Source organism: Lepidochelys kempii, chromosome 6 (assembly GCF_965140265.1).
Source record: "Lepidochelys kempii isolate rLepKem1 chromosome 6, rLepKem1.hap2, whole genome shotgun sequence".
Taxonomy (NCBI): Eukaryota; Metazoa; Chordata; order Testudines; family Cheloniidae; genus Lepidochelys; species Lepidochelys kempii.
Window position 1 is genome coordinate 116,407,772 of NC_133261.1, and position 288,358 is coordinate 116,696,129.

The window sequence follows — 288,358 nt, forward strand, 5'->3', positions numbered from 1 at the left end:
CTGTCAATTACTTAATTATATCACTTTTGTAGCACTTCTGAAATGTTCACCTCTCTATTTTCTAATCTTTTTTCCTTCTCCCATTTACTGTGGTCACAGATTTGTCTGGCAGTTTAATTCTAGCCACTTTTTGTGAACAACTTCTGTGATTTCTTGGCTTCTGGAGTCTTTCTTCAGCTCGGATTTGGTTTAAAGCATTGAAGTTGACATGCCTCTAGATTTCTTTACAATATTTCTCTTTTAACTCTCTATATTTTTGAGTTTAATGAAATTTGGACCTTTGTGGACATGTCATATGAAGGTATCTCACGTTACAAGCAGCTGCTCCAGTGGACAGGGCACTGCAGTGGGAGTGAAAAGACTTGGGTTCTATTCTTTTTCCTGCCAATGACTAGCAGCGTGGCACTGGAAATCTGTGCACCCCCACCTGTAAAATGGGGGTGATGATACTGATCCCCTTTGTAAAGTGGTCTTTGAGAGCGATTGATATAAAGATCTATATAAGAACAAAATATAATTATATTACCGTAAAAGACATCATGTACATGCTTGGCTGAGTCATGATGAAAGGAGATATTTAATTATTTATGGTGACGGAGCTGGCTTTACAGGTATTCAAAACAAGCATGTCTGACCATGCCAAAGTGCACGCTCTTTGTTGTGCTTGCTCTTCATCCCAAAGAAGACTTAATCTAGTTTCACTTCAGTCTCTCAAGACCTATGGTCTTCTGTGCCCAGGTTTCCTCATGAAACTCCATTTATTACCGAATAAAAGAAAGTGGTAAAATTAGGGCTGGTGGGAAATTTTCCATCAAAACTTTTTTTAAACAGAAAATTGGGTTTATGAGAAAATGAACATTTATACAGAAAGTGCCTGTTTTCCTCAAAAAAATCCATTTAGTTGGAAAATGAAACACCCCAAAACAAGGTGTTTCTCTTTAGCCCAAAACATTTTTTTGTTTGTTATTGTACTTTTGGGACAAATGTTGTTGTTTGTTTGTTTTTCAGCCAAAAACTGCCAAAAACCAGCAACAATTATTTTTTTTAATAAAAACAAATTTTTCTGCTGAAAATGAGAACTTCTTTTCTATGGAAATTTTTGATGAAAACATTTTCTGGCCAGTTATAATTAATATAATTAATCTTCTACTTTCACTATTCCCGTAGAATTATGCTGCCCTATTCCAAGTTTCTCCTTGTTTTCTTTCCTTTACTTTATTGCCAGTATTGGCATTGAAGCTTCCCTTAATGATGACATATGTTCCTCACTCATTCAGAATATGAGATAACTCTTTACATAGAGCATCTGTTTATTTATCTAGGGGACACGTGGCTGGAACATAAACTTCAATGAGCTCTGGGAAAGGCCATTTTAAAATATGAAAATGGATTAATATTGGTGTAGCCAAAATCCTTCCAACCTCTAATTTGATTACTAGCCACAGAAGATTCTGAGACAGTCTCATTATAATTAATATAAACATTATTCTTTTCCACTGGACAAATGTTGTCATAAGACAACTGATGTACCAAACAGAAACAGACCTTCAGTATGAAAAATAATGTATGTTATTGCAAGCTTCTTTTTAAGGATCCCATCCTGTGATGTGCTGAGAGTTCTGATATATAGCAGTCCGGTATTTTCTTTGCATGCACCTGATTTGCAGATATTACAATACCATATATATTTCACCACAGTTTCTAATTATTTTATGACATTACATTGTTAATATATATCTGTGCATTGATTATGATATGTGTATTTTATATATAAATGTGAAAATTAATTACACTTTAATGTTTTCATAATAGCTAATGTGAATAATTTGATAGAGATTGGCATGAGACCAAATAACTTTCTGGAGAAAGAACTGGGGTTTTTTTTGTCTCTGGTACAGAAACCAAGATTTTCAAGGACATCAATAATAGTAATTTTCACTTTGTCCACTGCTTAAATCAGCTGATATGAAGCTGTTCTCCAAATCAAAGGCAAAATTTGTCTACTACCGAGAAAGGGGAAATGCATTTAGTTGTCTGGAGTATTTGATGCTTGGAGAATTGATGCTGAAGCAACAGAACATTTAGCTAGCATGTAACGATGCAAAGACCTTTTGTAGTCCTTTGAAACACATATACATTTAATTCTTGCTGACTTCAGTGCAGGTAGGATAGAGCCCTAAATGTGACACATCCTCATACTGCCACTGCCATTCCGAGCGCAATATCATTCTTTCATTGCATGCTAATACCTGAGTTGTTTGTTAAAGCACCAATTTAAAAAATCACTCTTCTGTCTAAAACATTGCTAGTCACCGTTATTACAGGGAATCTGAGATTACTGAAACTGAAAGATTAGAGGGGGAAAAAGCCATTCTCGCTATTTTTTTTCAGGGTTTACTTTGTGTACTTGACAGCATTTTCTATATAGTCCATCTCACGATTTCTTCTGTCACATCAATCACTTTTCCTTGCAGTTTCTGTGCATTTCTCACAGAGCCGAAAGGGAGAGTAAATACATTTTTGAAAATAGGAAAATGTGACTGTAAAACTAGAAAACTTGCCAAATGGGTAGGGGCAGCTGCAGTACTAGAAATGACTTTGATCTAAGTTCTGATTTGCTGAGGTTCCTTTAAATATGAAATTCTTCATTTTTATATTCATAACATCCCTGCTCCATAAGACAGAGTGAAATGACTTATGGAAATGAAATTATTCAACTACATGCTTTTCTTTTTTTCTCATTACTCTTCATTTTCACTACTCTTCACTAAGTAATATTGCTCCATGAAGGTTTTTCCATCATTTCTGAAGCATCTCAAGTGGGATTCTAAACTCTCCAGATATCAGTTTATTAATCCTCTGGTGCAGTAATGCCATGGTGATAAGTGCAGTATAACTACCTAGACAGAGAGATAGATAAAACCTCCTTAAACCAACAGGAGAGGACAACAGACAGTTTCCCCCCTAGATAGCACAAAGAAGCAACTTGAGCAGTTAAGGCCACATCCAGGCAAAATTTCAGTGAGGCCAGAGGACAAAAGCAGTTAACAAATTGTTTGGTGTGTGAATACGGCTTGGTCTGCACTAAAAACGTAGGTCGATAAGTCAGGAGTGTGAAAAAAATGAGCTAACCCCTAGTGTAGGCAGAGGTATGGCAACAGAAGAACGCTCCCATCAACGCAGCTACTGCTGTTTGGGGTGGTGTTTCTATACCAAGGGAAAAAACACTTCTTTCAGTGTAAGCTGCCTCTATACCAGTGTAAGCTGCCCCTGTAACTCTTGCTGGTGGCCGCTCTCACACTTTCCCCCCTAAAATATTTAATTAGCTTTAGGAAAATCAAATAAGTATGCACATACACATGCCCAAATCATAGTAATTTATTTATTGCTAGCTAGTAAGCCTGTTGTGAAAAGTGATATTAACAAACGTACAAGTATCACTTTTCACAGCAGATTTAATTAGCCCTGGCGAGCCCTGGGGACAAATTAAGCCCTGGAGGCAGTGGGGGGAGGGAGGGCTGGAGTCTGAAGCCCTGCAGTCAGAGCCTGAAACCCCACGGCCAGAGGATGGAGGTCCAGGGATGAAGCCTGAAGCCGCGTGGCCAAAGCTTCTGCCCCACCAGCCCAGGGCTGAAGCCCAAATCCTGAGGCCACCATGCCTGGGAAGGTGGGGAATTCACTGACTGCCTGCTCCTACAGCATTGTGCCCCAGGTGACTCCAGAGGGGGGGCAGAGCCCAACTCCTGCTGCTGGCCGCAGCACCCAACAGGAGGGCTCTGCATCCAGGAGCAACAGGGACAGGGAAGAGCTCCACCCCCCACCCCCCCATCACAGACCAGGAATTTGTGCTGTAAGAAAAGTCCTTGGTGGCCGCACGTGGCCACATTTGAGAAACGCTGCTCTATACTATGGGGTTATGCTGGCAGAGCTACGGCTATGCCAGTAAAGAGACACAGCTATGCTGGTACAGAGACACAGCTATGCGGTATAGTCTCCCTAGCGTAGACACACCTTAAGAAAGATTGATTGTAGTGCATCTGTACTACAAGATTGATAGCACTGGAGAATGAAGTCCTCTTTCTCCAAAGGACAGGTGCAACGAGGACAGTGGCAGTGTGAGCTTCTCCGCAACACCCTGACAGTGAGCTTCTACACTAACCAAGAGAGACTGGCCTGGTCAGAGATCAGTTTAGACTCCATAGTCAACACAGTTCTTGGCCTCTTAGCTGGTGACAAGCCTGCCAAAATCGTGTCATGGCTTACGGAAGAGGTTGTGATGAGGAGTCCTATCCATTGGACTGAGCTCACAGACCAGCAAACTCTTTCACCTAAGTCACTTAAGTATTTTTAAATATCTGCAACAAGAGTGGTCTTTTCCCTTTTTCTTTAATGTTTGGGTTCCATTTTTTTGAACAATCAGAACATATTTACTTTAAAAAGAATTAGCTCAATGGCTAGATGGACTCCAATAACAGAGCTCCCCTTGGCTGACCAGCAAGCGACTGTATGCTGCTTGTCCTTTTCTGTTTCAGTATGGTTTGATTTTTACTTAACATGTGCTTGGGAGTTGTGGGGACCACCATTGAGACATTCTCTATATGAGAGACTATTTAACAGCCTTCTAGTGGGTGTATAAGTAGGAGCGCTATTGATATGAGACCATATCAGTTCTATATAATGCAGAATTTTGAAGTCTGTAAACATTTTAAGCTATTTGTTCTTATAAAAGAGGGTGACACTCCATCAATGACCTTTCTTGGAATGCCTAGGAGTTTATTTTATTAACCTTTCCTGTATATAAAGAAGTGCTTGGAGTGTTCTATGGGTGCAGGGGCAAAAACAACTACAAAGTCAAATACATTAATGAAGGGCCCGCTCTTACAAGCCTTCTGGGCACAGAAGTCCTATGGATTCCAAAGGGAGTTACATGGGCAGAGACTTGGAGGATTGGGTCCCAACTACTAGAGTGCCAACTAATGGTATGGGAGGGAGTCACCAGGTTGCACTGTGACACATAATCTTAAAAGATCTTTTTCTTAGCATTCAGCAGTGTACTATGGTGGAACAAATGCTGTATTGTTACTTTTGTGAAGTAAATTTATTCGGGGGAAGCCATTGCAAACAGCAAGAGTTCCTTGCCTTAATCTCTCCAACTAGAATCAATTCTTGCTGTAAAGTTGGTTCCTGAGAACTTGGTATTGTTGGCTGGGCTGAGATCTCTGAGAGGGGATAGCCTGCTTGCAGTTTGTGACCATTTCTGTTCAAGGACTGGTGTACATAGTGTAAATATACAATTTATACTCAGAAAATACCCTGATTCTGTGTCCCTGATTTTTCCTCCTACAGGAAACTGACCTGTGAGACCTTGAAATCTGCTATAGCTGGACAGAGAGGTCACAAGAATAGAGAACTTTTCCAACCACTAACAACCTTAGAATCGTAAGGATATGAGACCAAAACGTAATGTTTCATCTCCCATGTGCTAGTCTAGCTTGCTATAATGGGATGGATTAAGCACTTCTCTGTTACCTTACTATTGTCATCTTCTGTCACAGTCACAATGTGGTTTGACCTGTTTTAGGCTCAGCTTTTTTGGAACTCTCCCCCTCTCATTTGTTTCTCTGATCCTCGTCCATAATTTTAAATCTCAATATTTTGTTCTCACTAAGAACTATGAGTTGTGGACTTCTTTTTACTGTTGATCGTTGCTTGTTTTGTGGCTGTATCTTTCTGTGATGCTTCCTCAGCACGTTAGATCAAAGACATAATATAAATAAATGTAATGTAATGTGCTCATTTCTTATTATTATAGACTGATGTTAGAAAACTAAAATCTTACGTGTAGTCCTCACTTTAATCAAGAAACTAAAGAAAGTTTATGAGCACTATATATTTCTTTTAATTTTCCAGAAGAAAAAATATGGTTGGCAGGGGAAAAATATATCATTTCCCCTTACAAGTGTACTTTCTAATGTTAAGAAATGATACCGAATAAAGTGGCAACATGGATACATTAGAAACGGCTAAATGTTGGTTGCCACATGCACCATCGCCAAGCTGCCTAAAAAGACAACGGATATCATTTTTATGTGGGATTTTCCTCCCCCTCCCTCAGATCAAAAGGACAGCAGCGATGCAATCTGCTGTTTGTGTAGCAAATGTGTCAGGAGAGGCAAGGAGGGCACACACATGGGAACATCTGCTCCAAGAAGCCACTTGAAAATTAACCATTTAGGCCCTGAGTCAAAGAGGTGCTTAAGCACATGCCTAACTTTAAGCATGGGAGTAGTCCCAGTGACTCTTGGAGTCACACTCTGGATCCTGCTTTGCTCCTGGGGCAGCACAGCTACTCGCTGCCTCTTGCAAAGCCACAAGTAAGTCCTCGGGGCCCAATCCTAAGACCACTGACGTCCGCAGGAGTCTTTCGCCTGAGTTCAGTGGGAGCTGGATCAGCCCTTATGCCCAGATTGTGCACTCCTTTCTCATGCTGGGGAGCAGTTACTCACATGAGTCATCCCATAGGCTTCAGTGAGATTACTCACATGAGCTCCCCACTTAGTGTCATTTCTAATAGAAAGTATATTATGTTTTTGACCATCAGACTTTAGGTACAGAAACCCTTCCTGTTATGCACTTGTTGCTCATTCTGCTTCCATTTCTTTCTGCAGCAGCTGTATGCTACTGTGTTCCCTTTCGGGGAGGCTCATCACAAAAAGCTATTAGCCAGCCCTGTTTTAAAAGCAAAGGGGGGGCGGGGGCAAGTCTCCTGATTGGTTTCGTGTGTTTGTTTCAAATATAGGTGCACTGCTCACTCTCAGCTACCTCTTGTGCCCTTTGCATGAAGACTTGTTGCCAACATAAAACTATTTGTCAACCCAGTTTTTTAATAATACACACAAAAATCATTCTTTGTTCCTTCTATGTATAAAAGTGAAAACTCCACCTTGTCCCAAACATCCGAGACTGGGTGAATGGGGAAAAAACAGCCCAGTGTTGTTCTAGGCCGATAGCCAAGACAACTTGTGCAAGTTTGCACTCGAAATAGTTTTTATAGGCAGAGGGTCTGCCTTCAGCGAAGTTCAAAACTAGCAGCTAGCCATCTGACCTGCCAGTTTCACTGAGTCACTTCCCAGTTATCCCTTTGCTACCCTACCCTACCCCACCCACACTTAGATTTAGAACTGGACAAAAATTATCTTCTCACAATTGCCCCTTATCGCTTGTGGCATATTGAAGACTACACCTCCTTGTGAAAATGTCAACTCTAACCGCTCTCTGGGCCCAGTCCTGCCAGCCATTACTCATGGAAGTAGTCCTTACAGGAGCAGTCCTATTTAAATCAGTGGCTGAGTGAGTGAGGGTTTCTGGGATCTGGCCTTTACCTGTCTCATTTTTCTGGTAACTACCATTCCATTTATTTATTTTTTCAGTTTCCGTGTAGAACTTAACCCAGACTCATCTTTTTATCATCTTGCTACTCTTCTCTGGGACTTTTTTATTGCCTCAGTGGGCCAAATTCAGCCCTGGGGCACATGGGCACACCTCCATTGACTTCAGTTGACTGTACCGATTACACCAGGACTTATAATAATAATACAAGGTGAAAATTTGGCCCCATCAAAGTCAGTGTGAGTTTTGCCCTTGATGTCAATGGGCCCAGACTGTATGCCTAATATTGGGCACAACAGTCAACCAAATGCTATAATGCATTCCAATTCTCTTCTGTGCCACTAATTACAATAGCCCCTTTGCCTTCTGACCCAAGGACCTGTCATTAATTGTGCTAATGGTTTGTTTTTTGAGGGGTTCTCCTGCTCTCCCTGTATATTGACTATATAACTCCAAATGTCATGACCCCTCATTTAAAATGAGACTCACAATGCCGTTGTCCTCCATTCTCCCCATCTATTTAAATCTCTCTAGATATTACCACTTTACTTTAGAGATGGCAAAACCAAGAATCTTGAATCTAATCTCTTTCAAATATGGGAAAAGGTGGGGAAGGTTGTCTGGATTTGCATTTCTGGATCAGAACCTGCCCCTTCTGTTTTGGTTCTGGGTCACATGCAAAATCAGAAGTGGACTATTTTCTGGTTACAATTCATATGTGCCCCAAGATGACACAAATCTCTCAAACAACTGATTTTGTGGGATTTTTGATTTTTTAGGCTGCAGTTGCACAAGTTTGGTGCTATTGTATTCAATCATGAACGCTAGCCCATAGTCGCCCTCAAACCAGAACTTTGAACCCAAGTCAAACCTAATTCAGATCTGAAAACCACCTTTTTGACCCATTGCTACTTTCCCTTATACTATTGCCTAGTCCATTTAGTTTAATATCTCCTGCAAACTTGGATTCCATGCTAGAGTCAACTTCATTTAAACTACTTAGGAACAGAATGAAAAATATCACCAATGCTTTCCCCATGGTAATACTCCACACATTCCTTCTTCCTCCCTGACCAATGACATACTACTATTAATATGTGCTATGGTTACCTTATCATTCAGGATTGTTCCCTTCTACTTACTAACCATATAGTCTAATTTCCTGTTCAGTGCAGTGTCAAGTGCCTTTTGCAAAGCCAAGTAGATGGCATCCACCTGCTTTCTAAATATGCCACCAGTCTTGTCAGATGAGATTTATACTTTGCAAAAGAATAAATACAACTTTTTAATGAGCTGATATTTTGTCATATACTCTTACTTGTTCTTTATTAATGTCTCCAGGATCTCACATCACCAGAATTCAGACGGACTAAGTCTCCTGCAAGCCCTTGAAAATCTTCAGCTCCAACTGGAGTAAATGGGATTTGAGGATTCACAACAGTTTGCCGAAGGAGTTCAATACCTTACAGAGCTGGGTCCTACTTTTCACTCTCTTCCATAATTATTTTCTCCAAAAAGGAGCACCAAATCTGTCATGCGGACATTTACATACTTACAAGGCCAGGCCTCTACCCAGCAAAGTATTTAAACAGTTGCATTATTTTAAGTCATAGAACTACTCACAGGCTCAAAGTTACGCCTGTGCTTAAGTGCTGGATCAGGGCCTATACTAGGCTCTTACTAACCAAGACGAGCATCCCATTTTAATTTCCTGGGCAGGAAGTGACAAGTTAGATAAACCCAAAGCAACCACAGTGAAAGTGCAGTGTACAAGTGTCAAACAAATGCATAAGCAGAATAAAATAGAGACTGGAGTTAGCTTCCAGGCAGGCAGGAGAAGGAAGTTCTGGAAAGACATTTCTATTTGCACTTCTTTTGTTGCGCTGCCTGGACTTTCCCTTCAACTGGAATAAGACTGAGGGAGATGGAAGGGCCACTGTTACCGTGCTGGCTTCCTTCTGCTATGTGTCACAAAGATCGCTGTGGTTCTCTTTGATGAGAGGAATGATCTTCTCCCTTGCTCACCTCATCTCCAATCTTCCATTTTCCTCCTCCAAACTTTTCTATCCCTAGTGGCCCAGCCAGGTAGGCCTTAATCATCCAAAGATCCCAAAAAAGCCAACTGGAGTTTGGGTTGCACAAGGATTGCAGGGTCAGGCCCCAGAGTTCCTGTAACCGTAAAATTATCATAATCTGTGCAACATTCGCCATGTCAGATGCTGCTTCAGCACTACCCCTCCTGAAACCCTTATCCACACCTTCACCAACTAAGTAACAGCACCGTCTATGGCCTGTTCAAACCCCTGCTCTTCAGACTAGCATGAGCAGAATGGTAGAGAGGGAAGATGGTCTTGTGCTTGAGGCTAGCACAAGTGTCTTGAAGGTCACAATAAAGTGTTTTAAAATGGGTCTATGATGTTTTAAATGCATAGTTGTCTGTATCTTACAAGCCTTCCTGTGGAAGTGTTGGGGGATTTTTAGTGAAAGAGGCATGACAGATTGGGTCAGGCAGGGTGTTCTAGGAATATGGGGCAGCATGAAAAAGATGGACAGTAGACATTGGGAAAGAGGGACACAAATGAGTGGTTGGGCTGAGTGCGGAGGGAGAGTAAAAGGAGACAAAAATTCCTTCATGAAGGAATTAAGTTGTGGAGGGTCTGGAAGGTGAGAGGAAGGAGTATGAATTCAGTGAGGGATAGGGGAAAGCAAAGGTAGAGTTGATTTCTGCAGGAGTTTTGGACAGATTAGCAAGGGATAAAGTGAGTTACATGAAGGCTAAAGTAGTATGCTGTTTTATATACGTTTTTAGAACATACTAATCACCACAGTACCTGAGCACCTTTCAATTGTGCATTAAGCAACGTAACTACACATCTGTCACGTCTTGTTTGTGCTTTCATCCTCTCCCGAGGGGCAGCAGCATGTGCAGTGGAGGGTACTGGTGTGGTAGGTTTGGGTTTTTGTTTTCTTAATATACTTGTTTATATTAGAGGAGGGTCAAAGAAATGTGCCTTGCATTGGAGCAGAAAGTGGTGAGGTTTGGGACGGTTTACTCCACAATCTCAGGCCATCCTCTGTGAAGGTTCTGTCTCCTGCACAGACGAGCTTAACACTTATTATTAAGAGTTCCATTGTGCCAGAGGAGAGAAGTTGTCAATGATGGTCTTTATCCTGTAGTCATGGTTGGAGCTGATTACTGTCTGCTTTGGGGTTTTGGCATGGGGAATGCAGAGAAATGGGCTGTTTAAGTTAATTTTTGTACTTGTAACTTGCACTAGGGTGCCTAGGGATAAATACAAATAAATAATCAAGGGGCATTCAGGAACTCAGTGCAAAAAGCAAAGATCAAAAGAGGATAAAGGAAGAACCCTTCTTTTCCACTTATCGGAGAGCATGGGCAGAGACAGAGCCATTAAAGCTATGAGAGAGCAAGGCATTTATCTAATACAGATCACAACACATTTTCTACCAAGATGTTAGGCTGACTACACGGTTCACAAGAGAGGAACTGATCCTACTTAAGAGACCTTTTATGGACAATGAGATAGGTGCATCAATCCTCTACCTTGCAAAGCTCTGGGTAACAGAGGTAAGCTGATTTATCCTAGGATATAAAGTGTGCTAGATATTGCAATCCCATGTAATATCTTTGGGGACCATATATAGTATTAACTTCATGTATCACTGTAGGCCAAGGATTGTATGCAACTCCAGGGGGGTGGGTTACCACAGTTTCTCCCGGAACGAAAAGCAGTGAGGGGGATTAAAGTGAATCACTTAGGGTGTAAACACCTCCAGAGAGGTACCATCCCCGGAGGAGGCTTGCATATACTGGTTCAAACTGGGTTTCCCAGAGACCAACATACAAAGAAAGGGCTTTGGCATAAAAATGCTGTACTTAAACTTCTTTCTGATAAAACAAACAGACAGGACCTGCTTTCCATAGTGGAAGCATTGGAAAGATCTTGGCCCACTAGGGCCCCATAAGACTGGTGGGTGACCTCTGGTAGGCTTGTAGCATGGTATAGGAACTTGAATTGTTTTTATATGTTCTGTAATACTTTTACCTTAAGAATAAAGGTGCTTGCTTAGAAAAAGCTGTGTGGTAACTTGTAACTACTGGCAATACACTATTCACAGCCCTCAGAAAGAAAGCAACGCATGGGTTCTGGCCTTTAGGCAGACTGGCTTGCTGGGGAATATCACAGTGCAAGGCAGGGGGTTGTGCAGCCTTCAAACCCATGGTTAGAAAGGAGTGGGACAAGGGTCTTTGTCCAGACACAGATGATGGCTGGAGACCTGAGACCTGACTGGGACCTCCTGGGGTTGACCAGAGATGGTGGTGGGGATATACAGATGCAGTTATGCTGAAACTGAGCTGTAGTTCACAAAAGCTTATGCTCAAATAAATTTGTTAGTCTCTAAGGTGCCACCAGTCCTCCTTTTCTTTTTGCGGATACAGACTAACACGGCGGCTACTCTGAAACATCTGCTGGGAAACTGTTGCTAAAGGAAGAAGTTTTCACCAGAAGGTGATTGGTATCAAGCCTTCATGCTAGTTTATTTTATTGCTTAATATGTATTTTAATCACAAGATCTCCCCGTTCTCATACAGCAAAATACCATTGCTGCAGATAAACACTTATGTATACATTACAGTGTGTTCTTCCTGGTATTGCTAAAATAAAGCCTCGTGATGAATTGTTAAAATAATGTCTTATGCAATTTTAAACAGAACAATGTTGGTTAAGCTCTTTTCCTTTAACAGGATACTTTCTTATTCCCTGGCAGTCTGGCCTTTAACTGAATTACTTGGCTTATCTGTGACTGTAATGGCTTCTGCTTTAAACAATTTCGTTAGGACATGATAACTCCTGGTACCCAGTCCCCAGTTGACACCAAGTTGATCTATTGCTATTCCCCATTCAGTATAGTGAATACTAACTTGCATTCACCTGTTATTTTGTAATGTAGGCTACCAGATTGCTTTTTTCTGGGAAAATTTAAGAAACAAAATGTTAAAAAATGAAAATTCTCCTTTACCGCTACTGTATTTTTTTAAAAAGAATAAGACATTCTGAATATAAGCCTATAATACAAAAGAAGGCCCCAAACATTACTTTGGGAGTAAAAAAGGGTAAATGTGTGTGTGTGTGTGTGGAATATTCAAAGACTATACAAAACAGAAAAGTGTAAATTGTATCCTACCATATTCCTGCAAATTTGTAATGTCAGCAGAAGCCAGTGGATATGGTTTCAATGAGGATAAATGTTCCATATAAGGAAGAGGAAATCTCAGGCTGCACAAGCACCTTTACTGAGAGCTCTTGGACACAGCCTACAACAAAACCAACCAGAAATGAAAGGTGTCTAGCAGGCATAGCACAGAGGTCATGGCAGCCGACAATATCAGCAAAACTAGGCAGACAGACAGTACAAGTGTGAAAGATGCATGTCTAATGGGAATGCATCCCCAAATCTCAGGAGTGATAATCACCCTTTAACACTGGAGGTAAAACAGAGATGTAAGAGCAGAAACGCTTGGCTGACTTCAGTGAGAACATGTGCAGACACTGCCATGTATAATAGTGCTCCCCAAACAGTATCCATTTTGCTGTACCTGTGCATGCATGTCAGTTCTGGATTGGTGTGTTCTTACTAATCCCCATCATTGAAATAAAGTGGATGAATAATTTTTTTACATACACACACACACACACACATATACACTCAGCAACATAGGGATCCCATTCAGGGATGAATATACTATGGATATAGAACGCTCACACTTAATTACACATACATGCGCATCAAATAGAACATGGCAAACAAGTTTTAGGTGTCAGTGGTTTAGGTGTCAGTGAGATATCAATAGGACATCCATAAAACAAATACGTCTCTTGAAACAACCATCACTGGTGCATTGGCTGGACATCCAAGAATCCATGGAGGAGACCACACTGGCTGCAATATTTACTGTGATCATGTAAGGAGCTGCAAAGATGCAAGTTAAAGCTGCCTCAAGCAGCTGCCTTGTTTGCTGCACTTGGCACTTGACCATGCCTCCTTTTCAGAAAGCCACACCCACTTTTTCCACAGCAGGACCGAGTAGTGAGGAAGCTGTCTGCATCATATCATGTTTCCCTAAAATCATAAGGTAGCAGGCCAGATGCTCAACTGATGTAAATTGGAGTAGCTCCACTGACTTCAATGGGGCCACTCCAATTTATACCAACTGGCTCCGCATTCTGTTTGGTATAACTCCCACTTGCATTGAGAGGATGAGATGTAACTGGCAGCCTTTCTAATCTATGCTGTGAACCAGTTGGCATAAATGGGCTTGAGAAACAGAAGCACAGAAACTTAAATACATAGAACCAATTATGACCAATGTATTTGATAACCCTTCAGTTCCTGAGAGTATGTCCTGTGTCTTATCACCAATCCTCTTTGCATGAGCAATAGATTGGGTGATGAAGAGGCACCAGAAGGTATCATGGACGGAGCAAATTGGGTTAGCAGAGATGAGTTACATGACCTTGACTTGGCTGACGACACTGCTTTCCCTAAGTATGACAGAGAACAAAATGATTGCCCCTACATCACAGGTAGAACAGAAAGCAGTAACAATTGGATTGAAAGTAAATTCAGAGAAAACCAAGATTATGAAGGTAGGAAACAGGACAACAGATGCAAAGGTGTACGTGGATGGAAAAGAAATCAACCAGGTAGAAGAGTTCTGCTATCCGGAGAGTATGATGACATTTGAAGGTGGCTGTGCTAAAGTTATTCATATGAGATTAGGAAAAGCAAACATTGCTTTTGGAAGGATGAACAATATCTGGCCAGACTGTGGTCTCCACACCAAACTAAAATTGAGATTATATCATGGGACTATACTGAGCACACCACTGTGTGGAGCAGAGATTTGGCTCATGACAGCGACTAACTACAAGAGATGGGAGGCTGCCCGTCACAGATGGCTGAGGAAGATATTACACATTTCATGGAAAGACAAAATAACAAATGTGAGAGAAAGGGATCTGACAGAGCAGGACATGTTAGAACATATCATCAAAGAAGGTTCAGGTGATTGGGACATGCACACCGTATGCAAGGTGGGAGGCCTGCTAAGAAGGCACTGAAGTGGGTACATGAGGGTGGAAAGAGAGCGTGAGGAAGGCCCAGGAAGAACTGGCAGAAGAGAGTGACAGAGGATATTGAATGCACAGGCATCGTCCTTGAAGAAGTACCACAAGTAGCAAATGAGCATAATCAGTGGAAGAACTGGACTGCCCAATATGTCAGAGACTCAGGAGGAATTAAAGTCTAAGGTAAGGCCCTATGAGTATAATACTATTTCTAAAACTGATTCTCCCTCTGAATTGATATCGGACTAACCCAAAACATAAAAGTAAGATCACATAGTACTTAAATAACAGACAGAAAACACAGGGAAGCCTTCTATACAACGAGATGAGAGAAAGTGAGAGACTATTATCAAATCACATAAAAAACCCTGTTGCTACCACTGCCAAGGTTGCCCATGGAGAGGGAAGAGAGATACCATGAGGTAATATATACGCTTGTTGGATCAAAGGGAGAAAAATGACAATGAATCATCAAGCTTTATGGGCCTGATCCCATGCCCATTTTAGTGTTCAGTCCCTCCACTGATTTCAATGGACTTTGAATCAGGCCCAAATCGCATAAACTATTAGGGACACATATTACCCTTGAACTGCACATGAAAGACTAGTTGACATCAGTGCTTAGTTCTACTTCCAATCTATGGCCCAGCAGTCTTTGCCCAGGCAAAATGCTCATTGAAGTCAATGGGAGTTTGCCATGAGTATTAACAGCAGAACAGGGCCCAGTGACAGCATATGACACCATAGACTGCACTCTTGAATAGTCTAATGCAGACGTTCTCCATTTTTTCTATATTGGTCCCTCTCTCTCTCCTTTCCCCAGCTGGGGTCTAGCTGGGACCCACACTTGCATTCAATGATATGGAAAGAGCAGTATAGTCACAACTTGTTCACACACCCCAGCTGAAGAACCCCTGGTCCAATAGCTTTGCAACGGTGGAAGCAGTGGTTTAGATGGGACACAACCTCCTGCTTGGCTCCCTCCTCATGGAATAATTTAAAATGGAGCCTCCTACTCAGTTTATTAGTAGGGGAATTTTCATTCTGCAGGCTGGGAGGGACTCAGAGACCTGCAAGGGAGGTGAAAGCAGGTTGCTTGGATATTCACATGTTTACATGAGGGTCTTCAGAAGTGCAGAACCTGTCAAAATGTGGTGCCAAGGGCATTTGTCCCTGTTGCCCTTGCCAAGGTCACCACTTACATCTTGTCTACACTAGAAAGTTGTACTGTTTAAACTATATTGGTATAGTTAAAGTGGTACAATCCCCTAGTGTGGACACAGTTATATCAGTATAAAGGTGTTAGATACACAGCTAGCTATTCTTGTAAGGTGTCACTATTCCCATCTTGTTTTTAAATAAAAAGTTTAGATGTGACTAAATATAGATAAATGTTATTCCTGGAGAAAAACTGACTGCTGCCATATTTTAGTTACATTTCAAAGATAGTAACTAATCCAAAATTACTGTGGAATTATAATCACTTTACTAAAAATAAAGTGCTGTTATTTGTAGACAGTTATTCCTAGCTGATAGGAAGCCAACAGAAATTAAATCTAACCTTTTCTGCTTGATTCTCTTTTTCTTTCTCTTTCTTTTCCCTTGTTTTTAAAGAAGAGAAGTGGCAATTAAAAATATGGTGGTGCAAAATAAGGGACTGATACTTGCAGACCTTGTTAAGAGAAAATTCCCCTTGTAGCCATACTGCCAAAGTGTAGATTGTGGGATCAGATCCTAGACTGGAAAAATAGAAAGTCTCATTCATTTCAATAAAATGTTTTTGTTCCAAAAAAAAAAAAAAGCCAGAGGCACTAACAGGTATGAAATTTTTAAAAGATGGTATTAGTGACATTACAAACTCAGGATGAAGATGCTGAGATAACAGTTCACTAGTATGACTGACAGAGTGCCATGGATTTGCACTGTGCTTTACTCCACGCATAAGAAAAAGTCCCTACCCAAAGCAGCATAATTCAGATATATACAAGAGACTGCATAACATTTCAAACACACGAACGTATGGAGACTGTGTCAGTCCGGACATCAACAAAGAAAAGCCTTATGAAAACTTCACTTGCAATTTGTGAGGTAAACAGGAATAATTTTCTGGTGTTGGCTGGACTGTTGGCTGTTACAGTGGGGTAATGTAGGTTACCATCGTTGAAGGGACAGTTCCAGGACAGTGAGAAGATCAAGGTTATATTCCCTGTTCTGTTCCAGTGTGATAATGGCCAAATCACTTAAGCTTAAGGGCTTTGCTGCATAGGGATGGATTTAAGCTTAAGGGCTTTGTGGAATCAGAACCTATACCACTCTGTGCCTCAGTTTCCCTATTTGTAAGATGGAGATAATAATACTACCTCTATGTGAAAAGGACACTATGCAGATACAGTCATTAATTTTCATGAGGAACTCAGATACTTTGGTAATCAATGCCATAGAAAGGTCTTTAAAATTAACCAGCCATGGTGAAGTTTGATCTCTGAGAGCAACAACGAGTCAAAGGTGATATGAGTCAAAGGTGATACAGTCAAAGGTGATACTTCTGTGAACAAAGAGCCTGGAAATAAAAGGACAGAAATCTGAATTAAACTGAGAGTAACCAAACACATTAATTATAATAATATTTTATGATAGTACCTAGGGGCCCCATTGCTCTAGATAGTGTAACATACACACAGTAAATGATAGTCCCTGCCCCAGGCCATTTTACAATCTAGACAAGACGGACAATGGGTGGGAGACAGACTGTGTTATCCCCATTTTACAGATTTGAAACTGAGGCACAGACAGATTAATGACCTACCCCAGGTCACACAGAAATTCTGTGGCAGAGCTAGGAAGTGAGCCCAGGTATCTTGAATATGACAGCTTGAAAAACAGGATTACTTTTTTGCAAAAAATGTCATTCAGAATTTGTATGCAGTGTTGTTGTAGCCATGTTGGTGGGTGAGGTAATAGCTTTTATTGGACCAACATCTGTTGGTGAGAGAGACGAGCTTTTGAGCTTACACAGAGCGGAAGAAAAGCTCTGTGTAAAAGCTTGTCTCTCTCACCAACAGAAGTTGGTCCAATAAAAGATATTACCTCATGCAAATTTATTATTTTTTTAAATTCAACATTTTTAAAACTGGGTCCCAGTCCAGGTCTTTAATTTATGAGACCATCTTCACTCTGACATGCCTCAAATGTTACATATGTTCACAATCCACACAAATGCAGGACAATGAAAGTCACTTGTATTGTTATTCATTCCCTAGGGGCCCAACTTTCAATGGTGTAGGATCAGGCAGTAGGGATGACATCCTGGCTTCCCTGAAGTCACTGGGAGTTTTGCCATTGGTTTGGAAGAGGCCACGATTTCACCCTAGGTTCCTTTGGTGGGACTAGCTGGTGTTACCTACCACACTGAACAGAAAACCGGTAAAATGGCCAATGAATTTCTACACTTTTTAGTACAAAGGAGTTTACGTTTGATGGGATTACAGCTAATTAAAATTTAAAATTCAAATTAACTATCTAAAAGGTCATCTTGAAAATCCGTAGGCATCTGGTATTTATCAGCTGACACACAACTAAAGATAAATCCAGGAAAGCATGCCACCTTTCCAAGTGTCATGTTTCAGTCAATCCCATACTGAAAGCAGGAATGAGGCAATGAGCAATTAGCACCGCCTGGGGAAAGTGATAATGCGTAATAAAAACTTGCTGCTCAATTCGATTTTTTAAAATATAAATTTCTAATCTTTTGAAGGGATTGCTTCTTTAACCCTACAGCGTGCAGGGAAGGCATGCGCCATAATCTTCCTGCTTTCAGACACAGACCAAACTTTGTGAAAGCCTCTTAAATGACTCTTTATTTACTTGCAATCAAAGCGGTCTAGGTCAAAATACACTGCAGGGGAATGATCTCAGGTTTGCAGCATAATTATTCTAAAATATACTTGTAATTTATGTCTAAATTAGCCCCATTTTATGACAGTCACCTGATCCAATCCTAGCCACATGTCACGGATTACAGATTTGTGCTGTTAGTTCTTTACCAGCAGGCACGATTTAACCGTGCCAAAAGCATCCCCTGCGATCATCTAGACAGGATACGGCAGGAATGTACAGATACAAGCCCGCTGCGTTTCACACTGATAGCTACGCCACTCGGCAAACAAAAAGTTCCCAGCCCAAGACCTGAAAGTTGGGGGCTCACTGCTTGAGCCCGGTGCGAGTGACTGTAATGGCAAAACATTCTGCTTAAAAATCAGCAGAGTGTCCACATTCGTTGTGTAATATAAAGCCTCGGGCGAAGTCCCTGCTTTGCTGTGGTTGGAAAGCAGGGGTAGTTTCGCAGCGAAGCGATGACCAGTCCCCAGGACGGGGCGGGGGCGGGAGGAATCCCCCCTACTCCCTGCTCCGGGGGATCGATCGATCGATCGTTCGTTAGCAAACGCCACCCGGGGAAAGTGACTTTCGGCTCGCTGCCTCCTGGGCTTGCGGCACGTTGGGTTGCAGTTAAACAAGCTCCGGTTGGCGTCCTGCTGCCGGGGTGCGGGGCGAGGGGAAGACACTTTCCAGCCAGGATGAGAGCACATTTCCCTGCCAGCGATGATTTCTCCCTCCCCCTCTCCACCAGCACCGCCTGGCCGGGAGCTGGCGCGGCGTGCCAGGCCGGGGAGCGCCCCGCAGCACCTTCTCCTCCCCCCGCCGAGCCCGGCCACTGCAGCAGCGTGGGACAGCGAGCGGGCGGTCTCGCGGCACACGCCCGAAGCAGCGGGGCAGCTGCCGCCCCGAGCGGGATGCGGGCAGGCCGGGGACTGGGGGCGGCAGCAGCGCCGCCGCCGCCGCCGCCGCCTGGGGGCTGGCAGCGTCAGGGGCCGGAGCCGCGAGCGCGGCTGGGGCTATTGTGTGCACTAGACAGGCAGGGGGAGAGAGAGACACACACACACACCCACACCCCTCGCTCGCTCGCTCGCAGGGAAAGTATCGCGAGAGCGGCTGGCTAACAACCTGCTTCACAACACAAGAGCGCTGCTAGGCTGCCAGCAACAGAGCCCCGGGCTCCTGTCCGCCTCCGGCTGCGCGGTCCCCGGCGCCGCCAGCCACATCTGGGGCGGCTGGGCAGCCTCGCACGTGCGGCCGCGGCCCGGGGGCCGGACGCTGAGCCGCCAGCGAGGCAGGCTGGTAAGTAGCCAGTAGCGGTGCCTTCCCTGACCCCCTTCCCGAGCTGGGCTGCACCCCCCCCTCGCCTGGGGGCACCTGCCCTCCCCCCCCCAGCCCCTTGTGGGGGCTGGCTCTGTCCTCCCTAGTGCATTTGACCCCCCTCCCCCAACACCCCACCCCCCCGAGTCTGCCCACAAAGGGAAAGTCCCGGCAGTAGTCCCATAAAGTTGGGGGGGGGGGTTGTTGCGGGGAGCCGCAATGAGCCACCCAGCGAAACGAGCCCGAGGGCAACTCGGAGCCTCCCCTTCCCGGGAAAGTTTGCGAGCGGCGCGGGCGCTGGGAACTTCTTCCAGCAAAGGTCAAACGGGCTCCCTCGTCCCTCTGCGCGGCTGCCGCAGCAGCGGTGGGATTGTTATTAAGCAACTTTCCCAGTATTATTCTTTGGGGGAGGGGAGAGGCAGAGCCAGGGGAGGACTCGGTTTAAGTTTATGGGATTTAATAGATGGCTATAAATGGGGTTGCTGGAACTTTAAAAGGCAGCAAGCTGTGGTTGGCTGGTAGCTAGATTTGGAGTAACATATGGCATTAAAAGGAGCACAGCTGGAGGTAGCATTTCCATCGCAGTGAAGTCAGAGCAGCTGACTCTCCAGCTTGCAGTGTAATTAGCAAACCGAGCACTCCCTCCCTCACTCGCATACTCTCCTCTCTCGCACACGCACTCACCCGCCTGCGAGCCTTCCTCTACTGCCGAGCCGCAACATCGCCGCCTTCGCCCGGGGTGCCCTCTCCCACCGCAAACTCGGGCGCCTCCAGGAGGGGCGTTTTTTCCCATGCACCCCTCAATCCCTGCGTGGCAGCCGGGTAAGGTGAGCCCCCTGGTTGGATCTCCCTGCTTGGAGCTGTTGCCGCAGGTAGTTGGACTTGTAGCCTCACCGCATCTCTCTGGAATGGTTGGTTTGGCTTTTAATAACTTTCAGGGCAGTAAACTTTGTGTGTGCGGGCTTCAGTCGTAGGACCTTTCTCCTCTCACCCCCCAAATACGTGAAGCGTTCAAGTTCCTTTACTAGCCCAAGCAATGAATGAGTGATCTATTATTTAATGTCGAATGATTGCGCATAAAGTTAAGTGTGGGATTGGATTGATGTGGTTGTTTCATTAAAAGAACAAAACTGATGTCCGGAGTTAGACATTTCCAGGAATGCATAAACTGCTGGGTTCTCCCTCCCCCCCCACCCCCCGTCCCGCCCCCAGTTTGTTAGTGAAAGAGACAAAGGTTGGAGGTGCTGCTTCTTTAGAAGCTTTTGTTTACTTGCAATCAAGTTTTTCCTGTTCGGAGCAGGTGGTGAAGGATGAGAAGCATGTTGGCTTTCTTTGTTTTAAATAAAACTATTCTAGACAACGAACAGTAAACGTTATCTCCAAGGCTGTTTCTTTGGCTTGTATTACCCAAAAGCCAGTCTGTTTGTTACAGCTGCTGGGAGGCTTTAGTTTATAGTAGCATTCAAGTTTTTCCTGTTTTGAACAGGTTATGAAGGAAGAATGGAGTTTCCAGACCATAGCCGCCAGTTGCTGCAGTGTCTGAGTCAGCAGCGTCACCAGGGCTTCCTGTGTGACTGTACTGTTTTAGTTGGAGAAGCTCAGTTCAGAGCCCACAGAGCTGTTCTTGCTTCTTGCAGCATGTACTTCCATCTTTTCTACAGGGACCAGTTAGACAAAAGGGATATTGTGCATCTGAACAGTGACATTGTCACAGCCCCAGCCTTCAGTCTGCTGCTTGAATTCATGTATGAAGGAAAGCTGGAGTTTAACAGTCTTCCAGTTGAAGATGTGCTCGCTGCAGCGAGCTACCTTCACATGTATGACATTGTGAAAGTCTGCAAGGGCAAGTTGAAAGATAAAGAATTGTGTTTGGAAGAAAAGATGAATGATGATGTGGCTAATTTGGAAAAAGATGAGCATTTTTTAGACACGGGAGTGCCCCTGGTACATGAGTTCGACCCGGGACACAAACAAAAATTCAGTGTCACAGAATATGATAGAGCAACGAATAAAGATAGGGTCAGTGGTCACCCTGGCTGGTGCTCTGATCTTATATGTGTCAGCTCTGTGTCTGCAGAGGCAGAATCGTGTACCATAGCAGCTGGAAAAACAAAAGCTAATGTCAATAGTTCTGCAGGATCTTTGTCCCAAAGGTCTGTTAACCATACCCCGGCTTCAAGTGATGTGGACTGTGCTCTGGATTTGTCTTTCAAGCCTGTGTCTGGGAGAGATTCCTTACACCCCTCCTACGTCTTTGGACAGCTGGCTTCCGACAGCCAGCAGCAGGGTACTGAGCCACTTGTTAAAGATGAACAAGACTTGCTGTCAGATCAGGAGGACAGTGAAGCAAGGAGTCCAGAGAGTCAGCATTTTGGGAATTCAGCCAAAAGCCTAGTGACAGGGTTAGGACACATGTTCACAGGAAACTGCAGTTCTCACGCAAGAGAAGATGATATAGATCAAGATAGAGATGAGAGTGAAGATGACATGGATTCATCAGATATCTCCTCCTCTGGTGTACTTGTGCCTCCTGGGCATATCTGCATTTGCCCCCTTTGTAGCAAAGTTTTTCCAAGCCCCCACGTCCTGCAGCTGCACCTGAGCTCTCACTTCAGAGATAAAGATGGCTCAAGGACCAGGTTGTCTCCTGATGGTTCGGTGCCCACCTGTACGCTTTGTGGGAAGACTTTTTCTTGCATGTACACCTTAAAGAGACATGAAAGGACTCACTCGGGCGAAAAGCCTTATACCTGTGCCCAGTGTGGAAAGAGCTTCCAGTATTCCCACAATCTCAGCCGTCACGCAGTAGTGCATACCAGAGAGAAACCCCATGGTTGCAAATGGTGTGAAAGACGATTTACGCAATCCGGTGACTTATACAGACACATCCGTAAATTTCATTGTGGCCTCGTAAAGTCCTTGGTGGTTTGAGACAAGCTTTTTTTTTTTTAATGGATGTTACTAATGTGTGGGTTTTTTTTTTTTTAAGGCAGCATGTGATTTTCTTTTTTTACTGATCTTCACATCAGTTAACAATGTTGAAAGATGCTAAGTGTACACTTCAGTGGCCTTTTCGCCACGGCCGCCTTTTTTCCCCCTGTTCCCCCCCCTTGTCTGTTGCGCACCCATGTTACATTATTTCCAAGTTAGTAGAGTGAAAATGATTTAAGATTCAATGATTTGGCTTTGATTTTTCATGCTGGAAGTACTTGCTTTGTGTTCACTCCCCCCCCCCCCCCCCGTTTAAAAAAAGATTGATAACAGAATCAGAGAAATACTCCAAGATTTACTTAAGTCCCCTAAATGCTATCTGTGTATTTCATGATAACCTAAGAGTTGAACTATAGCTTCTTCTTTTGATGTGGATGCGGGAATCTGCTCACTTAACTCCATGTGTCTCAAGATGAGACCTACAGCCTTTTCAAGAAGTAGGCTTAAATTGGCCCAGTTTTTTTAAAGAGGTTTGAGAATTCCTTGACTTGTACTTTACATATCTGGTACAGTTTGGCTTTTGATTCTTACTACTGTATCAGAGTAGTTTTGGAGTCAATCCTAAAATCAGAATTAAAAGTCTTGCATACAGACTTGGCATACTCAGAAGGAAAGTTTTAAATTTCTTTCTCCTCTTCCCTCCTCCAAGGACTATTATGTGTTGAATAGCACTGAGCTGCTTTTGAATTTTAAAAACTGGGTAGAAACATGTTTCTATCTGCGCTATATTCACTCCTTAGCTGTTGAAGGATAAGCACTAGAGTAAACAGGTAAACTCACGGGATATATGAACACATCTCCATCCCTGTCTGGACAAACACAGGGACCAATCCTGCTATTGCCGGGGAAACGTTACTTCAGTGAGTAAACTCATAGAGGGTGCAAGATTGGGTCTGTAATATGTCCCATAACCTTGCTCAGACATTTGGGAATGGATAAAACTATACAACAACTGCAGGGTCTGGTGAAGGAAATGCAGTGGCTGAGTAGCTAGTTAGGAACTGATGACCAGTATTCTTAAGAGGAAATTGGTCAGTGTAGTAATATGTGACAGTCAATCTTTTTGTTTCGTTTTAAAACGGGGATTTCTGACTTGTTCAGGATACCTGTAGCATCTTCTGGTACATTTTAGTAAAATTACGATTTTTTTGAAATGACCGATATTAAAGATCAGTAGCTTGGAGATGTATATATTTTTATGGCTTATATATTGTTAAAGTTGGCAACTGCCCTGGGCCAAGTTCTGTGGAATTCATCTGATTTCTTGGGTAGCACAAATGCAAGCCAGCGGAGGGACTTGGCCCTGCTAGTTTTGCACCAGCCAAACGAAATACTAACTTTCCCATTGTTTCCTAAAATTTAGACCATCTGTAATTATAACAGGTTACTGAATTCCAAATACAGTAGTTCAGTTATCTGCCTAAGAGAACACCCTTTGGTCTGTGCATGTCAGTAAATATCAGATTATGCCTCTCCAGTTAAAGCGTCCGTTCAAGGCACACACACATACAGAACTGAATTCTTATGACATCTGTGCTTTTGAATTTCATTTTTTCTGAACTGAATCTTTTTTTTTCCTTTTAATTAAGAAAAAAAGTTTATTTTGTCAAGTTTACTGACACTCCTGGAATGGTTTCTTGAAGTTCAATCATTTATTTTTAAACGAATTTGAAGCACTGAAGTGGATTCTTCTAAATACTGTACTTCAGAATATCGGATTTCATCCCAAAAGAAGGAATTGTCCAGCATTTCCCTTTACATGTATTAAGTAAGCACTACTACCTATGTGGTTTCAACAGTGTAATTGTGATATTGATCTATTGTGAAAGTACTTTTAAAAAAAACCCCAGGACTTCACTTGTTGTGACCTCCTTATTCATCTCTTAAACTATGAATGTACATGTAATGTGAAATTTTACTTCTACTCTTAGTTTGTTTAGACTAATTTCTTTGCATTACTGTAAAATATTTTTGCTGAACCTGTTACATAGGAACATGTGGGAGAGCACTGTATGTGTAAACAGACGTGGCTTTGGTACTGTGGTCTTATTCTACTTAATCACTTTTTTTTTGTTGTTGTTGCTGTGATTGGAAATAGCACTGAACAAAAATCTACGAAAACTAAGTTATTTTTTTTCTCCTGATGATACTTGATATAGTATTTATTAGAATTTTTTGAAGTGGAATTATTACTGTTAAACTATTTCAAAATAAGTTAATCTATGCTTCCCCTTAAATCTTACACAAACTTCTGTACATGCTGTAAAGTGAACAACTAATACAGTAGTGGTATTATCTAAACTAGCAATATTTGTTTAAAGTTTGCATTTTTTGCAATACTGCTGTTGCATTTCACTCTTCACTTCCATTTTTTTTTTTTTTTTTTAAAGCTCAAATATCCTAAATTGTGCCATAAGACACTAGTAGGGGGGCGAGGGAAAGTCAAAACAAGTTTGCATCTGACTTTAGTCTAGAAATAACTCACTAAACTAATGCTATGAGCATGCTCTGTACTGCATTGAATATGGGGTAAAAGTAAAAGATATAACAAGCTGTGTGTTTTCTTTTAGTGCGTTATTAATGCACTGTTCTTTTCTCATAGCTTAGTATTTTTCTCCCCAACCGTAATAGCTTGAATTTCTAAAGTAAAGATGTTTGCACTTATTTTTATTTTAAAGTGACTTTTGTTTTGGTGCGCTCTGTCTTGGCTTTGTTTTTGTTTTTAAAGTTGCAATAGCTTTGAGCATGTCTTCAAAAATGGCTCATTACAGAGAAATACTAAAAACATTGCACACTTATGTTTTCATAAAATATTTCACTGTGGGGGAGTCACCTCTGTAAAGACTAATACTGCTCTAAATTTTAAACACTGGATTTGTCTTTGACTACAAACAAAAACTGTGAAGTTAATGTAAAAAAATCATCAATATTTTTAATTGTTTTTAATCCTGTTGCAGTTCAGATTAAATATGTATATTTAAAGACACTAATTTTTGTGGGAGAGTTTTATAGTATACAGTATGTAGAAAAGCTATTGGAATGGAATATATTTTATAAAAATGTTCGATCACTGTTTTATAGTGAACTGTTTTTTTCTTCAGTGTTAGTACTAAACTGTTTAGTCTAGAGACGACAATCGCGTAAAGAGTGACTTAAGGGAAAACTATGGTTAGCGCTTAGTATTTTTGTGTGGAGTTTTGTTTGCAACTGTATCGGTATGTGCTGTAAAATGTGACAATCGTGATTAGGATTGTTGTCTTTATAAATTTACACAAAATAAAATGTGCTAGAGTTGTACATCGAGCCCTTTCGCTCTTTAACGGAACTTTTAAAAATCTATACCTGATGGTGGTTTCACTGTCTCTTTGAATGACAAACTAAAAATCCAAGTGGCCCTGAAAAAGTAGACAGTTGAGGGAATTGCTATATCCTTGTCTGACAGGGACATAGACCCAATGTTTAATCCATTACCCTGTCACTGAGGAAAACTAAATATTCACACCCTGTTCTTCTGTTTTGATGTCCTAGTCATACTGATCCGAATTCAGAGCCTATTGATCTCAGTGTGAGCCTTTCCACTCCCCCTTTTTGAGCAACTCTGCAGTATATGCTGCTCTGTCTAGAGCTGTGTTTGCTTCTACTGGGGACATGGGTACCAGGTCACAGGTTCCTATCCTGTAAATGCTTAAGGATTTAAGTAACTCTACTCATATGGTCCAATTGACTTGACTGAGACTTCTCCTGCATAACTTTATTCAGGTGGGAGTAATCTCACTGAAGTCAATTGGACTGCTTACATGAGTAGTTACACACATAAGTAAGTATTGACAGGATTGGGGCCTTAAGGTCTGAGCCTATTCCCACTGAAGTAAATGTAAAGGCTCCCTTCAGTGGGAGTTGGAATTGGGTTTTCTTTTTTAAAGGGCCCAAGTTGGACATGCTGGCTGCTTCTGAAGAGACAAAATAAGCTGTGTGTTGCTATATTCTGAAGGCCCCAACCAGGGACAGAAAGTTTGAAAGAACCAGTATTGCAGAGCTGCAAGGAAGGAAATCCTATTTCACGGAGCATGTTTTGTCCTTTCTTTTGCTGTAATATCTTTATTGCAAAGTCTCTCATATTGTATTCAAGCACATTTCCTGCCTTGCAGCACTTCAGTACCTCCTGTCTCGCTCTGTAGGGAGGATAGAGTGCTGTTGGAGACAACTATCATTCCTACGGCACCCGGCTGTGATGTGATGAAGTGTTGGCAAGTTTTGTATAATTTTATTGGATGTGTAGCCACCGCTAGAGGTAAGTGAGTGTCTGTTGGTGGGATTCTTACAGCTGTCTGTCTGGCACCATTATCCATTGTTTTCTTCTGTCCCTGGCCTTCTGAATACACTTGCAGATAGACTGTTTTCAAGATGCAAACTGAACATATCCTATTTTATTGCTCTGCTGTACAAAAATACCTTCCTTTGAGGGATGGTAGACATAGGAAAAGTGTTTTTATTAAACTTAAAGATGACCCTGTAAGTGGATGATCTGCAAATATGCATCAAACAAATATTTCCAAACTGAAGAAAGCAGCACACAAGTGTTTGTTTGTTTTTTAACACTTTGGCTTGGGCATACTTTGCATACACTTTGGCTTGGCCCATTTTATTTATGCTGATTAAAAATGTTAAGGTATCCTAACACTCCAGATCTTGGTGCCTATTGCTTGATAACTTATTAAATTTTAAGGTGTATCTGTGCTGCCTGAAATATGCAGCAAATATCACGCTTTTCCACTATCCAAAGACTCAATAGATTATAAACAAAACAGAAGGGAGGAGAGGGACATGTATCAGAGTGGCTGCTGGGTTTTGATATCTTTTGGAAGATGGACTTGCTGTTTAGCTATCAATTCAGTCCTGGTTGGCGCTACGTTTCTTTGAAGTGCCAACTGCCTTCCACTCGCTAGCTCGAAGAAGGTCCTTAAGCCTTACAGAGTTGGCCCATATATTACTTCAAACAAAACTACACAGAAAAGCAAAACACCTTGGTACCAGACACACAACATTGTATGTCCAGCTGTGCAGTTCACACCGCCACATGTCACAATGCAGGCCAGAGACCACTGCAACAACAAAGAAATGACTTTGTGCTCTCTCGGCTGATGTGGGCTGATATAGCAGCCCAAATATAGTTACCAGCATTTTGCTATCATCAGTTGTTTGGAAGCAGAGTGCTATCGAGGGTTTTAATCATGTGGGTTCTCCATTAGTGTTTTGGATTCTAGATTGTGAGAGGTAGCATCTATGGTTGGCCATGCTTTTTAATTTTTTTTTTTTTTTAATACAAACTAAGCATCCAGGCCTTGTGATGTGATGAAGTACTGTCCTTTTGACATTGGAAGCACACATGAGCAACCTCTTGTTGCTGGCCTAAACTACCAAAATCTGACTGATTCAATCATTCTCAACATTAGCCTTGATAGGTCGAAAGTCGGTAAATACTGATCTGGGGCAGGAGTTGTCTGCTGGGTAACTGAACTTTTCTACTGACTGTGTAGGAATGGCTGTCTCAGTAATGCCATTCTGCTTACTGGTCATCACAAGATATTGCTGTCTTGGACTGCAGTTGCCATTCTTCCAAATAGTCTTGTGGGTATTTTTTCTTCTGCTCTAAGTATCCCTGAACGTAATATGAATCAGCAGCTGTTATCTAAGGGAAGCTGTGGCAGGTGTGACCCAGAGGAAGTAGTGTGTGTAGGACAAAGCTGGTATCAAGTAAAATGGAGTCAATGGTGCAGTTGGCCTCTGAAAACGTTTTGTGCTCGAAGTATAAGAATTGTTAACAGCACCATTGCTAGTCAGCCTGAAGAACAATTTGTCTCGAATCGCTTCTTGTTTGTTCTGGGGAGAGCCTGGCTGCAAGTGCAGCCGATTAAGCAAGTTGGTGCAGAGCTGCATCTTTCATAATGATGGAGAGACTCTGGTTTCTTACTCCTTTTTATTAATGTAGAAGGGGGGTGGTGAAACATTGCAGAAGAATGCAAAGCACTATACGTGTTAGTAACCTACATGTCCAAGGTTGTGACGTTCTGATTGGCTTCTGACTAGTGCCTTTCATCCAAATGAAAAATATTTGCTAACCCTGCTTAATAGGAAGGGAGAACAAACAATTTGCTTATTGTTACCTTTTCCTGTTTGTTCTCTTTTTAGTACAGCTGCACACTTCTGTGCACAGCTGGCTCTTGTGCCCTTTCAGAGTGATTTGTCACAGAAAATAAAAATACTTGCCAACCTGGCTTTAACCAAAAAAATCCATTAATAGCCTTTGGCCTTTATATGCATCAAAGTGACAGTCCTACGCTGCCCCAGTAAGAGAAGCCTGGCACAAACGCGGAGCAAAGTCTGTGCTGCTGCAGGCTGCCAGCCAAAACGTTTTGTGCAGGCCAGCAGTGACGACAGTTTCCATAGGCAGAGGGTCTGCTCTGACAAACCAGCATCCAGCCACCCACTTGAATTAACACCCAGGCCTCTTCCTCTTGTCCCTTCCCACCCGCTTGGACAGCTACCTCTTTCTGATTGTTTGTTTTTTGTTTTTAATAGTTTCTCTTGTGTGCCAAGTTGTATTTAAACTGTCCAAGACAGTGTCCGTGGAACTTGCATTTTTAGCTACTTCCCTGTTAACCCATCCATTTATGTTTAACTGCCTCTGGCTAGTCCAGTTTATTTTGTGTTCTTTCTAACTGGCTGAGTGTTCTCTGTGGGGCACAGCCTGTGTTTTGCATAGCATCAACCACACTGTTGGCAGCTAACAAACGTCTGAGGAATTGCTGGACTGGATCAGACCCACAGTCCAACCAGTCCAGTATCCTGTCTTTGACAGTGGCCAGGATCTGATGCTTCAGAGTGTGGGGCAAGAACCTTACAGCAGGCAGATGTGGAATTATCTGCCCTTCACACTAGGGCTCATAGTGAGCTTCAGGAGTTAGAGATTGGCTTACAACCTGAAGCTCAAGGTCACTTCTATAACTGTTAATAATTATGGTAACTGGATAGTCTTGATGTCATGTAAATATCCACTCCCTTTATGGACCTTACTAATGTCTTGGCCTCAATCACTTCCTATGCCCATGAGTTCCACAAGTTAATTACACATCATGTGAAAAATTATTCCTCTTAAAAGCTTTTATATACAGTCTCCCCTGTCTGATTCTTTGGTAAAATGTCTGTGACGAAGTGCTTTTGCCTTTCACAGAGTGCTCTAAAATGCTCAACTTGCTGTGTGGAGACACACACTTGGCCCTTTGTTGGGTTTAACTTTATTAATAAAGTTTAGCTGAAGCCTTATCCCCAGGCTGCTTCTACCTCAGGACTGCTCAGCCCACTTCCTAGATCCTCTCTCTCAACAGCCACTTCATCTCCCTTCCATGTAGGTGGCGTTATGAGCCATCTGCTTAATGCTTTCCCAGCAGGTTCAGCACCTGTTCAGAGGGTGGTGTGTTCCTGGCAACCTCTGCATATCTGTTAGATTCTCAGATCACATTAATGAACACTGTAAATGTAACATTCCACCACGGGACTTTCCTGGCTGCTGGCATGTGACCGAATTACTGCAAGGTGCATGAGTGGCTTAACTGAAAATATTTATTTGCTGTGTCCCTCTTCTGAGTTTAAAAGCAAACCAAGCCAAATCCATAGGGGATTGATAATGGACACACATCCTTTCACTGCCAGGCTAACTATTTCAAATGATCTAGCTTGGTCCAAATATATAAGTAGTCTTGGCCTCTACAGTATAAGAAATGAATCTCCAGGCCATGTCCTAGTGGACTGGTGTCCCTGTCACACAAAAGCCCTCATCATGGGCATCTTTATAGCTCTACTAGAAAGGCCAAGAAATGAACTAGGCGGCCCCAGTCTCTGATATTTGTATGACTCTGCAACTCAAGGTTCGAGTGAAAAACGTTTGGAAGGATAGTCTGCCCATGCTATTGTGTGAATAAATAGAAGACATCAGTTTTCCCTCCATCCAATGTCTCTCAAAAGTACTAAACTAGGAGCGAAGAGGTGCACGTGTAAACAAATTGTTTTCCAAGACACAGAAAATGGACCATTTGGATATAACCCATCTTTACCCCAGGAATCCTTTTTACACATTTGAACTTCTAAAACGTCGTTTCAGATCGTTAGAGAAAGAGAAAAGGATCACAGAGTTACGGTGCATTCAAGAGAAAAGACTATGTAAAATTGCTGGGTTAGATGGCTTGAACTAAAGTCAATTTCCCTGTTACAGATACTCCAGAGTGAGAAGCCAGTTTGTTGATTGCTCCAAGAAAAAGAGGATGATTATTAGATAAATAATGTTCCCCGCCCCTCCCCCGGTAATGGATCTACAGGCCTAGGAGTGATTTATCAACTAACCGATGGATAATACTCCTGACTTAGTGCCTGCGTTTGACTGCTCGTGTGTATTGTGTCTGTGTAAAAGGCAACTATGAGGCAAGGTATTTTAAAGACCTTTTAAAGCTTGGAGCCTCTGGTGAATTTTTCACAATATACATAAGTTGAACAAGCTGTTCAGAAATCCATCACATCTCTGTTTATTGCTTTAACCTATTGAAGCCAGGGGGAGATCCCACGGATACATCCTCTATTTACTCATGTATTGGAAGCGGATTTTTTTTTTTTTTAATCGAAGGGATCAGCAACAAGACATTGAGTTTTCTGTAAATTAGAGGTAAACTACTTTATCTCTGTGCCTCTAAGCAGGGAATCCCTATATGCAGGGATCCATCATCCCTGTCTACTGTCTAATCATTTTCTTTAATCATTTCCCTAAACCCACTCTCAATCTTGCTTTACTGGATTCATTTTATAATCAAACCTTTTCAGGATGCAGTTTAAAATTTATATGCATACCGTAACTGTCTGATGGTTCCTCTGATTTGGATAAGCGAAGAACTTCTATTGTCAGTGTGACAATTAGGCTATAAAAATGGATTTATATCAGTTTATCTAGTCATGTTATGGGGTAATGGATGAAACTAACCAGAAGAAATACTGAAAATAGAACTGGACCCAGTGTCCCAGGGAGAAGGAGCCACTCTACAGGAAAAAAGCAAACCCCAATTTGAAATCCTACAAATGTTTTTATTATAGAATCATGTTAATGTAGGGCTGGATGAACCCTGGGAGGTATTTGTCCAACCTGTCCTTTAAAACCTCTAAGGAGTGGGTTGTGGAACCTCCCTTGGAAGCTTATGCCAGAGCTTAGCTCCCCTTAGAGTTACAAAGCTTTTTCCCCCTAATCTCTAATTTAAATCTCCCTTGCTGCAGACTAAGGCCTTTACAACTTGTCCTGCTGCCAGTAGAGGTGGAGAACAATTGATTACCATCCTCTTTATTACAGCCCTTAATAATATTTGCAGACTGTTATCTGGTCCCCTCCTCAGTCTTCTTTTCTCAGGACTAAACTTGCCCAGGATTTTTAATCTTTCCTCATTGGTCAGGTTTCCTAAACCTTTTACCCTGTTTGTTACTCCCTCCAGGTTGTGCCCATCTGTCCTATTGTGTGGCACCGAGACCTGGCCGCAGCACTGCAGCTGAGCCCTCACCATTGCAGAGCAGAGCGGGGTAGTTACCTCCCAGGTCGTCCCTACAACACTCCTATTAATACCCTCCTGTGCAGGGCTTAAATGCAGCTGGAGCTGTCTGGATTGGAGCTCTGGTAAACGTTTTCAACTCCCGTGAAGTTTTTATAGCTTGCGGGGGGTGGCTCTGGGAAATACTCTGAGAATTTAAGCCCTGTTCCTGTGCCAGTTCTTGGGGCACCCGGGACAGAGAGTCACCTCATTACCCACTGCCTCTAGAGAGTGAGAGAGTCTTTCCAGTGGTAGGTGGGTAGGCGCTCCCTGACCCACCAGCCTTTCAGCCACTCAAGTGCTGGCAAGTCCTGACTTTGCCTTACAGAATAACAATAGGTGCTTCCCAATCCCCGTGTCTCTTTGGATCATTCCCCTGTGAAGTCCAGCCCCTCACGCTGGTTATTTACAAAAATTCCACATCCTTGGCACCCAACAGTGCGGTATATCCCAGTTTTACCTTAACCTGCCGCTTCTGTAAACCATGCAGCGCTTGTGAGCACTTACAATAAAACAAAGAAGGCTTAAATAATTGAGAATAAAGATTTAACTAGAAATGAGAGAGTGGTGGAAACAACTGGTTACAAAGCAAAACAAAATGCAAACCTGGGTCTACGCTTATCAATAGTTACCTTTCTTATCTAATAAAATAAATTTCCCCCATGCTCTCCAACGTTCACTCTGTTGCAGAGCTGGCTGGCTTCTCAAGAACCAAGGTCCAAACATTTGTGAAAGCAGTCTGCTCCACAGGGTTTTCCTCAGTGAATGGGTATACAGTACTTCTCCCTCCTCTGTGTTATACTGAGAACAGCTTTTTGTTTCTATGTACAGGCAGGGCCAACCCTTGTCTTCTTGTAAAGATGCTTAATTATCTTTAAGTGATTTTGATTATTGATGGATTGCCTCTGTTTTCCTAGCCAAAGTCTTAGTATTGCACAAAGCTAAACAAATTGAGCCTTGCGCTCTATCACCAGCCAAATAGAGAAGCAGTGACAACTCCCCCGTGCCTGAATGGGCCGTCACTGAAACACGTTATCTCCTGGTGACTAACTTCTACTCCAAGTCCATGAAGCAGACTTTCAACATAAATACACCACTAAACACCTTAAATATTACCTGTACATACATCTTACAATGATTATGAATCTTGACAAGTTGTGAACTTTCTGTACATACCTTATACGTTAGTCTTTTTATGGATAAATATGCTGTAAGAAGTGTACGGTGTAGTGCAGAGGTGGGCAAACTACGGCCCATGGGCCACATCCGGCCTTCAGGACCCTCCTGGCCCCTCCCTTGCTGTTCCCCTCCTGCACAGCCTCAGCTCACTGTGCTGCCGGTGCGATGCTCTGGGTGGCAGGGCTCTTGCAGAGCCACAGCCTGACCCGGTGCTCTGTGCTGTGTGGTGGCGTGGCTCCTGGGGGTGGTCGGGGACAGGGAGGGGTGGTTGGGGCAGGGGTCCCAGGGGGGATGTCAGGGAATGGGGGGGGGGGGCGGGTTGGATGGGGCAGGGGGCCCGGGGTGGGGCTGTCAGGGAATGGGGGGGGGAGGTGCAGGTTGAGTGGGGCAGGGGGCCCGGGGTGGGGCTGTCAGGGGGTGAGAAGCGGGGCGGGGGGATCGGATAGGGGGCGGGGGCTGGGCCACACCTGGCTGTTTGGGGAGGCACGGCCTCCCCTAACCGGCCCTCCATACAATTTCAGAAACCCGATGTGGCCCTCAGGCCAAAAAGTTTTCCTGCCCCTGGTGTAGTGAGTTGGTCAGGTGTATTGAGAGCTTTTTGCAAAGACCAGGGGACCTTTTGCCAAGGGGTCCATGTCACAACACCCCAGAATGATCATAGCCTTTTTCCCAACTGCATCCCATTGTTGACTCTCATTCAATTTGTGATCCGCTGTAACTGCCAGATCCTTTTCAGCAGTATTACTGCCTAGCCATCTATTCCCCATTTTATAATTGTGCGTTTGATTTTTCCTTCCTAAGTGTAGTACTTTGTATTTATCTTTATTGAATTTCATCTTCTTGATTTCAGACCAATTCTCTAGTTTGTCAAGGTCACTTTGAATTCTAATCCTGTCTAAAAAAGAAAAGGAGTACTTATGGCACCTTAGAGACTAACCAATTTATTTGAGCATGAGCTTTCAATGAAGTGAGCTGTAGCTCACGAAAGCTCACGCTCAAATAAATTGGTTAGTCTCTAAGGTGCCACAAGTACTCCTTTTCTTTTTGCGAATACAGACTAACACGGCTGTTACTCTGAATCCTGTCTAAGTGATTGCAATCCCTGCCCTCTTGGTGTCATCTGCAGATTTTATAAACATAAAATCTCTACTCCATCATCCAAGTAATTAATGAAAATATTGAATAGTACCAGACCAACATGGGGCCCCATTAGATATGTCCTTCCAGTTTGACAGTGAACCATTGACGACTACTCTTTGAGTATGGTCTTTCAAACAGTTGTACACCCACCTTACGGTAATTTCAATGAAACCACATTTCCCTAGTTTGCTTATGAAAATGTCATTTGGGAGTATGTCAAAAGCCTTACTAAATTCAAGATATATTGCATCTGTTGCTTCTCCCCCATCCACTAGATCAGTAACCCTGTCGAAGGAAACTTAGGTTGGTTTGACATGATTTGTTTTTGGCTATTACTTATCACCCTATTATCCTCTGCATGCTTACAAACTGATTTCTTAATCATTTGTTCTGGTATATTTCCAAGTATTGAAGTTAGGTTGACTGGTCTGTAGTTTCCTGGGTGGTTTTTAACATCATGCTGTTGTGCCTTTTAATACTGTCTTTTTGAGACATTGACAGCATTCCTGAACTCTTTATTCACAGGGACTGTACTGACCAGTTCTCTGAATTTGTTAGTCTGCTTTTTTGAAGTCCATTATCTTGATTCTGCTGCTTTCACTCCTTCCTTTCCCTAGAATCATGAAATCTACCATTGCATGATCACTTTCACCCAATTGAATTCAGCCTTCAGATTGGTAGCCAATTCCTCCCTTTTTGGCAGAATCAAGTCTAAAATGTCTGTCCCCCTGGTTACTTCCTCCACCTTCTGAAAGAAGTTGTCCCCAGTACATTCCAATAATTTATTGGACATTTTGTGTTTTGCTGTCCTATGATGGTGTCCCTTGAATAGATTTATGTGGACAGAGTTGGCAACGGGCTTTGTTGCAAGGATAGGTTCCTGGGTTAGTGTTTTTGTTGTGTGGTGTGTGGTTGCTGGTGAGTATTTTGCTTCAGGGTGGGGGGCTGTCTGTAAGCGAGGACTGGCCTGTCTCCCAAGATCTGTGAGAGTGAGGGATTGTCCTTCAGGATAGGTTGTAGATCCTTGATGATGCGCTGGAGAGGCCCACATATCTATTCAAGGGGCACCATCATAGGACCTAATTACATCAGCCACACTATCTGGGGCTCCTTCACCTGCACATCTACCAATGCGATATATGCCATCATGCGCCAGCAATGCCCCTCTGCCATGTACATTGGCCAAACTGGACAGTCTCTACGCCAAAGAATAAATGGACACAAATCAGATGTCAAGAATTATAACATTCAAAAACCAGTCGGAGAACACTCCAACCTCCCTGGACACTCAATTACAGACCTAAAAGTCTCAATTCGTCAACAAAAAAACTTCAAAAACAGACTCCAATGAGAAACTGCAGAACTGGAATTAATTTGCAAACTGGACACCATTAAATTAGGCTTGAATAAAGACTGGGAGTGGATGAGTCATTACACAAATTAAAAACTATTTCCCCATGCTAATTTTCCCCCTACTGTTACTCTCACCTTCTTGTCAACTGGTTGAAATGGGCCATCCTGATTATCACTACAAAAGTTTTTTATTTCTCCTGCTGATAATAGTCCACCTTAATTGATTAGTCTCGTTAGAGTTGGTATGGCAACCCCACATGAAAAAATGGGTGTGTGTGTGTGTGTTTATGTTTATATAATCTTCCTACTGTATTTTCCAGTGCATGCATCTGATGAAGTGGGTTTAGTCCATGAAAGCTTATGCCCAAATAAATTTGTTAGTCTCAAAGGTGCCACATGTACGCCTCATTTTTTTGGGGATGAAGTGTGGCCCAATGGTTAGGATGAAAACCAGAGACCCAAGTTCAATACCTGAGACTTCCTGTGTGGGGTTGTGGGTTTTTTGTTGTTTTGTTGTTGTTGTTTTGGGGTAAATCACTTATTACCCCCATTTTACAGAGGCTAATACTGGCCTTCCTCACATTGTGAGTTTTTGAAATGCTATGGTGATGGTGGGGAGGGGAAGCCTATAGAAGTATTTTAGATGGATAAAATACCACTTCTCCAGTGGCTTTAGCCAACTGAACTTCAGAAGTGCAGAGAAACTCACGCAAGACTGCTGTGCCAGAATGAATTTCACCCATGATTATTAATAAAATTAGAAACAATTATCTCTGAGAATTAGGTTAAAAAGTCACCTGAGATTTTGCAACCACAAAGAAACACCTGTTCCTTGCTTCTTGGCTTGTAAAACTAGATTTGACAAGATCAGACAACACTTTGCTCTGCAATGTTTGCAAACGTCAAAATATGCTGAAATTTATTCCAGTTCTGTCCTGTGTTCAGTATCAGCACAATGATTTCCTTGTGGCACTTTTTCTGTGCCTTCCATGGCATATTTGCAGTTTCTTGCAACATTTTATTATTTACCTTCAAATAAAAGGGTATGACCTTTTTTTTTTTTTAAAGAAAGCCACATTGATTTCAGAGTAAAGAAAGTTGAAAGATCTATTTTAAAATTCTTTTATCATGAAGGATCTCCAAAATGTGCTATATTCCATACGTCTGACTACTCGATCTTTAATGATACACAGCAACACTATGAAACAAGTGAAGAACCCTATGTCCAAATGAAAACGGTAGGGAAAAGGTGGAGGTGCAAAATGTAATTACTCAACTGGAATTTGGCCAGGACACTGGGGCTGTCTTATGAACAAGTCAGGAGATCTGTAATTTTCACAGCATCAGGATCTCGTTTGCCATCTCAACTTGGGACCTTTTTAACAGCACAATGCTCCTGACACTCGGTAAATCACCAACACTGCTTCCTGTGGCACTTGAGTTTTCCTTGGAATACTTTATCCAAGTACTGACGTGGCACAGACTTGCTTAGCTTTTGCAACAATATCACATTCTGATGTGGTGGTGACAGCAAGGTGGATACCTTAAGGGAACGTTCTGACTCTAGGATGGATTTCAGCTTTGGTTAAAGGGCTGGAAGATCCTTTAAATGTGCTGAGCTACCCAACTATTGCATTTGCAGTGTTTTATGTTTAAATCCTAAGAGCTGTGCTATCCCCTTCAGTGATGCTACATCTGACTATTTACTTGAGTGCCACAAAATTGTTCAAGAAGGAATGTACATTTTGATTTTTTGTGTCTGCTTCACCAGAACTCAAGTGAAAGGTTCCATCCTACAGTCCTTACCAAGGTGAAACTCCCACTGGAATTACTGAGAGTTTTGCCTGAGTAAGGAGTGTAGAATTAGGACCATAATGTCTGCAAACTTTTAAATGAAAATGGGTAGCAATGAACAATAATACCCAATGCATGAAGAAGTGGCGAAAGGGCAGGTATCCATGAGAATAGCTGTCACAATGTAGCAGTGAAGCATTTTATATTTGTAACTTTGGTTTCCATTAGAGAGACGTATAGAGTGTGTTCACTGAGAAAGGGGTGAACTAATTTGACTGCAAAGTCAATGCTATAGCTGGTGACTAATAAAACCTCTACCTCAAAAGAGGTAAGTAGTTATGCCTAAATCGTGACAATATGCAGTTTGGTTCTTAAGACCACAAAGTTACACCCCCTCATTCATCTACTGATATTCTTAACTCCTTCTCCTAGCTGGCCCCTTTATAATGCCTTTTATTGAGAGCAGAATTTACATTGCAGAATGAAGGCATAATAAAGGAAGAGTTTGCTCAAATTATCCAGAGTCTGATGTGATTCGTTTCTTCACATAGGCGTTTCTGTGAATGTGCCCACACAATTAGAAGCAGATTTGACGTCTAAACTTTTTCTTTGTAAGTGGCAGTGTTCATTGCTCTCTAATCTCCTCCTTGTCAATACATCCTATCCCCAAAACATCAGGTATAAACACTAAATTCATGCCCACTAAAGTGATTTTAACAAATACATTGTAAATGTGATACATCAGAATAATTCCAACTTCCAAGCTCCTGTTCATGGGTTCTGTGTACCCTGGACAAGCTGAGCATGTAGTAGGAGGAATCCTTTCAGAAAGGGAAATACTGTACATTACTCAGTTTTAAGTGAAAGGCTCTGAAAATAACACACGTGGTACCGACCATACCCCTTTTGCTAATCATTGTACCACATATGCTATGTATTCCTTTCATATGCAGAACCTAAATATATGTGATCCAAAAATGAAATGAGCCTCCTCTTAAGTTATGATTAGAGCTGGTCAGAAAACACTTTCCTAAGATATTTTTCTCCTGTTGTTCATCAGTTTCATTTTGATGGAAATTCTGATGGCTCTAGCTCTGACCCTGGTTAGTAAAGCTGTTTCATCGATAGCTGCTCAAGAGGAAGTATGGCATGGTTAAGGGACTGGGACTTTGGAGATGGTCTCAGTGCTTGGCTCTGCCACAAATTTTCTGGGTGACCTTGGGCAAGTCACTTATTCTCTCAGTTCCCCATCTGTAAAAAGGGGATATGTCCTTTGTCTGTCTTGTGTTTAGACTTTGAGTCCTTTTAGAGCAGGAAATGTCTCCGTACTATGTGTATATACCGTGCCTAGCACAATGGTGTGTCAGGGCCTTTAGGCGCTACTCCAATACAAATAACATTGGAATGACTGTCTTACTTATGGCATGTGTGACGGGGTGCATCAGCCCTGCACTGATGCAGCAGGGGTTAATCCTTCTCTCTGGGCCGAAGAGGCTATACCCCCTCGGCTCTGCTGGGCATGCTCCAGCTGGAGACAGGATATAAAATGCAGAAGAGCAGCTCCATCTGGGCTGACTGCTGGTGAGGAAGGAGGTGCACTGCTGACTCCTGGGGGAGGACCGCCTGCACTCTAGGATGCAGAGGCCAGCCAGCCAGAGATGGACCTCAACATATAGGCTCGGGATGCCACAGAGAAGGGAGAGCCCGTGATGACCCGGAGACGGCAAGCTGTGGAGAATTGGGTAGGAAGTGACCCAGGGAATCTCTGTGAAGTGGTTGTAGAACTGTAGATCGGCTCGGTGTGTTTTGATAGGATCCCCTCCACCGACAGGGCTCTGGGTTGGGACCCAGTGGAAGGGGCGGGTCTGGGTCCCCCTATCCTGGCCACTGCCCACCAGCACTATTGACTCTGGCCGCTAGTTCACACTGCCCTGATAGCAAGGGCTGTATTGCTGACTCTGGCCACTAGGCCACTCTGCCCTGATAGCAAGGGCTGGGCTATTGACTTAGGCCACAGGGCCATGCAGGCCTGAGACCGCGGGAAGCTGTAATGCACCTCTTCCCTGTCCCCAAAGGGTGACGGGGGTGTATCAGCCCCGTGACAACATGTTCAAATGAAATATCATACAAATGCTTTTATGGTTGCCCATAAGTACAGCCATACTGGGTCATACCCGAGGTCCATCTAGCCCAGTATCCTGTCTTCTGACACTGACTGGTGCCAGATGCATCAGAGGGGATGAAGAGAGCACGGCAATCATCAAGTGATCCATCCCGTTGTCCAGTTCCAACTTCTGGCAGTCAGGTTTAGGGTCACTCAAGGTTGCCTCCCTGACTCTTGGCTAATAGTCATTGATGGACCTATCCTCTATGAACTTATCTAATTCTTTTTTGAACTCTGTTATAGTTTTGGCCTTCACAACATCCCCTGGCAAGGAGTTCCACAGGTTGACTGTGCATTGTGTGAAGAAACACTTCCTTATGTTTATTTTAAACCTCCTGCCTATTAATTTCCTTGGGTGCCCCTGGTTCTTGTGTTATGTGAAGAGGTAAATAACACTTCCTTAGTCACTTTCTCCTCGCCATTCATCATGATATAGACCTGCATCATATCCCCCCTTTGGTGATCTCTTTTCTAAGATAAACAGTCCCAGCATTTTTAATCTCTCCCCTAATATGGACGCTGGTCTATATACCTAATTATTTTTGTTGCGCTTCTCCGCACCTTTTCCATTTCTAATATGCCTTTTTGGAGATGGAACGACCAGAATTGCACTCAGTATTCAAGTTATGGGTGTACTATGGATTTATATGGGGGCATTATGATATTTTGTTGTCTCTTTCTCTCTTTCCTAATGGTTCCTAACATCCTGTTAGCCTGTAAGATAGTCTTGATAGGTGTAGCGCACACTTTTCTGCACATTTTAGCGTTGTTAGTCTCCTTTCAGTGCAAATATTATTCCAACATTCACTTCTTTTCACCTTTGAGCTTTGGATGGCACTAATGAGGCCCCATCACCAAGCTCTGAGAGAGATTGTTCCAGTGGCAGCATCTGGCTCTTTGGCATGCTCTATAGACAGTTGTGCTGGCAGCAACTGGAGTTTCCTTTTAGCTTTGTCATGTGGTAATCTGTCAATCGGCTCTTTGGGCTGCCTTGTTCTCCTAGATGCTTTTTCTTTCTGACAAACCTCTAAATTCTGAGTTGTTAAATGAGAGCTTATAAAATACCCCATGGGATTGCTCTCTACAAGGCATTTCCTTTGGCTTGTTCCAAACAGAATATTTCAGCAAATCCCTCTTAATTTAATAATAATAATAATAAAAAGGGCCAGATTCTCGGCTGGTGTCAATCATTGGAGTGCCAACTGATTTAGGTGGAGCAAAGGAGATTTGCCCGAGTCTGTTTATAGCAACCTTCGTGGCACCCCTACCTTCTATCAAGTCCTGTAAGTTAGCTACAAGAAAAGATTGGCACATGTGCAGTACAATGCAGAACAGAAGCTTTAGCTGCCCCTCTGAAAACATGCCTATTTAGGGCCAGATCTTTAATTGGTGTAAATCAGTGTAGCTCATGGATTTCACTGGAGCTATGTCAATCCTCGGCTACCTCAGCAGAGGATCTGGCCCTTAGGATATGCTACACTCTCTCTTTCTCCTCCTGAATAAGCCACTTAAACTGCATAGCTGCTATATTACAGTTTCCTAAGAAGTGTTGGCATCTGGACAAATCACATTCCATTGGACCCTGGGATGGAAAGAATGAATTCAGGAACAAAGAATGAAATCCTCAGTTCTGTACCCAGAAATCTGATATTCATGAAAGGGTATGGGTTAGCTGGTAGCTTGCCCTCAACTGGACCTTGAAATTACAGGCTAAAGGGAATACTTGTATGTAACCTTCCCCTCCCCTGCCAAGAATCAGAATGTGCTGAACTTCGACAAAACTAAATACAGCTCAAGCTGACGTGTGGTAGGTGGGGGGAAAAAAATCATAAGTGAGTTTAGTGCGATTGAAAAGCAAAAGATTAAAAGCTCTGAAATCCTGCATTTATTCACAGGCCTGGCACAGCATGCACCATGACACCGGAAGGGTCCTGCAACTTTGTTCTGCAGAAACCACCTCTGTGGGTAGGACTGTATTTAAGGCTCCCTATTATTAAATCTGTGGCCTTTTGCCTGTGACTGTCAAACATGATGCAAATTGTCAGGTAGGAGCTAGTCTGAGATCACCCACTCATGGTAACGTATGCCATCAAATGGCTGGCAGGTGAGTGTGTCTGTCATTACTGAACCTTGGGCCAGACCCAAACCAATGAAAGTCACATTTTACCAGTTCCTGATCCTGTCTGCAAAAGGATCATCATGCTTGCATCATGTAAGAAATCATCTGAAAAAGAATGCTCTCCATGGAAAAATTACAAGTCAAAAATTTATTTGGCCACCTCTATTTAATATAGTTCAAAGTGGAACATAAACACTGATATAAGGAAGAGAGGGAATGTCTTTCTAATGTGGGCCTATGCCCACACAGGTCTGCTTCAAATCATTTTTATTAAGTTTTTTCAGACTAAATTTACTGCAATAAGGTATCATAACTTACTTTGCAAAAACAGTGATTATGAATGAAATCTAAATGATCTTGGTTTGTGATGCTCGGGAATCTTATCAATATTACCGAAACTCTTGTGGAAATCCAATGTCAGGGCCCAGTCCTGTAAGGATGCTGGATGGAATGCTATGTGCAATGAAGTTAATGGAGTTATCCCAGATTTACAGCGACATAATTGAGGTTAGAATCTGGCCCAATGTGACCTTCAAATGACACAGTGAGAATGTAAATAGTACCATCTGCTTATCTCTGAGGACTTTCAAAGAATGGCAACTGGATGTATCTGCCTGGACACATGGAAGGGAGGAGAAATGACCAGGAGAGTTACGCAAATCGACCTGTAGTCTAGTACCCACAAAGTGAGGCCCGTAAAAGCAGTCTATAATGTTACGGGTGCTATAGCAAATGTGGGGTGGGTTGGAGAGACTGAGGCACTTTCTTCTCTCCTCAAGAGTGACACAAAGTTGCTCTCTTCTCTGCTTGCTCCTGGGTCACAGGGACGATACCGGTGTTGATGTAAGAGGGTGAGTGTGTATCCGAGAACATAAACTGATGCTAAAACAATGCTACACCTGCGCTGGCTCTGTGTCATGTTCCTACGGCCCTGTTACAGAGTGGGTGTGACATCTTGCTGTTTGTTTCCATAACCGACAAACAGAACCACTCCCTTCTTTTCTGTTGCATTCCCACTGGCTTTGTAACTTTTTTCTGTGTGTGCACGCACACACGCACACTCTCAGGTCAGGGTTGCAGTATGTAGGCCGCTTCCCATGAGGGATTAGTCTTTGCGAGAAAAATCAGGCCATGGTGGAACATGCTCTTGTCATGTTACCAAGCCCTATGCTGAACTCAAATAGGCCCTGACTGTGCTGATGGAAACAAGCCTTTGTATAATCTCGTGTGTCCTCAAGGCCATTGTCATACATATAAAGGGAAGGGTAACCACCTTTCTGTATACAGTGCTATAAATCCCTCCTGGCCAGAGGCAACATCCTGTTACCTGTAAAGGGTTAAGAAGTTCAGCTAACCTGGCTGACACCTGACCCAAAGGACCAATAAGGGGACAAGATACTTTCAAATCTTGGGAGGTGCGGGGGGAATGGGGGGGAAGGCGGCTTTTGTTTGTGCTCTTTGTTTACGTGTTTGTTCTCTCTTGGGACTGAGAGAGAGCCCAGACAGCAACCCATCTTCTCTAACCCATCCTAATCCAAGTCTCCAATACTGCAACCAGTATAGGTAAACGAGGCAAGGTGGATTAGTTTCTTTTGTTTTATGTGAATTTTCCCTGTGCTAAGAGGGAGGTTTATTCCTGTTTTCTGTAACTTTAAGGTTTTGTCCAGAGGAGGATCCTCTGTGTGTTGAATCTGAATACCCTGTAAAGTATTTTCCATCCTGATTTTACAGAGGTGATTTTTACCTTTCTTTTTTTTTTTTTTAAATCCTTCTTTTAAGAACCTAACTGATTTTTTCCATTTTTCCAAACCCCTGGATCTTGGGTCTTTGATGATTTTGTAACAAATTGGTTAGGATATTATTCTCAAGCCTCCCCAGGAAAGGGGGTGTGTGGGGCTTGGGGGGATATTTTGGGGGAAGACGTCTCCAGGTGGTCTCTTTCCCTGTTCTTTGTTTAAAACGCTTGGTGGTGGCAGCATACTGTTCAAGGACAAGGCAAAGTTTGTACCTTGGGGAAGTTTTTAACCTAAGCTTGTAAGAATAAGCTTACGGGTCTTTCATGCGGGTCCCCACATCTGTACCCTAGAGTTCAGAGTGGAGAACAAACCCTAACAGGCATGTTCTAACATAACTTCATTTTTCTAGTGAAGATCAGCTCTGAGGTGGGTGGCCTGGGCAGTGGAGGTCAGAACTACTGTCGCTCATGGCTGTGTCTTGAGGGATGGGAGTGGGGGGCACTCTTCCTCCAGCGGTATTAGCACCAACTTTGCTATGCCTGAGGGGCCCCAGCTTCTAGAGGCAGAATGGGTGGTATCCGCTGGCCTGGGAGGTGGCATGTGCCATTTGAGCTCTTGCATTAGACCAGTGGTTCTCAAACTTTTGTATTGGTGACCCCTTTCGCACAGCAAGCTTCTGAGTGTGACCCCCCCCTTATAAATTAAAAACACAATTTTTTAATATTAAACACTATTATAAAAGCTGGAGGGGAAGCAGAGTTTGGGGGGGGGGTGGAGGCTGACAGCTCATGACCCCCACGTAATAACTTCATGGCCCCTTGAGGGGTCACACACCCCAGTTTGAGAACCCCTGCTTTAGAGCTTAGTGTAAAGCGCTGTTTGGCTGAGGAGGGGAGACCAGCTGGGGCTCCCTGACTAGAACAGAAAAGGGTGGGAAGTTGGGCTGGGCAAACCTAGGACTCCCTCTCTACAGCTGCTGGGACATTCCTGTCCTAGCACTTAGCATTTCCTGGTAGTGGTGTCCTCCTTCCACAGTGACTCCTTTCCCAGCCAGCCAGCAAGTTCTGTTATCAAGAGAATGGTATTAAATATTTATCCCAGAACTTAATAGAGCACTGGGTCGGTCTTACATCAGGTTAACATTGAAACAGAAATTATGCTTCTAACCAAATTTCCCAGAAGCTGTTTGAAATATCTCATTCCAAAGTGTAATGTTTTGAACAACACTGTCTACCCTGAGCGAGTGCGTCCTTTCTCAATTGTTTATAACGACTCGCTTCAAGAACTCTGTGGGTTGGAAGGAAGTAGCACAGTGTGAACTACTGTATCTCGTATTCTGCCAACCCCAAAGGCAGTCAGCTTTGCAAGCCCATATCTTTCTGTCACTTCTCTGTTTTAAAAGCAAATGTGAGTTGTGCCCACCCCTGGGCCCAAGGAGTGCAAGTTGGCCATTTATTCAGATTCTCTGTCAAGGATTACATTGGGTTCAGCTTCTTCTCTCTCTCTTCCCCCCTCCCCCCGCCCCATGTCAGATGCTGTCTTCATTCTTTCCTCATGTCATTTAGTATAAAGATTTCAACTCATTTAACCTTGAATGTAGTCATTAGTTAGGCAATTAAAATTAAAAGGTGAGTTAATGGGCAGTGTCAAACATTGAGAAAAACATCTGGTGTAATAAAAGTGTGCAGTTTAACTTATGAATAATTGAGCCCCCTTTTTTTCAAAGCTTGCTTAGCTAACAAGTGGAGACTGTCTGAGTAATGCTGCAATCTCTAGTGTGTGTGTGTGTCCTGCTAACACCCCACCACCCAACAGCGGGCATTTTCCTCACGCCACATTGCCAACACCAAGATAGTGGAAGTGCTACATGTCAGGTCTAAGGTCTATTTCCAGAATGGTTTATGTAATGGCCAGTTCTGGCCATTGCTACCAGCTCTTTGATTTAATGGCTCCCAATTTACATGACTTTAAATCAAATAGAATTGCTGACTTTTTTTTTTTTAAAAGAATCAGTGTTCGCTCCTGAGTGTATTTGATGTTGGACATTAATGCCAAGGATTTTGATGACTCAAAATGCTTGAATTCTGTCACCAAGCATAATTAACTCAGACATTTTGGCAGGCAGTTGATGTGAATGAACAACTTCACTAATGCATTGAAGGTAATACTGTAAATATTGAGTGGAGTTGAAAGAGGGATAATATAAAGTATTTGTCTAATTACTGTAGAAGTGTCTGAGGATGAAATGATTTCCTTCCCTCCCCCCATATATACGTACAGAAATGTACAATCTCCTAACCAGAGTCACCTGCTACCAGAGGAGGGAAAAGAGCAGAAGGCAGATGGGGTGAACTCTTAATTGAGGCTAAGTCAATGGGAGGTTTGGTATTGACTTAGTGGGGCAAAGAATTTCACTGCAAAGCTTCTCATTCTTGCAGACCTAACTTACCGAGGAAATGCTTAGATACTGTGGTGTCAGGTGCTGTGGAAAACTCTTATCTAGTCTGTTCTCATCTTCTTAGCATAAATCTAACTTATGCAATATGGCCCTGGTCTTTCAAGAATCTCCATGTGGTCAGACACTTGGGCACATGTAGTCCCACTGAAGTCACTAGGGTTCCATGTGGATGCAGGAATCTGCCTACATAGAGCTCCTTGTTGGAAAGGGGCCTGTATTTTGAAGTTGCTAATCAACAGAATTTCCATCATAGATTTCAAAGCCAAAAGGGACCATTGTGATCAGCTAGGTTGTGACCACCTGTATCTCACACACCACAGAACTTCTCCACAATAATTCCTAGAGCACATCTTTTAGAACAAACATCCAATCAGTGACGGTGGTTAATTACTCACTGGTTATGCCTTATTTCAAGTCTGAATTTGTCTAGCTTCAGCATCCAGCCATTGGCAAGGGACTGGGAGAAGTATAACACAACACATTTTGCTTAATTCTTTAAAATGGGGGTGTGGGGGGAAGCTGACACGATGACCTGGAACTGTTTAGAACTGTCTAAACTGAATAGTCTTGGCTAGAGTGTTGTGCCAAAAGTGATTCTGCCCCAAATTTCCCTCCATCAAGCTAATTTCAGGGTTTTTTTTTAAAAAAATTCCTCTTAAAAACAAATATTGTGCACAAGGGACTCTAATACTTCTAGGATTTTCTGTTTCATGTGTGGAACTGTATTTTGAGTGGAACTATTTAATAAACTATGCTAAACAAAAAAGATTCCTTTGTCAAGTTTAAAAATTACAATAGTATCAAGTCAATATGAACAGAGAAAAAACATTAGCACCTGGGTCTCTTTAGTATACCTCACTTTTTAGAGGGAGAGGAGTGGGATTTGTTGGAATAAAAAGAGGAAACAAGAGAAAAATGGTCACTGAAATAAAGAATCCACACACTCTCAACATTCAAGCCTCCTAAAAGGAGGAAACTGATTCTAGCCAAGTTTTTGTCAATTGTAATGTTAGACTACAAAACAATTATACCTATTCAGTAATTAGTAATTGAAGAAAGTAGCATAGCCCCCCCCAAAGCAAATCAAATATATACAAACCAAATATTAGCTTTTTTTTTTTTAAAGCAGTGTCTACAGGACACAGGTGGGTCCATAACTGCTGCAATAATTAACTTTTTTTTTAATAGCCTCTCAAATATAAACACTTCCACCATTAGCTTAAAGAAGGGAAATAAATGATCTCTCACCTAAAAAAGTTAACGGCAAACTATGAGCCAATTTATAGTTCAGTCTCCCAGTTCTTTTGTGCACCGAGATTGCCCCTGCCATTCTGCTAGATTTTTTTGCTTGCACTCTCAGCTGCCTGACTGCCCCTTTAAAACTAAATCACTATTCCTCATTGCTTGGAACCCAGCATGATATAAAATTGTCCCTCGAATATTTTCAGATATTCGATGCGAAAGATTAACACTAATATAAAAGTGGTGAAATAGAGTACATAGGAACCGGGAAATGAAGAGTTACGTCTGAAAACTCAAATATTGTCCATCCCTTGGTGCACATTTACCTCTCATAAATTTGTCAAAATTGTATTTGGTATAATATACATACAAACCTGAATTCTTATACAGCTTTCAATATAGTACAATCTCCAGACTTGGCTTGTTTTATAGATCTCACTGAGATTTTAATCAAGACAAGTTTGAACAAAATTTTAGCTGCTGAGTTATGAATGTATAAAATTGCTGATCTGAATATACAGGGCAAGTGTGTCTTTGTACATGTAGAATTCAAGAACAGCTGAAGAGATTTTGCTCAAACAAACAAGCTCAACTCTGAGCAGAAACCAAATTTTTCTCAAAAACATTCTTTTGGGGTGAAAATTTGGAAAAAGAGGGATTTTACTCAAAGCCACATTTTAGCCTTAACCATAAATAAAGAATTATTTTAAACTTTTATAGCAAAAAGGAGCACCTGACAAATGCTATGGCTTATAAAATACTTTTATTTGCGTGTTCAGTTGTTGTATTTAAAAGGTCAAACAAATGTCTTTTTTCCTTTATTACCGCCCCTTCCAAAACAAACCCCTTCACACTGGAAGTGCTATCTCAGCTGCAACTTGTGTTGTTATTGAGATATAACAGAGCTACAAGTGACAGTGTTTCCACTGTAATAACCTGTTTGATTTCACTTTTGCCTTAAACTTTTAAAAAATATTGTACATTTTTTCTTTCAGCCAGAGAGTGTTTAAATAATGGATCAGTGAAGAAATTATTATGAAATAATATAGCTGATGTTGATATTTATTGACTTCGTTGGTAGAGGGTCAGGGCCCCTTTTTCTTACATACGGTGCATCCTTTAGATAACATCCCTAAATAAATGTGGACCAGCAACTAATCTATGATAAGAACATACTGCATCTTGTTATAGCATAGGGTATGCTTGTTAATGCTTTTCTTAATTTTTCAATTACACTTTTATTAGGCTTATCAAATATTCCCTTCCGACTTGTCAGTAATAGCTCTCAAAGATGGAAGTTGAGCAGTGTAATTTGTGTGTGCATGTGTAAATGGCATTACTATAAATTTTCTAAGGCAGAGACGATGGTTTTATTCTCTCTGCAATGCACCATGGATACCTATGGTGCTAATTATAAACATTAATATCACTGTAGACAACTTCTTGTAGCATTTTGATTAGATCCCTTTGTTTCTCCATCATTTGTGCAATCACACACTATAGAATACTTGTGATGAACCCATTTCACGATAGGTTTAAGTTTTAAAACACAGTTTGCTATTTAGTTATACTATCTTCATACAGTTCCTCATGAGTCCTGTTTATTAATAGTCCTCTGCAAGTCAGAGTTGTGTTAGTGCATGACTTTTGACTGCTACAATAAAACAAGCGTGGAAGGGAACTGGTTACTTTAGGTACTCAGTAATGGAATGCAGAAGCTTTTGTTTCAAGGATGCTAGTTCAAATATAGTCCCAGATGGCATAGGCCAAACCATCGTGTGAGATGAAGGAGAAATAAGAAAATGTATCTGTGCTTACCTGAAAATCTCCTTTCTTTGAGTGATAAGGTCACAGATCCATTACAGTGGGTCATTCAGCCTGCTTGTGGCTTGGGGCAGATCTAGCCCAGTCAGCCTCTGGCAGCAGCAGAATGCCCCACCCCCTGAAGTTCTGTCCCATCGAGAGAACTTCCACAGCCAGGATACTTTCCTTCCGCTTTTCTAAATTCATTCCCTGTTGGAGGAACTCAGAGCCCTTTCGCTTGTTAAACATGGATGTTAAACTATGGACTTTACACCACCAAGTAGAATATGTTCTATTTATTGACTTTGGTTCTATGACCATGACTTTATCAAAGTCTCCATTTTGAATTTGGCTGGTCTCATCCAGAGGATTGATTTTGTACTAGCAGACCTCTGTTGTGAGAGAGACATCAGAGGTCCAATGCTAGATTAATCTGGCCCAAGAGCCACAGCTTCCTCTGCAAGGAAGGCATAAATAGTATCCCTGCTGCCTTCTCCTTCCTATTTTTGTATTGTCCTGGGGAGCACTAGAAGAGATGGGAAAACATAGCAGAAAGCTTGCCCAACTTTGTGAGCGGTCATTCAGCACCTCACATCCCGAGTCCTTATACACAATGAGGCCACAAGACTCTTTATTTGCTCTTCCCAGATGCAAAGAGGTCAAGCACCAGCCCATCAAATTGACTTACAGCATGTGAGGATACATTTGGGTGCAGGTTCTAGTCTGCTAATCCAACTCTTGCCATGTAAATCTTGGCATTCATCTTCCCTAAATGGGCAGTGCATAGAGATAGGGAACTTTGCTCCACCTAGGCGAAGAAAATTTCTCTCTGGAGTAGGGTTGGTCACATAATTCCTAGTTTGTTATTGAAAATCCCTTCAGATGTGTTGACTGTCATGACCAGAACAAACCTGTTTCCTAGGGAAGGAAGAGTGCTCCAAAATCTCAATGAAAGGTATTCCAGCTGGTGGATGCTGGGCTTTCTCTTTCTGGTGCCCATTCCCTGAACTGAATTGGGAGGATTCCTTAAAAATAAACACACCTAAATCCACATTCATGAGCAAAGACTATACAATTGGACCTAGAGCTCTGCCAATGGATGGGAAGGGTGAAGTGCAGAGGAGATAATAGGAATTATTACATCGGCCTCCAGTGAACTCTGAAGCATGCCTATATGAGATCAGAATTCCCAAGAGGCTCTGATAAGAATTGGATTTTTGTTTCAGTGACACCACTTGTTTTCCATTAGGGCCATCTTCATCCTCAGTTAATGTTCCGAGATGAGACCTTCTACCTCATTGTATTCATCCTCAGCCCATGACAGTGATTGGCTCCTTTGGTGCCATGAATGCCAAGTACTCTAGGAACTATATTACTCGATGTGTTAACTTCAGCTTTCTCTCAGTATGGAGCCCTGAACAATTAGTTCATACTTATTTTGTTCCGATAGGACCTGGTAGCTTTCACGCCCAAAGGAGGGGGCTAAGGCAATGCTGGCCTGGACATGGCTGCTCGTGAAGGGACTGTGTAGTGAAGAGGCTGCTTGTTCATGTAAAGATCTCCCCCAGTTAAAACTGCTGAGCCCCTGACCGTCAGGTGAAATAGCCACATTGGTAGTGATACCAGGTTACATTTGGACTAGTGCACCCTGAGGAATCTGCTCGCCTTATAAAATGGAGATGCGGAGGGGAATACATGGTGGGCCAAAAGGTCCCTTACTGTTTGCTGCTGTTCCTGTGGTGTGGCTGCTCTCCCTCTCACCACTCCAGACATAGCTGCCTGGGGTGGAGGTGGAGGCAGGGGCGAGGCATGGCAACCTGCCGTAGAAGCTGGGAACAATAACCTGGACACTAGAGCATGGTGACCCCTAGAAACGGTTGGGAATGATAGCCCAATAGTTAGGACACGGTGAGCCACAGTGGCTGCTGGAGACTTCTCGAAGTGACAGGAAATTCCCATCCCTCTATTACATCTTTCGAGGGTGCTGGAGGAGGGATTTATGGCTATTAGCTTGTCTAGAGCAGCTGCAGACTTCTTAAATGTAGTTTCATAATCTTCAGTATGCTCTGTCTGAAAGAGTTTGTATGCTGGGTTGGATGATTTTTGTGTTTTACTGTTTGAGTCTCTAACTCTGATTTGGATTGCTGGCCTCCCACCCCTCACGAGGAAGAGTTCCCTGTGCACGTGTAAGGAATCAGCACATGGCTGTAGCCCAGTCCTCTTCTGCACCAGTCTGCCACGCTGCACTCTGTGAGGGTGAGCCAGGGAACCAGGTCCTGAGTTTTATCACTACGATGCACTTCAGGAAGGTGAACAGCGGAAATGGCACTGATTTTATGTCTTCATTTATTTCTCCTTCGGGAGTTTGTCCTTAATTATCTAAGGGGGGAACTAAACTGTGCTTGGAGATTGCTGCAAAAACATTTCAAGAGGCTATTGATCTCCCTAGCCACAAAAACAAACAAACAAAAAAACTGTGCTTATATGTGAGTCTATCCCTCACATCAGCCCCATCTGGGTGTCTCCAGGGCAGTGGATCTGGGGCTCAAGGCTGGGCCCCCAAAAGCTCTACCTCTCTCCACTCAGTAGGATCCACATGGGCTGGGGGGGGGAGGGAGGAGAAGGGCTGTTTTACCTGGAGGTCTCAGCCTGGGATATGAATAGGGATCCACTGAGGGGTCTGGGCTGGAAGGTCCCTTACCACGTTCTTTGACATTGGCAGTACTTGTATTTTGTCCAGCGCCCTCCATCCGTGATCTGTGGGGAAGGAGGCGGCTCAGCTCTGTAGGTAGAGGTATGGCTGCTGGTGTGAGCTCTGTGGATTCAGGTGCCATTGTTTACCCTCTGCCTTCACTCCCTCATGGAGGGGCAGGGTGCTGCCTGTCTCTAGACCTAATTCTTATCTATTCCTGTCAGGAAGAGAAGAGGTCAGGCCACCTCGCCTGGGCTGAGAGAGGTGAACTGCACTCTGCCCACAGAACTGGTCAGGCTCCTATACGAGACACTCCTAAGGAGGTGAAGCAGAAGAGAGGCACTTTTCCTTTTGCCTCTGGCTTTTCTTGGCCCATCTCACTCGCTGAAACCTGCAGGGGCACCAGCAGCTGCAAATCCCTCAAATGGGGAAGTAGAGCTGAGGGGCCAATCTTCCCCGGTGGACAAAGGCTGTTCTGAGTCGCTGCTGCGAATTACACAAACTCGTACAGCACTAAATTGTTAGCCAGGGAACTTGAAATCAGGGCTGGAATTTCCCTCCGAAATTGCCGCCCACTAGGGAGACCAAAAAAAACAGGATGGTACTTCAGGAAGCTGGGATTCCCCTACTGCCAGAGCCTGCCAGGTGTGGTTCTGTCCCCAAGCTGCATGCAGGCTGAGGCACTCATCTTGTGGATTTAAGGGCCGCCGAATGAAGTAAATATCTATTAAGTATTCTCCTGGAGCAGAGTTGTCCTCCACAGCACAATTTCCCAACGGATGTTTTTTGTGTGCATCCGGCTCTTTTGCACCTTCAGTAGGTGGTAGTGAGCAACCGTTGTTATAACCTGTCAGCAGTTCAGTGGCCTCTGTGCAATGAATTGTTGGTCTTGGGTCAGTTCCAGCTCCCTGCCTTAAACATTACTGTCATGTGATGCAAGAACAAGGGGGCATTCAATGGTATTAAAAGGCAAAAAAAAAAAAAAATTAAAATTGATGAAAGGAAAGGCTTTTTCACACAGTTAGCCTGTGAGCCCCCCCCCCCCCCCCCCGGCACCCCCGCCCCCCCACTGTTCCTCAGATGTTCTTGTTAACTGCTGGAAATGGCCCACCTTGATTATCACTACAAAAGGTTTTCTTTCCCTGCCCCCCTCCCCGCGCTGGTAATAACTCATCTTAAGTGATCACTCTCCTTACAGCGTGTATGATAACACCCATTGTTTCATGTTCTGCGTGTATATAAATCTCCTCACTGTATTTTCCACTGAATGCATCCAACAAAGTGAGCTGCAGCTCACGAAAGCTTATGCTCAAATAAATTGGTTGGTCTCTAAGCTGCCACAAGTCCTCCTTTTCTTTTTGCGAATACAGACTAACACAGCTGCTCCTCTGAAACCTAACGTTGCCACATGGTATCCCTGAGACCAGCAGAACAAGAACATCCAGAGTTACAAGAGCCAAAAATATATATCTGTTTTATCAATAGCTACAAATCCTCGTGTTTCAGCCCCCAAACCAGCCACTAATTAATAGGGACTAGGAAGCAATGTTACCCTGTGTGCAGGTTATACCGAGGAGTATAACGGCTGGTGTGCTGGCTACTGCTGGAGCCAAGATAATGGACAATATGGACCAGTGGTCCAATCCATTATGTCCACTCCTCTGTACTATTTCTTGGACCCTTGTTTTCACCTGCATGCTATAGCAACATGCAGAAATGCCTCCCTTCAAAGTATTTTAAATAATTTTACTCCTGAATGCACAAGCTATGCTTCAGAACTAAATTGCAAACACAGTGCACAGATCACATCTACCTGTTACAGATATCTGAGGACTCTGCTTCTTTTCTTTTCCTCCCCCACTTTGGCCACGTTTGCAATGTCTGACCAAAAATAATTTACACTGAATTGCTCGTTGATGCCACTGGAGTGACGTTGGTTTTCTGCTGGTGTGAGAGAAGATTTAGTCATATCTTAGTTGGAGGGTGTAAAACTCGATAGCTTACTTCATCCTGAATGCAATGAATCCCATATTGCCTTGATTTCATCCTCAGCAGCCTCAAAAACATGCTGAAGAGAAAAGGTAACAAGACTGGAACCTCATGCCAAATATACCATTGCTGCTTTTTAAATGATCTAGTATATTTATCCCTGTATGTTGCTTTGGGTATCTCTCAAAACCTACCTTTACTTTTAGAGGGGTTTATAGGTACAGAGAACTATTAAAAGAAAGCCTCTTGTATGAAACGAGAGGTATTGTATAGGGATTTGCCAAAGTCAAAAATTGCATAGCCAGGAGCATGCTCCTGGGAAACCTTAGCCAAGTGAATAGACTACTTGTGTGATCAGGAGCTGCAGCATGGGGTCCATAATAACTAAACCATGGCACAGATTCAGTTAACCTGATTAAGGAAGGGAGTTCCCCCTGCTACTGGATACTTTAGCTGTATATTAAAATAGTTCATTAGCAAATACTTTTATAAATATTTAGTAGGAATAATTTTGAGTATATTCAAAACCCCTAGCTTACAGCAAAAAACTTTTTTTTTTTTTTTTGGATCTTCTGGTGTCTCCTGACACTTAAGTGCATCCTAAGTCCATTTTACTGGATTGGTTACAATGTGCTGCAACAGCTTTCGTGGAGCTATGGAAGAGTGGCTTGCTGAAAAATGCATTTTAAATGAATGTACCTTTCAAACCAACCACCAAAAATAGTTCAGATGAAAAGTGCTATATTCTATTGTTTATTATGTATGTACAAATACACAACTAAAAAAATCACTTTATCTACCAGAGATTTGGGTCAGATGTCTTGAAATTAAGGGTATCCCTACACTGCAACGGGAGGTATGAATGCATCACTTGCAGGCATGCTCGAGCTAGCTTTGATCTAGTTAGCACAAGTACCAATAGCAGTGAAGCTGTGGCCGCACGGGCTAGCCTCCCAGGTAGGTACCCAGGGTCCCAGGCAGGCTTGTACAGCACATACTGTCATGGCTTCACCATTATTGGTACCTCTGCTACCTAGTCTAAATCTAGCTTGGGTATGTCTACACCTGCTGCAGCCAGACCTCTGATTGCAGTGTAAACAGACACACCTAAAGGCAACAATCCTGCAAACACTTATGCATATGCTTAACTTTATGCATGACATTTAATCAATGTGATTACTTGAGTATTTAAAGTTCAACAAAGCATTTAAGTACATGCTTGACAGAGCCCCAAGTCCCTGATCCTGCAAGCTATTCTATATGGGCACCTTGTGCCCACCTGGAACACCAGTGATTTCAAAGGGACTCTGTTGCATCCACCCACCCACACAGAGCAGCTTGCAGGCTGGGGCTTGAAAATTCTCATTGAACTAAATGTGGTCTTTTCAAAGAAGCCTGAGAAGCAGGCACTTAGCTCCCTTATATTGTGGTAAAACCCCAGGTAAAACACGCTCAATTCACTGGGAATTTTGGGTGTAAAAGGAATTCAGAAATGTGCCCAGAATCTCTTTTTCTGCAAGATACGACTTGTTCTCATTATTGACTTAAATATTCTTCAAACTGTACATCACACCGGGCTCTGGGAATGTCCCTTACAAGCCTTTACCAAACCTTTTCACCAAATGTATTCTCAGCATTATGATTTGATTAAAGCCCCTCTCTTTTCCCCTATGATGAATATTTATTTTAAAAACATGAAACTCTGGGAATTATCCAAATCCTGAATCTTTAAAAATAATCAACATATTTAATAGCATTACAGCTGCAAAAAGAAAAAAAGTAGCTTATCAGTATTCTCCACTATTCTGATATTATATATTTGTCCATTAAAACAGTTTATTCTAATCTTTCTACTGTAAATCTCTGGTTTCCTGTTAAAACAGCACTTAAGAAGCAAGAAGAGGCAGTTTGTCTTCATGATGACCCAAGAGCATCCCCTGGTGTATGTTTATGGTAACACTACAGTATTCTGTACCTCTTTGCATTGTGCAAGAATAACATTTCTAAAGTAAAGGACAAAAACCCATTTATGGAAATCACCTCTGACCGGCAGCATTAGATGTAAGATGATAAGAGTGCAAATATAGACTCTGAGCACTCACTCACATGAAGAGCTGAGTTGAATAGGAGTGGATGACACTGAACACCTTGCAAAGCCAAGCCCTTAAGTGCTGTATTTATGGATTACTGAACTGGAATTCACCAGGTTCAGTTGAATTCTAACCCTTTTCTAATTGAAACAATGGGGGATTTTCAAACATAATTAAATAGATTTTTTAAAATAGAAGATTGACCGTACAGGAAACATTTGCTGGGGCAATCTGGCACCACTATGTCCCCCTACCCACAGCAGCAGCAGGAGTTTGGGTGTGGGAGGGGGCTCAGGACTGGGGCACGGGAGGGGGGGGCCTCTGGGCGACGCTTACCTCAGGGTGGCTCCCTGGAAGTGTCAACATCCCTCAGCTCCTAGGTGGAGACATGGCCAGGCAGCTCTGTGCACTGCCTCCACCTGCAGGCACTGCCTCTGCAGCTCCCATTGGCTGTGGTTAAACGGCCAATGGGAATTGTGGAGCTGGTGCTTGGGGCAGAGGCAGTGCACACAGCTGCCTGGCCATGCCTCTGCCTAGGAGCTGAAGTAGGCTGGACATTGCCACTTCCAGGGAAGTGCGGAGCCACGTAGGGAGCCTGCCAGCCCCGCCAACTGCCCCCCGCAGCACCAGCAGGAGTCCCAAGCCGTGCACTGCCGCCCGCCCCCCAGCACCCGCAGTGCCACCCGGACCACCCCCCACCCCAGCACCCACGGTGCCACCTGGGCCACACCCCCCTCCAGCACCCACAGACCACCCCCCCGCAAGATTTAATCAGGGGTATATACTACAAGTCATGGACAGGTCACAGGCCATGAATTTTTGTTTACTGTCCGTGACCTGTCCATGACTTTTACTAAAAATTCCCGTGACTAAAATGTAGCCTTAGTCATTAAGGGCAGATACTATTCAGTACTGATTGAAATATCTTATCTTTCTTTCTGCAATTCCTAGCTTCTGATTTGTGTTCATTACGATCAGCTTCCCCTTCCTTCCATTTGTTCTATAAGTTTTAACTTTTTTCATAGCCGCTTTCAAACCCAAATTTCAAAATTTTCCAAAACTTTTTTTTTCCATTTCTAAAACAGTTTTTCAGCAGGGAAATTTCATTAAAATTAATATGATTTCACAAAAAAAGCTATTTTAACAAAACTGAATTCTGACCAGCTCTGTAGAATCATCAATAATAGTGCAGAAAAGGTAGAAGTATTCAATAAATATTTCTGTTCTGTATTTGGGAAAAGTCAGATACATATTTAGATAACATGATGATGAAATACTTTCCATTCCAAGAGTAACTAAGGAAGATGTTAAACAGCAGCTACTCAAGACAGACATGTTAAAATCACCACGTTCATATAACTTGTATCCAAGAGATGCAAAAGTTCTGGCCAAGGAACTCTCTGGGCTAATGTTGTTTTTCAGCGAGTCTTGGAACATTGGGGAAGTTCCACCAAACTGGAAGAAAGCTAATGCTGTGGCAGTATTTAAAAAGCGTAAACAGGATGACCCAGGTAATTATAGGCTTATTGGCCTGACATAAATCCTGGGCAAAATAATGGAAAACTAACATGGAGGGTTTATGGAAAATAGATCTTGTCTCTAACTAACTTGATTATTTTTTTTTGGAAGAGGTTACAAGTTTGAATGATAAAGGTAACAGGGTTGATGTAATATAATTAGATTTTTGTAAGGCATTTGCCTAGTACTGCACAACATTTTGATTAAGAAACTAGAATGATACAAAAATCAGCATGGCATACATTAAATGGATCAAAAACCGGTTAACTCTGGCTAGGTCTCAGAATGTAATTGTAAATGGGGAACTATCATCCAGCAGGTGTGTTTCTAGTGGGGTCCTGCAGGGATCAGTTCCTCCCTCTACGTTACTTAACATTTTTATCAGTGACATGTAAGAAAACATAAAATCATCGCTGATCAACTTTGCAAATAACACAATAATGTGGGGGAGTGGTAAACAATGAAGAAGACAGGTCACTGCTACAGAGCAATTGAATCAGCTGGTAAACTGATCGCAAACAAACAATATGTGTTTTATAATGACCAAATCTGAAGTCATACATCTACGAACACAGGATATAGGCCATATTTATTGGGTGGGGGACACTATCCTGGGAAGCAGTGACTCTGAAAAGGACATAGTACATGTCATCAGCTGAACATGAGCTCCTAGTGCAATGCTGTATCCAAAAGAGCTAATGACACCCTTGGATGTATAAATAGGGGATTCATGATTAGGAGTAGGGGGGGCTGGAGCAGATGACTTATGAGGAGAGGCTGAGGGAACTGGGATTGTTTAGTCTGCAGAAGAGAAGAATGAGGGGGGATTTGATAGCTGCTTTCAACTACCTGAAAGGGGGTTCCAAAGAGGATGGATCTAGACTGTTCTCAGGGATAGCAGATGACAGAACAAGGAGTAATGATCTCAAGTTGCAGTGGGGGAGGTTTAGGTTGGATATTAGGAAAAACTTTTTCACTAGGAGGGTGGTGAAACACTGGAATGCGTTACCTAGGGAGGTGGTGGAATCTCCTTCCTTAGAGGTTTTTAAGGTCAGGCTTGACAAAGCCCTGGCTGGGATGGTATAGTTGGGGATTGGTCCTGCTTTGAGGAGGGGGTTGGACTAGATGACCTCCTGAGGTCCCTTCCAACCCTGATATTCTATGAGTAGAGAAGTTACATTACCTCTGTATCTGGAACTGGTGCACTACTCGACTACTATGCCTAATTCTGGTGTCCACGCTGCAAGAAGGATGTTATTAAATTGGAGCAGGGTCAAAGAAGAGCTATGAGAATGAAAAAAATGCTGTAGAGTGAAAGATGCAAGGAGCTCAGTCTACGGACCTGATCAAAGAGAAGGTTAAGGGAGACCCAAGCACACTCTGTGAGTCCTGACATAGGGAACAGAAATTTGATAGTAGAAGACTTTACAATCTAGCTGAGAAAGGATAACAAGAGCCAATGGCTAGAAGTTGAAGCTAGACAAATTCAGACTAGAAATAAGGTGAACAGTGAGGGTAAATAACCATGGGAACCATGTAGCAAGGCTTGTGGTGGATTCTCCATCACTGGAAATTTTTAAATCGAGATTAAAAAAAAGAAAGGAAGATATGCTCTAGTTCAAACAAGGATTAATTCAGGGAAGTCCTATGGCCTATGTTGTACAGGAGGCCAGACTAAGATGATTATAGTGGTCTGATCCAGCTTTATAATCTATTAATTGTTTGTGAGGTGCTTAGTTACTATGGTAATGAGGGCCATATAGACAGACATGCTGCTTAGCTACTATTGTAGCTGATAGGCCGGAGTACTGGCTGCACAGTGCTTCTCCCCCTGCATTGGATTTTGAGCCAGTCGAGCTGCATGGCGTACCTTCTTGTGGGCCAGATCGCTGCCCCTCTCCTGACTCTCTGTACTCCTGTGCAGAGAATCTACATGTAGCCTGGCTCTACGATGCACAGGGGGGTGGGTTGAATCCCACTGTGTTCAGGTTGTGTGGGGATGTTTGCGTTGTTACCTCAAACAGAACGGTATTTCTGTCTAAACACATTAGATCTATTCTGTGGGGGGCAGCGGAGGGAAGCAGCAAAAATACCCTGTAGGGAAACTCCAGACACGCCCCCCCAACACACACACACACATTCCTTGCTGCCCAATGATCCAAAGTCCCATGCGTTGGGAGAGGGGCACGGACAAAAACTCTGCAAGAATCACTAGGAGGCATTTCCAAATGGATTTTTCCATGCCATGGCCAGGCCATAATTGCTTATGTTACATAAAAAGTGTTGATCTATTTCCCAAACAGGGCTCGTCTTTGGGCCCTTTGCAGCTCTACAAGGAGAGTTAATCATCTTCCACCTGGCAGTGGGGAAGCATGTAGAGAGGGCTGGAGCTTGCAAAGCTGAGCACAGGGCTCCTTGCCCCTTCCTCAAAGAAATGAGTAGGATTTTGAAAGGCAGCCATTCACGTTAAAACTACTGAAACTTGGCTGTGAACCACGCCCCTGCTCCTATGGAGGAAATGGCTGTAAATCTTCCTATTTCTTCACAACACTACATCATTCCTTTGGAATTTATGCAGCGACCAAGTACGAGCCTAGCAGCTGCACACAGCTCCATAATGTTTAGCATTTATATAGAACTATTCTGTGTACAAACACTAGCTAATGCATCCTCACAATACAGCTGTAAGGCAGATCGGTAGTGCTATCCTCATTTTACATATGGGCAAAAAAACAGGCAGGTACAGAAAGTGACTTGACCAAGATCACACAGTGACTCTGGATTTCCAAGAGAACACGCTTGGGAAGCATAGTTCCAGACTTCCCCCTTTGGATCACGCCATCTCCCAGCAAGGGATGGGTAAACTGCTTCAGATAGAAAACAACATTCAGCTGAAATGCAAATCAAACCTTAGGTTGTGTAACAGAGAAAACTTGTGTGGGCCTGGGATTTAAGGTGGTTCAGGAAACAGAACACTGAAGCAGGAGCCAGGCAAGATAGGCTTCTTTCCTGGTTCTACCAGTGACCTGCTGTATGAGTTTAGGTAAGTCATTTCAGCCCTCTGTGCCTGTGTATTCCCTCCTACTCCGGTCTATTTAGATTGAAGGCTCTTTAAAATAGGGTGTTGTTTTTACTAAGTGTTTGTACAGTACCTAGCACAATGGGTGGTGGCCTCTTGGTAATTACTGTAATATAGTTAATAGTCAATAAATTGAAATTGCCACTAGTCAGTTTTAACTGCTGCTTTTCAACTTTGCTCCTCTTTGTCTTATTTTTAATTGTGAAAAACTATAGAGATTTAATTTACAATATGAATCAGACAAAAGAAGAGAAAACAGATTTTGCTTTATCAAAGCAAATACAGAGATCACCTAGAATGTGGCGATATTGAGAGGTTGGTATAAATCAAAATGGGGCAAGAATTGGTTACTTGGAGATTCCGTAGGGAGGGCGCAATTTGAAGCGACAATAGAGGTCCAGTGGTAAAATGCTCCCTATTCCCAGGCCAGGAAACAGTGTCTGTTTCTTACTAGTGATGGTGATGATACATTGCTCTGTGAGGAATCAGTAGTGAATCAAGTCCTGGAAAAAATAATAGCAAAGCGAGGAATCTAATTTAGATGTCCAAAGTGATTTTCTAAATCTGGGCATCTCCTGACCTGATCAACCCTATAAAAGAATAGAGCCTTTAACTCCACAGTCTATTACATCTCTCAGGACTGACTCCATGCAATCTAAGGTTGTTGGTGTAATACATTTTCTATATAGTCCATTAAAGAGGAATTAGTTGATACAGTATGAGAAAAGCTGCATACCTTCCCTGTCTGCCATCTCCCATGCCTTTTGTTAAATCAGTTACCAAGTCAGACTGTAGACATGCATTAACTATATAAGGTCAAACTCAGGGATAGATTTTCAAAAGGTAGAAGACTAATGTAAAAATGTGAATGCAGTCAAGTACCGAACTGGTATTTCCATGTGCAAACAGCTAATCAGATGACATTTTCACCTGCATACCAATTAGGTACATTAATTTAATTCTGCATACCAATTAGATACATGTGCATAGTCACTCTTGCACATGGGCCTAAATGTCTGACTTTCTGATAACCTGGCCATTAGTGTACAGTACAAATCCTATCAAGCCTAGTTTCCACTGACAAAATTAATTCTCACTAAAAATTCATACAATCTATGTAGCTATATGTCATGATCCCATAGTTGAAGAGAAAATAGATGTCTTTGAACGTATCGGGGTCTCGAAGTTCACTAAGATATTGTAAAAAGTTTCATCACAGCCTTGTCTTAAAGGCTGCCTCATGGTGATCAATTGACATATATTATATTTACCCTATATAAATACATTTTGATTTATCAACATTGGGTTAGAATTTAAAGCAGTCATTATGTAATGATGATGGGAGGAGGTGGTATTGAATGGATGTACTAAATCATCACCTGCAGGTAAGAATTGATCAGGAAGTACAGAGGCCTGAACCAGGCTAGACTCAGAGACTGGTAAATATGATCAAATCTTATTTAATAAGGATAAGACAGAACATTCCATGTGTTCTTGCTAGTCTCAAACTATATTTACTATCTGACCATCACCCACTTCTCAGCAGCAGCGTCTGTTCAGACTAATGCAATGTTGTTGGATGCTTCTTCCTTGCATGTCTTCAGCGTAGATCTGTTTGCTCCCAGGCACGATGCTCTTAGATGGAGCCTCACAGTTAGGATAAGGGCAAAGTGAGCACCTATTCTGACCTGGTTAAAAGAAAAAGCATTGAGCCAACAGTGCTGTTAGAACTTGTTCTGGGGCTCGATCCAGCACCATTTAAGTCAATGGGAGTTTTGCTACAGATGTCTGTGGGAGTTGGGTCAGAGCACTAATGAGCTGCTCTATGATCTGACTAAAAGAAAAGGAGTACTTGTGGCACCTTAGAGAATAACCAATTTATTTGAGCATGAGCTTTCGTGAGCTACAGCTCACTTCATCGGATGCATACCGTGGAAACTGCAGCAGACTTTATATACACACAGAGATCATGAAACAATACTTCCTCCCACCCCACTGTCCTGCTGGTAATAGCTTATCTAAAGTGATCATCAAGTTGGGCCATTTCCAGCACAAATCCAGGTTTTCTCACCCTCCACCCCCCCCCCCCCCACAAACTCACTCTCCTGCTGGTAATAGCCCATCCAAAGTGACAACTCTCTACACAATGTGCATAAATGGCCCACCTTGATTATCATGCACATTGTGTAGAGAGTTGTCACTTTGGATGGGCTATTACCAGCAGGAGAGTGAGTTTGTGTGTGGGGGGGTGGAGGGTGAGAAAACCTGGATTTGTGCTGGAAATGGCCCAACTTGATGATCACTTTAGATAAGCTATTACCAGCAGGACAGTGGGGTGGGAGGAAGTATTGTTTCATGATCTCTGTGTGTATATAAAGTCTGCTGCAGTTTCCACGGTATGCATCCGATGAAGTGAGCTGTAGCTCACGAAAGCTCATGCTCAGATAAATTGGTTAGTCTCTAAGGTGCCACAAGTACTCCTTTTCTTTTTGCGAATACAGACTAACACGGCTGTTACTCTGAAACCTATGATCTGACTGTGCTTCAACTCTCCAGCTTAACACTACTGATAAAATACCATCTACCACATTGATTCCATGTTTAGTGTTTACAATAAGCTTCTCCCCTTGATTTAGCTAATCCCCACACAGTTAATACACTCTGATGCTCTCTCTAGCCAGGCTTTCCCAGTCCACTTCCACTGCCTTTTCTAACCTGATGTTTCTGACCCTAATCATGCTGTGCCTGATCCTGCAAGGTGCTGAGGCCCAGATCCACAAGGGTGTTTAGACCCCTGATTCCTATTGATTTCAAGGGGAGCTAGACACCTCCGTGTCCTCGTCTCTCATTGAGGTCTCTGGCTATTGAGGGCATTCAGCACCTTGCAGTGGAGACTCTGAACCTTGCAGTATTAGGCACTTCTGTATCAGTTGTTGGATCTTCTGCTTCCTTCCCTGTCCCAGAAATCCCCCTGTGAGTAGCCTCTTCTGTTTCCATCTGCCCTCAGCAATTGCTCTTGTCTCTGCATTCCCGGCTTCTAGCTGGAGCATTCCCCTGAAGGGCCTGAAGCTGCTGTGACCCAGCCATTATGCAGGGCTCACGCTAACTCCGAAGTCCATAATCAGACATGGCTGCTAAACGTCTTTGCAGCCTCTCCTCTTCCTGTATAGGTTTAGCAGTTACAGCTTCTTTTGTATCCATCTCCTGAGTGCGGTGACACCTATGGGAAGCTTTCCAGGGCCATGTCACCACCTACATGACACCTAACCCAGGTGAGTCACCAACACCGTTGAATGCCAAGAAATCAACGTAACCATCCAAAAGCTGTAAAGAAAGACAGAGAGGAACAAGTCAACCTACAGCAGGATCTTTTAATCAAGCAGGCCTTTTAAGCATAGTGTACCTTTAAAATATAGGTAAATTTTGCCCTCACTGACACCCAGGCAACACCAGGGCATGAAGGGGTTGCACGTGGATAACTGAAGGCAGAATGTGGCCCATCAACGTTTATCCCCCAAGCTCACTGATCTCCTGCTGTCCAAGCTGAGAGCTGGAACGTGGATCCCATATACACGAAAGTACTAGCCCTCCACAACATACCCGAGGTGGTGCATTTCCTGGTGATTAAAAGCACCCTCTTTTGCCTGCTTCCCTGCTGTCATAAGGTGTGAAGGAGTCTTTCTACATTTGAATATCCTGCCTGCTGTCAAGAATGGCGCAGGACAGGCACACTGTGAGGCATAGGGCCGAAAACCAAACCACAGCTAGTAGATATAATTTTAAGTCCCCCTGACTTATGTTTCCCTCTAAATAGCTAAGACTCTAGATCGGGGTGGCCAACCTGAGCCTGAGAAGGAGCCAGAATTTACCAGTGTACATTGCCAAAGAGCCACGGTAATATATCAGCAGTCCCCCCATCAGATCCCCCCACTCCCCTGCTCCCAGCACCTCCCACCAACCTGCAGCCCCGCCTCCCTCCCCGCTCCTGATCAGCTGTTTCGTGGCATGCAGGAGGATCTGGGGGTAGAGGGGGAGGAGTGAGGGCATGGCAGGCTCAAGGGAGGGGGCAGGAAGGGGTGGAGTAGGGGGCAGGACCTGTGGCAGAGCCAGGGGTTGAGCAGTGAGCACCCCCGGGCACATTGGAAAGTTGGCACCTGTAGCTGCAGCCCCGGAGTCAGTGTCTATACAAAGAGCCACATAACTTCTGAAGAGCCACATGTGGGTGGCTACCCCTGCCCTAGATCAAACTCCACTCCAAACACAACACAGTGGCTATTTGTATTAGGCAAGGACACAGATGGTGAAATCCTAGCCCCACTGAAGTGAATAGAAGTTTAGCTATGGACTTCAATGGAGGCAGGATTTCACCTCCCCACATTCATTCCTATTATATTCCAAATAAGGGAGAGATAAAGGTTCTGTGTAACAACCATAAAAGTCAGTGGATTCCTCCATTTAAAGCACATAGAGAATTTATAAACTTTTGACCAAATCCATTATTAGTAAACAAAGGTCCTGTTGAAATCTGCTTTAAATTTGCTACAACACAAACATAAACATAGCAAGTATTTTAGTTTTTAATTAGTGAATGAATTTGGTCTTCCTCATGTGACTTTGCTATGCCTTCTCCCTGCTCCTAGTTTAACTATTTCATGGCTTACTGGTCCCCAAATATTCTGTCAATCTTTCACAGACTGTAAAATAACTATTACCAAACAATAGTGGTAATTATATTGTAATTTGTTTTCTTCTGTCCTACCATAAAGATGAGTGTTAACTGTTTTGTAGAAAAATATATACTCAAATGGTCAGCTCAGCTCCTTTGCTGATGTAAATTAACTTAAATGGAGCGACAGCTATTTACACCAGTATAGGATTCGGCCCAAATATTATACTAAAAAGAGAGGAGAGAAAACAAACTCTCTGAGAAATTCTGAGGGTAAGGTCTCAGGACTGAGAACTCTCCTGCTTATTGGGATGAATACGTCTCTCTGTGTGTGTTTTAATTGCCTTTAACTTTTATTTTTATGCTGTCCAGCAAGCCTTCTGAGTACACAAGGCAGTACCAGAGAGAGTCAGTCTATACTCTCTGTTGGTTCCCAGTTTTGCTGTTTTGATAGTCCAAAACCAGAACCTCAAATTCAACTTCTTTGCATTCTGATGGTGTTGAGAGATTTCAAATTGAAATTAACTGATCCGAACCTTCCCATGGCGTTTTAGTTTGGATTGGATCCAAAAGCGGAAGGGGCCTATTTTCAGGTTTAGGGGCCACCTAAAATCACATGAGAAAAGCCATTTTCACAACGTTTTGAGCTACGATGGCCAAATTATTGCAAGCACAGCTGCTTTTGTCTGACTTCTTTCATTTTTGGTTTAACATTTCACATGAGCAGTTTTTCGTAGAGTTTAAGGCCAGAAGGGATCATTGCATCACCTAATCTGACCTTCTGTATCTGACAGGCCTTAGCACCTCACCCAGTGACCCCTATATTGAAACCAATAATTTGTGTTTGACTAAAGCATATCGTCCAGAAAGGCAGCCTGTCTTGACTAAGATTTCAAGAGATGGAGAATCCACCACTTCCCTTGGTAGCCTGTTCCAGTGATTAATCACCCTCACTGTTAAAAATCAGTGCCTAATTTCTAACTCGAATTGGTCTAGCTTCAGCTTCCAGCCATTGGTTCTTGTTCTGCCTTTCTGCAATAGATTGAAGAGCTCATTAGTACCTGGTATTTTCTCCCTGACGAAGGTACAGCACTGTAATCTAGTCCCCTCTCAATCTTCTTTTTTGATAAACTAAACAGATTGAGCTCTTTATGTCTCCTATAGTAAGGAAATTTCTCCAGCCCATGAATCATTTCTTTTGCACTCTCTTTTGCACTCTCTCCAATTTTTAACATCCTTTTAAAAATGTGAACACCCAAACTGTATGCAGTATTCTAGTATCTGTCCCACCAATGCAGTGTACTAAATCACTTCCCTACTCCTCCATTTATACATTCAAGGATTGCCCTTTTGGCCACAGAATCACACTGGGAGCTCAAATTCAGTTGCTTATCCACTATGACCCCAGGAGTCACTGCTTTCCAAGACACACTCCCCTGTTCAGTACATGTGATCAGCAATCTTTGTTCCTAGATATACGACCTTGCATTTGGCTGTATTAAAATGCATTTCATTTGAACAGGCCCAGTTTAACAAGCAATCCAGATTGCTCTGTATGACGGCCCTCTCCTCAATGTTACTTACCATTCTGTCAAGTTGTGTGTCATCCTCTAATTTTATCAGCAGTGATTTTATATTTATGTCCAGATCATGTTTCTTGACTTTAGCAAAGCTTTTGACACGGTCTCCCACAGTATTTTTGTCAGCAAGTTAAGGAAGTATGGGCTGGATGAATGCACTACAAGGTGGGTAGAAAGCTGGCTAGATTGTCGGGCTCAACGGGTAGTGATCAATGGCTCCATATCTAGTTGGCAGCCGGTATCAAGTGGAGTGCTCCAAGGGTCGGTCTTGGGACCGGTTTTGTTCAATATCTTCATAAATGATCTGGAGGATGGTGTGGATTGCACTCTCAGCAAATTTGCGGATGATACTAAACTGGGAGGAGTGGTAGATACGCTGGAGGGGAGGGATAGGATACAGAAAGACCTAGACAAATTGGAGGATTGGGCCAAAAGAAATCTGATGAGATTCAATAAGGATAAGTGCAGGGTCCTGCACTTAGGACGGAAGAACCCAATGCACAGCTACAGACTAGGGACCGAATGGCTAGGCAGCAGTTCTGCGGAAAAGGACCTAGGGGTGACAGTGGACGAGAAGCTGGATATGAGTCAGCAGTGTGCCCTTGTTGCCAAGAAGGCCAATGGCATTTTGGGATGTATAAGTAGGGGCATAGCGAGCAGATCGAGGGACATGATCGTTCCCCTCTATTCGACATTGGTGAGGCCTCATCTGGAGTACTGTGTCCAGTTTTGGGCCCCACACTTCAAGAAGGATGTGGATAAATTGGAGAGAGTCCAGCGAAGGGCAACAAAAATGATTAGGGGACTGGAACACATGAGTTATGAGGAGAGGCTGAGGGAGCTGGGATTGTTTAGCCTGCAGAAGAGAAGAATGAGGGGGGATTTGATAGCTGCTTTCAACTACCTGAAAGGGGGTTCCAAAGAGGATGGCTCTAGACTGTTCTCAATTGTAGCAGATGACAGAACGAGGAGTAATGGTCTCAAGTTGCAGTGGGGGAGGTTTAGATTGGATATTAGGAAAAACTTTTTCACTAAGAGGGTGGTGAAACACTGGAATGCGTTACCTAGGGAGGTGGTAGAATCTCCTTCCTTAGAGGTTTTTAAGGTCAGGCTTGACAAAGCCCTGGCTGGGATGATTTAACTGGGAATTGGTCCTGCTTTGAGCAGGGGGTTGGACTAGATGACCTTCTGGGGTCCCTTCCAACCCTGATATTCTATGATTCTATGATTCTGCGATCATTGAAAGAAATGTTAAATAGCATCCAGTCTAGAACTGATCCTTGCAGAATCCTACTAGCAACATCTCCAGTTGATGATGTTTCCTCATTGACAACTACTTTTTGATATCTGTCAGTTAGCCAGTTCTTAATCCAGTTAATGTGTGCTTTATAGATATGGTCTAACGCTAATTTTTAATGAGACTGTCACATGGTAATAAGTCAAATGCCCACATCTACATAGTTACATTTATCAAAAATGAAATCAGGTTTGTTTGAAAGGATCTAGTTTTCATAAAACCATGTTGAAGGGAATTAATTATATTCCCATCCTTTAATATTTTATTAATTGAATCCTGTATCAGCTTTACTATTGTTTTGCCTGGTATTGATGTCAGACTAACTGGCCAATAATTACCTAGGTCAACCCACTTGCCCTTTTTGAATATTGGCACAATACTCTTCCAGTCTTCTGGAATTACTCTGGTATTTTGAGATTTATTAAACATTAACATCAGCAGGCCAGAGTTCTCCTTAATCAACTCTTTTAGCACTCCTGGGTACAAATTATCCAGGCCTGCTGATTCACATGTTTATTCCTAGTGGATGCTGTTAACATCCTTCTTAGTTACTAATGGACTGGAAAGTACTTCCATCATCCTCATGTAATGCGAGTACATCAGCCTACTTCTTTATAAATACCGAACAAAAACATTTATTGCACACTTTTATATTTTCTGCATCATTAACATTTTTACCGTCTCCATCTAGTAACGTTTCAGTGATGCTAGTGCTCTTGAAACAAACCCCAGCTCAAACGTAAGCTTGATCCAAATGCCAGCTCATTTTCCTGACTCCGTATAAAATACCTGTGACCTGTTTAGGGCCTGATTTTTCAAGACAGCAGTGATGTGAAACTCCCAGTGAAACCACAAAGGACATGCAGTATTGGACTCTGCTCCTAATGACATTTTTGGCATCTGTTATTCAACATCAAAAATGACTTACATGATGAACCGGGCAAGTTTACTACTTCACATGAGCCTATTGAGTTTGTTAACTCTAAGAATGGCTGCTATTAAGTTTTAAAGTAGCCTACAGAGGATGAATAGTTCTTCAAAAAAACAAAAACAAAACACTGAAATTTCCTAAAGGTTTTTATAATGGAATGTCTTCTTTATTTATATTTGTATAAATCCATACATTCTAGACACCCATGACATTAGACAGGAATTCAACCAAATTAATGCTCAAACATGCCTAAATGCCTTAACTATGTGACTCCAAAAGGCACCATAATTGCAGTGGGAAACTTTTATGAACATTATACAAGACTATAAAACTGCGCAATTAGGTAATTGCTTAATAAACATAATCAGTGATGATCTAGTTTACTGAGTACATCCTACGGCTCTGATGTTGCAACTGGATCCCTGAGGGTGCAAGTGTCTGCCCACCATGGATTTGATTGCAGCATTGGGACCTTCTTAAGCTCTTTTTATAGGCTGTAAGCTCTTTGACTGTCATTTAGTGTATGTTTGTAGAGTGTCTTAGCAGGCTGGGTCTCTGACTTGGTTGAATCCTCTAGGCACTACCATAATACAAATGTTAAATAATAGTAGCAATGAAGTCCAATTCTTTCCCGCTGCTTTTTTAAAAGAGGAAATTAAAGGACATTTTAAAAAATAGTTCTGAAAATGTTTATCCTGTTATTTCTTAAAAGCAGGAAAATCCATATCTTCTAAAGCCATGTTGTTCTTTTCCATTTGCAAAGACTGATCTGGTGGCAAAAAGCAATTTGTAAACTGAATTGTCATTTCACTTTTCCTTCAAGATAAAACAAACAAATCTGGCAAATGATTAGCCAATATGCTAGCCAAATCACCGAGCATTATGAAATATCCGTTTGAAGAGGACTGAGTTTTAAAATTGTCTTCCATGTCACATGTACAATAACTTTTTCTTCAAGTAATTCAGAAGGATATTTACACGAAAAGTCTGACAAACTCACTGAAAGGGGGCAGGGACACTACTTAATTTCTGGCATACATGGGGTTAAATTTAGCTGAGGTTTCATTCGCCCCTTGCTCAGGAGCAGGACTATAGACTGACTGCTTGGAACACAAGAGTCATAAAACTATGTTGTCCCCCATGCTATTTCTATTTCCTGTTCTGCATATGTCAACAGAGTATCTTTTCTGATTCTAAATGTGATCTCTCAATAGGCTTAGCAGATTTTTTTAAAAAATTTTGATAGATAATGTCTATTAATTTTTAACCCTTTTTGTATTTTTTTTAAACTTTCACAGTTAGGGAAAATTATGGGGGGAGTCAGATGACTGGGAGGTCAGACAATTTAATGACAGCAGACACTAAAATTCAAAAAGTTAAAGCTAAAATTGTTAAACCACGAACTGTCAACATCCCATGTCAAAATATACAAAGTCAATTTCCTTAAATCAAACTCTAATAAGTTCTCAAGCAGCATTTTTCTTATCTTGCCTATCTATAAATTTCTATTATCATAGATAAAAATTTGTTTTTGTCTGTTTGCATGGATATGGTGAAATTGAAGTTTACTGACATTTACCAATAAAAATTTAATCTTTCCAAGCCTAGCCATCAAGGTAAGAAATTATAGACCATATGACCTGATCTAACAACCTTTTCTAGATCTTTATATTCAGGAGATCCTAATGTGAATTTACAACTCAGTGTGTCCTATAATAGTTACCTAGTGACTTAGTATTGGTCTCGATAGATCTGCTGGCTTTCACTGAATTACTACGACAATAATGCCTAGAGGACCCAATTCAGATTGGACCTAGAGCACTGTACACACAGAGCAAGAGATAGTCCCTGCCCCAAACTTACTATCTAAACACACAAGACAGACAAAGGGTGGGAGAGGAAACAGAGATGAAGTGACTTGCTCTCACTGGGTGCTAGGAATAAAACAAGTATCAGAGGGGTAGCTGTGTTAGACTGGATCTGTAAAAGCGGCAGAGTCCTGTGGAATCTTTGCTGCTTTTACAGGAATAAAACACTGTCTCTTCTGAGTCCTAATCAAGCGACCTAACCACTAGACAATGTTGTCTCTCTTATGTGGTTATGGCTTTCATGGTATATTTCTTTCATTCTCCCTTCTCCTTCATACTTATTTTTCCATCATTCCAGTTATTTAAATAACACTGTTTTACGTCAATGTCATGCTGTAAAGTAGTGCTATGTACTTCCCTTTGTACTTCATAATCGCCTTGTACTGATTGTTTTGTAAACTCAGATCCTGAGACTTTAATAACAGCAAAAAAGGGGAAAATGTAGATTACTGAGAATATGCCCTGAATGAGGAGACACTGAAAGGCAGAGATGGAAAGGCAGAATGCAATGTGATTGAACACATCTGTACATAAATACAGAGCTCCTGCCACCTACTAGTGTCTGGGCCAAAAGGACACAGGAAATCTCTTCTGGACGCCCATATGAAAAGTAGGACCTAAAATAGCTAGACCCCAAGAGGCTTAACGGGACAGATAATGTGAATGGTTCAAGTTGCTGCATCCAAACTTAGCCCATTCTCATATCTCAGCATTTGCTCATTGGGCGGACAAGCCCATCTCTAATCAGTGTTCAAGCTCTTATTCTTCCACGCATACATTACTGGCTGGCTGGTACTCTCTCCCCTCCCCCCCTTCCCCTACCATTTCTGGAACCCTCTTAAGCCAGGGGTTGGCTGCCACAGAATATACACTAACAAGTATGTCAGTGAAACTCAAAGACAGTGGACACTGCAGGGAAATGAGAAGTTGTGAGAAAAACCACCTAGCACTCCTCTGCCTATGGGATTGTTTCCGACTGCCAGCACAGAGAGCGAAACCATTCACCCCTGTGACTGGCTGGCTAATACATCAGACCCTGTGGCAGCTCTTAGACTCTCCAGCAGCAGGGCCAGCCACTGAACTTATCACACAATCTCTGGCTACAGTGGGATGTACCAGTTGGGTGCTTCCTCTCTGCAGCCCTGGCAAGAGCAATTCCCTGCTAGAAGGCGAGTAAGGCAGTTCAGACTAAAACTGAGCCTGACATTAACAACGGCAGCCTCCACCGTTCCCTCCTCTCCCAGTCAGCAGCAGTGGAGTGTGAAAGAAGCCACAGTTTTATTTAGGGGGGAAAAAAACTATAAAAAAAACTTATTTCAGAGTAGCAGCCGGGTTAGTCTGTATTCGCAAAAAGAAAAGGAGGACTTGTGGCACCTTAGAGACTAACCAATTTATTTGAGCATGAGCTTTTGTGAGCTACAGCTCACTTCATCGGATGCATTTCATGTCTCATCCGCATCTGCTTAAGGCTGAGCTAGGAGGACACAGCGATAAAAACGCCTACAGCTGCTCTCCCTGGCATTCTCACCCCTGGGAATCTTTCCATGGACTTTAAAGGGAGCTGGATCAGTGAAATGTGCAGCGAAGGGAGGTTGTGCTGAGTATGCGTGCATAATTCAGAGAGGTATTTTACAGGATGCACATGAGCTGAGAGGCAAGGGCTCTCCAGTGAGGGTATGACAAGATGATCGAATTGCTGCGTAGCACATAGGAACCCAACCGCTGCTGATGCAACAAGAATAACCCCAAATATCCCGAAGCTTTCAAAATAATGCATGTAAACTAAATGCAGCTCCCACATGTACTCTGCTCAGAGCACTCTTCTATCAGACTCCTCCTGGTTGCCCTCCTTTCCGTTTGATGCTTCTAGTCTCTCCAGTCCCTCTCAAGGAACACAAACATTTCTCTAATGATTTATTTTCAAAGGTACGGCGAGCGCATAAACCTATGACTGATGGCACGTACGTGATCATTAAAGTTATCCAGTCCCCTCCACCCAGTATAAGCTGGCTGGCTTGTCCTGACACGGATTACCTTTTTATGTATATTTATGGCCATCTTCCTTCCCTCTGGGTAATTATAACAGAAGAACACCATCAACCCATTATATAGCAGAGGAAGAGCAATGCCAAAGGATGATACAGTTGAATCTGACTTTAACTTCCACAGCGCAGAAAATGGGTGTCAGTGAAAGTGAAAACTTAGATCCTTCCTTATAAACTATCAAATATTATCTTATTCTTGCTGCCAGGTCTTAATTGCTGTGGATGATACAGTCGAGAGATCCTTCAATTTATATGGACCTGTGATTCCTTCTATATAACTATTAAATATTTCATTGAAGTTTTTCAGTTTACAGGCAACACTATAGTGCAACAGAATGCAATAAACAAAAATCAAATAGACAGTTCCAAGCAAAAGTGGAGACTTGGAGATTTCCATTAACAGAAATATTACCATCTGGCACCGGTCAGACTGGCAGCAACTTGCGACTTGTGAGACCACAGTTATGATTCATTTATGGAAACACCTGTCTCCGCTATAACCTTAACCTCACCTCACCCTCCCTATTTGCCTGTTTATTAACAAGAGCTGGGCAAAAACTTTCACAATTTTAACAAAACTTTGATTTTGATTAAAAAACCAGGATGAAATTTTGGTGAAGGTTTTTATAAAAATTACAGCCCTCCCCCCTGTATTGTTCACCTATCAAACATTGTCTAAGTCTTGGAGTGTGAGCTCTTAGACAAGGACTCTTTGTGTTATTTATTTGTACAGTACCTAATACACAAGACCCCAATCCCTGCTGGGACAGTATTAATAACAAGAACAATGTGAATTTACCTTCATCTTAAATTGAGATTTATATCTGAATCATAATCATTAGTACATTTAGATGGGTTGATTGTCAAGTTTTTTCTCACAAATGTTAAACAGCAAAACAATTTGCCCCCAATATTCTAAAGGCTTGGTGAAATTTACCAAGTGATAATGGATCCATACTAGCCACGCTGCTACCCCGGCATATGGGTGGAGTGGCTAAATGTTGGGACCTCTACAACTTACAACCTGCCGAAGCAAGATCTGTGCTGGTTGGCTCTGAATTAAGGGAAGAATTGGTGCTGGACTAGTGGAGAGATTATTTGGGCAGCATTAATTCAAATCCAGTACCCAGGAAGTCCTGCATCTGAGGGGGAACAGCAGAACCATAGGCTGGAGATTAACTTGTGACCCTTCACTCCCTTGCATCACACAGCAGCTGCTTATCCAGGATGGGTGAGAGAATTTTATCAATTATGTGCACTTACAGGCTCAAGTTTGAGAAACTTACAAATCAAACAGAAAGTAAACTCATCACAGTAGAGAGAGCAACAACTTGGGCTGCTGACCGCCTGTCCTTTCCATCCTCCCATGTAGGAAACTGCAAAACCCTGCTGCTTCCCTTATGAAACCAATCAACTTTCTATGAAGAATGATTTCTTTAAACATAGAATTGAAATAGCTCTGGCTTACAATAGGTGACTCCTATTTAACAAACCACATGATATTACCATATATCCTTGACCTAATCTCATCAGGCAGCTTGGTATCTTCATTATTGCGCTTACTAATTACAGCTACCCAACACCAATAATTAAAACACACCTTTTAAATTCTTTTCCAGCAAAGATTTATACTGCACACATCCTAGGTGAAACATTATAACAATGAATGGTCACCACTCTCATACTGATATTTCTTGATTTTACTGAGGGTATAAAAGGCTTACATTAAAAACAGCTTTATGATTTAGACTATATAATAAAAAGAAAATCATTATGCTAACTCTTTCATGGCATATTTGGGAGAACGAATTCAACAAAGAATGGCATGTGTATCCTCACAAAAACTGCTAATGCAAATTAGATTTTATTTTATGAATTTCATAGTGCTAACATTAAATGTCAGGCTGGTATAATAGGGATATGAAGTCAATATAAAAATACAATGAATTGTAAAGCGAGAAGATATAGGGCCAGAGCCTCAGTTGCTATAAACTGATGCTGCTTCATAGGCCAATATCCAGCTGAAGATCTGGCCCTACAGTTTTTAAATCATGAGCTTAAAATATTAACCTTGTGGAAATCACTCATTAAACCCTCCAAAATTATACAAATGCTTTTACCAGGCCTTATCAATCAGTCTATTAGACAGGATGGTATTCACAAAGGGATTTAGGCATTGCAGTGCTTGACCATCACAACGCCTACCTTTCAGATGCCAAGAAAATCACAGGAACAACCATGCAATCCACAAAGCTGACTTAGGCGCTGCACAGGACGGCTTGCCCTAGGGCCAGGAAAGCGTGGGCTAAGCCAACCCTGATTACAGGATGAGTCCCACCTGAGAGGAATTAGGATTTCTGTATAAAAGGAGCTAGGGGTGAGGCTGAAGAAAGCTTGCTGTAGGAAAGAACTAGAGGGTGAGAAGAGAAGAGGACAGTACAGTACAATCTATAGCAGCTGTAGAGAAAAGCTCAGAGCGGGAAAGACAATTGCTGGGAAGAAAGTAAATAAGAAAAGCTCTTCAGATAGGAAGGCCAGAGAGAGAGAGCGAGCCTGATAAAGCAAAGTAGAGACTGGGAGACCCAGAGGGGAAGTAAAGAGGTGAGGCAGGAAGTGGCCAAGGGAAACTGGCATAGAGACTGGACCTGGGGGTGCTGCTGCACCCCCTGGCTTGAAATGGCTTCCATCATATGCAAGGTTTACAGTTTGGCTTAATGGCACTCAGCACCCCCTCTATATGGATTGTTGCACAACATCTGAATGGGGTAAAGGAGCTGTCCTAGCTGTGCAGTACAGGGTGTTTGGGCCAGAACCCTCAGTAGGGTTCCCCTACTGACCCCAAGGAGGGGGTATACAAATCCTCTGCAGCAGGCTGAACTGAGGAAGAGCCCCAGAAAGGGGGGAAGGATTTTTGTTTCTGTTAAAGGCAAGTTTTGACGCTTAGGTTAAATGACTGTGACCCTGGAAAGGGTGGACTAAAAACTGTGACTTAACCAGTGACTCGGCCCTCAACTTATTCGGCAGAGACACCACCACAGCAATGGAGGAACTTGGGGGCTGTCAATACGGGGCACTGGCCACATGAGGTGTTCCTAGGCCACATCCATGTGGGGGCGGGGGTGCCTAGCTGTGTAGACTCATTTACAGGTACCCTTGGGAGAAGGGGGAGAGAGAGGCCCCTAAGGAAGTGTCCACGCAAGCCAGCATGTTAGGTGGCTCCCTGCCTAAACTAGATGCTGACAAGAGGGGTGTGAGTGGGGCACCCGCCTTACTCTACACAACACAGGAATAGGCCACCTTATAACTCTTAGCTCAGTGGTTAGAGCACTCAGCTGGGATGTGGGAGATACCCAGGTTGAATTCACCCCTTCTCTGCAGCTCTGCCAGAGGAGGAGGGAGGATTTCAACAGCGGTCTTCCCACCCGTGGCAATCATGCCCCCACCACTGAGCTATGGGAGGTTTTGATGCCAGGCTCCTTCAATCTCTCCTTTTGAAGCTGTTGCCCTCTTGATAAATAATGAGGGGTTAGAGCCAGGGGAACTGGAGCCAGGGTCTCCCTCTCTCTGGTAGGTGGTCCTCACTGGGCTGCAGAGCCATTCCCAGTCTCTCTCCCTCGCCCCCATACTTAGAATAGTCATTGGGCAGAGACAAAGAGGGTGTCCCACATCAGAATATCATGTTTCTCTGGCAAAGAGTAGGGAACTGACCCGAAGTCTCCCACTCCCAGCTCGGTGCTCTAACCTCTGGGCTAAATGCTATGTGATGGGCTCCTCTTTTGGAGGTTGGGCTCTGAGCACACCTAACAACTCGAGACAAGCAGCTGAATGCTTGTCTTCCCTCAGTTTGTGGATTGCTCTGGGGCTTAGGCAGGAGATAGACACCTAGATGCTTTGAGGGAGACAGCAGTGGGGGTGCTCAGAGACAGAAACAGAGGTGCTCAGGGAAGTTTTACTCCAAAAAGCTTAGGTGTTGTATGAGTTTAGGTAGCTACAGGGCTCAGCGGGAGCCAAAACTGGGACTTAAGTGCCTAAATACCTTTGTGGATCCCACCCTCAGGCCCCAATGCTGCAAACGCTTATGCTAGTGACTAACTATGGCCCTGAGCTGTCCTCTTTAGTTCAATGGGATGCCTCGTGCCTTAAGTGTTTGCAGGATTGGGGCCTCTTGCTAGATGTAAAATAGACTGGGATGTAATGTAAATGTTGGCACACAACACTGCCGGAATATTCTGCAGGGCTGGAGATAATACTTAGTGTGAAAGGAGGACCTGATTCTCCTCATTGCCCCTGCTGTAAATCAGGAGCCAGCAATGTGGTTACAGCAATATAGAACCAGAGTAAGCGAAAGGAGAACCAGACCCATAAGCTGTAGAACGATTTATAATTGAAATACAACTACCAAGAAGCCCTATTAACCATTTAAAGGGACAGAGGTCAGGCTTTCAAAAGTAGCTAGTGATTTGGGGGTGGGGGGCAAACTGAGAGCCCTTTAAAGGGCTGCGGTTTGCAGAGGGCAGGTGCTCTGCATTTTTTGAACATCAGGCCTTTCTAAGGCATCTCCGGTTGGACACCTCAAAAAAACAAGGCCCTCCTACAGTTCTGTTTGAAAAAGATGTTGATAGGAAAACTACCCCCCATGAAAAAGTGGGAGGGAAACGTGGACAAAGAAATTGATCTAGATGAGTGGGTGCCTCCATGGGAAAGGGGATAGACACCTTCAGTTTGCATAGCTCACAAAGAAAACTTTCATAAACTACTGTCTCGATGGCATTTGACTCCAGTTAAGCTCCATCAAGTTTTTGCTACTCGGGAGGCACTCTGTTGACAGGATTGTGGGGAACATACTGGTACACGTGGTGGTTGTGTTGCAGGAATTAGACCATCTGGGAAAGAAATTATTAAAGAGATTAATCTTATGACAAAAAATGCTAGCTTCCCAGAGATTCCCTGACCTGCTTACTTAATGCTCCAGTGAGTAAAAGGTCTACATTTTAAACAGAACAAATGAACTTCTTTTATTGTTAACAGCAAGGCCTTGTATTGCTTATCCCTTGAAAAATGTGACTTCTGTAGAATTGTGGCAAAATATGGACTGTCCTTGTGATGGAAAAGCTTTACATCAAGAATGGACACAAGAGTAGTGCCCCAAAGAGGTAATTTAGTCACCCTTTTTTACAGTACTTGGAGGAGGAGAGAATCTTTAGCCAGGTTCTTTGAGTATTAACCTGATCCTAAATAAGTATTTTTAACTTTTCATTGTAAGCTTGCCTTAATAAAAAGTTTTAAAACAATCAATTGACTTGTAATTTTGGGGGAAGCCTTATGAAAACCTTGGTGTAGGGCTCAACTGTGCACTCCCTGCTGGAAGACAATGAATGTTTTGGATATATGAGGAATGCCGGATCAGGCCTTTTATGCCATCTTCTAAGTACGCACAGATTCTTTCTCCTGCCTCTGACAGGAAGTCTGGGAATCCTGGCCTGAGGTGACATGAGAGAGCTCCAGGCACACACTAATCAAGACTGTATGCAGCAGCCGCTGCAGGTAGCAAGACTCTGAAGAAATGGCCCTCCTGCAATTAAGAAATCCTTGTTTTCTGAGAGACACGTGACTGCCCTAACAGAACTGTGCCCACTGGGTAGCAGAATGCAGCTGTGTGGAGTGGGTTAAAATTCTTGTCAGACTCCATGACCTCTTGGGAGCCTTTACTAATGCATCTGAAAGGAAGTTATTCAAAAGTGAATGAAAGAACCTGGGGGATTGGTGAATGGCTAATATTTATATCCAAAGGTCCCAGAGTGCTCAGCAAATTCACAAACTGCATGTGTACACGGAGCTCACCTCAGCCCACGTGCTGTGGGGTAGATCGTGGCAAACTTTAAAGAGTGCACAGTAACATTTTCTATCTAGTTTATTTATAAAAGGTAGCTAGCTACCTGATGGACAAAGCCTGGGTTGCTATGGCCTTAGCATTGCTGCAGAGAACAATTTTCCTGAAGGTGGGAATCTGAGGTAGTTATAGTGCAATCCATTATGGCTTTATACATTGTGTTCAGGACGTCAGCTGTACCAGTGTCAATTAGAGCAGCCTTAGGGCAGTCTAACTTAAATGTGGATGCTTGCAATAACCCTGAGGAGCTGTTCTGGAAGCCAAAAATAGCCAGACCTCAGCAGTGCCAGAGCTTTTAAACCATTCAAAAATCTGCTAGAATTATTCTCCAGGGTCTGTATCTCCTAACTTTTTGCTCCCACTACATCATTGGAGCGGCATAAAGGGGCTGTAACACAATGTATAGTTAGGCCCTGTGTGTCTGTCTGAACTGTATTAAGTTAGAAGGAAAGTGTCCAAGGAGCAGGGAGTGAGGTGCCATCTATATTTTGTACAGTACATTCGTGGATGTGTACACCCGCACAAAATAGTATCACTCTCAAAGATACTAACCGTATAGAGAGAGTGACTAAAACCTTTTTACAGGTACCTATGAACAAAGACGTGTCTAGAAGATGGTAGGCTCATGGAGAGAAATAAATTGTACCACTATGGTCCTATTGGGTGATTAGGCTAATAGAGAAACTTCTCAAGTGTAGCTCAACAGGAAGTGAAAATACTTATGAGATAAACTATGCAATAGTGAAATCAACCATAACTGCACAACGCAACCAAAGACTAAACTAAATAATGTAGTAAAGTTCACATTTATTTATATAGGCCCTATAATAAATTATACCAACATCCCCAAAAATGCACAAGCAGATCTAAAGGGCCCATGAAAATGGCCCCAGAAAGGAGACAGTTCTCCACCTTGTCCACGTACAGAGAATCTACTACTGGCTAAAGTGCTAGACTAAATAGATGTGCCTTGCACAAGATCCGAAAGGACGCCAAAGGCAAGGGCTTGCCACTGAGAAAGTCCTACTGTCAGTCCCATGGAGCGCAACGCTGGAGCAGACAAGAAGAAGAGAATCCTAGCTAAGCACCACTCCTGCAGGAGAGGTGGTCTCAGGCACAGCTGGATTTTAGGTCACTTAGGTCTCGGAAGAGAATCAATACCCTGAGTTACGTTTGGACACAAGGCATTTCCCAGAGAAGAACTCAAACGTTGATTAAAGTGGGAATCATAATGCAAACTATTAATAACTACGACTTTTAGAGTAGGGGAGGAAGAGAAGAAATGCAATCTCTTCTCCCAGTTGTGCTGTAGCTTATCTCTCCCTCCTGAACGCTGGAACTTACAATCAATGGCCTTTCCTCCTGGTAACCATGATACCTACTAGTATTCATAGAGTGCTAATCACTGCATTATCTAGACATAAAGATATGAGAATGGATTCTGAATTCATTTGTGACCAGTGTAAATCAGGGTAGCTCCACCGAAGTCAATGGAGTTATATTGACACAACACTGGTAGAAGCGAGTGTCCGCTGTAGCCTGTGCCACCATCTGCTACTGTAAATAGTTGGTTATGTCCCTAATCCAAATTCTTAAACATAACAAAGATGCCCATGTCGGTTCCTGGAGACCACATTGGTCCTGGTTTTCTGAGGTAGGTCCTAAGCAGCCACAGCTCTCACTGACTTCATCTGGAGTTGTGGGCACTCAGCACTTCTAAAAATCAGACCCTTCTCTCTACCAGACTCGCACATGGCTGGGCACATTCAGTACTTCATTTGTGCCAGGGCTGAGTCCTGGCACTTCTAGGCTTGGCAGTCCATAGCTCTGCCACCTCTGGGCTTGCCGTGTCAGTTATGAAAGTAAAAAATGTTGCTCGAGCCCCGGCAGTTACATTACAAATTAAACACTGGATGCGTTCTAATAATACTCAGTGGCTCCAACAGGGAAAAGCTGGCTGACTGCTATCCATACTAGTGAGCATCAGCGATTTTCTAATTACCTTCGTATATCACCATCCCTGACGTGTTTTCCTGAACTTGTTCCCTTAACAATCTCTTATTCCATTCACAAACTCTCCAGATTACTCCAATCCCTTGTCGCTCTGAGATACGTTCCTTCAAGGAGTAGCAACTAAGGATATTAAGTAGGATAAGCATGCTTTAAAAATGCATGTTGAATGGAATTTCAGCCTACTCCACTAAGCCAAAGGGGGTATGTCTACACAGCAATGTAGCCCAGGCTTGAGCCTGGGCTCACGCCTAACCCTCCTTGCACCCACACACCAATTGTGTTAACCTAGGGCTCGGACCTAAGGTGCCAGGCCCCTCCAGGGCTGGAAGATCCAAGCACGTGTTAAGCTGGGACCCAGGGTCCGAGCGCTATTGCTTTCCGATGTGCATGTGGCCCTGGCTTGATTTGGGAAAACCTGGAGGATCAGGAGCAGAACTCCATTCTTAATTCTGACACTGAATTTGCTGCATTAATTTTATAGCCTTGCGAACTGGAGATAATACAGTCTACACCACAGAAGTGTTGCAAAGCTTAATTAATGTTTACAAAGCCCTTTGAGAACCTTGAATGAAAGACACTATAAAAGAGAAATACATTAACTATTATTATTAGTGTTCATTATGAATGGGAAAGTCAAGTACCCAGCAATCAGATTAGGATCTGCCTACCATGGCGCTACATTGGGTGTTTAGATACCAGGATGAGAGACACCTTTGAAATACCAGTGATTGCTAGATAGATCTTTTCTGGAACATCAACTACATTTGGCACAACAACCAGCTACTAGCCTGCCAGCTGTTAAGGGCAAGGCCTTGGCCGACACTTTCATTAATAAATGGGTGAAAGTAGATGCACACCCTGGCATGCTCCGACCTGTGCATATGCAAGGAATGGGCGTGCTCACAGAAGCTGGGGTTGCACATAAGCATCTGGCCAACTTCTTATGCACATTGGGTAATGTGCCTGCAAGCAAAAATGCCCACCCATGTTTGCACCCGCGCTTTTGACAATGTGTTGACAAACTGCATTTAACAGGTGCATTTACTGTAAAGCCTGATGCACAGCTACGATGCCCTATAAATAATAATCGGAGTGTAGCTCCTAAATCCGCTGGGGGTTGGAGGAAAAAGCCCTGCCCATTATCACGTCCTAACTCGTGGTTGGAACATGTCTGCTCCTTGCAGAACACACCCAAGCGCGTTGCAGCCAACTTCGCCGTGACTGGGGTCACAGCAGAGCTGAGGCTGCAGGCAGCTTTAATGTTTAAACCAGGCTGTCACCTGACCTAACCTGGCTTGTCTGCTCCGGAGAGGGCGGCTGCAGGCGAGACGGGATCGGGGGTGGTGGAAGGGGTAGGAGCCGCCTCCTGACGTCGAGAACCTGCCCTGCGAGTGCGGGCGGCGCTGCCTTCCCCTGGCAGGAGAGGGAAGGAGCCCGGCCGCCGCTGACAATGTGCAAAGCCGGAGGAGCGGCCAGTCGGGCAGGCCGAGCCGGCTAGAGGCAGGCGCTGAGCCGGTACCTGCCGCCACCCGCACCTGGCGGAGCGGCAGGGGCAGGCGGCCGCGGCGGGCTGGAGCAGGTACCGGGAGGCCGGGCCGGGGAGCGAGGGGGATGGATCGGCAGCCGACAGGAAACAGCTGATCCTCGGTGGCTCTGGCCTGCGGCCTCCGCCACAGCAGCACCTGGCTGGATTGCAAGGCACCAGCCGGCCCGGGCCTGCGTGCGGGCTCCTCGGGCGGAGAAGCGGGGCCGCTGCCCGCTCGGTGCCTTGCCAAGGGGGCAGCTGGGGCTCGGGGCTGTGAGATGCGGTGGGGAGCCGGCCGCCCCCGGGGAGGGGGCGCAGGGGCTCGGGGTAGAGAAATGCGGGGGGGGGGGGATCTGGGGTACAGTGTCGAGAGCGGGGCAGGGGCGGAGGCGCAGGGCGCCTGGACCGAGAGAGATCTGCCGGGCTGGGGGCCCCGGGGGAAGGCGGCTGGGCCCCTTTCCAAGTCCTGGTGGCGGCGATTGATCGCTGGGGGGGCCGGGGCAGGGAAGGGGGGCCCGGGGAACTGTTCGTACGCTCTCCAGTCTAGGGCTGGGAGGGGATGGGGGGCAGAGCTCCCCCCCCCCCCCCCGGCTCGGCTCTGTTCCGTCTTCCACCCCCCCATGATGATTTTGGGCAGGGAAACAGACAGTGTGCTTTAAACCATCTTATCCCTGATCCTCCGCCTCCTCTTTCTTCAGCCCGGTCCTCTCGAGACAAAGAGCCCCGGTCTGCCTCCCCCATGACTAATGGGGTCCATCCCCCCGATCCTTGGACCCGCAGGCTGGAGGGTTTGTTGTCGCACCTTGTTTGGTTGGTGTTTTCCCTGGGTGTGGATGGCTGGCAGCAGCTTTCTAATGGTGGCGGATCATGGAGGAATATGCAAGCTAGCCGGTTTATTGGCATCAGTGGCCCACCACACATGCAATCAGCATCTTAAACATCCCCTAGCTGGTTTTGTTCTCAATCTCTGCCCCTCCATTGTGGTGGATTTGATCACGTTAACATCCAGTGTGCGGCTTGGTAAATCCCACCTCTCCACCCCTCTTCCTTTAAAAACAAAAACACTTGTATATTCAATGGGATTAAGTGGCTTTGTTCTGCCTTTTTTTTTTTTTTTTGGCTTGTATAAATAACCTTCCTCTCCTCCTAGAGATGTCCATAATAAGCATTAGTTTCAGTGGTGTCTGCTGCTAGGGGTGAGAGCTGATTAAAGATACAGCCTCTCTCCACTGAATCTAGCTAAGGGTTGCGGCTTCAATTCCTCCACTGACTTTCTGCATTGTGGGCCAATAGCAGCTTTATGGAGTGTTTATTCCCTTCCTCCTAGCAACAAATGCCGACATGGACACACTGCATGGCATTAGAAGCAAAATGTAGTGTCAAGAGGTGGGCTGAGTTGCTTTATCCCCAAGCGTTTCTGTAGGATTCGCAGCATAATAGTGCAGACCTTTCTGTTTGGGTCCCTGCCCTTCACAAATAGTTTTTGGTATGAATACAAGGCCTCCCGGCTTCTTGCACTTACAGCTTGAATGGCATTGTGCCCACTCACAAGTTGATGAGGCTGTTTTGAATAGGCTAGAGGTGACAGGGGAGTGGATTTACAGTGGTATCCTTTCTGCAGGAGAAGTCCTTCCCTTATGTCGGCTCCTGGGGCACTGGTGCCAGGTGGCTTTCTGTGATTGTTCACATCTAGGTACTTTTATAGGAATACCTAAGAAGGGATGGAAGGAACCAGAGGAACTCGGGGGCACTCACAGATGCTAAAAAAGGAAAATAAAGGAAGCCCAGTAGTATGTGTTAGGGATACTCAGTCGTGTTCTAACCACTGACTGCTTGGTGTTGTATGGGATACAGATGAAGTCAGAATCCGTGCCCCAAGGAGTTAATAATCCTAGACAGACCACATCCAGAACCTCTCTCTGAGCCTCCCAAGGCAAGCAGGTTTCAGAGTAACAGCCGTGTTAGTCTGTATTCGCAAAAAGAAAAGGAGTACTTGTGGCACCTTAGAGACTAACCAATTTATTTGAGCATGAGCTTTCGTGAGCTACAGCTCACTTCATTGGATTGGAACTCATTTCAATGTCTCTTGGGTGGATGATGGCATTTTTTCTGATGCAGGATAGTGTTTGTTAGTCTTATCGCAGTTGCGGGCGCATGTCCCAAAAGTTAATAGTTCCATATCAGCCCAAAAGCCAAGTTAGGCACTTGCCTGAGAAGAGGATGTAAAGCCAAAGGTGCATAGCCCAAATTGCTCAAAAACTAGGGGTATCTTTTCATGTGAACTTAGTGTCATGTGACTTTGTTTACACACAGTAAAAAGGGGATAGTAATACTTGCCTCAGGGCTCATGAAGTTTACTTCATGTTTGAAATCTGCTTTGAGATCCTCAAAAGGAAGATTCTGTAATGCAGAGATCATGGGCATGTGTTATGATAAATGGTCTCTTTCCCTTTCTTGCTGATTAGTATTGTTGATCCATCCTGTTTTGTTAGATGGACATCACACACACTCTCACCTATAGCTAGAAACAAAACTTTGAGAAGAGGAAGATGTGGGGGAAATCAAATGGACAGAAAAAAGAAGGGAGTCTAATTAGTGATGCATTCTTATTTTCTTCGGGGATGGGGGGGAGTGGGAAGGTGAAGAGAGAGAGAGAAACGCTCCTCTTCCCCCCAAACAAATGGTTTTCTTCCCTATCCACTCTTGCCCAGGAACATCAGAAACCTAATGAGAGCGTAAAAGCAGCGAACAGGTTTGCTGGAACAGTTGCCTGCAGAAGTCATGCTCTTCCTTTATGCATTAGCATTGCTGATCTCTGACCATTCCTACCTTAGAGTTAGACTGTGATTTAGCAGTGAGCCTGGTATAATGGGAAGTATGTAGCTGCACGGTCCTGGAGCAGACTGGAGAGCAAACTGTGACACACCTCTGATAGCCACAGTCTGTTCCCTGTTTCTTCCCACTTGCTGCGGGGTGGGGTGGGGAAGTAAAGAGCTACTAATATGAACAGTAGCAGGTTGCATCCCCCACCATGTACCAGCTGAGCTCCTGTGGCTGGCTCAATGAGATGGGGGGATGCAAGGCTCTGTCCACTCCCTGCCCTACATGGCCATTCCCCACCCACTTGCTCTTTCCCTCTCCATGTCTTGTGTTCCTCCTGCGATGCGGGTACCCCACAAAGGAGAATAAGAGGGCACATTATGTCTCCTTACTCCCCGAGTTGGTATGGCCAGTTGTTATGAACCAGCCTGACTGTTTGAATATGAAGGTGGAGGAAGCATGCACTGTGCTCCTTGCCAATCTGGAGGATGCAGCAGGTTGCCAGTGCCCAGAGAATGCCTGGTCCAGAGAGCCTCCCTGCTTAAGAACAAAAACGGCCATACTGGTTCAGACCAATGGTCCATCTAGAGCAGTGGTTCCCAAACTTGTTCTGCCGCTTGTGCAGGGAAAGCCCCTGGCGGGCCGGGCCGGTTTGTTTACCTGCCACGTCCGCAGGTTTGGCCAATCGTGGCTCCCAGTGGCCACGGTTCGCTGCTCCAGGCCAATGGGAGCTGCTGGAAGCGGCGGCCAGTATGTCCCTCAGCCCACGCCACTTCCCACACCTCCCATTGGCCTGGAGCAATGAACTGCAGCCACTGGGAGCCACGATTGGCAGAACCTGCGGACACGGCAGGTAAACAAACCGGCCCGACCCACCAGGGGCTTTCCCTGCACAAGTGGCAGAACAAGTTTGGGAACCACTGATCTAGACCAGTATCCTGTCTTCTTACAGTGGCCAGTGCCAGGTGCCCAGAGGCAATGAACAGAACAAGTAATCATCAAGTGATCTATCCTCTGTTGCCCATTCCCAGCTTCTGGCAAACAGAGGCTAGGGACACCAATCCTGGCTAATAGCCAGTGACTGACCTATCCTCCATTAATTTATCTAGTTCTTTTTTGAACCTTGTTATAGTCTTGGCCTTCACAACATCCTCTAGCAAAGAGTTCCACAGGTTGACTGTGCGTTGTGTGAATAAATACTTCTGCTTCTATACCACCTGTCGGCTTTGTAGCTATTGGATTCCGGTAACCATGTATTTTAATCTGTTTATAAACTCCCACAAAACTTGCTTAATTCATTTAGATTAATTTCAATGCTGTCAATTAACTTGCTTCTGTTACTGGCCAATAAGTAATAACAAACTAGATATGTGTTGTTTTATTTGTTCAGGATGTTTAAAGGTTAAGTGCCAAACACCAAAATGAGTGTGACTTCGTGGTTCCTGGTGAGCAGCACTGGCATTCGCCACCGGCTCCCTCGGGAGATGATATTTGTTGGCAGAGATGACTGTGAACTAATGCTCCAGGTAAATATATTTTCATAAAAAAATTTCTGATCTGGTAAATATCCCTTGAAGATGTAGTAGATGCCTTGACTGTGAAGTTAGGGGTCTAGATGCTGTTGCAGACCTAAACGTTGCTTTTAAATAAATCCCCTAGTTCATAAGAACTTGATTTGAGGCTAAATTTACCATATCCACAGAGGTTTAATGGACTTGTGAAAGTGACAGTGAGCTTTCTCAGATGGTCCAGTGATTAGTCTGAGAGTCAGGGCTTCATTAGCTGTAAGGTAACAGCCTAGAGCAGATTAACGGTGCTACTCCTGAGGGAATTCTGAGCCAAAAAATTAAAAATTCTGTGCCAAAATTTTAAAAGTTCTGTGCACAATATTTTAAAATTCTGCATATTTTATTTGTCAACACAATATAATTATGCCATTTTCAATTAGTTTGATCATTTATTTCAAAATACCCATCAACAAGTATGTCTGTAACAATACAGACAACAAAAAAGAGTCAGAAAATTTGTTTTGACAAATAGATTCCTTACTCCACATATTAGCACATTTATATGGCTCCATAGAGCAGAGGGCAATACTAATATTTCCATGTATGTCAAGCACAGAAGACTTCAAGGGCATGTCTACACAGCAAAGGAAACCCTGTGGCTGGTCTGTGGGGCTGTTTCCTTGCTGCGCAGAATTGCGGCGTCAGACTAGAACCAAAGGTCTAGGACCCTCCCACCCTGAAGAGTCCTAGAGCCTGGGCTCCAGCCCCAGTCCAGCAGTCTACACAGCAATGAATCAGCACCGCAACCCCCACACCGTGAGCCCGAGTTGGCTGGCACAAGCTAGCCAGAGGTTTTTCTTTGCTGTGTAGACATATCCTAAAGGGCAGGACATCCTTAGGAGTGAATTTAGGCCTTGATCTGGCCCAGCACTGAAACATGTACAGATAGTTCAGCACCTGACTAACAGCTGGAGCTCAGCACACGGTAGGAGCCACTGGCTGGGACCTCCCCAGTCCTGCCCCTCTCTGGCTCCAGGCACAACACGATAGTAAGCGAGAGGGACAGAATCCCGTACACACGCTCCGCCGCGCCCACCTGTGCGGTGATTTACGTTTCCCCGGCTGGTCCCAGTGGCCAAACCAAATGGACCCGCATGGGGCATGTGAATCAATTATTCTGCAGGGAAAGAGTAAAATCTGCAGGGGACATTAATTCTGCACTTGTGCAGTGCTGCAGAATTCCCTTAGGAGTAACAATACTGATGCTCATACAGACACTACACAAAAGAAACCCGATTCTGTCCTGTCATGCTGAGTGGTTAGGCTATTTTGTCCTCTAGGTTTTACTGCATATACCATCCATTGATGCTTGTGATTTTGGTTTTTGCTAACTTAACATTTAATTACATTGTTAGTGCTTTCAGAGTAAACATCGAAGCCAAGGACTTAAAAGAAACTCTAATGTTCAGTGCAGAAACTTTAGCTGATGTGGTGTTGTGAACTAGATGGCATCCTTCTGTCCCAAAAAGTTACTGTGTTACTTGTACATAAAGATGATTTTCTCCCACCCCCCTGTGGAATAATCCAGTTTGTTTTCAGTCTTGGCCTTGATGGTCAGATGTTTCAGCTAAACAATGCTACATATTGTTGAACATACAGATGTACAAACTGGAGAAGAACATTAACCAGGAGCCCTTCGCCTTAGGATTTCGTGGAAATTCAGGACCAAAATTCTTGGATTTGGCCTTGCAGAAACATTAATATTTAGATGCAGAGAGATCTTCATTGTGGGGTGGTTGTTTTTTTAGTTACAAATGAACTGGGCTGCAAAGAGGGGAAAGAGCTTTGTCTTGTGCTGTCTAAAGCAGAGTTTCCTGTACACTCAGCCACAGATCACTGGTTGCAGCATTTAGTGGTGATTGGCAGAAAGCTGGCTGTTGTGCAGTGGGGCTCTCTTCCTGGTTTCCACCTGCTAAATAGTATAGAGACATGTCATAAATGCTTTTCTAATATTGTTTTCCAGTGCACACAATTTTTGTAGCTGCTGCAGGGTCTTTGTGTGATTACGGATAGGAGGGGAGAGATTGGGTTTCCAATCAGAGGGGAGGGGTTAACAAGCAATCCATCTATTAAAATGTGGTCTAGCTATAACAACATTTGAGAAACCTCTACTCAAAAGGAATACTTGATGTTTTGGGGGCATTGATTTGCAATGAATGAAACGGCCAGACTGGATTTTCCAGAGTTTGCCACTCCAGCATTGTATTGTTTCATTTATTGGGGATTCCCTTGATCATGCTTTCTTGGATTGTTTTCTTATATTTCTATGTTTGGAAGTGGGAAGTAAGACGTGCAGAGGTAAAAAATGTCCTAATATTTTCTGTAGGGCTGTATCTGACTGTTCAAACAACCTGATTGTTCCAAAGGGCTTGAGTCTTTAAGTGACCAACTTGAGGCCTTTTAAAGGAACCTGATTTCATAGGGTGGGTGCTTGGCACTTTCTGAAAATCAGATGGCTCTAGTTGGGCACTCAAAAATGGAGACCCCAAATCAATAGTCACTCTTAAAAATCTTGGTCGCTGTTTCTTTCAGTGTTAGCCCATTGCAAAGCTAGCAGACTGGACCCTCCCCATTCCTCTGGTGCAGTATTTCCATCTGAGGAACTGCTCTGTGAGGCTGAGCACTGATTCAGCGCCATGCTGCTCCTGGACTAACAGACTCATGCCATCAGCAGCAAAGCCTAGCAGCAGGGATCCTTTTAGATTCCAATCTGGTTCTTTTTGGTGGGTCACAGGTCGGGGGAAATGAAGTATGCGCCAGTAGAAGTTGTGAGGAGGATGTGATTGTGGTTGGGAGTCTGGGTGAGAGAGTGAAGGGAGGCGGGTTTAACTGCTCACCCAGACTGAAAGCTGTGGATTGCTTCTTAAGGCCAGTTGGTTGATGTTCATGTGACACATCAAACGTGACCCTTTCTGAGTGCATTTCTTTGCTGTCCTCAGTAATAAGTCTTACTCTTGCTCAGGGGTGCCCAACCTATGGCCCGCAGGATACATACATAGCCCACCAGAGCATTTCATGAGGCGGCAGGGCTCGGGCTGTCAGCCCCAGGCAGAGAATGTGTTTGGTCCACACAAGGCTGTGCTTAGGTTTGTGTGGCCCTCCTGTATAATAAGGTTGGGCGCCACTGCTTCAGATGATACTTAACTTCTCATTTTGAGCAGCATAGTGGATTATTGTACTAGCTATTCACTTCTAGAGATGTTCTTCAGAGCTATTTTAGGTTCCAGATGAAATGAGTTTACAGTAATCTGAGGCAGATTATAGAATTTTCGCGTCACATATGTGTTTGCAAAGTTGCATGTGAGTAGATGGAGGTTGGGGTCTAAAAATAGACCTCTTGCTACAACAACTTTATCACAAAACCACTGTGCAGACTGGCATGACAGTTTGTCTTCGGAGGGGCATAAGAAGTGGGAACGTTGCACGCTGCATTGCATAGAGGTGTATTGGCAAAGCTCTTGTGTGGGGACCATACTACTAGTTTACTGGAACCAGTACATTTGTTTGTAACTTCTGGGTCAGCGTGCTTATTGAAAAGTCATTTTGTTTGTAAGTGTGTTTTTGGGGATTGAGCCATTAGCAATAAATTATTCCTAGTACACATACAACAGACTGTTGTTGTCAGGGGAATGGAATGTAAAACCTAATAGGTCTCTACCTTTATGATTATTTAGTAGTTGTACTGTGGTAATAACAAAGTGCCTGATCAGGGCCTCATGTGATGCAAAAGACAGTCCCTGCCCCAGAGAGCACACTATCTGTTGTTCTGCTGCTCTAGGAATTATTTTGTGGGGTGAGGAGGGAATAGATTCTTATTTTTAAATTTCTTGAGTTGAGCTGCTTCCAGGTAACAATAGATTCCTAAACAATTAAAATGCTTTACTGTGTCATTACAAAATTATAAAGGGATGCTGTATGCTTTATTTTGACCCGGGTTTGCTTATTTCATCCAAAGGACTGGATCTACTGTTGAAGAAGATTGTAGCCTTAAAGCTTGAAACTAAATTGGTTTGCTAGGCAGGAACTTAATCTTTCTGGAACTCTTCTACACCTACTTAGAGGATTAGAAATATTTAGAATACTTCTGCCGTGTTGTCAGGCTTTTTAGTGCAAGTATTTCCACTTTTTAGGCATGTTTTGGTTCTGAACATTGGTAAAAGGGAAAAACTGGGTATAACTTGTATTTTGAAGTGCAGCCTGGATTAGTATAAATAGTTAGGGACTCAGTTCTGTTATTCTCAGGTTGAGTTGTACTTTGCTCTTCAAGCAGTCCTCTTGATTCCAATGAAATTATCCAAGGAGTAAGGTATTATTCAACAGGAGTAAAGGTTTCAAGATCCACCTCTTAATAACATAGTAAAGAATGCCAATTTTGCATGACCTTTGGGGGGAAAAAAATCAATTTTAAAAAAATATTTCCCATTAAGATATTTTGGTCAAAACCATTTTTTTCCCCTGGGGAACTTAGGGGGAAAACAATAACAACTTTTTTCAAACTTTCCTGAAAAATATAATTGGCATTTTTAATCAACTCTGACCTTCTTTTAATCTTTTTTGTATTTGGGGTTTGAACAAAAATGAAGAGAATTATGTTTTCATAAACTGAAAATTCTTACTGAAAACTAACCACTAAAAAAACAAGACTGGCACTCTGAGCAGTGAGCAGGGAAGAGGAAGCTGGAATTGGTTGGGTACCAAGGGGTCGGGGATTAAGAACCAATGTGATGCGGGGAGGGGGAAGAAAGGCTCTGATAAGGCCCTGGGATGCAGGGGAGAACTGGAACTGGCCAGGGAAAGAGACTGGGAGAAGGAGCCAGGAAGGGGGGAGACTGGGCCAGAACCTGGGAGGGTGTGGGTGGTAGATTGAGATTGGATGAGGAGCCCAAAGAGGGGTACATTAGGAGTGGGCACCGGGGTGTGTGGGGAGGGTTAGGGAAGAGTCAAATCGCATGAGGGGCTGTGAATGGGAACTGAGGCTGGTTGGGGAAGGAAACGGGGACTGGGTGTGGGATGGTAAATACTCTGATAAATCAGGTCCGAGGTGTCTAAAACTGGGCACCCAAAATTAGTGGAAACTTTTGACCTAAATCATTTTGTGCCTCAGCTCCCCATCTGTAAAATGGGGATACTACCCTTGCAGGGGTGTTGGGAAGATAAATTCATTAATGTTTATGAAACACTTAGCTACTAACTCACAGAACTCTTCATGGGAAGAAAATCTAAGGGATAAAGGAGTTCAGGAGAGCTGGCAGTTTTTAAAGGCACAACAGCAAACTATCCCCATATGAAGAAAAGATAGGAAGAATAGTAAGAGGCCATTATGGCTCCAACATGAGCTCTTCAATGACCTGAAAATCAAAAAGTGGAAATATGGACAACTTGCTTGTGTTGTTCTTTTGTACTCATGTTTTGCATGTAGACACAAATTCAGAACTTCTAACACCATGCATTACACCTAGCAAGGGGCATAAAATGCAGTAAGAAGGGGTCCTATAAATATATTAGGAGCAAGATGAAGGAAAGTTTAGGCCCTCTACATAATGGGGAAGGAGAGCTAATAACGGATGACATCAATAAGGCTGAGTTGTTTAATACCTATTTTGCTTTAGTCTTCACTAAAAAGATTAATTGTGACCAGATGCTTAACACAATTAATATTAACCAGGGGGAAGGAACACAAGCCAGAATAGGGAAGAACAGGTTAAAGATTATTTAGGTAAGTTAGAAGGATTCAAGTCAGCAGGGCCTGATGAAATTATCCTAGGGTACTTGAGGATAGACCCCTGCAAATCCGTGGATATTCGCAGACCATTTTTGCAGATTGCAGATCAGATGCTGATACAGATTTTATATTGAGAGCCCTGCAAATCTGTGGAGATCTGCTTTATATCCATGGACCATTTGTGCGGTTCATGGATCAGATGCGGATACAAATGTTGTATCCATGCAAGGCTCTACTTAAGGAACTAGCTGAAGCAATCTCAGAACCCTTAGCAGTTATCTTTGAGAACTCATGGAGGGTGGGTGAGGTCCCAGAGGAATGGAGAAGGGCAAACATAGTACCTGCCTTTAGGGAGGAAACAAAGAGGACCTGGGGAATTATAGACGAGGCAGTCAGCCTAACGTCAATACCTTGAAAGATACTGAAACAAATTATTAGGCATTCAATTCATAAGCACCTAGAAAATAGTAGGGTAAAGAGTAATAGCCAGTATGGATTTGTCAAGAACAAATCATGCCAAACCAACTTAATTTCCTTCTTTGAAAGGGTTACTGGCCTAGTGGATGGGGGAAGCAGTGGATGTTGATTTTAGGAAGGCTTTTGACACAGTCCCACATGACATTCTCATAAGCAAACTAGGGAAATGTGTTCTAGATTAAATTACTATGAGATGGGTTTACAACTGTTTGAAAGACTATCAACGAGTAGTTGTCAATGGTTCGCTGTCAAGTTGGGGGGGAAGTATCTAATGAGGTCCTGTAGGGATCCGTTCCAGACCATGTGCTATTCAGTATTTTCATTAATGACTTTGATAATGGAGTGGAGAGTATGCTTCTAAAATTTGCTGATGTCACCAAGCTGGGAGAGGTTGCAAGCACTTTGGGGGATGGGTTAGAATTTAAAGTGACCTTGACAAATTGGAAAATTAGGCTGAAATCAACAAGATGAAATTCAATAAAGACAAATACAAAGTACTTCACTTAGGAATTAAAAATCAAATGCACGGCTACAAAATGGGGAATAACTGGTAGGCAGAGTACTGCAGAAAAGGATCTGGGGTTATAGTGGACCACAAATTGAATATGAGCCAACAATGTGCTGCAGTTGCAAAAAAAGGCTAATATTATGGGATGTATTAACAAAAGTGTCGTATGAAAGATACGGGAGGTAATTGTCCCACTCTACTCAGCTGGAGTACTGTGTCCAGTTTTGGGTGCCACATTTTAGGAAAAAGGTGAGGAATTGGAGAGCGACCAGAGGAGAGCAACACAATATTATAAAATGTTTAGAAAACCTGACCTATGAGAAAGAGTTAAAAATAACTGGGCATGTTTAGTCGTGAGAAAAGAAAACTGCAGGGGGGGTGGGTGGGAACCAGATAAGTCTTCAGATATGTTAAGGGCTGTTATGAAGAGGACTACGATCAATTGTTCTCCATATCCACTGAAGGTAGCACAAGAAGTAAATGGTTTTATCTGTAGCAAGGGAGGTTTAGGTTTAGCCCCTGTCTACGCTACAAAATTAAGTTGACCAAAGTTATGTCAACGTACATGTCCACATTATGTCCCCTCTGTTGCTGGTGCATGTCCTCACTAGGAGCGCTTCCATCGACTTAACTGTATGGGGCATTGTTGGACACTGACAGCTGGAGCCCACCCCCACAGGGCTATGGCTGTTGGCCCTGGGTCGGGGGGCGCTCTGGCTGTCAGCTGCATGTGGGGCTGACAGCCAACAGGCGATGTAAATAATGCAGTGTCTCCACAGCCACTACATCGACCTATGTGCCATGCCTCTCGCAGAGGTGGAGTTATTAGGTCGGTGTAGTGGGCAGCTTACATCGATGGGAGCAACCTTGTAGTGTAGACACTGACCGAGTTAGACCAGGCCTAAGATATTAGGAAAGTCTTTCTAACTATAGGGATAATTAAGCACTGGACAGTGGCATAGCTACAGTGGTGCTAGTGGTACAGTTGTACCAGGGCCCATGAGGTTATGGGTTCAATCGTCACTGAAGCTGAACTGGACCACCATGGAAGAGTGAGGCTCACTGGCCCCACAGGGCACTGGGCGAGGCTGGAATGGGAGGTCCCTCTGGCTGGGGTAACCCTGGGCATGAGCAACTGACAAGGACACGAGCAGAAGGCCTGGGGGCCGGGGTCAAAGTGCTTGGTGATGTGCAGGGACAAGGGTTGCCTGAAGAGGGGAGATGTGGCCCCCTCCTAGAGAGAGCACGCAAGGTAAAAGACACTTTGTATGGGTGGGGACTAGGAAGGGTTGGGGGAGGGGGACTGTAGGATTGGAAGATGGGAACTGGGGGGCTAGATCAGAGCTGGGGAGACAGGAGATAGGGAGATGGAGCAGAACTGGGTGGAGCTGGGGTGCTAGATTACAGCTATTTAGGATGGGGGAAGAGGGTTTGAGTGCAACTTGGTGGGTCTGGATTACAGCTGGGGAGCTGCAGGGTGTGGCAGACTGGGGTTGGAGCCGAGCTGGAGGGGACTGAGTGGGGAAGCTGAGGGAGGGCTTGTGGGGGCCTGAAATGGGGCTGGGAGGGGGATCAGGAAAGTTGGAGGGGTAGAAAGGGGAACTAAAAGGGCCTGGAGGGGTGATTGGATTGGGGTTGGGAGAGCTGGGGGTCTGTAGGGAGGCTGTGAGGGAGATGGAGGGAACCTAGGCAGGAGCTGTGGGACGGGAGAGCTGGACTGGGGCTATGGGGAGCTAGGCAGGAGCAAGTGGATGGGTGGGGGGCTGTATTGGGGTGGATTTCAGAATTGGGAAGGGGGCCTCTAATTTATTCTTGCACAGGGGCCTTCTGGGGCCTTGCTAGGCCATTGGCTCTGAAATAGGTTACCAAGGGAGGTTATGGAATCCCCGTCATTAGAGGTTTTTAAGAACAGGTTAGTCAGACGCCTGTCAGGGATGGTCCAAATTTACTTGGTCCTGCCTGAGTGCAGGGGACTGGGCTTGATAACCTCTTGAGGTCCCTTCTTGTCCTATATTTCTATGATTCTGTAGGGATGAGCACCACAGAAAAGCCTATGAAGAAATTAATAACTTTGTCTTCAGAGCAGGGGTTGAACAATGTGCAGTAAATAAGGAACTGCATATAGAATGATGAAAAGAAAACAAAATATTGAACAGCTGCTCATTAAGTGAGCACTGTCTACCCAATACACTGAATGAGAGAGCATTTTTCCCACCAGATCCCGACGTGGTTATGTAATTAAATACGGTCTCATAACGCATAGGTCCAATGTGTCTGAATTAAGATTGCATAGGCAACATTACTTCTGATGTTTCCTAACTTCTGAGTGTTTGAATTTGCAACTTTAATAGTGTTCTTGTTTTTTTGGTCTCATGTATAGCGTATACTAAACATACAGAGCTATGGCTTCGAGGAAATTGACATGAACTTCTTAATCTACTTGGCTACATTTTCACTCTCGCCACTGCTCTTTGGGTGAATTCATCTTGCGCTGCAGCACCCTTCCGGAATACCCGGGCTCTGGAGACTCTCTGAGTTCTGCAGAGCCAGCGCCAGTGGTTCTAGTGCCCCTCCGCCCCTCTTGTGGAGGCATTGGTGCCGGCGTTTTCTGGGGCGGAAGCAGGAGAGGTCAGGGCAATCCTGTGCTCCAGCCTTACTGTACCATTGCAGGGGCCCACAGGGGCCCACAGCCCTTCATTACAGGAGGCAGAAGCTGCCTCCCCTCTGTCCTAGGGCTGACTTTAGCATCAGTGCTGGAAGGACAGATCTCACCTCAGGTCTCAGATTACCCTAAACTATTTATTTGTTCATTAAGTGGGCTAGGCGCCTCACAGACATGTCTGAAGTAGGCCTATCGATGAATCACAGTTAACTCAAAAAAATTTATCGTGATTAATTGCACTGTTAAACAACCGAATACCAACTGAAATTTATTAAATATTTTTCTACATTTTCAAATATATTGATTTCAATTACAACACAGAATACAAAGTATACAGTGCTCACTTTATATTATTATTTTTATTACAAATATTTGCACTTAAATATGTGAATATGATCAAAGAAATAGTATTTTTCAATTCACCTCATACAAGTACTGTAGTGCAATCTCTTACAAACGTAGATTTTTTTTGTTACATAACTTCACTCAACAACAAAACAATGTAAAATTTTAGAGCCTACAAGTCCACCTAGTCCTGCTTCTTGTTCAACCAGTCGCTAAGACAAACAAATTTGTTTACATTTACAGGAGATACTGCTGCGTGCTGCTTATTTACAATGTCACCTGAAAGTGAGAACAGGTGTTCGCATGGCACTTTTGTAGCCAGTGTTGCAAGTGTAAGCAGGGGAATAGTCCTGCTCTTGTGGGGAACTTTCCTGGCTTCTGCATTACCCCGGGCTAGCGAAAGGATCTGAGTCTTCACTCCCACTTCCTTTACGCAGTGGCCTCCCTGCCCTTGAGGACTCCCCTTCCACTCTCCTGTCTGGCAGAGTCCTCGTAACCCCAACAAGGCTGGGCCCAGGATTCCTGGGGGGCTCGACCCCCAACCCTGCTGCGGTCACCTAGGACAGGGTCTAGGGTATCTCCACTCTTGGGTACTCTCTCTGCACCGGGCACTTCTCTGACCCACTGACCATTACATACCAGTTAAAGCAAATACAAGTTATTTAATCAACAATTACATTTAAAAAGAATAAGGAAAAATGGGAAAGGTTAAAGGAAACACATCAACCCGCTCTGTGGCAGGGAACATCACAAACGGTGTCTCTGGAATGTCCGGGCCGTTCACAGTCTGTTCCTTGTAAGTCCCAGGCCTTCTTCTCAGGCCCTGGCTGTGCTGTAGGGATGCTGTGGGTTGGACACTTGCTCTGGTGGGGCCACACGCTCTCAGACTCTAAGTGGTAGGATCCTTCTTCCCAGTGTCGCCCCCGCCCTGTCGGGGTTACGATCCAAGCCTGGCCTGCAGAGCCTCTTGGCTTAGGCGTCTCCCTGTGGTGGGCCCGCTGCCCAGGGTCCCCCTCACTCTCCCCAGCTGCTCACCGCACCCAGCTGCGGACTGGTCCAGCCCCAGCTCCACCGCTCTGTCTCTGCACTGCTGCTGCTGCTCTGCCTCCAGCTCCCTGGGCTGCTTCTTTGGCCCCTCTGGCTCTGGTTGCTACAGCTCTGCTCCCAGGACAGGTCTGCTCTGCAGACTCTGCTCCTAGCACTGACCTGCTTCCTGTTTTTCTGGCCTCTCTGGCTCTGGTTGCTGCAGCTCTCCTCCCAGGGCAAGTCTGCTCTCTCTGGGCTGTGCCTCTGGCTTTGGGTTTGCAGCTTTGCTCCCAGGACAGGGTCTGGTCCCTCTGGATCTGGCACAGCTCTGCTCCCCAGCTTAGCTTGGGCCTCTGCTTTGACCCAGGCAAATCCAGCTCACACGGAGGATGGGACCTCCCTGGTCTCCTGACTCCCTGATTAGCCTGCCTGCCCGCCCTGTCATTCAGGCTGACCTGGAGCATTGGCCTCTCCCCATTGTTCCTGGGGACTGTCAGTCTCAGGGTCCTGATTTCCCATAGACCTTTCCCCCTTTAGTACTGGGAGCTAGCCAACCAAAACACCCCCACTGACTTAGTAAGGGGGCAACAGTCCCCTTACACAAGGTAACTACATGCCATATATGCTAAACATTCGTATGCCCCTTCATGCTTCAGTCACCATTCCAGAGGACATGCTTCCATGCTGATGATGCTCGTTAAAAAAATAACGGTTAATTACATTTGTGACTGTACTCCTTGGGGGAGAATTGTATGTCTTCTGCTCTGTTTTACCCCCATTCTGTCTGATATTTCATGTTATGGCAGTCTCAGATGAAGACCCTGCATATGTCCGTTTTAAGAACACTTTCACTGCAGATTTGACAAAATGCAAAGAAGGTACCCATGTGAGATTTCTAAAAATAGCTACTGCACTTGACCCAAGGTTTAAGAATCTGAAGTGCTGGCCAAAATCTGAGAGGGACGAGGTGCGGAGCATGCTTTTAGAAGTCCTAAAAGAGCAACACTCAGATGTGGAAGCTACAGAACCTGAACCGTCAAAGAAGAAAATCAACCTTCTGCTGGTGGCATCTGACTCAGATGATGAAAATGAACATGTGTTGGTCTGCTCTGCTTTGGATCATTATTGAACAGAACCTGTCATCAGCATAGACACGTCCTCTGGAATGGGGGTTGAAGCATGAATATTTAGTGCATCTGGCATGTAAATATCTTGTGACGCCGGCTATACCAGTGCCATGTGAGTGCCTGTTCTCACTTTCAGATGACGTAAACAAGAAGTGGGAAGCTTTATCGTCTGCAGATTTTAACCAAACTTTTTTTTTTTGCGCGATTGCCTGAAGTAGGAATGGGTAGACTTGTAAGCTCTAAAGTTTTACCTTGTTTTATTTTTGAATGCAGTTATTTTTTGTACATAATTCTACATTTGTAAGTTCAACTTTCACGGTAAAGTGATTGCACTACAGTACTTGTATTTGGTGAATTGAAAAATACTATTTCTTTTGTTTTTTACAGTGGAAATATTTGTAATCAAAAATAAATATAAAGTGAGCAATGTACACTTTGTATTTCATGTTGTAATTGAAATCAATATATTTAAAAATGTAGAAAATATCCACAAATATTTAACTAAATGGTATGCTATTAACAGCGCGATTTATCGAGATTAATTTTTTAATCGTGCGATTTAATTGTGATTAATTTTTTTAATCACTTGGCAGCCCTAGTCTGAAGACAAAGGTCCCTGCTCTGAGGCGCCTACAGCCTTACAGACCACATATAAATGGGGACTGTGCTGTAACAGCAAGCAAGTGAATGAGCTGTGGGGTTAGCACAAGTCCTCCTAGTTTCATGACATCTGAGTATAGCCCTGCTATTTTGGTTCTGTGTTTTCACGTGTCTATTTTGCTAATACTTAATGGAGGGGTGGGTTAAGACTTACCCAACTCACCCAAGAAGCAGGTCTTGAGGGGGCTGGAGGCATGATAGACCCTGCGGGGAAAGGCCGGAGATGGTTCTCGTGCAGCAAGCAATGGGGAGGGAGGAACAGGGATGAATAGTGTGACGTGAAGTGGGCAGATACTCAGGCAGCTTGAGCAGACGAAAGGTCGTGAGGGCTTAAGCAAAAGGAAGAGTAGAGTGTTACGTAGGTGCTAAGCTGGGCAGAGCCTTGAAGAATGTAGCATGGGCTGGAACTGAAGGACACAAGGCAGTGAGCAAAGGGGACCAGAAGAGGGCTGGATGTGACTGGACTATTTGGTTTGTATGTGTGTTTGGGGGAAGGGACATTAGCCTTTCATTGCTCCTTGTAAACGTACAAGCCAGACTTTTTTGTGGCAGCCTTCTGGACAGATTGCAGAATGGCACAACGAGTCGGGGAAGCCAGAGAGGAGGAAGCTGCAGTAGCTGGGTCGAGAGAGGATTAACGATGAGTTATAGACATGTTATTTCAAACTGGGTGAGAAAATTCAGTGTATGTTCTGGTTAAGACTTATACTCCTGAAAGATTCTAGATCCTGACCTGCTGAATTGTGGGTTTGTTTCCTTCCCCTGTCTAGAGTCTTCCCTTAGAGCTCTTGACAAGTGGCGAGAGCGCCACAGATATAAACCCATAAAAATGCTGGTCAGCTGCAAATCTAGTCTATTTCAAAGTAATGGATTAAGCAGTCTCCAGCACTGCACCCACCTCTGAATCCCCTGGCCAACTGCTGAGAGTTTGCATTTATATTTTCCTGGGTTGTGTGTGTGTTTTTAAACATTTTTCTGCTCCCGGTTGCTATACCAGGGCCCCAGTCCTGCACTGGAATCTATTCGTGTCCACCATCTTGGTTGTGATGGGACTAAAAGCATCAACCTCTGCCATTTTGAGGCCTGGCTCTATTCCTGGAACTGTAATAAACTCATATCCCCTGTGGATTGGGCACAAAGTGGAGATGCATAACACACACCCACCAGTGGGCTACTCTAGCACATACCCCTACACTCATGCAGAGTCCCATTGAAGACAAGGCACGCCCTACTTTGACATATATCCATTGTAACAGATCTGTTGCAGGGCTTAACTAATTGTGCTGGAGAAATAGTGAGATGGACTGTACACAAAGTGCTGTCAAATGCACAAAGTAGACAAACGAGGGAAAAGAAATCCATCTGGGTAATCTCTCTTGGTGTTGTGAATTTTGGGTGTTACTTGTAGCAATAATAAGTGAACAAATTTCAAATCAGAGTATGCGGTTTTTAAATTGATCCCGTGGTCCCTTTTAAAAGGCTGGCACCAGGAGGTTTACATTTCCTTACGGGGACAGTCACTGTTTTGCACTGTGGCTAGCTCTGAGCATTTCCCAGAGTGCTAGTAACAATTGTTACTGACAGAAGCGTAACCTACTCGGCATGGAAAGCCTTTGACTTAGAATGAATGTTTGCTGCAGGTTGCTGCCAGAACACTGCAGTTATCTGAGTGCCAGTGACACACATCAGACTATCGTTAACGTACAGAATACAGCAACTGCCATCCTGTATTTATTTTATCTCAGAGGCTGTTCGGAAGTTGCAGACTGAAACTTTGTTGTGGAAACAGCAACTTTCTGCATTCACGGCGGCTTTTTCACAATGCCACTCGCAAATGTGGCCTGGCCGCCCTCTGTCATGATGGAGGGGGAGCTGGGCTGAATTTCAGGGAGTCATGCAGCGGCACCATTTAGGTAGGGTGGGCCAGGGAACTGACCGTCCTGTGCTTAGCTTTCACATAACTCAAGCTGGGCTGTTCTTCTTGTCAGGGGGAGGCTGTTTGTGGTCCCATCCTGGGGCAGGGAGTGAGGTGCACGGAGCCAGCTGTGGAGAGGCCGGCCCCTGCAGCTGGCGGTGGCATCCAAGGGCTGGAGGTGCTGAAATGAGCCTCTGGAAGCCAGGCCTGGCAGGGAACTGCGGCATGGAGGAGGTGGGGTATGTGCTGGAGGAGGTGCGGCATGGAGGAGGTGGGGAGCCTCTGCTGCCACTGGGATGGGGGGGCCTGGTCCCTGCATTCCTGCACACTCTGGGCTATGATCGCAACTCCCTCCTAGGAACTCCAGGGGCTGGGGAGGGGGCGAGGGCAGGGATGGATGTGGGGCAGAGAGGGAAGACCCTACATTACTTTCCCCCAGCACATGGTGCCCACACTGGCGGGCTTGGTCCCTGCACTGTGTGCCCGCACTGGGCCTAAGTGGCCTCTGGACCGCCCACGGTAAGCTGCCTCCATCACTGAAATCGTGCCCTTACTTCAATGCCACTTAAATTTGGCCTAGCCGCAACTTCCTTTGATAAAACCGTAGCTTTAAAGCACTGTGGCTGCAACCTTTGAGCGTAAAATCACAACTTTCTGACAGCCGTATTTATCTCCAGTAACATGATCCCTCCTGGCATTGGCAAGGCTGAGTTCCACATCTTATAGAATCATAGAATATCAGGGTTGGAAGGGACCCCTGAAGGTCATCTAGTCCAACCCCCTGCTCAAAGCAGGACCAATTCCCAGTTAAATCATCCCAGCCAGGGCTTTGTCAAGCCTGACCTTAAAAACCTCTAAGGAAGGAGATTCTACCACCTCCCTAGGTAACGCATTCCAGTGTTTCACCACCCTCTTAGTGAAAAAGTTTTTCCTAATATCCAATCTAAACCTCCCCCACTGCAACCTCCCCCAACTGCAGTCTTGATCCTGTGCATAAAGCTGGAGCAGAAGGGCTTTGCCCGTGGATTCTGTGCTGAGCCTGGGGAGAAACGGAATCTGGATCTGCCTAGAGACCTGGGCTCTGACTGCCACTAAACCATATGGGGATATGTAAGAGGCTGCTTGATTCTCTTCCTCTAGGCAGCTTTCTGACCCTGTGGATCTCACTTTGAATCTGTCTGTGGCCCACTGTTTTCTTTCCTCTCTCTTCCCTGCATCATTCCTGGAGCTCTCCCTGCTCTCTATACATAGAGCCATGGAGACCTGCCACACAATATCTGTTCTCTGTGGTATGGGATCTCCCTCCATGGGGACTCCACTACTTTGGATTCCTGCGCTACAGAGCCACATTTTTAAGCTGCTTATGGTTCTAACTCAGCAGGCTCAGGATTTGAGGCTATGTGACCAATGTGGTGACAGTATTTTCAGGGACCACAGACATGCCACTTGGCTGCATGGGTAGGCGCAGTGTATGAAAGGGCTGATACAGGGTGCTGGTGGAGGTTTTTGAATTGGCACACAGAGATTTAGGGTAGGTGTGTTTGGAAATATGCCCCCATCTAATGTAGGCTTTAGGAGGGTTATCAAAGTGCACAGTACCCCTCCCTTTGGATAACTTTGTTAATTTGAGGCAAATGGTAAGTTCTAGGTATTTAAAACATGGCGTATTATAGACTGTGATGGAGAAACAGAGCAACGTAACATTATTAAGAAGTGATTATATTTCCGGAAAATTAATACTGTGTAAGGCAATATTGTATTGTTCCACGTTCCATGTTGCCCTTCAGAAAATATAGTAAATGCTGTTATTGAGTGTTCAGGAAAAGCACACTTCTTGTCTACAAGATGTGTTAATTTGAACTGATAGTAGGCTCTGTACTAGAACTGGAGAAACTTCCAATTTCTCCTTCTGTCTCCCTGCTCCTCCCCACCCCCCCGGGGTTTAACCTTCTGTCTGGCTCTTTCTAGCTCTAGACTTCCATACAAACAGTTGTTCCCCTACCCCCCTCATTTGAGAAGATGAAACCCTGTTTTTGGTGTTTCCAAGTGAAATAGAAATGATACTTGTATTAGTGTTGGAATGCTTAGTGCTCTGTTTATCTCTGATTTTTCTCGTCCTGTAAAATACGTACAGCTATCAGCTTGTTTCACTTGTTTTTTGCTTTATAATTATTATTGTTTTAGACATCCTGTTGTGGATTTTTTAAAAAGAAGCACATGAGAAATTCAGATAGCAGCGTTTCCATTTTAACTGTGTCTCCCGCCCCATCCCGTTATATAGAGCACTGTTGTATTTTTGCGATGGAGGATGCAATTGAACATGTTTCTTACTCTAGCACCTTCATTAGCCTGATTGAGTCAAAATGCTTAATAAGCTGATGATTCCTAAAATTCTAATGTAAATGTGGCTGTTCTTACTCTGTGTGACTTTATCCACTAGGGGCCTGACTAACTCCCAGTGAGGTCAGTGAGAAGACTCCGACTTCAGTAGGAGTTGGATCAGGCTCTAGTCTAACAATCTTGAAGGTGATCACAGTCTGTCTTATTCATGAGTAGGATATGAAGCATTCTGCTCAAAACCAGAAGAACAAAGGTTGATCAGCCTCCAGCCCTTGAGGTTACTGTTACACTGAAAGTGAGAGCTATTTCCCTTAAACTTAAGTGATGTCATAATAGGCCACTCCTGTTCCCAAATAAGAGTGAGCATGGGCAGATTTGCATGGAAATAAGTAAAGGTGTGAATTACAACTCATTTTAGTTATTTTGCTTCTAGTTTCCACGTAGAGAAGCCCTCAGGAGCTCCTGTTGCTGATTCTTATGGCGTGCGTTTGTTGATACAAGTGAAAGCAATAAAATTCCCCTTTTCTGCTGGGGAGCACAGCATTTCGCATCCATGTTAGTTGTATAACGGTTAAAATACGAACTTTTGTTAATGCTTTCTTTAAAGAGATGCTGCCAAGTAGTTTCAAGACTGTGGGCCAGATTCTTCACCCTATTTCTGGTCCTTCTGCATCACCAGTGTGGTGCAAGAAGGATGAAATTTGGTTACAGCTGAAAATTCCTCCATGGAGAAGACTTTTCGGTTCTAGGTCAGCAGAGTCAGCTCCTAAACCAACCTACCCACTCTTGGTGTAGGAGCTGCAATGGGAGTGGAGCTGATCTCTGCTCCCCTATGGCAATTTTCAGCTAGCACATGGGCCCTAGGGGACTGTACCCAGCTGTCATAAGTTCCGATAGCCCTAAGGCTACACTAATGTACATCAAGGCCATGAACAGGGAAGCCTGAGAATCAGGGAAGCATAACCAAACCACTGATGTCCACATTCCCTATGTCCCCCTTCTACACAGACTGTATCTTGGTGCAAGAGAGAATCAGGACCTCTGTAACTTGGTGCAACAGAGAGTCTGTCTTGTATAAATCTTTTTTTTTTTTTTTGTGGGGGCGGGGGAATCATCACACGTTTGCTGTGTTAATTTCTGTGTGGCACACCATAAGTGCCAGCTGGCTCTACCGCAAATGTATGTTAACAGGCATTGTGCCCAGAGTTCTCCATTTCTGCAGACACCACTGATTACTGTGATGCCCCAAGCGTCAGCTAGCCCAGGAACCAGGGAGTCCCTGGTAGTGTTAGCTGCTGGGTCATCCAGTCAGAACATTGCTTACCTGCTTCTCTGTGTCCCATGGGTGGTACGAGACCTTTCAGTATGAATGGTCCAGCCAAGAACCTGTATCAAAGGGGCAATAACTCAGAGCAGTAGTAAAGCTTTTACCTGCGTCTTGATTTTGGCTCATCATTCTCCTTCCCGGTCCAGTTCTGCACGGTGCTGAGCACCCACGGCTTCCATCGATGGCAGCGGGTTTGTCTTGATTAGGATTCAAGGCTGTGTTGCTGTTAGAAGATGAGTTAATGTCCTAAAACTCCAATCTAGCCAAGGCAGTGTAGACTTTTAACAAGTGCTAAGAAGATTGAGTTGCCGCTAGGCTTCAACTGGACTAGCTTAGCAACTGCTTCCCTCCTTTGCCACATGAGAATAGGAGGACCTGTTAGTCAATGCCTTCCAACAGCAACAAACCTTTAAATCCTAGTGGAGGTAACCTAATGGCTAGTGAGCACTTAACACCTTGAAGGGCAGGTTCCGTGGTCGTCTCCCATTACGAGAGCGGTATATCCTGTTGCATCGTTGGGCCATCTTTTGGCGTTGTGAAACCACATAAGAGATTGTATTATCCTGTAGGGCAGGGCAGGACGGCTTGAGTGACAGCTTGTGGAGGGAGATGAAGTCTGTATCAAAAACAGTCATGGTCCTGAGGCACATGCAACCCTCTCAGATGGTCCCTTGTTTTAGGCCCAAAGTTGGCCACATTCCGTACACATTTGGCAGGACTTTCTTCTGTCGTTTCAAGTTATTTACATCAGAGGTAGAGTCATGAAACCGAGGTTACAGAAAGAATTACTTACAATAAAGGGATGAAGCCCGCAACCTCTTTGAGGCCGGGACCATTTTTTGTTGTTGTTCTCTTTGTACAACACCCAGCAAGATGGGATCCTGGCCAACGACTGGGGCTACTAGGTGCTACTGCAAGACAAATAAAAAATAAAAATGAACATATTTCACTTTCTGTGTGAGTAGCCCTGTGTGTCCATGTCTGTGTCTGTCCATTTCTCATCTTGGGTCTGGGTCACACACTGCGTGGTCCAATTGCTAGGTCAAAAGCCTAGGACTTGAGAGTGGGGTTCAATTCCCTGCTTTGCCACAGACTTCCTGTATGACCCTGAGCAAGTCACTTAGCCTCTCTGCGCCTCATCTGTACAATGGGGATAATAGCACTGCCCTCCCTCAGAGGTGTTGTGAGGATTAATATGTTAATGATTGTGAACAGGGTAGATTTGATTTAAATCAAATTCATTTAAATCATTAGTCAGGAAGGCTCGATTTAATCATGTTTTTCTACATAAAAATGCATTCTTGTTGGTTGTTATAAACTTAATACATATTCTTCACAACTCAGGGATAGATGTAGGTTTCATTTTTAGAAGGTACACACTATACATTTTTAAACAGTGATTTATTTTGAAAACTTTTCTAATTAGTTTTACAGCTATATCAGAAAATGAATGATTGTTTGGTTATTTCATTTACCAAAAGTAATTGAAGCAGATATTTATGAAGTCATTGGGAGGTGAACTATCTCCAATTCAACAGGTTAATCATTAATATTTGGAGGATTTTCATACCATGCTGTATGAGGAGGAGACCATCACCAGACAGACGTTTAAATTGTTTTATTTAACTAAAACAACAACGTTAAGTATTCTGGATTTTTTTCTTCAACAGGAAACATATAATATTTTAACAAAACAAGCATATGTCCCTCGCTCCTCACATTTACCTCCAGACTTCTTCTCCTTGTCCAGATCTATTCCACCCCCAAAAATCTTCTATTGAACTTTTTGAAACTTTGCACTTGTAGAGAGAGGTAGGGGATTGACTCTGTGTACACGGATTTGCAGAGGGACAATAGAGTTGAGGTCTGTTATTTCTCACCTCTGTATATTATTTATTTATTTTAAAACATTTTTGCTGTTAACAAGCATGTTACCTCTGGAGAGACAAATCCACAGTTTGCAAACTGCAAAACGAAGCATTTCTGATGGTATTTTCTAGACTGAGCACTGAGTCCCATTGGGTAGATATAAAGATTAACCTAAATAATCTATACAGAAGCCCCGGAACCCCATACGATTGGGTCCCTAATCCACAAACTATTGGAACTCATTTACAAAACTTTTCTTAAACATTACATGACTGTATTGTCTCATACTATAGAATTAGAATGTATAATCCCTATTCCATGATGAAATATCTTTGAGCTATAATGTATCTTAATTAAAAGTATCTTTGGATAGCATTTTATCAAAAAAAAGCATTTTATCAAAAAAATCCAATTTAAATAAAAAAATCTGATTTTTTATTTATTTTTTTAAAAAAATTATTGATTTTTATCCACCCTGATTGTGAAGTACTTTGAGATAGAGTTATGGAAAAAGCACTGTGTGAGAGATAGAAGGTGGTGGTGGGGTTAGTAGGGGGTTGCCATAAATGTGTTGGAGTCTGGGGGGTACTCTTGAATGTTACTTCTCTGCGTGCAGTATCCGTTGTCCAGAAGACATTTTCATATCATGGAAACTGTTGTACAGCTTTAACTATCATGGTCACTTCCTGGCTCGACTGATAGAGTAATGACACCTTTTGGATGGCATGGCAGTTAGAATTGCCTCAGCAGTAAGGATGATATTTCATTTGGAACTGGCTGTATTTACATATAATGGTGACCCACTTTACTTATAGGGTTTTTTTTTCATGAGATACCACAATATAGCTAAGCAGTAACTTCTGCTTTCTGAAGCAGGATGCAAATGATGTAGGATGTCCCATGATATATAAACATAACCTCCAAATTGAATATATGTTTGTTTCCAATCAACCCATTGGGGTCATTCTGGAGGACACATTTCAGTGATTGAAACTTAGTCTGGAAAAAGAAGAAAAAGCTGAGGATTTATCTGCTGCCAGGAACATTATCAACATGTTTGACATCAGCAAGGGAGAAAAAATTCTAGCAAACTGTTACAATATTTGTCACAAAAAAGCCATTCTTTCGTTTTGATCCTGGAATTCTCATGAAACAAGTGCTAGCCTCTCTTTGCCTACAAGCAAGCTGCTAGAGCCATTTTTAGAATAGTGTTGTGGAAGTCAGTGTGTATATACCAGGAGAAGGGGAGCTACTCCTCTCTTCCAACAGCTGATTGATAGATATTCAGAAAAAGTGTAGCTTTGCCTCCTTACTTTGGTGGTTTGTTAATTTTTAGAGATACCCAGAGATACTACAGAGGTTTATATTGATGTGCTTTTCATTGACTGGTCTAGTTTTTCCAGTTAGAATTCAGGTCATATTGGGAAATTGAAAATAATCCTAAATATAGAGCAGAGGGTATCAGTGACCTCATTAAATTTTTCAAAACCATAAAGATCGTATAAAAAATTGAACACAGAAACAATTTATTTTATCTGTAGTTAATTCAGGCATTTTGAAGATTAAATTTACTGAGTGCTTGTAACATCATGTGAAGTCACTGGGACTACTAATTTGAATAAAGTTATCCATATGTAGGTATTTCCAGAACAGAATTCTTACACAATAAAGTAACATTTGTTATTGAAAAGGAAGCAAGCACCTTTCTCCTAATCAAGAAGAAACTTAGATGGAAATGTATTACATGGATTGAGTGGAAAATGTGCATATCCACCTCAAAAGATGATGTCTTCTTTACTGTGTTTAAAGAAAAAACCTGGAATCTGCCCCAGGCTTTAAGTTTGATTAGTTTGGTTTGAATGTGTACTGCTATAATATATTGAAATCCTGGACTTAAAATCTCTGCAGCTTTAAATGAGTTTTTCCTTTTAAAAATAACTTGGTAATAAATGTTAGAAGAAAATTGATAGGTAGGTTTGTGTGTTTAACTGAGGTGGTATGGTAGGCATCAACCTTGCAAACTTTTACCCTTGTGCTAAACTTTCAGCACACGAATAGTCATAATGACTGCAATGGGATATTTAGAACAACCTTGTCAGCTTTTCCTGTTTATCCTCTGGCTATTTATAGAATTAATAATGTGTAATCTTCCACCCATCCCTATACCAGGTGAGCGTAATTTCACCATTTTGTTTTGATTAACATAGCCTCTTGTGTCTGGCCAGTCTCAAATTCATTATGCCTTTGTTCCCAGTCCCGCAGTGTGGATAAGCAGCATGCTGTAATCAACTATGACAAGGACAAAGATGAGCACAGGGTGAAGGATCTTGGGAGCTTAAATGGGGTAAGTTGTAAATTCTTCAGCTAGCTAAAACGTATATTCTGTGTAGGTCTAGGTGCTAATCGTACAACATTTGTGAGCATGCTTAACTTTACTTGTGAAAGGAGACCCATTTTGAGTCAATGGGACTTACTCATGTGAGTGAAGCCTAACACCTGCATAAGTGTTTGCATGGCTGGTTTGAGTAATGAGTTGTTTAACTAGACACACATCCATTAAAGTTATTTTCCTTTATTTTGGTGCTCCTTCTCTCCCCACCCCGTTGCCCCCCTCAACCTCAGCCCAGCTGAACTCTTCAGTTGCTAATAAAATTATAGAGATGGTTAGAAAAGAGGGAATTCAATACCCCCAAAATGGGTTGAAATTTTGTCTCTGTTTTGCATTGAAATTTTCTGACTGGCTCTATAAAACTGCAAAACTAGTAAAGATTCTTCAGTCAGCTGTTCCTGCTAAGCAGGGTGACCTTGGGACAAGCCAACTGTCTTGCTAATTAACGATGTACAGTATGGAATGCCATTTAGTTTCTCTGAGACAAACCATTTAAAAATTGCCTTTTAAATAATGAGAATATCCCGCTCTGTTTCTGTTATTAAGATTGAGGGGCAGAATAGCTTAATGAATTCAGCATGAAGCTGGGAGACAGGCACTCTTGAGTTTTAATCTCTGCTCTGGCACTGACTCACTGTGTGGCGTCAGGCAAGTCTCTTAGGGTTTATCTACACACACAAGTTGTACTGCTTTAGCTAAAGCTGTGTAGTTAAAGCAGTACTGACCCCTACTGTGGATGCAGTTATATTGGTATAAAGGTGCTTTATACTGGCATAGCTATTTCTGTAGGGAAAGGAGAATACGCTATATCCGCATAATGTACCTTTATAACTGTGTCCACATTAGGGGTTGTACTACTATAACTATTTTGGTTTATAAAAAATCATCCCCCCTAAATAGTATACTGGTACAAAAACTGTATGTAGACCAGGCCTTGGGCTCTCTGCCAGCGTTGTCCTCTATGAAATCCGTCATTATGTACCTCACGGAGGTGTTGTGTGAAGGGTAACTAATTGTTGGTGAGGTGATTTGAAAATGGAGAGCTCTGCAGAAGTGCTAAGTATTATTATTTTGTTACATAAATACTGTAGGTGGCTCACTAGCTCAGAACTTATGAGGCAGGTAAGTCACTGTGGCAAAGCAGCAGCAGCTGAAAGGGACTGATAGGTGACGGCAGAGATGATGCAGGCTGCTGTGCTCTTGCTTTAAATAAATATTAATATTTAGTAGTCGTAAATATAACAAACCAGCATTAATTAGAAGAGGTAAGCTCTGCGTAGGGAAGTTTGTATCCCCCCCCCGCCCCGACCCCTGTACCTATTTTTGTTCTGAAACTACAGGCCAGGTCCTTAGCAGGTATAAATCACTGCAGCTCTGAAGTCCATGGAGTTTTGCTGGTTTTACTCCAGCTGAGGATCTTGCCCTATGTTCTAAACCAGGGATCAGCAACCTTTGGCACTGGGCCCGCCAGGGAAATCCGCTGACAGGCCGGGTCGGTTTGTTTACCTGCAGCATCCACAGGTTCGGCCAATCACAGCTCCCACTGGCCGCAGTTTGCCGTGCCAGGCCAATGGGGACCGCAGGAAGCGGCGCAGGCTGAGGGATGTGCTGGCCGCCTCTTCCCGCAGCCCCCACTGGCCTGGCACGGTGAACCACGGCCAGTGGGAGCTGCGGTCGGCTGAACCTGCGGACACTGCAGGTAAACAAGCCGTCCCGGCTCACCAGCAGATTTCCCTGACGGGCTGCCTGCCAAAGGTTGCCAATCCCTGTTCTAAATATATTTCACTGGATTTAATACTTGGTCTTGTCATGCATGCTTAACCTGGGCCATTGTGAAAGGATTAGGAGAGGAAAGTGATGCCCCAGCACTGAAGGCATATTTGCTCATTTTCCTTTGTAAACCTGTTTCTTCAAAGTCACTTTTGAGAGAGTGATTTTTTTGTTGTGTTTCGCAAGCCGTGACTCTGCTCTTATCCACCCAGGAAAGGAATTGCACTGCAGCTCTGAAAACCCGACAACTGGCAGCTGCCGCTCATTTCCTATCTGTGTAGAATTCCACCTCCGAGCGTGTGATAATTCCCAGTGTTTGACAGTGTCCATCTCCTGATCTAAGTGCAGCTGTGTGCCTAGCCCCCAGCAGCATGCCAGCATTTGTTCGCATAAGTTTGTGATCTCTTTTTATTTTTGAACTGGACATACAAAAAGCACGTACACACAACTGCCTGATTCTCACAAGTGGATTGATTTCTTTTCTATTAGGAGGCCTGGAGTCAATTTCCAGCTCTGCTGCACACTTCTTATGTGACCTTGGGCAAATCTCTTAGTCCCCCTCTGTAAAATGGGAATAATTAGTTTGTAAGCTCTTTGGGCTAGGGGGGCATCTTTTAGTTCTGTGTTTTGTACAGCACCAACCATGATGTGACCTTAGGTATCACTTCAGTACAAATAATAATGATGCTTCCTTTCATGCATGCCCTGCCTCCCCTTCCTCCCTCCCTCCCCCCCCCCGGTCTCTTCAGTTTATTTAAATTGTAAGCTTTTTGGGGCACAGACCTGTCTCATAGTTTGTACATGTGCAGAGCCTAGCATGGTGTAGTACTGATCTCCACAGGGTCATGTGGGTGTCACTGTAATAGCTAAAGAAAATTAAATCCAGTACACCGAATATGAATAGTTCTAGCGACTGTTGAACTATATTTTGTTTTCACTGGTTTTTAGGTGGAGCTAGGTGTTTTCAGAGTTGTAAACATGAGTTCCATTGGGTTGCCTGGCTAAATATGTAAACATTATGCCTTTCATCAAAACAGGGTCTATGCTTCTGTCTTGCAGACTTTTGTGAATGACGTCCGGATTCCTGACCAGAAATACATCACACTAAAACTGAACGACGTGATTCGTTTTGGCTACGATATCCTTATTGCCTGAGCACAGTATTACACACTGTTTTTGTTTTTAAGTTCTCTGTTTGTTATGTTGAGGGTTAAATATCCTTAATTATGGCTAATGACTAAGTGTGTTGATATTTCCTTTCAGAGCCTCTGGATGGCTCATCAGCTTAGAATTTCTGCACTGTGGGTTTGATCCAAAGCATGCAAATGTCAACTCCCTTTGATTTTACTGGGCTTTGGATCAGGCCTTATGTTGGCAGTAGCTGCATTCATCATAGGTGCCATCTCTAGCTCTCTCAACTTAATGGGACTAAATAAGTGGTCCCGGATAATCTCCATCCAAGAATATTAAAGAAACTGACACATGAAATTGCAAGTCCAATAGCAAGGATTTTTAATGAATCTGTAAACTTGGGAGGGAGGGGCATACCTTATGACTGGAGAATTGCTAATATAGTTCCTATATTTAAGAAGTGGGGGTGGGGGAAGTGATCTTGGAAACTACAGGCCTGTAAATTTGACCTCAATTGTATGCAAGGTCTTGGAACAAATTTGGGAAGAGAAAGTAGTTAAGGACATAGAGGTAAATGGTAATTGGGATAAAATACAACATGATTTTACAAAAGATAGATCGTGCCAGGCCAACCTGATCTCCTTTTTTGAGAAGATAACTGATATTTTATACAACGGAAATTCAGTAGATCTACTCTACCTGGCTTTCAGTAAGGCATTTGATACAGTTCTGTGGGGGAGATTATTAGTTAAATTGGAGAAGATGGGGATTAATATGAGAACTAAAAGGTGGATAGAAGGAACTGGTAAAAGGGGCAAGCGACTACAAACGGTCATACTGAAAGAAGAACTGTCAGGCTGGAGAGAGGTTACTAGTGGAGTTCCTCAGGGACTGGTCTTGGGATCAGTCTTATTTAACATTTTTATTATTGACTTTGACACAAAAAGTGGAAGTGTGCTAATAAAATTTGCAGATGACACAAAGTTCCTCCCATACAGATGAAGACCGGAATATCATACAAGAAGATCTGGTCGACCTTGAAAACTGGAGTAATAGAAATGGGATGAAATTTAATAGTGGAAAGTGCAAGATAGCAACAAGAATTTTTGTATAAGCTGGGGACTTATCAGTTGGAAGAGACGGAGGAGGAGAAAGACCTGGGTGTATTGATTGATCACAGGATGACTATGAGTTGCCAACGTGATGTGGCCATGAAATAGTCCTAGGATGCGTCAGATGAGGTATTTCCAGTAGAGACCGGGAAGTGTTAATCCCATTACACAAGGCACTGGTGAGACCTCGTCTGGAATACCATGTGCAATTCTGATCTCCCATGTTTAAGAAAGATGAATTCAAACTGGCAATGGGGCAGAGAAAGGCTGCTAGGATGATCTGAGGAATGGAAAACCTACCTTATGAAAGGAGACTCAAAGAGCTTGACTTGTTTAGCTGAATCAAATGAAGGCTGAGGGAAGGTATGGTTGCCCTCTATTAAAATATCAAAGGAGATACCCGGGAGGGAGAGGAGTTATTTAAGTTTAGCACCGATGTGGCCACAAGAACAAATGGATATAAACTGGCCATCAACAAGTTTATGCTTGGAATTACTTGAAGGTTTCTAACCATCAGAGGAGTGAAGTTCTGGAACTGCCTTCCAAGGGGAGCAGTGGGGCAAAAAACCTAACTGGCTTAAAGACTAAGTTTGATAAGTTTATGGAGGGTGTGGGATGATGAGACTGGCTACATGCCATTGTAGGCAATCTGCGACCGCTAGCAGCAAATATCTCCAGTGGCCGGTGATGGGCCACTAGTTGGGGAAAGCTCTGAGTTACTACAGAGAATTCTTTCCCAAGGTGTCTGGCTGGTGGGTCTTGCCCACATGTTCAGGGTCTAACTGATCACTATATTTGTGGTCAGGAAGAAATTTTCCCATGGGTCAGGTTGGCAGCATGGGACATAGGTCACTTGCAGGTTTAAACTAGAGTAAATGGTGGATTCTCTGTAACTTGAAGTCTTTAAATCATGATTTGAGGACTTCTGTAACTCAGCCAGAGGTTAGGGGGTCTATTACAGTAGAGGATGGGTGAGGTTCTCTGGCCTGCAATATGCAGGAGGTCAGACTAGATGATCCCTTCTGACCTTAAAGTCTGTGAGTCTAGGTTTGTTTGTTTTTTTAACCTGGAACCCTGGATGTTACACTTCACTAGGCACCAGTCTGGGAGCAGATGTGAAATTATGTGTAGTGTGTGTGTGTGTGTGTGTGTGTGTGTGAGAAAGAGAGGAAGAGGGAGAGAATGAGAGAGAGAGAGAGCTCGCACAACATCTTCCTCTGATTTTATTTTTTTACCCCTTCACAGTGCAGTTTGTCTGCTATACTGAAGCCAACCCCATTATTTGAAGGGAAAACTTGTCTGCAAAACATGTGCCTTTGTTGCTTTGCCTGCAGGTGGCTTGTGCATGCAAACCTTAGTAGTTAAATGTCTAGCTTTTGATTTGCTCCTGCAAATCGCTGCTGGCACTAAACCTGTGGACACATCTATTCATTTTGCAGCTGCAAACTACCTTTGTGAAGGAGGCCAGGCACTGGACATGTGGCTACTGTTTGGTTATGAAATGTGTAGACAACCAGCCTGTGCTGAAAATCCTTTGATCTTTGATATCTGCATACTCCCCCTTCCAACCCGCCTACTGGTTTGTTCCATCCATCTGTCACATCTTGTCTTTTAGGCCGTAAGATCTTTGCTGCAGGGACCTGTCAATTACTAGATGTCTGTACAGTGTGTGTGGCATGATGGGGCCCCAACCTAGTGGAGGTCTCTCCGCACTGCAGTATAAGGCACTGATCCAGCAAGGTGCTTACATATGTGCCCCATCTTGAGCGTGCAAGGAACAACAGGACTACTTGCGTACTTAAGGTGAGGCATATGTTCAAGAGTCTTGCTGAATTGTGATTTATATGGCTAATATGTTGGCATATTATTAATAATACTCCAATATCTCTTCTTGGGATCTCTGATTTGAAATATACAGAAACCTGAAGATCATTGTTGTAAACTTGAATGCATACAAGGTGTTAAGCCAATGGCTAGAGTGCAGGTAGATTTTAATGACTGTGATACAGATCTAAACTTTTCCAGTAGCTCTGGGCATTGCACGTCTTAGTCAAAGGGCCTAATCATGCAGCCGTTACTTGTGGATATTCCTGTTGAAATGAAATACTGCAAATGAGTAGGCATCTTTATGTTGCCCCTCAGTGGGAAGACTTCCGAGAGTGAGGGCTGCCGGGTCAGTTCCCATTAAGCACAAACTGCACCAAATATGATTTCTGCCCATTCTTTGCCATGACGTTTTAAAGAATGCTTTCTTTGCCTCTCTTGTTCAGCCCTTTACCAAAGGCAGCATCTTTTATATGCTATGAGTCAGCTGAGCTCTGTTGCATAAGGGCGTGCAGCTCTTTTTCCATTGAGAGTGGCACTCACAGGCATAGTGAGGTTTCCCTGCTATGCTCATGCCACTTGTGTCTATTTTTAGTTTAACATTTCCCACCCTGTTTCTTTTTCCCCTCTGCTCTGTGTAATCTTTTATAGGGCTGCTTTTGACAACATTGCTGAATGCTTCCTTTATACATTTTCTGTGCAGCAGAAATTATCTGAGCCCGAACACATGAGTATTGCCCTTTTTGAGAGGTTATAGCAATTCACCTCCTCCCCCCTGCCCCCCCGAGTTACTCTCCACACAAGAAGCTAATACTGACCAAAAACTTGTTAGTGCAGAGCAGGGTTGTGCCCTGGTCCTATGTGGCTATGCAGGGAGCTAAAGCTACTCTTCCTTCTCTTGTACAATCACATGGGACTATTCCAGTTATGGCTTGGGCATTGAGGGGGAAGGGCAGGAGGAGCTGGGAGTGAACAGTCATGGCTCTGAAATCCTTCCCACGGCTCCTCCTGGTCCAGTCCAGCTGCGTATCACACAGTGCTGTGCCTAAAGGCTAAATATAGCTTATAGAAACTGATAGATAATGTTGCAAAATATGCACAGTGTTGTTTTAAGGCAATAATTATATTGGACCATTTAGCTCTGGTAGAGCAATGACTACTTTCAGTTTCTTCATCAATTTTTTCCTTTTAGGCATTTCCAGTTGTATAATCCCATCTGTTTCAGTTACAGTATCACTGTGTCTTTCATTCCTTCCCTGCTTCCTTAACACGTGCCGTACATTCTAACATGTATGTCTTGGAACAAATTCAACACAAAGTACCAGAGGAAGCATTAAAGGTAAGCACATACGTTATTTTTGTATGGAGAGATTGGTACTTGTGAAGCGATGACAGCATTAAACAGCAAAACCCTACAGTGTGTTCTTAAACAACGTCCTGCATTTTTCGGCACACCGGTTACAGCTTTGATAATGAATTGTGGAAACAACCACATCTTAAGGTTCCCCTTCAATATGTGCTTGGGAGGACCTCACCTTGAGGATAAATGTATTTCCCAGCTAGCCTAGATCTATTCTCTCCCTTCCCAACACTAGCATCTAACTGAAATTATTTATGATTTCATGACTGCCAGCTAAACAAAGGGCACTAAAGTTTTAGTGTATAAAGATGAACTCTCAGCACATTAAACTTTTCTTCAGCAGGAAATCAATGTCCTCCTAGAAAGTGAGCAATGAAGGGTGAGTACCTTTCTCTGTGTGCTGTGGCTTATGTCAGCTCCTTAATACTTCCTCCAACGACCCAACGTTGGCTCAATTTACTCTCAGTAACAGTCTCAATTTCAATAGCCTTTTTTTCTCTCCAAAGATCGTAGATATTCCTTATGATTTTCCTTACAGAGCAGTTTCACTTCAGTGAAATGGCTCCCCTAAGCATGAGCTGCAGGATCAGGCACAAAACATACCAGACTCACTTCACCCATGACAGAAAGTCAGTCCCCTCTGGGGTGGAGTGCCATAAGTGTTTCACAACTCACAGCAACACTGCCCAGCATTTAGAACAAGAAGTACCAATACCAAATGTCTACCTTCAATTGACAGTTATAGTCTCACGCCCCTGGTTCCATATTTCAGTCTACTTGTGTAGGAGGGTAGGACAGGGTGACTCTTTCATTGAACTTACTCAGACCTGATTTTTGTGGAAATGCCCTTTTCTGTAGATCCAGTTAGATCATTCAACACTGCCCAGCTTTAAGGGAAACCTATTTTATGCAATATAGCTTTCTGGCCCTTCTGTCCAGAGGTGAGACAGTTCATGATAAAATATGTTGAGGTGTCACTGAAGCCTTAAGAGAAGGTAGATAAAAGGATGGTTTTGGAAGACTTCATCATGCTGTTGAGAGAATAAAGAGCAGTGAGGGGGTTCAGTATTTGAATCCTGAATGGAAGGGGCGTTCATTCTAGTTGTCCTTAGTTTATTTTTTAAAGCGTCTCCTAATGAGAGATTTCTTGGGGCAATGTCACTTAATATCCTTCTAAATGAGGTATTTGAAAGCTACTCAGCTGGCATTTATATGACTCCATAGCCTTTGTTCAGGTATGTATTTTATTCTTGTTCTCGAGCACAGCCGCAATATTTGTTCTTATGTGATCACATGGGGAGATAGTTTGTCCTTTTCATTGCCTGTTGTATGGCACCACATAGCCTTGTCCACGTTTTTGCTTATGTGTCTGCAGCATGAAAAGTATACTAGCCAACTTCAGATGAGTTTCAAGGGCACCGTGATGAAAAGGGTGGAACAGCCGGTGGAACATGGTGGTTATACCGAATCCCCGCAAGCAAAACTGGAGAGAGGAGAGAAGAAAGCAATTACAGGTACTTGCTCAGAAACCAGTTAGTCAAGGTTCAAAACAGTCACTTACAATGCCTCTTGAGTTCTTTGCTGATTCAGAATAGAATTCTAGTAAGGCAGGCTACTTTTAGAAGCAGTTACAGAGGTCCTCTTTCTAAACTTCTCATTTAAGGATTCTTGTTTCAGACAACGAGCCTGGCTTTCTCTGATGCAGTCTTCAGAAGAAATTTGCCAGTCTGACATTACAAGAGCGCTGTGCTATTGCAATGGTATTTGCAGTGGCATGTGGGCAGAGCAGGTCTGGCTAGTTCTTGGCACCGGTCTAGTTTATTTTTAATTTCTTACCCGGGAACTGGCGTACGAATGGTGCCAGTGACTCAGCTTGGAAAATGCAAGGCTTCCGTGGATGGGCGCCAACCTGCAGGGGATGGCGGTAGCATTGAATTCACTGCAAAAGCCCTTCTCTGGTCTTAAGTAACTGCACTTCCTAACGTGATGGGGAGATTGACCTCTGTTGTATTTCGGGATGGGTGGATTGCTGCAGGAAACATAAGAACCATGGTGAACCTTTTCAGTTCAGCTGAGCCCCTTCCAATACCTTCTCCCCCACTCCCTTTGTCTGTTGTTCCTGCCCTCCTGCACCTCTGTGCTCTTCTTCCCCGTGTCTAATCCCAACCAAGATGCCTCCTGCTTCTTCCCTACCTCTATGGTGTTAACGGATATAGCAGCCTCTCTTCATTTACTTTATGCTCATCAGAATCGTGATGCATCCCCTTCAGTTGTGCCCAAAGGGCATCGCTTACATTTGGAGCTTCAGAGATGTGAAATGAGCAATGATCATTGTAATGCACTCTGGTGGCTTGTTGCCTGCCATGCATTCTAGAAGCCCCAAAGTGCCAGGAAAGTTGAAGTAAGCAATAACCTGTGGCCTAGCAGAGAGGCTGTCAGACATACTGAATGGGCCCCGTAGACCAGCAAAGGAAGGAGAGGTAGGTGGCAAGAGGGAAGAGCATTGTGTGGTTAAGGGAGGGAAGCCAGGGTCTGGGCTGCAGGAGAGGGATGAGAGAGGTGTGTGGATTTGGTACAAAATCTTTGTGGAAGCATCTGTCTATTTAGATACTTGGGTGGATCTGTCGCTAGTCCTCGCCAGACTGAATGTGGTGACCTTAATCTCCCAAATTGTGTATTGCCCTTGCAAAAATCCTACTAAGCTGGGAGAGCGTATTAAAGCAGCATAGCATTTCTCTTCTGTATTTTCCCCTGTTCTTCACTCCTGCTGTGTGTGAAAGCACACGTGTTCCTGCTCCTGACTATCATTCCCTGCCCCGCAGAAACCCTTTCCCTGGCGCTTTCCATGTGTCCGTGTGTCACTCTTACTTGTAATGAATACAGTAGATGTGGCACATTCCGTCTTGCCTCCTCGAGAATCATTCACAAGCGCTCGGTTAGAGGGATGGACTTGGCTGTGATTAGCTGTGACACAGAGGAGAGTGAAAGGAGGTGAACTTTATCTTGGCCTTGGGGAAAACTGTCTAGCCCTAGAGTGACATGAACCAGATTCTTGAAACGAGTTGCAAATATCGAGTTTGTAGGCTCCAAATGTAATTAATTTACATTTGTCACCCACTGGCTGACATCTTGGCAGCGTGCAGAGATTATGCAGGTGCTTTCCTACTTTGGTTCTTTTCATCACTTGTCACCTTGCAAAATATGTAGGGTTTTTGTTGTTGTTGTTTTCCAATTGAATCCATGTAACATAGGCAGTTGATACTTGGAAATATCTGCAAATGCAGCATCTAATGTGATTCCTCAAGCACACTTTCCTGGTGTGTAACTCCTGCTAACCCATATTTAATGTTCACTTGCCGGAACAAAACTTAGTTGAATTCATAAAGATTCAGATTGCCTAGGAGGGGTGAATTTTAAGGATTCTGTTTCTTGCTCCCACTGCTCAGTGTCCAGTCAGGCAAGAGGTTGAGTGTCATCTGCAAAATGCTGAGCTCCTGTTAATCCCATTAAGGAAGTGAGTGTTGAGAGTGCTGAGTATGAAGGAGGCACTCAGCAGGATGGGACCCTGTGGACCTCACCCGCAGCCCACCTAAGTCAATGGAAAGAGCTTGATGGGCTTTGGATCAGGCCCCCCACCCTTTGGAAGATGAACTAGCAGAGATCATGCTTAGCCTGCATCAGAGTTTTGACTCATTCACTTTGTCTACAGTTATACATGCATTTTTACTCTGTGTTTTTTGAGGATTGGCAGTGGTTTAAAATCATTATGTTCTTACTTCCATTAATATCTTTACAGCAAGTAGGTTTACTTAGTGGCAGTGAGAAAGAGGCTTTGGAGAGAGAACCGTTCTGCTAAGCCTGTAGGTATTTAGTAATTTGCTTGTAGCAATTTAAAGCACAATCTGTGGTGACAATGGCCTTTAAAAATCTTTATTATAGTTCCAATGGGAGGAAAGGGAGCAAGGAGGCAGGGCTTTTATAGGAGGGCAGGTTAAAAAAAATGCTAGAGCAGGTTAGGAATGGGGGATGATATCGAAAACAATGAATTGGAAAGAGGGGTCTCAACTGTGCTTTTCTGTTTATTCTTTCCCATAATACCCAATAAATCTTTATACTATTAAAAAAAGAATCCTTGTGACTTTTTTAAGTGTATTGCCTTTAAAGTGCAACATATAATCAACCATTGGAGCTTGCTTCTACAGGATGTTATTGAGGCAAGTAGCTTAAACTAAGTGAGGATTAGAAATTCTTATGAATAAGAAAAGCAGCCACAGTTTGACTAGCTAGTGTTAAAAATAAGCAGTATTAGTTCTCATGCTTTATGGGATAAGCTGATCACTGGCTGGATTAGGGAGACATAACTCCCCACGTAGATGGTGTTGCACAATTACTATGCATTATGCAGATTTGAAGACTCTGGAGCACTTGCCATTGGCCATGGCATATTGGGCTAAATGGACCATAGGTAGGTTTTGACATGACAACTCCTGCGGTCTCTGTGCATAATTCTAGATTGGTCATGCAAGGGGTGATGTGTGTGTGTGTGTGTATATAAGCATCCTGCAATACTTGTGCAGTCTAGTGTGTAGCTATTTGAACATACTATTGTTGTAGCTTAAAAACAGTGTAGTGCGTTGTTGTTGTTTTTTTAAATCCTTTAGTATCCGGAACCTTACAGTGCTGGCAGAGCAAAAGAAACACTGATGGCTTGATTTTCAGAAGCGTGGCATGCTCAGAGCTCCCATTTGAAATTGGCACCTTTGTAAACAGGGCCATGATTTTCCACCCTTTAATTTAATTTCCTTCGAATTCTGTGAAACAGTCTTTATACAAAGTGACCATTGGTTAACTATATTCCTGGGTGCTGTAGAGGACAGAGGGTCTTGTGCTTGAGGCACTTGATTGGGACTCTGGAGGTCTGGTTTCAGTTTCTGCCTCTGCCAAAGAGTTCCTTGGACTAGTCATTTGGGTCTCCATTTCCCATCTGTAAAATGGGGATAATACTTCCTTTGTGTCTGTCTTCTCTGTCTAGATTGGAAGCTCTTCGGGAGAGGGGCTGTCTCGTACCCTGTGTTTGAACAGCACCTAGAACAATGGAGCTCTGATCTCTACTGGGTCTCTAGGCGCTACCATAATACAAATAATAATATTGATAAAAGCTCAAACCTACTGTTGAGGATGAGGAACTATAACTGGATTCGCTGGAGTCCTTGTTTCTAACAGTTCTGTGTAGTTAAATTATGGCATACTGTAGATGAAATGGGCAGCTTTCAAGTCTTGGGGCCAAATCCGTCACTGGAGTGAGCTGGTGTAGCTCACGTGGAGTCAGTTGGAGCTGTTGCTGCTTTTGTAGTGGCGGATGTAGCCCTTTGGCTACTTTCCCCCTGCGGTCATGGTAACATCTGCATTAGAGGATAGGAGAAACCACCATCTTAGATATGCAGCTATCTATATCTCATCCAATCCAGTTGGAAGGAACCTACAGCACATCAAATACTGACTAAATAATTGATACAAATAAGTTTTGGCCATTCCAATGCAAAAACCTCCAATATTAATGTATACTCCCATCAATCACAAGAGACCGTGGTATAGGTTTACCCCACTTTAAAAAAACAACAACTTACAGATAAAAACAGCCAAGGATTTCTTTAGTCTCTCCCCCCCGCCCCAGCTAAATTATAATCTACTATTAGAAAAAAATGATAGAGGTTTTAGGAATTACTTGACTTAAAACTATTAAAATTGGATCTTTTCCCTCTCCCCCCACCCTAGGCCTATTCCTTAATGAGCCTGCTATACTACATCTTCTGAAGATGGAAGTTGTACGATTAATGATTAATCGAAAAATGCTTGATTGAGACAGTGTAGATTTCTGATGCTTTTGTTGTGAATAGCAAGTTTCAAAACCTGATTATGCTCTCGTCAGCAAAGGAATTTACCATTATTGTCTCTTTTCCTTTGTAATTTTAACCTCATTTGGGCTACTGGGTAAGTACCAGCCTTTGGCACTAAACCAGGAGGCTGCCAGGAACCCCATCAGTTATATTATCAAAGAAATGGAACCCCGTCGTGATCAAAGCTGCATGTGCAGTGTGAGAGCTTTCTCTAAGGAAGCTGTTAGAGTGGCTGTTTTAATGTATAGTTTCCTCTTTTCCTTGTGCAGCTGGACTGCATTTTTGGTCCTGACCCTTGTTGCCTCATCACTTTTGTTTTAAAAAAAGGAGGACTACCCATCCCCCATTACAGGAGTAAATTGCTGAACAGAACACATGCATGTCAGTAGCCTTCTCTGTATGACACTGTCACCAATCGTTCAATATTTGTCTAGCTGAATGCTCATGCTGATCTCAGTTCTGTCATCTACAAGAATAGTTTTCAGACTTTCTGCCTGAATTGATGAGCCAAGAAATATGTTTGAATGATTTGGTATCATCTGGACAGATTGGCATGACATTGGGAGGGATGGTAATGAGCTGCTATCAATCAGACTGACCGTAATATGATTTAAATGACTGAGTAGTTATTTTTCATTTATGCTCCTCGTGGCACCAGCAGTTTGGGCAGTTTCCATGTTTCTGTGCGTTCCCAACAGCCCTGTGGAAGAAAAGCTGTGGATTTAAGGCAACTTGTGTCTAAGTTGGTTGGTGTATATAATAGGGCGGGCAAAATCTTATCATCCATAATTCCCCACAGAATGTAAGAAATTCTCCTTTTGGGGCCAGATCCTCAGTTGGTGTAAACCAGTATAGCTCTGCTGAAGTCAGTGGACCTATGCAGATTTACATCAGCTGAGGATCTGGCCCTTTGGGTTAGCGTTGAAAGTTAGCAAGCTCCGCTCACTTAATATAATTGCTTATTTAAAATCAGGTTTAATTTAGAAGCTAAAATGTGGTGGAAAATTAACGGTTCCTAATATATTTTAGCCAGACATAAAAAGAGAGAAATGCAGTCCCCTCCCCCTCTACTTCTAGCTGTGCCCTTTGCATTCTTCTTGGAAGTTGAGTGGAATGAAGTTGTAATTTATTCCCTTATCCTTATAGGATGATCAGGGACAGCAAAATGACCCCAAAACGAATGGAGTTCTCTTCTCTCCCCTTACCCCCCGCAAATATTTAATCTTACAATACTGATACTTTTTAACATACCATGTACAATCTGATCTTGCTGTCAAAGCCACGTGGGCAGACTCTGTGTGCTGTTCGGTGCCCCCGAGGAGGAGGAGGGCATTAATTGGCTTTCAATCCTGGCAGTGTAAGTTAGAGCAGGCTTTAGGCTGCTCTGATGCATGCTGGCTGGAATGGTCACCGAGAGCAGTGCACTCTGACCATGCCTCTTCCAACTTTGATATGCTCCTTACATTGGGCACTGGGCCATCTTTGTCACCCATGGATCCCCTACACAAGGGGAATACCCAGCTGCCCCTCTAAGGCTGCTGGAGCAGCTTAAAGCAGCTGGAAAGAGGGGCTGAGGTTCCAGCTAGTTAATTTTTGTTTTGTTTTCTTTTTTTGGCTTCCCCCCACGCCAGTTTTCATTCTGTCTTCACAGTTACATAAGAATGGCCATACTGGGTCAGACCAACAGTCCATCTAACCCAATATCCTGTCATCTGACTCTGGCCAATGCCAGCTGCTTCAAAGGGAATGAATCAAACAGGCAAATATCAAGTGATCCATCCCCTTTTGTCCACTCCCAGCTTCTGGCAGTCAGAGGTTTAGTGATGCCCAGACCATGGGGTTGCATTCTTGAACACTTTGGCTAATAGCCATTGATGGACCTATTCTCCAGGAACTTATCTAATTCTTTTTTGAACCCTCTTATAGTTTTGGCCTTCACAACATCCCCTGGCAATGAGTTCCACAGGTTGACTGTGTGTTATGTGGGGAAGTACTTCCTTTTGTTTGCTTTAAACCTGCTGCCTATTAATTTCATTGGGTGACCCCTGATTCTTGTGTTATGTGAAAGAGTAAATAACCCTTCCCTAGTCACTTTCTCCACACCATTCAGATATCTATCATAACCCCCATTAGTCATCTCTTTTCCAAGCTGAAAAGTCCCAGGCTTGTTAATCTCTCCTCGCATGCAAGTTATTCCCTACCCTTAATAATTTTTGTTGCCCTGCTCTGTGCCTTTTCCAATTCTAATATAACTTTTTTGAGATGGGGCAACCAGAACTGCACGCAGTATTCAAGATGTGAGCATACCATAAATATATATAGTCTCGTGACGATATTTTCTGTCTTATTATCTATCCCTTTCCTCATGGTTCCTAACATTCTTTCAGCTTTTTTGACTGCTGCTGCACATTGAGTGGATGTTTTCAGAGAACTATCCACAGTGACTCCTAGATCCCTTTCTTGAGTGTAACTGCTAAATTAGACCCCATCATTTTGTATATATAGTTGGGATTATGTTTTCTAATGTGCATTACTTTGAATTTATCAACATTGAATTTCATCTGCCATTTTGTTGTCTGGTCCCCCAGTTTTGTGAGATCCCTTTGTAACTCTTTGCAGTCTACTTTGGACTTAACTATCTTGTGTAGTTTTGTATCATCTGCAAATTTTGCCATCTCACTGTTTACACCTTTTTCAGGATCATATATGAATATGTTGAACAGTACTTGTCCCTGTACAGACCCCTGGGAGACACCACTATTTACCTCTCTCCAGTCTAAAAACTGACCCTTTAGTCCTACCCTTTGTTTCCTGTCTTTTAACCAGTTACTGATCCTCTTATCCCATGACTGCTTACTTTACTTAAGAGCCTTTCGTGAGGGACGCTGTCAAAGGCTTTCTGAAAGTGCAAGTGATCTATATCCACTGGATCCCCCTTGTCCATTTTGTGACAGGGTCGGGCCAGATGGCAACAGGAGCGTGATAGAAGGCAGATATATTAGCCCCAGGTTAAGTAGGTCCCTTTTCTCTGGGTAAGGTAACAGGGAAGGTTCCAGAACAATCAGGAACTTTCTGGAAACAATTAAGGCAGACAGGCTGATTAGAACACCTGCAGCCAATCAAGAAGCTGCTAGAACCAATTAAGGCAGGCTAATCAGGGCACCTGGGTTTAAAAAGGAGCTCACTTCAGTTTATGGTGTGCGTGTGAGGAGCTGGGAGCAAGAGGCACTAGGAGCTGAGAGTAAGAAGGCATACTGCTGGAGAACTGAGGAGTACAAGCATTATCAGACACCAGGAGGAAGGTCCTATGGTGAGGATAAAGAAGGTGTTGGGAGGAGGCCATGGGGAAATAGCCCAGGGAGTTGTAGCTGTTGCACAGCTGTTCCAGGAGCCACTATAGACAGCTGAAATCCGCAGGGCCCTGGGCTGGAACCCAGAATAGAAGGCGGGTCCGGGTTCCCCCCATCCCTCCAACTCCCTACTTGCTACTGGAGGCATTGAACTGGACTGTGGGTTCCACCAGAGGGGAAGGTCTCTGGCCTGTTCCCCGATCCACTAGATGGATCAGCAGAGACTGCGGGGACTGTTCTTCTTCCTTTCCCCATGCTGGCCAGTGATGAGTCTTAACTGAGTGAACGGCAGATTTGAGCCATGAAAGTGGCCAAACTGAGGGCTGCCGTGAACCTCTGAAGCAAGAAAATCCGCCAATAAGCACAGCACAGCTCCCACCAAGGCAGGGGAGGAACTTTGTCACAATATACTTGTTCACCCCTTAAAGAATTCTAGTAGATTGGTGAAGCATGATTTCCCTTTACAAAAGCCACATTGACCCTTCCCCAACAAATCATAGAATATCAGGGTTGGAAGGGACCTCAGGAGGTTATCTAGTCCAATCCCCTGCTCAAAGCAGGACCAATCCCCAATTAAATCATCCCTGCCAGGGCTTTGTCAAGCCTGACCTTAAAAACTTCTAAGGAAGGAGATTCTACCACCTCCCTAGGCAACACATTCCAGTGTTTCACCACCCTCCTAGTGAAAAAGTTTTTCCTAATATCCAACCTAAACCTCCCCCACTGCAACTTGAGACCATTACTCCTTGTCCTGTCCTCTTCTACCACTGAGAATAGTCTAGAACCATCCTCTTTGGAACCACCTCTCAGGTAGTTGAAAGCAACTATCAAATCCCCCCTCATTCTTCTCTTCTGCAGACTAAACAATCCCAGTTCCCTCAGCCTCTCCTCATAAGTCATGTGTTCCAGTCCCCTAATAATTTTTGTTGCCCTTCGCTGGACTCTCTCCAGTTTATCCACATCCTTCTTGTAGTGCGGGGCCCAAAACTGGACACAGTACTCCAGATGAGGCCTCACCAATGTCGAATAGAGCGGAACGATCACGTCCCTCGATCTGCTCGCTATGCCCCTACTTATACATCCCAAAATGCCATTGGCCTTCTTGGCAACAAGGGCACACTGTTGACTCATATCCAGCTTCTCATCCACTGTCACCCCTAGGTCCTTTTCCGCAGAACTGCTGCCTAGCCATTCGGTCCCTAGTCTGTAGCTGTGCATTGGGTTCTTCCGTCCTAAGTGCAGGACCCTGCACTTATCCTTGTTGAACCTCATCATATTTTCTTTACTATAGTTTCAACCAAATCCTCCCCTAAGGGATGTCCCTGTCTGAATCATGTGCTCCTCTGCAGCTGTTGGCCTTCCCTCAGCCCTTAGTTTAAAAACTGCTGTATGACCTTTTTAATTTTTACATGCCAGCAATCCGGTTCCATTTTGGTTTGGGTGGAACCCATCCTTCCTGTATAGGCTCCCTCTTTCCCAAAAGGTTCTCCAGTTCCTAATAAATTTGAACCCCTGCTCCCTACACCATCATCTCATCCACACTTTGAGACCCTGAAATTCTGTCAGAACTAAGAGACGACTAAGGGGGATATGACAGAAGTCCATAAAATCATGCCTGTGTGGAGCAAGTAAATAAGGAAATGTTATTTACTCCTTCTCATAACACAAGAACTAGGGGTCACCAAATGAAATTAATAGGCAGCAGGTTTAAAACAAACAAAAGGAAATATTTCTTCACAAAATGCACAATCAACTTGTGGAACTCTTTGCCGGAGGATGTTGTGAAGGCCAAGACTTATAACAGAGTTCAAAAAAAAACTAGATAAGTTCCTGGAGGATAGGTCCATCAATGGCTATTAGCCAGGATGGGCAGAGATTGAAAACCATGCTTTGAAGTGTCCCTAGCCTGTGTTTGCCAGAATGGGCAACACAGGATGGATCACTTGGTGATTACCTGTTTTGTTCATTTCCTCTGAAGCACCTGGCATCAGCTACTGTCGGAAGACAGGCTACTGAGCTAGATAGACCACTGCTCTAACCCAGTAAGCCGTTCTTATGTTCTCAAAGGTTTTGGTCAGTTCTTACTCCTTTTTTAAATGGTTTGCCAGTCCCTATTTGTGATACCTGTTGCTTAGCAATTACAATTTATTCATGAAAAGGAAAGGAGTACTTGTGGCACCTTAGAGACTAACACATTTATTTCAGCATAAGCTTTCGTGAGCTACAGCTCACTTCGTTGGGTGCATCCGATGAAGTGAGCTGTAGCTCACAAAAGCTTATGCTCAAATAAATTGGCTAGTCTCTAAGGTGCCACAAGTCCTCCTTTTCTTTTTGCGAATACAGACTAACATGGCTGCTACTCTGAAACCTTTCAATTTATTCATGGTGAGAAATCTTTCTCTTTTGAATTTTAAAAGGCCACAAGAGCACTGTGAATGTAGCTTTCTTTTAAATGCTGTGGGGAGAAAGTACATAAAATAAGTTTTCAACCTCACTTGATCTGTAGTCCTACGAGAGACCATATGTTTATAATTTCCATACATGAAGAAAAGCCCTTGGGCAGGGCCTGTGGTCAGTAAATGCTGTATTTTTAAAACAAAATTACTATATTTGGACTGTCATTTTCAAAGCCAGCATTCTGGATTTATTAGTTTCTCAGTCAGATTTCTTCTAAAATATTCCAAGTGGTGGTTGTTAGGTTTGTGGGGAGCGGAGGGTTAACTCTTACTTCAGGCATACTTTTTAACTGTATATCCTGTTGCTGCCATAGCAATAAAAACTAATTCGCACCCTTTCCACACGAAGCTGGCAGGATAGATCAGTGCAGGGGCAATCCGACGATTCCTTTCAGGCAGCTCAGTGTGTGGTTTTAAAGCACAAGTCAAGTAACGGCTGTCTAGGTAGCTGTAACTTGAATATGATGCGACAGAAGAAGACACGATTTAAAATATGTCCAAAAATGGACATGCTGATAGCTGTCATTGCTGGAAATATCTAATGCATAGGTATGAGGGGCTAAAGAGTACAGATATGCATCCTTGCAAAATTACTATGAACATCTGCTATCCCAAGTGTGGGATATCCCCGCTCTTGGTCCCTCACCATGCTGAGAATGACAAATGAAAGTTATTTTACATGCCTCTTTAAATAAGCAATGAAAACCTTGTCTCAGGCAAGCTGGGGGGTATAATCTTTACTCTTTACACTGCAGTAGCATCCAGAGGCCCTAATCAGGATCAGTTAAATGTTTTGCAAACATATATGAAAAAATGCCCTGAATACCTGGGACCCATTGTAGGACCCTGATCTCAATTAACTTTAGTGGGGAATTTGCACCATGTGACTCAGCTGACCAATCAAAACTGGCATTGCCAAGACACCGTCTGGAAAATGAATGATAATAAACAGTAACCGTTTCCCGGGGCAAGGGAATAGAGAACATTTCTAGAAAAGTCTGGTTATGTTCATGAAAATGTTTGGGTTTTTTCCCCGCGTACCAGATTTCATGGGGGCAGCGTTTTTGAATTAAACTTTTTGATCAGTTCCATTAGCCATCATTTTCTCATAACAAAGACCTGATATTGCACTGAGATCGATTTGAGTGAATCCCTGAAATCGCATAGTGCTTCATTGAATCCCAGCACAGGAGATGTCTGCCTGAGTAGAGGTTACTGCCCTATAAAGGCTAAGCCCTGGTCTATGCTAGGAGTTGAGGTCGAATTTAGCAGCGTTAAATTGATTTAACCCTGCACCCATCCACATGACGAAGCCCTTGTTTTCGACTTAAAGGGCTCTTAAAATCGATTTTCTTACTCCACCCCTGACAAGGGGATTAGCGCTGAAATCGGCCTTGCTGGGTTGAATTTGGGGTACTGTGGACACAATTAGACGGTATTGGCCTCCGTGAGCTATCCCAGAGTGCTCCACTGTGACCTCTCTGGACAGCACTCTCAACTCAGATGCACTGACCAGAAAAAGGCCCGCGAACTTTTGAATTTCAGTTTCCTGTTTGACCAGCGTGGCAAGCTGCAGGTGACCATGCAGAGCTCATCAGCAGAGGTGACCATGATGGAGTCCCAGAATCACAAAAGAGCTCCAGCATGGACCGAACGGGAAGTACGGGATCTGATCGCTATATGGGGAGAGGAATCCGTGCTATCAGAACTCCGTTCCAGTTTTCGAAATGCCAAAACCTTTGTCAAAATCTCCCAGGGCATAAAGGCCAGAGGCCATAACAGAGACCCGAAGCAGTGCCATGTGAAACTTAAGGAGCTGAGGCAAGCCTACCAGAAAGCCAGAGCGGCGAATGGCCGCTCTGGGTCCGAGCCCCAAACATACCGCTTCTATGATGAGCTGCATGCCATTTTAGGGTGTTCAGCCACCACTACCCCAGCTGTGTTGTTTGACTCCTTCAATGGAGATGGAGGCAACACGGAAGCAGGTTTTGGGGACGAGGAAGATGATGATGATGATGAGGTTGTAGATAGCTCACAACAAGCAAGCGGAGAAATCGGTTTTCCCCATAGCCAAGAACTGTTTCTCACCCTGGACCTGGAGCCAGTACCCCCCAAACCCTCTCAAGGCTGCCTCCCGGACCCGCCAGGCAGAGAAGGGACCTCTGGTGAGTGTACCTTTTAAAATACTATACACGGTTTAAAAGCAAGCATGTTTAATGATTAATTTGCCCTGGCATTCGTGGCTCTCCTGGATGTACTCCCAAAGCCTTTGCAAAAGGTTTCTGGGGAGGGCAGCCTTATTCCACCCACCATGGTGGGACACTTTCCCACTCCAGGCCAGTAGCACGTACTCAGGAATCATTGTAGAACAAAGCATTGCAGCGTATGTTTGCTGGTGTTCAAACAACATCCGTTCTTTATCTCTCTGTCTTACCCTCAGGAGAGTAATGTCATTCATGGTCACCTGGTTGAAATAGGGTGCTTTTCTTAAGGGGACATTCAGAGATGCCCATTCCTGCTGGGCTGTTTGCCTGTGGCTGAACAGAAATGTTCCCCACTGTTAGCCACGGGGAGGGTGGAGGGGCTAGCCACGCCCTGGGGGGAGGCAAAATGCGACCTTGGAACGAAAGCACATGTGCTATGTATGTAATGTTAACAACAAGGTTTACCGTGAAAGAGTGTAGCCATTGTTCTATAAAATGTGTCTTTTTAAATACCACTGTCCCTTTTTTTTTTTTCCTCCACCAGCTGCATGTGTTTCAAGGATCACAGGATCTTCTCCTTCCCAGAGGCTAGCGAAGATCAGAAGGCGAAAAAAACGCACTCGCGATGAAATGTTCTCTGAGCTCGTGCTGTGCTCCCACACTGACAGAGCACAGACGAATGCGTGGAGGCAGACAATGTCAGAGTGCAGGAAAGCACAAAATGAGCGGGAAGAGAGGTGGCAGGCTGAAGAGAGTAAGTGGAGGGCTGAAGAGAGGGCTGAAGCTGAAAGGTGGCGGCAGCATGATGTGAGGAGGCAGGACTCAATGCTGAGGCTGCTGGAGGATCAAACTAATATGCTCCAGCGTATGGTGGAGCTGCAGGAAAGTCAGCAGGAGCACAGACAGCTGCTACAGCCCCTGTGTAACCAACCGCCCTCCTCCCCAAGTTCCATAGCCTCCTCACCCAGACGCCCAAGAACGTGGGGGGGGGGCCTCCGGCCACCCAGCCACTCCACCCCAGAGGATTGCCCAAGCAACAGAAGGCTGGCATTCAATAAGTTTTAAAGTTTTAAACTTTTAAAATGCTGTGTGGCCTTGTCCTTCCCTCCTCCACCATCCCTCCTGGGCTACCTTGGTAGTTATCCCTCTATTTGTGTGATGAATGAATAAAGAATGCATGAATGTGAAGCAACAATGACTTTATTGCCTCTGACAGCAGTGATCGAAGGGAGGAGGGGAGGGTGGTTAGTTTACAGGGAAGTAGAGTGAACCAAGGGGCGGGGGGTTTCATCAAGGAGAAACAAAGAGAACTTTCACACAGCCTGGCCAGTCATGAAACTGGTCTTCAAAGCTTGTCTGATGCGCACCGCACCCTCCTGTGCTCTTCTAACCGCCCTGGTGTCTGGCTGTGCGTAACCAGCAGCCAGGCGATTTGCCTGAACCTCCCACCCCGCCATAAACGTCTCCCCCTTACTCTCACAGATATTGTGTAATGCACAGCAAGCACTAATAACAGTGGGAATATTGGTTTTGCTGAGGTCTAACTGAGTCAGTAAAAAGAAAAGGAGGACTTGTGGCACCTTAGAGACTAACCGATTTATTTGAGCATAAGCTTTCGTGAGCTACAGCTCACTTCATCGGATGCAGTAAACTGCGCCAGCGTGCCTTTAAACGTCCAAATGCACATTCTACCACCATTCTGCACTTGCTCAGCCTGTAGTTGAACAGCTCCTGACTACTGTCCAGGCTGCCTGTGTATGGCTTCAGGAGCCATGGCATTAAGGGATAGGCTGGGTCCCCAAGGATAACTATAGGCATTTCAACATCCCCAACGGTTATTTTCTGGTCTGGGAATAAAGTCCCTTCCTGCAGCTTTTGAAACAGACCAGAGTTCCAGAAGATGTGAGCGTCATGCACCTTTCCCGGCCATCCCACGTTGATGTCGGTGAAACGTCCCTTGTGATCCACCAGAGCTTGCAGCACTATTGAAAAGTACCCCTTGTGGTTTATGTACTCGGCGGCTTGGTGCTCCGGTGCCAAGATAGGGATATGGGTTCCGTCTATGGCCCCACCACAGTTAGGGAATCCCATTGCAGCAAAGCCATCCACTATGACCTGCACATTTCCCAGGGTCACTACCCTTGATATCAGCAGATCTTTGATTGTGTTGGCTACTTGCATCACAGCAGCCCCCACAGTAGATTTGCCCACTCCAAATTGACGGGTAGCTGTCTGGCATTGCAAGCTTCCACAGGGCTATTGCCACTCGTTTCTCAACTGTGAGGGCTGCTCTCATCTTGGTATTCTTGCGCCTCAGGGCAGGGGAAAGCAAGTCACAAAGTTCCATGAAAGTGCCCTTACGCATGCGAAAGTTTCACAGCCACTGGGAATCATCCCAGACCTGCAACACTATGTGGTCTAACCAGACTGTGCTTGTTTCCCGAGCCCAGAATCGGTGTTCCACTGCATGAACCTCGCCCATTAGCACCATGATGGCCATATTGCCAGGGCCTGTGCTTTGAGAGAAGTCTGTCTCCGTGTCCTCATCACTCTCGTCACCGCGCTGACATCGCCTACTCACCCAGTTTCACTTTGCCAGGTTCTGGTGCTGCATATACTGCTGGATAATGCGCGTGGTGTTTAATGTGCTTCTAATTCCCAAAGTGATCTGAGTGGGCTCCATGCTTGCTGTGGTATGGCGTCTGCACAGAAAAAAGGCGCGGAACGATTGTCTGCCGTTGCCCTGACGGAAGGAGGGGCGACTGACGACATGGCTTACAGCGTTGGCTTACAGGGAATTAAAATCAACAAAGGGGGTGGCTTTGCGAGAAACTGAATGGCCCCTTCAAGGATAGAACTCCAAACCTCAAGGATGGAACTCAAAACTGGGTTTATCAGGCCGTTGATTTCACAGAAGGAGGGAGGGAGGAGAAAATGAATACAAAACAAATCTGGTCTATATCTTGTTTTGAGCCACTTCATCTATCTTTATACATCTTGCTGGCAGCAGACTGTGCAGTACGCCCGCTAACCATCGTCATCTCCTGGGTGCTCGGCAGAAGATGATGCAGTATGACTGCTGGCCATCGTCTTCTGCTGGCTGCTGATTAAAAGACAGTGCACTGCCGGTAGGACTCAATCAACACGAGACAAAACTTAAAAGGGAAATGACCTGGCTGAGTCACTCCCATGTTTCCCCAGGCGCCCCTGACCTCATTGAGGTCGGTTAAAAGAGCACCCTGGACTATGTCGACAACGGCTACCAGTCATACTGCACTGTCTGCTGCCAAAAGGCAATAAACTGTTGCCGTGCAGCAATGCAGTACCGCATCTGCCAGCACCCAGGAGACATACAGTGATGATTAGCTGAGCGGGCTCCATGCTTGCCGTGGTATGGTGTCTGCACGGGTAACTCAAGAAAAAAGGTGCAAAATGATTGTCTGCCCTTGCTTTCACTGAAGGAGGGAGGGAAGCGGGGGCTGACGATATGTACCTAGAACCATCTGTGACAATGTTTAACCCCATCAGGCACTGGGATTTCTACCCAGAATTCAAATGGGCGGCGGAGACTGCGGGAACTGTGGGATAGCTACCCACAGTGCAACGCTTCGGAAGTTGACGGTTGCCTCTGTACTGTGGACACACTCCTCCGACTACATGCACTTAGAGCATTTTGTGTGGACACACACACAATCGACTGTATAAAAAGGCTTTCTACAAAACCTACTTCTATAAATTCGACCGAATTTCGTAGTGTAGACATAAGTGGCTACCAAGTAACTATGAGTTGTGTGAGTTGTACTTTGCATCATATGGGTTACATGGTGTTACCCAGCAACTCTAGAACTCTAGGTTTTGTTCACTCTTTGGGGCAGGGACCATCTCTCTGTTTTGTGTGTGCATGTGTGTGGCAGGAGGGCAGATGGCCAGTGCAGTGGGGCCCTGATTATAGAAACAGTCGTTCTGCAGGCTCGTAACAAGGTTGTGCAGATTTGCTCATGACAATATTTTATGTATCAACCTGAGAGTCATCTTCTGTAATTCATAAATGCCAATCCAGCTTTTCATTGGAGAGGGAATGAGGGAGTGAAGTTTGATGTATAGTGTGCTCAGACCATAATGAGTTTGAGTTGCCTTTGGCAAGCAACGTTACTTTCTGTGGCTTTGTTGGCTGAAGGTAGCGTGGCGGCCGCACAGAAGATCCTCTGCCTCTATCCCTCTAGTCTTGGGAAAGTAATGGTGGAAAGGATTTCTTCCCACCTGTGCGCTGTATCAGTCTTCTCTTTCCCTTGGATCAGCACCAACATTCAGCACAGGTCATTGCTCAGGGGTTGGAATGAAGGTCGCTAACAGAAATCTGGAGTGTGCCCAGCTGAAACTGGTTTAAATATAAAGAGTTGCCGAACTAACGCCACTTCCACCCATGTGCCTAGCGAGGAGAGAAGGTCTCCCTCGGGACACTGAGAAAGGATTTGTAAGGAGGCTCAGCGTATTCCCAGCACTAGGAACCGTGAGATGTGCCCTGGTAGCACTGGTGAAGATGCAGGATCTTGCAGCAGCTTGAGTGTCGTTTCACAGGGTGGCTGCTCTCTCTCATGCTGAGCTCATGCAAGAGAAGTAACTTGAATACAGCTCACTTAACTTTGCAGTGAAAGGTCACCATAAGAGATTGCTAGCCCAATCCTGTTGTTCAGGATTGGGGTTGTAGGCAGGATTTGGCCTTTACTGCAGACCTCCTCTTATTTATACCGTCCTTCACCTTTACTACTCTGTATTTCCATACTAAGCCCAGTCCTGCAATCTGTCAAAGACAAAGCTCCAGCGATTTTCACCTGCAGGTTTGCATGCAGTAGAACTGCAGGATTGAGAACTGTAAGTTTAAAGGGATACGGTTAAATCCCCCATTCAGATGTCCATGTCTGTTGAAAATCTGGAAGAATTTAAATTTCACTTTTTTCACATTTATTTTGCTTTTTGCGTTTTGCTCAGCTGGGACAATGAATTATGGTAGAGTCACTCTTTGATTTCTAGGCAATAATATAATGCTTCCGTTTGGGTTTGCAGCTCAGCAGGGAATACTTAAAATCCAAAAGAGAAAACAGTGTTCATTGCAACTTCTCTCCTTTTTTTTGCCCCTTCTTTCTTTCTCCCTGCTCCCCTCACCCAACAAACTTGGGGTCTGAACTAAATTGGGAGGAGACACTGGCAGTTTGAGCCAACGATATTTTGTAGTGAAATGCTGGAAAACTGCATGAGTATAAGAAAGGCCATTGAGACTCCATCAGTCCACTTGCACCTTCCTGTTAGCAGACTCTGTACTCTGTTGTCTTTATGAATCTGATAGCCAATGCCTACTGATATTTGCTGTCATGGTAACTTCTTGCTTTCCCTTGCCAGAGACAGCTACTTATCGCACACCCCTTTATGGTCAGCCTTCATGGTGGGGAGAAGATGATGCAAATAACAAACTAGAAAGGCAGGAGGACAGAAGGCAAGAAGAACATTATTCAGGTAATGGAGATGGTCTTTTGGGGGAAAACTGTTGCTTTTTATTTCCTGCTGCACAACACCCTCCTTCAGAATTGTAGTGGCTAAAATTCTGTGTGCTCTTTAAATTTGCCCAAAATGGGAATAAGGGGATATAAAATAATGTGTGTTTGCTTGACATTGTGTGAAATGACAAATAATGAAAGTTGCCTGGGTAATACACTTTTAAATCCAGATAAATAAATACCAAGAACACTACCCCAACAGGCCCTCTTGATTTCTGTTAACATCATGGAGGACACTAATACATTATGAAATCAAGCTCTGATCCCCGCTTCACATCCGCAGGTAGTCAATCACTTATGTGTCTAAAGTTAAGTAGAGGCTGATGTGGTCATGCAGGATATGGGCTTAAGAAATTACACTGGAGAATAAACTTGGCTGTAGTTGTTAACTGTGGAATAAAGTCGCAAAGGAACCTGAGGACCATCCCAAACCCCACCACCTTGTGCTCCATGTTCAAGGTCCACTTCATTATCCTGCCTTCTCTAACATAAACACAGAGCAGACTACAAATTCAGAGGGGAGCCAACCCAACAACCTCCCAAAATAAAACAAAAAACCTACCCAAATAAATATTCCACTGCACACACAATTCTTCTTCTGGGGAGTGAGAGAGAGAAAAAATTACACATAACAGATGTTAGTCACGTTGCTTACTGAGGTTCTCAGGTACTACAGCGATGAGGGTGGTATACAAATAATCAGACTATACAGTTACCATGTAATTTAGGCTTTTACAGTACCGGTAATTTAGGCTTTTAATCTAACAGTGTTGTGGTGCCTGTAAGTAAGGTGTGTTCTTCCATATTTTTGTATCTGTAGAAAGAACGAAGGAGATATCCCAGCATGAAGGGGAGATCAATGGTAACGTTCTTGCTTATAGAGATTCCCAGGAACAGTCTGTGTATGCATTCAGAAGAGAACCTAGTTATTTCGAAATCCCAACGAAGGAGTTCCAACAGCTGGCAAAATTGCCTGAAACGCAGGTCCACGAAATCCCGACGAAGGACATTGATGCTGTGGTGCCACCCGTTGTGCAAAGCCATGCCTCTTTTACCATTGAATTTGATGACTGTACCCCTGGTAAAATAAAGATAAAAGATCATGTAACTAAGTTTTCACTCAGACAGAGAAGACCCTTCAGTAAGGATGCGGGTCACACAGAGATGATGTCAGCGGAGAGCAAGGTGGCTGATTGGCTGGTTCAGAATGACCCAAGTCTGATGAGAAGGCAGTCTCCGGGAGATGATGTGTTCAGTACAAAGAGTGATCTGCCGGTTCATGTGAGGACACTGAAAGGTAAGCTGTTGTTTTTCATGCTGGCTAGTCCATGTTCTTGCCTTCCAAGTACAGCATAGGTAAGCGGGGGGAGGAAATGTTACCCTTTTTCTCAGCTCAAAGTTCACAGGGTAAGAACCACTTATCTGTGACAGGTATTTTTATAATCACTATCGACACTTCTAAGCCTAGTTCAGCTGGCAGACGGCCCACCTGCTGGACATAGATGCCACTTGTGATTCTGGCAGTGGAATGTTCTAACCCGGTGTCCACCCGGCTTTATCATGGCAAGTCGTCAGACATACTCATCTCAAACAGAGAGTTTCCATTTCAGATGTTCAAGTTTTTCATCATGCCGTTAAGGCAGGTTAGAAACAGGTTTAACGGTTAGTTAATCTCTTCTCTTGGCCTCCTGTCATGGTAGGAATGACGTTGACCTTGACCTTGGTATAGAGTGGACAGTCACAATCCCATGACAGTGGCAGGGCATGGGGTGGGGGCCAGAGCTCTAGGGGCAGAGTCTGAGGTGTGGGGACAGAGGTTACTGAAATTCTGCGCCATGGCTGTGAGAGAGGTTTCTTTTCCTTAACCGAAACATATCTGGAACCTCCCTCCCCCACTGTTTAACAGTTCCAGGTGAATCCAGGTCACCTGCCTTTGGGAAGAGTCTGTCACCGTGAGGTGTTTTCTGTCATCTCTTGCAGAAAAGGAGGGGAAGATTTTCAAAGGCCAGAAATAGTTTAGTGTCCCACTGCTACTGGCAGTCTCTGACAGTTGGGCATCTAATGTCCATCTGTGTCTTTGACAATTCCCCCCATGATCTATTTGACGTGAGCTAGTTTGGCCACCTCTATCAGCCCAATTCACTGTCAAATGGGGAAAAGGCAACACCTTGTGAATTTCCACCAGTTTGCTCATGGAGGCCTTGCAAGTGCTGGAGGAGCTACAGTCTGTGATCCTCCTGCCTGATAAAGTCAAGGAGGGGGGCTCTCAGGTCCACCAGTGGCTGAGATGCCTTGGATTCCCTGTTGGTTAAATGCAGAGGGGGGGATATGAAAAGTTACAGAGCTTCTGTACTAAAAATGTTACCACTGTTGGTGCAAAACAGAGCTTAATGAGCAAGAAGCGTCCATAAAATAACCAAGTTAACCTTTGCCAGGAGGGTGAAGAAATGATGTGGAAGCCATATACATAATGTTTGGAAATTTTATGGCCTTAATCCTTCAGAAAAAATGAAAATCCTGCAAGTCCTAAGGGGGAGAGAGAATAGAAGTTCAGAGGCGCTTTAGCTATGAATTCCATCAGCCTGCTGCTCTTTGATCATCTTGGTTTGAGTCCGTGGAATGCAATCCACAGGGCTTTTCTTTTGTCTTGTTTTGTTTCCCCTGCTCTGCAGGGTAATTTTTGTCCCGGAGCAAAAGATACATAAACAAGATAATCTTTGAGACTAGTGAAATTGCACAGAATGGTAAAATAATTACATGTATTTATTTTGATTTAAATATTAAAAAAGATGCACATAAAAAGCTCTAGATTGTCTGACGCATAATTAATTTTACAATAACAACAAAAGCAAAACCCCAACCGTATTCAAAAAAGAACTCCATCAGCCAGCTCCCTACAACCCCTTCCTCTACTTCCCACTCTTTCATCATTCTGGGACACAAACCGTCAGCTCTCTTTAAACACCAGATCAAACAGCTGTCTTTTGCAGCGTGCCCACTATGAACTATTCCTTTACAAAGAGAAAAATCGAGGATTGACCGTGCTGGGAGGTGGTTATTAGGGTTACAGTGAAATGTTAGTGTAGGACTCAATTGTGTGTAATCATTTGCAGGTAACAGACATGAAGATGGGACGCAAAGCGATTCCGAAGACCCCGTTGCACCCACAGCAGAAAAGGAGACCACCAGCAGTGACCATGCAGCTGAGCAAGCCAGGCTGCAGCGCCAGATCAAGCGTGACCCCCAGGAAATGCTGCATAACCAGCAGGCCTTCGTCATTGAGTTCTTTGATGATGACACGCCTCGTAAAAAGAGGTCACAGTCCTTCACGCACAGCGCACACTCCTCTCAGAGCGACACGGATCCCGTGCCGAAAACCAAGGTGGAAAAGCGCAAAGCTGCCATGCCCGCTGAGAAGCTTGGTAGCCCAGTGCCACCTCCTCATCTGGCTGCCCAGGCAGGCAAGCCAGCTAGCAACTCCTCGGGGACACAAAGATCCAGCTCCTTTAAGAGAGAGAAGACAGAAGATCGGATCAGCTCCTCGTCATCCTCTGCTTCAAGGCCGTCTGCAAAGAACTACGGCAGCATTGGGAGGAAGTCTAAAATTGCTCAGGATTTTGCTGCTGAGTTTCTAAGGCAAAACTCTCAAGCTGGAAAGCCAAGCGCTGAGAAGCCAGCACCTCTGCAGATGCCAGTGGCTCCACGGGTAGTAATATCGTCTGCACCAGACCCTGTCACCGCATCACCTACCGACCCAAAATTGGTCAAGGCTAGGAAGCATGATGAGGAGGACAGTTTAAGTGAAACGGGCACATACACCATTGAGACGGAGTCACAAGATAAAGAAGTAGAAGAAGCTCGGAAAATGATCGATCAGGTAAAATCACTCCAGGGAACACCTCTTATAAATGTGATCACTGTTGGCTGACAAACCAGGGATTGACCCAGGGACCTCTAGGGTACATGTACACTGCAAAGTGGCAGCCTGCAGCTGCTAATCTCAGAGCCCAGGTCTACAGACTCGGGCCCATGGGCTTATGCTAGAGCGTCAAACAGCCCACTCCCCTCCCTAGGCTTCAGACCCTGAGCCTGAATGTCTATACATCCATTTTAGTGCTGTAGCCTTGTCTGTAGAACTGGGCTCTGAGACGCTGCCGCGTGCAGTGTTGACATACCCCTCGAGTCAAAAATACGAGCTGCGAAGGCTTCAGCTAAAGGGTGTGAGTTGGATGTGAGCTCTAAGGGATTCCTGTCCTCTGTGGAGCCGGCACAGGCAGGATCCTGTCACACACTCACCAGTGGGTTACACAGGCACCGTAAATGGGGGTAAAATATCCATTAAAAACGCATCTGAAAAGGGGCAGGGGAACTTTATAGCAACTCATATCTTTGTGTGCAAAGAGGATTTACATGCAAAGGTACAAGAATGGCCTTGCAAATGTACCAGCATAGGGCAACATGATGCTCAAAATAATGAAGGGGTCGATTCTGCAAAGATTTGTTCGCATGAGTAACTTTACGGAACAGGACTGCTCGAATGCACAAGTCTTTGCAAATTCAGGATCTAATTATGCATCGTGCCCTTTACACCACTTCCTCCAGCCCTGCTGTTAATAATATATGGGACATGTATACTCTGCCTGGCAGGCTCTCCCTGGCAGGCCAAAAGAAGCTGAAATGGAAGACAGATTTTCTCTAACTCAGGAGTCCCAGTGGCATCCCCAACTCCTAGTTGAGGGTGGTTTGATTTCGCTAAAGGGGACTTGTCCAGGCAGACAGCAACTAATTGCTGTAGGGAAGGGAGTGTCCAGGTGGGGTTGGTCATGGAAATGATTGTATCTGTTTTAATTTAAAAAATGTAAAATGAATGATAACTCAAAAAAACCCAACCACCCCAAACAACCAGTTATTTTGTAAAGCTTGGCCTATTTTCAGGTTTAACAACAGAGGCAGCAGGCAGAGGTTCAAGTAAAACAGGCACATGAAAAATAACAGAAATGTAGGCAAAGGGTAAAGTAACTAGTTTGAAAAAAACATCCTGTCATTGAGTCAGGCTCTGAAGCTCTGCACTAGCTGGCCCATGTACCCATGTGATTTTGTCTCTGCTACTCCACATTCATCCCCCTCCTCGCTCCCTTCCAATGGTTTGTTACACCCACTCGCTGCAAGTTGTTTTAGGACTTGTCTACATAGGGAAGCCAGTGTGAAATAAGTGAGGATGTGAATTTAAAGCGCAGGAGCTATTTTGCACTAGTGCCCCACGTGGACACGCTTATTCCACACTGAGTGCCTCTTTGGGGATTAGCTTAGTCCGCTTCCAAAGACTAATAAGAGTGTCCACATGAAGAGCGAGTACGGAATAGCTATTCTGCTATATCTCTTCTGGGCTACTTCCCTGTAAAAAAATAAGCCCTTAAACTAGATTGCAAGCTCTTAGGGGGCAAAGATTGGGTCAATGTTTGAACAGCATGCAGCTCAATGAGGCCTTGACCCTGATATATAAACAATCATAATGCAATAGTATAAAAATACCCCAATTAATAGATCTTTGCACTAAGGAGAAGGATATTCTCATGGTTAGAGCACTGCAATTTGGGAGTCAAGTGACTTGATTCTTATTTTGATTCTGCCACCAACTTCCAGAGGCCTTGGCCACATCACTAAACTGCTCTGTGCTGCAGTTTTCCCGCTTTGTAAAACAGAGATAATGATGATTTCATCCTCACAGGGGTGTTTTGTGGCTTTATTGTAAAGTGCTTTGAGATAAATCATAGCAATGAGAGATGGAGAGGACCTGTTAGGTCATCAGGTCCATCTCTCTGATGGTGGAGGGCTGTTCTTATCAGTACGTTATCAAGTCCTCTGCCCAGTCTGGTTTTAAAAGTCCCTACTGATGGATCTTCCATCGCTTCCCTTGAGAGACTCTTCCACAGCTTAATTCACATTACCATCCAGTTTTTTCCTGATATACTAAATTTTACTTGGATGAAAAAGGATTTAGCTGTGCAAATGTTTAATTTTATAGGGAATGTACTGGAATACCGTACGAATTTGGAAACGTATCTATAAAGTGTTTTAGACTTTGTCTACACTACAGACCTTACAGCGGCATAATTAAACCACCCCCAACGAGTCTGTCAGTGGGAAAGCGTCTCCTGTCGACATAGCGTTGTCCACACTGGCCCTTTTGTCGGGCGGGGATGTGTGGCTTTTTCACACCCCTGACCGATAAAAGTTTTACCGACAAAAGTGCTAGTGTGGACATAGCCTTAGAAATAACTTTTGAAGAGTGGCGAGTAGAACTTACATGGTATATAAGAATTGGTTAATAGCTAACCATTTGGGACCACAGTTTCAGTGTGATTAGCATTTTTTGGATTTAGCTTTCATGGTTACACTGTTTTAATCTCTCCCCTCCCCTCCCCTCCCCCTCCGCACACTTTTTTAGGTTTTTGGAGTGTTTGAATCTCCAGAGTTTTCCAGATTATCTTCAGCCTACAGACCTATTATAAAAGGCGAAAAGGAAGAATCAAGCTCTCACCAGCATCTAATCACTGAAAATGGCACCAGTCAGAAGACACTTCTGCTCCAGGCATTCCCTTCAAAACCCACTAGTGGGTCCCAGGCTGAGATGCAGGTACAGGGAACAGGGGTGATTTATGTGCTTTTCGGCCTAGGTGGGAATGTATTGATTTGATTTCACCTTTGGGAGATCAGTCTGTGTGTGCAACAGGCTCTCAGGAGGGTGTGACATTCCTAGGGTGAAACCTGAACTGCTGTGTCCCTTTAGCTCTTCAGACTGGGATGCCTTTAACACTGCTTTGCTGGTGAATAGCAAACCTCTGCTCGCACACAGCCCCTAGCAAGTAAAGTCACTCCCAGCTGAGTACATGAATGCTATGCCCAGACATCCATAAATTACATACAGGTCAATACCCGCATATCCCTGAATCCCAGCCTTGTCCCCTAGAAATGGGTGTCTTGTACTGTTCAATACCCACTGGCCAGTACAAGCTCATAAATAGTCCCATCATTCCAGCACTGGGTAATGAATAGGCACCAGTCCTGCTGACATTAAAGTGTTTAAGAAATCTCTACTATCAAACACACTGGTTTAGATAAGACAATAAAACAAGTTTAACAACTAGAGAAAGATAGATTTTAAGTGATTATAAATGGTAAGGCATAAAAGTCAGCATTGGTTACCAAAGAAATAAAAGATTAAACACGCAAGCTAATTCCTAAACTTTATCAGACTAATAGGCTTAAAAGCAAAAGGTTTGTCTCACCATGAGCTGCAATACATTTCACAGGCTGCGTCCCTTTCCAGCCTGGGACCACTCCTTCCCTTGTTCAGTTCTTTGAGAGTTGTTGCTGCCATAAGCAGAGAAATGGAAGAAGGAGAGAGGTGTCCTGTGGAGGTCACTGTCCTTTATTTTTATACCCTCCTCCTCTCTCTGAGGATTACCGCCCCACCAGGGTGTAGACAAACAGTCCCCTCTGTATGTGAGATACGCACCGTGGCTGGAAGGAAATGTAAACTTCTTTTTTACACTTTCCCATTGCTGAAGAATGGCTGCTTAAGTAAGTGATAACTCACTTGACTTTGTTGGTACCTGTCTGGGGTTGTCAGTGTGTCTTTGCCTCTGAAAAATGGGTTTGTTGGCGTTACCCAGAACTACAACATGTTTCAGTAACAATCATATAGCAAAATCTCAATTTTACACATAGTGTTGTTATACACATCTTAACAGGACAGTGATGTTCTGCAGATTGAGTTTTCAAATGATACCTCACAAAGCATACTTGGTACAGAATATATCATAATCATATAAAGGGGTGAACATGGGGTACAAGGTGTCATGTGGATACAGGGTATCACAGAGGGGTTTTGTGACAAGACTTTGGTTAAAAAATTTATAACATTCCATTTGTCTCTTTATAGGGGCCTCCAGCATCTCAAGGTGGTCAGAAGTGGGTGTCTAGGTGGGCAAGTCTTGCTGACAGCTACACAGACTCAGGGGTTTGTGATGTTCAACAGCAGGGATTAGTATCAGAGGGCCATACCGGTAAGTACTGTGCTGATGCCATCTTCAGGATGCTGGACAGTTTATTTAAAAGTGAAATGAAAAGTGTGTGTGGGGAGGGGTGGGAGAGAGATGTTCTTATGCTCTTTTTTGTTGCTTTCTGATGGACCTAGAGAAAGCTTGAAATGCTCTTAAATTTTCTTACAGCTTATTTTCTGTTTTAACTAAAGTATATGGAAAGAAATCTTTCTTTGTTTAGGATTAGCTGCCTCGTCCCTTCAGTTAAGGGTTACGAAGGCAGCCAGTGCACATATGAGTCATCCAAGAAGTCCTCCAACAAGAAAAGTGAAGACCGTACTTGACATTCCTGAAGTTTGTTCAGGTGGCATAGGGAACAATAACACTTACAGGGGCAGGATTGGAAATAACCATCCATCAGGAATTGTTTGTACTTCATTATGAAGCAAAAGGGAAAGGCAGAACCCCAATTTTTCCTTTGCAAGTCATTTATGAAAGCAAGCACTGACCAGCCATCTTTAGCTGTGGTTTTGTTGCACTTCTCCTATGTTCTCAAGCTGTGCTGAGCATATCAGACTGTCCTTGGGTTTGGTAGCGCTAGGTAGCAGTATTTGAAGTGATTGTAGGGGGCCTGATGCATAGAACAAAGTACAAGAGAAGAAAAAACAAAGTGAAGTCTTAGAATCATGTCAGAGATAGGAGCTAAAAAACTGAAAGGGCCCTAAGACCTGATGTTGAGAATGGGAGTGGGAGAGAGGAGGAAATGTTGTAATCCAGAAGATAACCATGCCCCCTCTCTCTAGATAAGGAGCCATATGTCCTCTCTCCAACAGCTAAAAGGCTGCAGAAAGCAATTACTTTGTTCCAGAGATTATTTCCATAATGTGGCACATTGTACTTGATTGGCATTGTAAAATAAAAAACCCAATTGTCCAGGAGAATTCAAGTTCCAAGCCACTTATTATTTAAACTAAAAATGGTGGAAGATATGAAATCCTGAGCTGTGACATGGGGTGAAATAATAAAACTCTTCCAGTAAAGCGTGTCCTTAATAACACGTAGAATATCCTTGGCTGCTAATTCCTAAACTGGTTTAACCAATAGGATTTCTATACGGAGACTTTGATGTGGAATACTATCTGGTAAGGTCTGTACTAGTGGACAGTGACATCTCTTTAGTGAAGTAAGCTACATCATCTAGCACATTTCTTACAATGGTGCATCTCTGGTCCAAACATATGGCTATGTGGTTGACAGCTTTTCCCTGTTCCCTTTGGCAGGAAGAAGATATAGTTTCAGGGTCTCTTGTATATTTGTATGGTTTTTTAGATTTATATAACTGTGACAAGAGTGCTACACGGCTGGGATGTTTGAATGTCAAGGTTATTAAATCAGATTTAGGACTTGATTCTGCCAGGTGATGAGCACTCTGGCCCTGATCCAGCCTGGGACTTAAGCAAATGCTTAGCTTTAAGCATATGTATGGGACCTATTGATGTCCATGCTTAAGATTAAGCGCGTACTTAATTGCCTTTCTGGATCTGCGCCTTGCAGGTTCAAGCCCCTGGTGAATAAATGCAATGTTCTAGTCCAGCATGTAAACAGCATTTAATGGGTGTCTTTTAATCTTCCTTAGAAAGTGGCACAGCTCATAAACCGGGGGAACCAGAGACCATTGTGCCCTCAAGAACAAGAAGGCTTCTTCCCCAGCTCCCACCGAGTGATAAATCTGACAGCCCAACACCCGCAGGTTTAACTTGTCAAGACTCCTATCCTGAAGTATCCAAGAGAAACATTGTAAAGGAACAGGGTAAAGAAATCTGTGCTGATCCCAACACCCGATTGTTCATCCAAGAGGACTTGGATCCCGATAGCCTGAGTGATGCCAGCAAGTCCGATGATGGCTTTGGTTTGGAAAAAGGCAAGAAATGCAAAGAAAACAGTAAAATGCCTGAGCAAGAACGGCAAAGGGGGGAAGACTTAAAATCTGAGGTCCGACAGCCGGCAGCTCCAGGGATTTCTAGTATCGCAGCTGTAAGTGAGCCAGTATCTACTTCCTTCTACATTGGTGATGAAACTAATGAGGTCGGGGTTCCCTCCAAGCTTTCTCTAAGCACGTCTCGTTCTCGAGCAGACAAAGAATGCAAGGATCAAGAGTTGGCTGTCAAGTCACCTAGTGCAGCTGCTTCTGCAAAGCCAGTGGTCAACGACATTAACAGCACTTATGTTAGTGCATCGGGGAAAATGGTTATTTCCCTTCATCAGAGTCTTTCTCAAGAGCAAGAAAACGTAGCCACAAAAGAAATATCCTCCTTCATTAGGCAGGAAAGTTTTACCAAAGATAAATCAAGTGGCGTTGTTCCTCAGAATAAACTTCCTCATATTTCAAGTCACCCTCTGCTTAAAGATTTAGATGTTGCAAGGTCAAGCCGTATGGACTATAATCAAGACACTCATCTTATCCTTAAAGACACTGAAACTGCTTTGGCAGCACTGGAAGCCAAATTATTCTGTCAAAACCACCAGCTGGACCCTTCAGAAACTATTCCCGGGCAGCTAGAAGACTCCTTATCTGGGGACTCTGATGTGGACACGGCAAGCACTGTCAGCTTGGTTAGCGGTAAAAACGTCCCAAGCAGCACACCAAAACGCCAAGTTACGAGCAGCTTGCAGAAAGAGAAATCCTCCTCCACTCCCTCTATCCAGGACCAGTGCAGCCAGCCCAGCGCTCGCGAAAGGCTGTCTGAAAAACGCAGGATGCTTCCGCTCGAGGCAGGAAATAGAGGAGAAACCGCCAAACGTTTCCAAATCAAGCGTAGTGCTGGGGCTCGTGGGTCACTGGATTTTACGGATGACGAAAGAAGCTCTAGTCTTCCTTACTTCCCGGTAACAGAAACGGCCTCCTCTGATCACGAGCATTCTGTGTCAAAATCCGTCCCCAGAAGGAAACCCTTTACTCAGGCTGTGAAAGAGGAGCGCAGCAAAGTGACTGCAAACATGCAAAAGATCCAGCAGGTTCTCACCAGGTCCAACAGTTTATCAACCCCCAGGCCCACCAGGGCCTCCAAACTCCGTCGCGCCCGGTTGGGAGATGCATCAGATAATGAATGTGCCGACACAGAGAAAACAGCCTCCAACCTCGAAGCCACAACTGGGTCTTCTAAACAATCCGCGGAGTCTAAAAAGCTGTCCAGGCTTGACATCCTGGCCATGCCAAGGAAACGGGCAGGTTCGTTTACAGTGCCAAGCGACTCTGAAACTACGCAGCCAAGAACTGGGTTTTCGGGACGCAGTGTGGAGTCGTATTATGCAAATCGGAAGCCACCTGTGTCAGAGGCTAGAACGGCAGCTAGAAGAACTGCAGCTGCTGCTACTACAAAGCAACCTTTCAGTAGAACTCGTTCTGGCAGTGCCAGGTATTCATCCACTTCCAGTAAGTGCTTACGTTTTATGTTTCTCCTTAGTTCCACTCTTCTATAATATACAGATTCTCTGTGTGGGCTCCAGGTGTAGTTCTCCTAGGAATAACAAAAGTACGGCGGTGGGTGTGCAATGAGGAGGAAGAGAGGAAAGGGAACAAGAAAGAGGGACGGGGGGGGGTGCGCACAAATAAGCATGTTGGAGCAATTCAGGAACAACACAACTGGACACGTCAAGGTATAGAAATAGCATGTACGCCCAATTTTTTCATACCCAATTGAGATCGTTTGATCAACCAGAAGGATTTCATGAGTTATTAGTGATTTTTGAGTGCCTCAGTTATTCTATGCTCAACCTGAGATGCTTTAATAGGGGATGACTTTCAGAGGGTGGGTATTCAGCACTTTCTAAAAATCAGAGGCCTTTCTGAAGTGTCTCGAGTTGGGCACCCAAAATCACTACTCACATGAAGATCTTGGCCCTATTACAAAGATAGAACTTCTTGACTTTCCAGTATCACATGGAAATTGGCTGCTTGTCTTTGGTTTTGAAGAGCCACAGAACATGCACGTTGGCCCAACAGAGAATTTACAACTGTGTCAATGATGGTTTGAGGTCAGAGTGGTAAATTTTGAAGGCATCGGAGAAGGCAAAACAAGGAATAAGCAAGTGAGCAAATAAACTGGAAGCAGCTTTGCTGCTTGCAGAAATTTCAAAACATTGCATGATTGGACAATTGGTGTTGAACTCTGATAGCCCATGGGGGGAGATTGCCTCTGCCCTTTTTTATTGTTTGGCCTGCAGCCTCCAAAATGTGCCATAGTTACAGTAGCTGCATATTTAAATCTCTCATTGAGGAATATGATGCAGATTATTCTGCTGTTTACCTGTGCAGAGCCTTGTACTTAAATTAATAGATGGGGAAGATGGATATGACAGATACTGCACAGTAATCAGAGTTGGTTCTGAACATCATTTGGTCTGATATCCTGGTTCCTTGGTCTTCGGGTCATGCAGCAAGTCATATCAATTCACTTGGTTTTTTAGAGAAGGAGGGGAATGAAGAGGGTGAGGAATTCTGTGTCTTGCTGAGTTTCACTGGGGCTGTTGGGACTGTGGCTAGTTTCAGCCCATCATTTTTTTGTAACTTGTGTCAAAGGCCTTTAGGGCTTGTCCTCACTACCGTGGTAAGTCGACATAAATTACGCTACTCCAGCTACATGAATAACATAGCTGGAGTCAACGTAGCTTAGGTCGACTTACCCCGGTGTCTTCACTGTGCTGTGTCAATGGGAGATGCTCTCCGGTTGACTTCCCTTACTCTTTTTGGGGAGGTGGACTACCGGGGTCAACCAGAGAGTGCTCTGCCATCGATTTAGCGGGTCTTCATTAGACCCAATAAATTGACCCCTGCTGCATCAATTGCAGCAGCGTGGATCAGCCCTTAGAGTGCTAGATAAATGCCTCTTTTCTGTACTTTTATAAATGTTGTGGTATTTAGCTTCCTATTGCATGCTGGAATTGTTATTCACTGCTGTTGTTTTAATTTTGACTTTTTAAATGATCTAATCTCCTTTTATTTTGTTGGGTTTTTTTTTTACACACTGATATGCAAAGAAATCAGCATAGAGTATGAACAAGCTAAGGGAATATGTACAATATTTCCCTCGTGTTTTCTGAGACGGTGCTCCTATTTACATTCTCTTGTGTTAGAATATTGACAAATTCAAAGCGCAGGGGATTGGACTAGATGACCTCTTGAGGTTCCTTCCATCCTTACATTTCAGAGTTTTCTAAATAGGTTCTTCCCTTGCACTGGACTACAGACTTCAAATGTTAAAACAAATTCATGCCCAGTTCTTTTTCTAAATGAATTGGTTTTTGGCTTCCAGTACTTTGTTGCAACACACTAACAATGTTTCTTGTGTAGAATTACAGCAGAAAATTATAATTCTTTCTGTTAAATCGTTTTCTATTAGGATACTAATCTTCTAATTCCTTGATAGAATTCTGGACCTTGCACAAGTTCTACATAGACTGGGGTACTTCAATATGCTTTGTTGTACTGTAGATAGTGTTTGATACGTGTTCCTGCACTAATGAACAAACAGCTAGTACCCCCTTATAAGAGCAAAAAATAAACTTGAATAAGCTTAAATGTTTCACTGTGGTATCAAGGCATTTTTTTAACATGATACAGTAACAATTTGAAAGTGATGTGCTTTGACACTGGAACCAGAGATTCTGGGTGATTTGAGGACTAGGAGAGAGCAGTGAGGTAGATCCAGCTGCCTTATTCAAGGATTTCTTAAAATAGTTAGCTAAGAGCCATTACCTCTTTTCATGCCAGTGAAAACATAATCCTACAAATAGAGAAACGGAATGAATACATGGCCATGGGACATGAGATGCCAGGATGTTGTCAGACTATCTTAAGCAATTGTACTGAGATGTCAGGATATTATCAGAATGCTTTGAAAGCTCTCACTTATGCTGGATTTATACAGCGTAATGTCATTGACTTCAGTGGACTTAATTCTGATTTACACTAGCCGAGGTGACTGGTGGATCAAGCCCTTAATTTTGAAATGTCTACTGAATGCAAGAGTAACCTCTTGATTCTGAAAGTTGAATGGCTTTTTAGTTGTTGTTTTTTTCAAACTTCCTCTCAGATGAATTACGAACAGATTCATTTTTCTGGTAACTTTGTCATGAGCCAAGGCTCTTAGAAAGTTGTAACCAAACTAGTAATGTGGCTAGGAGTGTTCTGTTCATAGTTAAGGGGTAACTGCATGTCTATAGACAGTTGCTCTCCACATTTTATATGCCAAATGCAATATTTTCATTTGTCTAATACCACCTATGTCCATTACTTCTGTCACTAGCTTTACTTGATTTGTGGTTTAGTATTATGATAACCTTGGTGACACAGTGAAGCTTTTAAGTGTATTCAGGTCATACTTTAGTTTTAAATAAAGTGGCTAATTCTGTCTTTTATAGATTATCATGGCAGAATGTAAGCAGTGAAACCATTAATAATTAAAGTAATATAATGGGATATTAAACAAATATTGGGAGCCCAAGTTTCAAATGTAGGCACTGAGTTGGCCTAATGTTGATATGTAGATGCCTAAAAATGGGTATCTAAGTGCTTAAGGACCGGCTTCAGAGCACAGGGAAATGAAGGAAAAGACTCTCATTGACTTTAGGAGACTTTGGAGCAAGCCCAAAGTACATTTGAATACTTTCCTGAGGAGTTTGAAATCCTGTTAAAAGGGAATGCAGATTTTCACAAATAAAATGGAGCATGAAAATCTATGCTTCATTCAAACCACCAACCTTTTTAAATTTTTTTATTTTTTACTTCCAGCTCACCTTTAAGATGCTCAGCACACTTGAAAATTGGGCCTTGGGGACTTCTAGGAATCTAACTTGTGTACTACTTATAGATGGGGCTTCTGTGTATGGAAAATCAAGTCTGCCAATAATAATTGTGTATATTTAGTTGATAATACAGTCAATATGCTTTTCCACTGGAATTTATAACTTCAAATTCATATAGCTTGTGGCAGATCCGTTAAAACTGTGAGCCATTTTAAAATAAGCTGTACCAAAGTTTTCTTTAACTGAAAAGATGCACAGAAACTCTCCAGGCCTTGCTTTGTGTTTTGTGGACTAGTTTGTATTACTCCTTGTTTTGCCCACTGTAGTTAGACTTAAATCTCTTCTCTCCTTCTTCATCTGAAACCAATTCATTTTTTATAAGCTTCAAGGCGGAGACAGCAGGGTTCAGATTACACTTCTACTTCAGAGGAGGAGTATGGCTCAAATCACAGCTCCCCTAAACACAAACGCTCCCATGCTTCAACAGCCACACAGACACCTAGGCCGCATGGTTCGGGGCTGAGCCGACAGAAGCACAGGGGGAGAGAAACGGACGACGACGAAGACTACGATGAACCTGACCCCTTCAACTTCATTGCGCAAACAGCCGAGATAGCCGAGATAGCCAGGTGAGCGGGAATCACAGTGCCAAGCCGTTGTAGGAAAGCTGATCTCCTGTGTTAGCTCAGAGTTCAAACCAAGCTGGAAGGAGGGAACATGGGGAGAGAGAATCCAGCATTGTAACGAAGAATGTAGTTAGAGAATAAAGGGTACTCTCTAGGGGTACCTGTGAGCTGTGGAGTGACACAGTACAGCCTGTCATGCTGCCAAGTATTAATTACATAGTCCTTTCCTCCTTACTTGGAGGATCCTTGAGTAATATAATGACATGAGCTGGTTGTATGTTTACTCCTTCAACTGAAATTCTATCACTTCTTTTGCTTTATCTGTTCATTCTCCCCCTCCCCCAGTTAGACACAGTTCTGGTTTTAGGGCCTGATCCAGCTCCCATTTTCTGTTGCCTTCAGTGAGGGTCCATTGTGTTTTGACTGCTTCTGTTCCTGCTTTAGTAGCAAATCTAAAATACATGATTGTCTGTACCCTCCTGTTTACTTTAGCAGTCCCATTTACACTCCTGTAACTCCCCGGCTCATAGGGGTTTATAATAGGTCATAAAACTTCTCTGTGGCCCAGCCTGTGAGTTTATTTTATGGTACTGTTGGTTTAAATGATTGGGCCATATGGGGTCAGGGAGGAAAACACAGGAGTGATGATAAGGACGACAGTTGCTCTGACAGATGTGCTGTGATGAATTGTATCTATGCAGAGGCACATTTGTCTTTAACAAGACTTCATGTGTAAAGGGCAATGGGCATTTGAAGGAGTGATCTGAGGACTGATGGAGCAGAGGGAAGGAAAGGGTGCCCCTGTAGTAAAGGCACTGGACTGAAACCCAAGAGATCTGAATTCAGTTACTGGCTCTGCCACAGACTTTTTGTGTGACCTTGACCAAGTCACTTAATCTTGCTGTGCCTCAATTCCCCATTTGTAAAATGGGGATAATACCACCTCATTTCTTCCACCTGTTCTCTTACCTGTCTGTTTAGATTGTAAGTTCCTCAGGAAAGCGTGGGAGCTGGCAGCGTGATTCCCTTTTATTAAAAGACAGTTACCTATTACAGTTAGAGAGCAACAAATAAATAAATAATCTTCCTCTTCCCTCTTACCAGTTGCTGTAGTCAGAGGTGAAAGTAAGCCGGTACGCCCCGGTACAGCATACCGGCAAGAGCTGGTGCACCGTACTGGGGCAGACCGGCTTCCCTAGGGGGCAATTTAAAGGGCCTGGGGCTCCCAGCAGTGACTGAAGCCCCAGGCCCTTTAAATTGCCTCCCAAGCCCCGCTGCTGGAGCCCTGGGGTAGCGGCTGCAGGGCTCCGGCAGCTATTTAAAGGGCCTGGGGCTCCCCTGCTTCTACTGCCTGGGCCCTTTAAATAGCCGCCGGAGCCCTGCCGCTTCCCCAGGGCTCTGGCGGCTATTTAAAGGACCGGGGCGGTAGAAGCAGGGGAGCCACGGGCTCTTTAAATAGCCCCTGGAGCCCCGGGCTGCTGCTGCTACCCCAGTGAGGGGGGCCCTTACCTTACAGGGTGGGCTGGGGCTGGCTCTGACCCCCTCAACCCCGCCCTTTCTGCCCTAGGCTCCGCCCCTTCTGGGGGCCAGAGCTGGCCCCAGAGTACCGGTAAGTCACTCGACTTACTTTCACCCCTGGCTGTAGTTGCCTTTGTGTTGTCGGATGTTTGCACTTCAGAGGTGAGGGAGAGGTGTGAATGGAAGGGGGGGGCAGTGCAATTGAGACTGTAAGGTTAAGCAAGCCACAGGGAAATTTTCTTACTAAGATATGTTCTGCACTGTGACAGTATGAAATCCCCTACACCAGCGTTTCTCAAACTGGGGTCGTGGACCCCTGGGGATCCCCGAGTAACTCCAGGGGGTCCGCGGGCCCCACTGATCAACTCCTCCCCCTCCCTCCCAGGGATGTTCCCCAGCATGCAGGAGGTGCTGGTATGAATGGGGAGGAGCAGAGACGGGCGCACTCAGGAGAGGGGGTGGAATGATCAGCCGGCCCCGCTGAGCAGGTAGGGTTGCCAACCCTCCCGGTTTCACTGGGAGTCTCCTGGAATCAGGCTCTATCACCTGGAGGCTACTAACGCTGAACTGGGAGATTTTAGGCTCTAAAAGTCCAGCGGCGCAGAGGGGCTAAGGCTGGCTCCCTGCCTGCCCTGGCTCTGTGCCGCTCCCAGAAGCAGGGGGCACATCCCTGCGGCCCTTGGAGGGGGCAGGGGGTCTCCGCTCGCTGCCCCTACCCCGAGCGCCAACTCCGCAGCTCCCATTGGCCAGGAACTGAGGCCAATGGGAGCTGCGGGGGTGGTGCCTGTGGGCAGGGGCAGCGCGCGGAGTCCCCTAAGAGCCGCTGCCAGAGCAATGTACCGGTTGCTTTTGGGAGCTGCCCGAGGTAAGTTCCGCCCATCCAGAGCCTGCACCTCTCACACCCTCTTGCACCCTAACCCCCAGCCCAGAGCCCACAGCCCACACCCAGACTCCTTCCCAGAGCCTGCAGCCCTCACCCCCTCCTGTACCCAAACTCCCTCCCAGAGCCCTCACCCTCCACTCCTTCCCGCGGGGGGGGCAGGAAGAGGTGGGGTGAGGGTGGGGCATTGGAGGAAGGGATGGAGTGGAGGCGGGGCCTGAGGCTGAGCGGCAGAGCCGTCCCTTGGGTAGGGTGAATCGGGGCGACTGCTCTGGGCCCCGCGCTTTGGGGGGGCCCGCAGGCTGGTGCGATTGGCCAGTGCGGTCGGTCACGGAAGACCTGATGCAGCAAGTCCCCCAGCCAGAGCCCTGAGCGGCCATGGCCAACAATAGCCCCGCGGTAGCCGCCAGCAACTGCCTGCAGCAGCAGGCCGCCCAGCACCAGGCTGGATCCTTCCCACCGGCCCAGCCACCGATGGACAGTGGGGGCTCCAAGCTGTCGGGGGCTGATTTGCAGTGGCACTGGAACATTTTTAATAGTGGAGGTGCTGAAAGCCAGCTCCCTCATCCCTGTCACCCCCGCTCCCCAAGCTGAGGCCGGGAGAAAAGCCCCAGGCGTGGGACTGGCAGCTGGGACTCCGGGCGCACAGGGCCACCAGCCGGTACTCCGGGTGCACTGCAGCATCCCCCACAGCCCTAGTTCCCACGCCTATGCTGATTTGTCCCGGGCCCCGCATGCCCCTAGGGATGGCCCTGCTGAGCGGGGGGTGGGTGGGTCCCTGAAAATTTTTAAATCAAAATGGGGGTCCTCGGGTTGCTAAAGTTTGAGAACTGCTGCCCTGCACAAAGGTTTACAGTTCTCCCGGAGCCCAGCAACCCCTTGCTCTCTCACCAGCATCATGAGAGCACTTGCTCTCTGGCTGGCTCTCAGCACCTGTTCTTGCCATGGTATCTTAGCAGTTCCCGCCATCTGGACACTTTCCAGTGACTACCTGGCAGCTCTACTCCTCCTCCCTTGGTGGGCTGTACATTGCCTGTTTCCAGTATCATGCACTCACCCTGCTACCTACTTTCCAACCGCAAAACTGTCCAGCTAGCTCCCTGTCTCTCTGGCACTTTACCTTCTCTCCCACCAGAGTCTCCCATCTCCAGCTACCAACCTGACCTGTCTGCCAGCAGCTACTTACCTGATTTTTGCCCTGCTAATATTTTCCCCCTTCACACCCGAAAATTAAAAAATCCGGTTTGAAGTGATTGATTAAGCCTCACAGCACATGTAAGATAGGCAGGTGGGATTGTCCCTTTCCTTTGAAGGCCTGCCAAGGTACGGAGAGGCTGTGATTTGCCCCACATTCACACAGCCCGTGGCACATGTGGAATAGAACCTAGGAATTCTCACAGTCCTCTGCTCTAACCACTAAAGCATTGTCCTTTCCTTTCAAAATTTAATCTCAATAAACAGGCTTTGAAGCCACTGATGAGCTCATGTGGAGTAGGTTCTCTAGCCAGAGTGTCTGTTATATAATGGGTTATTCTGGATGTTTGGAAGAGTCTGGCAGTTGGCCCTGTGAAAGTGCATCGGTTTTTAAAGTGGTGTCATGTGTAACACAGCACAGTTGGATAGGAAAGAAATACTAGCTTTGTTCAGTATAGGAATTCTGTAGTGCCTGCCATTCTTTCCATACTTTCAGTTTAAGAAGCCAACTCTTACCTACAGTCAGTCCATCTTTCCACATTGTCCACAGTATGGATTTCCTAAAGGTTTTTTCTTTTACAAATGTTCCAATTTCAAGGTTAAAACCTCCAATCATTTGAACAGTTATCAACTTTGCTTCATATTAGGATTTCCTAAAAGAGAGAGCACTTTAGATTGCAAAAGCTATAAATAAATGGTTACATCAGATTTGTGTAGCGTTGCACACTGAGCACTGTGCAGAACTCGGTCAAGTAGTCTGGTTCATAATTGCTGCTCTGATTTTTCCGCTCCTGCTCCAGAATTAACTGGGCGTGGTTTAGAATATTAAGTGAGAGTTAAAGGAGAAAATTCCACTTGTTTACAAAGAGGATAATCACATAATTGATGCAGTCTGTAACAACTGTAGCTGAAACAGACAAGTGTAGATGGTGCATGAGACATGCAGATCTAAATATTATTTCATTAGTTCAGCTATACATCTTGTTTCTGAGGAAATCACTTCAAAATATTTTGGTGACCTCATGGTTTAATAAATTACTTGATTACTCCAGTAAAAAAAAATACATTAAGACAACACTAGCTGGCTGAGAGACAGCTTTGCAGAAATCACATCAGCCTTTTTAAAAAACTAGACCAAGATTTTTAAAAAGTGACTAGTTGGTTTGGGTACCTGAAATTTTTGGTTTTAACTTGATTCTTTAAAGGGACTTAGGTATTAGATCCCTTTAAAGTATCTCAATCTGGGTGCTTACTTTTGCAAGCCTTTTCATTTTTGCATCTCACTTGGGTTGGAGGGTGAAAATGAACTGGTCAGTTTCACTTTTGTGGTTTTCATACCTAAGAACAATGTTGTTTATCTACCTAGGTTCTTTGGACTCTCATTACCACTGTATCCAGGAGACTGAGTTTCCTATGCAGCTAGGGAATGTCAGATTAAAAAAAAAAATCATTAACCCCTGAAAAGCATCCATGAAAATATTTCTTTTCCTGTTAGGTTTTGTCGATGTCCTTTTTTATGTGTGGTTTTTAAGGGAAAGAAATTTTAAAATTAGAAGTCTAAAGGAAGTTTTTCTTTTAAAAACAAACAAATTTTGTTTCTGGGTTGCTCATATAATATAACATTTCCTGATGTTATGGTAGAGCCATAGAATTAGCCTCTGATTAAAACGTCACAATTTTTGAAACCATTCCGGCTCCACTCTAAAGAAAATGGACCAGATTCAACCCAGGTTTATGTGAGCTTCTACCAGTGAAAACCATGGCCCAGGTCCCTAGCAGTGGTCCTTGATGCAAAGCAGTTGCAAACTTCCTTTTATCAGAGTTTAGAGGCATGGGAATCCAGTGTGAAGAGGGAGTGTGATCTGCGGGGGTGCTGATTAAATCAGCACCTTCTCTTAGCAACTCTTGATGGCAGAGTTTCCTGGGACACCTGAAGCAGCAGTGGCTTCTACAGGGCTTCTACAGCCTCTGCAGAGAGGTGTAATTCATACAGCTTTAGTGCATCTGGCCCAATAAAGACTCCTTCGTGGCCATGGGACAATGACACATTAGAGCCCTGCAGCAGGACTGGGGTCCCATCATGCCCACTGCCATAATAGCAGAGCGGGATTAAAGAATAGTCCCAGTCAGGGCTCTTCCTGCTGTCGTATTCAAGGGACTTTTAACAGCCTGTTAAGGATTAGTGTGAGGTTTATTGTCAGAGGCAGTGCGGTCTAATGGATCTGCCTTGTGCTGTGCTGTGTGCTCTAGATTAAGCCAAACCTTGGTGAAAGATGTAGCCATCCTTGCTCGAGAGATTCATGATGTCGCAGGTGATGGGGATTCCCAGAGTTCATCAGGAACCGGACCAAGCACCTCCCTCAGCTCCGTACCCAACACCCCTGCTTCTACCATATCAGCAAGGGAAGAGGTAAGATTGCTGTTGTGACAAAAATCTGGGCCACAAAACTGAAGCAAGTGTTCATCTACCCAGCCGTGGCAAGGGGAGGGCTGCAGCACCAGTTACTACCAGGAGGGGCAGGGAATGCAGCCAAAGGAACACTGTCTCTTTAGTGCACACAGCTTTTGTCTGTGGCCAGCTCTGGCCAGCTTACACAGAGGTGGAACCAAGACTTTCCTCAGCTTGGTTCAAAGGGAGGAGTCTTCCCTTGCCAGATGGTAGTAGGCTTGCTCAGCCAGGGAGTGGGGAATAAGTCATTTTATTTAGGTTTCAGAGTAGCAGCCATGTTAGTCTATATCCGTAAAAAGCTGTAGCTCACAAAAGCTTATGCTCTAATAAATTCGTTAGTCTCTAAGGTGCCACAAGTACTCCTTTTCATTTTATTTAGAGTCTTCAGCAAGCAGTAGAGCTCTATGGTGAGGGTAAAATAGTCAACTCCCCAAGGTCTTGATGCCTCCTGCTCAGGGGGTCTCCCTGGATTAGGAGAAGTATAGTCTTCTTGGGGAAATCAGTTTCCCATAGTTTATATGCTGCTTGGTGTGGGCTTAACTCAGGGGTCTCCTGGCTCTGTGACTTCGCTGGGCCCTGGAGTGTTGAGGAGAGAGAAGGAATTCTTCCACCCTTTATATTTTAAAGCAAGGACATTGGCTGTGGGCACTCTGGCCACATGTCGCACACCATATTTTGCACTTCTACAGCACCGCTCCTCCAAGGCTCTCAAAAGGTTTACAGATGTTTGCTACGTTCACACAGATGAGCCCACGTAGGACTCTGCTCTTTCCAGCCAGCAGCTGAGCAGAGCAGATTCTGTAGGGCAAGTCTGGCCCTCTAATTTGTTCCCTTTGAAGGGACTTATCTCCTTCCCTGCCTGGCTGTTGGTAGCACCCATCACACTAGTTTTAGATGTTCCCCTTCAGATTGGCTTCTCCTGCCCTCCCCAAGTGAAGTAACTCACAGGGCCTTTGATATAACATGTCTGTGAGTCTCCACTTGCTGTACAGTTATATGATTTTGTGCATACTATAAAATAGATACAAAGACATGGGAACAGTTAATGATCCTTATGTATTATTTGAGTTAGGTTAGGTTAGGCAGAGGGGAGGGATAGCTCAGTGGTTTGAGCATTGACCTGCTAAACCCAGGGTTGTGAGTTCAGTCCTTGAGGGGGCCATTTAAGGATCGGGGCAAAAAGGAAAAAAAAATGGATGATTTAGTTGGGGATTGGTGCTGCTTTGAGTAGGGGGTTGGACTAGATAACCTCATGAGGTCCCTTCCAACCCTGATATTCTATGACCTAAAGGCCCCAATAGGGGGACCCATTATTTTTATTCCTGGAGCCTCAGAATGGAGTTTTAACAGAGTTCCTGAAATAATACTGAACATAGTTATCCTGCTTTCCACTTGTGGTTAAACCAGGTTCACCTGCACCCCTGTCAGAAAATGGTATTTTCCTACTGCAGACTGGGCTTGTGTTTCTATTGTGCAAAGTACAGTTGATTTACAATAGCTTCAGGCGGTGAGATGGTAAAGTGTCTTTTATTGCTTTCCTTGAATCCGAGCGCCACACCTTCAAAACTGCTATTTTGAGCAGCTAGATAACAAATTTACCCTTTACTTCCCAGTTTCCAATGACTTTTTTTTAATGCCTGTTAACAGAAATCACAGAGAAACTTACTTATTTCTATTTATATAGTGCCACTGGGAGTGTGGTACTTTGTAGACATGCAAGAAAGACAAGTTCCCTGCTGTAGAAGACTGCTTTCTATCTAGGTGAAATACGAGGGACATGGGTGAAATGTTTGTTTGGGGAACTGTTTACTGACCGTGTGTGTGCTGAGCCTAGCAGCTTGCTAGGCAAGGCTGAGAGCTTCTTCACGAGGCTGTGATCCCTAAGCCTTTTGGCACCCATCAACCTTTAACCAGGGGGTGGGGCTACTCAGGGAGACCAGAGCTTTAAAAAGCCCGCTCCTAAGCGATCAGAGGAGCTAGCGAACAGGAGCAGCTAACAGGGGAGTTTTGCGAGGGAGTTCTCCAGGTGAAGGAGGAGCGATTACATGACCCTTGGGGTAAGTTTGTTGTCTGTAGTGTGTGTATCTGTATTTGTGGTGTGCTTGCTGCTTGACTGAAATATACCATGTGCTCTGTTTTCTTTGTTTGGGGGACCGTGTGCTGACTGTGTGTGCTGAGCCCAGCGGCCTGCTAGGCAAGGCTGTGAGCTTCTTAATGAGGCTGCGATCCCTAAGCCTTTTAGTACCCATCAACCCTTAACCAGGGGGCGGGGCTACTCAGGGAGACTAGGGCTTTAAAAAGCCTGCTCCTAAGCGACCAGAAGAGTTTTGTGAGGGAGTTCGCAGGGGGAGTGTGAGCCGGGGCTAGAACTCAACATTCTTTAAACTTAAAAGCCAAAAACACCCCCCTTGATATAAACAAAACAACAACAAAGGAACCAGCTGCAGGAGTAAAAAGAGAATGCAGGCAGAAGTCCAGCAACAGGGTGGGGGCTACCCAGTTTATTGCACCCAATGCAGCATGTATGATTACCTGCCCTATGGGTAGGTGGTGTATGTGTGCATTTGGTGCAAGGAGCTCCTGGCCCTTAGAGACTGTGTACAGGCTTTGGAGACCACAGTGGCTGAACTGGAGGAGCTGAGGGAGCCAGAGAGGTACATAGATGAGACTTTCTGGGACACAGTAGAATGGTCCCACCCCCGGTCTGACAGCCTCTGTGCCGTTGAGGAGGATGAAAGTCCCAGGGAAGGAGAGCATCTAACTGGAGCAGATGGAAACAATCCCATAGTTGGGACTCTCCGTCCAGATGATGTTGTGGTATCCTCTCGCACTGAGGATACCTCTCTGGGGGAGGGAACTCTAGCTATTAGAAAGAGACAGGTATTAGTAATGGGCAATTTGATAATTAGAAACATAGATAGCTGGGTTTGCGATGACTAGGAGAACCACATGGTGACTTGCCTGACTGGGGCGAAGGTTGCGGATCTCTCGAGACGTCTAGAGAGACTTATGCGTAGTGCTGGGGAGGAGCCAGTGGTCACGGTACATGTAGGTACCAATGACATAGGGAAGGATAGGAGAGAGGTCCTGGATGCCAAATTTAGGCTGCTAGGTAAGAGATTAACGTCCAAGACCTCTATGGTAGCATTCTCTGAGATGCCCCCAGTTCCACGCGCAGGACCAGTTAGACAGGCAGAACTGCAGAGTCTCAATGTGTGGATGAGACGATGGTGTAGGGAAGAGGGATTTAGATTTATTAGGAACTGGGAAAACTTTTCGGAAAGGGGGAGCCTATACAGGAAGGATGGGCTCCACCTAAACCACAATGGAACCAGATTGCTGGCACTTTAACATTAAAAAGGTCATAGAGCAGTTTTTAAACTAAGGGCTGGGGGAAAGCTGGCAGGTGTGGAGGAGCACCTGGTTCGGACATCCCTTAGGGAAGGATCTATTAATAGAGAATCTTTATGTCCTAGTGAGGACGAGAGGATGGAAAATGATAAAATGCAGGCAGGGTCTGATCAGAAACAGTCAAATAAATAAGAGTCCCATTCAATTACATCATCTAATGGCAGACAGCTAAAAGGAGACAAGTTTTTAAAGTGCTTATATACTAATGCTGGAAGTCTAAATAATAAAATGGATGAACTAGAGTGCCTTGTATTAAAGAGGATGTTGATATAATAGGCATCACAGAAACTTGGTGGAATGAGGATAATCAATGGAATACAGTAATACAAAATATATTGGAAGGACAGAACAGGTCGTGCTGTTGGGGGAGTGGCATTATATGTGAAAGAAAGCATAGAATCAAATAAAGTAAAAATCGTAACTGAATCAAACTCTTCCATGCTCTACTAATAAGAATATAATGGTAGGGATATATTACCGACCACCTGACCAGGATGGTGATAGTGACTGTGAAATGCTCAGGGAGATTAGAGAAGCTATTAAAATAAAAAACCCAGTAATAATAATAATAATGGGGGATTTCAATTATCCCCATATTGACTGGGAACATTTCACCTCAGGACGGGATGCAGAGATAAAGTTTCTTGACACCTTAAATGACTGTTTCTTGGCACAGCTGGTCCTGGAACCCACGAGAGGAGAGGCAATTCTTGATTTAGGCCTAAGTGGAGCACAGGATCTGGTCCAAGAGGTGAATATAGCTGGACTGCTTGGTAATAGTGCCCATAATATAATTAAATTTAATATTTCTGTTGTAGGAAAAACACCTCAGTGGTCCAACACTGTAGCATTTAATTTCAGAAAGGGGAACTACGCAAAAATGAGGAGGTTAATTAAACAGGAATTAAAGGGTAGAGCGCCAAAAGTGAAATATCTGCAAGCTGGTGGATACTTTTTAAAGACACCGTAATAGAGGCTCAACTTAAGTGTATACCCCAAATTAAAAAAACATAGTAAGAGAACCAAAAAAGAGCCACCAGCTGTTTGGCTAAACAGCAAAGTAAAAGAGGCAGTGAGAGGCAAAAAGACATCCTTTAAAAATCGGAAGTTAAATCCTAGTGAGGAAAATAGAAAGGAGCATAAACACTTGCAATAAAGTGTAAAAATACAAGTAGGAAGGCCGAAAAAGAATCTGGGGAATAGTTAGCCAAAGACTCAAAAAGTAATAGCAGATTTTTTTTTAAGTACATCAGAAGCAGGAATCCTCCTAAACAACCAGTTGGGCCACTGGATGATCGAGGTGCTAAAGGAGCACTCAAGGACGATAAGGCCATTGTGGAGAAACTAAATGAATTCTTTGCATCAGTCTTCATGGCTGAGGATGTGAGGCAGATTCCCAAACCTGAGCCATTCTTTTTGGGTGACAGATCTGAGGAACTGTCCCAGATTGAGGTATCATTAGAGGAGGTTTTGGAACAAATTGATAAATTAAACAGCAATAAGTCACCAGGACCAGATGGCATTCACCCAAGAGTTCTGAAGGAACTCAAATGTGAAATTGCAGAACTGGTAACTGTAGTCTGTAACCTATCGTTTAAATCAACTTGTGTACCAGATGACTGGAGGATAGCTAATGTGACGCCAATTTTTAAAAAGAGCTCCAGAGGTGATCCTGGCAATTACAGGAGTGTAAACTGATTTCAGTAGTGGGCAAACTGGTTGAAACTGTAATAAAGAACAATATTGTCAGACATATAGATGAACATCATTTGTTGCGGAAGAGTCAACATGGTTTTAGTAAAGGGAAATCATGCCTCACCAATCTACTAGAATTCTTTGAGGGGGTCAACAAACATATGGACCAAGGGGATCCAGTGGATATAGTATACTTAGATTTCTACCAAAGGCTCTGAAGCAAAGTAAGCTGCCATGGGATAAGAGGGAATGGTGTCCCTAGCCTCTGTTTGCCAGAAGCTGGGAATGAGCGTTAGGGGATGGATCATTTGATGATTACCTATCAGAGGGGTGGCCGTGTTAGTCTGGATCTGTAAAAGTGGCAAAGAGTCCTGTGGCACCTTATAGACTAACAGCCATATTGGAGCATAAGCATGCATCCGACCAAGTGGGTATTCACCCACGGAAGCTTATGCTCCAATGCGTCTGTTAATCTATAAGGTGCCACAGGATTCTTTGCCGCTTGATGATTACCTGTTCTGTTCATTCCCTCTGGGGCACCTGGCACTGGCCACTGTCGAAAGTCAGGATACTGGGCTAGATGGACCTTTGGTCTGACACAGTAGGGCCATTCTTATGTTCTTATATCCCCAAACTGTGGGGTGCACCCCCCTCGGGAGGCACAGAGGGACATTCAGTGCGGGCATGGCAGAGTCTGCGGGGAGGGAGCACCATCCACCCCTGCTCTGCTCCCAGCTCTGTTCTGGCCCTGTCCCTACCTGTGGCCCTGGCCGCACCCCCAGCCTTGGTGCACGACCGTGGCCCAGCCATGGCTCCGCACCTGGCCCCGGCCCCACTCCCAGACTTGGCTCCCTTCCCGGCCCCAGACCTGCCCCCAGCTGTGGCCCCAGCCTCAGCACGCTTACCCTTGTCCGCATCTCCCCGACCTCCCCAGGAGCCGCAGCCCTGCAGATAGGGGGTAAGGGGGGGCATGACCCGGAAAAGTTTGAGGACCACTGACCTAGAAGCAAAGTGTCTGAATGACTGTGCTTAGCAGATGTCTTCTTAGACCCAAGGTTTTTAGTCATGGTTTTGGGACTGTACTGTGAGTTCAATTAGAAGGTTTTAGGGGCCCAGGAGGGCCATAAGAAGTGATTGGAAGAAGACGGAGTGTCAAACTCTGGAGCCTTGACTACACTAAAAATCTTTTCCGAAACATCCCACTGTTGCTAACGCCATTTAATCTGCATCACTGTCAACAACAGCGTGAGCAGAGCAGGCTGAAAAATTTCCCAATGAAAAAGAGGACAAAATATTTTGCAAAACAGAATCATAAAAAGGTAGGGCTGGAAGGGACCTCAAGAGGTCATCTAGTCCCACCCCCTGCGCTAACGCAGGACTGTGTAAACCTAGACCATCCCTGACGGGTGTTTATCTAACCTGTTGTTACAAATCCTAATGATGGGGATTCCACAACCTCCCTTGAAAGCCTTTTCTAGGGCTTAATTATCTTTATAGTTAGAAAGTTTTTCTTACTGTCAAACCTAAATCGCCCTTGCTGCAGATAAACCTGATTACCTCTTGTCCTACCTTCAGGGGACATGGAGAACAATTGATTGCTGTCTTCATTTAAAACAGGCCCTACCTATTTGAAGACTCTTCTTCAGTGTGTGTGTCCCCCCATTCCCCCCAAATCTTCTTTTTCTCAGGACTGAACAAACCGAGTTTTTTTAACCTTTCCTCAGAGGTTAGGTTTCTTAAACTTTCGTCTTTTTTGTTGCTTTCCTCTGGGCTCTCTTCACTTTGTCCACATCTGTCCTAAAGCATGGCACTCAAAACTGGCCACAGTACTTCAGCTGAGGCTTTACCAGTGCTGAGCAGAAAGTGACACTCCCGTTAATCCATCCCAGAATGAAATTAGCCATTTTCCCAACTGCATCACATTGTTGATTTACCGTTATACTTAATTTGTGATCCGCTATAACCCCCAGATTCTTTTCTGCAGTACGACTACCTAGCAAGCTATTCCCCATTTTATAGTTGTTCACTGGATTTTTCCTTCCTAAGTATAATACTCTACACTTGTCTTTATTGAATTTCATCTTGTTGATTTCAGACCAGTTCTCCAATTTGTCAATGTTGTTTTGAATTCTAATCCTGCCCTCCAAAGTGCTAGCAACCCCTCCCAGTTTAATGGTATCCACAGATTTTATAATCCTACTCTCCACTCCACTATCCAAGTTAGTAATGAAAATATCGAATGCCACTGAACCTAGGACAGACACCCGCAGGACTCTACTGGATATGTCCTCCCTGTCTGATAGTGGACCATTGCTAACTACCCTTTGGGTACATCTTTCAAACAATTATGAATTTACCTCATGCTAATTTAATTTAGACCAGATTTCTGTAGTTTACTTATGAGAAAGTCATGTGGTACTATGTCAAAAGCCTCACTAAAATCAAGATATATCACATATTTTACTTCCTCCCTATTCACTAGGACAATAACCCTGTCAAAGAAGGAAATGAAGTTGGTTTGGCATGATTTGTTCTTGACGAATCCACGTTGTCTATTACTTATCACATTATTATTCTCTTGGTGCTTACATACTCATTGTTTAATCATTTGTTCCTTTCCGGGTATCCAAGTTAGGCTATAATTCCCTGGTCATCGTTGTTCCCCTTTTTAAAGTTTGGTACTACGTCTGCCCTTCTCTAGTTCTCTGGAACCTCACCTGTCTGACATGAGTTCTCAAAGATAATTGCTCATGGGTCCGAGATTGCTTCAGCTACTTCCTTAAGTCCCTTGGGATGAATTTTGTCAGGCCCTGATGACTTGACTACATCTTACGCTACATCTACACTTATGGCAGGGTTTAGAGTCCAGACACTGAACATGAGCCAGCATGGGTATAAATAGCAGTGTGGATGGTGGGATGTGGCTTAGGTGAGTAAAGCAGAGTGTCCTGCATGCCTGAACCCCAGGGTACATACCCTACATGGCTCTCTACATGACCAACTATGTCTCCATGTCTGTACTTGTATTTTTAGCAGTGTGGTGTCCTGCTGCCTGAACCTTCCCCTTACAGCTGCCAGAGCCTTTCCCCACTGCCTCCCCACACTAGAGCCTTTCTTTGATGACAGGTTTCAGAGTAACAGCTGTGTTAGTCTGTATTCGCAAAAAGAAAAGGAGTACTTGTGGCACCTTAGAGACTAACCAATTTATTTGAGCATGAGCTTTCGTGAGCTACAGCTCACTTCATCGGATGCATGCCGTGGAAACTGCAGCAGACTTTATTTATACACAGAGAATATGAAACAATACCTCCTCCCACCCCACTGTCCTGCTGGTAATAGCTTATCTAAAGTGATCATCAGGTGGGCCATTTCCAGCACAAATCCAGGTTTTCTCACCCTTCACTCTCCTGCTGGTGATAGCCCATCCAAAGTGACAACTCTTTACACAATGTGCATGATAATAAAGTTGGGCCATTTCCTGCACAAATCCAGGTTTTCTCACATCCCCCCCACCCCCATACACACACAAACTCACTCTCCTGCTGCTAATAGCTCATCCAAACTGACCACTCTCCAAGTTTAAATCCAAGTTAAACCAGAACATCTGGGGGGGGGGGGGAGGAAAAAACAAGAGGAAATAGGCTACCTTGCATAATGACTTAGCCACTCCCAGTCTCTATTTAAGCCTAAATTAATAGTATCCAATTTGCAAATGAATTCCAATTCAGCAGTTTCTCTCTGGAGTCTGGATTTGAAGTTTTTTTGTTTTAAGATAGCGACCTTCATGTCTGTGATTGCGTGACCAGAGAGATTGAAGTGTTCTCCGGCTGGTTTATGAATGTTATAGGGCTATCACCAGCAGGAGAGTGAATTTGTGTGGGGGGGTGGAGGGTGAGAAAACCTGGATTTGTGCTGGAAATGGCCCAACCTGATGATCACTTTAGATAAGCTATTACCAGCAGGACAGTGGGGTGGGAGGAGGTATTGTTTCATATTCTCTGTGTGTATATAAAGTCTGCTGCAGTTTCCACGGTATGCATCCGATGAAGTGAGCTGTAGCTCACGAAAGCTTATGCTCAAATAAATTGGTTAGTCTCTAAGGTGCCACAAGTCCTCCTTTTCTTTCTTTGATGAGCAGCTGGAGCCTGTGCTGGAGCCTTTCATTGCATGTAGCTACACGTGTGTTGCCTAAACTCTACAAGCTGTCATAAGTGTAGACATAGCCTAACTTACCTAAAAATTCTTTAATCTGTTCTTTCCTTGTTCTGGGTTCTGTTTCTTCCCCCTTGTTAATATTAATTATATTAAGCAAAGGATCCCAACTATCCTTTTTAATGAAGACTGAAGTACAAAGGGAATTAAACACCTCAGTCTTCTTGATGTCTTCTGATTTTAGTTCACCTTCCCCATTAAGTAGAGGACCTACACCAGGGGTGGCCAACCTGAGCCTGAGAAGGAGCCAGAGTTTTCCAATGTACATTGCCAAAGAGCCACAGTAATGTGTCTGCAGCCCCCCATCAGCTCTCCCCGCTCCCAGCGCCTCCCGCCCACCAGCAGCCCCACCAATCAGTGCCTCGCTCTCCCTCACTGCACCTCCCGATCAGCTGTTTCATGGCATGCAGCAGACTCTGGGAAGGAGGGGGAGGAGCGAGGGCATGGCAGGCTATGTGGAGGGGGCGGGAAGGGCTTGAGTAGGGGAAGGGCCTATGGCAGAGCCAGGGATTGAGCAGTGAATAGCGCCCCTGGTCCATTGGAAAGTTGGCACCTGCAGCTCCAGCCCCGGAGTTGGTACCTGTACAAGGAGCCGCATATTAACTTCTGAAGAGCCACACGTGGCTCCAGAGCCACAGGTTCGCCACCCTTGACCTACACTTTCCTTCATCTTTCTCTTGCTATTCATGTATTTCTAGAACCTCTTCTTAGTGCCCTTAATGTTCCTTGCTAGATGAAACTCATTTTGTGCCTTAACCTTTCTGATTTTGTCCCTACATCTCTGTGCTGTTTTTTGTACTCTTCCTTAGCAATTTGTCCTTGTTTTGCCTTTTTGTAGGATTCCTGCTCGATTTTCAGGTCATTGAAGAGCCATCTTGGCCTCTTCCTATTCTTCCTATCTTTCTTTCGTATCAGGATAGTTTGCTGTTGTGCTTTTAATATTGTCTCTTTGAGAAACTTCCAGCTCTTCTAAGCTCTGTTTCCTTTAGATTTTTTTCCTATGGGACCTTACCTACCAGTTCTTTGAGTTTGTTGAAGTCTGCTTTTTTGAAGTCTGTTGTCCTTATTCTGAAGCTCTTACTACTTCCTTTCCTTAGAATCATTAAATCTATCAATCTTTCACGGAGATTGCCTTCATTCTTCACATTTGCAACCAATTCCTCCCTGTTGGTCAGAATCAGGGCTAAAATGTCTGTCTCCCTGGTTACTTCCTTCTGAAACCAGAAGTTGTCCCAATTACATTCCAAGATCTTACTAGACATTTTATGTTTTGCTTTTCCAGTAGATATCTGGATAGTTTAATCCCCCATTAATACCAAGTCTTGAGTTTTGGATACATCCCCATTAGGGCTGTCAAGCGATTAAAAAAATTAACTGCGTGATTAATCGCGCTGTTAAACAATAATAGAATATTGGATGTTTTCTACAATTTCAAATATGTTGATTTCAATTACAACACAGAATACAAAGTGTACAGTGCACGCTTTATATTTATTCTCGATTACAAATACCTGCATTGTAAAAAACAAAAGACATAGTATTTTTCACTTCACCTAATAAAAGTACGGTAGTGCAATCTCTTTATCATGAAAGTTGAACTTACAAATGTAGAATTATGTACAAAAAATAACTGCATTCAAAAATAAAACAAAGTGAAACTTTAGAGCCTACAAGTCCACTCAGTCCTACTCCTTGTTCAACCAATCACTCAGACAAACGAGTTTGGTTACAATTTGCAGGAGATAATGCTGCCCGCTTCTTGTTTACAATGTCACCTGAAAGTGAGAACAGGTGTTCGCATGGCACTGTTGTAGCTGGTGTCGCAAGATATTTATGTGCCAGATGTGCTAAAGATTCATGTGTTCTTTTATTCTTCAACCACCCTTCCAGAGGACATGTGTCCATGCTGATGATGGATTCTGCTCGATAGCTATTCAAATCAGAGCGGACCGACGCATGTTCATTTTCATCAACTGAGTCAGATACCACCAGCAGACGGTTAATTTTCTTTTTTTGGTGGTCCGGGTTCTGTAGTTTCCACATCGGAGTGTTGCTCTTTTAAGACTTCTGAAAGCATGCTCCACACCTTATCCCTCTCAGATTTTGGACTGCACTTCAGATTCTTAAACCTTGGGTCGATGCTGTAGCTATTTTTAGAAATCTCACATTGGTACCTTCTTTGCGTTTTGTCAAATCTGCTGTGAAACTGTTCTTAAAATGAACATGTGCTGGGTCATCATCCGAGACTGCTATAACAGGAAATATATAGCAGAATGCAGGAAAAACGTAACAGGAGACATACAATTCTCCCCCCAAGGAGTACAGTCACAAATTTAATTAACGCATTATTTTTTTAAGGAGCATCAGCAGCATGGAAGCATGTCCTCTGGAATGGTGGCCAAAGCATGAAGGGGTATACAAATGTTTAGCATATCTGGTACATAAATACCTTGCACCATCGGCTACAAAAGTGCTATGCGAACACCTGTTCTCACTTTCAGGTGACACTGTAAATAAGAAGCAGGCAGCATTATCTCCCATAAATGTAAACAAGTTTGTTTATCTTAGAAATTGGCTGAACAAGAAGCAGGACTAGGTGGACTTGTAGGCTCTAAAGTTTTACAGTATTTTGTTTTTGAGTGCAGTTATGTAACAAAAAAAATCTACATTTGTAAGTTACACTTTCACGATAAAGAGATTGCACTCCAGTACTTGTATGAGGTGAATTGAAAAATACTATTTCTTTTGTTTATCGTTTTTACAGTGCAAATATTTGTAATAAAAATAATATAAAGTGAGCACTGTACACTTTGTATTCTGTGTTGTAATAGAAAGGAATATATTTGAAAATGTAGAAAAACATGCAAAAATATTTAATACATTTCAATTGGTATTCAGTTGTTTAACAGTGCAATTAATCACGATTAATTTTTTTGAGTTAATCACGTGAGTTAATTGCAATTAATCGACAGCCCTGATCCTCATCTTTCATGTTCCCACCTTTCATCAAGCTCTGTTAGTTCCAGTGTGTGTGGCCAGTAATGGCTGACACCGTTTTAAGAATCGTGTTGATTAGATTTGCTCCAGACACAGTTAGATGGTACAATGCTCAGCAGCTGGTGGACCATCTGTATTAGGGTGCCTAACATAACTAACACTGGTGGAGACATACTGGTGTTAACAAGAGTGGGAAATAGGCTAAGTCCATGAGATTTTCTAATGACTTCACTGAGAGTTAGGTCAAGCCCTTAATGATGAATGGCTTGAGATGCTGAGCTTCACATTCTTACACCGTGTTATTAATGGCACTAAATATGCACTGATATGGGATTTGATAAAAGTGCATAAAATCTGTATGACATTGGATTAAAATCAATAGCAATGTGCCTACGCAGACAGAGGCATTAAAGTGACATTATATGTAAATCCATGCTAAAATGATTATTGTAGATTAATGCAGAGAAGACAAGAGACGTTCAAAGATCATGAGAGGGATGTCAAGTAATGTTAATCAGTGAGCGTTTATTAAACAGCTTTATATTAAATGTCCTAAGTGTCCTCCTATATGAAACAGAGCTTTGGGAAAATAAAAGGCCATTCAACACAAATTGAACTGCTTTCAGTGCAGGTATCTGTGCAGAATATTCCAAGTAAACTGGACTTACAGAAGAAGTAATGAAGAGATCCTAGAATGGGCACAGTTACCAACAACAATACAAGGAGTATGGAAGAAGAGATGGGACTTACTTTTAAGGATGTCTGATAATAGGCTACCCAAATGAGCATTTCTTTGGCAACCCAAGGGCAAGAGATGGGGAGGTCTACCTAGAGGCCCACTCCATCGCACAATAATGGCCAAAGTGTCATTATTGCATCTGAATATAGACGATCTAGAAAAACAAGCCCAGGATAGGGATGATTGGCTCCAGTAGACTTTTGCCTTGTGCCCCTGATGCTGCAGGAAGGCTAATGCTGACACTATTAAATATGTATATGTGAGGGCACCGAGTCGGGGAGCTGACACTGTTTGATAAGCAAACTACTGTGATTATACTAGGTGCAATAGAAGGCTGTTTGATAAGTGGTCACTGGACACAGGTAGAGCACTCATGTGAATAAGCAAAGCAGTTTGTTGCACATGACCTGTCTGGCTTATACTAAGGGTGTGTCTATAAAACATTGTACCCCATTAATCTAGTGCCCGGGTTTTCCATTGCTGCATATCCATTCCTTTTCTAAGAAGGGAATTCAGGGGCTCAATTTGTTCTAGGTCCCCCAGGCACAGTAGGAAGAGTAGTAACAACTTCTATGATGTTTTTAAAGCTTGGTCAGTGGGGACTAATCTGGAGTCTGATAGAGGAAAAAAATATTTTACAATACAAAATAGTATTCAGATGGCCCCAGCTAGAAGTACCTCACTGTAATTCAACGTCTGTGTTTTCAGCCGATGTTGCTCTTTTCAGGGGTTTATAACAATGACCATAAATATTCACTCTGGACTCATACTTGGCAAAACAGTTTGGTGCCCTAAACAAATTGATTTTTTTAATGTCTTTTATTACCACACTCGATTAAAAATTTAAAATGAGCTATCTTTTAGAAGATAAAAATGGGGCCATAAAACTGAGTTTTTGTGCTTTACTCCTGATATTTTGTCCTTACCAGTACAGGATTGGCTTGGATCTAAACCAGGATGTTTTTCAAGTTTCCAAGTGCACATTTAGTGAGGATTTCAGTGGCCCTCGTGTTGTGTATGGATTGTGCAGTTCCCCAAAAGGCTGACTCGCGCACTACTGTGAGTTTACAGCAAAGAGTACAAACTACATGGCTTGCACTTTCAAAAGTGACTTGTGATTTTGAGTTCCTCGGTTACTGGATGCCCAACCTGAGACATCTTCTAAAGTATTCACCCACTCTCTGAAAATCAGGCCAGTTTAAGGTGTCTCCAGCGGGGCCTGGTGAATCACTAGTCACCTTTGAAAATTTAGGTCTTTGTTTTTAAAAGAAAAAAAAAGGCTAATGACGTGTGAAAAACTTTTAAGTCTCCTTCAGTATTGTCATGGTGTGTGTAAGGTATTAGGTATGCCCGTTGGTATGACATGGGCCAATACTTGTGCACATGATAGAACTGTGAATGAGTATAAGCCAGTTTATCATGAGACAGTATTTCACAGGTTATAAGTCCCTAAATATTGGATATACACCATGGTAGGAATGTCTCATTTGTTACCATTGATTTTTAGTGAATCTTCCACCACCACTGCCAGCATAATGCACTAAAAACATTTCCAAAGTTCTGAAAGGACATTTTAAAAAATGAACAATAGAGGGCAGAATTGTGGATATAATCCACCGTAACTGAACATTTTGGATGTGTGTATGTAACCCAGTGTCTCTTGCTTTCTGACTGTTTTTACTCATGCTCTGTTGCGCGATCTTGAGTATACAAACCTTACCCCAGGATCCCCAGTTTCTCTTCATTTTGCTTATGAGAGTTGTGTGCTATCCAGCAAAAGCCCACTGTACTCTCTTAACAGTTTCACAGTCTCTGTTGCATATCTTGTCTGATGGTCCATATTACTGCAGTTCATTTATTTTCAATGTCATCATGGAATTGCCACAAATCATCTCTGAGGAATTAGTGTGTGAACAAATTCTCGAGATGCCACTGTGCATGTCCATGTTTGGGAATTTCCCATGGAAGTATGTTGGTGTTTTTAATTATTGTTCCTTGGAATGCGCTTTTTTTGGAATGCCACCCATTATGGTTTATCTTGTATGTGTGCTTCCTTTGATAACTACAGTCTGAGTCATGTGGTCAGCATTGATCTCTTTGTCTCGTTTGTTTCTGTTTTAACACAGATTGCTCGTACATCTTTACGGCCAGCATATCCATCTCAGGTGCACTTTTCATCCCATTGTTTTGTATTTCTGTCTCTTTAATGTTGTTGTTTTTCCTTACATCCTCCTAATGTTTTGTCAAATGAGTGTTATCAATTTTAACCTAACAGATTAGTTGTCTTGCTTATTGTATTTATTCTTTCCAATATTATTTACGTTTTAATTGCTTTTTCATCTTTTCCATGTATTAATAGAGATTGATTTTGCTTAATTTTAATGTCACTTTAAGATTGCATTAATTTTTCAGACTTTGATAAATGAAAACATAAAATGCATATGTGTGAGCAGGTCTTAGCTGGAAACAGTCCCTTTTCTTTTGAATTGAACCCTGAATTCATATTAGGCAGGGATTTAGTTTGCAAGTACTCGCTGTGGTACCAGCGTTTCAAACATGCACATGAGTAGTTACATTGAGTTTCATGGGACAGCCCCCATATATAAATATTTGCAGTATTGGGGCCCAAATGATTTGTTTCAGAACCCATTCCTGCTTGAGTAGAACCTGAACTGTGGAGCACTCTTCTTGGGCTTGCCTCGAAATCTGTAATACCTTTGGAAATGGGCCCATTTGCCCACTTTTTTTTTTTTTTTTTTTTAATCTGCAACACAGTTAATTGCGACTGATTCATTGCTTATTATTTTTAAGTTGGTGCAGCACATTCCAGAAGCAAGTCTGAACTACCAGAAAGTGCCTCCCGGGTCAACGGGAATCAAGGATTTTGATCAAAATATGAACGACAATAGAGAAGAGGATCTCTCGAGAAAAACGAGGGCAAGAAACCGAGAGGAGGCAGGTTTTTTTCTCCTGTACTTTATAAACTTGTATATAATAATGTTAGTTGCAACCCATACGTCTGTACTTCCTAACTAGCTAGCTCGCTGAGGGAATTCAAAGAACTCCAGTGCCTCACTTTTTGGGTGCCCAATCTGAAACTTCTTAGAGAGGCCTTGTTTTCAGCACTCTCTGAAAATTGGGCCTTTTTTGAAAGGTTCGTCAAATTCAGCACCCACAACCGCTAGTCACTTCTGAAAATCCTGTTGAGTTTTAAACATCATCCAGATTCAGGAAGTCTCAACTGAAATGCTACCATCTCCAGTTGAAGAAATAAACTATTTTGACACAACCCGTATAATATAAAAATGGTAGCTATGAGGGCACATTTTCAATACGATCTGATCTGTTACATTTTAGGTCATCTTTGACAACCTGATGTTGAACCCAGTGTCTCAGTTATCCCATGCGATCCGTGAAAATACAGAAAACCTGGCTGAAAAAATGAAGTAAGCTTTTAGCTCTGACCTGGAATGTTCTCTTGCCCTTTGAATTGTTCCGAGGAAGGATGTGATTAATTTATTACTCATGAAAGGTACTGGATTGTCATCCCTGGAAACTGTGGTTGCCGGTACACAGAAGGGGAAGAGCACAGACTGCAAAATTAGAAAAAGGTTTTTACTTCCCACCTCCGTTTCATAGGCTTGTCCTGTAGCATAGTCTGTCCCTAGATAACTGAAGCCTTGACCCAGCTTTGTAGCGCAATGTCAGTATGTTTGCATAAAAATGTAAAGTTCACTGTACATAGCACAACTAACTTTGTTATGGAGGACAGTGCCCAAATAAATGATGGCAACTCGGAGTACATGCCTATTCTATACTGCCTTCCTGATGCATCTTAGCCTTTGCTGGAGGAGTCTCACCTATGAGAAGAAGGGGAACTCATTCTCCATTCTGTTCAGTCCATGGACCCCGCCCCATTCCAGCGCATATGCAGTTTGTGATGGTATTTGTTGTGATGCCCTCTTGGAACAAGATTGTCAGCTCCTAGGCCTTAGAACAGGCAGCAGGTGGGGAATGACTTTTGGTTGCTTGTGAGCTAGATTCAAAGTGGAGATGAAAGGCCTTTTATCTCATCACTAATCTACAGAACCCCTTTTGTTGCTATGTTTTATGTCCATTGTACACTGTAAACAAAAGTAAAGGATATATTTTGGGTGGATATTTTGTAAAAGGTCCAATCTTGTGTGCTTCAGAATTGTGTTTCAGAACAGCGAAAGGGCCTGGGAGGAGATGGAGGCCAAAATTAACTCTGAAAACGAAGTGCCAATTTTAAAGACCTCAAACAAGGTAACGTGTTTGTGCTTAAGAAATGAACAAGGTGCCAAGAAGCTTGCTTAAGACAAGGTTTTGCCTAACAATTTATGGACTTAGGCTGAGACTTTCAGAGCAGTTAGATGCCCAGCTAGCATTGAATTTTAATGGGATTTGGTTGCCTAACTTCTTTAGACTCTTCTGAAAGCCCCAGCCTCAGCTGTGTGTGTGTGACTTTTATGTTTACATTGTCACTGTAAAAGAATTGTCCATTGTAAGAAAAAAAAAAAAAATTAAGAAACCAAAGTAGTGAGCTTCAGAACCAACCAAACCTATTTCCTAAATTTTTTAGTCCAAATGTATCTATTGAACTTCCTCCTCCTTCTATTCTACGGTGTGTCTATTATATATTCTCATATTGCTATTTTAATGTCAATTTCACTTATGTCTCCCCTTTGTTAGTCTTCAAGGACTCAGTCTTGCTAAGGGAGGCACAAACACAGATCCTCGTCTAACTACCATTCTTCTCAGTGTCTCCCACCAGTGCAGCTCCATTGATAATAGGACGAGAATAGATGGGGCATAGGCGTTGTCACCATCGTGTTCTCTTCATTTACCAGGGTTAGACAAGACAGTGGTAAAAATGTTGGTGCCCCAGCCAACATTATCTGTACTCCTGCACAGACATTAATGGGAGCAATGTAAAGATCTAAGAACATGCTTAATTATTGGGCTCAGTGAAACCACTCATGTTTAAAGCTAAGGATGTGCACAAGTATTTACAGGATCAGGGTCAAAGTGTCTGCACTTGCAGACCCCTTTGCATTATTGGGCCATAAATGTCTGGCCAACAGCTAGAATCTCAAATAAAAAGTCTAGTCGAATGCATATTTTTACTGAGTGGCTTGATAGTATTTTTCCAGATTTGGCAGACCAAATCCCGCTGGTGTTTGTCCAGATAAACATGCTATTTTGGTGTTCGAGAACAGAATTTACCTAATCAGAAAAAGGTAGAATAACAAGATATTCTATGTAGGCTTGGTTCCCAAAGTAGCTGAACGTTTGGTTGGTTGGTTAGTTAGCCGATCTTTTTGGTGTATTTGTTTCTAGGAAATCAGCTGTATCCTAAAGGAGCTAAGAAGAGTTCAGAAACAGCTGGAAGGTTGGTAATTTTAAAATGTTCTCAATTTCTCTCCTAAATGTAGATGACTACTACAAAATAGAGTACCACTGTAACTTGTTGTGGTTTGTTTTGTCAATTTAAACTTTGTAAATGTAAAGCACTCATTCATTTATTTGAGCATTGCTCCTCAATATATACAAACAGAAGACATATAAGTGATGGATTTTTCTCGTGTTGCAAAAATAAGAAAGTTACTGACTTCTGAAATGCTGAAGTTATTGCTGTGGAAATGGTTTATTTACAATAATTAGGACTTCACCACAAGATGGACAAGCCAAGGCTTCTGTTGCTCAGACTGCCACATGGCTGACAGCCCTATTCAGCCAATATGTCATGCCATATTTTCGTACTACTTTTAAGCAAGTGTTTGTGTGGACTTGAATCCATTATGGAAGGTGCCACGCTACAGAGATAACAATATGAGCTCAATGCCTAACCCTTGTTTCATTTTAATAGTTAAGAAAATGTAAAAATGTCTTATTGGTGAGTGATTGGAGTTTGGTAGGTGTTTTTCTTTTTCCAGTTTAAACAGAAAACGTCAAGTCCTAATGGTAAAGGTCAGTTTTGGAGGGGTTTTTATTTTTTTGCTTATTAAAATTGCTTGGACCCAAGGATAATTATAAAGAAGGTGGAGTGCAGTCATGGGGAGGGGGGGAACAAATTGTGACTAAACTGGGCACAAGAGCAGTCTAGAATTCTGAAGGTGAGAGAGTTTATGTGTAGAAATGCTGCTGAGTGCAGCTAATACGCCTCTGTCTATCTCTTTTCTCCTTCCCCAGTTATAAATGCGATCATTGACCCCAGTGGGAACTTGGATGTAGTTGCCACTAACAAAGCGTCCTCTGCTGCTACACAGTCTACAGCCACTAAAGTCAGGACTGCTAACCATTCTGGCTCCACGTTGGAGATTTTGTCACCAGTACAGATGAGAAATTACATCCAGAAACCGCACTGTGGATCTTCTAGCCTACAAGATGCTAATTTCATTCCAGATGGAGAGAAATATGTGATCTGATGCAATATTTTATATTGCTATCATACTGTCATTTACTGTGGCGTTAGTTTTGTGTCCGAGTGGTTGTGGACAGGTTGTATGGAGCAGTTGTTTAGATTGCTAACACATTACACACACACACACACACACACACACACTGCTGTGTGAGTGAATGGCAAGTCTGTGTATGCCTTTTGAACAAAACTAGCACTGTGGAGCAGCACATATTCAGCATAGAGGCAAACTCTGATTTTTACAATACGATTCACTTAAATTCTTCCAATGTGCCATAAGAAACAGGCTTTGCATATCCTCCATTTGCTACTATCGAAGCTCTAAAGTGTTCTTGGATTAGCCTGTTTATAATTCTCAGTTACTGGTAGTTCAGTTGTAACAAGGCTCTGTTTAAAAAAGAAGTGTACTTTTTTTGATTGGCGCGACATTTGGGACTGATTTGAAAAATAGAGCATTACAATTCTGTTGGAATCAACTTGCATACGTATAATGGTGCAATACAGTGGGTTTCTATAAGAAACTCTGTTTTAGTTTTATGAAAAATGTTTTCAGTGTTTGCAGGGGGGAAAAAAATAAAATCAAAGAAGGAACCACTATGAATCTATGGGCATCATGCTTTCAATCCAAAACCTGTGTTTGTTCCATTGAGAAGGTGTAAACTTTCTAACGTAGTTGTAGATTCTGAACACATTTCAGGCACAGAGCTTCAAGTATACAGATGTAGATTAGCCTTATAAATGAGAAGGTCAGTTTTTATAGTTGAGCTTGCCAAATTCTCATTATTTCAGTATAATCGCTGTCTGAAACATTTTTTTGAAAATATAATAATAATAATAATTAATATAATATCATAGTCTTTCATATTGAGCTGCAAATTCTCCTGAATAGGCTAAAAAGCAAGTTGTCTGTGATCAGCCAATTACTAAGAAAAACATCTGTTCCGTTGGCTCATGTAATAAACTTAATTACACAATGATTGTGAACAAATATTCATTCTACAGCACTCAGAATAATGGCTTAAGTGTGGCTCTGCCTTTACTGATATGAAATTTTTGTCATGAAATTTTTCGTATCCAGGTATGCACGAATACACACAATCCTGTTGTATTCTTGAGAACCTACCCAACAGTGTAAAGCCGCTGGTGGTACAATGCAGCATTGGTATGACTCTTTTTGGTCCATTATAATTTTAGGTACGCTAAGGATTATTTTGCAGCAGCATCATTGAGCAGTATACTGGATACTGTAAAATTAGCTTTTTATATCCCATCTGTCAAGTGAGCTGCCAAATTCTAAACAAAGTATTTGAGTGGCTTTTTGGAGAATCTGTTTGATGCATGCAGTATGCAAACTGGAATCTGTCCCTGTTGCATTAATTCCTCTTGACTGAAAAACAGTGATCAGGAAAAGAAAATGTATCGGCAGTGTTGTGGGAAATACACTTACTAATGGAGGTAAGCAAACTGAATTCTGCTATGCACTCATACAATGTAAAATTTTGCTAATGAAAATAGCTTCCCAAGCTCAATTGCTCTTTATGTGCTGACTTCGTATTTGGGGTGGGTTGGTTTTATAGTTGGGTCAGTTAATTGACCTTTTCTCCTAGGATTTTGCTGAAATATCAATTAAATAAGTATAATTAAATAACTGGGCTGCTCATATAGTGTTTCGTGTACTAGCAAATGGCAGGATTCTGCTTCAAGTGCAACCAGTGGGAGTTTTCCATTGATTTCAACAAGAGCAGTCCCAAAGGAAGAGTTTGTCGGTTTGCCATGCTAGTGTGTCTTGCATGCCTGCAGGGTTTTGCGTGGGGGAAAATAGTGCAGTTTTGCTGCCAATGTATCCAACAGAGAACTTGGCTCGTCCGCTACTGTGGAGAAATATACTGGACTTCATATGAACACTATGATGATGGAAGTAAAATTTACTTTGCAGAATAACTAGGAACTTGGCCTTTATGTTTCTCTGGCTGCCTGTTATGTTAATGCTGTCTGATTGTTCCAATGTATCCTTTTGAAATACTTACCTGTGTCCTTAGTTAATATCATAAATAGTGGTATGGCTCTTGACACATGGTAATTCGTTTTCAAAAGTCTCCTCAGTGAGGGTCTGATCTAGCAAGGTGCTGACTCCGACTCATTGGGAGTTGAAGGGCTTCAGCAACATAAGGGATCAGTCCACTAGTTACAGTTTTGCAGTAGACAGGTGTGTGTTGGAGTTACTCATCAAGATGAGATTTTATTATTTGTTTTTACAACATTTTCCCATCCTCGTGGCTATGCTCTAGTGGTTTTGTTTCTTGACAATGTACCCTTGATGTGACTTCCATTTACTTTCACTTGGGAACTGACTAGTTTCTACTTTTATGAAGTGACCCATCAGAGATGAATTTTCTCCCTTTGCTGTTCCTCTGCTCTTGGTACCCAAATATCTTCATTGCCAGCTGCATAAACCCAGAAATATGGTACCTTTAAGAAACAATTGGAAATAAAGCTGGAGTCATGAATCTCTAAAAGTTTTAGTCTGGGGGTGCGGAAAAGCACAACATGATTTTGTTTCATTTTGTTCAGTCTGATATAAAAAAAACACCAGTTTCCCAGCATAAAGTTCTTGTTGAGAAAATTTCAAGACTATTTTAATTGCAGTCCTGTTACATAATCGTTTTGGTGCTGAAATGTAACAAATATATTTGAGGTACTTAATCTGAAGTATACCTCATTCTGCATTTGTCTGTTATAATTAAACCAAAGAGCAAGCCACATAATTATAAACCATTAGCTAAGGTCTGGTCTTACAAGCAGTATTCTGTGACAACAATAAAAAGACTGTGTACAGTTCTGATGCGAGTATCTTAAGCATTTGGGGTCTGATCCAATGGCTATTAGAGACAGTGGAAAGATTCCTATTGACTTTAATGGGCATTGGGTCAACCTTTAGTTGGTTAACTTTCAGTGAGCTTGATGTGTGCTCCACTGACCCAATAGTCATTCATACTGTATATTTTTTTCATATTTGTTTTATTTACATTTAAAAAATTAGGCTGGCATTTTCAAACAAGTCTAAGAGTTAAGCACCCAGCTCTGATTAAGCCTCTCCGGGACATGGTTGCTAACACCCTTCGGCACCTTTGAAAATCCCAGCCCTTGTTCTTTTACTATACTTGAAACCTGTGCTCTCATTTAGATTGTTTTCAAATGTTAAACTCTTGAGACTTCATGATGATGGAATGAATGTAAATTCCTGGGAGAATGCATCAGTGCTTTGTGAGCAAGAGCCTAAGTGTGTCTACAGTGCTGTCGTGTTGTGGTCATGCTGTGAGTGCGAATAAAGCCTAAGTCATCCTTGAATATTTTAATAACGAAAAACCTTACAGAATGTTTACATACAGCCTACTGAAAAAAAAGTGTTTAAAATATATACGTGCAAGATTCTACTAGTTTTTTCTTCATTTTTGCAGATCACACTAGATATTTTTAAAATTCAGCAAATATGTGTAATGATTTTGCAAAAAAAAAAGTTAACTACCTGTTTACTTTGGATGTGCCCTGTGCTGAATTGTGCCTATCTGACTATCTGCTGTTATGTTGTTATGCTGCCGATTCTGCTGTTCTAAACTCTTCACTGGATCATTCCATTTGCATGCAACACAAATGCAAGCTGTATGAAAGTTAAAGCTGAAACACGTTTGTATAACTTGAATTGATCAATGACTGTCTCTCTTTTTTTTCCACGCCCTTTTCTTGAAATATTGAGTATAATTTTGATTCCTGTTTCTCCCACTGTATTTCTTTCTCTTGTTTTTTGAATGGTAATTTATTTTGTTTTGATGATAGACAGTATCTGTACATTTTGTTCCAAGGTGATATTGTGGCTGTCTTTAAAAATAAATTGTTATTTTATATAATTTTATGGTAAAATTTCTTTAATAAATCATTCTTTTATCATGTGACAAATATGATTCTGGGGTTTTTTTGAGAGGAAATTTTATGATGTGGGAAAATATTTGGAGAATTAAACTATTGATCTTACACTGCCCCTTATAATGGCATGAAGGATCATATTGCTACTTAGTAACAAACACAATTGGAGTCTCTTACAACTACCATATTGTTGCCTACGTAGAGCGCTCATTTAATGCACGTGGATTCACCCATGTGGATTCAGCTGCAGAATGGGGACCTGAAAAGCACCTTCTGTTCTGAGGCCCTTTTCTTACTTCTGTTCCAGCACCACTGGCTAGTGTAATCTTTTACAGAGACACAGAGAGAGAGAGAGACACCCTTACATCCCCTAAAATATAGCACTGATTGTATCCTTATTGTGACACTCTCCACACCCTGACTTAGCAACACTGAGCAATATTTCTGAGTGTTTTAAATGCCATGCAAAGTGCCCTTTGAAACCAAAGGGGCAGCCATTTCATTCATTTTTAATAAGTCTTGGCTGAATAAAAATTAGATGCGGTGAAACTGCTGCCAGAACTACTCACTTAGTGATGAAGGCCATTATCGTTCACTTTTAAATCTTACCCGAGGAAAGGCAGAAGCAGCTATCACGACTGCTTACCACGGAGTACAGCAGTCAGTTGAAATCCTGCTGTGCTCTTTCAACCTTTCCCGGCCGGTGTAAGACACATACATGGCCTGATTCTCCATAATCTTACAGGAGTAGCCCAGTGGGAATGAGGATTACTCCCATCTTTAAGGGTTTGCAGCATCTGTCCATATTTGCAAAAGTAACTCCCTAAACTCATCATTGATCTCCGATTCCGAACTGTCGCTCTCTTACAGAAATGCAATTTATACGTGGGCCTGATCACTTACACTGGACCTTGCCAATAAAGGTGGGGAGGATGTAGGGGAGCCAATGCATAGTCTTGTCTTTTTTTCTTTTTTTTTAACCAGCTTGAGTGAAATATTGTATTCATGGCTGAAAGCAGGATCCTTGTGACCTCAGTTCCATGGTCAGATAGAGCTCACCTGGAGCTCGGAGTGAAGGAAGAGAGAGAACGACAGGCAGCAGCACCAAGCCCAGCTGCCTGCTGATGGCCAGTTGCCTGATTTAGGCGGGAGCTGAAGGATTCAGAAATGAAAGGCAGGGGGCGGTGAGAGAGCTCAGACTGTTTAAGAAACCCAAAGTGTTGGTGTCTCAGGATCACGTCCTCCAGAACTAACAGGGAAAGCAAGACCTGATATTTTTAATGTAAAACAAGGAGATCCCTTCAATTTCTGAATAGCAGAGGAAGAGCAAGGGAAGCCAAAAACAAGTGGGTAGCCACCATCGCTCCCTCCTTTCTTACAAGAAATGCCTTTTTTTATTTGTATGTAAAAAAACCAACAACCACCAACCTTGTTACCAAAAGCGCAAACGGCATGTGCTCTCTCACTCAACCACAGAACTCTGGGCAAGGGAAAAGTTCACGCCTTGTGTAATAATGTGAAGCTCAGCTCTGGCGTAGACACCGCTAGGCCGATGGAAGAATTCTTCTGTTGACCTAGCTACCGCCTCGTGGAGGGGTGGAGTGACTAGAGCAACAGAAGAACCCATTCAGTCACTGTAGTACGGGTCTATCCTATAGCAGCGTAGCTGTGCCACATTAGCATTTCTGGTATAGACATACCCATCCATACCTGCACACTTGCAGTTGGAAGGAGAAGTATTCATGCTTTGACTCCAGTGGAAGTTTGTTTCCAGTGGCAATGTGTCCCAATTCTGGCATGCACTAGTGGGTAGTTGTCCCTCTCCAAACCTGGTTGTTGACAAAGAAAGCTGCAGTTTGCACGCGTGAAGCACACCCTGGTTTCAAGCCGGGGAAAGCTCCACCGACACAAACTGCAGCGTTGTTTATTTATGCTCGCACTGGGGCTGCTACACGTAGGGGGCTGGCCATTGACTGAGGGAATTGAGGTACGGTCCCCATGGAGAAAAGGTCTTTCTTTCACACACACCCTCTCCTAATCTGCTCTGCTGAGCTGTACCATGTTGCTTTGTGATGAGCAAACCTTGGAGGGGGAGCTTCTTTGTTATTTTTGAAGGAAGTGAGAAGAATGACACTTTGTTCTTTGTTTTCAGAAGGCTACAGTGAGCAGGGGTCAGGCCTTTTCGCTGTTTATCTCTGCTGTTAAGCCGTGGGCAACTCAAGGAGCAGACTGTAGCATGCCCCACTTAAAACAGCCACTGTTAGAATGGGAAAGAAGATGCAGGAGGCTTCCGACAACATCTAGTGAGCTTCATGCATACCCTGGCCCTTGATAAATTATGGTCACTGCACAAGAGGAGTCCTGCCCCATCGCTGATGGGAGTGGAAAGTAGAGGGCTGGAACCAGGATCTTCCCCTCTCATCCATGATCCTTGTGGTGTCATTCGGGTACCACGATAAACCAAACTGAATTTTTTTTGTGGTAATCTAAAATAACCTCAACATCCTGATCTATTATTAACTCTGGCAATGAAAGCATTTTAACCCAGCAGCTTCTAACAAACCTCTCATGTCTACCAGTGCAATGTCTTGTAATATATCGTCCTTCCCCCCAAAAAATAGGGTCCTAACTCGTTTGTCAGAGGGAGAGAGTGTGTCAGTCCTGGGCCAAAGAGAAAAGGAAGGTTTTTTTTAAGTGAGAGGGGTTTGCTTTCTGCAGGAGGCAGGTGAGAGAGTCCCAGCTGGCTGCCCGCAGAGCAAATGCTAGAGGGAGCCCTTGCTGTGAAGGCAGGAGGGGATGGAGAGAAGGCTAAGCCCTGGTCTACACTAGGACTTTAGGTCGAATTTAGCAGCGTTAAATCGATGTAAACCTGCACCCGTCCACACGATGAAGCCCTTTATTTCGACTTAAAGGGCTCTTAAAATCAATTTCCTTACTCCACCCCTGACAAGTGGATTAGCACTTAAATCGGCCTTGCCGGGTCAAATTTGGGGTACCGTGGACACAATTCGACAGTATTGGCCTCCGGGAGCTATCCCAGAGTGCTCCATTGTGACCGCTCTGGACAGCACTCTCAACTCAGATGCACTGGCCAGGTAGACAGGAAAAGAACCGCGAACTTTTGAATCTCATTTCCTGTTTGGCCAGCGTGGCAAGCTGCAGGTGACCATGCAGAGCTCATCAGCAGAGGTGACCATGATGGAGTCCCACAAAAGAGCTCCAGCATGGACTGAACGGGAGGTACGGGATCTGATCGCTGTATGGGGAGAGGAATCCGTGCTATCAGAACTCCGTTCCAGTTTTCGAAATGCCAAAACCTTTGTCAAAAACTCCCAGGGCATGAAGGCCAGAGGCCATGTCAAGGTTCCTCCCCCACTCTGAACTCTAGGGTACAGATGTGGGGACCTGCATGAAAAACCTCCTAAGCTTATCTTTACCAGCTTAGGTCAAAACTTCCCCAAGGTACAAAATATTCCACCCGTTGTTCTTGGACTGGCCGCTACCACCACCAAACTAATACTGGTTACTGGGGAAGAGCTGTTTGGACGTGTCCTTCCCCCCCAAAATACTTCCCAAAACCTTGCACCCTACTTCCTGGACAAGGTTTGGTAAAAAGCCTCACCAATTTGCCTAGGTGACTACAGACCCAGACCCTTGGATCTTAAGAACAATGAACAATCCTCCCAACACTTGCACCCCCCCTTTCCTGGGAAATGTTGGATAAAAAGCCTCACCAATTTGCATAGGTGACCACAGACCCAAACCCTTGGATCTGAGAACAATGAAAAAGCATTCAGTTTTTTACAAGAAGACTTTTAATAAAAAATAGAAGTAAATAGAAATAAAGAAATCCCCCCTGTAAAATCAGGATGGTAGATATCTTACAGGGTAATTAGATTCAAAAACATAGAGAACCCCTCTAGGCAAAACCTTAAGTTACAAAAAAGATACACAGACAGAAATAGTTATTCTATTCAGCACAATTCTTTTCTCAGCCATTTAAAGAAATCATAATCTAACACATACCTAGCTAGATTACTTACTAAAAGTTCTAAGATTCCATTCCTGGTCTATCCCTGGCAAAGACCAGCATATAGACAGACACAGACCCTTTGTTTCTCTCCCTCCTCCCAGCTTTTGAAAGTATCTTGTCTCCTCATTGGTCATTTTGGTCAGGTGCCAGCGAGGTTACCTTTAGCTTCTTAACCCTTTACAGGTGAGAGGAGCTTTCCCCTGGCCAGGAGGGATTTCAAAGGGGTTTACCCTTCCCTTTATATTTATGACAGCCATAACAGGGACCCGAAGCAGTGCCGCGTGAAACTGAAGGAGCTGAGGCAAGCCTACCAGAAAACCAGAGAGGCGAACGGCCGCTCCGGGTCAGAGCCCCAAACATGCTGTTTCTATGATGAGCTGCATGCCATTTTAGGGGGTTCAGCCACCACTACCCCAGCTGTGTTGTTTGTCTCCTTCAATGGAGATGGAGGCAACACGGAAGCAGGTTTTGGGGACGAAGAAGATAGCTCACAGCAAGCAAGCGGAGAAACCGGTTTTCCCGACAGCCAGGAACTGTTTCTCACCCTGGACCTGGAGCCAGTACCCCACGAACCCACCCAAGGCTCTTCCTGGACCCAGCAGGCAGAGAAGGGACCTCCCGTGAGTGTACCTTTTAAAATACTATACATGGTTTAAAAGCAAGCATGTGAAAGGATTACTTTGCCCTGGCATTCGCGGCTCTCCTGGATGTACTCCCAAAGTCTTTGCAAAAGGTTTCTGGGGAGGGCAGCCTTATTGCGTCCTCCATGGTAAGACACTTTACCACTCCAGCCCAGTAACACGTACTTGGGAATCATTGTACAACAAAGCATTGCAGTGTATGTTTGCTGGTGTTCAAACAACATCCGTTCTTTATCTCTCTGTCTTACCCTCAGGAGAGTAATGTCATTCATGGTCACCTGGTTGAAATAGGGTGCTTTTCTTAAGGGGGCATTCAGAGGTGCCCATTCCTGCTGGGCTGTTTGCCTGTGGCTGAACAGAAATGTTCCCCACTGTTAGCCACAGGGAGGGTGGAGGGGCTAGCCATGCCCTGGGGGGAGGCAAAATGCGACCTTGTAATGAAAGCACATGTGCTATGTATGTAATGTTAACAGCAAGGTTTACCCTGAAAGAGTGTAGCCACTGTTTTATAAAATGTGTCTTTTTAAATACCGCTATCCCTTTTTTATTCTCCACCAGCTGCATGTGTTTCAATGATCACAGGATCTTCTCCTTCCCAGAGGCTAGTGAAGATCAGAGGGCAAAAAAAAACCGCACTCGCGATGAAATGTTCTCTGAGCTCATGCTGTCCTCCCACACTGATAGAGCACAGACGAATGCATGGAGGCAAATAAGGTCAGAGTGCAGGAAAGCACAAAATGACCGGGAAGAGAGGTGGCGGGCTGAAGAGAGTAAGTGGTGGGCTGAAGACAGGGCTGAAGCTCAAATGTGGCGGCAGCGTGATGAGAGGAGGCAGGATTCAATGCTGAGGCTGCTGGAGGACCAAACCAGTATGCTCCATTGTATGGATGAGCTGCAGCAAAGGCAGCTGGAGCACAGACTGCCATTACAGCCCCTGTGTAACGAACCGCCCTCCTCCCCAAGTTCCATAGCCTCCACACCCAGATGCCCAAGAACGCGGTGGGGGGGCCACCGGCCAACCAGCCACTCCGCCACAGAGGATTGCCCAAAAAAAAGAAGGCTGGCATTCAATAAATTTTAAAGTTGTAAACTTTTAAAGTTCTGTGTGGCATTTTCCTTCCCTCCTCCACCACCCCTCCTGGGCTACCTTGGTAGTCATCCCCCTATTTGTGTGATGAATGAATAAAGAATGCTTCAATGTGAAGCAACAATGACTTTATTGCCTCTGCAAGCAATGATTAAAGGGAGGAGGGGAGGGTGGTTAACTTGCAGAGAAGTAGAGTGAACCAAGGGGCGGAGGGTTTCATCAAGTAGAAACAAACAGAACTTTCACACCATAGCCTGGCCAGTCATGAAACTGGTTTTCAAAGCTTCTCTGAGGCGTACCGCGCCCTCCTGTGCTCTTCTAACCGCCCTGGTGTCTGGCTGCACGTAACCAGCAGCCAGGCGATTTGCCTTAACCTCGCACCCTGCCATAAACGTCTCCCCCTTACTCTCACAGATATTGTGGAGCACACAGCAAGCAGTAATAACAGTGGGAATATTGGTTTCGCTGAGGTCTAAGCGAGTCAGTAAACTGCGCCAGCGCGCCTTTAAACGTCCAAATGCACATTCTACCACATTCTGCACTTGCTCAGCCTGTAGCTGAACAGCTCCTGACTACTGTCCAGGCTGCCTGTGTACGGCTTCATGAGCCATGGCATTAAGGGGTAGGCTGGGTCCCCAAGGATACATATAGGCAATTCAACATCCCCAACAGTTATTTTCTGGTCTGGGAATAAAGTCCCTTCCTGCAGCTTTTGAAACAGACCAGAGTTCCTGAAGATGCAAGCGTCATGTACCTTTCCCGGCCATCCCACGTTGATGTTGGTGAAATGTCCCTTGTGATCCACCCGTGCTTGCAGCACTATTGAAAAGTACCCCTTGCGGTTTATGTACTCGCCGGCTTGGTGCTCCGGTGCCAAGATCGGGATATGGGTTCCCTCTATGGCCCCACCACAGTTAGGGAATCCCATTGCAGCAAAGCCATCCACTATGACCTGCACATTTCCCAGGGTCACTACCCTTGATATCAGCAGATCTTTGATTGCGTGGGCTACTTGCATCACAGCAGCCCCAACAGTAGATTTGCCCACTCCAAATTGTTTCCCAACTGACGGGTAGCTGTCTGGCATTGCAAGCTTCCACAGGGCTATCACCACTCGCTTCTCAACTGTGAGGGCTGCTCTCATCTTGGTATTCATGTGCTTCAGGGCAGGGGAAAGCAAGTCACAAAGTTCCATGAACGTGCCCCTATGCATGTGAAAGTTTCGCAGCCACTGGGAATCGTCCCAGACCTGCAACACTATGCGGTCCCACCAGTCTGTGCTTGTTTCCCGAGCCCAGAATCGGCATTCCACAGCATGAACCTGCCCCATTAGCACCATGATGCATGCATTGGCAGGGCCCATGCTTTCAGAGAAATCTGTGTCCATGTCCTGATCACTCACATGACCGCACTGATGTCGCCTCCTCGCCCAGTATCGCTTTGCCAGGTTCTGGTGCTGCATATACTGCTGGATAATGCGTGTGGTGTTGAATGTGCTCCTAATTGCCAAAGTGAGCTGAGCGGCCTCCATGCTTGCCTTGGTATGGCGTCCGCACAGAAAAAAGGCACGGAACGATTGTCTGCCGTTGCTCTGACGGAGGGAGGACGACTGACGACATGGCTTACAGGGTTGGCTTCAGGGAGCTAAAATCAACAAAGGAGGTGGCTTTACATCAAGGAGTATTTCAGGCAGGACTTCACGGAGGGTTCCAATAAGAAATGGTGCACCTAAGTTATTGTTCTTATTGGAACAAGGAGGTTAGTCTGGCCTCTGATTGATACAAGGCTAGATTTACCTTGCTGCACCTTCTCTGTGAATGACTGCAGTGTGACCTAGAGGAATGAGTCCTCTAGACAGGGGAGGGGGGGAAGCAAATGAGTACAAAACAAATCTGGTCTATTTCTTGTTTTGATCCACTCCATCTATCTTTTACATCTTTGGCTGGCAGCAGATGGTGCAGAAGGACTGCAAGCCATCCTCATCTCATGGCTGCTCGGCAGAAGATGGTACAGTAGGACTGCTAGCAATCCGTATTGCCTGCCTGCTCACCATAAGACGGTTCAATAGGACTGACTGCAGGACTAAAGAGAATGACCTGGTCAAGTCACTTCAGACTTAGTCCCTGTGCCCATGTCTGTCCAGGCGCTCCCAGCCGACGTGGCCAGGAGCACCTCGGACATGATGATGACGGCTACCAGTCATATTGCACCGTCTGCTGCCAAAAGGCAATGGGTTGCTGCTACTGTGTAGCAATGCAGTACCATGTCTGCCAGCACCCAGGAGACATACAGTGACGGTTACCTGAGCGGGCTCCATGCTTGCCGTGGTATGGCGTCTGCACAGGTAACTCAGGAAAAAAGGCGCGAAACAATTGTCTGCCCTTGCTTTCACGGAGGGAGGGAGGGAACGGGGGCCTGACGATATGTACCCAGAACCACCCGCAACAATGTTTTAGCCCCCATCAAGCATTGAGATCTCAACCCAGAATTCCAATGGGCAGCGGAGACTGTGGGAACTGTGGGATAGCTACCCACAGTGCAACACTCCGGAAGTCGATGCTTGCCTCGGTACTGTGGAAGCACTCTGCCGAGTTAATGCACTTAATGCACTTAGAGCATTTTCTGTGGGGACACACACACTCGAATATATAAAACCGATTTCTAAAAAACTGACTTCTATAAATTCGACCTGATTTCGTAGTGTAGACATACCCTAAGATTAGAAACGTAGAGCTGGCGGAGGAAGTGAATGTAAGATCAGACAAATAGGAGGCAACTAGACCACAGAGGGCTGAAAAGCAGGAGGGCATATTTACATCAGAATTTCAGCTGGACAGTGAGCCAACCATGGGGAGGAGAAATGTCTCAATTTCCTGGATTCTGGAGGCAACATTCCGGATTCCCTGAGGGTTGGTGCATGTGCAGGTAAGATCATTATGGAGAGGATTTTCCAAACGTGACTAGCGCTTTTGGAAGCCCCGGCTTGAGAATGCCCCAAAGGGGCCTGAGGGTGCTCAGCGCTTTCTGAAAACCAGGCCCCTTTCAGGCATCTCAAATGGTGCCTCTAAAATCTGGACTAGAAATTTTTCCGATCACGCTCCTTTTCGTTGCTGAAAGGGGCAACCCAATTGCGGGATGGTGTCCCGGGCAATCTGGATTTGAAAGAATGTTTGCTTTTAACTAAACTGTTCATTGTTGCCTTATGCAATTTCAGAGTCCTGAATCTTTAGCCTCATGCAGACGGTAGGACGCTGCTGCCACAGGCTCCAGTATCGTGTTTAATAAATGAGAGGATGCTAATAAACGGGCATGATGTAGTGCTAGAGGGGGCCAGAATTAAGCCTTGCATACAGCACTCAGTAGTGGGTGGTGCTACACCTGGGGAGAAATCCCAGACGCTATCGAAATCAATGGGAGTTTAGTCATAGACTTCAGTGTGGCCAGGGCATCACCCCTGGCATATAGTCAAAGCAGCATCGCTGGCTGTTAAATCTGCTGCCATGTGTGGCACTGACTCTGTGCCTTTGGTTCAGCCTCTGTTACCTCTTTTGTGATAGAAACACCTTATCCGGGAGGGGAGTGGTGGACTAGAGGATGGACCCAATGATGGGGTATGGAAGTCCTGCCTTGACTGCAATGGGGCCAGGATTTTGCCTAGTGTTTTTAAAACCTTAATGTATTGTGGGCTCAATCCTGCAAGACGCAAGCAATTCCTGGGTATACTAAGCCCCCTCAGCACCCACTGAAGTCAATGGGAGTTCAGGGTACTCAGCACACCTTGTTACTTGGCACCTTGCAGGGTTGGGCCCTCAGAGCTTGTGCAAAGTGCAATAAGAGTTGACGTTATTGAAGTAAACCTGCTGGAACATCTCACATGGACACTGCATTGAAGATCAATTACTCCCCCTAACATAGCCTTTCTCTGTAGCCTTTCAGCCTTTCAGATTTGATCCTGCACCACTGAAGCCAATGGAAATTTTGCCATTTAATTCAACAGCAGCAGGGCCCTAGGGGCTGTTTGGAAAGCAACTTCAGTGGAAGCTATGCTAATTTACACCAGTTCAGGATTGGGCACCCGAACCCGAGGTGTCACTCGGATAGGCAGAGCCAGACAGTGACTTGGGATCTCTATCTATTTATGAGCTTTGTGACACTCCCACCCTGAAGAGGAAGTTATCTACAGCAAAAAGCAAATGTGAAAGGGGGCAGGAGGGACAAATGTGTTGCAGGAGATTTTGTCTGCTGGCTGCCAGAACAGCAGCTGTGAGCCTGATCAAAAGAAGGCAGAGCATTTTCACAGCAGACAGTTTGCCAAGATGGTAAGTACTTTGAAGGATTATGCTGTCATCTTGTATTTTTGGGAAACAGGGAGATGAATGCACCTTACTAATTTGAGGCACATAAAACAGCTTCTATCTGTTTTATCTGGGGAGGGTGTTTTATTCTAGAGAAAAGAAAAGGAGGACTTGTGGCACCTTAGAGACTAACCAATTTATTTGAGCATAAGCTTTCGTGAGCTACAGCTCACTTCATCGGATGCATTCAGTGGAAAAATGCATCCGATGAAGTGAACTGTAGCTCACGAAAGCTTATGCGCAAATAAATTTCTTAGTCTCTAAGGTGCCACAAGTACTCCTTTTCTTTTTGCGAATACAGACTAACACAACTGTTACTCTGAAACCTGTTATTCTAGAGACTCATCTTTGTAAACGTTTGAAATTCGGAATCTGAAACAGTTCATTTCTCATGGAGAAAAAAACTCACCAGAAGCCCAAGTTGCGGCTCTTTTGTTGCTGTTACTATTTAACAGTCCCTTTATACGACACCATCAAAAGGGATTTTTGAGGAGAAAAACCCAACCCACCTCTATATGACGATTAAATGCCCCAACCTATGTATATCCAGGTAGTCTAATATTAGCCTGCCTGTTGAAATCTGATGAACAAAATTAAATAAGACTTTTGTTCTTTGCACTTTGTCAGTTACTTTCAGCGACTAAAGCCCACCAAAGTCAAACAAAGCTGTTAACGAGTTGTGGTTCCTTATTGGGCTACGACTTCTGCTTTTCTTTTAAGAGTTCTGTTTGATTCCACAATGTATTCCTTTTTTTTTTTTTAATTAAACTTTGGGGCCACATCCTCAGCTTGTGTAAGTAGGTATAGTTCGATTGACTTCAATGCATCCGAGTCAGTGGTACACAGAATTCCCTAATTTGAACAAAATGGGGGTTTTATTCCATGTGCTTTTTATGGCGAGTGGGAGGCTGTTCAGATAATATGTAAAACAGAAATGCTGCTGTCCAAACCCATCTTGTAACTGTTACTGGAAAAGAGAAGTGAAACATGATAATTACTGCTTTTGCAAGTTCTAGATGTTAAGGCATAATGTATCTGTAGGCGCATATAACAGGGCTGCAGTTCTTTCAAGGCATCCTGCCGGCATCAAACAATATGCGGCAAAGAAGCATTTAACGTGGGGGAGTGGGATGTGCTAGATGGCACCTCACAGGGCTTTCCTATATCTGAGTTCTCTGATTCCACCAAGTCCACTCAGAATGGAAGGTTTCTCACCAAGTGCTCTAGCCAGAAGCAGCAGCTGCTCGGATTGCTGCCCTGGGTGGAGGGGGGAAAATGGGGCCTAGCCAGGGCAGCCCCTCTCCCCAGTACCCCATCCCAGACCCAGAACTGTGCAGGGGAGCCCCCCTCCCATTTTGGAGGGACTAAGACCCAGGTGCAGCTGCAAAAACTGCCCCAGCAGGGACCTCTGGACATTCAGAGAACTTTCTACACGCTTGACTGGACTTTCTTTACCCTGTGCTGACTGGCTGCTTGCTCCAGGGCTCCTCCTCTGTTCCAGCTGGGGCTACGGAGTGCCATTTAAAGAGGGGGGAGACATTGCCCTTTCTCCCTCCCTCCCCCACCTGAACCTCTTCTTCCCCTCTCAGGTACATCACCTACCCCACCATCAGCCTGCCCATCCCTTCCCCCAGGCCAATGAGCCCCTACAACCGTCACCTACCAGGAGCCAGAGGCTGAGCCCTTGGGGGACTCTCCCAACTGTCCCCTCCCAAGAGCCCCTGCCACCCCCACTCCACTCCTTACTTTACCCCTCCCTGATGGCAATCCTCGCCTTCGGGTAACAGGTCCCTCCCTCTTCCAGTCCCGTGCCCAGCACTAGGCGGACCTGCGTGGTTTCAGCAGCTGGCAGGGGAGGGCCAGGCATGCGGCACGCTGCCCACTGTGCATGCAGATTGGGACGTAGGGGCCAGCTGCAGCGTGCTCCCAGCCGTGACGTGCACAGCCACTCATTACGAGAGCCTCCCCGCTCATGGCTGCACGTGTGCGCAGCCAAATCCCCAGCAGATTACCTCTCTTGACTGGCAACCGGCACGAGAACAGAAAACCAGCCAGGTGGCAGCCTTTTTTCCCGTGTACCTGCTTACAAATGGTGAGGCCGTAGCCTGGGCAGCGCCCCTCCCCCCAGCTTCGCAGCATATGCCTTGCAATCTCTTCCCTTCAGCCTCACTCCACACTGGCCTGCTTACCCTCTTTTCATCTGGCCTGTCCCCCACACCACCCTTCCTTTCAATGGCCCCTTCCCCTTTTCTTTCCATTTCGGTGACTGCCTCCTAACTAAACCCATGTCCCAAACAATGTGGTGGAACTAAGGTGGCGTTTGCCACCATCACATTGGTCACTCTATATCCCTTCCCCGACGCGGTGTCTGTCTTGTCTATTTAGACCGTAAGCCCTTCAGGGCAGAGATTGCTCAATACTCTGTGTTTGTACAGTGCCTAGCCCAAAGGGGCCCCATTCTTGGTTGGTCTTTAGCTGCTACTGTAATAAACATGATTAAAAATAATAATAACCAGTCCCATAGATGGAATCACAGCTTTCTCTCCTGTGCATGTGTGGGGTGTTGTTTATTATGCGTGGTTGTATTCACTCATTTTATCCTGTCATCTTTTCTTCCTCTTCTGTGTTTCTTGCTCTAGCTTCTCTACCCTTTCATCTTGCATTCTCTTCTTTCATCTGAGTCTCTTCCCTTCCCCAAATCTACATTTCAGCATCATTGCTCCTTGATTTCCCACTGCTTCCTGAGATCTTCTCCTCCTCTTTCCTTCACTCCATCCAGCTCTTGTGAATCAGTCCCTACAGGCAATCAGTGTTGCAGATACTTTATGGCTCAGGGACAGAGGCAGAGGAGTAGAAAGGAGATACAGGGCCAGGATAGGTGCTCATGCCATATTGGTCCCCCTTGCCACTATCATAGCTGAATCTGCCCTTCCTCAGAATGTGCTCTTTGCTTCTGAATACATACAAATGCCTAATATCCCCGTGAAGGCCAAATTCATCCCTGAGGTAACTACAGTGACCTCGGGAGTGAGTTTGACCCTTAGGCATGTGAAGTGATTGGAAAGGCAGGGGTGGATGTGGCCTCCCGACTCCATGGATGCACTATACCGAGTGGGGAGGGCAAAGAGGGCCCAGGCCTGTGGGCTTGTTGCCTTCCTCATGAGGATGAGGAGCTGGGAATGGGATGGGGGCTCACAGAGGGGTCAAGCCTCTGGGGTCACTGCCCTTCTGCAGGGATGGGGAGGGCTCTGCCCTGAGTGCAGACAGGGCACTGTTCCCTGTCCTGCCTCTTCCTGAGCTCCAGCCCCACCACGATGATGCCAACTACAGCAACGGTTGGAGCTGGCCCCGGTTGGGGCGGGTGAGTCACTCCCCACACTACTGACAGTGGGCGCCAAACCTGAGTGGTGCTGCAACCAGATTGCATGCCAGCCACTGCCAGACCAAACCTGAACAGCACTATATGTTCTGTGCGTGCAGCTGAGCCCATGCTAAAGCACCTAGGTGGAAAGGCAACTCCCAGTGTGGCCCCTAACGATTCTTACCCTGCCTTCTGGTGTGAGCTTCAGTGAGTCTAGGGGATATGGTTCTGTTACCAAAGCATCAGGTACCCAACCATGTTTCCACTCCTTTCTGTGACTCCTGGGGGTTGCCTCTGCTAGGCTGGGAACAGCACTACAGCAGGGACACTCTGTGGCTGGAGACCTTGATGACGCTTGCATCTGGGGACAGCATAGCCTGAGCTGTGGGGTTAGCTAGTTTCCTGGAGCATGGCTGCAATGGAGAGAAGAGACTTGCAGATTTCAGCAGACCTACTTGGTCCGTGTCCCAGTCTCTGACTTGAAGAGTTTACAATCTAAGAAGACAACCCCAGTGCACAAGGTAGGGAAGAAGGACAAAATATACAGTCAAAATGTTAGACAATTTAGATTTGAAAAAGATCCACTGTCTCCTCTAGCTTCTGTACTTTGGCATTATTAGTTGGCCAATTTATTTGTAGGCACCATGGTAGAAGTGGGTCTTGAGGAGAGATCTGAAGAATGAGAGAGTCATTTCCTTGCAAATTAGTTACAGGGAATGCATTCCATTTGCAAAGACTGGGCCATGTCATTTTGGTAATGTCACCAAAGTTCCATAGTACGATGATTGTTCTGTACACTTGTCATTTCCAGAACTCCATAAAGTACAACTGCAGTAACCTGGTTTTCTGTGCGTAACAGGCTTTATACAAATGTTGCCATAGTACTTAATTCAGTTTTTTATTTTCCCTCCCGTACATATGTTTCTGTTTTGCAGATTGGAAAAAATGCTTTTAAAAAATCCCTGCTGTTAAATGAGTATTCCTATGTGAAATTAAACTCAAATGACCAAAAAGGCATCAAAATGGTAGGTATTCAAACACACTGTGATGTAGTGAATGAGAACTGAGAATATGTACATTGTAGCAAGATCACTGGGGAAAAAAAAGCAATTTAATATTTTTATTATATGGGTTAGAATTACAAGTTGGCTTTGAGCCTGTTTGCAGCAAAGTCAGTGGCCAAAATCCTCATTAACTTAACCGGGGCCCTGATCGGCCCCACAGTGTGTGACAATATAGAGACCAGTCCTGCAGCCTTTGCTTGTGAGAGTATCGCCCACTCATGCAAGCAGTGCCATGTACTTCATTGGTGCTCAGGTCCGGCAGTGACAGGAGGCAAATAGATAAACAGACAAATTTAGTGGGCCACATCTCCAGCTGGTGTATATCACCCCAGCTCCACTGAAGTCAATGGAGCCCTGTCAGTTTACTCACCAGCTGAGGATCTGGGCCACTGACTTCAGTGAAATTACGTGGATTTACCCTTTAAAATGGCCTACGTAATACAGCGGATGAAATTCATCCGCAAGGCCGATGTACCACTTGGATACTATTTTAAGGGATTAAGCAATTTGTAGAGCCTTGTGTGTATATGTGTCTTAGAATCATAGTCCAGTCCCCTGCACTCATGGCAGGACTAAGTATTCTCTACACTGGGGTGAATGTACTCGGGTGAATGTTCCCCCTGATTTATGTTCCCCCTGTCACCAAGTAACAATCCATTAGAATTATTTTATCCACTCAAACTTGCTCCCAGCACTGTGGCATAGGGGTGCTAAGCCCAGGTTGTCTTCAACGTGGATTTCTTCCCTTGCAAACCCATATTACAATATAACCCATGCCATTCACATTCATAGGGTGGAATCCTCACCCTGTTCAAATCAATGGGAATTTTGCAACTGACTTCAATGAGAGTGGGAATGGACTGTGAGTCACACCATTCCTAAATTAGATGATCTGTCTCTAATCTGTTAGCATTGTTACAGGTCAAAATGCTCATTTTAGGTCGGTTTGTTTTATACAGAGGTTCACCCTTCAACTGATGGTAGCGTCGCAAACATTAGAGAATTTACACAAAAATTAAAACCAAACAGATATTTACACTACAAGTGGTATTTTTAGCTGTTTTCTTAGAGTGTTTAAAATCTAAGATGGAAGTTTAGTAATTGTGCTTATTTCTATTATTTACAATTATTTTTGTTTGTTCACATTTACATCTAGGGCTTATCAGGCATTTTCAAATGAATAAGAAAGGAAGGTCCACACCCTGGAGGTTTTAGAGCCCAGAGATGTTGAATGCCTTCCACAAGGCACCAAACATTCCCAGCTCCTAAGAGTTGCAAGAGGTACTCTCTAGAGTTGAAATCAGTGGGAGTTAGGTGCCTAAATACCTTTGAGGGTCTGGGCATGAGTAGGTAAAAATGATCCTAACATTTATAATTATTGCTCCATTGCTCGATCTCCTTAATATAGGAAAGTCATATAGAGGTCAGTATTATGTTGTAAGTTTCATAATGAGTGTATGGACTGTACCTGTATATAAATAAGTTCTCCAGACATTCTGGTTATGAAAGACACAGAAAACGGGAAACACCAAGCTGTTAGACCAAAATGAAACCAGAAAGAGGAACACTATCGATGTCATGTACTAATGGTTTGCTAAGTTCCACTTTCCAAAGTGACATTTGAACTATAGAAGTCTAAAAACAAACAACTGCCTGAAACCAAAAAATAGCTTTATGTTTCTGACTTGTATTTATATAACTGCAAAACTGCCTGTTGTTTTTTTTCCAAGTTTATAAATATACAAATTATGATTATGACTCCATATTTCAGGCTGCATTACAGATGAATATCTGCTATTCTTGTGTTAAAGAAAAATGAAACATGTCAAATAAAGTTTGGGTAAAGAGAGGATTTTTGGTGTATTGGTATAAAATAAAATTTAAAAAGTAAAATCAGCCCCAAGCTCAGGGTTCTTGATCTGAATGACATATGTGGTGCAAATGAACTGTTTGATAGTAGCTGAAAGCAGAATTAACATTCAGGTACTTGTTTGTAAAGTGATAGGTACCTGGTACAGTATTAATGGCTCTTGGAAGGCTTTTCAGCTATGACAAACCATCTCTAACATGAACTCTCTTCTAGTTTCAGTCTGTACTGGTGATTTCAATAGTTGGGTTTGTTGTCCTGATGGCTATTTACATCATAAAACCAGTCACCATAGATTTTCCAGAGGACAAAGAAACCATTATCAGCAGTTACCAGCAGATGGAGGAGCAAGGACTCTTTGGAGATATCTTGGAAGACAAGATGATTAATGAAGACAATGTCAATAGATGTAATGATTCATGCAAGTAAGCCAGATCTGATGGTTTGTAGAAAGAGAGAGAGGGTATGTCTACACTACGAAATTAGGTCGAATTTATAGAAGTAGGTTTTGTAGAAAGCGGTTTTATACAGTTGATTGTGTGCGTCCCCACAAAAGTGCTCTAAGTGCATGTAGTCGGCGGAGAGTGTCCACAGTACCGAGGCAACAGTCGACTTCCGGAGTGTTGCACTGTGGGTGGCTATCCCACAGTTCCCGCAGTCTCCGCCGACCATCTGAATTCTGGGTAGAAAACCCAGTGCCTGATGGGGCTAAAATATTCTCGTGGGTGGTTCCGGATACATATCGTCAGGCCCCCGTTCTCTCCCTCCCTCCGTGAAAACAAGGGCAGACAATCGTTTTGCGCCTTTTTTCTTGAGTTAGCTGTGCAGATGCCATACCACGGCAAGCATGGAGCCCGCTCAGCTCACTGTCACCATATGTCTCCTGGGTGCTGGCAGACGTGGTACTGCATTGCTACACAGCAGCAGTTAATTGCCTTTTGGCAGCAGACAGTGCAGTATGACTGGTAGCCGTCATCGACGTAGTCCTGGGTGCTCTTTTAATCGGGTGCCTGGGCAAACATGGGAGTGACTCAGCCAGGTCATTTCCCTTGTTTCGTCTCGTGGCGATTCAGTCCTACCGGCAGTGCACTGTCTTTTAACCTCCAGCCAGCAGAAGATGATGGCTAGTCGTCATACTGCACCGTCTTCTGCCGAGCACCCAGGAGATGATGACGGCTAGCGGTCGTACTGCACAGTCTGCTGCCAGCAAGATGTATAAAAATAGATGAAGTGGCTCAAAACAAGATATAGACCAGATTTGTTTTGTATGCATTTTCTCTTCCCTCCCTCCTTCCCTCTGTGAAATCAACGGCCTGCCAAACCCAGTTTTGAGTTCTATCCTTGAGGGGGCCATTCAGTTTCTCGCAAAGCCACCCCCTTTGTTGATTTTAATTCCCTGTAAGCCAACCCTGTAAGCCATGTCTTCAGTTGCCCCTCCCTCCGTCAGGGCAACGGCAGACAATCATTCCACGCCTTTTTTCTGTGCAGACGCCATACCACGGCAAGCATGGAGCCCGCTCAGATCACTTTGGCAATTAGGAGCACGTTAAACACCACACGCATTATCCAGCAGTATATGCAGCACCAGAACCTGGCAAAGCGATACTGGGCGAGTAAGCAACGTCAGCGTGGTGACGTGAGTGATGAGGACATGGACACAACTTCTCTCAAAGCAGGGGCCCTGGCAATGTGGGCATCATGGTGCTAATGGGCCAGGTTCATGCGGTGGAACGCAGATTCTGGGCTCAGGAAACAAGCATAGTCTGGTGGGACCGCATAGTGTTGCAGGTCTGGGATGATTCCCAGTGGTTGCGAAACTTTTGCATGCGTAAGGGCACGTTCATGGAACTTTGTGACTTGCTTTCCCCTGCCCTGAAGTGCAATAATACCAAGATGAGAGCAGCCCTCACAGTTGAGAAGCGAGTGGCAATAGCCCTGTGGAAGCTTGCAACGCCAGACAGCTACCTGTCAGTTTGGAGTGGGCAAATCTACTGTTGGGGCTGCTGTGATGCAAGTAGCCAACGCAATCAAAGATCTGCTGATATCAAGGGTAGTGACCCTGGGAAATGTGCAGGTCATAGTGGATGGCTTTGCTGCAATGGGATTCCCTAACTGTGGTGGGGCCATAGACGGAACCCATATCCCTATCTTGGCACCGGAGCACCAAGCCGGCGAGTACATAAACCGCAAGGGGTACTTTTCAATAGTGCTGCAAGCACTGGTGGATCACAAGGGACGTTTCACCAACATCAACATGGGATGGCCGGGAAAGGTACATGACGCTCGCATCTTCAGGAACTCTGGTCTGTTTCAAAAGCTGCAAGAAGGGTCTTTATTCCCAGACCAGAAAATAACCGTTGGGGACGTTGAAATGCCTATAGTTATCCTTGGGGACCCAGCCTACCCCTTAATGCCATGGCTCATGAAGCCGTACACAGGCAGCCTGGACAGTAGTCAGGAGCTGTTCAACTACAGGCTGAGCAAGTGCAGAATGGTGGTAGAATGTGCATTTGGATGTTTAAAAGTGCTCTGGCGCGGTTTACTGACTCAGACCTCAGTGAAACCAATATTCCCACTGTTATTACTGCTTGCTGTGCGCTCCACAATATCTGTGAGAGTAAGGGGGAGACGTTTATGGCGGGGTGGGAGGTTGAGGCAAATCGCCTGGCTGCTGGTTTCGCACAGCCAGACACCAGGGCAGTTAGAAGAGCACAGGAGGGCGGTGCACAGCAGAGAAGCTTTGAAAACCAGTTTCATGACTGGCCAGGCTACGGTGTGAAAGTTCTGTTTGTTTCTCCATGATGAAACTCACCGCCCCTTGGTTCACTCTACTTCCCTGTAAGCTAACCACCCTCCTCTCCTCCCTTTGATCACCGCTGTCAGAGGCAATAAAGTCATTGTTGCTTCACATTCATGCATTCTTTATTCATTCATCACACAAATAGGGGGATAACTACCAAGGTAGACCAGGAGGGGTGGTGGAGGAGAGAAGCACTAGGAGGGGTGGTGGAGGAGGGAAGGACAAGGCCACACAGCACTTTAAAAGTTTAAAACTTTAAAACTTATTGAATGCCAGCCTTCTGTTGCTTGGGCAATCCTCTGGGGTGGAGTGGCTGGGTGGCCGGAGGTTCCCCCACCGCGTTCTTGGGTGTCTCGGTGTGGAGGCTATGGAATTTGGGGAGGAGAGCGGTTGGTTACACAGGGGCTGTAGCGGCAGTTTGTGCTCCAGCTGCCTTTGCTACAGCTCAACCATACACTGGAGCATATTGGTTTGATCCTCCAGCAGCCTCAGCACTGAATCCTGCCTCCTCTCATCACGCTGCCACCACCTTTCAGCTTCAGCCCTCTCCACTTACTCTCTTCAGCCCGCCACTTACTCTCTTCAGCCCGCCACCTCTCCTTCCGGTCATTTTGTGCTTTCCTGCACTCTGACATTGTCTGCCTCCACGCAGTCGTCTGTGCTCTGTCAGTGTGGGAGGACAGCATGAGCTCAGAGAACATTTCATCGCGAGTGCGGGTTTTTTTCGCCCTCTGATCTTCACTAGCCTCTGGGACGGAGAAGATCCTGTGATCATTGAAACACATGCAGCTGGTGGAGAAAAAAAAGAGGCAGTGGTATTTAAAAAGACACATTTTCTAGAACAATGGCTATACCCTCCCCATGGCTAACAGCGGGGAACATTTCTGTTCAGCCACAGGCAAACAGCCCAGCAGGAACGGGCACCTTTGCATGTCCCCTTAAGAAAAGCACCCTATTTCAACCAGGTGACCATGAATGATATCACTCTCCTGAGGATAACACAGAGAGATAAAGAACGGATGTTGTTTGAATGCCAGCAAACATACACTGCAATGCTTTCTTCTACAATGATTCCCGAGTACTTGCTACTGGCCTGGTGTGGTAAAGTGTCCTACCATGGAGGACACAATAAGGCTGCCCTCCCCAGAAACCTTTTGCAAAGGCTTTGGGAGTACATCCAGGAGAGCCGCAAATGCCAGGGCAAATTAATCATTAAACATGCTTGCTTTTAAACCATGTATAGTATTTTGAAAGGTACACTTACCAGAGGTCCCTTCTCCACCTGGCTGGTCCAGGAGGCAGCCTTGGGTGGGTCCGGGGGGGACTGCCTCCAGGTCCAGGGTGAGAAACAGTTCCTGGCTGTCAGGAAAACCGGTTTCTCTGCTTGCTTGTTGTGAGCTATCTACAACCTCATCAGCATCATCTTCCTCGTCCCCAAAACCTGCTTCTGTGTTGCCTCCATCTCCATTGAAGGAGTCAAACAACACAGCTGGGGTAGTGGTGGCTGAACGCCCTAAAATGGCATGTAGCTCATCATAGAAGCAGCATGTTTTGGGCTCTGACCCAGAGTGGCCGTTCGCCTTTCTGGTAGGCTTGCCTCAGCTCCTTAAGTTTCACTCGGCATTGCTTTGGGTCCCTGTTATGGTCTCTGTCCTTCATGCCCTGGGAGATTTTGACAAATGTTTTGGCATTTCGAAAACTGGAACGGAGTTCTGATAGCACGGATTCCTCTCCCCATACAGCGATCAGATCCCGTACCTCCTGTTCGGTCCATGCTGGAGCTCTTTTGCGGTTCTGGGACTCCATCATGGTCACCTCTGCTGATGAGCTCTGCATGGTCACCTCTGCTGATGAGCTCTGGCCAGTGTGGCAAGCTGCAGGTGACCATGCAAACAGGAAATTGAAATTCAAAAGTTCACTGGCCTTTTCCTGTCTACCTGGCCGGTGCATCTGAGTTGAGAGTGCTGTCCAGAGCAGTCACAATAGAGCACTCTGGGATAGCTCCCGGAGGCCAATACCATCTAATTGCGTCCACAGTACCCCAAATTTGACCCGGCAAGGCCGATTTAAGTGCTAATCCACTTGTCAGAGGAGGATTAAAGAAATCGATTTTAAGAGCCCTTTAAGTTGAAAAAAAGGGCTTCGTCGTGTGGACGGGTGCAGGTGTACATCGATTTAACGCTGCTAAATTCGACCTAAACTCCTAGTGTAGACCAGGGCAGAGTTAATTAACTGATAGAGAAATAGTCATAATGTTAACAACCTCAAAAGGAGGAAGATAGCAAAGCAACATACTGGAACCATTTATAAAGCATCACTATTTTGGGAACATAATTAAATCTTCTGATTACACATCTCATAGGATTACAGAAGCTAGAGCCAGCAAACACTCTCCAGTCATCTTGCCCAGCCCTTGGGGTTCTAATTTAGAATTGTCCATTACAGCATATAGAGAGGCATATTCTTCAGTGTCCTGCATGAATGACTCTCAGTTCATGAATGTTTGCCTCATGATATGCAATTGCCATTGCAGTTTTGAACTTGTGGAAAGTATTCCTTATGACATGCCTTATGAGAAAAATAGCACCACTGTGAAACCCTTATACCAAGCCTGGATGGGTCTCCTCAACATGGCACAGGAAAGAATTCACGTGGCTTCTTACTACTGGTCTCTCACAGGAGAAGATATAAATGTAAATGACTCATCATCTGAACTGGTAAGAGAAAAACAGGAATAAGCTCACATATGATCAATAGAGCAGTATACCTACCCGGTCTGGCTCCAGGACCCTCCATTGCCACAGTTTACCCTCATCTCATACCATTCTCTTGGCCTTTGGAGCTTGACATGACAGAGGCGGCTTAGCCCGCCAGCCAAATCACAAGAAAGCCACGCCTTCTGGGGTACCAAAGTCCAAGCAAACACAAAACCAAAAGAGTCTTCCACCCTGATCTTCCTTTCCAAGAGTCTCTCTTCTCTTCCAAAGCTGCCCTTCCCCTGGGCTCAGCTTTGCCTTCTCCTGTCCTCTATTCCAGTGCTTCTCAAGCTATCTGATGTGGGGGACCAGCAATTTTTTTTCCCAATGTGCACACAGACCGGCAGCCAATGGCTCGCAGACTGGCACCGGTCTGCGGACCACCACTTTGAGTAGGACTGCTATATTCAGTCTTTATTTGCTTGCCCTTGTTTGCAGGGATCACTGCTTCACCTCACTAGGTGGCAGTGTAGGAGAAACCCTTGCTCACCCTTTTCTATGGGTTTCCAGCCTTCAGAACCTGACACAATAGGGCTTTCCACTATCCCGGCTGCCCTGCCACTCCTTCCCATGTCCTCTTCCTATACTATCTGACATCCCAGTACTTCTCTCTCTCTCCTCATGACCCACAGGCTGCTCTTATCCCTTCCTCCTATGATCTTCCTGTCATATGATTTTGCTCATTTCCTTCACCTGGGAGAAGAGACAAGTGGGGCAGAGGTGCAGCTGAGCCCCTACCCTCTTAAAGGGCCAGCTCATCCTGTTATAATCCCTACTACTTTCATCCTCAAATAAAAATGATTCAGAAAATCAATTTGATGTATCAGCAGCCAATAGATTTTGTTGCTGTTTGCATTTCATCTTTGAACTCCAGAAATATTTCAGTTCTAGTGGTTTCTGTGTTTGGCTGTAATGATCTTACAGCAAATGATATTAATTGATAGGAAGCAAAATTGTATTTATAAACTGGTTCAAGATCTTTATTTTGTGTCTTTAGTCCATCTCTAGCTGAAACTCACTTAAAGATAAAACATTCCCATCCTTGTATTGTGTGTGTTTCTTTCAAATGAAGGTCCATATATTTAGAAGGTCCATGCTGTTTATTGTCATAGGGTGAAGATATTCTGAAGAAGTTTGAAAGTTTACTTATGGAGAATGTCTCAGTGTATATTGCAACAAGCCTGCCAACTTTAGCTGTAAATTCAACTGATCTTAAGGTTTTGAAGAAAAAAGGTAACTATGTAATTCACAAGGCCTCTATAGTTCTGCAGTGTTGTAAACATGGACCCAAGTAAACAATGTTGTAAACAAGGACCCAAGGATCCAATCCAGCTCATGTTTAATTTGCAATCAATGAGACGACTCACAAGGTTAAAGATAAGCATGAGTTTAAGTGCTTTGCTGGATTGGATCCTTTGTGTATATTGATATACATTTAACTTTCTGAAAGTTAAGCTTTAGCAAGTATACATATATTATACAAATACTAGAAATCCATATTATACAAGTACTAGAAATCCATACAGGTTCTGGTCACAACAAGAATGATACAGATTATACTCCATTTTCATGTTAATATTAAAATTAAAAACTGTGTTGGGAATTACTTTAGCTAAATCATATTTGTTTACCGCCCCACTTACTCAATATCTTTCCTTAGGGGCTCATGTGAGAAGGGTCAATTTTGGACATTTGACCAAAGGTGTGCTGCATTCCAAATTCTGGATTGTAGACATGAAACACATGTATATTGGCAGTGCAAATATGGACTGGAGGTCATTTTCTCAGGTCAGATGTACTTTATACTGCTAAACATAAACTCACCTCGATACACATGGTAGAGATGATATCCATGGGATACATTTCAGTGGCGTGTGAGAAACGTATTTATCGTTCACATATTTTATTATATTTCTCAATGCAAGCACATGACAGTAATATAAAATATGGGCACATCAGAAAAACAATGTGGGGTGAAGAAAGCCTTTGAGGTGTAAGAGAGCGGGTTTTGACATATGTTTACTCTCTCTGCAGGTGAAAGAAGTTGGTGCTGTGATATACAACTGCAGCTGCTTAGCCAGCGATCTATGGAAAACATTTAGAACATACTGGGATCTTGGGCACGCTAAAGCCACCATTCCCTCCCCATGGCCGAGCAATTATTCCACCAAAATTAACAAGTATAGGCCTCTGGAAGTGCAGTTTAATGGAACCTTGACAACTGCCTATTTTTCTGTAAGCAGTTTAAAATATTTTTTGGTAAACTATGGTAAAACTATTTGCTGGAAATGTCTTATTCTGTATTTTTTCTCTTTCCTCGGGCTCAATTACGCCCTACTCAGGTTGAGTAGCACCTTATTCCACAAGTTTCAGTGAGCCTACTCATGGAAGAAGGTTCGATGCAACATGAGTAAGAGATATAGAACCAGGCCTTGTATCTTCAGATGGAAACATAGGGACAGATCTTCCCATAGGTCACTCACATTATGTAATAACTTACTGCTCAGGTCTTCCCATTCATTTGAATGAGACTACTTTAGGATTAATGCATTACTCAGGGTGAATAAGAGTGGCAAAATCTGGCCTGTAGTAAATAGTGTGTTGCAATTCTAGCCCATGATGGTTTTTAATCTTTCTTTTACTACCTCGTAATGGCTAGTAGATTTGAAATTCCTCATTATATTAGCTATCTGATGGACACATTGAGTATATTCTGGGATTTTGGGTCCAGTTTTCAAACCTAAAAATTGTTTACACCGTTCCCGAACCTGTAAATGAATACAACTCAGGAAATTCTGTATGTGTAATGAAAACTGAGTAGAGGTTAATATAAATCAATCAAAGTTTGTTGAAAGAAAATTTAAATAGTAGGACAGGAACAGAGAAATGTACGATGATCATCAGACTTTGTTTCCCTCCTTTACAGGCCTCTCCTCCTGCGTTTTGCCCAAAGGGTCGTACTCGTGATCTCATTTCTATTATTGATGTTATAAATGATGCAGAAGAATATGTGTATGTCTCAGTCATGGAGTATTTTCCTACAACCCGCTTCAGACACCCAACAAAGTAGGAGGTTAAACCTGGATCAGTCAGTCAACTGTATTCATAACTAAATGTCCTTTGCTTTTGCAGAAATTTGTTCTTACCAAAAATGCAGCATTTCCCCCCTTCAGATATATTAATATTATTTTTTCACCCATGGAGTGAACTGAGACTTTGGACATTCTGCAGTTATGCCATTGCAAAGTGTGTGTAAAACACTACCCTTCTGCTTTGGTAGCATTTCACATTGACTTTGCTCTCACTTCATAGCTTCATAGAAATGTATGTAGGGCTGGAAGGGAGCTCAAGGAGTCATGAAGTCCAGTCCCCTGTGCTTAGGCAGGACCAACTAAACATAGACCCTCCCTGACAGGTGTTCATTCAACCTGTTCTTAAAATCTCTCAGTCATGGGGATTCCACAGTCTCCAGTGGAAGCCTAGTTGTGTTTAACTACACTTATTGTTAGAAAGTTTACTGTAAGTAATTACACAGGCTGCAGGGCAATGAAGGATCAGGCCCTTTCCCTCCAAACCTTACTCAAGGCAAAAGCATAGCAGTTACAAGAACCTAGGGAGAGTAGATTAGCAGAAATATGTTTGGGGTAAAATTTTCAAAAGAAAACGTTGCTCCTCTTGGCATCTCTCAATGGTCTCTGGTCTCCCCTACTTCCTCCCATTATGGTTGCAGTATTAGCTGAAGATTCTTTGCTTTTTCCTCCTACTTTACAAGTACTTCTATGGGCATTCAGACTCTTCACTGAAGCTGTGAACGCCTGCAGAAGGAGCAATAAAAGAAGGGAAGTAGCCGACACTATTATGGTCAGCTAGCGCTCTGTGGACCACTAGCAAATTCTCTCTGGGTTTAGAATTATATAATGACCATGAGCTTCACTCTGAGTAATACAGAAATCTGTTGAGTCATTAGGTGTTTTTTAAAAAGCCTCAAAAACCCTCAGCTGCACTTGAATTAGGAAGTTTATATGCAGCCAACCTCTCTGAGTATTTTAAATTATATCTGTATCTAGCACTTCTGGGTTATCTTTGATAGAGATCATATGTAATTATGAGAGATCATATGTAATAATGTGTGTGTTGCTTCAAGTCTCCTGGGAGGAAGAGATTGAGCCGTGTGTTGCCATTTTAGTTTATGCATCTATCAACAGTCATATCACGTTACATGTGCTCAGGCATGATCATTGTTCCACAATGAACACATGACAGTATGTATTACCTGCAGCCCTAGGCATCTATATAGAGAGATGGGTTATAGAATCATAGAAATGTAGGGCTGAAAAGGATCTTGAGAGGTCATCTAGCCCAGCCCCCCAGCACTGAAGCAGGACCAAGTAAACCTGGACCATTTCTGACACGTTTGTCTAACTTATTCTTAAAAACAATAATGACGGGGAGTCCACAACCTCCCTTGGAAGCTTATTCCAGTGCTTAACTATCCTTTTATTTAGAAAGTTTCCCCCAATATCAAAGTATTATGCAATCACTCACCGACCGGCTGCCTCCTGATGGATAATTTTGCAAATCAGACAGTTCGGAGGAAATTCTGTTTCTATGTCATATATTTGATTTTCTGTCTTTCTCTTCTCCCATTCTTTTTCACTAAGAATATTTGCATGAAAACAGGCTCTTTTTCCCCTTAGGGGTCCATTTATTAATGTTGTGCATTCTCCATTTGAAGCCTTAATCCCCTGTTTATGTTCTCGAGGGCTCGATCTCATACAAACGGACGTTTGAGGTGGGTCCAGGGAATGCAGGACTGAGCCCTTGGACATCTTGGGCAAGTTTCTCTGTGTCAGTTTCCGCATCGGTATAACAGGGCTAATAATGCTCCCTCTCCTCTGTAAAGTGCTTTATAATATAGGGGATGAAAGTGCTACACAGGTGTTAAGAGTTAGTAATTATGGGCCATATTCTGCCCTCCATGGAAGTTGTCATCAGCCTTCCCCCACAGCGTGGCTCATACAAGTGCCAGAAAGAACAGCAGTCTCTGCACTCAGAGCAGGGTCTTTGCTCCTTTGTGGTCTTACAGCATACTAACAGGGACAGGCAGGGGTGGAGAGAAGGTGGTGCCGTGCCCTTTCCTCCATCTCCGCTGGCTGATGGAGTGGGACCAAGTATAGAGTGGGAGCAGCCTCTGTGCACACGACACATCCAGGAGTCATTCTGCAAAATGTCTCCTGGTTTATCCCCAGGGCTTCCCATTGCCTTTGACTCCAGGTAGTACCTTCAAAGGAATGATCCAGCCCTTCATTATTATTGCTATGGTTATTTTGTTATCAATGTGGTGGTAGATATTTCTTGTCTCAATTTTCTCTGAATGTATTTTTCTTTTCATTTACTTTCATTCCAATAGATACTGGCCAGACATTGACAATGCTCTGAGAGGTGTGGCATTCAACCGCAACGTACAAATCAGGCTTTTGATCAGCTGCTGGCTCCACACTGACCCATCCATGTTCCATTACTTGCAGTCACTTCGTGATCTCAGTGACCCACATACCAACATCACCATCGATGTGGTAAGCTAAGAAAACTCTTTTGACATAATGGGCCATCCTTTAAAAAAAGGCAGCTTTCAAGCAGGCAGCACAACTACTTGTGTGTATAAATGTAGACCTGTATATGCAATTGCATGTGCATACAAATTTTATTACAGACCTTGAAGCAATGTCCCTTTGAAATTTGGGCCTAGGTGATGTTATTCAACATTATTCTTAACTGAACCCAGCAACCTCTTCCACTGGTTTGGTTTCAGCAGCTTTCTTGGACATATTATTAGGGTGAAAAACCAGTGAATTATGAAGCATATTTACTAAGGAATGCCACTATATGGATAGTGATTACGTAGTTGCCAAAAGCTTTGGTGGTGTGATGTGATTGCCAGTGATAGACTGAATATACAGCTGGACCATCTTAAGGACCTAGCTCAAGACTGAGCCAGCTGGCACTTGATCTGCAAGGAATCTACTTCCCTGAGGGATTTGTCATGATGATGATGATGATGATATTCTTCTAGGAAGCAATGGCTGTACTTACCTCAAGCAGTTTGCAATATTAGTGCAGAAGCAAAGGAGTCTACAAAGAGGATAGCTGACTCATTACAATTGTTGTGGTAATTTAATTGACAAGCTCAACTTCATACCTTCTAACAACTTTCACAGCATCATCTTTCTGGTGTGGCATGGTTAAGAAATTACACTTTGTCTGATTAGTAGCACCACTTACACTTTTATGAATGGTTTCAGAGTAGCAGCCGTGTTAGTCTGTATCCACAAAAAGAAAAGGAGGACTTATGGCACCTTAGAGACTAACAAATTTATGCATCTGATAAAGTGTTCCAAGAAGGTGTTCCAAGAAGGAGGAGTGCTAGGCAGAGATGGGCTCCACTTAATGAAGAGAGGGAAGAGCATCTTCGTGAGCAGGCTGGCTAACCTAGTGAGGAGGGCTTTAAACTAGGTTCACCGGGGGAAGGAGACCAAAGCCCTGAGGTAAGTGGGGAATTGGGATACCGGGAGGAATCACGAGCAGGAGCGTGTGAGAGGGGCGGGCTCCTGCCTCATACTGAGAACAAGGGGCGAGCAGCGGGTTATCTCAAGTGCCAATATACAAATGCACAAAGCCTGGGAAACAAGCAGGGAGAACTGGAGGTCCTGGCAAAGTCAGGGAATTATGATGTGATTGGAATAACGGAGACTTGGTGGGATAACTCGCATGACTGGAGTACTGTCATGGATGGGTATAAACTGTTCAGGAAGGACAGGGAGGCCAGAAAAGGTGGGGGAGTTGCACTGTATGTAAGGGAGCAGTATGACTGCTCAGAGCTCAAGTATGAAACTGCAGAAAAACCTGAGAGTCTCTGGATTAAGTTTAGAAGCCTGATCAACAAGGGTGATGTCGTGGTGGGAGTCAGCTATAGACCACAGGACCAGGGGGATGAGGTGGACAAGGCTTTCTTCCGGCAACTCGCAGAAGCGACTAGATCGCATGCCCTGGTTCTCATGGGCGACTTCAGTCATCCTGATATCTGCTGGGAGAGCAATACAGCGGTGCACAGACAATCCAGGAAGTTTTTGGAAACTGTAGGGGACAATTTCCTGGTGCAAGTGCTGGAGGAACCAACTAGGGACGGAGCTCTTCTTGACCTGCTGCTCACAAACCGGGAAGAATTAGTAGGGGAAGCAAAAGTGGATGGGAACCTGGGAGGCAGTGACCATGAGACGGTCGAGTTCAGGATCCTGACACAAGGAAGAAAGGAAAGCAGCAGAATACGGACCCTAGACTTCAGAAAAGCAGACTTTGGCTCCCTCAGGGAACTGATGGGCAAGATCCCCTGGGAGAATAACATGAGGGGGAAAGGAGTCCAGGAGAGCTGGCTGTATTTTAAAGAATCCTTATTGAGGTTACAGGGACAAACCATCTCGATGTGTAGAAAGAATAGTAAATATGGCAGGCAACCAGCTTGGCTTAACAGTGAAATCCTTGCTGATCTTAAACACAAAAAAGAAGCTTACAAGAAGTGGAAGACTGGACAAATGACCAGGGATGAGTATATAAATATTGATCAGGCATGTAGGAATGGAATCAGGAAAGCTAAATCACACCTGGAGTTGCAGCTAGCGAGGGATGTTAAGAGTAACAAGAAGGGTTTCTTCAGGTATGTTGGCAATAAGAAGAAAGCCAAGGAAAGTGTGGGCCCCTTACTAAATGAGGGAGGCAACCTAGTGACAGAGGATGTGGAAGAAGCTAATGTACTCAATGCTTTTTTGCCTCTGTCTTCACGAACAAGGTCAGCTCCCAGACTACTGCACTGGGCAGCACAGCATGGGGAGGAGGTGGCCAGCCCTCTGTGAAGGAAGAAGTGGTTCGGGACTATTTAGAAAAACTGGACGTGCACAAGTCCATGGGGCTGGATGCGTTGCATCCGAGAGTGCTAAAGGAATTGGCGGATGTGATTGCAGAGCCATTGGCCCTTATCTTTGAAAACTCATGGTGATTGGGGGAAATCCCAGAAGATTGGAAAAAGGCTAATGTAGTGCCCATCTTTAAAAAAGGGAAGAAGGATGATCCTGGGAACTACAGGCAGGTCAGCCTCACCTCAGTCCCCGGAAAAATCATGGAGCATGTCCTCAAGGAATCAATTCTGAAGCACTTGCATGAGAGGAAAGTGATCAGGAACAATCAGCGTGGATTCACCAAGGGAAAGTCATGCCTGATTAATCTAATTGCCTTCTATGATATAACTGGTTCTGTGGATGAAGGGAAAGCAGTGGACGTGTTATTCCTCGACTTTGCATCCGAGAGTGCTGAAGGAATTGGCGGCTGTGATTGCAGAGCCACTGGCCATTATCTTTGAAAACTCGTGGCGAACCGGGGAAGTCCCGGATGACTGGAAAAAGGCTAATGTAGTGCCAATCTTTAAAAAAGGGAAGAAGGAAGATCCTGGGAACTACAGGCCAGTCAGCCTCACCTCAGTCCCTGGAAAAATCATGGAGCAGGTCCTCAAAGAATCAATCCTGAAGCACTTGCATGAGAGGAAAGTGATCAGGAACAGCCAGCATGGATTCACCAAGGGAAGGTCATGCCTGACTAATCTAATCGCCTTTTATGATGAGATTACTGGTTCTGTGGATGAAGGGAAAGCAGTGGATGTATTGTTTCTTGACTTTAGCAAAGCTTTTGACACGGTCTCCCATAGTATTCTTGTCAGCAAGTTAAGGAAGTATGGGCTGGATGAATGCACTATAAGGTGGGTAGAAAGCTGGCTAAATTGTCGGGCTCAACGGGTAGTGATCAATGGCTCCATGTCTAGTTGGCAGCCGGTATCAAGTGGAGTGCCCCAAGGGTCGGTCTTGGGGCCGGTTTTATTCAATATCTTCATAAATGATCTGGAGGATGGTGTGGATTGCACTCTCAGCAAATTTGCGGATGATACTAAACTGGGAGGAGTGGTAGATACGCTGGAGGGGAGGGATAGGATACAGAAGGACCTAGACCAATTGGAAGATTGGGCCAAAAGGAATCTGATGAGGTTCAATAAGGATAAGTGCAGGGTCCTGCACTTAGGACGGAAGAACCCAATGCACAGCTACAGACTAGGGACCGAATGGCTAGGCAGCAGTTCTGCAGAAAAGGACCTAGGGGTGACAGTGGACGAGAAGCTGGATATGAGACAGCAGTGTGCCCTTGTTGCCAAGAAGGCCAATGGCATTTTGGGATGTATAAGTAGGGGCATAGCGAGCAGATCGAGGGACGTGATCGTTCCCCTCTATTCGACATTGGTGAGGCCTCATCTGGAGTACTGTGTGCAGTTTTGGGCCCCACACTTCAAGAAGGATGTGGATAAATTGGAGAGAGTCCAGCGAAGGGCAACAAAAATGATTAGGGGTCTGGAACACATGAGTTATGAGGAGAGGCTGAGGGAGCTGGGATTGTTTAGCCTGCAGAAGAGAAGAATGAGGGGGGATTTGATAGCTGCTTTCAACTACCTGAAAGGGGGTTCCAAAGAGGATGGCTCTAGACTGTTCTCAATGGTAGCAGATGACAGAACGAGGAGTAATGGTCTCAAGTTGCAGTGGGGGAGGTTTAGATTGGATATTAGGAAAAACTTTTTCACTAAGAGGGTGGTGAAACACTGGAATGCGTTACCTAGGGAGGTGGTAGAATCTCCTTCCTTAGAGGTTTTTAAGGTCAGGCTTGACAAAGCCCTGGCTGGGATGATTTAACTGGGAATTGGTCCTGCTTCGAGCAGGGGGTTGGACTAGATGACCTTCTGGGGTCCCTTCCAACCCTGATATTCTATGATTCTATGATTTGGCAAAGCTTTTGACATGGTCTCCCACAGTATTCTTGTCAGCAAGTTAAAGAAGTACGGGCTGGATGGGTGCACTACAAGGTGGATAGAAAGTTGGCTAGATTGTCGGGCTCAACGGGTAGTGATCAATGGCTCCATGTCTAGTTGGCAGCCGGTATCTAGCGGAGTGCCCCAAGGGTCGGTCCTGGGGCTGGTTTTGTTCAATATCTTCATTAATGATCTGGAGGATGGTGTGGATTGCACCCTCAGCAAGTTTGCGGATGACACTAAACTGGGAGGAGTGGTAGATACGCTGGAGGGGAGGGATAGGATACAGACGGATCTAGACAAATTGGAGGATTGGGCCAAAAGAAATCTGATGCGGTTCAACAAGGACAAGTGCAGAGTCCTGCACTTAGGACGGAAGAATCCAATGCACTGCTACAGACTAGGGACCGAATGGCTAGGCAGCAGTTCTGTAGAAAAGGGGTTACAGTGGATGAGAATTTGGATATGAGTCAACAGTGTGCCCTTGTTGCCAAGAAGGCCAATGGCATTTTGGGTGTATAAGTAGGGGCATTGCCAGCAGATCGAGGGACGTGAACGTTCTCCTCTATTCAACATTGGTGAGGCCTCACGTGGAGAACTGTGTCCAGTTTTGGGCCCCACACTACAAGAAGGATGTGGAGAAATTGGAGAGAGTCCAGCGAAGGGCAACAAAAATGATTAGGGGACTGGAACACATGAGTTATGAGGAGAGGCTGAGGGAACTGGGATTGTTTAGTCAACGGAAGAGAAGAATGAGGGGGGATTTGATATCTGCTTTTAACTACCTGAAAGGTGGATCCAAAGAGGATGGATCTAGACTATTCTCAGTGATAGCAGATGACAGGACAAGGAGTAATGGTCTCAAGTTGCAGTGGGGGAGGTTTAGGTTGGATATTAGGAAAAACTTTTTCACTAGGAGGGTGGTGAAACACTGGAATGCGTTACCTAGGGAGGTGGTGGAATCCCCTTCCTTAGAAGTTTTTAAGGTCAGGCTTGACAAAGCCCTGGCTGGGATGATTCAGTTGGGATTGGTCCTGCTCTGGGCAGGGGGTTGGACTAGATGGATTCCAGAGATCCCTTCCAACTCTGTTATTCTATGATTCTATGATTCTATTCTAAGTGAACTGTAGCTCACAAAAGCTTATGCTCAAATAAATTTGTTAGTCTCTAAGGTGCCACAAGTCCTCCTTTACTTTTATGAATGGGACTCCTTGCTAGTGACCTCTCTGCAAATACACCGAGGTGGTTAGTAGGGTGAAAGTCCTGGCTAGGCGGGGGGGTGCCCATCTTAGTGCAGATAGATGGATAGAGGAGAATAATAGAATCAAGATGGATGGATTTTTAGCAGGGAAGATAACAAATAATGATTTGAAATGTAATTTTTAATTAAAGTAAAAAAATTATAAGGCACTGTTGCTCTTTGCAATACAACTCCCTGTCTGGGATCAGCCCATTCAACTGTACAGTAATGCTCACAATCAATGATGAATGCAGAATAGTAAGACTATTAAACATCTGTCTAAAACTGTATTTAGTTGTCTTTACTGTAATATGATAGCTCTTTCACAGATGGAACATTGTGAAGTACACATTATCCTTACCTGATCGCACTGTCTTAATCCAGTTTTGCTCGCAGTAGTATCACCAGTTTGTCCAAGTTAGTTTTCTTGACTAATAGCAAAATCTGTCTTATAAACCATCTAAAGCTGGAGCTTTTGAAAACATTGTCCTATTCTATTCCATATAGACTTTTATTTGAAAACAAAGAAAGTTTGCAGCATCCAATAATATAATCTATGCTTCACTCCAGTAATTCTATGTATGCATTGTAATTATTTTCCATCCAGAAAATCTTCATTGTTCCAGTTCTGAATCACACAAACATCCCTTTCGGGAGAGTGAACCACAATAAATATATGGTCACTGATAAAGTGGCGTATATTGGTAAGTGTCCTGTTTTGAATATGTATAGTTTAAGACATGATCAGGACTACAGGGTTGGGACAGAGCTGAAATGGGATTGGGTGTCATATCAAATGCTGGCTAAATTTACCATGAAGAGGGCAGAAACATATAGTGGATAGCTTTAGCAAAATATTTGCACTGGATAGAAGAGTAAAGACATGACGGGGGAAAATAATGTAGGGCAAATTCAGCAAGAGATTATTTTGTTGGATTCAGAGTAACAGCCGTGTTAGTCTGTATTCGCAAAAAGAAAAGGAGTACTTGTGGCACCTTAGAGACTTACCAATTTATCTGAGCATAAGCTTTCGAAGTGAGCTGTAGCTCACGAAAGCTTATGCTCAAATAAATTGGTTAGTCTCTAAGGTGCCACAAGTACTCCTTTTCTTTTTGTTGGATTGTGAACCATTAAGAATGAAGTACATGGCCCTGAATGAGCGGAGATTAGTATTATTTTCAAGCACTCGCAGTAATCTCATAAATTGTGTGTTTAGATTCATGCAATGACACTTAGTATTCCAGGGGGAAAAAACGTTATTTTGCTTTAACAAAAGCTTAATGTGAGAAATCCATTGACCAGTTGTTTGTTAAGCAGTATTTCAGGAGTGGAGTGGAGGATATAGGGGCCTCAGACACCCTAAATTATTAACCACCATGTTGGCATTGATGTCTCATTCTCGTATTAGAATCCTAGATGAGAGTAAGTGATGGAAGAGGTCACCAAGTTCACCACCCTGTCAGTGTGGGTTTGTGTCCTATTGAATTATCTTCAGAAGATAGAGGTGCAGTTAGTTACAAAGATAATTTATTTTCTACCCAAAGCACCCGTTGGAATGAATGGGAGATTTGTCTGAGTCAGACCACCTGCCACAGAAACCCTCCGTGCTTAAATTTGGATTTATTCACAGTGCTCAATGCTTTGTGTTATGGTAGCTGTTGACAGAGCTTCAGAAATCACATTCAGCTAGATCCCTATCTTGATGTGGGACATCTAGTTAATAGCATTGACACTTGCAAGTATAGGACACAGTGGTTGTAGGTGTTGTATTCAGCTAGACCCTGTTTTCTTGTAACAAGTAAAGTTCAGCTTCAAACCTTATTTTTGTTTAGTCTTTTTCTTCTGATAGTTTAAAAGCTTTGCAGAGTTTGCATTGTCACTGAGATAGCTAAGGCACTGCGGCCCTGAAAACGGAGAGAGAGAGAGTGCAGAGTGAAATAAATTTACTAGATATGGACCTGAACCAAAATATCAGACCTGGAAACCCCTCCCTCCCAATCCAAACTTTGTGGCTTGCTCCTATTTCTATAATGGGTACATTCAGTGCATCTCTGCCACAGTCTCCATTGTATTAGACTCCTAAAGAGCCTCCAGTTGACACTTAAAGTTGCTTGTCTATATTGGAGCCCTCAGATGAGAAACAGCTGGCCTGATTTTCAAAGATGCTGATGACTTGCAGCTCCCATTGAGTTTAATGGCATTTGTGGTTGTACCACATTTCTGAAAATCAGTCCACTTATATTTAGGTGCCTTAAATATGTATTGAAGAGTCTAACATTAGGCCCCAGGCTTGAAAATTCATCCAATGTCATGTTTCCCATTTGCCTCTCTGCCCAACAAAATATTTGACATAAAATTGTTCTTCCTTGTTAACCATCAATGTTTCTATCCTGTAGGGACTTCCAATTGGTCAAAAGATTACTTTAGTAATACAGCTGGAGTTGGGTTGATTGTCAACCAGACTTCAACAGATCCTCAAAGAAAGAAGCCCGTTATACAGGAACAATTAAAAAATCTTTTTGAACGAGACTGGAATTCCAAATATTCAGTAAATATGGAAGATCTGCATGGGCAGAAAGACTGTTCCTGGGAAGAGGGATTAAGTTACTTATAAAGTTCAACATTTTGCTTTCTGTTTGAAATGTAATATACATGAATACATAGTTTATTTTTTATTATTTGTCAAAGAAATCATTTCTTACTGGTATGGCCCACTACTTAATGTTCTGGGAGCATAGTTCAATGTACCTGTATAATCAAATAATTTGTGGCAGTTAATATGTGAATTATGTGTATGCTGCACATGGTTAATCCATCTTTGTCAAATAAACATTTACCCAGTTTTATGTGAGGCTGTCCAGTATTGTGAGCGATTGTGAAAGAAATAACCTGATCCTAATAGTAGAGATGCAAAGGGAGACAGTTACATTTCCATGGGATCTTTAACTCTAAGTTGCCTGACTGTTGGAGGTTTTACACATGAACATTAATGTTCCACTAATATATGGTTTTCTTGTATGTGTTTAAATATTTGTATTAAAGTCTGGACAGCATTAGGCATGGGCCACATAAGCAGCAACCCAGGGCACAATAAGGACCAGATTTAATCACCTAAAGATGCAGATTCATAGATTACAAGGTCAGAAGGGACCATTGTGATCATCTAGTCTGACCTCCTGTAACACACAGGCCACAGAGCTTCGCCAGAATAATTCGCAGAGTAGATGTTTTAGAAAAATATCCAATCTTTATTTTAAAATTGTCATTGATGGAGAATCCCCCACGACCCTTCAGAATCCCCCACAACCCTTCAGAAATTGTTGCAATGATTAATTACTCTTACCATTAAAATTTTACACCATATTTCCAATCTGAATTTGTCTAGCTTCAGCTTCCAGCCACTGGATCCTGTTATACCTTTTCTCTGCTAGTTTGAAGAGCCCATTATTAAATATTTGTTCCCCATGTAAGTACTTACAGATTGTAATCAAATCACCCATTCAGCTTCTCTTTGTTATGTTAAATAGCTTGAGCACTTTGAGTCTCACTCACTATAAGGCATGTTTTCTAATCCTTTAATCATTCTCCTGGCTCTTTTGTGAATCTTTATCAATTTATCTTCAATTGTGGGCACCAGATCTGAACACAGTATTCCAGCAGCAGTCACACTGGTGCCAAACATAGAGGTAAAATAACCTCTCTACTCCTACTTTAGCTTCTCCTGTTTATGCATCCCAAGCTCACATTAGCTGTTTAGCTTCAGTGTCACACTGGGAGCTCATGTTCAGCTGATTATCCACCATGATCCTCAAATCTTTTTTGCAGTCACTGCTTCCCAGGACAGAGTGCTCTATTGTGTAAGTATGGACTTCATTCTTAATTCCTAGATTTAGGCATATTAAAATACATATTGTTTGCTTACACCCACATTAATGGTCCAGCAAGCTTCTCAGGCAGTTCTTTTAAAACTCTTGGATGCAAGTTATCTGGACCTGCTGATTTAAAAATGTCTAACTCTTGTAGGTGCTTTTTAACATCTTCCCGAGTTACAGTTGGAATGGAAGGTATTTCATCATCATCATCATCCTGTGGGATGACTATATCATCTCTTTTACCCCCAAATATAGAACAGAAATATGTATTGATTACTTCTGCCTTTTCTGCATTATTATTGATAATTCTACCATTTCCATCTAGTACTGGAGCAGTACCATTGTCAGGATATTTTTTGTTCCCAATATACTTTTAAAACTCTTTCCTATTGTCCTTAATTCTGCCAGCCATAGATTTTTGCTTGTGGCCCTTTGCTTTCCTTAACAATTTTCTGCAACTGTGATTTCAAAATTGCCAGTGATGGAACAGTGGTGATGATCTACAATGGATGTGTCATGGGTTCTTTCCTGCTGGAAGCCAGAAGGGACACAAGTAGTGATGGCTGTGCTGGAGGAAAAGAGTCTTGGATGGGTGGGGCATGTAGAGATGCTTCTGAGGAGTTCAAAGACAGCAAGGTTCAGGAAACGTCAGTTCCCCAGCTTCAGGAAAGAAAGGAGCTGGCTATGAAGGAGTCAGAGAGACAGGAAATCAAAGAGAGGAGGCCTGGCAGTTCATAACCACTGGTAGCAATCGATCACATTGGCATTCCTCACAGCTGGAGACAGATGAGGATAGGCAGGCTGTGACCGACCACCAGATAGATAGAAGTTTTCAGTCTATACCAGATAGGCACCTAGAGGCATTTGAAAATCCCACTAGGTGCCTATTTGCATCTTTGAGCACCTAAATACCTTTAAAAATCTGGCCCTACATTTTTAGAGCTGGCTTCAGTCCAGCTACTCCATGCACCTCAGTAGCTAGGACAGCTTGGAGGGGTCTGTACTTTTCAGGGCACCCTTCATACCATTAGGAGGGCAGCTCAGGCCAGGAGTTGATGCAGGTATGGCACAGCTGCCCCACTTCCAGCTCTGAACCCAGCTATGGGATGTGGGGAAGCTTATCCCTTTAAGAAGATCCCCTCTACTACATTGTCCGGCAGCAGAAACCTAAACAGCAAATATTTGTTGTGCTGGTCCTGATTAAAGTAAGACCACATTTACAATGAAACATTGACAGCTACATTTGTTTACTAATGTGTGTTGTGTTAAAGAGCCATCTTTTGCCTTGAATTAGTGTTGGGAACTGATACATCGTATGAGTGATAAGGACTCAGAGAAGCAGATTCAGATCTTAGTAAAACTAGTGAAAAAATTAGTAACTCAGCTGAAATCTGGAGCTACTCCTGTTTTGTCTGAGTGTAAGTGAGCTCTGGATCTGGCCCAAAGAATCATAGAATCATAGAAGATTAGGGTTGGAAGAGACCTCAGGAGGTCATCTAGTCCAATCCCCTGCTCAAAGCAGGACCAATACCAACTAAATCATCCCAGCCAAGGCTTTGTCAAGCTTTGTAAAAACCTCTAAGGATGTCCACCACCTCCCTAGGTAACTCATTCCAGTGCTTCACCACCCTCCTGGTGAAATAGTGTTTCCTAATATCCAACCTAGACCTCTCCCACTGCAACTTGAGACCATTACTCCTTGTTCTGTCATCTACCACCACTGAGAACAGCTGAGCTCCATCCTCTTTGGAACCTCCCTTCAGGTAGCTGAAGGCAGCTATCAAATCCCCCCTCACTCTTCTCTTCTGCAGACTAAATAAGCCCAGTTCCCTCAGCCTCTCCTTGTAAATCATGTGCCCCAGCCCCCTAATCATTTTTGTTGCCCTCCGCTAGACTCTCTCCAAAGAACCTATTTCAGGGCCTAATCCTGCAGGGTTCTGGGTACTCTCAGTTCCCACTGATGTCAAGAGGTGGGAATCAACAGGGATTGTGGGTGCCCTGCACCTTCTAATCTGAAGCCTTGAAAAGGAATATCAATTCACCGTTTGTTTGAATCACAACTGTTCACACATACAACACAATCAAGGAGCACATCAGTAACTTTCTGACAAGCAAAATATTTCCAGTTATGGGGTGTAAAGTCTCAAGACTGCCATTAGACAGTTGTATAAAAATCAGCTGCCCGGTGGTTCCTTTGATAGAAAAGAGTGTTAAACCTGGGGAGGATGCTTTTGTTTGTTTAGAGTCTGGTCGTTTGAAAACTTAATCATTAGCTGGAATTTAATAACTGGATTATTAATAATTTGGTTGGCAGATTCTCACTCAGCCATGCAGTAGCGTGGCCAAGTGTCGCCCTAACATGTGCTTGCCTGCATCCAAGCTACCATCTGCCAGACGAATTGTAGGGCGGCAACTGCACTTGCTCCCTCAGGACACTGAGGGGTGCAGTGATGCCCGGCTCACGGAAGCTAGGCCAGAGGCCAGCCAGTGGAGGGGTTGGTGGATGGGAGGTGAGGGGAGAAGTGGGGGGGCTGGAGGGGACAGGGCAGAGGAGGACACAAGGGGGCAGGTGCTAGGGTGGAGCACAGTAGGGGTAGAGCTGGGGAGGTTAATGAGGTGTGAGGCAGAGTGAGGAAGCCTGCCCCAAATCACTCCCCAGGCTCCTGGCTCCTACTGCCCCACAACAGCCCCCTCCCCAGGCTGTATTCCCCCTCTGCCCACCAAGCCCTCTCCACACCACCAGTCCCTCCACCAGGCTCCTTCCCACACCAGCCACCACTGCTGTCGGCCCCTGACTCCCTCCACTGCCCAGCTCTCTCATGGCTTCCGATTCCCCTGAGTTCCCCAGCACCCCTTGTGCTCCAGGCTCCTCCAAGCCCTCCTTGCATCTGGGGCATTCAGGGACAGTAGATACTGGGTTAACAATGGTGCCAGTGGTGCCATGGGGCCAGGCCCATACTCAAAAGGGGGCCCGGCCCGGCCCACTCCACTTGCGCTGTGCCCCGAGCCTCTGGCTCCTCTCCGCTTCCTGGCCCCTCTCCCACCCACTGCTCGCTCCTCTCGACTGGTGGCCTGGCCAGATGGGGGCGGAGAAGAGCCCTCAGCCGCTGCTGCTCCAAGCCAATGACCGTACACTTCAGGCACCCCGGGCGCGGGGCCCGCCTGTCCCTGCCGCTTTGCAGAAGCAGGGGGCTGGGGAAGTCGGTGCGCTGCCCCCACAGCCCTTGCAAGGAAACTGCTCCTCCGCCCTGGGCACCACCAGCACCAGGCAGGCAGAGCTGGCTGGGAGACGAGGCCACTCTCTGCTCCCAAGCTTCAGCTGTCCTGCCCCCTAGCACTGTGCTGGGTCCTTGCTCTGCACTGGCTCAGCAGGGCTGGTGAGTGCAGCGGGGTGGAGGTGGGGACAGGGCGTGGGGGAGCGGGTGTCTGGGGCTTCTGGGTGTGTGTGTGTGTGCTGGGCAGTGAGGGACGTTTTTGTGTTTTGGGGTGCTAGGCAGTGTGGGGTCTGGTGGGGAGGAGCTGGCCGATGGGGGAGGTCTGTGTGAGTTGGGGTGCTGGGCAGTGGGGGGTCTGGGTGGGGTGATGGGCACTTGTGGTGGGGCTGTGGCTCCAGGGGCACTGGGCAGGGATGGTGGTGTGCAGGGCGCTGTGCATTTGTGGTGGGGGGCTGTCACAGGAGTGCTGGGCATAGTGGGTCTGGGGTGGCACTGGTATAGGGAGTCAGGGGGTGTTGGGCATGGGGGCTGTGTGGCGCGGCATGGGCCCACCCTCAAGGGGAAGGAGCACACTGGCAACACAGGGCCGGGCAGGCCAGTGTGCGTCTGGCGACTGCCAGTTTGTAAACAGCGCCATGCCCATGAATATGTTTGGAGCTGGGCCCAGAAAAGGTTAATCCGGCCCTGTTCAGGGAATAGGACCCTGCCTTCTCACTCCGACTGACACCTTTCAGGGGACCCTGAAGGGGTCCCCAGTGGCTTTTCCCTACTGTTTGGTAATGCCACACGTGGAACAGCACAAAACGTGGCAGCTCTGTGATTGGACCATCCCACGTCACATGAATAATGGTTCCTTTAGGGCCAGACTGATGTTATCCCAGAACATCTTGTTTAAGCTTCGTTTTAAATGATGTGAATGATATGGCATAAATTCTCTGAAGTGTCTTATATATAGGTAAGGTAGGTGATTTCAGAGACAAGGGACAAGAGACAAGGGAATTAACTCCAGCTGAGGTTCTATTTTTGCAGTGGAATCTATGGGCTGAGTTCTACCCTTCATTACCTATCATGGGCATTGCACAGGTGAAAGCAACTGCAGAATTTTGCCCTGTATGGCTGGTCATAGATCCCAAAGCTAATTCCGCCGCTGTACTAAAGGATTATGTTGTAGCTCCAACGTACCACAAGGTGACAGTGTTTGAGAATAATAATTCTGCCCTCAGAAGGCTACATGTTTATGGTTATGCCGTCAGAGCTTTGTTCGTAAGAGATTTATGGTGAGGTTAATGGTGATACAACACAGAGAGTGAAGATGTGATGAAAGGTTAGTTGTTCAAATAAGTGTGGGTTGAATCAAGAATTTAACTTGTCTATAGCTTTTGGGATCCACCTGTCAGAAACTGAGAAGGCTCCAATTTAATTTAGCTTCCCCTCCCAACATGAAAGCTCCTTGAACTCGGCAAAATTCCAGCACTGTCTGTCGTCACACACACTATACAGCAGCTTCATATAAGCCTATAGGTAATGGTGCTGAGTCCATAAAAGTTCACTTTCCTTGCCAAACGGCAGTCAAACTTTTCATATTGTGAAATGAGGGAAACTGGTCTGCTAGATGACACTACTGTCAGTGTCACACATGAGTCCAGCTTTCAGCAGGGCTGAAAGGGCACCAGTGGAAAATGCTCAAGTCCTTTAAAACAGCATTTTAGCCCTGGTCTACACTAGGAGTTTAGGTCGAATTTAGCAGCGTTAAATCGATGTAAACCTGCACCCGTCCACACGATGAAGCCCTTTATTTCGACTTAAAGGGCTCTTAAAATCGATTTCCTTACTCCACCCCTGACAAGTGGATTAGCGCTTAAATCGGCCTTGCCGGGTCGAATTTGGGGTACTGTGGACACAATTCGATGGTATTGGCCTCCAGGAGCTATCCCAGAGTGCTCCATTGTGACCGCTCTGGACAGCACTCTCAACTCAGATGCACTAGCCAGGTAGACAGGAAAAGAACAGCGAACTTTTGAATCTCATTTCCTGTTTGGCCAGCGTGGCAAGCTGCAGGTGACCATGCAGAGCTCATCTGCAGAGGTGACCATGATGGAGTCCCAGAATCGCAAAAGAGCTCCAGCATGGACTGAACGGGAGGTACGGGATCTGATCGCTGTTTGGGGAGAGGAATCCGTGCTATCAGAACTCCGTTCCAGTTTTTGAAATGCCAAAGCCTTTGTCAAAATCTCCCAGGGCATGAAGGCCAGAGGCCATAACAGGGACCCGAAGCAGTGCCGCGTGAAATTTAACGAGCTGAGGCAAGCCTACCAGAAAACCAGAGAGGTGAACGGCCGCTCCGGGTCAGAGCCCCAAACATGCCGCTTCTATGATGAGCTGCATGCCATTTTAGGGGGTTCAGCCACCACTACCCCAGCCGTGTTATTTGACTCCTTCAATGGAGATGGAGGCAACACAGAAGCAGGTTTTGGGGACGAAGAAGATGATGATGATGATGAGGTTGTAGATAGCTCACAGCAAGCAAGCGGAGAAACCGGTTTTCCCGACAGCCAGGAACTGTTTCTCACCTTGGACCTGGAGCCAGTCCCCCTGAACCCACCCAAGGCTGCCTCCTGGACCCAGCAGGCGGAGAAGGGACCTCCAGTGAGTGTACCTTTTAAAATACTATACATGGTTTAAAAGCAAGCATGTGAAAGGATTACTTTCCCCTGGCATTCGCGGCTCTCCTGGATGTACTCCCAAAGCCTTTGCAAAAGGTTTCTGGGGAGGGCAGCCTTATTGCGTCCTTCATGGTAGGACACTTTATCACTCCAGGCCAGTAACACGTACTCGGGAATCACTGTACAACAAAGCATTGCAGTGTATGTTTGCTGGCGTTCAAACAACATCCGTTCTTTATCTCTCTGTGTTATCCTCAAGAGAGTGAGATATAATTCATGGTCACCTGGTTGAAATAGAGTGCTTTTCTTCAGGGGACACTCAGAGGAGCCCATTCCCACTGGGCTGTTTGCCTGTGGCTAAACAGAAATGTTCTCCGCTGTTAGCCACGGGGAGGGGGGAAGGTTGAGGGGGTAGCCACGCGGTGGGGGGAGGCAAAATGCGACCTTGTAACGAAAGCACATGTGCTATGTATGTAATGTTAACAGCAAGGTTTACCCTGAAAGAGTGTAGCCACTGTTTTATAAAATGTGTCTTTTTAAATATCGCTGTCCCTTTTTTTTTCTCCACCAGCTGCATGTGTTTCAAGGATCACAGGATCTTCTCCTTCCCAGAGGCTAGTGAAGATTAGAAAGAAAAAAAAACACACTCGAGATGAAATGTTCTCCGAGCTCATGCTGTCCTCCCACACTGACAGAGCACAGACGAATGCGTGGAGGCAAATAATGTCAGAGTGCAGAAAAGCACAAAATGACCGGAAGGAGAGGTGGCGGGCTGAAGAGAGTAAGTGGCGGGCTGAAGACAGGGTTGAAGCTCAAATGTTTCGGCAGCATGATGACAGGAGGCAGGATTCAATGCTGAGGCTGCTGGAGGACCAAACCAGTATGCTCCAGTGTATGGTTGAGCTGCAGCAAAGGCAGCTGGAGCACAGACTGCCACTACAGCCCCTGTGCAACCAACCACCCTCCTCCCCAAGTTCCATAGCCTCCTCACCCAGACGCCCAAGAACGCAGTGGGGGGGGGCCACCGGCCAACCAGCCACACCGCCACAGAGGATTGCCCAAAAAAAAGAAGGCTGGCATTCAATAAATTTTAAAGTTGTAAACTTTTAAAGTGCTGTGTGGCATTTTCCTTCCCTCCTCCACCACCCCTCCTGGGCTACCTTGGTAGTCATCCCCCTATTTGTGTGATGAATGAATAAAGAATGCATGAATGTGAAGCAACAATGACTTTATTGCCTCTGCAAGCGGTGATCGAAGGAAGGAGGGGCGGGTGGTTAGCTTACAGGGAAGTAGAGTGAACCAAGGGGCAGGGGGTTTCATCAAGGAGAAACAAACAGAACTTTCACACCGTAGCCTGGCCAGTCATGAAACTGGTTTTCAAAGCTTCTCTGATGCGTACCGCGCCCTCCTGTGCTCTTCTAACTGCCCTGGTGTCTGGCTGCGCGTAACCAGCAGCCAGGCGATTTGCCTCAACCTCCCACCCCGCCATAAACGTCTCCCCCTTACTCTCACAGATATTGTGGAGCACACAGCAAGCAGTAATAACAATGGGAATATTGGTTTCGCTGAGGTCTAAACAAGTCAGTAAACTGCGCCAGTGCGCCTTTAAACGTCCAAATGCACATTCTATCACCATTCTGCACTTGCTCAGCCTGTAGCTGAACAGCTCCCGACTACTGTCCAGGCTGCCTGTGTACGGCTTCATGAGCCATGGCATTAAGGGGTAGGCTGGGTCCCCAAGGATACATATAGGCAATTCAACATCCCCAACAGTTATTTTCTGGTCTGGGAATAAAGTCCCTTCCTGCAGCTTTTGAAACAGACCAGAGCTCCTGAAGATGCGAGCGTCATGTACCTTTCCCGGCATCCCACGTTGATGTTGGTGAAACGTCCCTTGTGATCCACCAGAGCTTGCAGCACTATTGAAAAGTATCCCTTGCGGTTTATGTACTCGCCGGCTTGGTGCTCCGGTGCCAAGATAGGGATATGGGTTCCGTCTATGGCCCCACCACAGTTAGGGAATCCCATTGCAGCAAAGCCATCCACTATGACCTGCACATTTCCCAGGGTCACTACCCTTGATATCAGCAGATCTTTGATTGCGTGGGCTACTTGCATCACAGCAGCCCCAACAGTAGATTTGCCCACTCCAAATTGATTCCCAACTGACCGGTAGCTGTCTGGCGTTGCAAGCTTCCACAGGGCTATCGCCACTCGCTTCTCAATTGTGAGGGCTGCTCTCATCTTGGTATTCATGCGCTTCAGGGCAGGGGAAAGCAAGTCACAAAGTTCCATGAAAGTGCCCTTACGCATGCGAAAGTTTCGCAGCCACTGGGAATCGTCCCAGACCTGCAACACTATGCGGTCCCACCAGTCTGTGCTTGTTTCCCGAGCCCAGAATCGGCATTCCACAGCATGAACCTGCCCCATTAGCACCATGATGCATGCATTGGCAGGGCCCATGCTTTCAGAGAAATCTGTGTCCATGTCCTGATCACTCACATGACCGCGCTGACGTTGCCTCCTCGCCCGGTATCGCTTTGCCAGATTCTGGTGCTGCATATACTGCTGGATAATGCGTGTGGTGTTGAATGTGTTCCTAATTGCCAAAGTGAACTGAGCGGCCTCCATGCTTGCCTTGGTATGGCGTCCACACAGAAAAAAGGCGCGGAACGATTGTCTGCCGTTGCTCTGACGGAGGGAGGGGCGACAGATGACATGGCTTACAGGGTTGGCTTCAGGGAGCTAAAATCAACAAAGGGGGTGGCTTTACATCAAGGAGTATTTCAGGCAGGACTTCACGGAGGGTTCCAATAAGAAATGGTGCACCTAAGTTATTGTTCTTATTGGAACAAGGAGGTTAGTCTGGCCTCAGATTGATAAAATGGCTAGATTTACCTTGCTGCACCTTCTCTGTGAGTGACTACAGTGTGACCTAGAGGAATGAGTCCTCTAGACAGGGGAGGGGGGGGAAGCAAATGAGTACAAAACAAATCTGGTCTATTTCTTGTTTTGATCCACTCCATCTATCTTTTACATTTTTGGCTGGCAGCAGACGGTTCAGAAGGACTGCGTGCCGTCCACATCTCATAGCTGCTCGGCAGAAGATGGTACAATACGACTGCTAGCCATCCTCATCTCTTGCCTGCCCTGCAGAAGATGGTACAGTACGACTGCTAGCAATCCGTATCACCTGCCTGCTCACCATAAGACGGTTCAATAGGACTGACTGCAGGACTAAAGAGAATGACCTGGTCAAGTCACTCCAAATTTAGTCCCTGCGCCCATGTCTGCCCAGGCGCTCCCAGCCGACGTGGCCAGGAGCACCTCGGACACGACGATGACGGCTACCAGTCGTATCGCGCACCGTCTGCTGCCAGAAGGCAATGGGTTGCTGCTACTGTGTAGCAATGCTGTACCGCGTCTGCCAGCACCCAGGAGACATACGGTGACGGTTACCTGAGCGGGCTCCATGCTTGCCGTGGTATGGCGTCTGCACAGGTAACTCAGGAAAAAGGCGCGAAACGATTGTCTGCCCTTGCTTTCACGGAGGGAGGGAGGGAAGGGGGGCCTGACGATATGTACCCAGAACCACCCGCGACAATGTTTTAGCCCCATCAGGCATTGGGATCTCAACCCAGAATTCCAATGGGCAGCAGAGACTGCGGGAACTGTGGGATAGCTACCCACAGTGCAATGCTCCGGAAGTCGACTCTAGCCTCTGTACTGTGGAAGCGCTCCGCCGAGTTAATGCACTTAATGCACTTAGAGCATTTTCTGTGGGGACACACACACTTGAATATATAAAACTGATTTCTAAAAAACCGACTTCTATAAATTCGACCTTATTCCGTAGTGTAGACATACCCTTAGTGTTTGTGCTGATTGAGAGCCCAGGAAACTGAAGTCCTCTAACCACAGACAAGGCACTGCCTGGACAGAGACAATGAGAGGCTTCCCCAAAAAGCCCTGGAGAGTTCGCAAGGTAGTTCATTTTCCATTGCTATTCAGGCCTTGGCCTCTGCTGATAATGCCAACAAAGGGACCAGTTATGATGGTGGTTTTTGTGTAAACGCTCTTCCACTTGCACAAGAATGAGACCCCTAACTCATTTCAGATAAGCTACCAAACAGCATTGCATGGTACATTTTCCAGTCACTTTCAATCAGATGCTTGAAGGTGAAGCGCTCCATAACTCATTACCCAACCCTCTGGGCCATCGAGTAACCTTGAAGGCACTCATTTTTCTATACAACTTTATTTTGAAATACAGGTTTGTGTTTAATAAATGTGAGGAAGCTTTAGTGTCATGTAAAAATTTATGTAGATTCCTTAGAAAATAAGAGACAAACAGATAAACGACTTCAACCAGGTTTCACTCCAACTTTTGCTGCTACTACTGCTGCAGTTATCTATGAGCATATTGAGAACAGTCATCTTAACAATTCTGGAGAAATCTTCACTATACTGAAAAGATGCTTTTCTTTGCCTCTTGCTGGAATGGTCACTATTGATGTGACTTATACATCACCTCTCGCTGCTGTTTCTTACTCTATTTTAAAATATTTCTAGGGCATTGTCTGCCTGTAAACCTATCTTTTGAGCTACACAATTGTACTGGAATACACCAGTTTTAACATGTGGAAGGGAAGGGATGCAGTTTCTTCTGGATTTAACAGTTTGGGGGAGTGAAGCGTGGCTGTTGAAGCTGCACCTGCTCTGGTTTTGATGTAATATATTTCATATTTGGGCTTGCGTTCCTCCATTTCCTTTTAATTTTTGCTGAACCACGCATTCTTCTTTTCTGTTTGTTCATTTTAACCCCTGAAACTGCATTTCATTTATCACTGGGTCATACGTTTCTCACAAAGCAGATACCAGACTTCATTGGCTTCCCTGAGCTCTAACTCTCAAATGCTGTCACATTGCAGATGTGTTTTGTTTTCCCTAGCCAACCACTGCATTTGACCATGGGACAGACGCAGGTCTGGCGCGCGTAGGAGCAACTATGCTGAATTCTCTATTGGCCTGGTTTTCAAAAGTGCTCAGCACCAGCTTTCTGAATGGGAGCTTCTGGGCGCTGAGGTTTTTTTTACTGAACTTCCCTTCCTCCCTTAAAAGGAGAAGAGCTCCTTTGAAGATGTGGGTCCATAGCAGGGGTGGGCAAAATACAGCCTGCAAGCTGTTTTAAGCTGGCCCACAAGCTGCACCATGTGGCTCAGCCCCGCTTTGGCGGGAGGACTGGGTCGGAGGATGCACCACATGGCTCAGCCCCGCTCCAGCTGGGGTGCTGGGTCGGAGACTGCACCAGTGGCTTGGCCCCGCTCTGGCCAGGGCGCTGGGTTGGGGGATGCACCATGCGGCTCTCAGAAGCCGCAGCATGGCACTGATCCAGCTCCTACGTGCTCCAATGGCCCCCTCCAGCGCACCAATGGGAGTGCCTGCGGATGGGGCAGCATGCAGAGACGCCTGGCCGCGCCACCGCATAGGAGCCGGAGAAGGGACGTGCCACTGCTTCCGGGAGCTGCTTGAGGTAAGCGCCACCCGAAGCCTGAAGCCCTGAGCCTCTCCACACGCCCCAACCCTCTGCCCCAGCCCTGATCCCCCTCCCATTCTACAAACCACTCGATCGCAGCCTGGAGCACCCTCCTGCACCCCAAACCTCTCATCCCCAGCCCCACCCCAGAGTCCACACCCCCAGCCAAAACCTGCACCCCTTCCCACACCCCTGCCCCAGTCCTGATCCTTCTCCCTCCCTCCCTCCCTCCGAACCCCTCGGTCCCAGCCCAGAGCACCTTCCTACACCCCAAACTCCTCATCCCCAGCCCCACCCCAGAGCCTGCACCCCCTCAAGCACCATAACCCCAACCCCAATTTTGTGAGCATTCGTAGCCTGCCATACAATTTCTTTTCCCCAATGTGGCCCTCGGGCCAAAAAGTTTGCCCACCCCTGGGCCATAGGTTTAATAGACAAGAGTATTTTATCCCCTGTATTTGCTCCACTAGGTGGCACCCAAAACTAAATTTTAATTCCTTGAAATACATTATTTTTATTGGATTAGCAGAAATAAGAACAGGAAAACTGTCTCTTTTACTTGTGAACCTGCCCCTATTGGTTATCAGTTTTATTGTGCCAGCTGAATCGAACTGTTGTAGGAAGTCACGGTCAGAAAGAAAGAAGAGATCTCTTGGGCCAATCTCTGGATGATTTGAAATATCAGGGCAGACCTTGAACTGGATTCTCTTCACTGGGGAACCAGTGCAGAAAGCAGAGTCACCAGGATGATATGTTCACAGCCACCGGCGTTGCTAACCAGAAAAGTTCCTGTGCTTTGTACACAAGCTTTTTAAGGGTGTTGCTTCATTTCTAGACAGAAGTTGCTTTACTACTCAAGCTTGAAGGCCATGACTGCATATCTCACTCTTGCCAGAACTGTGTGTAGTGGGATGGGGCACAACTGTTCAGCAACTCCCAGAAAGAAGTGAGAGTCTTTTGCCAGCGCAGCTATTTAGCGGCGAGGGCTCCCAAAGGCTGCTGAGGCTGCAGATTCATTTAATGACGGAAGTGCCAATGACAACGGCGGATGTTCTAGAGAAGGCACTACCCTTTTCTCTGCCAGCATTGCCAGTGCCTTACCAGGGTTTAGCTTTTGTACTCTGCTTTTTAGCCAAGAGGAAAGACGGTTTTGTGATTAGTGGCTTGGGTCTCAGTGGATCTGGGTTTGTTTTGCAGCTCTGCCATGCACTCCCTATGTGATCTTTGACACATCACATCGGGCCTGGGTCTCGTTTACACTAAGGCTCCTTTGCCATGCAAAAGCAGGGTAGAGTGACCTTGGTGTAAAAAGAAAATTGGGCCCTTAATCTCTGCCTGAGTCCCCCATTGGTGAGATGGAGGTGAGGATAATAATCCTTTCTCCCACCCTTTGCCTACCCTCTCCATTTAGACTGTGATCTCCTCAGGGCAAGAAGTGTCACTCACGATGTGTATGTGCAGTGCTTGGAACAGTGGGGCCACGGCCATTATTGCAGCTGGCGCTTCGAGGGCCTCTACTATAAATAATAATTCATGCAGGGGTTGATGGTGCACTGGTGTTGTGAAAACTTCCCACCTGTCAATAATGTCAGCCTTGACATTCCAAATATCTCCATGTTTTCCTGCAGGCAGCCCCTGAGGGCTAGGATACCTGCCCCAAACCTCTTCATGGCCTCATTCGAAGCCCACCTAAATATTAATTTCTGCTGCCTCACCTACGAGAAGTCGGGGGGTAAGGTTAAACCATTAAAACAGCACAAATAATCAAACCATACAGATCTGTGCATGTCTTACTGAGTGACTGTGTGATCTTTTGGGAGAGACACCCATTTCCTCTCTCTTCTCTTTTCTGTGTGTTTATGACTCTCATTCACTGTGGGGTGTCAAATCAAGATTGTACGTTCTTCAGGGCAGATTGCATTTTCTCTTGTTTTGCCAAGAACTTTTTGGGGTCTTTCAGATAATAACTGAAAAAGACCATGATTTTAATAACAACTGTAGAGTCGGAATCAGTATGCAGCTCGCACTGGAGCTGAAACAGCCTTCTCAAACCTTCCTGATGGGAAGGACAATCTCTTTTGCCTCTTTATTGTTTAGACAATATCTTTCTGTTCTCTAGGTTTGTGCCCCTCTTCTGTACACTGCCTAATGAACTCTTATGCTGGCCATCCCCATTTTCAGTCTCCTTTAGACTGTCACATTAATCTAACTGCTTTCTCTCAAATCCTCCATTTTCTTTTTGTCGAGACTCTCTGTGGGCTTTTCTTTTCTTTACGCTTCACGACTATTCTTCTCCAATCCAATATATTCATTTTTGCTATGCAGCCAGTACTGCCTCATATTGGAAGAGATGGTTCAAGGTCTGGAGCAACAGGTATCGACCCTGCGTTGCATAAGAGAAACTGAAGATTTCCTGAACAGACATCAGGATATGCTTCTATGGGCACAATGTTCTGAAGATTCAGAGCAGGCTGCGCAGTGGGGACAGGAGGACGGTGAAGAAATTTGGCAGCATGTGACCTCCAGAAGAAGAAAGGGGAGCATCCATGTACCAGCAGCGCAGATACAGGTAAGCAACCATTTTCATGTTCTCTCCACAGGTACTAATGCGGAGAGTGGACTAGATGATACATCTGAGGGAAGGGAACAAAAGGAGACTCCGCTGATTGGAAGGCATGAGATGCACTGTCCTAGGGATGGGGGTTCCACGACCACTGCTCCCAAGAGAAGGAGGCGGGTGGTGGTGGTCGGGGACTCTCTTCTCAGGGGGACTGAGTCATCTATCTGCTGCCCCGACTGGAAAAACCGAGAAGTCTGCTGCTTGCCAGGAGCTAGGATTCACGATGGGACCATGGGATGGTGTTCCAAGAAGGAGGAGTGCTAGGCAAAAAGATGGGCTCCACCCAACGAAGAGACAGAAGAGCATCTTCGGAAGCAGGCTGGCTAACCTAGTGATGAGGGCTTTAAACTAGGTTCACCAAGGGAAGGAGACCAAAGCCCTGAGGTAAGTGGGGGCATGGGATACTGGGAGGAAGCACGAGCAGGAGAATGCGAAAGGGGAGGGCTTTCTGCCTCACACTAAGAAAGCAGGACAAACAGCAAGTTATCTCGAGTGCCTATGTACAAATGCAAGAAGCCTGGGAAACAAACAGGGAGAACTGGAAGTCCTGGCACAGTCAAGAAATTATGATATGATTGGAATAACAGAGACTTGGTGGGATAACTCACATGACTGGAGTACTGTCATGGATAGATATAAACTATTCAGGTAGAACGGGCAGGGCAGAAAAGGTGGGGGAGTTACACTGTATGTAAGAGAGCAGTATGACTGCTCAGAGCTCCGGTATGAAACTGCAGAAAAACCTGAGTGTCTCTGGATTAAGTTTAGAAGCGTGAGCAATAAAGGTGATGTCGTGGTGGGAGTCTGCTATAGACCACCGGACCAGGGGAATGAGGTGGACGAGGCTTTCTTCCAGCAACTAACGGAAGTTACTAGATCGCAGGCCCTGATTCTCATGGGAGACTTCAATCACCCCGATATCTGCTGGGAGAGCAATACAGCGGCGCACAGACAATCTAGGAAGTTTTTGGAAAGTGTAGGGGATAATTTCTTGGTCCAAGTGCTGGAGGAATCAACTAGGGGCAGAGCTCTTCTTGACCTGCTGCTCACAAACTGGGAAGAATTAGTAGGGGAAGCAAAAGTGGATGGGAACCTGGGAGGCAGTGACCATGAGATGGTCGAGTTCAGGATCCTGACACAGGGAAGAAAGGAGAGCAGCAGAATACAGACCCTGGACTTCAGAAAAGCAGACTTTGACAACCTCAGGGATCTGATGGGCAAGATCCCCTGGGAGAATAACATGAATGGGAAAGGAGTCCAGGAGAGCTGGCTGTATTTTAAAGAATCCTTATTGAGGTTACAGGGACAAACCATCTCGATGTGTAGAAAGAATAGTAAATATGGCAGGCGACCAGCTTGGCTTAACAGTGAAATCCTTGCTGACCTTAAACACAAAAAAGAAGCTTACAAGAAGTGGAAGATTGGACAAATGACCAGGGAAGAGTATAAAAATATTGCTCGGGCACGAAGGAGTGAAATCAGGAAGGCCAAATCACACCTGGAGGTGCAGCTAGCAAGAGATGTTAAGAGTAACAAGAAGGGTTTCTTCAGGTATGTTTGCAACAAGAAGAAAGTCAAGGAAAGTGTGGGCCCCTTACTAAATGAGGGAGGCAACCTAATGACAGAGGATGTGGAAAAAGCTAATGTACTCAATGCTTTTTTTGCCTCTGTCTTCACAAACAAGGCAGCACTGGGCAGCATAGCATGGGGAGGAGGTGACCAGCCCTCTGGGAAGAAAGAAGTGGTTTGGGACTGTTTAGAAAAGCTGGACAAGCACAAGTCCATGGGGACAGATGCGCGGCATCCGAGAGTGCTAAAGGAGTTGGCGGATGCGATTGCAGAGCCATTGCCCATTATCTCTGAAAACTCATGGAGATCCAGGGAAGTCCCGATGACTGGAAAAAGGCTAATGTGTGCCCTTGTTGCCAAGAAGGCCAATGGCATTTTGGGATGTATAAGTAGGGGCATAGTGAGCAGATTGAGGGACGTGATCGTTCCCCTCTATTCGACATTGGTGAGGCCTCATCTGGAGTACTGTGTCCAGTTTTGGGCCCCACACTACAAGAAGGATGTGGATAAATTGGAGAGAGTCCAGCGAAGGGCAACAAAAATGATTAGGGGTCTAGAACACATGACTTATGAGGAGAGGCTGAGGGAGCTGGGATTGTTTAGTCTGCAGAAGAGAAGAATGAGGGGGATTTGATAGCTGCTTTCAACTACCTGAAAGGGGGTTCCAAAGAGGATGGCTCTAGACTGTTCTCAATGGTAGCAGATGACAGAACGAGGAGTAATGGTCTCAAGTTGCAGTGGGGGAGGTTTAGATTGGATATTAGGAAAAACTTTTTCACTATGAGGGTGGTGAAACACTGGAATGCGTTACCTAGGGAGGTGGTAGAATCTCCTTCCTTAGAGGTTTTTAAGGTCAGGCTTGACAAAGCCCTGGCTAGGATGATTTAACTGGGAATTGGTCCTGCTTCGAGCAGCGGGTTGGACTAGATGACCTTCTGGGGTCCCTTCCAACCCTGATATTCTATGATTCTATGATTCTAATGTAGTGCCCATCTTTAAAAAAGGGAAGAAGAAGGATTCTGGGAACTACAGGCCACTCAGCCTCACGTCAGGCCCTGGAAAAATCATGGAGCAGGTCCTCAAGGAATCAATTCTGAAGCACTTAGAGGAGAGGAAAGTGATCAGGAACAGTCAGCATGGATTCACCAAGGGCAAGTCATGCCTGACTAATCTAATTGCCTTCTATGACGAGATAACTGGCTCTGTGGATGAGGGGAAAGAGGTGGATGTGTTGTTCCTTGACTTTAGCAAAGCTTTTGACATGGTCTCCCACAGTATTCTTGCCAGTAAGTTAAAGAAGTATGGGCTGGATGAATGGATGATAAGGTGGATAGAAAGCTGGCTAGATCGTCGGGTTGAACGGGTAGTGATCAATGGCTCCTTGTCTAGTTGGCAGCCGGTATCAAGTGGAGTGCCCCAAGGGTCGGTCCTGGGGCTGGTTTTGTTCAATATCTTCATAAATGATCTGGAGGATGGTGTGGATTGCACCCTCAGCAAGTTTGCAGATGACACTAAACTGGGAGGAGAGGTAGATACGCTGGAGGGTAGGGATAGGATACAGAGGGACCTAGACAAATTAGAGGATTGGGCCAAAAGAAATCTGATGAGGTTCAACAAGGACAAATGCAGAGTCCTGCACTTAGGATGGAAGAATCCCATGCACTGCTACAGACTAGGGACCAAATGGCTAGGCAGCAATTCTGCAGAAAAGGACCTTACAGTGGATGAGAAGCTGGATATGAGCCAACAGTTTGCCCTTGTTGCCAAGAAGGCCAATGGCATTTTGGGATGTGTATGTAGGGGCATTGCCAGCAGATTGAGGGACGTGATCGTTCCCCTCTATTCGACATTGGTGAGGCCTCATCTGGAGTACTGTGTCCAGTTTTGGACCCCACACTACAAGAAGGATGTGGAAAAATTGGAAAACGTCCAGCGGAGGGCAACAAAAATGATTAGGGGACTGGAACACATGACTTATGAGGAGAGGCTGAGGGAACTGGGATTATTTAGTCTGCTGAAGAGAAGAATGAGGGGGGATTTGATAACTGCTTTCAACTATCTGAAAGGGGGTTCCAAAGAGGATGGATCTTCTCGACTATTCTCAGTGGTAGCAGATGACAGAACGAGGAGTAAAGGTCTCAAGTTGCAGTGGAGAAGGTTTAGGTTGGATACTAGGAAAAACTTTTTCACTAGGAGGGTGGTGAAACACTGGAATGCGTTACCTAGGGAGGTGGTGGAATCTCCTTCCTTAGAAGTTTTTAAGGTCAGGCTTGACAAAGCCCTGGCTGGGATGATTTGGTTGGGGATTGGTCTTGCTTTGAGAAGGGGGTTGGACTAGATGAGTCCAACCCTGATATTCTATGATTCTATACTGCATTTTCAAGGATTTCACTCTCTGCTTTCTAACAGTCTCACATGTGTAGTGCTATTCAATTCCCATGGGGGCTGCTTAGAGCATTTCATTTTGTGGGGCTAAGAGAGTGCATACAACCCTGGGAGTATTTTTAATGTATTTATTGTTAACTATAATTCTCTGTGAGCTTGAAATAAGCCTTGAGATCATTGTCTCCTTCTATTTGAATTGCTGTAAAGCAGGATGTCCTTTTTTTTCCAGCATCACAGTGGTCATCATTTCTGATTCTCTGGTCTGTCCATGATACTCTTCCTTAGCTCTGTTCTAAGCTGTGCGCCCCTGCCTATGGCCATTCCATCAGCCAGGGATCACTGAAGAAAGCAACTTGAATGGTCCCTTGGGGCTGTGTGAGCAGCCAGACACAACTTAAAGAAGCCCCAACGAAGTCCAGCTTGTCCTGAAATAATATGGGTTGTCCAGTACCTCTGTGTGGAAACTGTTGAGAAATGATGGACTTTGTATTGGTGACTGCAGTATGTGTGGAATTCTCCTTTGGGACAGTTGAGAACTCGAGGAGGAGGGGATGAAGAATGTGTTAATTTAGCAAGATATGACTTTGGACTCACCAAATACACTCTAGTACATTCCAGTTTTTTCTTCTGATGCATTTACTTAGACCCTACTAAATTGAATAGGTGGGAACAAAAAAATAATATAAAGAAACTGGGATAAAGATGTGTGAGTGAATATGTGAAAATACAATATGCAGAATTACAATGGTGATTAGTCATTGGCCAGTACCAATGTCTCTTAAAAAAAAAGTTCTCCCCCCCTAACTGAAGTTGCAGCTACATCAGCTTCATCAGAAAGTTAGGGTTACCCCAACCTTTCAAGCAATATTGTATTGTAGTTTTCATAATCAAAAAATGATTACAATAATAATGTTGTTGCATTTATTATCAATACAGTGACTGTACTGTGAAGTGAGAATACATTCAACATTCTAGTAATACATGTACAGTGATGGCTAACATATATGGTATTACCTTTTTGGTCATGTACTTAAGAGAAGCACTGATATAAACAAAAGGTAAATAACTAACTATTTACATCTTATTTCTCTGGAAAAACCTTCCCAGTGATTTCACTCACATATGCGCCCCATTCTATGCATTAACTATTCTGATAAATATATACATAGTGAACTTTCTTACCCCAATTTTTTTTATTCTTCCTCTCAGTTGCCATATTTTATTTTTGTATTTTGAATATGTGAATCAGCAGTATATATTTTTCAGGAATCTGGAGCATTTCCTGAAGTTTTATTTTTTTAAGGCTAAATATTATCCACGCTACTAACTGGGGGGTGGGGGGGGGGGGAAGGATTGTCATATCTACAGTATTATTTCTGTTTGTTCTACATTTTAAAATGATCATGGAATACAAATATTGCTCTATCTAAGATAAAGAAAATATATTTTTATAAGAAAGCAACATCAAGGCAGAAATATATTTAATAAAATAAAATCTAAACAGTTATGTATATTTCTAGTCCTCATAGCACTAGCTTTATATTCATTTTTGCAAATAATCTATAACCTAAACACAACCGGCATGTTATAGAGAATTATATTTAATAAAATCTTTTCACTATCTTTGCTCCATTCAACACTTTATTTTGCATGGTTAGGAGAATTTTATCAGACTTTGATAAAAGTGTGAATGCCTCCTTTTCCTCAGTAGTTGTGTGTTTCTTCTTGGGTACATCTCATGAAGCAAATGTTTCATTGGGACTTACAGTATGTTCATGTGTTTGCAAATGCCAGTGTGGTGAGGAATGATCCACAGACTGTTTTCATCAATGTCAGTTTTAAGTTCTGTTCCACTTTCATTTCTTCTGGAAAACTCTCTGGGAAGACAGCATTTTCCGGCATATGTTTTTCTCTTAGTTTGTTCTACATTCAGATTTTCCATATATGTATAGATCAGAAAAAAATACTCATTTGGTGGTCTTTTCAAGAATACTTTGCTGGCTAGCTCTTTCCCTGTCCAACAAGATTAATTCAGTTCTTGCTGATGATGTCACTATAGCACCAGAAACTTGGACATTAGATGAGGTCCCTGTGTTTTCATTTTCTTCACCCTTAATTGTTTCTTCTTTAGGTGATAAATTTTCTTCTGCATCAAAAAATGTTTCAGGTTTCTCTGATGGACTTTCATCATCTGAAGTTTTCATTTCTTTTAGATTTGTCTCTTCTTCTTTGTCAATGTTCTTAGCCTTTTTTGAAGGGGATGAAAAGCCTAATTTGGGAAATCTAAACCATCCAGTTTTTTCAGTTTGTTTAGAAGAGTCAGTATCTGATGCAGAAGAGTCAACAGGTTGGGTTTCTTCTGGAACTGATTTTTGGACTTCAGGTTTGGAATCTGAGCCTGTGTCATCAATGGAGGAAGAAAACCCAATACTTGGAAGCCAAAATTTGAATCTGCCAGAAGATCTTTTACTGTCAGTTTTTTCTTTTTGATCCTTCATATCTTTTTCTTTATTTTCTGGTATTTTAGCTATTTCACCATCTTTAGAGAGAGGAGATACAGCTATTTCCTCTGGTTGCTTATCAGATTGAGTGTCTCCAAGTTTACTGGAAGGCTGTACTTCAACTGTAAATGTTTTCAGTTTTGGCAAACTGACACTGGAAGATACGACATCATTAGATTCATCAGTTTCACTTTGTGGTTTGCCAGATAATTTAAACTCAGCAGTGTCACTCTTTTGTATTGCTATCCCTAAATTTTCATCAGAAAGTTTAGGTTGGTGAACTTCACTCTCAGACACCTCATGATTATATTCTGAATAAGACTGCAGTTTGACTGGCATGTCTAGTTTAACATGTGACTCAGGTATCTTCACTTTGAGAAGTGAAAATCCAAAAGTAGCAGTTTTAATTTCTGATGAAGGAATCTCAGATTCTTTCACTATCTGAGAGGAGTAAGTCTCATGTGTTTCGATATCAACATGTCCAGATTCAACTTCACCTTGTGTCTTTATTTCTTTACCCTCTGCAAGTGGTCCCTGAATTTGTAGTGCTGCTTTTGAAACCGAAGAGTCTGTGGATGGGAGCTTAACATATTCCTGTGGGGTTTTAATGTCACGGTCAGCCAATGTTGGAATTTTGACTGATGGCCTTTGGATATTACCACCCGCAAGTTCTGGTCTTTCTTTAGGGATCTTAGTGCTTACTTCCAGTTTTGGTGCTTCAATGTCAGTACCAGCACCTTTCAAGTCTGTTGCCACTTTTGATGTTGAAACGTCAGTTTCAGCTGTGGGTGCATTGTAAGTGAAGGCTGGTATTTTTAACTTGGGAATTTTAATATTTACCTCTACACTTTCAGTTTGTTTGTCTGCCTTGTCCTCTGAAATCCTGGTTGATGATTCCATAACGTCTGAACTTGGACTTTGCAGGTCAATGGAGCCATCTGCTTTTTTAAACTGGATTTCCACTATGCCTAGTTCAGTTTTAGGCAGTGAAACATCAGCCTCTAACTTTGGGAGAAAGACATCAACTTCAGAACCCTTTGCTTTTGAATGTAACACTCCAAACTTTGGCATCTTAAATTTAGATGTTTTTATTTTGCTTGCTTCATCTCCATCTTCTGCTTTCACCCTGACTCCTGCAGAAATAGCCTTTTCAACACTTTCAGCTGGAAATTCTATTTCATGGTCTACAACACTTATTTCAGTATCCATTTTAATTCCCGGAGCACCTATCTTGGTCTCTTCAAGGTTGGTTTTAACATCAGCAACATCTCCTGTTCCCTTTGTGGCAGGCCATCCAAATGAGGGTACACTGAATTTTGGCATTTTTAATTTACTTTCTCTTCCTTGAACATCCTTTCCTGTAGATTTTATCACACCCCCTAGCTTTTCAGTTTTAACTCCTTCACCTGCGTGTAGAATGTCCAGCTCTACTTTTGGGAGGACATCTAATTTCTTCTGTGTTCCATCCAAAGCAATTTCAACAGATGGTGCTTTGGCGCCTATTTCTGGACTCTTCAGCTCAATGGAATGTTCTGCTGTTGGAACCTCTACACACTGTGATTTGGCTTTTTGTTCTTGAAGGGTCAGATCACATTTAGGGAGTGTAATGTCAGCTTTTGGTAAGCTGATGTCCACCCCAGTTTTTGAAGCACTAATTTCTGATGTAGAGAGTTCTACCTTAGGTATCATGATTTTTGGAGTATGTGTTTTCAATTGTTGTCCTTCAGCACCGCGTTTAACTACATCAGCATAAGTTTCCATTTCAGGAATGCTCACTTTAATGACTGCTTTTTCTGGAGGTAGTGAAACTTCTGCTTCAAACTTTGGTGAGGTAACATCAGAACTTTTACCTTTGTGGAGAGAAACTCCCACTTTTGGAATCTCTGCTTTAGCAGATTTGATTTTACCTTCCAAAACATCCTTTCCAGCAGCAGATTCAGTGTCCACATGTGGCAATGATGTTGCATATTCAGGAGCTTCTATTTCAGTTTGCATTTCAGCAGAAGGAGCACTTACTTGCGGCTTTTCCAGGCTCCCTTCACTATCAATGTCATCTCTTTTTCCCTTAGAAGATGACCGACCAAATATTGGCATTCTAAATTTTGGCATTTTAAACCAGCTCTGATGTTCTTCAGTCTGAATTTCTCCAGACTTCATTTCATGTTCTCCTTGCACTTTCATATCCTCCACCTCAGGGCTTTGAAAGGCCACCTCTGTGGTTGAAAGAGAAATGGATGGGAGACTAACATCCATCTCTGGAGCTTTAATGTCAGTGATAGAAACTTGAGGCATTTTCATTTTCCCAGTTGAAACCTCTATTTCTGCATCAGAGACATCAGATTTAACTTCTAGTATTGGAGCTTCCACAGCAATGTCAGCAATATCTGTTGTCATTGTAAGCTGGGGAACTCCAGCTTCCATTTTGGGTAAGCTGATCTCACTTTCTGGTCTTTTTCCTTTTGGAAGTGAAATTCCAAACTTTGGCTTTTGGAATTTAGGCATTGTCATCTTCCCCTCAAGACCTTCAACTTTCACTTCTGCTCCATCTACCGCCAATGGTCCTTCGATTCCTGTTTCTGGACTCTTCAGCTCAATGGAAGCTTCTGCTGTGGGAAATTTAATACCCATGGACAAGCTGACATCATCACCAGCAGACCCTGATTTGAGGTCAGCTTGTTGAAGACTCACATCATCTGTAGAAAAGGTGGCATCAACCTTAGGTAGGCTAATGTCCATGTCTGATTTGGGAACTTTGATTTCTGGTTTGGAAAATTCCAAAGTAGGAATCTGAACTTTTGGCATTTTTATGCTTATTTGTGCTCCCTCTTCTATGCTTTTGGTATGACTGCTTTCTATATCAGGTATCTGCACTAAGTCTTCTCCATCTCTTTCTGGTTTAGGAACAGTAACATCAGCTTCCACTTTTGGCAGATTCACCTGAGATTTAGGAACCTTAATTTTGGAGAATGAAATTTTAGGTATGATAAATTGAGGCTTTTTAATTTGGCTTTTTTGTTCTTTTTTTCCTGTAGATATTTCAATAGCAAGATCCATGCTTGGACCCTGATCCTCAGTTACAGTTTCTGCTAGTTTTGTGTCTGTTTTGCCTGATGATACAGTAATTTTAGGCTCTTCGAGAAGTTCTTCAAAATCGGCTTTAATGCTTGCTTCTTTTTTTGGTGACCAACTAAATGATGGCAATTTGAATTTTGGCAACTTGAAATGTCCTTCTTTCCCTTCCATATCTGTATCTCCAGGTTTTATTTCTCCCTCAACTATTGTTGCTTTAGATGCCATATTTGAATCTTGAATACCAATCTCTGCCATTGGAACAGAAACATTGGATTGGAGGTTAATGTCAACTTTGGGTGTCTTGATATCAGCTTCAGGTATTTTGGGCATTTTGATTTTCCAGCCTGAAGATTCTGTTTCTGCATTAGGGATGGCAGATTCAACTTCTACTGTTGGTGCTTCCACAGCAACGTCAATAATATCTGTCATCACTTTTAGCTGGGGAATATCAGCTTCCATTTTGGGTAAGCTGATCTCACTCTCTGGCACTTTCCCTTTACGACGTGAAATTCCAAACTTTGGCTTTTGGAATTTGGGCACTTTAATCTTCCCTTCAAGACCTTCAGCTTTCAGCTCTGCTCCATCCACAACAATTCCAGCTGATATTCCTTCAACTCCTGTTTCTGGACTTTGCAACTCTATGGACCCTTCCGATGTTGGAATCTTAATATCTGGGGCTGACAGGCTGACATCAGCACCAGCAGACATCAGTTTTAAGTCAGCTTGTTGAATAGTCACATCATATGTAGGAAGCTTGACATCAACCGTAGGTAAGCTAACATCCACATCCGTTTTGGGAGCTTTGATTTCTGGTTTTGAAAATTCTGAAGTAGAGATATTAACCTCTCCATCTCCACCGCTTCCTTTCTCTGATATCTGCACTGAAACATCTCCTTCATTTTCTGGTTTAGGACCACTAACATCACTTTCCAATTTTGGCAGAGAGACCTGTGCTTTGTGACCCTTCATTTTAGGAAGTGATATCTTTGGCATGCTGAACTGAGGCTTTTTAATTTTCTCCTTCTCACCTATAGGCATATCACTTTCGAGATCCACACTTGGGCACCAAACCTCAGCTACAGTTAATGTTAATTCAGCTTCTGTTTCTCCTAAAGAAGAGGCCAAAGTAGGCTCCTCAAGGATTGCTTCAGTATCACATGTAACAACTGCTTCTTTCTTTGGTGACCAACGAAATGATGGGAGTTTGAATTTTGGCATTTTGAACTTGCTTTCTTTCCCTTCAATGTCTTTTTCTCCAGATTTTATTTCACTCTCAGTCTTTACCACTTTACTTTCTAAATCTGGGCCTCGAATGTCTACTTTTGTTGTTGGCATGGTAACATCAACTGATGGGAGGCTGATGTCCACCTTTGGTGCTCCATCAGCTTTAGGTATTTGAGGCATTTTGAGCGATGGCAGTTGCATTTTTAAGCCTGACACTTCTGTTCTTGCATCAGAGACTTCACATTTAACATCAAAAGATGAAGTTTCAATAGCAATCTCAGTAACCTCAGCTATCTCTTTTGGTTTGGAAATGTCAGCTTCCATTTTGGGTGTGCTGATCTCAGTCTCTGGAATTTTTCCCTTAGGCAGTGAAATTCCAAACTTCATCTTTTGGAATTTAGGCATTTTAGTCTTCCCTTCGAAACCATCAAGGTTCACTTCTCCTCTATCTATAGCAACGTCAACAGATGGTATTTTAGCAACTATTTCTGGACTCTTCAGCTCAGTGGAACTTTCTGTCACTGCAACTTTAATATCTGTCTCTGGAATGCTTACATCACCAACAGCAGACCCAGATATCACTTTGGGTTCTTGAATACTCATGTGATACTTAGAAAGAGTGACATCATCTTTCAGTAAGTTTGCATCCTGGTCAGCTATACGGGCACTGAGATCAACTTTGGAAAAACCCAAATCAGGAATCCAAATTTTTGGTAAATTAACACTTTTGACCCTTGCATCTTCTCCACACTCAGGAAGGTCCACGCTACTCTCAGGGCCTGAAAACCTCAATGGTATTCCTTCAGCTATTACATTAGCTTCAGTTATAGGGTCAAAAACATCAGCCTGCAATTTGGGATCACTAATTTCAGATATTGGTATCTTAGAAATTGAAACCTTTGGAATTTTAAAATGAGGCATTTTAGATGTCCCCTTAACACTATCTTTTCCAGAACTACTTGGAATTTCAAGTCCAACACTTGGAGCCTGGATTACAGGTCCTGACAGTGTTATCTCTCCTTCTGCCCCAGCTGACGGCACTGTCACCTGGGGCTCCTTGAGGCTTGATTCAACATCTGCTATGCCACCACTGGTCTCTTTTGTGGTGGACCAGCCAAATGAAGGCATGCCGAATTTTGGCATTTTGAACTTCCTTTCTTTTCCCTTAGCATCTTTCTCTGTGGCTTTTATTTCACCTTCTATCTTTACCGCTTGAGCTGTTGCTTCTGGGCCTTGAATGTCCACCTCGACCTTTGGAAGAGAAACGTCTACTGATGGGAGGATGATGTCCACCTTTGGTGCTTGAAGGTCTGCTTTAGGCATTTTGGGCATTTTGAGTGATGGCATTTGGATTTTCCAGGCGGAAGCTTCAGTCTCTAGGTCAGGAACATCAGCTTCCACTGCTAGCGTCGGGGTTTCCACGCCGATTGCACCCACTTGGCCTTTGACTTTTGGCTTGGGAATGTCAGCTTCCATTTTGGGTAAGCTGATCTCGCCTTCTGGCACTTTGCCTTTTGGAAGTGAAACTCCAAACTTTGGCTTTTCAAATTTAGGCATTTGAATTTTCCCTTCCAAACCGGCAGTTTTCACCTCTGCTCCCTCCACCGCAATTTCAGCTGATGGTGCTTTCGCTTCAATTCCTGGACCCTTCAGCTCAAAGGAACCTTCTATTTTGGGAATCTTGACTCCAGGTGCTGAGATTTTGACATCTGCAGGAACGGAGGCTGCTTTCAGGTCAGCTTCTTGAAGACTGACATCACATGTGGGAAGTGAGACATCGACTTTGGGTAAAGTAACATCCACGTCTACTTTGGGAGCTTTGATTTCAGGTTTAGAAAATCCCGTAGAAGGCATCTTGATTTTTGGCATGTGTATTTGCATCCCTGTTGCCTCTGCTTTCCCTGTCTCAACTTCAATACTGCTTTCCATGGTGGGAACTTTCACTTCAAATCCCGCCTCTTTCATTTCGGCTCGTGATTTGGGAAGGGAAATATCTGCCTCTACCTTTGGCAGACTGACCTGTACCTGGGGAGCCTTGACTTTGGGAAGCTTCACACTCGGCAGCTTAACATCAGGCATTTTAAGTTTCCCCTGCTCACCATCTTTTCCTGCAGAAGTCCCGATTTCCAGTTCAGCACTTGGAGCCTGGATTGCGGGTCCTGACAGTGTTATCTCTCCTTCTGCCCCAGCTGACGGCACTGTCACCTGGGGCTCTTTGAGGCTTGCTTCAACATCTGCTACGCCACCACTGGTCTCTTTTGTGGTGGACCAGCCAAATAAAGGCATGCCGAATTTTGGCATTTTGAACTTCCTTTCTTTTCCTTTCGCATCTTTCTCTGTGGCTTTTATTTCACCTTCTATCTTTACCGCTTGAGCTGTTGCTTCTGGGCCTTGAATGTCCACCTCGGCCTTTGGAAGAGAAACGTCTACTGATGGGAGGGTGATGTCCACCTTTGGTGCATGAAGGTCTGCTTTAGGCATTTTGGGCATTTTGAGTGATGGCATTTGGATTTTCCAGCCGGAAGCTTCAGTCTCGAGGTCAGGAACATCAGCTTCCACTGCTAGCGTCGGGGTTTCCACGCCGATTGCACCCACTTGGCCTTTGACTTTTGGCTTGGGAATGTCAGCTTCCATTTTGGGTAAGCTGATCTCACCTTCTGGCACTTTGCCTTTTGGAAGTGAAACTCCAAACTTTGGCTTTTCAAATTTAGGCATTTGAATTTTCCCTTCCAAACCGGCAGTTTTCACCTCAGCTCCCTCCACCGCAATTTCAGCTGATGGTGCTTTCGCTTCAATTCCTGGACCCTTCAGCTCAAAGGAACCTTCTATTTTGGGAATCTTGACTCCAGGTGCTGAGATTTTGACATCTGGAGGAACGGAGGCTGCTTTCAGGTCAGCTTCTTGAAGACTGACATCACATGTGGGAAGTGAGACATCGACTTTGGGTAAAGTAACATCCACGTCTACTTTGGGAGCTTTGATTTCAGGTTTAGAAAATCCCGTAGAAGGCATCTTGATTTTTGGCATGTGTATTTGCATCCCTGTTGCCTCTGCTTTCCCTGTCTCAACTTCAATACTGCTTTCCATGGTGGGAACTTTCACTTCAAATCCCGCCTCTTTCATTTCGGCTCGTGATTTGGGAAGGGAAATATCTGCCTCTACCTTTGGCAGACTGACCTGTACCTGGGGAGCCTTGACTTTGGGAAGCTTCACACTCGGCAGCTTAACATCAGGCATTTTAAGTTTCCCCTGCTCACCATCTTTTCCTGCAGAAGTCCCGATTTCCAGTTCAGCACTTGGAGCCTGGATTGCGGGTCCTGACAGTGTTATCTCTCCTTCTGCCCCAGCTGACGGCACTGTCACCTGGGGCTCTTTGAGGCTTGCTTCAACATCTCCTACGCCACCACTGGTCTCTTTTGTGGTGGACCAGCCAAATGAAGGCATGCCGAATTTTGGCATTTTGAACTTCCTTTCTTTTCCTTTCGCATCTTTCTCTGTGGCTTTTATTTCACCTTCTATCTTTACCGCTTGAGCTGTTGCTTCTGGGCCTTGAATGTCCACCTCGGCCTTTGGAAGAGAAACGTCTACTGATGGGAGGGTGATGTCCACCTTTGGTGCTTGAAGGTCTGCTTTAGGCATTTTGGGCATTTTGAGTGATGGCATTTGGATTTTCCAGCCGGAAGCTTCAGTCTCTAGGTCAGGAACATCAGCTTCCACTGCTAGCGTCGGGGTTTCCACGCCGATTGCACCCACTTGGCCTTTGACTTTTGGCTTGGGAATGTCAGCTTCCATTTTGGGTAAGCTGATCTCGCCTTCTGGCACTTTGCCTTTTGGAAGTGAAACTCCAAACTTTGGCTTTTCAAATTTAGGCATTTGAATTTTCCCTTCCAAACCGGCAGTTTTCACCTCAGCTCCCTCCACCGCAATTTCAGCTGATGGTGCTTTCGCTTCAATTCCTGGACCCTTCAGCTCAAAGGAACCTTCTATTTTGGGAATCTTGACTCCAGGTGCTGAGATTTTGACATCTGCAGGAACGGAGGCTGCTTTCAGGTCAGCTTCTTGAAGACTGACATCACACGTGGGAAGTGAGACATCGGCTTTGGGTAAAGTAACATCCACGTCTACTTTGGGAGCTTTGATTTCAGGTTTAGAAAATCCCGTAGAAGGCATCTTGACTTTTGGCATGCGTATTTGCATCCCTGTTGCCTCTGCTTTCCCTGTCTCAACTTCAATACTGCTTTCCATGGTGGGAACTTTCACTTCAAATCCCGCCTCTTTCATTTCGGCTCGTGATTTGGGAAGGGAAATATCTGCCTCTACCTTTGGCAGACTGACCTGTACCTGGGGAGCTTTGACTTTGGGAAGCTTCACACTCGGCAGCTTAACATCAGGCATTTTAAGTTTCCCTTGCTCACCATCTTTTCCTGCAGAAGTCCCGATTTCCAGTTCAGCACTTGGAGCCTGGATTGCGGGTCCTGACAGTGTTATCTCTCCTTCTGCCCCAGCTGACGGCACTGTCACCTGGGGCTCTTTGAGGCTTGCTTCAACATCTCCTACGCCACCACTGGTCTCTTTTGTGGTGGACCAGCCAAATGAAGGCATGCCGAATTTTGGCATTTTGAACTTCCTTTCTTTTCCTTTCGCATCTTTCTCTGTGGCTTTTATTTCACCTTCTATCTTTACCGCTTGAGCTGTTGCTTCTGGGCCTTGAATGTCCACCTCGGCCTTTGGAAGAGAAACGTCTACTGATGGGAGGGTGATGTCCACCTTTGGTGCTTGAAGGTCTGCTTTAGGCATTTTGGGCATTTTGAGTGATGGCATTTGGATTTTCCAGCCGGAAGCTTCAGTCTCTAGGTCAGGAACATCAGCTTCCACTGCTAGCGTCGGGGTTTCCACGCCGATTGCACCCACTTGGCCTTTGACTTTTGGCTTGGGAATGTCAGCTTCCATTTTGGGTAAGCTGATCTCGCCTTCTGGCACTTTGCCTTTTGGAAGTGAAACTCCAAACTTTGGCTTTTCAAATTTAGGCATTTGAATTTTCCCTTCCAAACCGGCAGTTTTCACCTCAGCTCCCTCCACCGCAATTTCAGCTGATGGTGCTTTCGCTTCAATTCCTGGACCCTTCAGCTCAAAGGAACCTTCTATTTTGGGAATCTTGACTCCAGGTGCTGAGATTTTGACATCTGCAGGAACGGAGGCTGCTTTCAGGTCAGCTTCTTGAAGACTGACATCACACGTGGGAAGTGAGACAACGGCTTTGGGTAAAGTAACATCCACGTCTACTTTGGGAGCTTTGATTTCAGGTTTAGAAAATCCCGTAGAAGGCATCTTGACTTTTGGCATGTGTATTTGCATCCCTGTTGCCTCTGCTTTCCCTGTCTCAACTTCAATACTGCTTTCCATGGTGGGAACTTTCACTTCAAATCCCGCCTCTTTCATTTCGGCTCGTGATTTGGGAAGGGAAATATCTGCCTCTACCTTTGGCAGACTGACCTGTACCTGGGGAGCTTTGACTATGGGAAGCTTCACACTCGGCAGCTTAACATCAGGCATTTTAAGTTTCCCTAGCTCACCATCTTTTCCTGCAGAAGTCCCGATTTCCAGTTCAGCACTTGGAGCCTGGATTGCGGGTCCTGACAGTGTTATCTCTCCTTCTGCCCCAGCTGACGGCACTGTCACCTGGGGCTCTTTGAGGCTTGCTTCAACATCTCCTACGCCACCACTGGTCTCTTTTGTGGTGGACCAGCCAAATGAAGGCATGCCGAATTTTGGCATTTTGAACTTCCTTTCTTTTCCTTTCGCATCTTTCTCTGTGGCTTTTATTTCACCTTCTATCTTTACCGCTTGAGCTGTTGCTTCTGGGCCTTGAATGTCCACCTCGGCCTTTGGAAGAGAAACGTCTACTGATGGGAGGGTGATGTCCACCTTTGGTGCTTGAAGGTCTGCTTTAGGCATTTTGGGCATTTTGAGTGATGGCATTTGGATTTTCCAGCCGGAAGCTTCAGTCTCTAGGTCAGGAACATCAGCTTCCACTGCTAGCGTCGGGGTTTCCACGCCGATTGCACCCACTTGGCCTTTGACTTTTGGCTTGGGAATGTCAGCTTCCATTTTGGGTAAGCTGATCTCACCTTCTGGCACTTTGCCTTTTGGAAGTGAAACTCCAAACTTTGGCTTTTCAAATTTAGGCATTTGAATTTTCCCTTCCAAACCGGCAGTTTTCACCTCTGCTCCCTCCACCGCAATTTCAGCTGATGGTGCTTTCGCTTCAATTCCTGGACCCTTCAGCTCAAAGGAACCTTCTATTTTGGGAATCTTGACTCCAGGTGCTGAGATTTTGACATCTGCAGGAACGGAGGCTGCTTTCAGGTCAGCTTCTTGAAGACTGACATCACACGTGGGAAGTGAGACATCGGCTTTGGGTAAAGTAACATCCACGTCTACTTTGGGAGCTTTGATTTCAGGTTTAGAAAATCCCGTAGAAGGCATCTTGACTTTTGGCATGCGTATTTGCATCCCTGTTGCCTCTGCTTTCCCTGTCTCAACTTCAATACTGCTTTCCATGGTGGGAACTTTCACTTCAAATCCCGCCTCTTTCATTTCGGCTCGTGATTTGGGAAGGGAAATATCTGCCTCTACCTTTGGCAGACTGACCTGTACCTGGGGAGCTTTGACTTTGGGAAGCTTCACACTCGGCAGCTTAACATCAGGCATTTTAAGTTTCCCCTGCTCACCATCTTTTCCTGCAGAAGTCCCGATTTCCAGTTCAGCACTTGGAGCCTGGATTGCGGGTCCTGACAGTGTTATCTCTCCTTCTGCCCCAGCTGACGGCACTGTCACCTGGGGCTCTTTGAGGCTTGCTTCAACATCTGCTACGCCACCACTGGTCTCTTTTGTGGTGGACCAGCCAAATGAAGGCATGCCGAATTTTGGCATTTTGAACTTACTTTCTTTTCCTTTTGCATCTTTCTCTGTGGCTTTTATTTCACCTTCTATCTTTACCGCTTGAGCTGTTGCTTCTGGGCCTTGAATGTCCACCTCGGCCTTTGGAAGAGAAACGTCTACTGATGGGAGGGTGATGTCCACCTTTGGTGCTTGAAGGTCTGCTTTAGGCATTTTGGGCATTTTGAGTGATGGCATTTGGATTTTCCAGCCGGAAGCTTCAGTCTCTAGGTCAGGAACATCAGCTTCCACTGCTAGCGTCGGGGTTTCCACGCCGATTGCACCCACTTGGCCTTTGACTTTTGGCTTGGGAATGTCAGCTTCCATTTTGGGTAAGCTGATCTCGCCTTCTGGCACTTTGCCTTTTGGAAGTGAAACTCCAAACTTTGGCTTTTCAAATTTAGGCATTTGAATTTTCCCTTCCAAACCGGCAGTTTTCACCTCTGCTCCCTCCACCGCAATTTCAGCTGATGGTGCTTTCGCTTCAATTCCTGGACCCTTCAGCTCAAAGGAACCTTCTATTTTGGGAATCTTGACTCCAGGTGCTGAGATTTTGACATCTGCAGGAACGGAGGCTGCTTTCAGGTCAGCTTCTTGAAGACTGACATCACACGTGGGAAGTGAGACATCGGCTTTGGGTAAAGTAACATCCACGTCTACTTTGGGAGCTTTGATTTCAGGTTTAGAAAATCCCGTAGAAGGCATCTTGACTTTTGGCATGCGTATTTGCATCCCTGTTGCCTCTGCTTTCCCTGTCTCAACTTCAATACTGCTTTCCATGGTGGGAACTTTCACTTCAAATCCCGCCTCTTTCATTTCGGCTTGTGATTTGGGAAGGGAAATATCTGCCTCTACCTTTGGCAGACTGACCTGTACCTGGGGAGCCTTGACTTTGGGAAGCTTCACACTCGGCAGCTTAACATCAGGCATTTTAAGTTTCCCCTGCTCACCATCTTTTCCTGCAGAAATCCCGATTTCCAGTTCAGCACTTGGAGCCTGGATTGCGGGTCCTGACAGTGTTATCTCTCCTTCTGCCCCAGCTGACGGCACTGTCACCTGGGGCTCTTTGAGGCTTGCTTCAACATCTGCTACGCCACCACTGGTCTCTTTTGTGGTGGACCAGCCAAATGAAGGCATGCCGAATTTTGGCATTTTGAACTTCCTTTCTTTTCCTTTTGCATCTTTCTCTGTGGCTTTTATTTCACCTTCTATCTTTACCGCTTGAGCTGTTGCTTCTGGGCCTTGAATGTCCACCTCGGCCTTTGGAAGAGAAACGTCTACTGATGGGAGGGTGATGTCCACCTTTGGTGCTTGAAGGTCTGCTTTAGGCATTTTGGGCATTTTGAGTGATGGCATTTGGATTTTCCAGCCGGAAGCTTCAGTCTCTAGGTCAGGAACATCAGCTTCCACTGCTAGCGTCGGGGTTTCCACGCCGATTGCACCCACTTGGCCTTTGACTTTTGGCTTGGGAATGTCAGCTTCCATTTTGGGTAAGCTGATCTCGCCTTCTGGCACTTTGCCTTTTGGAAGTGAAACTCCAAACTTTGGCTTTTCAAATTTAGGCATTTGAATTTTCCCTTCCAAACCGGCAGTTTTCACCTCTGCTCCCTCCACCGCAATTTCAGCTGATGGTGCTTTCGCTTCAATTCCTGGACCCTTCAGCTCAAAGGAACCTTCTATTTTGGGAATCTTGACTCCAGGTGCTGAGATTTTGACATCTGCAGGAACGGAGGCTGCTTTCAGGTCAGCTTCTTGAAGACTGACATCACACGTGGGAAGTGAGACATCGGCTTTGGGTAAAGTAACATCCACGTCTACTTTGGGAGCTTTGATTTCAGGTTTAGAAAATCCCGTAGAAGGCATCTTGACTTTTGGCATGCGTATTTGCATCCCTGTTGCCTCTGCTTTCCCTGTCTCAACTTCAATACTGCTTTCCATGGTGGGAACTTTCACTTCAAATCCCGCCTCTTTCATTTCGGCTCGTGATTTGGAAAGGGAAATATCTGCCTCTACCTTTGGCAGACTGACCTGTACCTGGGGAGCTTTGACTTTGGGAAGCTTCACACTCGGCAGCTTAACATCAGGCATTTTAAGTTTCCCTTGCTCACCATCTTTTCCTGCAGAAGTCCCGATTTCCAGTTCAGCACTTGGAGCCTGGATTGCGGGTCCTGACAGTGTTATCTCTCCTTCTGCCCCAGCTGACGGCACTGTCACCTGGGGCTCTTTGAGGCTTGCTTCAACATCTGCTACGCCACCACTGGTCTCTTTTGTGGTGGACCAGCCAAATGAAGGCATGCCGAATTTTGGCATTTTGAACTTACTTTCTTTTCCTTTTGCATCTTTCTCTGTGGCTTTTATTTCACCTTCTATCTTTACCGCTTGAGCTGTTGCTTCTGGGCCTTGAATGTCCACCTCGGCCTTTGGAAGAGAAACGTCTACTGATGGGAGGGTGATGTCCACCTTTGGTGCTTGAAGGTCTGCTTTAGGCATTTTGGGCATTTTGAGTGATGGCATTTGGATTTTCCAGCCGGAAGCTTCAGTCTCTAGGTCAGGAACATCAGCTTCCACTGCTAGCGTCGGGGTTTCCACGCCGATTGCACCCACTTGGCCTTTGACTTTTGGCTTGGGAATGTCAGCTTCCATTTTGGGTAAGCTGATCTCGCCTTCTGGCACTTTGCCTTTTGGAATTGAAACTCCAAACTTTGGCTTTTCAAATTTAGGCATTTGAATTTTCCCTTCCAAACCGGCAGTTTTCACCTCTGCTCCCTCCACCGCAATTTCAGCTGATGGTGCTTTCGCTTCAATTCCTGGACCCTTCAGCTCAAAGGAACCTTCTATTTTGGGAATCTTGACTCCAGGTGCTGAGATTTTGACATCTGCAGGAACGGAGGCTGCTTTCAGGTCAGCTTCTTGAAGACTGACATCACACGTGGGAAGTGAGACATCGGCTTTGGGTAAAGTAACATCCACGTCTACTTTGGGAGCTTTGATTTCAGGTTTAGAAAATCCCGTAGAAGGCATCTTGACTTTTGGCATGCGTATTTGCATCCCTGTTGCCTCTGCTTTCCCTGTCTCAACTTCAATACTGCTTTCCATGGTGGGAACTTTCACTTCAAATCCCGCCTCTTTCATTTCGGCTTGTGATTTGGGAAGGGAAATATCTGCCTCTACCTTTGGCAGACTGACCTGTACCTGGGGAGCCTTGACTTTGGGAAGCTTCACACTCGGCAGCTTAACATCAGGCATTTTAAGTTTCCCCTGCTCACCATCTTTTCCTGCAGAAATCCCGATTTCCAGTTCAGCACTTGGAGCCTGGATTGCGGGTCCTGACAGTGTTATCTCTCCTTCTGCCCCAGCTGACGGCACTGTCACCTGGGGCTCTTTGAGGCTTGCTTCAACATCTGCTACGCCACCACTGGTCTCTTTTGTGGTGGACCAGCCAAATGAAGGCATGCCGAATTTTGGCAGTTTGAACTTACTTTCTTTTCCTTTTGCATCTTTCTCTGTGGCTTTTATTTCACCTTCTATCTTTACGGCTTGAGCTGTTGCTTCTGGGCCTTGAATGTCCACCTCGACCTTTGGAAGAGAAACGTCTACTGATGGGAGGGTGATGTCCACCTTTGGTGCTTGAAGGTCTGCTTTAGGCATTTTGGGCATTTTGAGTGATGGCATTTGGATTTTCCAGCCGGAAGCTTCAGTCTCTAGGTCAGGAACATCAGCTTCCACTGCTAGCGTCGGGGTTTCCACGCCGATTGCACCCACTTGGCCTTTGACTTTTGGCTTGGGAATGTCAGCTTCCATTTTGGGTAAGCTGATCTCACCTTCTGGCACTTTGCCTTTTGGAAGTGAAACTCCAAACTTTGGCTTTTCAAATTTAGGCATTTGAATTTTCCCTTCCAAACCGGCAGTTTTCACCTCTGCTCCCTCCACCGCAATTTCAGCTGATGGTGCTTTTGCTTCAATTCCTGGACCCTTCAGCTCAAAGGAACCTTCTATTTTGGGAATCTTGACTCCAGGTGCTGAGATTTTGACATCTGCAGGAACGGAGGCTGCTTTCAGGTCAGCTTCTTGAAGACTGACATCACACGTGGGAAGTGAGACATCGGCTTTGGGTAAAGTAACATCCACGTCTACTTTGGGAGCTTTGATTTCAGGTTTAGAAAATCCCGTAGAAGGCATCTTGACTTTTGGCATGCGTATTTGCATCCCTGTTGCCTCTGCTTTCCCTGTCTCAACTTCAATACTGCTTTCCATGGTGGGAACTTTCACTTCAAATCCCGCCTCTTTCATTTCGGCTCGTGATTTGGGAAGGGAAATATCTGCCTCTACCTTTGGCAGACTGACCTGTACCTGGGGAGCTTTGACTTTGGGAAGCTTCACACTCGGCAGCTTAACATCAGGCATTTTAAGTTTCCCCTGCTCACCATCTTTTCCTGCAGAAATCCCGATTTCCAGTTCAGCAGTTGGAGCCTGGATTGCGGGTCCTGACAGTGTTATCTCTCCTTCTGCCCCAGCTGACGGCACTGTCACCTGGGGCTCTTTGAGGCTTGCTTCAACATCTCCTACGCCACCACTGGTCTCTTTTGTGGTGGACCAGCCAAATGAAGGCATGCCGAATTTTGGCATTTTGAACTTCCTTTCTTTTCCTTTTGCATCTTTCTCTGTGGCTTTTATTTCACCTTCTATCTTTACCGCTTGAGCTGTTGCTTCTGGGCCTTGAATGTCCACCTCGGCCTTTGGAAGAGAAACGTCTACTGATGGGAGGGTGATGTCCACCTTTGGTGCTTGAAGGTCTGCTTTAGGCATTTTGGGCATTTTGAGTGATGGCATTTGGATTTTCCAGCCGGAAGCTTCAGTCTCTAGGTCAGGAACATCAGCTTCCACTGCTAGCGTCGGGGTTTCCACGCCGATTGCACCCACTTGGCCTTTGACTTTTGGCTTGGGAATGTCAGCTTCCATTTTGGGTAAGCTGATCTCGCCTTCTGGCACTTTGCCTTTTGGAAGTGAAACTCCAAACTTTGGCTTTTCAAATTTAGGCATTTGAATTTTCCCTTCCAAACCGGCAGTTTTCACCTCTGCTCCCTCCACCGCAATTTCAGCTGATGGTGCTTTCGCTTCAATTCCTGGACCCTTCAGCTCAAAGGAACCTTCTATTTTGGGAATCTTGACTCCAGGTGCTGAGATTTTGACATCTGCAGGAACGGAGGCTGCTTTCAGGTCAGCTTCTTGAAGACTGACATCACACGTGGGAAGTGAGACATCGGCTTTGGGTAAAGTAACATCCACGTCTACTTTGGGAGCTTTGATTTCAGGTTTAGAAAATCCCGTAGAAGGCATCTTGACTTTTGGCATGCGTATTTGCATCCCTGTTGCCTCTGCTTTCCCTGTCTCAACTTCAATACTGCTTTCCATGGTGGGAACTTTCACTTCAAATCCCGCCTCTTTCATTTCGGCTCGTGATTTGGGAAGGGAAATATCTGCCTCTACCTTTGGCAGACTGACCTGTACCTGGGGAGCTTTGACTTTGGGAAGCTTCACACTCGGCAGCTTAACATCAGGCATTTTAAGTTTCCCCTGCTCACCATCTTTTCCTGCAGAAGTCCCGATTTCCAGTTCAGCACTTGGAGCCTGGATTGCGGGTCCTGACAGTGTTATCTCTCCTTCTGCCCCAGCTGACGGCACTGTCACCTGGGGCTCTTTGAGGCTTGCTTCAACATCTGCTACGCCACCACTGGTCTCTTTTGTGGTGGACCAGCCAAATGAAGGCATGCCGAATTTTGGCATTTTGAACTTCCTTTCTTTTCCTTTTGCATCTTTCTCTGTGGCTTTTATTTCACCTTCTATCTTTACCGCTTGAGCTGTTGCTTCTGGGCCTTGAATGTCCACCTCGGCCTTTGGAAGAGAAACGTCTACTGATGGGAGGGTGATGTCCACCTTTGGTGCTTGAAGGTCTGCTTTAGGCATTTTGGGCATTTTGAGTGATGGCATTTGGATTTTCCAGCCGGAAGCTTCAGTCTCTAGGTCAGGAACATCAGCTTCCACTGCTAGCGTCGGGGTTTCCACGCCGATTGCACCCACTTGGCCTTTGACTTTTGGCTTGGGAATGTCAGCTTCCATTTTGGGTAAGCTGATCTCGCCTTCTGGCACTTTGCCTTTTGGAAGTGAAACTCCAAACTTTGGCTTTTCAAATTTAGGCATTTGAATTTTCCCTTCCAAACCGGCAGTTTTCACCTCTGCTCCCTCCACCGCAATTTCAGCTGATGGTGCTTTCGCTTCAATTCCTGGACCCTTCAGCTCAAAGGAACCTTCTATTTTGGGAATCTTGACTCCAGGTGCTGAGATTTTGACATCTGCAGGAACGGAGGCTGCTTTCAGGTCAGCTTCTTGAAGACTGACATCACACGTGGGAAGTGAGACATCGGCTTTGGGTAAAGTAACATCCACGTCTACTTTGGGAGCTTTGATTTCAGGTTTAGAAAATCCCGTAGAAGGCATCTTGACTTTTGGCATGCGTATTTGCATCCCTGTTGCCTCTGCTTTCCCTGTCTCAACTTCAATACTGCTTTCCATGGTGGGAACTTTCACTTCAAATCCCGCCTCTTTCATTTCGGCTCGTGATTTGGAAAGGGAAATATCTGCCTCTACCTTTGGCAGACTGACCTGTACCTGGGGAGCTTTGACTTTGGGAAGCTTCACACTCGGCAGCTTAACATCAGGCATTTTAAGTTTCCCTTGCTCACCATCTTTTCCTGCAGAAGTCCCGATTTCCAGTTCAGCACTTGGAGCCTGGATTGCGGGTCCTGACAGTGTTATCTCTCCTTCTGCCCCAGCTGACGGCACTGTCACCTGGGGCTCTTTGAGGCTTGCTTCAACATCTGCTACGCCACCACTGGTCTCTTTTGTGGTGGACCAGCCAAATGAAGGCATGCCGAATTTTGGCATTTTGAACTTACTTTCTTTTCCTTTTGCATCTTTCTCTGTGGCTTTTATTTCACCTTCTATCTTTACCGCTTGAGCTGTTGCTTCTGGGCCTTGAATGTCCACCTCGGCCTTTGGAAGAGAAACGTCTACTGATGGGAGGGTGATGTCCACCTTTGGTGCTTGAAGGTCTGCTTTAGGCATTTTGGGCATTTTGAGTGATGGCATTTGGATTTTCCAGCCGGAAGCTTCAGTCTCTAGGTCAGGAACATCAGCTTCCACTGCTAGCGTCGGGGTTTCCACGCCGATTGCACCCACTTGGCCTTTGACTTTTGGCTTGGGAATGTCAGCTTCCATTTTGGGTAAGCTGATCTCGCCTTCTGGCACTTTGCCTTTTGGAATTGAAACTCCAAACTTTGGCTTTTCAAATTTAGGCATTTGAATTTTCCCTTCCAAACCGGCAGTTTTCACCTCTGCTCCCTCCACCGCAATTTCAGCTGATGGTGCTTTCGCTTCAATTCCTGGACCCTTCAGCTCAAAGGAACCTTCTATTTTGGGAATCTTGACTCCAGGTGCTGAGATTTTGACATCTGCAGGAACGGAGGCTGCTTTCAGGTCAGCTTCTTGAAGACTGACATCACACGTGGGAAGTGAGACATCGGCTTTGGGTAAAGTAACATCCACGTCTACTTTGGGAGCTTTGATTTCAGGTTTAGAAAATCCCGTAGAAGGCATCTTGACTTTTGGCATGCGTATTTGCATCCCTGTTGCCTCTGCTTTCCCTGTCTCAACTTCAATACTGCTTTCCATGGTGGGAACTTTCACTTCAAATCCCGCCTCTTTCATTTCGGCTTGTGATTTGGGAAGGGAAATATCTGCCTCTACCTTTGGCAGACTGACCTGTACCTGGGGAGCCTTGACTTTGGGAAGCTTCACACTCGGCAGCTTAACATCAGGCATTTTAAGTTTCCCCTGCTCACCATCTTTTCCTGCAGAAATCCCGATTTCCAGTTCAGCACTTGGAGCCTGGATTGCGGGTCCTGACAGTGTTATCTCTCCTTCTGCCCCAGCTGACGGCACTGTCACCTGGGGCTCTTTGAGGCTTGCTTCAACATCTGCTACGCCACCACTGGTCTCTTTTGTGGTGGACCAGCCAAATGAAGGCATGCCGAATTTTGGCAGTTTGAACTTACTTTCTTTTCCTTTTGCATCTTTCTCTGTGGCTTTTATTTCACCTTCTATCTTTACGGCTTGAGCTGTTGCTTCTGGGCCTTGAATGTCCACCTCGACCTTTGGAAGAGAAACGTCTACTGATGGGAGGGTGATGTCCACCTTTGGTGCTTGAAGGTCTGCTTTAGGCATTTTGGGCATTTTGAGTGATGGCATTTGGATTTTCCAGCCGGAAGCTTCAGTCTCTAGGTCAGGAACATCAGCTTCCACTGCTAGCGTCGGGGTTTCCACGCCGATTGCACCCACTTGGCCTTTGACTTTTGGCTTGGGAATGTCAGCTTCCATTTTGGGTAAGCTGATCTCACCTTCTGGCACTTTGCCTTTTGGAAGTGAAACTCCAAACTTTGGCTTTTCAAATTTAGGCATTTGAATTTTCCCTTCCAAACCGGCAGTTTTCACCTCTGCTCCCTCCACCGCAATTTCAGCTGATGGTGCTTTCGCTTCAATTCCTGGACCCTTCAGCTCAAAGGAACCTTCTATTTTGGGAATCTTGACTCCAGGTGCTGAGATTTTGACATCTGCAGGAACGGAGGCTGCTTTCAGGTCAGCTTCTTGAAGACTGACATCACACGTGGGAAGTGAGACATCGGCTTTGGGTAAAGTAACATCCACGTCTACTTTGGGAGCTTTGATTTCAGGTTTAGAAAATCCCGTAGAAGGCATCTTGACTTTTGGCATGCGTATTTGCATCCCTGTTGCCTCTGCTTTCCCTGTCTCAACTTCAATACTGCTTTCCATGGTGGGAACTTTCACTTCAAATCCCGCCTCTTTCATTTCGGCTCGTGATTTGGGAAGGGAAATATCTGCCTCTACCTTTGGCAGACTGACCTGTACCTGGGGAGCTTTGACTTTGGGAAGCTTCACACTCGGCAGCTTAACATCAGGCATTTTAAGTTTCCCCTGCTCACCATCTTTTCCTGCAGAAATCCCGATTTCCAGTTCAGCACTTGGAGCCTGGATTGCGGGTCCTGACAGTGTTATCTCTCCTTCTGCCCCAGCTGACGGCACTGTCACCTGGGGCTCTTTGAGGCTTGCTTCAACATCTGCTACGCCACCACTGGTCTCTTTTGTGGTGGACCAGCCAAATGAAGGCATGCCGAATTTTGGCATTTTGAACTTCCTTTCTTTTCCTTTTGCATCTTTCTCTGTGGCTTTTATTTCACCTTCTATCTTTACCGCTTGAGCTGTTGCTTCTGGGCCTTGAATGTCCACCTCGGCCTTTGGAAGAGAAACGTCTACTGATGGGAGGGTGATGTCCACCTTTGGTGCTTGAAGGTCTGCTTTAGGCATTTTGGGCATTTTGAGTGATGGCATTTGGATTTTCCAGCCGGAAGCTTCAGTCTCTAGGTCAGGAACATCAGCTTCCACTGCTAGCGTCGGGGTTTCCACGCCGATTGCACCCACTTGGCCTTTGACTTTTGGCTTGGGAATGTCAGCTTCCATTTTGGGTAAGCTGATCTCGCCTTCTGGCACTTTGCCTTTTGGAAGTGAAACTCCAAACTTTGGCTTTTCAAATTTAGGCATTTGAATTTTCCCTTCCAAACCGGCAGTTTTCACCTCAGCTCCCTCCACCGCAATTTCAGCTGATGGTGCTTTCGCTTCAATTCCTGGACCCTTCAGCTCAAAGGAACCTTCTATTTTGGGAATCTTGACTCCAGGTGCTGAGATTTTGACATCTGCAGGAACGGAGGCTGCTTTCAGGTCAGCTTCTTGAAGACTGACATCACACGTGGGAAGTGAGACAACGGCTTTGGGTAAAGTAACATCCACGTCTACTTTGGGAGCTTTGATTTCAGGTTTAGAAAATCCCGTAGAAGGCATCTTGACTTTTGGCATGTGTATTTGCATCCCTGTTGCCTCTGCTTTCCCTGTCTCAACTTCAATACTGCTTTCCATGGTGGGAACTTTCACTTCAAATCCCGCCTCTTTCATTTCGGCTCGTGATTTGGGAAGGGAAATATCTGCCTCTACCTTTGGCAGACTGACCTGTACCTGGGGAGCTTTGACTATGGGAAGCTTCACACTCGGCAGCTTAACATCAGGCATTTTAAGTTTCCCTAGCTCACCATCTTTTCCTGCAGAAGTCCCGATTTCCAGTTCAGCACTTGGAGCCTGGATTGCGGGTCCTGACAGTGTTATCTCTCCTTCTGCCCCAGCTGACGGCACTGTCACCTGGGGCTCTTTGAGGCTTGCTTCAACATCTCCTACGCCACCACTGGTCTCTTTTGTGGTGGACCAGCCAAATGAAGGCATGCCGAATTTTGGCATTTTGAACTTCCTTTCTTTTCCTTTCGCATCTTTCTCTGTGGCTTTTATTTCACCTTCTATCTTTACCGCTTGAGCTGTTGCTTCTGGGCCTTGAATGTCCACCTCGGCCTTTGGAAGAGAAACGTCTACTGATGGGAGGGTGATGTCCACCTTTGGTGCTTGAAGGTCTGCTTTAGGCATTTTGGGCATTTTGAGTGATGGCATTTGGATTTTCCAGCCGGAAGCTTCAGTCTCTAGGTCAGGAACATCAGCTTCCACTGCTAGCGTCGGGGTTTCCACGCCGATTGCACCCACTTGGCCTTTGACTTTTGGCTTGGGAATGTCAGCTTCCATTTTGGGTAAGCTGATCTCACCTTCTGGCACTTTGCCTTTTGGAAGTGAAACTCCAAACTTTGGCTTTTCAAATTTAGGCATTTGAATTTTCCCTTCCAAACCGGCAGTTTTCACCTCTGCTCCCTCCACCGCAATTTCAGCTGATGGTGCTTTCGCTTCAATTCCTGGACCCTTCAGCTCAAAGGAACCTTCTATTTTGGGAATCTTGACTCCAGGTGCTGAGATTTTGACATCTGCAGGAACGGAGGCTGCTTTCAGGTCAGCTTCTTGAAGACTGACATCACACGTGGGAAGTGAGACATCGGCTTTGGGTAAAGTAACATCCACGTCTACTTTGGGAGCTTTGATTTCAGGTTTAGAAAATCCCGTAGAAGGCATCTTGACTTTTGGCATGCGTATTTGCATCCCTGTTGCCTCTGCTTTCCCTGTCTCAACTTCAATACTGCTTTCCATGGTGGGAACTTTCACTTCAAATCCCGCCTCTTTCATTTCGGCTCGTGATTTGGGAAGGGAAATATCTGCCTCTACCTTTGGCAGACTGACCTGTACCTGGGGAGCTTTGACTTTGGGAAGCTTCACACTCGGCAGCTTAACATCAGGCATTTTAAGTTTCCCCTGCTCACCATCTTTTCCTGCAGAAGTCCCGATTTCCAGTTCAGCACTTGGAGCCTGGATTGCGGGTCCTGACAGTGTTATCTCTCCTTCTGCCCCAGCTGACGGCACTGTCACCTGGGGCTCTTTGAGGCTTGCTTCAACATCTGCTACGCCACCACTGGTCTCTTTTGTGGTGGACCAGCCAAATGAAGGCATGCCGAATTTTGGCATTTTGAACTTACTTTCTTTTCCTTTTGCATCTTTCTCTGTGGCTTTTATTTCACCTTCTATCTTTACCGCTTGAGCTGTTGCTTCTGGGCCTTGAATGTCCACCTCGGCCTTTGGAAGAGAAACGTCTACTGATGGGAGGGTGATGTCCACCTTTGGTGCTTGAAGGTCTGCTTTAGGCATTTTGGGCATTTTGAGTGATGGCATTTGGATTTTCCAGCCGGAAGCTTCAGTCTCTAGGTCAGGAACATCAGCTTCCACTGCTAGCGTCGGGGTTTCCACGCCGATTGCACCCACTTGGCCTTTGACTTTTGGCTTGGGAATGTCAGCTTCCATTTTGGGTAAGCTGATCTCGCCTTCTGGCACTTTGCCTTTTGGAAGTGAAACTCCAAACTTTGGCTTTTCAAATTTAGGCATTTGAATTTTCCCTTCCAAACCGGCAGTTTTCACCTCTGCTCCCTCCACCGCAATTTCAGCTGATGGTGCTTTCGCTTCAATTCCTGGACCCTTCAGCTCAAAGGAACCTTCTATTTTGGGAATCTTGACTCCAGGTGCTGAGATTTTGACATCTGCAGGAACGGAGGCTGCTTTCAGGTCAGCTTCTTGAAGACTGACATCACACGTGGGAAGTGAGACATCGGCTTTGGGTAAAGTAACATCCACGTCTACTTTGGGAGCTTTGATTTCAGGTTTAGAAAATCCCGTAGAAGGCATCTTGACTTTTGGCATGCGTATTTGCATCCCTGTTGCCTCTGCTTTCCCTGTCTCAACTTCAATACTGCTTTCCATGGTGGGAACTTTCACTTCAAATCCCGCCTCTTTCATTTCGGCTTGTGATTTGGGAAGGGAAATATCTGCCTCTACCTTTGGCAGACTGACCTGTACCTGGGGAGCCTTGACTTTGGGAAGCTTCACACTCGGCAGCTTAACATCAGGCATTTTAAGTTTCCCCTGCTCACCATCTTTTCCTGCAGAAATCCCGATTTCCAGTTCAGCACTTGGAGCCTGGATTGCGGGTCCTGACAGTGTTATCTCTCCTTCTGCCCCAGCTGACGGCACTGTCACCTGGGGCTCTTTGAGGCTTGCTTCAACATCTGCTACGCCACCACTGGTCTCTTTTGTGGTGGACCAGCCAAATGAAGGCATGCCGAATTTTGGCAGTTTGAACTTCCTTTCTTTTCCTTTTGCATCTTTCTCTGTGGCTTTTATTTCACCTTCTATCTTTACCGCTTGAGCTGTTGCTTCTGGGCCTTGAATGTCCACCTCGGCCTTTGGAAGAGAAACGTCTACTGATGGGAGGGTGATGTCCACCTTTGGTGCTTGAAGGTCTGCTTTAGGCATTTTGGGCATTTTGAGTGATGGCATTTGGATTTTCCAGCCGGAAGCTTCAGTCTCTAGGTCAGGAACATCAGCTTCCACTGCTAGCGTCGGGGTTTCCACGCCGATTGCACCCACTTGGCCTTTGACTTTTGGCTTGGGAATGTCAGCTTCCATTTTGGGTAAGCTGATCTCGCCTTCTGGCACTTTGCCTTTTGGAAGTGAAACTCCAAACTTTGGCTTTTCAAATTTAGGCATTTGAATTTTCCCTTCCAAACCGGCAGTTTTCACCTCTGCTCCCTCCACCGCAATTTCAGCTGATGGTGCTTTCGCTTCAATTCCTGGACCCTTCAGCTCAAAGGAACCTTCTATTTTGGGAATCTTGACTCCAGGTGCTGAGATTTTGACATCTGCAGGAACGGAGGCTGCTTTCAGGTCAGCTTCTTGAAGACTGACATCACACGTGGGAAGTGAGACATCGGCTTTGGGTAAAGTAACATCCACGTCTACTTTGGGAGCTTTGATTTCAGGTTTAGAAAATCCCGTAGAAGGCATCTTGACTTTTGGCATGCGTATTTGCATCCCTGTTGCCTCTGCTTTCCCTGTCTCAACTTCAATACTGCTTTCCATGGTGGGAACTTTCACTTCAAATCCCGCCTCTTTCATTTCGGCTCGTGATTTGGAAAGGGAAATATCTGCCTCTACCTTTGGCAGACTGACCTGTACCTGGGGAGCTTTGACTTTGGGAAGCTTCACACTCGGCAGCTTAACATCAGGCATTTTAAGTTTCCCTTGCTCACCATCTTTTCCTGCAGAAGTCCCGATTTCCAGTTCAGCACTTGGAGCCTGGATTGCGGGTCCTGACAGTGTTATCTCTCCTTCTGCCCCAGCTGACGGCACTGTCACCTGGGGCTCTTTGAGGCTTGCTTCAACATCTGCTACGCCACCACTGGTCTCTTTTGTGGTGGACCAGCCAAATGAAGGCATGCCGAATTTTGGCATTTTGAACTTACTTTCTTTTCCTTTTGCATCTTTCTCTGTGGCTTTTATTTCACCTTCTATCTTTACCGCTTGAGCTGTTGCTTCTGGGCCTTGAATGTCCACCTCGGCCTTTGGAAGAGAAACGTCTACTGATGGGAGGGTGATGTCCACCTTTGGTGCTTGAAGGTCTGCTTTAGGCATTTTGGGCATTTTGAGTGATGGCATTTGGATTTTCCAGCCGGAAGCTTCAGTCTCTAGGTCAGGAACATCAGCTTCCACTGCTAGCGTCGGGGTTTCCACGCCGATTGCACCCACTTGGCCTTTGACTTTTGGCTTGGGAATGTCAGCTTCCATTTTGGGTAAGCTGATCTCGCCTTCTGGCACTTTGCCTTTTGGAATTGAAACTCCAAACTTTGGCTTTTCAAATTTAGGCATTTGAATTTTCCCTTCCAAACCGGCAGTTTTCACCTCTGCTCCCTCCACCGCAATTTCAGCTGATGGTGCTTTCGCTTCAATTCCTGGACCCTTCAGCTCAAAGGAACCTTCTATTTTGGGAATCTTGACTCCAGGTGCTGAGATTTTGACATCTGCAGGAACGGAGGCTGCTTTCAGGTCAGCTTCTTGAAGACTGACATCACACGTGGGAAGTGAGACATCGGCTTTGGGTAAAGTAACATCCACGTCTACTTTGGGAGCTTTGATTTCAGGTTTAGAAAATCCCGTAGAAGGCATCTTGACTTTTGGCATGCGTATTTGCATCCCTGTTGCCTCTGCTTTCCCTGTCTCAACTTCAATACTGCTTTCCATGGTGGGAACTTTCACTTCAAATCCCGCCTCTTTCATTTCGGCTTGTGATTTGGGAAGGGAAATATCTGCCTCTACCTTTGGCAGACTGACCTGTACCTGGGGAGCCTTGACTTTGGGAAGCTTCACACTCGGCAGCTTAACATCAGGCATTTTAAGTTTCCCCTGCTCACCATCTTTTCCTGCAGAAATCCCGATTTCCAGTTCAGCACTTGGAGCCTGGATTGCGGGTCCTGACAGTGTTATCTCTCCTTCTGCCCCAGCTGACGGCACTGTCACCTGGGGCTCTTTGAGGCTTGCTTCAACATCTGCTACGCCACCACTGGTCTCTTTTGTGGTGGACCAGCCAAATGAAGGCATGCCGAATTTTGGCAGTTTGAACTTACTTTCTTTTCCTTTTGCATCTTTCTCTGTGGCTTTTATTTCACCTTCTATCTTTACGGCTTGAGCTGTTGCTTCTGGGCCTTGAATGTCCACCTCGACCTTTGGAAGAGAAACGTCTACTGATGGGAGGGTGATGTCCACCTTTGGTGCTTGAAGGTCTGCTTTAGGCATTTTGGGCATTTTGAGTGATGGCATTTGGATTTTCCAGCCGGAAGCTTCAGTCTCTAGGTCAGGAACATCAGCTTCCACTGCTAGCGTCGGGGTTTCCACGCCGATTGCACCCACTTGGCCTTTGACTTTTGGCTTGGGAATGTCAGCTTCCATTTTGGGTAAGCTGATCTCACCTTCTGGCACTTTGCCTTTTGGAAGTGAAACTCCAAACTTTGGCTTTTCAAATTTAGGCATTTGAATTTTCCCTTCCAAACCGGCAGTTTTCACCTCTGCTCCCTCCACCGCAATTTCAGCTGATGGTGCTTTCGCTTCAATTCCTGGACCCTTCAGCTCAAAGGAACCTTCTATTTTGGGAATCTTGACTCCAGGTGCTGAGATTTTGACATCTGCAGGAACGGAGGCTGCTTTCAGGTCAGCTTCTTGAAGACTGACATCACACGTGGGAAGTGAGACATCGGCTTTGGGTAAAGTAACATCCACGTCTACTTTGGGAGCTTTGATTTCAGGTTTAGAAAATCCCGTAGAAGGCATCTTGACTTTTGGCATGCGTATTTGCATCCCTGTTGCCTCTGCTTTCCCTGTCTCAACTTCAATACTGCTTTCCATGGTGGGAACTTTCACTTCAAATCCCGCCTCTTTCATTTCGGCTCGTGATTTGGGAAGGGAAATATCTGCCTCTACCTTTGGCAGACTGACCTGTACCTGGGGAGCTTTGACTTTGGGAAGCTTCACACTCGGCAGCTTAACATCAGGCATTTTAAGTTTCCCCTGCTCACCATCTTTTCCTGCAGAAATCCCGATTTCCAGTTCAGCACTTGGAGCCTGGATTGCGGGTCCTGACAGTGTTATCTCTCCTTCTGCCCCAGCTGACGGCACTGTCACCTGGGGCTCTTTGAGGCTTGCTTCAACATCTGCTACGCCACCACTGGTCTCTTTTGTGGTGGACCAGCCAAATGAAGGCATGCCGAATTTTGGCATTTTGAACTTCCTTTCTTTTCCTTTTGCATCTTTCTCTGTGGCTTTTATTTCACCTTCTATCTTTACCGCTTGAGCTGTTGCTTCTGGGCCTTGAATGTCCACCTCGGCCTTTGGAAGAGAAACGTCTACTGATGGGAGGGTGATGTCCACCTTTGGTGCTTGAAGGTCTGCTTTAGGCATTTTGGGCATTTTGAGTGATGGCATTTGGATTTTCCAGCCGGAAGCTTCAGTCTCTAGGTCAGGAACATCAGCTTCCACTGCTAGCGTCGGGGTTTCCACGCCGATTGCACCCACTTGGCCTTTGACTTTTGGCTTGGGAATGTCAGCTTCCATTTTGGGTAAGCTGATCTCGCCTTCTGGCACTTTGCCTTTTGGAAGTGAAACTCCAAACTTTGGCTTTTCAAATTTAGGCATTTGAATTTTCCCTTCCAAACCGGCAGTTTTCACCTCAGCTCCCTCCACCGCAATTTCAGCTGATGGTGCTTTCGCTTCAATTCCTGGACCCTTCAGCTCAAAGGAACCTTCTATTTTGGGAATCTTGACTCCAGGTGCTGAGATTTTGACATCTGCAGGAACGGAGGCTGCTTTCAGGTCAGCTTCTTGAAGACTGACATCACACGTGGGAAGTGAGACATCGGCTTTGGGTAAAGTAACATCCACGTCTACTTTGGGAGCTTTGATTTCAGGTTTAGAAAATCCCGTAGAAGGCATCTTGACTTTTGGCATGCGTATTTGCATCCCTGTTGCCTCTGCTTTCCCTGTCTCAACTTCAATACTGCTTTCCATGGTGGGAACTTTCACTTCAAATCCCGCCTCTTTCATTTCGGCTCGTGATTTGGGAAGGGAAATATCTGCCTCTACCTTTGGCAGACTGACCTGTACCTGGGGAGCTTTGACTTTGGGAAGCTTCACACTCGGCAGCTTAACATCAGGCATTTTAAGTTTCCCCTGCTCACCATCTTTTCCTGCAGAAATCCCGATTTCCAGTTCAGCAGTTGGAGCCTGGATTGCGGGTCCTGACAGTGTTATCTCTCCTTCTGCCCCAGCTGACGGCACTGTCACCTGGGGCTCTTTGAGGCTTGCTTCAACATCTGCTACGCCACCACTGGTCTCTTTTGTGGTGGACCAGCCAAATGAAGGCATGCCGAATTTTGGCATTTTGAACTTCCTTTCTTTTCCTTTTGCATCTTTCTCTGTGGCTTTTATTTCACCTTCTATCTTTACCGCTTGAGCTGTTGCTTCTGGGCCTTGAATGTCCACCTCGGCCTTTGGAAGAGAAACGTCTACTGATGGGAGGGTGATGTCCACCTTTGGTGCTTGAAGGTCTGCTTTAGGCATTTTGGGCATTTTGAGTGATGGCATTTGGATTTTCCAGCCGGAAGCTTCAGTCTCTAGGTCAGGAACATCAGCTTCCACTGCTAGCGTCGGGGTTTCCACGCCGATTGCACCCACTTGGCCTTTGACTTTTGGCTTGGGAATGTCAGCTTCCATTTTGGGTAAGCTGATCTCGCCTTCTGGCACTTTGCCTTTTGGAAGTGAAACTCCAAACTTTGGCTTTTCAAATTTAGGCATTTGAATTTTCCCTTCCAAACCGGCAGTTTTCACCTCTGCTCCCTCCACCGCAATTTCAGCTGATGGTGCTTTCGCTTCAATTCCTGGACCCTTCAGCTCAAAGGAACCTTCTATTTTGGGAATCTTGACTCCAGGTGCTGAGATTTTGACATCTGCAGGAACGGAGGCTGCTTTCAGGTCAGCTTCTTGAAGACTGACATCACACGTGGGAAGTGAGACATCGGCTTTGGGTAAAGTAACATCCACGTCTACTTTGGGAGCTTTGATTTCAGGTTTAGAAAATCCCGTAGAAGGCATCTTGACTTTTGGCATGCGTATTTGCATCCCTGTTGCCTCTGCTTTCCCTGTCTCAACTTCAATACTGCTTTCCATGGTGGGAACTTTCACTTCAAATCCCGCCTCTTTCATTTCGGCTCGTGATTTGGGAAGGGAAATATCTGCCTCTACCTTTGGCAGACTGACCTGTACCTGGGGAGCTTTGACTTTGGGAAGCTTCACACTCGGCAGCTTAACATCAGGCATTTTAAGTTTCCCCTGCTCACCATCTTTTCCTGCAGAAGTCCCGATTTCCAGTTCAGCACTTGGAGCCTGGATTGCGGGTCCTGACAGTGTTATCTCTCCTTCTGCCCCAGCTGACGGCACTGTCACCTGGGGCTCTTTGAGGCTTGCTTCAACATCTGCTACGCCACCACTGGTCTCTTTTGTGGTGGACCAGCCAAATGAAGGCATGCCGAATTTTGGCATTTTGAACTTCCTTTCTTTTCCTTTTGCATCTTTCTCTGTGGCTTTTATTTCACCTTCTATCTTTACCGCTTGAGCTGTTGCTTCTGGGCCTTGAATGTCCACCTCGGCCTTTGGAAGAGAAACGTCTACTGATGGGAGGGTGATGTCCACCTTTGGTGCTTGAAGGTCTGCTTTAGGCATTTTGGGCATTTTGAGTGATGGCATTTGGATTTTCCAGCCGGAAGCTTCAGTCTCTAGGTCAGGAACATCAGCTTCCACTGCTAGCGTCGGGGTTTCCACGCCGATTGCACCCACTTGGCCTTTGACTTTTGGCTTGGGAATGTCAGCTTCCATTTTGGGTAAGCTGATCTCGCCTTCTGGCACTTTGCCTTTTGGAAGTGAAACTCCAAACTTTGGCTTTTCAAATTTAGGCATTTGAATTTTCCCTTCCAAACCGGCAGTTTTCACCTCTGCTCCCTCCACCGCAATTTCAGCTGATGGTGCTTTCGCTTCAATTCCTGGACCCTTCAGCTCAAAGGAACCTTCTATTTTGGGAATCTTGACTCCAGGTGCTGAGATTTTGACATCTGCAGGAACGGAGGCTGCTTTCAGGTCAGCTTCTTGAAGACTGACATCACACGTGGGAAGTGAGACATCGGCTTTGGGTAAAGTCACATCCACGTCTACTTTGGGAGCTTTGATTTCAGGTTTAGAAAATCCCGTAGAAGGCATCTTGACTTTTGGCATGTGTATTTGCATCCCTGTTGCCTCTGCTTTCCCTGTCTCAACTTCAATACTGCTTTCCATGGTGGGAACTTTCACTTCATATCCCGCCTCTTTCATTTCGGCTCGTGATTTGGGAAGGGAAATATCTGCCTCTACCTTTGGCAGACTGACCTGTACCTGGGGAGCCTTGACTTTGGGAAGCTTCACACTCGGCAGCTTAACATCAGGCATTTTAAGTTTCCCCTGCTCACCATCTTTTCCTGCAGAAATCCCGATTTCCAGTTCAGCACTTGGAGCCTGGATTGCGGGTCCTGACAGTGTTATCTCTCCTTCTGCCCCAGCTGACGGCACTGTCACCTGGGTCTCTTTGAGGCTTGCTTCAACATCTGCTACGCCACCACTGGTCTCTTTTGTGGTGGACCAGCCAAATGAAGGCATGCCGAATTTTGGCAGTTTGAACTTCCTTTCTTTTCCTTTTGCATCTTTCTCTGTGGCTTTTATTTCACCTTCTATCTTTACCGCTTTAGCTGTTGCTTCTGGTCCTTGAATGTCCACCTCAGCCTTTGGAAGAGAAACGTCTACTGATGGGAGGGTGATGTCCACCTTTGGTGCTTGAAGGTCTGCTTTAGGCATTTTGGGCATTTTGAGTGATGGCATTTGGATTTTCCAGCCTGAGCCTTCTGTCATAGGATCAATTTGCTCTGGTGCTTTTGGGACCTCCTTATCAATTTCCAGTCCTTCCATTTTTAGTGTTTTCTTTTGCATGTCAGTTTCCATTTCGTGTAATGTGATTTCACTTTCTGGCTGCTTACCCTTATTGATGCCAATTCCAAACTTTTCTTGTTGTATATGTGATATTTGCATCTGATCCTGCTCCCATTCTTCATTTTTCTGTTTTTCTTGTTTTGTTTTTCCTGTTTCTTTTGTTGTTGTTTTTATTTCTAGACCTTTTATTTGAATAGAACTGTGTTCTAGGTGATCCCTCATTTCTTTATTTGTTATTCCTTCTCCAGGACGTTGTAGAAGAATTTTGGTGGGTTTTTGTTCTGATGAACCTTTTGGTTTCTTTTTTCTGGTCCTTGGTAATGCTTGCGGTATTTGTTTGCTTTGTGTGTCTTTGAGACCAGGTGTTTGTATTTCTGATGTAGGTTTTGATATTTGTGTTGTTATTGGTGGTATTTGTGGTGTTGTAGTAGTAGGTTTAGATATTGCTATCTGGTCCTTTTGTTTTTTAATGTTAATTTCAACTTCAGGGCACTTCTTTGTATAGATTGGTAAGCCATTTTCCATGTCTTTTAAGTCTTTTTTGACATTTTCTTGTATTTCACCTGCTTTTGTTTCATGTGCAGAAGACATAGTATATTGTACAGTTAGTATTTCTGGAGATTCCATGCTGATATCTTCTTTTCGTATTTTATCCTTTTTTGTTGGTGTCACGGTTTTTATTTCTAATCTCTGCTTCTCTTCTGTTTCTGCTTTTGTTCTATGCATTTTGAATCCAATATTAGGGAACTTCAGTTTCTTTTGGCTTCCTTTTTTCTCTTTAGCACAGAATTCTTCTTCTTGTAATTGTGACTCAGTGTCAGTGCTTGTTGGGGAAATATCTTGTATAGCATGCTCATATGCATCTGATGTACTATGAGATCTTCTGTGCCCCAAAATCTTTTTATTTTTCATTGACTGGAATTTGGGCCATGACAATCTCTCTTTTCTGGGTTGTTTTGTTCTTCCCAACCTTTTTTTTACAATTTCCTTTTCCTTGTCTTCTTCTGAAGTAATCTTTTCTGAAATCTCCAGTGTTGTTCCAGGAATTTTTTCATTAAGCTCTTTTTCCTGAAGAAGAGGTTGTTTTTTGTAAATATGAATATAAAATGTGTATAATGTTCATCTTGTTTTGGGTGCAATACAATCAAAAGTTACATGAAATGAAATTATTATATTAAGTTAATAGATGTATATAGCTACCGAAGTCTAGATTCTATAGAAAACATCCTGTCTTGTAGTCAACAGCAACTCCTAAATATATTTTATTCTGAGATTATTCAATTTGCAAAGTGAGAAATAAGATACATTTTAATCAGATGGAAACCCATGATTAGATTCTGTTGTGACAGATGTCAGTGACTAAACCAGTATTGACTATAGGTGCTCAAAAGAAAAGCCATTTTTGTTGACATTTTATATGTTGAAATATTCCAACCATGGCTAATACTGACTTCATTTGGAGCAGTCTCAGATCCCTAGGATACCTAGTTGAACTCTAAAACATTGTGACTAAAAATATCTTCTAAAAATTTGTCCTTACTGTTTGATGATTTTATATTTTCTCTATCACTAGTTTATAGTCGAAGAACCAAATCCCTTTCTCACTCTGGACCTGTTCCTGTTTCCATTCACTGAAATGGAAGCTGGGTCAGACTCTGAGTCCTCCCTTCAACAAAACTAAACTACCATCATATTCAATGTAAGTTTAGCTTGATTAAGGACTTAAGTGAAATACTCCCTTGTAGACAGGGCTTAATTTGGACTGAAGAGGTGCATAGTTTTTGTGCTGGTTTTCTGCATAGGAGCGGATTTCACCCTGAGTGTGCACTGCAGGTTTTGTCCAACAGTATCATAAAGGTAGTAAAGTGAAGCATGTGTGTGTTTGCGGGACAAGGGCCTGTATTTTCCCATCTCCAATGGTACTATATAATGGACCTTTGTAGTATTTTCCTATTCTTTCTAACATGATACAGAAATAATTTTACCTGAGTTATTTTTTCCTTCTTGGGTTGTACTGTAGAATGTATTTTTTCTTGCTCTTCTTTCCCACCAAGTTTTCTTTTGAGGCTGAATTGTACTTTGTATGGCTCGGAATATTGTAGAATCTTGAGTGCATCTTCATATTTGATATTATCAAAAAATATTGTGGTACTTAATAGCTGATCACCTGCAAATGGTACCAGACATTTTATTTTAAGATATCAGTTTGCTATATCATGCAGTTTTTCAGATCACATTTTTCTTGATGATCATATAAACATGAAGGGTCATAAACATATGATGATTATATAAAGCATATCATGATTTGTTTTAATATGTATGCTTTGGAGTTTTATTTGTTTAAATAGTATTATTTATTGTATTATTGTGTATTCATGCACATAATAGTTCATAAAAGGCTTACTGCATATTGGGCCACAGTCTTCATAGATGTAAGTTACTTTTATCTTTGAAATTTAATGAATTAATTGTGTGTATGTATATATATATGTATATAAATTACTGACTAGTTCTAGTGAAGAGTAGTGTATTCCATGATTTGTAGGAAATCCATATTTCATTATTATTTCAGGTACTGAGCCTGCAAACTGCTCCTGGGAGTAAAGTTAAACATGTGTATAGGTGTTTGCAGGACGGGGACCTATTTTTACTAGTAACTGAAAATATGATTGTGTGTGTGTACTTATACACAAACTTTGTGATTTTTATTTTTTATCAAATTTCTAGATAATAGTGTTTTTAAAAAATCCAGAATATCAGACTGTACCTTCTCTCAAACTGAATATTTTCGAAGCAGGGGATTCCTTGAGCACTTGTTTTACAAATATTCCTTCACTTCCTCCACCAGTCACACTAAAACCGCTAGCACCAGATTCCACTTCTGTTTTCAGGGTCACCTCCATAGACGCCTAGATGCCCAGAAAGATGTCATGTTAAAATTCATTGTTAATTCACACCGACCACTTGAAACTATACTGAAATCTTCCTCACACAAAAAATGAGCACCTTCGGACATACTTACCATATCTCCCTCAAGAAAGTTTGCTTAAAAATGGAAACTTATATATACAATATGGGCAAAGTGCTGAACACCTTGACTCCATTCCAGTGGGACTGTGCAAATATTTAAAGTTAAGCAGATGCTTAAGTGTTGTGTTGGATAGGGGCGAGATTGCTCAGCTTCAGTCCTGCTCGGGCAGCAGAAAGACAGAGCTTCAGGGAGGAAGGGCTGGGTCCTCTCTTTAAAGTTCATTTCATTTGCCCCAGTCCCAAGCTGTACAGGCGCCAACTTTCCAATGTGCCCGGGGGGTGCTGGACCCCTGGCTCTGCCTGGGCCCCGCCCCCTGTCCCCACTCATCCCTTCCCCCAAGGCCCCACCTCTTTCTGCCCTCACTCCACCCCCACTCCATTTGGTTCAAGTTGTGTGCATATTAGTCTCATAAAGGAATAATGGACTTAATATAACTTGTATTGTCCAGGAGCGTGCTGGGCAGTACAGAACATATATTTCTGGGGAAAATCTAAGATGGGGGTGGGCGTGTTGGGGTTACTCTGCAGTATAGTCAAAGCTGGTGCGAACCAGAGTGTCACCCACATGTAGCCAGCAGGCTACAGTTACATACACTCAGGGTGTGGCTTGCATGCTGGAAGACTGTGAGCAACCAGGTGGGAGCTACTTTAGCAAGGCATTATAAGGCTCCCAAGGTTGCAGGGCAGGGATGACACAGCTGCTCATCAGTCTGGATTGTACCCTGGTGTGTCACACACACCTGTGAAGCTTTTATACTGTAGAAAACAAAGAGCCTAACTGTAAAAAATTGCTCTGGGGTTTTTACAGAGGTGTGGTATGTAAGATCATACTCTCTCTTTACCCCACCCCATTAAGGCAGGAGCTTTACATTATAACGAAGTTCTTTCCATTGGGAAGGGGAAAATAACAGCGGTGCATACATTCCCATGATGCAGTAATTTCTTGTGACTTACACAGTATACAATATACAAAAGTATACAATAGGAATCTTATTTATTAAGCAGGTTGCCCAAACTCATCTGAATCCATTGCTCTTTCTCCTCTATTTACTCCTGCCATATTTGCACTTTCTAATGAAATTTGCTTTCTGTGTAACCTTTTAAACTCACCTGTGAATGACTCATTTTTTGTTTTTCTGTAGAATATTTTTTGTTCTCTGTCTCTTCTTGTAGCTGGAAAAGCAATTGTAATTATTTAGCGTTCGGCTAAGATAGTATTGTAAAGTTCACACAGAGATTATATGGCCTCTGCCTTGCTCAAAACAGGGCTCTTAGCCTATATTTTGGTGAGAGCTAAAATTCATAATTCACACTGAAGTCTATTACTGTTTTAAAAACCAGAAGCGGATGTCTCCATTGGAGTCTATAATGTTAATTTTCAGTTCAGTGTGTGTGGCTTTAACCACATGATAGGAGCTGTGCAGTATGTTCGGTTTGCTGGCAATTAAAAAAAATAGTTTCAGTTCAAACTGAAAACAAATTTTTTTGAATTTTTGGTGACTTAAAAAGCAAAAAAAAAAAAATCATCCTTTCAGCTCAGTCAAAACACGCCATGCTTCATTTTGTTTTTGAGAATTTTTAACATTTTTAAATATTGTAAATAAAATTAAAAGGCGTTTCAAAATGAGAAATCCTTTTACAGAATATTTTTACAACCAAGCCATTTAGATGAAACCGACAAGAATTCCCATATATTTTGATTTCACATTTTTTTGCCGGAACAAACTGTATGTCAGTCACACTGTGGATCTATCATACTTGTCTAAACATGCATGTCTGAGGTAAAAAAAAAAAAAGGGGGGGGGGGATATCTGAACTATTTTATCTGGGACAGCTACCTCAAAAAAGGGACAATCCCGGGAAACCCTGGGCATTGTGTATAACCCCACAATGTGCAAGGAGGATGAAATGAGAGCTTGTGGGCTCAATCAGCTTTGCCCCACTACACCTGCAGTAGCTGTCAAACTTAGAGGGAGGAGCTAAAAGCTCAGTGGGGTACCGACCAGGAAGGAGAGCAGATGTCTGGCTCTGATTCAGGGGCAGAAGACTGTCTGCATCCAGGTAGTTGTGTTGGCCTGCTGCTAGATAGAGCCTCCCTGAAGGAAGGCAGGATAGCTTGCAACTGGGAGTACAAGGCAGTTGTGAAGGCAAGATGGAGGAAGTGAGTTTCCCAGGCTTCTGCATGCTGGTGGAGGGACAAGAAAACTCCCACAGGGTCAGGAACTGCCCTGCTAGGGGAGTAGAGAAACTCTCCTGCAGCAAAGCCACATGAGTGGCAGAAAGTGCTAAAGCTCTGCAGTGAGCTTGTGAAAGGGGTCTAGAGACAGAGAGAGAGAGAGGCTGACAGACAATGAGCCTTGGACAAGGCTGTGGGAAAGGCTCAAGACAGGTGGAGGAAGGATGTGGTCCAAGGAGGCAGCAGGGGGTCTATGAAGACACACCTTGGCTGCTTATTAAAGGGTTCCTGGACTGGAACCCAGAGGTGAGGGAAGGTTGAGGAAGGTGTGTGGAAAGCCCCCTTACCCCAGGGTTCAGGCTAATGAATCTGGAGCTGGGTTGAAAACCCAACATGAGGTTAGTGAACTGTTGTTTGCTGGACTCTTGGGTTATCCCAAAGAGGGTCGGACTATCTATGCTCCAGCCAGAGGGCTGAGTCACAAGAAGAGGTGGCGCACCTAAATAGCCATTTGTCAGAGACAAGAGAGGGAGGATCCTGTGGCATTCCATGTGGCCACGAGAGATTGCTTCAGTGGTGAGTCACACTCGTACAGTATCACACTAATTAAATCTTTACCCTTTAATTAACCAAGAAATACAGATAATTCCAAAGACTATATTATATAAACTTGATCTTAGGCTTTTTTTTTTACAGGTTATATCTTCCAGAAAGTTGTTTCCTGATACTCTCCACCCCCCCTCCAATCAGGAAAGAATTAGGAAAAAATCCTTTAATGCTTTACATTTTCATATAGAAAACCAAATATTTTCTTAATGTAATGTATATATTACTGATCATGCTTTTTCTTCACAATGAAATGTCAGCTGAATCCTGAAACTCTCCTGCCCATAAATACAAGTAATACGCACTATTTGGTAAACTAAAAGGGCTAGGAAAGGATTGACAAGGTGAGGGTGTGGATTTCAACGTACTTTTCCATACAGGTCCAAATTCTAGTACTACGGAAGTCAATGGGATTTTTGCTAATAAGCCCCACAAGATGAGAATTTAGCTAAAAAGGAATTGAGTGTAACATGAAAACCTTATCTATGTCTTGCCTTTTTGTTAAAATATTCTTCTTCTATGGAATACTCATAAACTGGAGAGGATCCTTGTGGCCTTGGCCGTATGTTTTCTATTGTCACTTCATTGACCTGCGGGAAAGAAATGAGGGGAAATAATGGTCATCATTTAGCAACAGTAGGGAGGCAATAAATATAATATAAAATTCCTCTCTGTGCAAGCCTGATACCGGTGATGGTGGCTGCAGAATGGCCATTTGTTATTTCCTTTTGGGGCAAACATAATTCCTGTTTAAGAATTTGATGTAAACAACAGAGGATATAGTTCTTGGAAACAGAAATGATGCTTTCACAACGTCTTTCTGAACTAAGGATAATTTGAAATCCAAACAGATTAGACAGAAATAATGATCACAAGAGGTTATGACGACTTTCCCCCCTTGCTTTAGGGCTAAATTATGCCCCCAGTAGCCTCAGATGTGCAGTGGAGCCTCATAGCAGTTGGAATTCCTAGGAGGAATTTTGGCTGATTCAGCAAAATTCCTTCTGGGGTCTCTGAAGAAGATCATGCCAGTGGACAAGTTGGACCATCCTTGAAACAAAAATTCAACCACTGTGAAAACGAGAATTTGCTATATCATAGAATATAACTTTTACTGGCATGTTACAAATCTCTGAGAGGGAAAAGCCCTCCCTTTAATGCAAAGAGCCCTACTCTAATGCACGTTACACTGCCCCAAATTCTGTCCTTTGAAATTCTGTATATCTGAACATCAGTTTATCAGAAGGCCAATCCAGCTGTCATGATGTCTCCTTAACAGAAATAATGACACATCTTTGTGAAAAAAAATTGTAAATAAAATATTAATTCTCAAGCTTTCAGAAGTAAACAGTAACATTACTCACAGAATCGTCTTCTTCTGTATCAGCCTCAGCCTCAGGCTCCCCTGGTCTCAGCTGTATGCCAGAACCTGGAAACAACATATGAGCCATCAATCTAGGCGCTGGTCCATCAGCTCAGTGCACAAGGCAGTGTGTTTTACAAATACAAAGTTTACAGAGCAGTGTGGTTATGGAAAGTCACAGAATGGCCTGATATCCAATCTTTGTGGCAGGGTTTCTCAAATTTCATCCTGCTAGTCTTCCCAAAGGTACAAAAAATAGTCACACCTCCACTGATGAAAACTTTGTAAAGAGAAAAGAAGAAAGAAGTCCCAATCCTGGAAAAATACATTACAAGCTGGCAGGAACCTTTTAAATTAATGGGAAGGACTGTGGCCTAATGGCTCGAGACAGGCACTAAGCATCAGGACCTCTGAGTTCTATTCCAAGCTCTTCAATTGACTTGCACGCTCAAAGAGATAGGAAAGCATACAGAAGTCAGGTAGCCTGAAATAGTAGTTCCTGAAATGTGGGAATTGCCTCATGTCGTGGGTGTTAATGCTGAAGCTTAATGATGGCATTTTAAATATCAACATTAACTATTTTACACAAATCATTTTAGCTGAAGCATCTAGCTAATGTGCTTATTCATAATTGTTTGGTGCATTGGAGGATATTGAGACTGGGAGATGGGGGCTGGGGTTGGTTGCTGGAGTAGGAAACTTGGAGTTCCACTTTCCAAGGTGTTCAAGTCACCTCTAACCTTGTCCTCTCAGGGTGAATGAAAGAGGAAGTCCAGAACTTCCTTACTGACAACAGATTCAACTGCCTTGTGGATATGAAATCTGAAACTGCTGCCTACAGCTTCTCAAGGGTTAAAACTCTCTTTCTACCAAAGCCACCACCATTCTGATGCAGTTAGACGCTGGTGATACAAAAATCTGCTGTGAATGGAAAATTTGGGGGCATAGAATCATAGAATCATAGAATATCAGGGTTGGAAGGGACCCCAGAAGGTCATCTAGTCCAACCCCCTGCTTGAAGCAGGACCAATTCCCAGTTAAATCATCCCAGCCAGGGCTTTGTCAAGCCTGACCTTAAAAACCTCTAAGGAAGGAGATTCTACCACCTCCCTAGGTAACGCATTCCAGTGTTTCACCACCCTCTTAGTGAAAAAGTTTTTTCCTAATATCCAATCTAAACCTCCCCCACTGCAACTTGAGACCATTACTCCTCGTTCTGTCATCTGCTACCATTGAGAACAGTCTAGAGCCATCCTCTTTGGAACCCCCTTTCAGGTAGTTGAAAGCAGTTATCAAATCCCCCCTCATTCTTCTCTTCTGCAGGCTAAACAATCCCAGCTCCCTCAGCCTCTCCTCATAAGTCATATATAAAATCAGGTGACTCTAGTACCGAAATAGTTAGCACATGGAATATTATGCTGGTTGCAAGATTTATTTTTCAAATATGATACAACTAAAGCATCAGAATTTGAATTTATTTGAAGCTGCCAGAGAATTTCCAAAGTGCTGCAAATTCAGCACTGGGATATATCAGAGAACCAGGGGGCCTTGCTGTGGAATATAGGTCTAGCTTTGTGCAGAGTGCTTAGGGCCATGATAACCAAAAAGACTCAGCTGTTATTGGTCAGTATCAGGTAGCCATGGCAGGGATAGCTGAACTTATTTAGACAAAATAAAAAGCAAACTAAACCTTTGTCTGGTGGAACCAAATTTCCTAACGTTTGAAGGCTTTCCATCACTTATCCAAGGACACCAGATGTTCAGAAGTGACCAGGGATTTTGAACCCCTCAGTTTTGGGTGCCCAAACTGAAACATCTCTAAAAAGCTTGATTTTTCAGAGGCTGGGTTGTTGTCACTTCCTGAAAACCGGACCCCTTTTAGGTGCCTTGGGTTGGACACCCAAAAATTGAGATACCCAAAATCACTAGTCACTTTTGAAAATGTAGGCCTAATTGATGATAGCATGATAGAATTGCGTATTCTCTGCACATTGTTCCACTAATACTCCCCCACGAGCAAATATTCCTTTTCTTCTTGCCCTTTCTAGTCACTCCTCTTACCCCACCCCCATCAAACCTCATGCTCTATTTTTTTTTTACTTTGTGTTTTTTATGCCACATTTAGGGCCCAGTTGTCATGCATGTGAGTAGTTCTCACTCACAAATGATCCTATTAATGTCAAATAAATTTATGAGCAGTTCAGACAATGGCAAAGAGACCCACAAGCAGAATGGTCCAACTTACTAACCACTCTGAGTGAAGAATCTCCAGGTCAGATCTCCCATGTACAGTCTGATGAATGATAACCAGGATGTGTGAAGGGGCCAGCCCTACTCGTGTATGTTTAACCCTCTATATTGCTAATCTTTGTCTAAGGTGACTTTTTTGTTGCTAGCTCATCTTCATTGGGCTCTGCCCGCTGTTGTTTCGTTTTTCCTAATCTGGTTTTTCTTTGCATGTGAAAAATCATTTAGATAATATTATTGGTATGAAATAATAATACTCAGAAACAGCTAAACGATCTGATCAAGGATTAAAAGCGTCACTTAAAAGAAAACAGAGTTCTTCAAATGTAAATATCCAAAACAATTCTGGGCTAAAGGTTTCAAAGAAGGCGGGTATGCAGGTTGGGCTCCTAAGAGCCTACATCATTTCTATGGGCCTGATTTTTCAAAGCTGCTGAGCCATTATCAATCTCGCGAAAGTTAATGAGCATTGTGAAGGTTCGGCATCTTTGAACATCAATACAATTCTGTTTAAAACATAAATGTGTGTTTAGGAGCCTAAATGTGGGCACTGAAGTTTGAAAATTTTGGCCTGGGAGGGGCGGGGGTGTGGGAGCTTTTACCCACCTGTAATTCAATTAGAGTTTTGTGTGTGCCATGGCTGTAGGCCTGAGCCCCGAGCGTTTAGTTTGGTTGGCTTTTCTAAAGATGCAGCTGCAAATGCCTAGTCTTATGGCGGTTACCGTAAGCCCAAGTCTTCACTATTTTCTTGGACATTTTGTATGATTGTGTTTTCACTGGAAAACAAAAACAAAAATGCACCCACGAGCACAGGTGGCCAGCAAAGTGACTTAAGAGACTATCATTTCAGTCTGTTCGCTCACTTGCTCCTCAGACATGTCAAATGTAGCACTTGAAGTCCTGCCACGGCTAGGTTAATTATAGTGTTGAGTGTGGGTAGTTGGCAATAATGTTGTCATTTGCTACTGGAAGAGAGAAAGGAAAAAATTCTCTGTACAGTCTGTAGGGCTGATTCACCCTGCTGTTCCTCCTGTTTTACCCCAGTATGACATCAGTGATTTCAGGGAAATTACCCCTTTATCAAAAAAGGATCAATGCAGCAGGGAATCAAGTTCTCCGTTTTCAAAACCAGAATGGCCCTATAAACTGTACCTGGTCGGCTTGTTTTGCTGGGCAGAAGGCCACACCTTTTTTTGTCCTATGAGGTGACTGCATGAATTTACACTAGAAGTTCTGACTAAGGTACAATGAAACTATACAAAACATGTTAAACCACATGCTTTAAACAAAGGAAACCTATAATGACTATAGGTCTTTATCACCTGCAGGTCTAGCCTAATCCCTGTGAGGACTAGGCACTAAGACTGGGATGTTCAAAAGGCCCAAGGGAATTAGGCACCTCATTCCTACTGCGTTTCAGTGACAGTTGGGCACTTATCTCTCAACCTTGACTGCTATTTTTAATTCTGATTTTAACTGTCTGTGACTGAATTCTCAGTTCATCTCTTCTCCAGGGCAAGCACAGACAGGTGGGTGGATTGTAGCAGTGATGGAGCAAAGGGAGGTTCCTGAATTTTGCCAGCGATGGGTCAACTGGATGGAGAAACCTGATACCCACAGGTATTTTTCAAATACCTGACCAACCTACAGATGGTAGATATCACTCATCATTCTGACTCATTCAGGGGTATTGTACATCTGACAGGCAAAACCCTCACCTTTCTCTGAACATAGGGGTGTTTAGAGATTCACCAAAAGATACACCAAAATGCAGCCATGTATTTTAAGGAGCAAATCCATCCCCGAGAGTAAAAAGACCTCTTTCTTCAGTTTTGGTTAGTGAGGGAGGGAGTACCCCTGTGCATCTCTTCCTGAAGTACTGCTAAAATTATTTACTCCATGAAAAAATTAGGAAATCCAACCCCATCTCACCCATAGAGAAATGACTTGGGTGATGGAGAGAGGAGGTCTCCTGCACAAATATCCTACCTCTCAATAAACTTTGCACATCCTGCCACTGAGTGAATATGAATCTGTCCTTGCTGCCCTCTGCCTACTCATAGGCCAGTTGCCCTCCAGATCAGTTAGCCTTGTATCCAGCCTCCTTATGCAGCCATCTGGGGCTAATACGTCCCTTTCTGACACAGTAAAACTAGCCCCAAGAATTGACCCAAATTTTTCTTATTTCACAAGACACTAAATGCAAACTTATAAAAATGAGAACTATGCTGATTAGTTTTGTCTTAAGCAAAGTTCTTTTTTTTTATGTCTATAAATAACTGCGCCAAGAAACTGTGATTCATGTGTATGTCATTTTTATGCTCTACATAGCTGTTATGCCAACATTTCATAGGTTTTAATTCTTTGCATAAATCCTTGACAATCAACGCTTTGTCCAAAACGTTTTCATAAACAAAACGGAATTCATGTCTGTAACCACTTCCAATAGCTACTGGACTGATTTCAGAACAGAGGAATTTTTTTGAAAGTAGGGAGTAGGAGTTATATTGAACAGAACAAGTTCATATCATATGACTCCAAATCACATCAGCTTTTTAAAATACATTTTTCTGATGATTTCTTTCTAGTGTGGCCAGCTCAATTTGCCTGGTTTGGAAAACAAAAAAAAAAAAGCAAAACTTTAAAACCAGGTAACCATTTCAATGTTCAAATCTACCAATGTAACAATTTCTAAAAAAGCAACATTTAAATGTCAAATTAAAGTGTGACAGTATCAGCTAATCTAACAGTCAGTCATGCTTGAATTTGTCATTTACATTTAATTAAAATCTAGATTTAATTTGGAGACTGGGAAATTAATTTACAATAATATGCATGTATTTTTAAAGAAAATAAGAAAAAACAAGAAAATTCATATAAAATGTCATTAAAGGTATATTTTAAAAACTTGAATGAATTGCGTGTGTACCAGTCATCATCCTCTCTGTTTTGCTTGCATGTTGTATCTCTTGTCTTTTTAGGGCCTCATCCTGAAAACACTTTATGTATGCGAGTAATTTTGCTCATTTAAGTAGTTCAATTTATGCCTACTCACAGGGTTAAAGTTACACATGTGCGTAAAAGTTTGTACAATCAGCCTCTTTAGGCTTTGTCTTCACTGACATAAAGGTGTTTTTACCACAAGATAACAAATGTGTGATCGTTGTCTCACTGTAAAATCCTAATGGAGACAAGGCATCTGTAGTTTTTATGATGAGGTAGGTAGGTGACGTCCACACTATACTCCCTGCGTGTGGCTGACTTCACCTAGCCCTGGTCTACATTAGGAGTTTAGGTCGAATTTAGCAGCGTTAAATCGATGTAAACCTGCACCTGTCCATACGATGAAGCCCTTTTTTTCGACTTAAAGGGCTCTAAAAATCGATGATTTCCTTACTCCACCCCTGACAAGTGGATTAGCGCTTAAATCGGCCTTGCCAGATCGAATTTGGGGTACTGTGGACACAATAAGATGGTATTGGCCTCCGGGAGCTATCCCAGAGTGCTCCTTTGTGATCGCTCTGGACAGCACTCTCAACTCAGATGCACTGGCCAGGTAGACAGGAAAAGGCCCACGAACTTTTGAATTTCAATTTCCTGTTTGGCCAGCGTGGCAAGCTGCAGGTGACTATGCAGAGCTCATCAGCAGAGGTGACCATGATGGAGTCCCAGAATCGCAAAAGAGCTCCAGCATGGACTGAACGGGAGGTACGGGATCTGATTGCTGTATGGGGAGAGGAATCCGTGCTATCAGAACTCCATTCCAGTTTTTGAAATGCCAAAACATTTGTCAAAATCTCCCAGGGCATGAAGGACAGAGGCCATAACAGGGACCCGAAGCAGTGCCACGTGAAACTTAAGGAGCTGAGGCAAGCCTACCAGAAAACCAGAGAGGCAAACGGCCGCTCCGGGTCAGAGCCCCAAACATGCCGCTTCTATGATGAGCTGCATGCCATTTTAGGGGGGTCAGCCACCACTACCCCAGCTGTGTTGTTTGACTCCTTCAATGGAGATGGAGGCAACACGGAAGCAGGTTTTGGGGATGAGGAAGATGATGATGCTGATGAGGTTGTAGATAGCTCACAGCAAGCAAGCGGAGAAACCGGTCTTCCCGACAGCCAGGAACTGTTTCTCACCCTGGACCTGGAGCCAGTACCCCCCGAACCCACCCAAGGCTGCCTCCTGGACCCGGCAGATGGAGAAGGGACCTCCGGTGAGTGTACCTTTTAAAATACTATACATGGTTTAAAAGCAAGCATGTGTAATGATTAATTTGCCCTGGCATTCGTGGCTCTCCTGGATGTACTCCCAAAGCCTTTGCAAAAGGTTTCTGGGGAGGGCAGCCTTATTGCGTCCTCCATGGTAGGACACTTTACCACTCCAGGCCAGTGGCACGTACTTGGGAATCATTGTACAACAAAGCATTGCAGCGTATGTTTGCTAGCGTTCAAACAACATCCGTTCTTTATCTCTCTGTGTTATCCTCAGGAGAGTGATATCATTCATGGTCACCTGGTTGAAATAGGGTGCTTTTCTTCATGGGACACTCAGAGGTGCCTGTTCCTGCTGGGCTGTTTGTCTGTGGCTGAACAGAAATGTTCCCCGCTGCTAGCCACGGGGAGGGTGGAGGGGCTAGCCACGCCCTGGGGGGAGGCAAAATGCGACCTTGTAACGAAAGCACATGTGCTGTGTATGTAATGTTAACAGCAAGGTTTACCGTGAAAGAGTGTAGCCGTTGTTCTAGAAAATGTGTCTTTTTAAATACCACTGTCCCTTTTTTTTTCTCCACCAGCTGCATGTGTTTCAATGATCACAGGATCTTCTCCTTCCCAGAGGCTAGTGAAGATTAGAAAGAAAAAAAACCACACTCATGATGAAATGTTCTCTGAGCTCATGCTGTCCTCCCACACTGACAGAGCACAGACAAATGCGTGGAGGCAGACAATGTCAGAGTGCAGGAAAGCACAAAATGACCGGGAGGAGAGGTGGCGGGCTGAAGAGAGAAAGTGGCGGGCTGAAGAGAGTAAGTGGCGGGCTGAAGACAGGACTGAAGCTCAAATGTGGCGGCAGCGTGATGAGTGGAGGCAGGATTCAATGCTGAGGCTGCTGGAGGATCAAACCAATATGCTCCAGTGTATGGTTGAGCTGCAGCAAATGCAGCTGGAGCACAGACTGCCGCTACAGCCCCTGTGTAACCAACCGCCCTCCTCCCCAAGTTCCATAGCCTCCTCACCCAGACGCCCAAGAACGCGGTGGGGGGGCCTCCGGTCACCCAGCCACTCTACCACAGAGGATTGCCCAAAAAACAGAAGGCTGGCATTCAATAAGTTTTAAAGTTGTAAACTTTTAAAGTGCTGTGTGGCCTTGTCCTTTCCTCCTCCACCCTCAGCACCCTCCTGGTGCTTCTCTCCTCCACCACCCCTCCTGGGCTACCTTGGTAGTTATCCCCCTATTTGTGTGATGAATTAATAAAGAATGCATGAATGTGAAGCAACAATGACTTTATTGCCTCTGCAAGTGGTGATCGAAGGGTGGTGGGGTGGGTGGTTAGCTTACAGGGAAAAAGAGTGAACCAAGGGGCGGGGGGGTTCATCAAGGAGAAACAAACAGAACTTTCACACCGTAGCCTGGCCAGTCATGAAACTGGTTTTCAAAGCTTCTCTGATGCGCACCGCACCCTCTTGTGCTCTTCTAACCGCCCTGGTGTCTGGCTGTGCGAAACTAGCAGCCAGGCGATTTGCCTCAACCTCCCACCCCGCCATAAACGTCTCCCCCTTACTCTCACAGATATTGTGGAGCACACAGCAAGCAGTAATAACAGTGGGAATATTGGTCTCGCTGAGGTCTGAGTCAGTAAACTGCGCCAGCGCGCCTTTAAACGTCCAAATGCACATTCTACCACCATTCTGCACTTGCTCGGCCTGTAGTTGAACAGCTCCTGACTACTGTCCAGGCTGCCTGTGTACGGCTTCATGAGCCATGGCATTAAGGGGTAGGCTGGGTCCCCAAGGATAACTATAGGCATTTCAACGTCCCCAATGGTTATTTTCTAGTCTGGGAATAAAGTCCCTTCTTGCAGCTTTTGAAACAGACCAGAGTTCCTGAAGATGCGAGCATCATGTACCTTTCCCAGCCATCCCACGTTGATGTTGGTGAAACGTCCCTTGTGATCCACCAGAGCTTGCAGCACTATTGAAAAGTACCCCTTCCAGTTTATGTACTCGCCAGCTTGGTGCCAAGACAGGGATATGGGTTCCGTCTATTGCCCCACCACAGTTAGGGAATCCCATTGCAGCAAAGCCATCCACTATGACCTGCACATTTCCCAGGGTCACTACCCTTGATATCAGCAGATCTTTGATTGCTTTGGCTACTTGCATCACAGCAGCCCCCACAGTAGATTTGCCCACTCCAAATTGATTCCCGGTAGCTGTCTGGCGCTGCAAGCTTCCACAGGGCTATCGCCACTCGCTTCTCAACTGTGAGGGCTGCTCTCATCTTGGTATTCATGCACTTCAGGGCAGGGGAAAGCAAATCACAAAGTTCCATGGAAGTGTCCTTACGCATGCGAACGTTTCGCAGCCACTGGGAATCCTCCCAGACCTGCAACACTGTGTGGTCCCACCAGTCTATGCTTGTTTCCCAGGCCCAGAATTGGCGTTCCACGGCATGAACCTGCCCTATTAGCACCATGATGCCCACATTGGCAGGGCCCATGCTTTGAGAGAAGGTATGAGGTAGGTCAAACCTTGGCTGCTGATGAGAGAGCCCCTGAGCCAGGTCCCGGAGTAGAGGATGGGCCCAGGTCCCCCTACCAGCAGCTGATGAAGTGGCACCAGCAGGGCAGTGAGCAGGAAGACTTCCTGAGCCCATTTGCTAAGAAGTACTCTGATACCCCGGAAGTGGGGAACACATATGGTGACCTGGCCGAAGAGCCGAATCATGAAGAGGAGGCTGGAGTGAGAGAGGTCTGCAGGGTGAGAGGATGGTGGGAGAGAGACTACCAGGGTGCAATGCCTGGCCGGAACTAATCCCCAGGATGGCCAGCAGGAGGCGCCACTAGCAGTGAGTGGAGCCTGTGACAGAAGACCTGCATAATTAGCATCTCGGAACGTTTTAAACAAGCTCTTATACCAATAAGCCATTCCAAGATGTGCATTAGTAGTACACTGGTGCAAGCACCTCACATGCATTTGGCTCCATACCTTTAGTCACCCCAGATGTGTGCCTATTAACTCACACACTTGAGGGGTTGATTGCTGTCAGTGAACAACTCTGTAATTCTACATATTTTTATTTGAAAACCCTTTTTCAAAATATGATATTGTGGCAATCGGTGCAATGTATTCCTCCGCTCTGAGGAGTAGTGTCTATTAAAAGCACAAGTAAGAACAGTTAAGAAATGTTTTTAACTCCTTTTCTCCATTATTTTTAGTATATGAGCTATTTGTTATTTTTTCTCAGCCCGTTTTCTCTTTCTTTAAAGTGTCCTTCCTATGTGAACTCTTCCTTTTTCCTTCTAGAAGCCCAGAAGCCTAGCTGCGGTTTGTGGCCCAACGGCCAATTTCAATTCACTGTCTCTGACGAATTCTAAATTTAGGATATGAAACAGTTCCTAGGTTAGCTCCTGATTCAGGAAAACACTTGCGCCCACGCTGAACTTTAAGCATGTGCTTGAGTTTCACTATTGTCAATGGGATTTAAACACATGCGTAAGAGCCCTTCTTGGATAGGCAGGTTGTCCTGAATCTGGACTTTTTGTTTGTACAATAGTAAGAGGGTTAACTGTAGCTGAAAGGGCATTTTGTGGTGGAGGTTATGATAATGGCAGTTCAAACTTGCTACTTTTTCTCTTTCAGCCTTTCACCAGCCCCTTAGCTGCATCTTTTCACCCATTCCTCCAGCATTCCCTTCCTCTGCCCTTATTATCTTTATTCCCCATTAACTTAATGGGCTTAGGGATTGTTTGTGTTTCAATGGTGAGATCCTCACAGAATGCCCTTTGGGGAGTTGGTGAATAGCTGAGACAGCCTCCAGAAGGTTCATGTGGCCAATCACAACAGAGCTTTGGACAGTCAGTCAACCACCAGCCTCTACTAAACTAGTGAATTCTTGGGTTTGGTCTACCTAAAGTTCTCATAATTGGAAGTTGCCTAAATTGGAACTTTTAATTTAATTAAAAAGCATCACAAACAAACCAAACCAATGTTAAAACAACAGTGAAACAGACCAACCTCATCATCTCTCCTACTCTACCATTTTCTGAGCAAAAGCATGAATCTGCAGTATTTAAACTACTCTCAGCTCTTTGGGTTCCTTTTCTGCACATTCCAGAATCTACTGTAATAAAGATTCATGAATCAATAAGCAGAACCACTTTCTTTTCCTAATTGCATCACGTGGCTGGACTAGTCAGCATTTGCCAGTCCATCTGCTAAATATGCTGTGCAAATGGTATGTACAGCATAAAAATAGTTATCGTACTCATTGTAATCAGCTGCCTAAAATATTCCAATATTCCTCCTGGTGTTCCCCAGAGCCCACTTTCTTTTTTTTTTTTTTTTTTTTTTTTTTTGCTCAAGTTACAAATGGAAATGATGACCCATTGCTACACTGAAGAGTAAAAAAGCCAACACTTTCATAAGCTTCAAGATCTATTGTTATAAAAGAAAACCCCTGTAGCTTCCCTTAATGAAACTGCAGTCTTGAAGGGCCATGACATGACTGATTAGTGCATCTGATTCAACTGATATGAAAACATCTTAGCTACCATTCCGCTGAGAGGGTTTTTTATTTAAAGGACAATGTTGTTTGAACACAGGAACACGAACAATAAAATCTGTAACCGCAGAGTAACTCAGTGCCTGCCTGTTAGTATTTCCTCTTCCCAGTGGGATATTTTGCTTGAAAGAGAAACTGGGGAAAACTTCCTGCTTACCATGGGTGTCGTTCCCATTTTCATTAGCGGTGCTCGTGGCTATGCACTGGCATGAGCCTATGACATTCCAGTATGAATTTCCCCAAAGTTCTAGGCTGTTTGGATACACGTTTGGGTTGGGGGTGTCTTGGTTGGTCAGGTCCCCCTCCTGAGGCAGTCAGCAATCTCAGCTGTTAGGGAAACATCTTTCTAGATTCACTTGCTGAAGGTAAAATGTATTTGTGAAAAAAAACAACAACAATAAATGGCTTTTCCTGATAAAACTATAATGAGCTGTAAGCTGTATAATGTATGCTTATCTGGCTTTCATGTGGTATGTGTATGCCTGAAACTGAATACTGACAGGTTAATCGGATATTGTAATATGCGTATCTAGGAAAGCTCCGGAAATGTCTGCCAAGAACTGTGAGGCTCATTTTCAGCAGAGATTTCCTAGAAGATTCCATGTACTGTAT

At 44.4% G+C, this 288,358-nt stretch overlaps 5 protein-coding genes across 9 annotated transcripts; 4 read left to right on the forward strand and 1 right to left on the reverse strand.

Annotated features, from left to right (window-relative positions):
- The first annotated feature begins 19,540 nt into the window (after positions 1-19,540).
- On the forward strand, positions 19,541-26,019 carry ZBTB42 (zinc finger and BTB domain containing 42). Of its 2 annotated transcripts, none has more exons than XM_073349813.1 (2): positions 19,541-19,715; positions 21,220-26,019. In XM_073349813.1, the coding sequence occupies exon 2, from the start codon at positions 21,234-21,236 to the stop codon at positions 22,662-22,664; it is 1,431 nt and encodes a 476-aa protein (XP_073205914.1). In that variant the 5' UTR covers positions 19,541-19,715; positions 21,220-21,233; the 3' UTR covers positions 22,665-26,019. The 2 variants fall into 2 exon arrangements, with proteins under 2 accessions (XP_073205914.1, XP_073205913.1); XM_073349812.1 differs by lacking the exon at positions 19,541-19,715 and adding an exon at positions 19,740-20,644.
- A 56,274-nt stretch (positions 26,020-82,293) lies between these two features.
- CEP170B (centrosomal protein 170B) lies at positions 82,294-180,840 on the forward strand. Of its 3 annotated transcripts, XM_073349816.1 has the most exons (20): positions 82,294-82,566; positions 86,723-86,858; positions 109,133-109,222; positions 112,097-112,175; positions 116,385-116,443; positions 117,840-117,978; positions 135,769-135,882; positions 136,744-137,220; positions 139,037-139,800; positions 142,372-142,560; positions 143,869-143,992; positions 145,605-147,401; positions 151,155-151,401; positions 157,241-157,400; positions 172,620-172,658; positions 173,305-173,448; positions 173,851-173,939; positions 174,687-174,780; positions 175,855-175,906; positions 176,707-180,840. In XM_073349816.1, the coding sequence occupies exons 2-20, from the start codon at positions 86,754-86,756 to the stop codon at positions 176,940-176,942; spliced, it is 4,998 nt and encodes a 1,665-aa protein (XP_073205917.1). In that variant the 5' UTR covers positions 82,294-82,566; positions 86,723-86,753; the 3' UTR covers positions 176,943-180,840. The 3 variants fall into 3 exon arrangements, with proteins under 3 accessions (XP_073205917.1, XP_073205918.1, XP_073205919.1); XM_073349817.1 differs by lacking the exon at positions 172,620-172,658; XM_073349818.1 differs by lacking the exons at positions 82,294-82,566; positions 86,723-86,858; positions 109,133-109,222; positions 112,097-112,175 and adding an exon at positions 114,464-115,083 and having other exon boundaries at positions 116,424-116,443.
- On the forward strand, positions 129,725-131,511 carry LOC140913433 (uncharacterized). The gene is made up of 2 exons (XM_073349819.1): positions 129,725-130,332; positions 130,916-131,511. The coding sequence occupies exons 1-2, from the start codon at positions 129,750-129,752 to the stop codon at positions 131,434-131,436; spliced, it is 1,104 nt and encodes a 367-aa protein (XP_073205920.1). The 5' UTR covers positions 129,725-129,749; the 3' UTR covers positions 131,437-131,511.
- A 9,984-nt stretch (positions 180,841-190,824) lies between the features above and the next one.
- On the forward strand, positions 190,825-216,788 carry PLD4 (phospholipase D family member 4). Of its 2 annotated transcripts, none has more exons than XM_073349820.1 (11): positions 190,825-190,936; positions 195,269-195,358; positions 197,481-197,689; positions 202,598-202,781; positions 203,933-204,053; positions 204,481-204,608; positions 204,855-205,055; positions 205,747-205,886; positions 208,231-208,396; positions 214,563-214,659; positions 216,352-216,788. In XM_073349820.1, exons 1-11 carry the CDS (start codon positions 190,934-190,936, stop codon positions 216,567-216,569), a joined length of 1,557 nt encoding a protein of 518 aa, XP_073205921.1. In that variant the 5' UTR covers positions 190,825-190,933; the 3' UTR covers positions 216,570-216,788. The 2 variants fall into 2 exon arrangements, with proteins under 2 accessions (XP_073205921.1, XP_073205922.1); XM_073349821.1 differs by lacking the exon at positions 190,825-190,936 and adding an exon at positions 196,554-196,678 and having other exon boundaries at positions 195,272-195,358.
- Positions 216,789-236,738: 19,950 nt separating this feature from the next.
- On the reverse strand, positions 236,739-273,734 carry AHNAK2 (AHNAK nucleoprotein 2). Its single transcript, XM_073350356.1, has 7 exons — positions 273,684-273,734; positions 272,311-272,452; positions 271,529-271,710; positions 270,525-270,611; positions 252,520-269,339; positions 245,567-252,045; positions 236,739-245,092 (listed from the first exon to the last, which is right to left on the reverse strand). Exons 1-7 carry the CDS (start codon positions 273,696-273,698, stop codon positions 237,783-237,785), a joined length of 31,035 nt encoding a protein of 10,344 aa, XP_073206457.1. The 5' UTR covers positions 273,699-273,734; the 3' UTR covers positions 236,739-237,782.
- Positions 273,735-288,358: the final 14,624 nt, after the last annotated feature.

Coding starts and splice junctions, on each gene's coding strand:
- CEP170B (XM_073349816.1), top strand. CDS start 86,754: ATGAGTGTGACTTCGTGGTTCCTGGTGAGCAGCACTGGCATTCGCCAC. Junction 174,781..175,854: donor TTTTAAAGACCTCAAACAAG/GTAACGTGTTTG, acceptor ATTTGTTTCTAG/GAAATCAGCTGTATCCTAAA. Junction 175,907..176,706: donor AGTTCAGAAACAGCTGGAAG/GTTGGTAATTTT, acceptor CTCCTTCCCCAG/TTATAAATGCGATCATTGAC.
- AHNAK2 (XM_073350356.1), bottom strand. Junction 252,046..252,519: donor AAAGCTCCCAAAGTAGACGT/GGATGTTACTTT, acceptor ACTCAAAATGCC/CAAAATGCCTAAAGCAGACC. Junction 245,093..245,566: donor TCCCAAAGTAGACGTGGATG/TTACTTTACCCA, acceptor AAATGCCCAAAA/TGCCTAAAGCAGACCTTCAT.
- ZBTB42 (XM_073349813.1), top strand. CDS start 21,234: ATGGAGTTTCCAGACCATAGCCGCCAGTTGCTGCAGTGTCTGAGTCAG.
- LOC140913433 (XM_073349819.1), top strand. CDS start 129,750: ATGCAGAGCTCATCAGCAGAGGTGACCATGATGGAGTCCCAGAATCAC. Junction 130,333..130,915: donor AGGCAGAGAAGGGACCTCTG/GTGAGTGTACCT, acceptor TTCCTCCACCAG/CTGCATGTGTTTCAAGGATC.
- PLD4 (XM_073349820.1), top strand. Junction 204,609..204,854: donor ACTGGAGGTCATTTTCTCAG/GTCAGATGTACT, acceptor CTCTCTCTGCAG/GTGAAAGAAGTTGGTGCTGT. Junction 205,056..205,746: donor TGACAACTGCCTATTTTTCT/GTAAGCAGTTTA, acceptor CCTCCTTTACAG/GCCTCTCCTCCTGCGTTTTG.